Source organism: Squalius cephalus (genome assembly GCF_949319135.1).
Source record: "Squalius cephalus genome assembly, chromosome: 7".
NCBI classification, from domain to species: domain Eukaryota; kingdom Metazoa; phylum Chordata; class Actinopteri; order Cypriniformes; family Leuciscidae; genus Squalius; species Squalius cephalus.
Genome location: NC_137128.1, coordinates 41,595,050 through 41,883,407, shown reverse-complemented (window position 1 = coordinate 41,883,407; position 288,358 = coordinate 41,595,050). Strand labels below are relative to the sequence as shown.

At 38.2% G+C, this 288,358-nt stretch overlaps 10 protein-coding genes and 1 long non-coding RNA gene across 28 annotated transcripts in view; 6 read left to right on the top strand and 5 right to left on the bottom strand.

Moving 5' to 3' along the window:
* sema6ba (sema domain, transmembrane domain (TM), and cytoplasmic domain, (semaphorin) 6Ba) overlaps window positions 1–4,289 on the bottom strand; it is a 131,379-nt gene extending 127,090 nt beyond the window's left edge. The window contains exon 1 of the mRNA XM_079877670.1: window positions 3,418–4,289. The gene's annotated coding sequence lies outside the window, so the exon portion shown is untranslated. The remainder of the gene's footprint in view (window positions 1–3,417) is intronic.
* Window positions 4,290–5,890: 1,601 nt separating this feature from the next.
* Window positions 5,891–9,109, bottom strand: LOC307161425. The gene is made up of 4 exons (XR_013821721.1): window positions 9,038–9,109; window positions 6,929–6,984; window positions 6,036–6,070; window positions 5,891–5,955 (listed from the first exon to the last, which is right to left on the bottom strand). It is a non-coding gene; the product is annotated as an uncharacterized lncRNA (long non-coding RNA).
* Window positions 9,110–13,413: 4,304 nt separating this feature from the next.
* Window positions 13,414–24,365, bottom strand: abhd17aa (abhydrolase domain containing 17A, depalmitoylase a). Its single transcript, XM_079877546.1, has 5 exons — window positions 24,181–24,365; window positions 22,664–23,102; window positions 21,245–21,439; window positions 20,952–21,131; window positions 13,414–17,980 (listed from the first exon to the last, which is right to left on the bottom strand). The coding sequence occupies exons 2-5, from the start codon at window positions 23,077–23,079 to the stop codon at window positions 17,761–17,763; spliced, it is 1,011 nt and encodes a 336-aa protein (XP_079733672.1). The 5' UTR covers window positions 23,080–23,102; window positions 24,181–24,365; the 3' UTR covers window positions 13,414–17,760.
* A 4,317-nt stretch (window positions 24,366–28,682) lies between these two features.
* On the top strand, window positions 28,683–42,309 carry cdc34b (cell division cycle 34 homolog b). Its single transcript, XM_079877691.1, has 5 exons — window positions 28,683–29,422; window positions 34,582–34,668; window positions 37,535–37,632; window positions 39,980–40,114; window positions 40,793–42,309. Exons 1-5 carry the CDS (start codon window positions 29,237–29,239, stop codon window positions 41,010–41,012), a joined length of 726 nt encoding a protein of 241 aa, XP_079733817.1. The 5' UTR covers window positions 28,683–29,236; the 3' UTR covers window positions 41,013–42,309.
* A 17,602-nt stretch (window positions 42,310–59,911) lies between these two features.
* kcnj9 (potassium inwardly rectifying channel subfamily J member 9) lies at window positions 59,912–80,363 on the top strand. 5 transcript variants are annotated; one of them, XR_013821921.1, is made up of 9 exons: window positions 59,912–60,257; window positions 64,314–64,720; window positions 65,032–65,245; window positions 66,967–67,168; window positions 69,636–69,828; window positions 69,961–70,158; window positions 70,241–70,371; window positions 73,261–74,845; window positions 76,237–78,522. XR_013821921.1 is itself a non-coding variant. In XM_079877680.1 (9 exons), exons 2-8 carry the CDS (start codon window positions 64,426–64,428, stop codon window positions 73,534–73,536), a joined length of 1,509 nt encoding a protein of 502 aa, XP_079733806.1. In that variant the 5' UTR covers window positions 59,912–60,257; window positions 64,314–64,425; the 3' UTR covers window positions 73,537–73,557; window positions 79,947–80,363. The 5 variants fall into 5 exon arrangements, 4 of the variants coding, with proteins under 4 accessions (XP_079733806.1, XP_079733807.1, XP_079733804.1 ...); XM_079877680.1 differs by lacking the exon at window positions 76,237–78,522 and adding an exon at window positions 79,947–80,363 and having other exon boundaries at window positions 73,261–73,557; XM_079877681.1 differs by lacking the exon at window positions 76,237–78,522 and having other exon boundaries at window positions 59,912–60,182; window positions 73,261–76,112.
* A 922-nt stretch (window positions 80,364–81,285) lies between these two features.
* Window positions 81,286–104,790, top strand: jcadb (junctional cadherin 5 associated b). Its single transcript, XM_079876785.1, has 4 exons — window positions 81,286–81,551; window positions 86,750–87,238; window positions 97,558–103,040; window positions 103,551–104,790. Exons 2-4 carry the CDS (start codon window positions 86,889–86,891, stop codon window positions 103,583–103,585), a joined length of 5,868 nt encoding a protein of 1,955 aa, XP_079732911.1. The 5' UTR covers window positions 81,286–81,551; window positions 86,750–86,888; the 3' UTR covers window positions 103,586–104,790.
* An 8,119-nt stretch (window positions 104,791–112,909) lies between these two features.
* svilb (supervillin b) lies at window positions 112,910–177,548 on the top strand. 14 transcript variants are annotated; one of them, XM_079877755.1, is made up of 42 exons: window positions 130,031–130,219; window positions 133,123–133,186; window positions 135,536–135,615; window positions 135,696–135,753; window positions 136,143–136,306; window positions 136,714–137,434; window positions 138,817–138,900; window positions 140,884–143,097; window positions 143,804–143,974; window positions 144,260–144,294; window positions 144,434–144,498; window positions 144,692–144,828; window positions 145,193–145,288; window positions 146,350–146,614; window positions 146,820–146,906; window positions 148,971–149,562; window positions 151,181–151,769; window positions 153,529–153,664; window positions 156,940–156,984; window positions 158,611–158,691; window positions 159,601–159,745; window positions 160,348–160,443; window positions 160,563–160,643; window positions 160,869–161,049; window positions 161,280–161,452; window positions 162,212–162,367; window positions 163,432–163,568; window positions 163,732–163,879; window positions 163,975–164,120; window positions 164,962–165,137; window positions 165,278–165,425; window positions 165,674–165,971; window positions 167,119–167,273; window positions 167,360–167,468; window positions 169,535–169,742; window positions 170,571–170,704; window positions 171,196–171,351; window positions 171,455–171,598; window positions 171,764–171,885; window positions 173,421–173,576; window positions 174,404–174,429; window positions 176,703–177,548. In XM_079877755.1, exons 1-41 carry the CDS (start codon window positions 130,162–130,164, stop codon window positions 174,413–174,415), a joined length of 8,823 nt encoding a protein of 2,940 aa, XP_079733881.1. In that variant the 5' UTR covers window positions 130,031–130,161; the 3' UTR covers window positions 174,416–174,429; window positions 176,703–177,548. The 14 variants fall into 14 exon arrangements, with proteins under 14 accessions (XP_079733875.1, XP_079733874.1, XP_079733881.1 ...); XM_079877754.1 differs by having other exon boundaries at window positions 171,761–171,885; XM_079877748.1 differs by lacking the exons at window positions 130,031–130,219; window positions 174,404–174,429 and adding an exon at window positions 112,926–113,424 and having other exon boundaries at window positions 171,761–171,885; window positions 176,703–177,531.
* Window positions 177,549–179,079: 1,531 nt separating this feature from the next.
* LOC307162395 (uncharacterized protein) lies at window positions 179,080–194,578 on the top strand. The gene is made up of 27 exons (XM_079877645.1): window positions 179,080–179,422; window positions 179,579–179,719; window positions 179,866–179,892; window positions 180,360–182,052; window positions 182,266–182,349; window positions 184,511–184,678; window positions 185,097–185,180; window positions 185,317–185,484; window positions 185,570–185,731; window positions 185,823–185,903; window positions 185,987–186,061; window positions 186,215–186,367; window positions 186,616–186,774; window positions 186,989–187,057; window positions 187,347–187,535; window positions 187,661–187,819; window positions 188,004–188,075; window positions 188,894–188,953; window positions 189,236–189,310; window positions 189,428–189,508; window positions 190,137–190,286; window positions 190,873–191,031; window positions 191,416–191,499; window positions 191,587–191,736; window positions 191,860–192,018; window positions 192,129–192,227; window positions 192,314–194,578. The coding sequence occupies exons 1-27, from the start codon at window positions 179,404–179,406 to the stop codon at window positions 192,450–192,452; spliced, it is 4,659 nt and encodes a 1,552-aa protein (XP_079733771.1). The 5' UTR covers window positions 179,080–179,403; the 3' UTR covers window positions 192,453–194,578.
* LOC307162396 (NACHT, LRR and PYD domains-containing protein 1 homolog) lies at window positions 194,483–203,966 on the top strand. Its single transcript, XM_079877646.1, has 11 exons — window positions 194,483–194,578; window positions 194,831–194,859; window positions 195,376–195,519; window positions 195,812–195,862; window positions 197,807–199,514; window positions 200,024–200,113; window positions 200,205–200,273; window positions 202,014–202,253; window positions 202,631–202,717; window positions 202,903–202,998; window positions 203,244–203,966. The coding sequence occupies exons 2-11, from the start codon at window positions 194,844–194,846 to the stop codon at window positions 203,260–203,262; spliced, it is 2,520 nt and encodes an 839-aa protein (XP_079733772.1). The 5' UTR covers window positions 194,483–194,578; window positions 194,831–194,843; the 3' UTR covers window positions 203,263–203,966.
* Window positions 203,967–214,151: 10,185 nt separating this feature from the next.
* LOC307162061 (CD48 antigen-like) lies at window positions 214,152–219,041 on the bottom strand. The gene is made up of 7 exons (XM_079877133.1): window positions 218,951–219,041; window positions 218,118–218,426; window positions 217,404–217,664; window positions 217,125–217,256; window positions 216,232–216,269; window positions 215,968–216,114; window positions 214,152–215,826 (listed from the first exon to the last, which is right to left on the bottom strand). Exons 1-7 carry the CDS (start codon window positions 218,997–218,999, stop codon window positions 215,674–215,676), a joined length of 1,089 nt encoding a protein of 362 aa, XP_079733259.1. The 5' UTR covers window positions 219,000–219,041; the 3' UTR covers window positions 214,152–215,673.
* A 6,297-nt stretch (window positions 219,042–225,338) lies between these two features.
* On the bottom strand, window positions 225,339–232,210 carry LOC307162398 (CD48 antigen-like). The gene is made up of 7 exons (XM_079877648.1): window positions 232,093–232,210; window positions 229,341–229,649; window positions 228,825–229,088; window positions 228,559–228,681; window positions 227,817–227,857; window positions 226,194–226,253; window positions 225,339–226,009 (listed from the first exon to the last, which is right to left on the bottom strand). The coding sequence occupies exons 1-7, from the start codon at window positions 232,145–232,147 to the stop codon at window positions 225,836–225,838; spliced, it is 1,026 nt and encodes a 341-aa protein (XP_079733774.1). The 5' UTR covers window positions 232,148–232,210; the 3' UTR covers window positions 225,339–225,835.
* Between the last annotated feature and the right edge of the window lie 56,148 nt (window positions 232,211–288,358).

Genomic DNA, 288,358 nt, shown 5'->3' with positions numbered 1-288,358 from the left:
TGTCTGTCTCTCCATCTGTCCGTCCGCCCGTCCTATCTGTCTATCTCTCTACCTCTATCTAAGTGTCAGTCTACCTATTCTATCTATCTATCTATCTATCTATCTATCTATCTATCTATCTATCTATCTATCTATCTATCTATCTATCTATCTATCTATCTGTCTATCTGTCTGTCTGTCTCTCTACCTCTATCTTAGTGTCATTCTATCTATCTATCTATCTATCTATCTATCTGTCTATCTGTCTATCTGTCTATCTGTCTATCTGTCTGTCTGTCTGTCTGTCTTTCCCAAATAATGTCAATATGTATTCTGAACCCTTGTCTGCATAGTTGGCACACAACTGAAACATTACAATAAATCATAATTAATCTATTGTGTATTATGGACCAACAATACATACATTTTTACAGCCCTTTTACATTAATGCTAATTTAGAAAAATACATTGACTAAAATGTTCATTTATACAACTTGAAATGTTATTAAATTTTAATAAGTGTAAATGAAATGTAGAAATTAACATGAACCTAGATCAGTGGTTCTCAAACTTTTGTGGGCCAGCTATCCTTTTGTGGCTATCAATTATCCAGGTCATTAACAATTACAATAACTATTTTAAACATTGTCTTTACTAACTTTCAGGGCCGGCAAGTTTCAATTACATAGAAGCCTATGGAGGAGTGAGACAGCTCTCAGATTTAATCAAAAATATCTTAATTTGTTTTCCGAAGATGAATGAAAATCTTACATTAGAGTGAGTAATTATTCAGAATTTTAATTTTTGGGTGAACTAACCCTTTTAAAAGTCAATACTTTTTTAATGGCTTATCTACTTTCCATTCCTTTCCAAAAATAATGCAAAAGAAACGATACATAGCTTACATGCCGCATTAAACTGGCAGATTTTAGAATGTTGTAGGCAATTATTTTGCAAGTAATTACGTTTAATCTTGTCTTGCCTGGATCTTTGGTGTAAACTCGTGAACGCCCCCCATGAACACCTGAACGCCCCCCTTTCAAAAATCCTGCTTCCACCGCCCCCCGTTGTTCTCTGAACGCCTCCGTTGAGAACCACTAATCTAGATGAATAAAAGCCATACAGTATTGTCTATTATTAGTTCAAGATACCTTATGCATTAAATATAATGTTCACGTATTGACAGTTATTGTTAGCTCCATAAAACACACTGCAATAAACTTGACACCATTTGACATCATTAAAAAAATCTATTAAAAGTAAACATTCTGAAAGCTTCTTTGGTGAAGGTAGTCCTATGGTTCCAATGTAAAGCATGTAATTCTGACAGCCTCACTGTACCATGGTACGACCACCACAATAGCTTTTCAAAGGTTGCTCCCAGTTAAGTTTAAGTTATAAATGGTTGGTTTTCCTTGGAAACAAAGGAACCAATTCCTCTTAACTAAGCTTATAAATAATGCAAACCTACAAGAGCAACAAACCCAGACAAACATCACATAGAACGTAATGGACAAAGGCTGAATTCAGGTGGCGATTTCAGTCATGCATGTATATCCCAAAGCAAATGGTGAGATACCATAGATCCCCTATCCTCCAAGCCAAAATATGAAAGCTTTATCTTCAGAAACTCTGTTGACATGCGAAACGTGCTTTACATAAGCCCGGCAGTGAAGAGGTTTGTTTATTACCAGCAAGAGCCGCAGAATTATGAAGCATCAGCGGGCCTGGAGTGTGCATGCATTCACAACAATAGAACGATGAACCAGTGAAACCACACCGCATCAGATCACTCACCCCGCACGTGAGCGAATTACAAACTAAACACTTTTGCAAGATATGGATCTTGCATGCATGAACTATGAGGCAGGCTACTGAAATCCAACAAAACATAAACGAGAAGAAAAAGAACCCTATCAGCCAGATACACCTGGTTAAAATCCCTAAAGGAATCTGAACAGTTCCACCATTATTTCAAAGCAATCCTGTATAAATAATTGGAATGAAAATGAAACATCACCCCCAAAAAAACTGGATCTTTCGGACCATCAATAGAATCTAAGATATTTTCCATGTGATTTTCTTTAAATGTCCAGCAGCAAAACATTGTTTGAGTATAAGACATACAAAGATTTCACAATAGCCAATAATAAGACTCCAAGAATCAAAAAATCCTGGGAATCCTACAGTATCCTGTACAATATTCAAATAGAAAGTTTTATTACTCCAGGATTTATGACTTGTATGTAAATATTACTTGATTAACTAACTTAAAGGGATAGTTCACCCAAAAATGAAAATTCTGTCATTAATTACTCACCCTCAAGTCGTTTCAAACCTCTAAGACTCGTTCATCTTCGGAGCATAAATGAAGAATTTTTAATGAAATCTGAGAGCTTTCTGTCCCTCCATTGACAGCTACGCAACTACCACTTTCAAGTTTATTTACAAAATATTAATCTCCAACGTGCATTAACTCAGCACTGTCTGCTTTCACATCAACACCCATGAGTCCTGGTGCTCTCATGAACGTGCAGTGGAGATCAATATTTTGTAAAGAAAATGGTAAATTGTGGGTTTTTTTGGGCACTCGCATCACTTCATAATATTGAGGTTAAACCACTGTGGTCATGTGGATTACTTTAATGATGTCTTCACTGTCTTTCTGGAGCTTGAAAGTGGTAGTTGCTTAGCTGTCAATGGAGGGACAGAAAGCTCTTCATTTGTTTTCCGAATTTTTTGCGTGATCTAAACCCTTTAAGGACTTATTATTTCAGAACACACAATTCCCAAAAGTACTATTGCAGAACAAATGCCCTTCATCAAAAATAATGTAAGGAAAATGTTCCACAAACTCTTTGCTTCCATGTGATTTCCTTTAACTGCCCAGTAGCATCACATAATTCCAGTACAAGACAAACAGACATTTAAAATAAAAATAAAAAAATCCTGAAAGAATGACGGTTTATCCAGTTAGGATTCTTATGAATCCCATTAAGTTTGGTCCCAAATGTTAGTGCTATTTCAAAAAAAATTCCTCCAGGGTTTTTTTTTGTTTTTTTTTTGACTAGGATGGTTATATTGGCTTGATGAACCTACAAGATCTAATGTGCATCATTGTCAGAAATTAACAAGAGCTCGGGGCAAGAAATGCCCGATAAAGTGACATAAAAAAGCTCCAAATATTTACAGTCTGGAGGCAAAAAAATATGTAATTCAATCTCTGTTTATGTATTTTTCATAATTCCTAATATTTTAGGCCAGTGATTATGGGTTTAGTGCCTCATCAGACACTGTGAAGCGAAGTGTTTGTGATGGGAAAAGATTCAATCAGCAATTAAAACCCTAACAAAATGCCGCTGCTGTTCATTTTCTAAATAAAAAAAGTTAATTTCTGACTCTGCATTAAATCTATGCCACAGTGACTGGCCGGCTCACCTGGTAAGTTGGATATCAGTGTGTTTAAATCCTCAAGGTGATGCGTTTCTTCTTGGCGCAGGATGCGGGACAAAGCTGGTGATTTCACCTGCCTCTCCTCCAAAGAGATCACGAGCACCGGGCTGACATATCGGTAAAACACGGGCGTCTCTGAGCAGGTCCGGTGCGCACCAGGCGTTTATAGATAGCGCAGTGGATCCGCGTTCTTCCACCCGCTCACTCAGACACAATGTCCCTTTCGCGACGGAATCAGTCGGGATCCTGTGTGGGGACGCTGCTGCTGCAATTCGGTGAGGATATAACGGGTAGGTGTGGTTGGGTGAACGGACGGAGACAGACAACCGTGGCACGGGTCCAAAAGAGCAGCCCTGCGTTAAGACGCACGGCGCAGTGTGTGCCCGCCCGCTGAAAGCCTTTCAAAAGCAGAAGATTCACGTGCATATGAAGATATCAATGTCTGAGGAGGAATTGGTTTAGGTGATGGTTATTAACGCAATACATCCAGTCTGGAACGGAACGTCTCTCCAGCGGTTCCTTTGGTGATGTTCATGAATCAGTCTGTGCGACGTATACACTGATATTTACATCCACCGGTCAGACGCCGAGCGCTGCGTAAACACGAGCATCATCCGTGGGCTTCAGAATGAGGAACCTAACCTTCCGAGAGGGGGATGGATCTCTCTCTGCCTTTCCCTCACACACACGCGCTCGCGCGCGCACACACAAACACACACACACAGAACCAACAATCAGTTAGGCAACGTGTACACCCTCGGATAATTAGATCTAATTAATATCTCATTTGCTTCTTCTATAGATTAAATGAGGAGAAAATGGAGACCATCATGCTTCTCAATTTGTCCCTTGAGAAAAATACCCTGTTAAACTCACACGTCCTCAGAGATTTAGCAAAGATCTCAACAATGTCTCAAACGGTATAAGACCATATTCAATATTGAGCAGTGGAAGCCACAATATGAACTGGAAATAATTCAAAGTCAGTTTAAAACTGTTTTCACTCAGAAATTGATCATTTCATTACACGGAAATGACCAGAGTTAAAATAGCCTATACATTTAAATGTGTTCCAATACTCTGCTTTATTTGCAACTTTGAGAAGTAATTTTTTTACAGCAATTCCATGGTCAATTGCATTAGGAGAAACATCTGAGATAAAGCCGATACTTGAATGAAGTATATTTGACATCTCCATTATGTCTTCTTCATTATGAAAGAGCAACATCTGAGCAATAAGATTTTTAATACTGGAGAGCACCTCCCTCAAACTTGTATTGCTATTAAATAAAGCTAATTATAATTACAGTCTTAATAAAGATTAGTTGGATGAAAAATGACCCTTTCTCTAATATGAGAATTTAGTAAGGTGCTTTTAAGAACCTTAGAAACCATGACAGGGATCTGAAGAACCTGAAATAATACATCAAGAACTTTATAAACCTCCCTAAAAAAACCACACAAATACAAAAGGTTAAGAATCGTATTGAGCAACAACAAAAAGTAGATTCCTTGCCAAAGTCCCTCTTTGTACCAGGCAACCTAAGGTGCAGATAACATACATTTTTAAGGACGTAGCCCACCCTAACCATGGGGACATTTAAACAAAATTGATCCGGTTCTTCACTGTAAGTTGCAAAAATTATGTACGCATACACACACATCAGAGGTTGAAATTATTAGCACATAAAAATACACACACAGAGACAGACAGAGAGAGAGAGAGAGAGAGAGAGAGAGAGAGAGAGAGAGAATAGAAAATAGAGAATAAATTGAGAATTACGATTCTGAAAAGACAACTAACAAAATAACATGTAATTTACTAAAGTTCCTGACAAAGCGTTAACTAAAATTGAATTAACTTGAATTAATTACTCGGTTTGAATGAATGATTCAATGCCTCAATCACTCAAAGACTTCACTTGCTTAATAACTAGATGAATCAGCGATTTTGAACAAATCTCTTGAATAAATGATTCAATGACAAATACATTTTTTGACAGTCACTTGTCGCCACCTACTGGTGTAACAATGTAATTAATACAATCCGTTATTTGAAGTGGCAGGTTACTTTCAAAAGGTGATGTACTCTATTTTGTTCACAACCGTAGACAACAGTATTTATATCTGAAATTTAAACTTATCCCACTATGTGATAATTTGAATTATTGTAATACAGAAATAATGATACTGTGTTGCTGAAAAGACTGTTTGTGAGTGAAGCTGTTTCATATCTGTACATGACAACTGCTCTTTCTGTATCAGAACCCAGATCTGAATGTTCGCTGTGATCGTACTTGTCAAATAGACATAGCCGAATTGTTGTCATTAAGGAATAAGTCAAAACACATTATTGTCTGTGAATTGTGATATGTGATTGTATGCACTATAATCCAGAATGTATTAAAAAAACATATTATTCAATTTCTGTTTATTTAAAGCAAAAATCCTCACCACAGCATGGATAACAAAGCCTCTTCTCATATAACTGGCCCATCTGTGTTTGGTTTTTGGCTGCCACATCTGCCGAAGCAACAATAGACATCAACAGACTGAACCATTTAATGAAGAACATTGTGATCTCATCTCACTGACCCGTTTACCTGCAAATATGTCATTTAACCTGGATTCCACCGACCTGTTGGAGAAAGATTATTAATGTTGCAGACACTTTGTTTCTAATTGGAATAAATATCAAATGTACATTACTGTTCAAAAGTTTGGGATTGGTTAGACTTTTTAATGTTTTGAAAGAAGTCTCTTATACTCACAAGGCTGCATTTATTTAATCAAAAATACTGTAAATTGTAAAAAAAAAATAATAATTTGAGCTGAGCATATGTATATATTTATTTATACATAATTTATATTATATATAAATATTTTATATATAAATAACACATTTTTCTTAAATATATACACATGCATGTGTATATATATATATATATATATACAGCACACACACACATATATAACGTAAACACACACTTTTATTTTGGATGCAATTAATCGTTGCCCAGCACTAAAAAAATTACATTTAAGTAATTGAAATGTCATTTATTTCTGTGATGCAAAACTGAATTTTCAGTGTTTTACAGTCTTGTGTCACATGATCCTTCAGAAATCAATCTAATACACTGATGCTAAAGAAACATTTCTTACTACCAGAGTTGAAAACTTATTATTAATTTTTTTTTTTTTTTTTTCAGGATTCCTTAATGAATAGAAAGTTCAAAAGAACAGCATTTATTTGAAAAATAAACTTTTGTAACATTATAAAAGTATTTACTGTCATTTTTAATAGTATAGATGTAGTATAGATTCCCTTTAAAAAACTTTTGAACGGTAGTGTGTCCAATGGATTACTCTGTTAATATGTTTCATATTAAAACAAAATGGCAACTAGAGATAAAATAAAATGACTGCAAATAAGAATTTGTTTTGTAAGGCAGACACATTTTTAAATATAAATAGTAAAACAAAATATGTTGTGTACCTCAATTTGTTGTTGATTTCATTTCATTGCAATTCTTTGTGTATTCATGGTTGAACCTGCAGTCAAGGAAAGTTTTTGTTAAAAAGCATAACAGTCCACAAAATGAAGTGCATGTATAAATAATCCTGGGAATCTAAAAAATCTATTTTGCATGTAAAAACATTAAAAAAAAAGTATGTGTGTGTCATTTCAACACTTTAGGTGACTCAGCAGCGTAGACGGTAGTGCTTCATCTCCCACCGTCACGCACGCAACAGATTTTCCAGATGGATTCTCGGCTGATTCACCGAGTTGTGTGGGATATCTGCTTCCGATTCTGTTATGTGACTCATTAAAGTTTAAAGCGCACTCAAAAGACTACAAACATGCTGAAGAACAGGATCAAAAGCACATGCATGCGTTTCTCAAGGGTTGTTCACATCAAATAGCAACGCTTAAATCAGACAAATTAGCAAATTAGTACTAGTACTCGGTAGTACTTGTACTCCTTAAATAAATAATAACCAAAAAAAAAAAAGAGTTTTGTAGAAAAACAAGCCCTTTGCAAGCATGCAAGTGCAAATATTTTTTCAGGACTGAAAACAAGACTCTGAAAGCCCAGTTTCCCTGATAACCTTCAAAGAAACTGCGATCAAAGAGAGAAAAAGAGAGGGCAACACTTTTTAGTGATATTCCGGCTGTCAGGCAGGTTTTCATCACCCTTGCTTCTGTTGCTGAGGAGATGAGCATCAGGAAACCATTACGGGTGATATTTTTAGGCAAGCATTGGAACAGATGCTGCTTTGATATGAAACGGGTGAAAAAGTATCCGATTCTGACATCTACAAATTGGACACAGGTCAGTAGCAAATCACTCCAGAAAGTGTTTTTAGCACAACCCTTGCAAAATGGAAAGCCTATGTGCACAAAAACTTTCAAAATGTGGCAAACCACCACAAAAAGCCAGCAGGCCAGACTAACACATTGTAGCAATTGAACGTCAATAAAACAGTTTCAGCTAAAAATGAAAAATCTGTCCACAGCTCTCAAATCTAATTTGTGCATATAGGCTACGTTCACACTGCAGCCTTAGTGCTTATTTCCCATTTATTGCTCAGATCCGTTTTTTTTGCATTGCTGTTCACATTGTTGTTGTACGTGTGGCCAATATCTGATTCACTGTAAAAAATAAATACAATTATATGATCAATAAGTTACGACAAACTTCAACTCACCAAAAGTAACTTTTTTTTATGTTACAAGATTCAACTTATTTTTAAAGTCAGTTTAATGTAATTTAAGTTGAAATGACTTAAACATCAAAGTTGATTAGCCTACAGTATACTTAATTTAAGGCAGCAACTTAAACACAGAGAACCTTAAAGTAAGCGATTACACGTTTATTTATAGTGTGATCTGCTGAAGAAGACAGGAGATTTCTGCGAAGGAAATATAATTTAAAAAAACAAGGATTCAAATTTTAACACTTTATGAGCCCACGTTTTGCTTTGCTTGTTCGAAAAATATCGGATTTGGGCCACATTTACCTGCAGTCTGACAATAACCTAGACTATATCGGTAACCGGTAATCTGTATTGTAAAAAGCTCTATATAAATAAAGGTGACTTGACTTGACCAAACATTTGATGGGCCCTACTGACTACTAGTGAAGTTAGGTTAATGGGGTCCATCAACTGTTTGGTATATTCATCAAAATATCTTCTTTTGTGTTCAGAAGACAGAAACTCATAGGCTACAGGTTTGGAACAACTTGAGGGTGAGTAAATATTGAGAATTTTCATTTTTGGGTGAACTATCCCTTTAAGAGCTGAATCAGAGGGGAAAGATTTAAATTGATTAAAATGTGCACAAACAAACAAAGCATTGATTTAATAAATCATAAAACCACGTTTCACACTTTTTTGGGGAAAAATCTACTTGCTTACCGTTGACTCTGAACATCAAGCTGAGGTAGGAGATAGGAGTATTTTAAGAGAAAAATAGCATAATAGAGCTTTAATCATTTTATTTGAAGGCAGCCATTTAACGTAGCCTAATTACTTTTTAACAGCTTCAAAACTTTGTAATCGATATTCCTACGGAGCATGTAAAAATAGACACACATATTACCGTATCCCTGGAGATGGACCTGAAAAACACAAACAGGTTTATTGAATGTGGGATGTGATTGTTGAGAAGCGGTGTAGTGACTGACAGCAAAGTGGTGCATCGTGTTTGAAGACAAGACAGAGGGATTCTGCCATCTAGTGGAGGACGTCAGTAGTGACACAGATTCTGACGTGACTGACTGCTGGATAAACTTCAGAAACAAACGCTACTGTTGTTGACTCCTAGAGTCTTTGCACTGGGGATCTTATTCTGAGAACAAGGAACAAGCAATCATGTACAAGCTACTAGCATGATTGTGGAAATCACTTGTTTTGCTTTTGAGGGCTTTTGCGTATGTTCGATTGACCTGTCTGTCAATGCACTCACATATCAACATCAGTGTGTTTATAGGTCTGGAGGAGTTACTTTAAAACTGTAGATTGTCTACAAGCTACAAGCGTGAGTTACTTACATGCTAGCAAAGTCGAGAACCTTATGCTGATGATATCATATAAAAAAATTGGCAGTCACTTTACTTGGCACAAAAACATTGAAGGTGGAGTAAGCGATTTCTGAGAAACAGTTGATATTTGAAATCACCAAAACAAACACGCCCCTACCCAAAAGGATCAAACCCCTCTCTCGATAGCCCCGCCCCCAAATTCACAAACGCTATGCAAAACAGGCACCTCCCCCCTAATGTATGTATACGCCCCATACTGCTGATTGGCTAAGTGTGTTTTGGTGCTGTCTTAGCCTGACTACGTCAGACTTCGTACTTCCGCTCAATTTCATTTCGCTTCTGTACTCAGTCTGAGATAGCGACCTTTCTTCCCGTTTTCCTCCGGCCTCAAAACAGCCAGCCAATCAACGAACAGAGGGCGGCCTGAGAGCCGTGACGTAGACGCTGATTGTACCGTGGATGCGTAGATTTACTTCACATAATCTCCAAAAGTCGTTCACAGCCATGTTCACTCCGGTATTTCGCTCGATGGTTTTGTTTTCGCATCATACATGTGTTTACAGTGGAAGTTAGATCCGGCTGAGCCTGTGCATAACACGTCATAACCAAACGTTATGTGATTGGCTTACGGGTAACCAATGATTTTAAACTTCAGACAAGCCCCCCAACCCGCGAGAAAGAAAACGCTTTTCAATTATGCCCTTCCCGACTGTGTCTACAAAGCAAAGCGAAGTAGCAGAGTTTGGTATTACCAGGCTAGTGCTGTCTGATCCTATCAGAAAAATAAAAAAAATACACAATTTTAAAAAATTGTTTTTTTTTAAATGACAAAAACAACAAAATTACTAAAACTTTCATATTAAAATGTAAAAATAAAACCTGATTCAAAATATTAGTAAAAGCTATAATAATATCTCAGTGATACTAAAATTTGAAATATTGTCAGTTACTGGAAATGCTGTAGTATTTTCAAACCAACTGAACTACTGTCATGCTACTGAAAATTAGGGCTACACCTGTTAGCTATTTGCTGATATTGTCATTTTTAAAGGGAGACAGTAGTTCACCCAAAAATGAAGAGCCCTCCCTCTACTAAAATAAAAGTGGTACTTTCCTATGCTTGTCTATAAGCAAGGACTAAAATAAAGCAATTTAATATGAATTAATATTGATTCTGGGATAAAATAGATTTCAAAAACGTAAATAAAAAGGGGGGGGGGGGGGAGGAATCACAATAGTTAAAGGGGGGGTACAATGGTGTTTCATGTATTCAGAGTTGTTTACACTGTTAAAGAGATGGATTCTCATGCTAAACATGGGCAAAGTTTAAAAAAAATATTTTGGACGAATAACGGAGAATTTCTGTGCCGAAAATCTTACTTCCGGGTTGGTGCAAGTTTCGGCTGGTTTTTTTTCAATCGTGGATCTAATGACGTAGATCAGAGTGGAACTCCTTATATGAGCATTTCTCTCGGAAAAGCTCGCCCGCGCACACGTCGACTAGAGGAGAGTGAGACCGCGCACATCAACGCGCTTCAACAGGAAATCATCGGCGCCAGCGCTGCATAGGATTTGTTCAAGAATGTCTCCAAAAAAGTGTGTATTTGGATGTGAGGGAAAGCTTACCGTGTTCAGCTTTCCAAAGAACCCAGTGTTACAGGAACAGTGGATGCAGTTTGTTTTTCCGGGGCAGCAACGGAGTGTAGGAAGTGCGGTTATGTGTTCTGGTCATTTGAGTGACGAATGTTTTATTAGCAAGGCCTCGACGCTGGATTTGCAAATCGTTTGCTATTAAAACGTGGAGCGGTCCCAGTGATAAAAGACCCCAGTCATGTAAGTACAACTGGATCAGATTTCTGTCTTTTGCTGGAAATCAGCGCTACCGCTTGACTCTATAGCTCCGCCTCCAGGACCTCGGCTTTTCCCGGAGAGAATCGGAAAGCTGTTTTTTCTTTTAAAATTATAATAAAACTAAACACTTTTTGGAGATATTAAGGATGCACTACTACTCTATGGCCCGGTTTCACAGACAGGGCTTAGACTAAGCCAGGATTAGACCATAGATCAATTAGGACATTTAAGTAATTTTTATAAACATGCTTAGAAAAAAACATTACCGATGTGCATCTTAAAACTAAAAAGGCACTGATATATTTTTAAGATCAGTCAGTGCAAGTTTATTTCAGTGGAAACAGCTCAGACTTACATTTTAGTCTAGGACTAGTCTTAAGCCCTGTCTGTGAAACCAGGGGTATAGGTACTCAAGATTAACATGAGATTAGGTGAAACTGTGCATGTTATGTACCCTTTAAAGGTATAATGGAGGATTTTTTACTTCCGGGTGGATCACCTATACTATTGGTCCTCCTAATTGTCAATCATTCTGGTGAATCAATCAAACTTATTCAAAAAGTGGAGAGGGCGGTAGGGGTGGGCGATATAGCCTCAAAATTATATCACGATATTTCAAGAATATTTGCGATAATTATATTTATGACGATATAAAAAAAAAATTTGACAATTTTTTTTATTACATTTATCTCACCTAAATGTTTGCTCACTCATTGTGTTTTTACAATTGGGTAATTTTGTATTTCAGAGTTTACACAACACAAGGAAGCTTGATTTCAATCTTTGAATTAAATTGAAAAAAGTAGCAAAACATATACAAAATAATAAAGATACAAATAAAGAGAAACGTTTTTGGGTAGGTCTAACACTATTCAGAAATACTACAGAAACTGAATAAGGTAATCAAATGTAAAATAACACTAGTCCTGACTAAATTAAATTAAAGGCTATTAGGCTAATTCTGATTCCTTACAATGAAAGCTATCTTTTGTTGTTTTGACGACAACATTAATGACAGACACATGGCTGCTGTCACTTTTAGAGCTAGTGCCCGGATCCATTACTGTTATACTGTCTGTCACACTGTCACGCACGTTTTATGGTTATTTCAGACATAACCGACTGTTTACGAATATACTAACCATGACCGGAATTTTTACACAATTTTGCGTGTTTTTTCCCCCGTTAAAGCAATATAATCCGCGAAATGGAACTTTTGTTACTCGCGAGCTGTTTGTGAGGCGGCTTTACTGTATGCACGCAGAGTAAACATCTCTCAGAGAGCGCGCGAGAGTACTGAATAGTTTAAAATCGCAAATGTTTAAACTGATAAGACTTAAAAAGAAGTGAAAATGATAAACTTTAGTTACGATGCAAGTGACAAAAGACAATTCCGTCATGTCCTGACTGCTAAACACAAGAGTGTGGTATCGACGCTTGACTTGTGCAACCCATTTTGAAAGCGAGAGAGAGAGAAGACGCGGCACCGCTGAAAACTCACGCGGTTGGTAAAATCAATATTTGCGGGGGAATTTCCCGCATTATAAGTGGTAGACCTGCGGGAATTATTAAAATACTATTGAAGTAGCTCCTTTTTAGGTACTAAATCGTCATTGGAGGCTGACTTGCTGCTCTCGCGCTCAGACAGGTGTTGTTATTGTGCGTGCTAAGGAACGTAATGCGCCATACGTCATTGCATCGCTATATCAGTGATATCGCGATGTGACACTTTTTTATCATGTAAAAATTTATACCGGTATTATCGTGGACGGTATGATATGGCACACCCCTAGAGGGCGGGTCTTATCTAAAATTCGGAAAGATCCTCCACTATACCTTTAAGTGAATAAATGTTTTCCCAAATATAGTTAAGAAAGTAGCATCACTACTTTTGTTTAGATACTCCTCAGTTAAAGGACAATATTGTCTTGGTCAATAAATCAGCCGATATTTAAGATCATCATCCGCGATTAACAGAAGTGTTGCAACTAAACAAGCCTCTTGCTCTCTAGTCAAGAAAAAACCCATATCATTCAACCACTAATCTACCAACCTATGAACATAAATGTAAAAATACCACTGTAACTTTACAGCTTTCCTTTATTACTCAACCACAGTACATCACATCTTCCAGCTAAAAAAAAAAGTTAAAGAAAACATTACCCAACACACACAATGCATCTTACATCATAGGGGGACATACCATAACCTCATTATACAGACGTGTACCTGGAAACATACAGTAATTTTCTTGCAGATCTCGATACAGATATGTGACTCAGCGTAACTAGAAATACAGCAAATTAGCTTACAAAATTGTGAGTCGGCATACAGTATTTTAGAGTTATCAGATAAGGTTGTGCTGCGTCACTTCAAATGATCATTATGTGGAGTTTCGTGTGGGTCTGGATGAGTAAACTGTCCAGCTCTCACAGTCAAAGGTTTGACGTTATTGCTCGGTTGTTCAGAGATGTGAATACTAACCCTTTTTCCTTAGAGCTCTAAAAAACAACTGAAAAAAACATCCTACCATTCTTTTCATATATTATGCTAATGTGGACTATTTAATCTCGGAAAGTCATAATATACACTGAAATTTGCACACTATAATTAGTCCATTTTCATTTCGATTTATATCTTATCTATTACATGCATACTGAAAGTGGCACACCACCTGCTTTAAAACAAAGTTTGCTATGCTCATTATGACAGATGTCAACAAGCAACATTATTTTTCTTGCAGTCTGTGGTTTTTAAGACCAATATAAATTCGATTTTGTTTTACTGGCAGCATCTTGGTGACAAATATGAGATACAGACATCATGTTAAAAAACAAGCACTGCCCTTAGGTGATGCATAGCAAACAAGATGTTAAAGAGCACGCAATGCCCCTATATTTCACTCAAAGGAATATTTCACTCAAAAAAATGAAAACTCATCATTTACTCTCCCGTCAGACTTCTAACGTTGAAGAATTTCTTTGAAAAAGTGAAATCACATAGCAACCAGATGCTTTCAAGAGCCTAAAAGGACAAAAAACACTATTAAAGTATTATAAACATAAGCTGTACATTTGCTTTGTATGAGAAACACATACATTTTTTTAGGGATAGTCCATATAAACATGAAAATTGTGTCATTATTTACTCACCCTCATTTCATTTCAAACTTGTCTGACTTACTTTCCTCTGTGGAACGTAAAAAGATATTTTGAAGTATGTTGGAGACCAAACAGGTTTATTTTTCCATTGACTTCCATTGTTTGGACAAGAAATACAATGGACGCTAATGGGAACCAAAACTGATTGGTTACCAACTCTCTTAAAAAAGAAGTACAGGTTTGGAACGAAAAGAGGATGAGTTAATGATGACACAACTTTAATTTTTTGGTGGCTATACGGTTTATTCACTAATTCATCATCTTTTCTGAGCTTGGCAGCCCTTGGTCACTATATGCTTCATTGTATGGGGCTTCTAATATTCAAAAATTATCCTTTTCATGGTACATGGTGATTTATCATTTGAGTGAACTATCACTTTAAGTGAAAAAACTACATGTCCAGGCTAAAAAGACACACCTATCCCTTTTAAAAACGTCTCTTAAACAGTGAAAGGTTTGTTTATATTATAGCAAAGACATATCAACCTTATAAAAATAGATCTGGAAGTTCATGTTAAATATCCACTGAACACATAAGAGCATGTCTATAACAGCGAGGCTGTTTTACGAGAAGTGAACGCTTAAATAGCTCAATATACAAACCATTATGCGATAAGAAATAGCAAAAAACGTGATTCAATGACCTAGCATGCGGTAATATTAAAAAAACCTGTCACAGTTCTTCCTCTCGCAGACAAACATAGACAAGAGGTCAGCGGTGGATGGAGGTCACGACCCCATTCTGAAACGGCTCAGAAAACTGTCAGTCACACATCAGACTGGGGTTGACTTGGGCGTTTAAGTCAGAGTTCATTTATGCACCATTACATCAACGTGCACAAGCTAAGAGGAGAAATCAATGTGAGGACAGGTGTAGCGTGATCTTTTGGGGATAGAGTGAGGTTTCCTGTCGTTCTCAGGTGCTCATTACATCTATTGACCTTCCACAATTCAGTGTGTGGGGACAAAGTGGAAAAAAAGGATCACAAACTGAAATATTTACAAATTCAGTCCCTATTTTTGGGGCTGGAAAAGCCAACTGATTCACGGCGATAGTTATGCCGTGATTCAATACATCGCGATGCATCACAAAATCATACCATTTGGAGCAGGAAAGAGTTTCAATCTTCCTCGACATGTTCACTTTACTTTTGTCTGATAGAAGCAGCACCTTAAAAACAGTGTTGGTACTCCTTTTTATAATGATAGGGAAGCAAGTGGACCATACCTGTCAACACTCCCGTTTTTTAGCCCCATCTCCCGGACCCCTCCCGGTTTGTTATTTCTCCCGGGAAACTCCCGTAATTTGCATGACCCAAACTCCTTTATGAATAATCGGACCAATATGTTTGTCTAATGTTGACCAGTTGCCAGATCTTGTATTAAAGCGCCGAACGGTCAGCGCACAAATCTCCCGGATTTTGAAAACCAAATGTTGACAGGTATGAAGTGGACAGATGTCAAAAGAAACAAAAAAGAATTGGAGAAAATAAAACCTGTAGAGAACTACACTACTAGTTAAAGGACTGGACAGATCCACTTATTTACATTATGACTATTTTGCATTTTAGAATAATAGTAAAGTCATCAAAACTATGTAACTATGAACTATGCTTCTTTGTCTAGATTCCGACTCTGGACATTCATTAACCATCTTCACGAGGAGCATCCTGGGACGGTTTTGTAAACAGTATTGAAGGAGTCCACGTGTATGCTGGACATATCTGGTCACATGCATTAAAAATGAACATTAATTCAGATTTTAGTTTTGTAAAGAAATTCATATGTACTGTAGGGCACAGTTTATATTTTGTCAACAAAACTAATTTCAAGTATTGAAGCAGGAGCCTTTAGAGAATCATGAGAAACAAACTCAGTGTGTCCAAACTTTTGACTGGTAGTGTATCTCTAGATGCCTAATGAAGATGAGTTCACCCTGTTTACACCTGGTATTAAGAAGAGTTTTGGACGATCGGACCGCATTCCTGTTTACACCTGGGGTTTTAATCCGCATCTTTTGTCCACTTTCAACCACTTCTGTCCTGATTTCTTCGAGGGGAGGGTCTATGTATGTTTTTTTTAGATCTCTGACAGCCACGAGATCACGAGTGTGTGTTAGAAATCAGGAATGGTGAGAGAACATTGAGCTTGGTACCTTTTTCGTATTCAAACAAAACTGACGCATCAAGTCAGTAAGCTGAGAGAAGGCGGTCTCTTGTGGCTGTTCGAATGCATTCGATCACATGGGCGTCTGCACTAAGAGCAATCCGGTCAAATGTGTTTTCAACTACCTCCGGAAGTTGTCGAAAATGGACAAGCTGAAAACATTTTAGTCTCCGTTTACACCTGTATTTAACGTCATCCACTTGTGATCCGATCGACCAATATTAATCTTAATGGCCCGAGGATTCAATAAAAACACATTCACACACACAGCAGATGGTCTTCAAAAGGTTGAACAAAGAACAAACACGCATATTGTGGTACATCTATCTTTGTGAGGTCATTCGTTGACACAATGCAGCTCCTTACCCTTCCCAACACAACATCACAAGTGCCTAACCCGAACCCTTAACCTAATTATAACCTTATCCCTAAAACAAAGTCTTGACCTTAAAACAGGACTTTAAAGGAGTCTCAGAAAGTGAGGACCGGCCCAAATGTTCTCACTTTACTCTCTTTGTCCTCACTCTGATGGTCTAAAATCTCAAATTAGTCCTCACAAAGATAGTTGTACAAGTATATATACACACACACACACACACACACACAGAATCTGTCCAGCAGAGAGTTTCTTGTCTGAAAAGGTGGTAATGCTATTTTTAAAACAGACTGGTCATCTGCTTACCCACGAGACCTAATAAAAGGGAAAGTACATAAACACCCACAAGATAAGAGCTTCATAAAGAGATATTAGATATTAGCTCTGTTCAAATGACATATAATTTGTCATGGTCACAAAAAAAAAAAAAAAAAAAAATTCACAAGCCAAATCAACTGTGAGCGAGTGCCTCAGATGTCCTGAGGTCCTTCCTGAGACCGACGCTCACACATTCTGATCTTTTCAGTGTGAAGTCGAGATGTCTTCTCAGTAGAAAACTCAGCTCCAGGCTGATAGAATGAAAGAGACTGCAGTTTATAGAAAAACAAACCCTCCAGAACTGAATTCTGTCTGTTTGCTTTCCACATGTCGACCATTTATGGATGTGAGCACGATTAAGTGTCCAGGCCTGAAAGATCTGCATGTCTTGATGTTTTGAAGGGTGCGTTTACTGTGCAGCCACTTCCTGGCTGATGAACCGGCGCAGGCGTTCCAGGTACTGGCTGTAGAGCTCGATGTCGTTGTGACCGGCTCCTTCCACCCACAGCGGCTCCACGGCCTTAGGACAGCGCTCAAACAAGGCCAGACCATGAGAGAAATCAATCACTTCATCCTCCGTCCCATGGATGATCAGCACTGGAGATGTGATTTTAGACACCTTCTCGATGCTGAGAGAACAGAATCAGACACAACAAAGAGACATTAAAAGAACGGTCCACCCAGAGAGGAAAATTCTGCCACCATTTACTCTCCCTAATGTCGTTCCAAATCAGTATGGCTTATATTTCCTATGGAACTTAAAAGGACATTTGGAAGAACATACTGGTCTTTTTTACAATGCAATTATACTTTAAAGGGATTGGAGCTTTCATCCTTCAAGGACACAAAATAACTATAAAACTTCTACGTATATTCTGAAATCATATGACAGCTTTGTGTTAGGAACAGACCAGATTTGTCAGAATTTGCTCTTTTGTACTCTACCGTTAAAAAGTTTGGGGTCTGTAATATTACTATTATTATTTTGTTGGCTGCATTCATTTCATCAAAAAATACAGCAAAATCACTAATATTGTGAAATATTATTACAATTTAAAATAACTGTTTTGTATTTTAAAATATATTAAAATGTAATTTATTCCTGTGATGCAAAGCTGAATTTTCAGCATCATTACTCCAGTCTTCAGTGTCACATGATCCTTCAGAAATCATTCTAATATGCTGATTCGCTGCTCAAGAAACATTGAAACTGATTATTATCAATGTTAAAAACAGTTGTGCTGCTTCATACATATATATATATATATATATATATATATATATATATATATATATATATATATATATATATATATATATATATACAGTGCCCTCCACAATTATTGAACCCCCTGGTAAATATGATCAAAATTGGCTGTAAAAAATAAATCTGCATCGATTATCCTTGTGATCTTTCATTCAAAAAATGTGCAAAATTCTAACCTTTCATTGAAGTAAAAGAATTGAAAGTGGGGGGAAATCACATTATGAAATAAATGTTTTTCTCCAAAACACGTTGGCCACAATTATTGAAACCCCAAGAATTTTTTACGAGTAAAATATCTCTGAAGTATATTCCCATTAATATTTACCTTTTTTAGTACACCAGGGTGACTAGGAACATGAAACTGTCCAGCTATGACTTCGTGTTTCACAGGAGTTTAAATATGAGGAAACACAAAGGCCAAATCCCCTTAATCATCCATCACAATGAGTAAAACCACAGAATACAGTTCTGATGCGTAGCAAAAGATTGTTGAGCATCACAAACTAGAAAGTGGCTGTAAGACAATAGCTAAAGAATTGAAAATCCCCATTTTGACCATCAGGGCAATAATTAAGAAGTTATAACCAACTAAAGATGTTATGAATCTGCCAGGAAAAGGACGTGTGTCTATACTGTCTTAATGCACGGCGAGTATGAAAGTTTGAGTGGCCAAAGACTCTCCAAGGATCACAGATGGAGAATTGCAGAGATTAGTTGAGTCTTAGGGTCAGAAAGCCTAAAAAAAAAAAAATCAAACAACCCCTACATCCCCACATGTTGTTTGGGAGGGTTTAAAAAAAAACCTCCTCGCTCATCCAAAAACAAATTCCAGCAAATTTAATTGTCAGACACGACTGGATCTTCAAACAACACAGGGTTCTGTGGTCAGATGAGACTAAAACAGAGCTTTTTGGCAGCAAACACACTAGATGGGTTTGGTGAACACAAGGATAAAAAGTACCCCATGTGTACAATTTAATATACCATTGGATCTTTAATGTTGTGGGCATATTTTTCTGCTGGAGGTCCTGGACTTCTTGTTCAGATACATGGCATTGTGGATTCTATCAAATATCAACAGATAAAAAATCAAAACCTGACGCCTTCTGCTAGAAATCTTATAATATGCCGTGGTTGGATCTTCCATCAGGACAACGATCCAAAACAAACATCAAAATCAAAACAAAAATTTGTTGTGGAGCACAAAATGAAGCTTCTGCCATGACCGTCCCAGTCCCCTGACCTGATGAGTGGGCTGAACTGAAGAGGAGAAGCACCAACATGGATCTGGGAATCTGAAGGATCTGGAGAGATTCTGTGTGGAGGAATGGTCTCTGATCTCTTGTCAGGTGTTCTCCAAACTCATCAGGCATTATAGGAGAAGACTCAGAGCTGTTATCTTGGCAAAAGGAGATTGCAAAAAGTATTTAATAAAAGGGTTTCAATAATTGTGGCCAACGTGTTTTGGAGAAAAACATTTATTTCATAATGTGATTTTCCCCCCACTTTCAATTCTTTTACTTCAATGAAAGGTTAGAATTTTGCACATTTTTTGAATGAAAGATCACAAGGATAATCGATGCAGATTTATTTTTTACAGCCAATTTTGATCATATTTACCAGGGGGTTCAATAATTGTGGAGGGCACTGTATATATATATATTTAGAACCATCATCTTTGGTTGAACTATCCCTTTAGTTAGTAAAGAGGTTATAAAATGCTGTTATTTATCAGACCAGAATAAAAAAGCTAGTATATGCGATCACTGCACTATTTTGCATTCAGAAAAGCTAATTTCTTCATTGACGGTCATTGAAAATTTTGACTAAATGTGTTTGACTAAATATGCGATTTTTCCCTCTCTATAAGCGGTGACGTCAAAGATGCACCTTTCATACTAGCAGCAGGACAATCACAGGTACATTCCTTGCATAAATGGAGACTTACAGTTCTTATTGGGTCATGAGACATGTTTGAAGACTTCTTTTTGCAGAAATAAATTATATAAACCACACCTGTAACATCAATGCATCACACCTGCACATCAATTAAGTTCCATATTAATGCATAACCTTGAGGGCCTATTGCTTTAAAGGGGACCTATTATGTGCTTTTTCAAAGTCTTGATTTTGTTTTTGAGGTCAAAACCGTAATTTTATTTTTGAATATGAAAAAAATGTACCAAGGTCCGGACCTCGATGACCTCATAGCTGGCATACACACTAATGAAACTTAAACATAAAAAAGCATAATTAGGACCCCTTTAAAAATATTGTGAACGATAGAGCACATCTTTGTCATGCTTAGAAAAAGGTTTTCAGTGTTCACTGACTTTGGGAAGGCGTCAAAGCAGTACGTCTTCTTGGTGTCAGGGAAGGCCACCCTCATCCCTGAGGTGAGGGGTGAGTGAAGCACCACGGCAGCACACTCATAACGGGACGCCAGGTCCACGGTGGGCACGGTGCCAATGCTCTGCCCGTAAAGGATTATATTCTCAGGACTGATGCCATACCTGAGACAGCACAGAAGAGATTTCACAAATACAAAATGCAATTAAAACAGACCTGAATTTCCATATTGTACCAGTACAGTAGCATGCTTTCTAGTCTCAGGATTCTGACATACCTTGAGCGCAAAGCATGCCACGCAGCGTCTATGTCTGCATACAGATTCTTCTCAGAGGGTTTCCCTGTGCTGACGCCATAACCAGAGTAGTCATAAGAGAAGATGTTGCAGTTTATACGAGTGCCCAGACCGATGTAGAAGCTGCTCATCTGACCGAGATCCACAGCGTTACCATGAGAAAAGAGCACAGTGTACCTATAGTGCGCAAAACAGAGAGATTGGCGTGATTATTCTGCTTCCTTCTGCTCTGTTCTCCTCAACAGGACAATGCTCCATGCCACACAGCCAGGCCAATCAAGGTTTGGATGGAGGACCACCAGATCCCTGTTCATGGCCAGAAAAACTCTGAAAAACTCTGGAATGTGATCAAGAGGATGGACACGAGGTCGCAAGCCATCAAATAAAGCCAAGCACCTTGAATTTGTGCGCCAGCAGTGGCACAAAGTCACCCAACAGCAATGTGAAAGACTGGTAGAGAACATGCCAAGACACATGAAAGCTGTGATTTGGAAATCAGGGCTATTCCACCAAATACTGATTTCTGAAGTCTTCCTAAGTTAAAACATTAGAACCGTGTTGTTTAAAAATGTATACAAACACGTTTTATTTGCATCACTCGAGGTCTGAAAACATGGCATTTTTTGACCAATTGTAATTGTCTGCAAATAAATGCTCTAAAAGACAATATTTCTATTTAAAATTTGGAAGAAATGTTGTCATTAGTTTATATAATAAAACAAAAATGTTAATTTTACTCAAACACATACATCTAAATAGTAAATCCAAAGAAACTACAAATTTTACAGTGGTCTATACATTTTGTCCCGAGCTGTATTATAATTCATCTGTGCATATTTCATTGTTTAAATAAACATGACCTCGTCATGTTTAATCAATATGTATTAACTCAACTCAATACACTCAACAACCAATGCATAGACAACCAATGCATAGAACCAGTTTTTGTTCATACAGTCTGGATATACAAGAGGACTGCCAAGACAGCAACTAAAGAATGCTTTCTATATTAAAAAAAAAAAAAAAAAAAAAAAGTCACCATGAAATCAAATAGAAAATAAAAAATATTTAAACAATAGAATATTGCTGCATTTATTATAAATGATTTATCTGTGCACATCATCATTTTTGTTTTTTTCTTCAAATTCATATATCCTCAATCTTTAATCAAAATAACTTCCCATCCCTCTTGCAGTAACATCTCTTCTGACACGTTTACTGGCGCGAGGGCGGGACAACCTGTCACTCACATGAGATCACAGCAATAGCAAACCACAACCATCCAATCAATTTCTGCATGGATAAAAATCAAGCTGTTTCACTCAGATATAAGTCGCAATTGCGAAGAAAACACTATTGCAACCTCCGTTTCATGGCGACTTTAACCTGCACCTTCCTCACCTTGCGGATGGGGCACAGCGGATGTACATGCATCCCACTCTGTTCCCACGGCTGGAGTGTGTAAGGAAGACCTCGGTTCCGTCCAGCTCCCTCTGGGAATACTGGAACTCTGCTCGCTCAGAGAGGCGCAGCTTCCATCGGCCTTCACCACTCCGGTCACCAGAACTTCCTCCTGCTACTGCTCCTGCTACTGCTCCTGCTACTGCTCCTCCTCCTCCTGCTCCTCCACCTCCGCCCACGCGAGAGCGCAAACCTGAGGCTCCAAGGTTAGAGGTCACAGGTGAGGTGGACTCCAGGTCTGGCACAAGAGTGTATGTGGGCTCCGGGGGCAGGAAGGCCAGCTTCGCTGCAATACGGCTCGGACAGGGCGGACAACAGAAGAGTCCGCACAACTCGCTGATGGATAACCCGTTCATTTTCTTCTGCTCAAATTAGAGACCTGTGAAAGATTGCACGGTTTAATTATGATATTTCAAAATATCATTCATATAAGCCAATGCCAACAAAGAATTCCAGCCAAGTGAGAATGTCAATTAATGTTAAGGAGGGTTGACATTTGGATTAAAGAGAAATGTAGATTTGGTCATTATGTGATTAACCTTTAGAGACATTTTAATGGGGCACCGAAATTAAAGCTGTATTCGGGTTCATCACTACAGCAAGGCTGATGTCAGGAGAGCCCATATTATCACAAAACTAAATCACAGATCAGAGCTCACCGCCTTAATTCAGAAAAACAATCTATGCGTGCAGTGGCTGAATGAATATTCAAAAGAGGAAAGTGATTTTTATGTAAAAGCTTACTGACAGCTAAGTCAAATAAATAAAGTATTGTGTGTGTGTGTGTGTGTATATGTGTGTGTGTGTGTATATATATATATATATATATATATATATATATATATATATATATACACACACACATTTAACAAGTTTATAATATATCAGCTACTAAGAAATTGTGAAATGTGTGTTTCTTTGACTTTCCACTTAATATTAATATAATATTAATGAAATAATATTAAAATATAATTTGTAAAAACATTAGATTAAAATGATACGCAAAAAAAAATCGACTGGTGATCACTATATACAAGCGAAAATTATGTACATTAAAATAATAATTAAAATAGCATTAAAATATAATTTAGATAGATAGATAGATAGATAGATAGATAGATAGATAGATAGATAGATAGCATGGGAAATTGTATTGCATTAGCAGCACTGTATGATATACAATATAAAATACACTAAATATAAAACAAGATAAGATAAGATACAAAATATACACAACACACCATTTGCACAATACACAAAAAGGAATCCATTGCACAAATGCATTTTTCAAACTGCACACCACATGTATCTAAATGATTTAGAAAAGTGCATTACTTTACTCTTGATATGACCATAAATAACCCACTTTTGAAAAATAATCCAGCCAATATGAATTGATATCTAGGCAGTTAGCACTAGCTGGATTTCTGGCCAAATAAATCAAAGACATCACTTACCAAAAAGGTATTGCAATACAAAATGGGCTTTGGCTACCTAGAGATACAGTAAACGCTAACAGTTTGATCCGTATTGATTGGAAATAGGCAGTAGGATGACAAACATCTTGCTGATTATGGCAGGAATCAGCCCGGCATTAGCACTAACACTGGTGTTGTCATCTGTCGGGCAAAAAAACGAAGGCAGCGCCGGATATGCCGCATTTCACAATAAAAGCCCTTTAACCGGAAAAGTTTACTATGTAAAATAGAGTTTACTTCCAAGACAAACCCATTAAAAATATTACAATTATGAGAATAATTCAACTCCTTATAATTATTAATATAAATAATACAATTAATTACTTAATTATTAAATATTTATTTTAAAAACATTTACTTTACTGGTAAAAAAAGAAGAAGAAAAGGTAATATTGCCCAATATTAATATTAATATAAATGTGATCTTTTAATCACAAATAAACTTGTTTATTCAAAATCTGTATTAGATTTTGGGCTCGTTCAATGCTAATTGACAATGTTTGGAAGTGGATAAGCCTTTTTTCTCCAGAGTAATCTCCCATTATGATCATTCACAATGTAAAAATTATATGATCAATAAGTTATGACAAAATATGTTTTTACATTGCTTTAACTCATCAAACTTAGTTAAGCAATTTTCAAGTTTATACACGATTCAACTCATTTTTTAAGTCAGTTTAATCTTTAATGTCATTTAAGTTGAAATGACTTAAACATCCAAGTTGATTGTACATAAAGATTTAAGGCAGCAACTCTTTTTCACAGTGCAGAAACTCCCCAAAGTAGAATACAAATTATATTCATTATTATTTTATGATGTGAGAAAAGAAAACGAAACAACCATTGCCTTATTCACTAAAGTTAGATATTTTTATGACTAAAACTAAAACAAACAAAGAAAGTTAAGATGGACCTCTGTTATAGGCCTTTCTTATCTCATATTACTCCCTTAATTACTGCATCAATTCATGACCAGATATGATATAGAATCACAGTGGCTTTACTCACTGTTTCTCAAGCACAACATTTTTTTAGATTTAAACAATATGAAAATTGTCTAAAATTATACTTAAAGTTGAATAAAATTCAATGCAACATCAGATGTGCTAAAAAAAAATATATACATATAAAAAAATTATATATATAGGCTAGGCTAATAAATTGACAAATGTGTATTTAGATGCATCTCTATAATGAGTGGTCTATTGTTTTGTTTTTATGTGAAAAAGTTGTTGGTTGAGGTTCAGAACCCGCAGAGTCCTTGACATTATTCTATCAGCATTGTGCCCTTGAGTAAACACTGCAGCAACAAGTAAAAGAAAAGTAACATTGTGTCAGGGTCCTGTCATCTTGATTGGTTTTATTTTTAGTTTGGTGACGGAATCCTAACACTCATATGTTTGTCTTGACCTTGTGTGGGCGTGCACAGCTTTGGGGTTGTTCTCTGGGCCGTGCACTCTTACTGTATGTCTGTGTTTTCAGTGTTTGGGGCATGGTGTCTAGATCCCGAAAGTTTCGGTGTGGGGTTCCTGACACTCGTGCTTCATGCACTTCTGTATGATCTTGTTTTCTGTTTGTCCATGTAGCAGATGAGGGTGTTTGTCTGATATGTGCTCTTCTGTCATCTCTAGTTTTGGTCCCACCCTGTACATGATTATTGGTTTATTTGCCCAACCTGCTCTCCCTTATTACCATCCTGATTTCCTTTCCTATTTATTCTCCCTTTGTTCTCTGTCTTGTGTCAGTTCATGTGGATGCTATCCTAGGCCTGTTTTGCCCGGCTGTTTTTCCCTCACGGGGTCGTGTTTGGTTTTTGTTACTAATAAAAGCCATTTATTTTCTCTGCATCCTTAAATCGTCGCCTCTTCCCTGAACCTCACCTGACACATTGTCTCTTCTGGTTAGTGTAAAAATGTATGCTCCAATATAAATTTTTTAATAAGGGAAATTAATAAAAAAAAATAGCAATATCAGTGCAAGTTGCTTTCGTTTAAGACAGATTAAACATGCATTTTAGTCTGGGACTGCTTAAGCCTTTTCTATGAAACTGGGCAAATATTTGTTATTGCTCGATTTCGACAATAAAAAAATAGTTCAGAACAAAGCCACACCAGAACAGTCTCTGAGCAACACAGTGGTGTTTCATTACTGAATGAATTCACGTTTTTGAATGAATCGAGTGAGTCAATGATTCAATGACCCATTCATAAAGACCTTGGCTAAACCCGAAATAGCCCCCTAAACCATCGATCACTAATCCTTATGTTAGTTCACGTGAAGGAGTGAATGAAAAGGAGTGCAATTCGAACAACCGTTGAGTGTAGACCTCGGCTGTACACTCGTTATTGCGGTGAATGTGGGATTGAATCGGATTGAATGAGTGCACTTGATAATGTCCACTATGATTTCGAACTCCACTACAAATAGCTGTCCCCTAAAATAATGCCCTATTTGAGGGTATAGGGGGCAATTTCGGATTCAGCACTCTTGCTTCGTTCATTAGTGAATCAATTGTTCGAATTAATCGGTTGAATGATTCAATGATTATTCATTAACACAGTGACTTGCTGCCAACTACTGGCGATTTCAGGGGTTTTTTTTATATTTAAAAAAAAACATTTATTTATATTTTAAAATATAACTGGCCAAATATATAGGATTATATGAGTAAATATAGGTAAATAGAATGTATCGAAAATATATTTATGTTAATATAACAATATATGTTTGGTAATTTTTTAAAATATATTTAAAAATACTTATGAAATGACATGTTTTTTTTCCATATGAGAAAGCATCCTACAATACAGTCCACAGATAATGTTACTGACAAATGTACTGATTTGTAATACAGGTTGGCTATAGAATTCCTAAATGTCAAAGCGTAACTGTAAACATGAATGTCAGGGACTAACAGATGGTCCTTTGCAAACATCCAGTGAGTTCCTGATGCCATGGTGTCCTGTGTTTGTATCAGATAACCGACAGCATATCAGGAGAGAGAAGGTTGCTTCAGGGTCTTCCACACGAAGAGAAACATGATTGTAATGACGATTGATCCAATGTGCCTTATGGACTTCAGATGAGATTCAGACATCACTGGATAGATCAATGTTGTTATTTCGCTAAATGTCATAAATGAACTGTATCATGCCTGTATGTGGCTACAGACATCATAGTTGATCTTGGGTGACCTTTATTGTTACTCCCTTAGCCTTACCTCTGGACAAAAAAACAATCATTAAACTCATTGATTGATCACATAAAAGAGATTAGACAGATAATCAGAATAAGAGAGACAGTCTGTAAACTGGATTATATATTTCTGAACATTCACTGTTCACTGAAGCCAAAATAACAGTATAAGTATGGAGCCAGATCAGCCTCAAAAATAAAATTTGTATTTTGTAAATGTGAATTGTGCTGTGCATTTACACTCTAAAAACTGCTTGGTTGTTTTAACCCAACTTTGGGTCAAATATGGACAAACCCAGCAGTTGGGTTATATTTTTACATTACATTTTTAACCCAACATTTGGGTTTGTCCATATTTGACCCAAAGTTGGGTTAAAACAACCCAGCATAAGACTGAGAGTATGAATTTTGTTTTGTATATGTATTATTTTTTAGGCTGATCTGGCTCCATATATAAGTAGCCTATAACAAATATATTTTCTTTTTTTAAAAATATTTTTTTTAAAAACCTAAAGAGAGTTAAAAGTTTCTTGAGAACCTATACAAGATGTTCTATGATTAAAAAGAAAAAGAAAAAAAAAAGACTTTTTATTTTATCCAATCAATTTATTTTAATTTCTGTTTTCTCTAAATTATTAAAGAAATTCTGTTAGTGATTATTCAATTATTCTTAAGGTTTAGGATGTTTTTGACTACTGAATATTTTATCCATAATACTCATGTGATTTAATCAGAGAGATTTTGTCCACAGACACATAGGCCTACAGATTTAAAATATAATGTAAACTTAAGTTTCACATATGTATCTACAGACAGTATAATTAGAAGTGCTAACACAGCATCAGATTTCTAATATGTTGATATGATTCAGATCTATTATTGATTTAATGGCTGATTTAACCATGTCAAGCACTGTTTTGATATCAGATGTTGATTTGACAAGATTTGCGATGCCTTTGTTTAGAATAAATGGATGATATGGAGGAGTATTTGTTTGGTTTATTTGAGCACGTTGTGTACTTGCTCAATACATTTAGCTGGGCAATAAAAGAAGGATAAAGAAGCCTTTGTAGCCCATACTAAGGTGTGACAACTAGCCCCACTCCCCCTACAGTAAAATAACTATGAATAACACATAGGCTAACCAATTAAAATGTTAGCTATTTATGCAGTTATCTAATTATTAGAGTTAGAATTAGTCAAATTACTGGAATGTTGTCTGTGAACGTAGGTTTGTTGACAGTGTAATGTGAGCCGACAGAACTACAGCACCCACAATGCACCGCGAGCCCATTGGAATTGAGGAAAGACGCATCCAGGACATCGACTCATAACTCGCCACTCTCCTACACATTTACTAGTTCACGGCGATTTTTGCTTCTCGACGGACCAGCTTGCGACAGAATTCAAGCGCAGACTTTCTTTTTGTACACTCAGACATCTGAATTTACTTATATTAAACGAAAACATACCATTCGAGAAGATTAGTGTTGAGTCGAAGTGGATTTTCACTGCTAGCCTTCAGCTAACAGTTACGAAAAAAAAAAAAAAACAACAAACCCGGAGCGCGATTTGTTATTTTTTGACAGACAAAACTCCGCATATAAACAACCAAACAACCTTTTTTACTTTCATGGACGACGAAAAAACACACTTATAATGCTTTATAGCTTACAACACATTTTATTTGATCGAAAATACTCTCTTTTTTGAGGACATTGTCTTTTCCCCGCTAAGCTAGCAACTCCAGACAAAGAAAGAAAAGCAGCTTTCATCGCCTCATCACATCTTGTCAACTTTTCGCCCTTTTTGATTCCAGTTGTGTAGAAATAAAGCAGAAATGGCCCGTCAGAGCAGTGCTCAGGTCGCCAGCTCACAGAAAGCTTTAATGCTGGAGATGAAGTCTCTACAGGAGGAACCAGTGGAGGGTTTCAAGATCACTTTAGTGGATGAAGCGGATCTCTACAACTGGGAAGTGGCGATTTTCGGACCCCCAAACACTCATTATGAAGGGGGCTATTTCAAGGTAAGGGCCGAGTTTGGGTTTTAGGGGGTAAATAAGCGTTATTTTTAGGAACAGATGGCTATGGTCTATATTTAGATCTGGAACCAGCTCTGGATAACTGCATCTCTTTATGTGTCCCCGTGTCTGTTTTCTTTAGACGTATTACGATATAATTGAGGTTTTTGATTGATTTAAAGCCTGGTTATGATCTCATGTCTTGTGATTTCCATCAGATGTCGGTTTGATGGGATTCTGGGGTCTTTGTTCAGGATAATAGGGCTCAATTGTTTGGTTTCTTTGTTCCTCATTGACTCATTGTCATTCTGATAGATGCAGGGTGAGATGATTTACATGACTTTGAACAAACAATATTACAATTAAATGTTCTTTATCATTCTTGTATACTTTAAGTTAGCTGTAAGCTCATTACTGATTCAAATGATTTATTTACCAGCGATTGTTAAAATAATTTATTATGACAAAGTGTTTGTGATAATTTCCAATTCTGTTGAATGCAAGCGTCTATCAAAACTGATTGATTAAACTTTAAAAATGTCACATTCATGACCTTCCAAACACTTATTAGGGCCCCACGTATTTAGTATTAGTTGTTGACATCACGTTTGACCTGTATTTTGTGTTGTTCTTTGTGGCACCACAAGTTATTCTTATTATGATAATTATAAAAATAGAGTAATGACAGCAAAGGATCATTATGTCCCACCTCATTCCATCAGAGCAGACAAACCTGTTCATTCACACCAGTCTGAATGCTATATAATTAATGACCTAATAATGTCAGAAGCTTTATTGAATTATTCAGCTTCATGTTAGTTCCTCTCTGGATTGTAAAGGAAGGGGCTGGACTGTTGTGTTCGATTTGAAGTAGGTCAATGACTTTTCGTGTCTTTGTTTACAGCGAAAGCAAAGCACTCACACACACGTACAGTGGGTTTGGCAGATACAGCGGCGTCACTGTTCACTGGAGTGTCAGGATATGAGCTTGTGTTGAAACTGAACTCTCGAGTCTGGCAATGCCCGAAGGCATGGTATTCAAACCAGTAAATGCTCCCTGCTTTGAGGATAAAACAGGCTGGATTTGCATGAATAGAGACTTGCTTCTCTTTGTTTGAAAGGGGAATTTTTTGCACCGTTTGTCAACAGTGTTAAAGCTCTCTTGAGTATTATGTTGGCACATTGTCAAGATCTTGTAGTCAGCCAAGAACCTGAAACCACTTGTGCCTAACTTGTCTGGAATATTTAGTTACATTAGGCTACATGCTTTCTTTGAAAGGTCAGTTCACCCAGAAATGAATATTATGTAATTTGTTCACCCTCATGTTGTTCCAATCAGTACAGCTGACGTTCGTCTTTGGAAGGAAAATGGGGAAGTGCTGATGAATGCTGTTGAACTACCAAAAAGCACCATAGAAGTCATCCATTTGACTTAGACAAGTTTAGGATCAATGAGATATAAAATTACTTTTGTGATGTATTAAGTTAATCAAAAGTGACAGAAAAGACATACATTGTTACAATTTCTATTTAAAATACATGTTTGAACTTTCTGCTTATCAAATAATATTAAGCAGCACTGTTTTCAACATTGGTAATTATAAGAAATGCTTCTTGAGCAGTAATCAGCATATTAGAATGATTTCTTAAGGATCATGTGACACTGAAGACTGGAGTAATGATGCTGAAAATTCAGCTTTGCATCATAGGAATACATTACTATTTCACAATATTACTGTTTTTACTTTATTTTTGGTCAAATAAAGGCAGCCCTGTTGAGAAACATTTATAAAATAATCTTACTAACCCCCAATTTTTTTATCTTTAGTGTATGTGCTGTATTTAAGATATTTAAAAACCATATTGGCTAGTTGCTTTGTGAGAGGAATGGAAAGAAATTGAAGTAATTTTTCACTGAAAATCTGTCCCTCTCATTTTTGGTAATGCATATAATAATGCCATTTTTTTAATCATCGGTGTGTTAAACCTGACATGATGTGTCTTCACTTACCGTTTTTTAATAAGCAGCAAATGGATTTTGAGTGCTATGGTGGAGAGGAGATAAGCAATTTAGCTTTTGTGTGAGGAATTGGTGACTATAAAGCCATATGGACTAAAAACAGTTTTTTATGGTGGTGTTATTGTCTATTTGTGGGGCTCAACAGCATCCGTCCCCATTTACTTTTTATTGTATGAGTAAGAACTGAGAGTATATTCAGGTTTAGACTTCTCCTTTTGTGTTCAATGGAAGAAAGTCATACAAGTTTGGAATTACGTAGATGTGAGTAAAGGACCATATCCTAGTTGAACTGTTCCTTTAATATAGTGATTTCATATAATATAGTTGAATGCAAATGTCATTATGTCCACTTCCAGTAGTAATCAGCCTAAAATGTTTCAAGGGCAGTTTTGCCACGAGACTTGAAAATAATTAGGTCTGTATTGAATTGAGGTAGAGGGCATATCTCTTGCGTAACGGATGTTTAACCTAGTTGTTTTCGTGCCAAAAAATGATTTGCCCCACTTCCTGGTTATCCAGCTCTCTGTCCATTTGTGTGTTTTCTCTCAGATTTTCCCTCCTGTCCATCTGCACTGTTCCCCTGCAATGTGATGCATCTCCAATCCTATTAAGAGCAGCTGTCCTGGGCTCACCCTGAGACCGAATCCTCCAAAGCTGCTGTATAAGAAATCTCTCTGCGGTGTACCAGCTGACGGCACTGTGATGTTGATCGTTTTGAACTTAGTGTTTGGCTGCATTGTCCAGCAGGACCGAAATGAGTTTTTTCAGAGCGGTGGAAATCTGCAGAATGTTTTTTTTAAATGGTAACTGTGTTAAATATAGCTAAGGGTACTACAGTGTTTAGAAGCTTTCACTTTAGAGCTTTTGGTGTGGACCCATTTAATGTCAGAGTTCGGTGGCTGTGAAAGCTGTCTTCCAGTACAGGTTGCAGTTGGAAAATGGGGATGCTAGGGAGTGCAAAGGGTTTTGTTGAAAAGGTTAGAGAAAAATAGTATGCACATAATAATAATTTTAAATAATATATATTTAACATTATTGTTTCATTATTCTGCTTTTTAAAGAGTGGTGAGAAATCATGAGAACAATCAGTCATTTTATTCTGTTGACAGCCAGTTTTTTTCATTTTTTTTTTTCAGGTTTATAACCAGGGGTGCACATAACTGGTGCTCACGTGTGGTAAAAATAAACGACGCGCAGCAGAAAACATGGAAGGAAGCGCTTTTGAGTACCAACATTTTGGCCCAAAATGTTGGTACTCAAAAGCGCTTCCTTCCATGTTTTCTGCTGCGCGTCGTTTATTTTTACCACACGTGAGCACCAGTTATGTGCACCCCTGTTTATAACTATAAAACATTACAATACTTGGAGGTTGAAAGCAACTTAATAGAAACTTACATTTTTCAAATAATATTTGACATATTTGTATCTTCTTTTTTTTTTTCTTTTTTTTTTTACAGTATGATCTTTATGTATAAACGCATAGCTGCTGATTCATATTTTAGGAAGAGGGCCCCTCACAAGGGGATAGTCATATTTGGGGTCTCAAAAAATGTAGTGTAGTCATGCCTGGTTGCTTGTCTCTGAATAAATTGCATTTGGAAAGCAGCTCGCATTTTTCACATCTCTTGTGTGACACATCAGTTGCAGACAAAATGTGAATACAATGTGAGAGACCAGTGGGTGAGTGGGGTAGGAATTAAACTTTGGTTCCGATTCCGAGTGGAGACCAAACAACTGAAAAAAGTGTTAACACAGCGACGGTACACAAAACTGAGTGTTCAGTGCCTGCACGGTTCGGTACGGTTCGCTTCGGTACAGCCAACGCATTCTCATCCTAGGGCGTCATATACTGACGCTTTTGACATTTCGTCTACATCCAACGCACATGGCACCCTTTAGCGTCAATATGAGACGCACAGAGCTTTGTTCGGTTATGGGTAGGTTTAGGTCTGGGGTAGGGGATAGGGTTAGACCGCTAGGAGGCGCCTTCTGCCCCATATCTATCTGCGTCTCATATTGACGCTAAAGGGTGCCATGTGCGTTGGATGTAGACGAAATGTCAAAAGCGTCAGTATATGACGCCTTGGGATGAGATCGGGCTCGTACAGCAGGTAGGGGGAGAAAACTAAACATAAAATTGCTTTATGTGTCTCTGTCTTTAAATGAATTCAGTAATTAAAAGTTTTAAGGATAAAAAAATTATCTCTGCTAATGCTGTATCAATACCTGCACGGTTCGGTTTGGTATTTTTAGATATAATAATCAACACCTAAATAACATTGTATGCAAACGTAAACTCCATATAAGGCAGGTTTTGCATTAACTTCTAAATTTAATTCTAAACTCCAATTCATTGTTGAAATATAATCATTTACACACTGGCTGTCATTTTCATGACAGATATTTTAAATATGTTTTTTTTTATCATTTTATTTAAAACAATTTTTATACAAACACAAAACAGATCAAAGTCTCACAAAATATATACAAAAAGTATGTTATACATAAAATAAACAAAGGAGACCCACCCCCAAACCCACACCAGATAAGAGTGAGAAATTTACACCTTAAAGACATACTTAATCAAACTTAAAGAAAACATTAACAATGGAGTGAAGGGAGAAAAGAGTGAAGTTATCCATATTACATATGTGCCCAAACATATTTCAACGTTTAAAAAGATACCTAAGGAAGGGGCCCCAGATTTTATCACATTTTTTAGAAGCATCAGCTTTAGAAAAACATGACAGATATTTTAACCATACATTAAATAATCAAGACATCACTAACAGGTTAAGTAAAATATAATGAATATATAGGCTAATATAGTGCATATATTTAGCAAAAGAGTTGATTTCTCTAGCTGACTAACAAGCTGTGGACACTGGATGACTTGCCTGAGGTAAATGTAATGCCACATGGGATATTGTTTACAAGCTGTTTTACTGATGTCTTTCTGGCGTTCAAACACTGACTGAGCGATTACACAAGATGTGTTTCAGTTGGGCCGGGCGCATTCGGTACGCCATGAGAGTTTCTGTTTGGTTTAGTATCGTCACACCTCTAATCAATTTAGCCATACTTAATAAACGAATATGCATTGGACAAAGTTTGTGCTGACGTTTGTTTTTGTCCTGTTTTGCAGGCTCGCATTAAGTTCCCGATCGATTACCCCTACTCCCCACCCACGTTCAGATTCCTCACCAAGATGTGGCACCCCAACATCTATGAGGTAAGAGGATTGTTTCAGCCCTCACACTGTGTACTGTGGCACGTGGCTTGTCTGTTGTGCTTCCTCATTTCCTTCAGTTAAGCCCTGGATTAATGCACCAGGCTAACATGAACCTTTGTATCTTGGCTATTGCCACTGCACAGTTAGGAACAGATATTATAAGTAACACATTATTTGAACTCTTGATACAATTGAATATAAATGGCTGCAATGTGTTAAATGGGAAAATAAGGTAAGCAGATTATTTGACATCTTAAAAATGAGGAAGAACTGTAACTCTCATCGGCAAGCACCGACAGGTGTGGTTCACTGAGCTGCAGTTCAGACCTGTGTGTGACCTGGAAAACATCAAGTCATGTTGTGTAGGTTGGAAATTATAAGCATAACAATAGCAAAAACCACTTCACAGATCTGTCAATAGTTCCTTACCCTTCTACGTCAATTTTGCATCATATTTTAATTAATGCTGTTATATTTGGTACATGTTTCTCATACCAAAAGATACCTGGTTGATTTGTAGTTTGTGTGAAAATGTAAAAGATGTTACAGTTGGCCCTCCCCTAAAAAATGTCAGTAATTTTTGAAAATGTATATCGCAGGTAATGTGTGTGTGTGGTGTGCTGGAGATATGATATTGTGACAAGCACTTGTAGTGAAGTGTAGGCAGCTTGGTTGATTAAAATGGGCATTATTATATTTTTATGCACTGCCAGCATGTGTTCTGCTGTAAATGTGCTGTAACTATGTTGTTTAATGTTGCCAGGCAATGTAACAACTTGCCACAATAATATTGAATTCAACTGCTGTGTGTATATTTTACAATGTCTTTAAATGGGGCTTTATGTAGAATTCAGAAACCCTTGTTATTAGCGACTAGGGCTGGGTATTGACACAAATTTCACAATTCGATTCGATTTCGATTCACAAGCTTGCAATTCGATTCGATTTCGATTACGATTCGATTCGATTCAATATCGATTATTTTAGCTATCAGGTACAATACATTGCAAATTTTCTCAAGGAAAACAAATCTCTTAACTAATGCTGTAAGCCATGGTAGTCAGTTGTAGCCTATAGGCTTCATTAGCCTACTGTAATATTTAAGGTAAAAATTAACTGATTTGTATACAAACACTTAAAATACACTTATTTATTTTTATAATAATAAAGTTATATGAAATTATATACAATTTTAAATGATGGCTGTCATAAAAAACTTTCCAGATTTATTCAAACATGCATTACATATTGAAGAACATTAAAAATTATAATGAATATATAATATGGTGCATATATTTAACAAAATGCTCCTCTCTAGAGTTAACTTTTCTAGCTGACTAACGAGTTTATAATTTATGGTCACTGGATATGTTTTTTCTGAGGTAAACGTGACGTTACATGACATTGTTTACTAACGTCTTTGCACGGTTGAAACACTGATTTAACGATTCCATGTCACATGATACGGACTTCGATAAGTTGTACTCTATCTTTTAACACACTTTCAGATGCTCATTCATGTTTATTTCGCGCTGTAACTGATATTAAGGCGGAAGAGTTGCTTCCGTTGCTTCTCTAGAGCTGAGCTGCGCCAGAGCGATCTCACGCCACAGCGCCAAAACGGTAATTATGTTTTTGAATTTCGTAAGAAAATTGACATAATTTGAAATCTGAGACTTTGTTTCATATCAATAATAAAGCACAAAGATTATTGCGATTTATTGGATGGGATACGCGCAACAATGATCCATTCATTCATCAACTGAAAACAGGATGACTAATCGATTCTTGGGATTTAAGAATCGATATTGTTTCGTAAAAATAAGAATCGATTAAAATCGAGAAATCGATATTTTTTACCCAGCCCTATTAGCGACACCGGTGGCCGTTAATTAAACTGCTGCTAGCAACTTACTACTCATTCTCGCATTCATGCACACGTACATGCAAGAGACTGAATGTGGTTCCTATATACTCATGACACAAAGTTCTTTTGTTCTTCACTTTGAACTAAAAAGTAGTTGGAAAAGCCTTTGCAGGAACATCCCGACGCCATACACGCTGCTGAGAGCAACATTTAGATGAATTTGTAAATATGTGCTACGTGCTTTTCTCTCAATAACAAAATAAACACACAACAAAAATGACTGCGGTGAAGCAGTTAAAGGTCAATTTCTATTTAGTTCATTTTAACAAACAAAAAATGCCTCGGCAACTAACTTAAACTGTTTTTAATCTAATTAATTTTATTTAATGCCAGCTTTATTTCAGTTAACACTTAACAAATTAGTTTTAGTAGTATTAGTTTTAATTAATACAGATAATCTATTACTGTTTTTAGTTAATTTTGAACTGAAGTGTTACATAATGTGAAGCAGCTCTTTTTGGAGCCAGATGTATCTTTGATTTGTTAACAATAATGTGATTTTTATTTTAATTGACTGGATTGTTGGATGATTATTTAAAAACTGCATTAATACATAGTAATCTATTTATATAAAACATTTTTGGTGGAATTTACAGGAAGTATAACTAGCCTATATTGTGACACACAGCATTACTGTGAGTGATATAAAATGACTCTGATTTAAGATGGTGGTCATACCGCCTACCCCAGGCACCAGTATATTTGTGTTGGATATATATGCAGTGCATGCACAAGGCTTTTCAGAGTTCTGCAGAGATCGTCCTTCAGTTTTGACTGTCTTTTTCTCCTTATCTCCCTTTCACATGCCTCGCTGTGACTCTGAGTACTCACAGAAACAGCAGTGGTGTGGAGGCGAGGGCTTCACTGAGATGCTGCTTTTGCTTCGTGAAAGCATGATGATTGTGTGATTGATTTGAATCTCTGCGTGTGCTTTCACAGAACGGGGACGTGTGTATCTCCATTCTGCATCCTCCAGTAGATGATCCACAGAGCGGAGAGCTTCCCTCAGAGAGGTGGAACCCCACACAGAATGTCAGGTATGGAGTAATCTCTAAAGGTGATGATACACAGGGCAACTTTTTGATTTGGCTGGGCAATCTTGCCGAGCGATTGTTGCAAATGAGCAATACATTTCTATCTGGATAATTTAGATCAGTTGTGGGCCCTGTGTCTCATCTGGTTGCCCGTTGACTGCAACATTGCCCAAAAAGTTGCCCTGTGTATCATCACCTTAACATCCAGATTGATTATTGGCATGAAGTCTTGTCCACATTGCAGCGTATTCTGGTCTTTTTCCACAAATAAATTTTTTTTTTTTTTTACATTGTGTGCTGTGCAAATTAATTTCCCTACATGGATCTACAGGCTAGATCCTCAACAGTAGCTGTCTCAAAGAGTGATCATGTATTTTCCCCACTGACAGAATTATAGGAAGAGTGGCCAGGATGGTTTTGTGTTCATGAGTTTCATGTTGCTTGCCTTAAGGAAAGCATCTCAGTGGAGATCTGTGTATTTGTGCGTTTCCTCCCCCGAGTCTGATCTCTATTCTAGTTAGTCTGGTGTTTTGTTTCACTGGGCTTTGTGCTTCAGTGGAAAAGCTAGTGTCTTCCTGGAAGCTCATGTTAATCATTTGTGTTGTTGTAGAACACCTGTCACTGTACACAGAGAGACGGGCATATTTTGACCCCACACTGAATGTTGCATGGTTTACATTATCAAAACCTTGTGTTCACCCCGCTCGGATGTAGCTTGTTGTTTTTAGTGACTTATTTTGTTTGAGTATAAAACAAATGTAAAAAGAAATCTGATACTGTATGTCAGAATATATCTATTAGGGCTGTCACTTTTTATTCGATATTCGAATATGCATTCGAACATGACGTGAAATATTCGAAATCGAACTATAAATAAACTATCCGGTTTTTAAAGTGGCATGTTTTGCTCATTTTTTACAGTCTATGATTAGACCGTTTGCTTTTTATTTTATTGTTTGCCATCTCATCCAGTAGCGGCCGCTCTAAACGTATTGTAGCGTATAGGCCCATGACCAAATCAAGCGAATAATAGCCAATAGCCAGCTTGTTTTGTAAATGGAAAATAACGACAAGACTAAAGAGACCGCGCTGTAATTCCTGCCTATTACGCACACACACACACACACACACACACACACACGACCCACAGAAAAGACGCGTGTCAGTATCAAGTTCTCTTTCGGGCTTGAACAAACCACAACACACACATTATGCCAAATGTCCGTTTTGTCGAGTGTCCTCACAAGAGCAGTCTTAAATTATTTAAATAAAGTCTTAAATGAACGTAGAGATTTGTGAGAAAATGCGACGCGTGTCAGATCGCGTCTCTCTGTCCGCACCGGCTGGTCTTAAAGTGTCATTAATGTTAATCAAAGAACAAAGGTAAGAGAGTAAATTACTCACTCAGACCCGGCGCCAGGAGGATTATTATATACCGATAGCCTAATAATCATGAATGCACTCCGCTATCTTTTAACACATCTCCGGCGAACGGCTTCTTCACGCAAAAGAAAAACTCTTCATGAAGCGCAGTGAAATTCAGCGACCATGTGGCGTTTCCTGATGGATCGAGGTTGTTCGTTAACTTCATTTTACATTTTACTCGTAGATATTCGAATATATTCGAATACAATGCTTGATATTCGATATCCGTTCGAATTTGATTTTTCTCAAAAGTGACAGCCCTAATATCTATGCATTAAGTCTTGAAGTCTTTAACTAATACTCCTGCCACTTATTCTATTTAATGTATAGAAAATGTTTAATGTCACATTGAATGTCGTCAAAATTTGGGAAAATATCAAGATATACATTTTTGTATTGCCCAGTCCTACTTATAACTAATGTGTAGAACTACACTTAATTTATTTATTTTTGACATATTAATTACACCACATTAATATATTAATTATTATTTAATAACCCTAATAATAGTAATACTATTTATTGCTATTATAATTATTAATTCTATTATATATATTTATTTACAATCTAAATTGTTGAAGAATTATTTTGGCCTTCATCTAATTGCTAACTTTAAAAAACTTGGCTCATTTGACAATGAATGGCTATAAGAGTGATTATGAAAACAGTATTTTAAAATAAGTTACTTTCCCAGTGAATAATGTTGATTCATTACCAACTTGGAAACTGAAGTTACTCTGTATCCCTATTGCAAATGTGAGGTCAACCGGAGTAACTTTAAGTAATGAATAAAGACGGATCCTCTTGGCTAAAATCTCTTCACATCTTTAAGAGAATGCAGCACAAAGAAGCTCTAGGACAGATGAGCTTAAAGGTTAATGTCATTATAACATTGTGTGTGTGTGTGTGTGTGTGTGTGTTTCAGAACTATACTGTTGAGTGTCATCTCTCTACTGAACGAGCCCAACACGTTTTCTCCGGCCAACGTGGACGCCTCTGTCATGTACCGCAAATGGAGAGACAGTAAAGGAAAAGACCGTGAATATGCAGAAATCATTAGGTAACAAATTATTGTACAAAAATAGAGAATATGGTCCCTTTAAGAGATCAGCTGTGTTTAATGTTTATTTGTTTAATGCGTGTTACATTTTGATGGCTCTGTCAGAAGATATGGTGATAAACAACACTTTAGCCAATGGAAAACCCTTGGAAACAGATTTTGATTTATTTTCTGGATCAGCGGTGCCCTCCTGTGGTTGAATAAGTCACTGAAACTTGATCTCCTCTTGGCAATCTCTCTATTGCATGTTCCAATTCATGTTTTCAGCCATCTGAGTTGGAACATTTGACTTGCATCAGATTTCATCCTTCAGGACATAAGTTGTTTATTTCTCTGCCTTGGCATCTTAAAACCTCAGGGCAACAACTCAAATGGAGATCTTAAATTACATAAAATGTCAACATGTCCCACTGCCTTAGACAGATGAGTCTGACTCTGAACGTCAAAGAAAGAGAAGCTACATGGTTAATGTTTCAGCTATATAAAAATGAAACTAAAAGGAACATTTTGAGCATTTGCAAAGCAATGTCCGTACATAACATCAAATGTAAAAACGAATGGAATACATGTTTATGGTAATGTGCCCACAATTGAAGTCTAGCCTGAAGGTTTAAAAGCACAAATGTGAAGCCGAATATTCCTTCAGATCCATTAATGAAGTGTTTGTGTCTGTTACAGAAAACAAGTTCTGGCCACGAAAGCGGAGGCAGAACGGGACGGAGTGAAAGTTCCCACCACCCTGGCAGAATACTGTGTGCGCACGCGCGCCCCCGCGCTGGACGAGGGGTCCGACCTGTTATACGATGATTACTATGATGACGAGGACTTGGAGGATGAGGATGACGATGACGAGGACTGTTGCTATGACGAGGACGACTCAGGAAACGAGGAATCATGACGACATTCCCATTCCCACCTTCATCCTCGTCTTCATCAGCATCAGCCCAAAAGTTGAAGCATCAAGGCATGCGCTCTGCATTTACACTCACTCAGATGGCCATTTTTGTTTTACTAAAGTCTTTGACTAAAATTTGAATTTTTTTTTTAATTTAATTTTTTTTTTTAAATAAGCATTATGTTGTTTTCCCTCCGTGTCATAATTGTGCTGGCCTTCAGGCTTTTCTCCAAGCTACTCTTTTATTATTTATTTGCTTTGCGCTTTCAGACAGCTCAGTGAAAGTTTCTTCAAAAAAGGAAAGAAAAAAAAAAAGTGCTTGACTGAATAGAGGTTTGAGTGAGTGAGTGAATATTTGAATGAGGCTTTGTGCTGAATAATACTTACTACGTCACAGTTGTTTTGAATTTCTTAGAGCTGATCACTTTGATCACCCACGCTTACTTTTTTGGCCTTCAAGCACATCCAAGCAATAAAATGCTTGGGGTCAAGGTTTGAGTTTCTGTTTTTATCCCCCCTCCGTTTGAGTAGAAATTACATTAAAAAGCCCTAAGCAAAATTAAAGGATGATGCATATTAAAACTGTTTTGCAATGGAAAAAAATCAAAACATTGCAAAATAAATGATGCCCTAAATTCTACAATGTGTTTAAACTCCACACATTATTTAACTTATAGTGTCACTTTAAATTATTGCAATTATGTATTTCTTCATTCCAAGATATAGAAGCTTATCAGGAAATCAATGTATTCGGGTAGGTTGGCAAGTCGATGTTGTCTTTTCTGTTGAGCTGAGTTTTAAATGTTTTTTAAGCAATGCTGATACTCCTGTGTTGTCCTCTTACGTGAATCTTATTTAATCTGTTTTTTTTGGCGTGGTTTTATTTGGGATGTAGGGTGACTTTTGGACTAATGGATTTTTTTTTCGTACCTTTTCTTTTGCATTATTGCTCTGTGAAACAACGCCACGTCCTCTGTTGTGATATCGAGATTGAAACTTTCCTTTACGCTGCCTGGAGGCTGGTGAGTGCTGGCGTCCATCTCACATTTAAATTTGAGCTCATACCGACTGACTCTCAGGATCAACCAATCTGGAAAAAGGAAAATCCTACCAACAACAAAGTGTTTTTTCACACCTGCAAGTCATCCGTTTTTTTCAATATTGTTTTGAGGACAATTTACAACCATATCCCAAGAGGCTGAGATGCGCACGAGGAGCTGATTTGTCATTTTATTGACCTTTATGTATTTTTACGATTTGTTGGCCTATTTAAAACTGAATAAAGATCTTTATTAGAATATTTGCCTGTTTACTGTTAACTACTGTTACGTTGTGTGACATGTATTTTATTTGATATATGCGTGTGCGCTTGTTTGTTTTCTTAATTTTCTCTCAGTTGTCTGTGCAGATCCCGGACGAGCCCCCAAAATGTTACGCTCTGAAGGGTACACGACAACAATATATTAAAAACGGGAAAAAATGTATTTTGCATTTTTCGTGTACTGACAACAACATTGTCAAAATGATCCCGGTTCACACAGATCCGCGAAAATGATTAAAAACGCTGTAGTTATGTATTATTAAAACGCTGCATTAAACCTAACCTAACCTGGCCAATAGCTGGTGACGTAAAGGAACAATACATGCCTATAGACTAAACATAAAATGTGCACGCGCATGACGTCACCGTTTTCAGATTCACGTTTTTGTTGTTTACAGGCTGACTATAACAGTATTGGTTTCCACAACTTGCACTTTGAATCCCGTTTTCAAAACTTTGCATTTTCAGGTCCCCAAAACACAGTTGTCATGTAAATTAATGGCCAAAACGCATAAAATGTTTTCCGTTTTTAGTTGAAAACCGTGTCATGTAAACGGCCCCTCATTTACATTCTAGGGGGAATGGTAGGAACAAACAATAACAGTTAGGGGAGACTTTGATGTTCCCATCTCCAGATTCACGATACACAACACATTTTTATTCTCAATAATGACACCCTTAAAGCGGTCTTTTATTTTGCACTACACTGAGAAAAAAAAAATGGTGTAGGATTTACTTAGACTGAAATGGAACTTGTAAAATGTACTCCAGTAATCTTTGTTTTATTTACAACTCTGAAAAATATTTCAAACTACAGCAAGCAAATGTAGTCAATATTTATAGACTAAACATTTTTTTGCAGAACTGTTCTCAGGGGTTTCACTTAATAGAAAAATATATTAATTTAATTAGAAATGTGACTTTTTTTTCATCACAGACTTTGGTGTCTAGGCAAATCTGAGTACTGTGTGATCCACAGATCTGCAACTTTCTGGAAGAGACATTTAAGATTACAGGTTATTTTTCTCAAAGAAAAGTCTCCCTTTGCTTGCTAATTATCTCTGCTGTCAGGGAAAGTGGACCTGACAGAGTTAGATTTCATTGCTCAGCTGAATATGGCATTATTTACCAGATAAGACATTAGACACAGCTGGAGAGGGTCTCCAGGCATTCCAAAGTGCAGTTGCCCCGACTCTGTTGCCATGGCAACCCTCCGACTGGCTTTCAAGGTTTGCCTGGAAACACTGTGCTTGAGGCTTGTTCAGACAACCTGAACACTCACAGGCTACACAATGAGCACACAGAGATGAGGGGGCCCGAGAGATGCAGTTCCAGCGCTGACACGACTAGAAGGACTTTACATGCCTGAAACACTAAGAATAAGAAGGAGGTAATGTTAAATCATGCAGAAGAATCACATAAAGGGATAGTTCACCCTAAAATGAAAATTCTGTCACCCTCAAGTTGTTTCAAACCTGTATTTATTTCTTCTGTTTAACACAAAGGAAGATATTTTGAAGATTATAGGTAACCAAACAAATAGAATCGTAATTGTTATCAGAAGCGTGAGCATGTGACATAAGACCTCCCACTTTTACATAGTCTTTTCAGGATTCTTCAAGTTGTTTCACATGCATGCAGAGAGTTTAACCATGGAGATCATTTTGTATTTATAGTGCAGTAGAAAAAACACTAAAGACCAGAGAGAAGGTGCAAAATGTGACTAAAAGCACTGAAGGTGTATTGCACCTTAAACATTGAATCACTCAATTACATTCCCACACACTGTTATATGGTGGTGGAACGAACTCCGGACCTTCATGTGAACAGCAGTTCAATCTTCAAAAACATCTGAAAACACACATTTGAATAACTTTTTTTGTATGAAGTAAATAGGTACAAATTTGCAGTTGCACTTCTGCACTAAAGCTGCAGTACTCTGGTGCTTGCAGGGATTTTGGAGTGATAATGTAGTTGTATTGTGTTAATTCCTTTGTTTCTTGCTCCGGGACATTCAGGATGAAAGGACACAGAAGCAGTCAGACCCTTATTTTAAAATTCTGAAGCATCTCTTTGTGTATTTGTGCACTATGCTAACAGACTTTCATGAAGATGCCACAGTACAGAGGGAAGAACCCTCCTTCATTTAGACAGCAAATCATTAAACAATTATCACATATGCAGACCTATGCACATATAGGTCTCTATTTTAAAGGGCTACCCTTGAAAAAAATAAGTAGTGTAGGCTACCTTTAAAAGGAGTACTATTTATTATGGAAATAATATAAAAGAATATGCTTAACCGTGAACTGAATGTAATGCTTACAGAAACTTAATTGCAGTTACGCTAAAAATATATAGTAAATATATGGAATGCAATTGAGTGGTTTTTTTTCCCCCCACTTAGGCTATCTTTATATGTAATTTCATAAATATTGTTTTTTAAAATATTAAAGTCTACTGAAAATCAAAGATAAAATATACTTTAATATAATAACGTATTTGTGATATTTAAATATATTTTTGTTGCAGTTTTTTGCAGTTTTAAATATATTTCTGCAGTGAAGTTACAATTTAGTACATTTAAAATATATTTTCTGTAAATGTAATATCGGATAAGAAACACACTAGAGGTAAAATTATAATCAAGTCCGTTACATGTGTTTTAAAATGTTATATAACACACCAAAACAAGTCTACTTCTTCATAGAAAGTAGAAGTAGTGTTTTTAAGAAGTAGACTTTAATATATGTGTGTGTGTGTGTGTGTGTGTATATATATAAAAATCTAGTAAAATATTTAACAATATCCTAGTTTTTCCTGTTTTATTTTCTTTATGAAATAAATGCAGTCTTGGTGAGCATAACATACTTCTTTCAAAAACATTTAAAACATCTTACCAAACGTTTGAATGGTAGTGAGGGATATTTTACAAGTTACTGAAATCATTTAACAACAACATCAACAAAAAAAGATCTCCGTTGTGCTTGAAATGGCTTCATCCTCTTAATACCATTCAGCTAAATGCACTTCTACAATCAATAAATCACATGGCAAACAAAAACTTTAAGCTGCTTATAGAGGTAGAACAAAACAGAGTCTGCCAGCTCAGTGCCCTGCTGAAAAAACAAAACAAAAAAACAGCTAAAACCAATCCAAGATGGTTAGCTGGTCTCCCAGCCTGGCCAAGACTAGCTAAGACCAGCCTGACTATAAAAAGAAGTGCCAAACCCCTTCCAGAACCAGCTTGCTAAACCAGCTATGACCAGAAGGCCAGCCCACCAGCTTGCCTGTCTAAAAGTCTCTCCATTCATTTCATTTCTTGGGTGACAGCAGTGAAGAGCCCACCCACACACGCTGGCCGTGCGCTAACAGATTTGTCCTCCATTAAGACATACAGAGCGTCTCTCTGTGCTTGATAGGGATTCTCTCAGGGAGCACAGAGATAGCTTGTGCCTGCATATGTGTGCGCACCAGTGTGTCAGCGGATCCCTGGCTAGCTGCCCGAACGTCCCACAGGCCAGCAGGAGGCTGGGGTTAGCAGCGTGTTTCAGCGTAGTAAAGACTCCGTTTTTAAGGCTCTGCTGGATAGAAAGTAATGATTTTGGTTAAGGGATTGTTCAGAATGGACAGCCTGCTCCATACTACTCCTATTTTAGAAGTGTTTGCTATAAGGAAAACCACTACACTTTGAATTCCCAGAACTAATATTTAGCTTTTAGTTCAATATTTCAATAATTCAATATTTACTGCACAATATGCAGTATGTAAGTGGCATATTATATCATTAACAATAATTAAAACCAGAGAGCAATTTATAGGCTCATTGCATTATTTGCAATCCCACGGAGAGCATTTGATGACACTTAAGTAGTTTTTAATGTGATATCTGTGATGGTTGAGGAGCACCACGGTTTATGACAATGATAGACTGCTACCTATAAATCAGTCATCTGCGTCGAGAGCTTCTCTTCAAGTGGTCGTAACTGTTAATGCCTGAGACACAGTCTCATATATTCCTTTATGATTTAGTGACAGAGCATTACAGAGGCGTATTACTTTACAGCAAATCAATAAGGCAACCGGCAGAGATGTGAAAGTACAGTCCAATGGAGTAGATTACAAATGAAACAATCTGAAGATAAAATGCCAAGCCAATTCCATTATATGATATTTATTTATAGGTATGATGGCATAAAATACAGCTGGCTTCTTGTGTAAGTGTTTTTGCGCATGTACCTCATAAACGGCTAGATCGATGGCAGTACGATACGAAATAATGCCCAGGATGTTTGAGCCAGTATAGGATTTTATGCCTTGCCCAGTGGTCCTTGTTGATCCTCTGGCTGGTTTTAGAGTGTTTTTGGGCACTTTTCAGCTGGTTTAACTATACTTTGTATCTATGCAATCTTTTTTGTAATGATCATTTTTATTCTGCCCTGTTGTCATTGTGATGTAACAGATGTCTGCTTTAAAGCAGAGGGTGAGTAATTCTTCACTCGTTTATTTGATTCATTTTATTTATTTATTGGTTTATTTGATAGGGACCATGCATATTCATGAACATTGTTGTGTGAAAATACATGTAAATATGCCAGAATTAGTAAAGATAACTACTTTTCATCTGCATTCCCTAGGCCGGTAACATAAAAACTAACATAAAGACAGGCAACAATCATAAATAATAAAAAAGCCTATTTTAGCATAATAAAAAAGCATAATAAAAGCCTATTTTAAAATACAGTGTTTATAGTGCATTTTCAACATGCTTATTGCTATGTTTAGTGTGGCAAAACAGACTAGTTTGGCTAGTTTAGTTCAATTATTTCAATTTTAAATGGAGTTTAAAATATGTAGGTATACCATAGAGAAGCTAAATGTGATTAAAATGGTGACTGGCTCGGTCTCCCCATAGCTCAGTTGTCAAGCTACACCCATGAATAAATGTAGTTCAACTTTAATGGTAGGCCTTCAAGAGGGACGTTTCCAAGACAGCAAATGCATTTTCAAATGCATAGTGCATAATAACCAATTGCCTATGGTTATCCTTTGCTGGAAATCCTTTTATATCAGACTGAGACTGAGCAATTTATGTTCAAACATTTATTCAGAATCTCATCTGTTCATAGCCCTACATTTCGTATAATAATGTATTATAACTGTGGTTACAATTATTAATGAGATCATACAATGCATTATCAGGTGCATTACAAATATTAATTAATGCATTAGAAGGCATTATATATAAAAGCTTTAAGTAAAGTGTTTTTCAGCCCAAATTGCTCATGTCCTGGATACTGGTCCTGCAGTTTCTCCGGCACCAGCTGCTTCCACCAGATCCCCGAGGTCTTCTCCTCCTCCTCGGTGTCCCTGTTGGGAATGGTAAGCCTGTCGCCAATATCCAGCACCTGCCATAAATGCAAAATATGACCATGTTCATATCTGAAATGCTATTTACAAAGAGATCAGAGCCTGTTAACAATGCAGTGCATAACTAAAATGAGACCAAAAGCATTCTAGCTGCATTGTTCCTAGTTCAGCATGCCATTGATTATCATAGAAAATAATGTGGACTTGTATGCAGTTTATAAAAACAAACTTATGTTTTGACAGACATGTACTTACAAAGGAAGTCTATGGGGCAATTTTTGCAAGTTTGCCCAATAAGCATCTGTTATTCATGCAGATAACTTGTATTTAATCTGAAAAATGTCTTAAAATTCAGATGCACAATATTGACTGCTTGAACTATTTTTATATCTGTACATTTTTTAGGGAGAGTATATTTTTAGGTATACATCAAGACAAACACAATACATGGAAATATAAAGAACAAGACAAAACATGCTTAAAACACATATACAAAAACATTTGAACTTTGTGAAACATTTCAAGACATTGTGTATTTATGGACAGAATAGTGTTTTCATTGTCTGAGGATCTCTTCCAGGTCAGTGTCAGTTAAACTGTCCCCCCAGTCCATTGTCATCAATGCTTGAAGAAGACCTCAGGAAACCAGAGGGGTAGGCTAATTTAACACAAACACATTCTTTGCATATTGCAGAACAAAAGTGTATACAGAGAGAAATATATATATGACTGTTAGAGACTGTTAGTTCATTTCCAGCTCAGTCAGTGACTGTTTCATCTCAGACGCATCCAGATGGCCAAACAGCAGCAGAACATAAAAGCAACTCATTAGCTTTCAGCAATAGGGCTTAATCAAACCAGGGCAAAACTCAATCAACGTAAATGATCCTCTTCCCGAAAAAGGAACACACAACTCATTTAATCAAGGTGTTTCAAAACTGCCAATTAGAAACTCAAGTACTCAAACACTCCAAACACAAAATACACATCACTTTGCAAATCAGATAACACTGTGCTCGTGTAACGGACCCAACGTGTTCCAATCCCACTTGTAGTGGCTGCGAGTAGGACCAGTTACATATCAACATTCAAAGAAAAGTAAGGGAAGCCTAACACATTGACTGATTTAAAACCCTCTGAGGGTCTGTACAGAATGTCATATTACCATTATTAAAGCATACTAATATTTTTGTAGTATGCAGTATGTATACTGTCAAGTCAAGTCACGTTTATTTATATGGCGCTTTTTACAATACAGAGGGTTTCAAAGCAGCTTTACAGAGATAACAGGAAAATAAGAAGAAAATAGCATCACAGTCCAGCTTAAGTAAGTTCAGAAATGTTTCATTTTTGTTGTAAAAAAGTTATTAATTAGTTCATTTATATATAGGCCTACAGCTGCTCTGGAGAAAACCATGATGTCATTGTCCAGCTCAGTTCAGTTCTCATATAATGGTGTCAATGCAGGCAGATCAATATTACTGTTGAATATTAAATTAAATGTTAAATTTAATGTCCCCAACTAAGCGAGCCAAAAGCTTGTGCACAGTATGTAGTTTTTCTGAATGCATGCAGGACCTATGCAGATTAAATTAGCCAAAAATGTCAAGTACTGTATGTACTGTACTTCCATGTAAGCGGCCATTTGCAGAATGAGGAACCAGTAGTTATATATCTATTTTTGTAATGTTTCTTGAATCTTTGTTTGATCATCCTGCAAAATGTTGACATATTAACACAAAATGAAAATATCTAAATAAAAAAAATAAAAAATAAAAACATATTTAATGCAATTCACTGAATTAGTCACAAGATTGTGGAACAATTAAAACATTTAGTGTGGCATACTGTGTACTGGTTTACATTACATAATATTATAAAAGTAGGCATAATGCAGTATATACTGCAAAATATGCAGCAGTATTCCATTCCCGATATATACCCGAACAACTTTTTTACTGCCAGTAGACAGTCTGTTTTAAATTGCCTATAGAACTACTTCATTTTTGCTGTGCAAACCATACCAGTCCAACTAATGGTTTGAGTAAGTCAATGTGTGGTTTTGGCACATTGCTTTTGCAGGAGCATCTGTTTCTTTTTCTTGCCATTCTGCCTAGATTAGTATAACTGTCATTGTTCTTGTCCCGGCAGTGAGCTATAGTTTCTCATGTTTTTTTAGGTATCTGTTCAAGGCAAGCCTGCTGTCTTCAGTGGTATGTGGGATGATCGTTTTTTATAACACAGTTCTTAGTTATAACTAATGACTTCCTTACAAGGAAGATTTATTTTTAGCTGACAAAATGTATAGATGCTTACAGCACTGCAAGTTAATTTGAGTTTCTTTTCTTGTGCATGATTTTGTCATCAGCAGCACACATGTTGTTTGTAGAAATTCTAACAGGGTGTTTGTAAGGACATTTTCTTTGTAGTCTCTGTTCCAAACTGACATGGACGAAGAGTTACTGAACAAGATTCCCAACAGCGAGATAAAAAAGAGGTATTTTCACTTGTACATTCAGCACTGTCTGGAAACAGCAAGATGCACAGAGGAGACATTCTCATCTGACCTTCTCAGGCTCACAAATGTACACTCGTTTTAAATTCACCTGTTATATGGGTATCATTAAAACAGAGATAGCTTAAACAAATTTACATTTACAAGATGTGTTCCAACTAATGACAGCGTACAGAAGAGTAATTGCAAAGTTGAAACTACCCAAGAATCTTGTATTTTTAGAAGCTCTTGAATTCTTAGTAGAACCTGCAGTGATGAAGCATCATGTTTTCTTAAACATCGGGCGTATACCATTATATGATGATGTATTAACTTCACTTGCAAAAAAGTTCAATGGAATTACCATGTTTTTGTCATTTACCTGTGACTTTCCTTATTAGTATATGTATTGTCACTTACATGTTTGAATCAGTTTACTTCAGTATACTATCACAATATATAAACTACATACTCTCAAATGATATATTCTATATTATTTTATGGCCTTTTTTAATGTTACAGTTGACAGTTGTCTTTTCTGAAAAGATTATGCATCCTGCCAGCAGAGGGCAGGATATATTTTCCCATGTGTGTGTGTGTGTGTGTGTGTGTGTGTGTGTGTGTGTGTGTGAGTGAGTGAGTGAGTGTGTGTTATATTTATATATTTTATTTATTTATACAAATATAAAAAGAGGATATATATATATATATATATATACACTGAACAAAATTATAAACGCAACACTTTTGTTTTTGCCCCCATTTTTCATGAGCTGAACTAAAAGATCTTTTTCTATGTACACAAAAGGCCTATTTCTCTCAAATATTGTTCACAAATCTGTCTAAATCTGTGTTAGTGAGCACTTCTCCTTTGCCGAGATAATCCATCCACCTCACAGGTGTGGCATGTCAAGATGTTGATTAGACAGCATGATTATTGCACAGGTGTGCCTTAGGCTTAGGTGTGCCACTCTAAAATGTGCAGTTTTACTGTACTGGGGGGGTCAGGGGGGGTCCTAAAACCAGTCAGTATCTAGTGTGACCACCATTTGCCTCACGCAGTGCAACACATCTCCTTTGCATAGAGTTGATCAGGTTGTTGATTGTGGCCTGTGGAATGTTGGGCCACTCCTCTTCAATGGCTGTGCGAAGTTGCTGGATATTGGCAGGACCTGAAACACGCTGTTGTATACGCTGATCCAGAGCATCCCAAACATGCTCAATGGGTGACATGTCCAGTGAGTATGCTGGCCATGCAAGAACTGGGATGTTTTCAGCTTCCAGGAATTGTGTAAAGATCCTTGCAACATGGGGTTGTACATTATCATGCTGCAACATGAGGTGATGGTTGTGGATGAATGGCACAACAATGGGCCTCAGGATCTCGTCACGGTATCTCTGTGCATTCAAAATGCCATCAATAAAATGCACCTGTGTTTGTTGTCCATAACATACGCCTGCCCATACCATAACCCCACCGCCACCATGGGCCACTCGATCCACAACGTTGACATCAGCAAACCGCTCACCCACATGACGCCATACACGATGTCTGCCATATGCCCTGTACAATGAAAACCGGCATTCATCCGTGAAGAGAACACCTCTCCAAAGTGCCAGATGCCATCGAATGAGAGCATTTGCCCATTCAAGTCGGTTACGACGATGAACTGCAGTCAGGTCGAGACCCTGATGAGGACGACGAGCATGCAGATGAGCTTTCCTGAGATGGTTTCTGACAGTTTGTGCAGAAATTCTTTGGTTATGCAAACCGATTGTTGCAGCAGCTGTCCGGGTGGCTGGTCTCAGACGATCTTGGAGGTGAAGATGCTGGATGTGGAGGTCTTGGGCTGGTGTGGTTACACGTGGTCTGCGGTTGTGAGGCCGGTTGGATGTACTGCCAAATTCTCTGAAACGCCTTTGGAGACGGCTTATGGTAGAGAAATGAGCATTCAATTCATGGGCAACAGCTCTGGTGGACATTCCAGCAGTCAGCATGCCAATTGCACGCTCCCTCAAAACTTGCGACATCTGTGGCATTGTGCTGTGTGATAAAACTGCACATTTTAGAGTGGCCTTTTATTGTGGCCAGCCTAAGACACACCTGTGCAATAATCACACTGTCTAATCAGCATCTTGATATGCAACACCTGTGAGGTGGATGGATTATCTCGGCAAAGGAGAAGTGCTCACTAACACAGATTTAGACAGATTTGTGAACAATATATATTTGTGAACAATATATAACTTGTTTTATATAACAAGCCCTGTTATTTAATATTCAACAATGTAAAGCTTAACACTTTAAAATGATAAATACATTATCAAATTACTTCATAAGGTGGGTTACATTTTTCTCTTGTATCTAGTATCTTGTATCTAGTTCTCTTACGAGAGGTTCTCTCGTATTGCGTAAGGAACTTACGCTACGGGAAAAGTCATCTTTTCTCGAGATACTGAAGCCAAAAAATTATCCTTAATTTTTCATAATTTGTCAACGCAGTGCAGCAGGCAGCACAGCAGAGCTAGAGCGGGCAATACTGCGTGCTCATTGGCTGCCGCGCGGCAACTGCTTAAGCCTACCAGTGAGCCCCGCGTGACGTCACGCCCAATCAGGGTGCGCGCGCCCTCGCGCGTCACAGCCCGCCAGAAGGGGCGACGTCAGAGCGTATAAAAACAGGGCTCGGAGGCTTAATTCTCTGATTTCTGTCTCTTCAGCGAAGCTCTTCGCATCGCTGCTCTCTGAGAGAAGCCGTCGCCGTCGAAACCAGCAACGAGCCAGCCTAGGACAGCCTGAGGAAGCCGGACGAATCTTCGCCGCCTTCAGCCTGCCGTGCCAGCTCAGCTATCCGGCGATATATCCTTTCTCATTATGTGTTTTACTGATGTATCTTTACACGAGGCGTTGTTTCAAATGCCTCGCACCACTCCCCGCTCTCTCTCTCCCTCTGTCGAGCCGCGCAACTGCGCCTCTCACAAGGTGTGTTAGAGATGCGGATGATTACGGGGCTCGCTCTCTCCCTCTGTTCGAGCCGCGCAAAACGTGCCGCTCACAAGGGATCGCAGACGCGTACGGTCACGGGGCTAGCTTTCTTTACGTTACAAAAAAGCTACCCCCCCTCCCCCCCGCCCGCCCGCCGTCTCCCGGCGAAAGGAGAAAAGAGTGTTCTAGACCCGCCAAGGCCGGTCTAACCTCCATCTCTAACATATTTCTCAGTCCCCTCCTAGTTCAGGCTACTGGGAATATCTATACTGCAGTAAACGAGCCTGTCACAGCACACGCACGCCTGCAAACAGGATAACGCTCTCTGGCTACTCGCCCTCCCCGCACTCTCTCCCTCTGTTCGAGCCGCGCAGACTGCGCCGCTCACAAGGGATTGCAGAAGCTGACAGTCGCGGGGTTAGTTTTCTTTACGTTACAAGAAAGCTACTGTCCCCGCGTCCGTCACTCGCCGGTGATAGGAGAAAAGAGAGTGTTCGAGTCTCACCGAGGCTTGGCTACCGCCTTTCTCACATATTTCTCAGTCCCCTCTAAGTTCAGGCGGCTGGAAATATTAATATTGCAGTAAACGAGCCTGTTACAGTACACGCACGCCTGCAAACATGATAACGCTCTCTGGCTACTCGCTCTCCCCGCACTCTCTCCCTCTGTTCGAGCCGCGCAGACTGCGCCGCTCACAAGGGATTGCAGAAGCTGACAGTCGCGGGGTTAGTTTTCTTTACGTTACAAGAAAGCTACTGTCCCCGCGTCCGTCACTCGCCGGTGATAGGAGGAAAGAGAGCGTTCGAGTCCCACCGAGGCTTGGCTTCCGGCTTTCTCTCATATTTCTCAGTCCCCTCTAAGTTCAGGCGGCTGGAAATATTAATATTGCAGTAAACGAGCCTGTTACCTTACACGCTCGCCTGCAAAACATGACGACGCTCCGGCTACTCGCCCCGCTTCCCGCGCAAACTGCGCCGTTCTCAGGGATGTCAGAGCGGACGGTCACGAGTAATGCTCAGCACCCCGCGTGCCTCACTCACCGGCGGAATGAGGAGGGAGATGTTTGTAGCCCCGCTGAGGCCGGGCCATTCTCCAATTCCCATACGTTTCTCAGCCCCCTCTGAGTTTAGGCGGCTGAAAATGTTAATGTTGCAGCAACGAGCCTGTTATAATACACGCACGTCTGCACGCTATCGCCGACGAAAAACATGACCCGCACTCTCTTATGCTCGAGCGAACCGATAGCCTATGCACTCTTCCCCTGTGGCTCAGTGGCAGAATAACAGGCTTTCACACCAGAGACCCGTGTTCGATCCCGGCTCTGGCAGCAAAAATTTTTATGCTGTTCGCTGATCCAAGCTCGCGGCCAGCTTCTCACACGCAGAAAGTGTGTGTATTGCAGCCAATGAGTCAGTTATACAACTCGCTCGCCTGCACACAAACGCTGTTCGTACAGCGGCCCAGAAAATCTGGCAAAGAGTGTTAATTCTGGTTATTCGGCTCACGCCGACGGTGTTTGAGTGTAGTAAATATGCCCACGACCCAGTGTTCATTTCTACACACAAGCACAATTCCCCCTGTGTACCCCACAGAGCACACTCACATAAAGCGCGCACTTGCCGCTCGAGTGTTAAGTGTAGGAAAGGTGCCCGCTCACGAGTGCTCACAACCACACGCTGTTCGCTCTGTCTCACACGTTCAGGGTTCAGATATCGCCACTGCCACCGGCCGTGTTTTAATAAAGAGTCCTGTGCCCGCTCCCCTGCGTTCACACTCTGCTATAAACACTCACGCGCGCTCTCTCAGCGCAATCCGGCCGGTCACTGCTATCAGCGAGTCCCCGTCTCGCAGCACTGTCTCAGCGCGCACCGCGCGCCCGCCACTGCAGGTCCCTCGTCCCGCGCTATGCAGCGGGCAGGACTCAGAGGCCATTCGACCCCTAGCTATGAGTGCGAATGCATGGAAAGCTATTCCGGGTGTGTCGACATGGGTGCTGGACACGGTAATACAGGGCTATTCGCTACAGTTCAGTCGTCGGCCTCCGCGCTTTCAAGCCCGGACCGAAATGAAAGTGAACGCAGAAGCAGCCCATCTGCTTCATGCAGAAATAGCGAAGCTGCTACAAAAAAAAAAAAAAAAAAAAAGGCGATAGAGAGAGTTCCTCCTTCTCTGACCGAGGCGGGCTTTTACAGCCGTTATTTCCTCGTGCCCAAGAAGGACGGTGGGCTCAGACCCATATTAGATCTGAGACATTTGAACAGGGCTCTCATGAGACGGCCGTTCAAAATGCTTACGACCAGGCAGATCCTCGCGCTAATTCGCCCGAGGGATTGGTTCATATCTCTCGATCTGAAAGACTAGCGCAGTCAAAAGAGGAACTCATCTCTCACAAGATAGCGCTTCTCAGTCATCTGGAAAGCCTGGGTCTTTCGGTGAACTGGGCCAAGAGCTCACTTATCCCCAGTCAGTCAATTTCCTTCCTAGGAATAGAACTGGACTCGGTGGCGATGACGGCCAGGCTGTCAGAACAGCGCGCGCGCTGTGTTCGACACCTCGCCGCATCCTTCCAAAAGGGCAGATACCTCCCTCTGAAACGCTTCCAGAAGCTGTTAGGCCATATGGCATCAGCCGCAGCGGTCCTACAGCTGGGTTTACTTCGAATGCGCCCGCTTCAATGCTGGCTGAAATCGAAAATACCCCGCGGAGCGTGGGTTTCGGGCAGCGCTCAAGTCAGCGTGACTCAGGTCTGTGTCTCAGCCCTGCAGCCCTGGCTAGCGCCCGAATGGTACCGACAGGGAGTGACAATGGGAGTCATCTCACACCGCAAAGTGGTCTCGACAGACGCGTCCAACATGGGTTGGGGAGCGCTTTACGGGGGCAGACCAATCTGCGGCCCCTGGTCGGGCCCAGAGCGGAACCTCCATATAAACTGTCTGGAGATGTTAGCGGTCGAGAAGGCTTTGAAGCATTTTCTCCCATACTTGCGGGGACACCACGTGCTAGTTCGCTCAGACAACATGTCAGTGGTGTCCTACGTGAACCGCCAGGGCGGACTCAGATCCAGAGCCCTGCGCGCTCTAACAGAACGCCTTTTGGTCTGGGCTCAGGGCTCGCTGCGCTCGCTGAGAGCCGCGCACGTGCCCGGGCACCTGAACGACGACCCGGACAAACTGTCCACGGACAATGTTACCCCAGGGGAATGGGCGTTACACAGCCAGACGGTACAGACGTTGTGGCGCCGCTTCGGCGAAGCGAAATTGGACCTTTTTGCCACAAGCGAGAACGCTCAGTGCAAAAGGTTCTTTTCGAAGAGCAAGGATGCGCTGGCCCAAGTTTGGCCCAGTGTCCCGTTGTACGCTTTCCCCCCGATCTCAATGCTGCCTCAGGTATTAGCAAAGATCAGGGAAACGCGCTGCGCAGTGCTCCTCATAGCCCCGCACTGGGAGAACCAACCCTGGTTCCCGGAGCTGGTGAGCCTGTCAGACACAGCCCCGTGGCCGATTCCGGCGAGGAGAGACCGTCTCTCTCAAGCCCGAGGGTCAATTCTGCATCCCCATCCAGAGCGCTGGTCTCTGCATGCGTGGGTAATCAACGAATATTCGCTGATCTGCCAGAAGGGGTAGTTAACACGACCTCGCAGTCCAGAGCCCCCTCGACGAGGCGGCTCTATGCGTCTAAATGGTCAGTGTTTAACAAATGGTGTGCAGGGAAGAGTTTGAACTCTCAGTCCTGTGGGGTTCCACAGGTTCTGAACTTCCTCCAAGAGCTCTTGGACGCGGGCAGGTCCCCCTCCACGCTCAAGGTGTATGTTGCGGCGATTGCTGCGTTCGCCGACTCGGCGCGCGGCCGCGCACTAGGAAGAAACAAACTCATTACCCGTTTCCTGCGAGGCGCCAGGAGGCTGAACCCTCCGCGGCCACCTTCGGTTCCGATATGGGATCTGTCTTTGGTCCTGGAGGCCCTTAAAGCTTTTCCCTTCGAGCCGTTAGACTCTGTGGGTCTCTAATACCTCACTTTCAAAACCGTTTTTCTGCTGGCCCTCGCCTCAGTAAAACGTGTGGGTGACTTGCATGCGCTATCAGTTAGCGCGTCGTGTCTCGAGTTTGGACCTAACGACTCGTTAGTCATTCTCAAACCTAGACATGGCTATGTCCCTAAAGTGTTGGGTACTCCTTTCAGAGCACAGGTTATCTCCCTCTCAGCCCTGCCGCCGGCAGCCAGCGAGGTCGATAATAACCTCCTTTGCCCTGTCAGGGCGTTAAGGCTTTATATTACGCGCTCTGCAGCCTTCAGGCTCTCAGAGCAGCTCTTTGTTTCGTTTGGTGGGCACACCAAGGGTCTCGCCGCCTCGAAACAGACGCTATCCAGATGGATAGTGGACGCTATTGCGACAGCATATGCGTCCAAAGACCTGCAGTGCCCTCTGGGCATACGGGCTCATTCCACCAGAGGCGTTGCCTCATCGTGAGCATGGTCCAGTGGGATTTCCATTTATGACATTTGTACGGCAGCAGGCTGGGCCTCCCCGTCTACATTTGTTAGGTTTTATAACCTGGAAGTTCCCGCCCTGCAGGCTAAACTTCTTGCAGTCTAAAATCATGTTCATGCCCTGCTCTTCGCAGGCTGGATATTAGATTTGACTCTTCTGGTCGAGCCGCACTTTCAGGGAAAGCTTATATATACAGGCTGCGCCGCTCTGTTTCTCCCTACGGGTGCTTATGTACATGTGTTGGCCCGCATTGCTGGCCACCTCTCTCCCCACTCTTCACTCCCCGGGTCCCCTCCCCCTGGAGTTGTGTGTGGATGCATGGCGCGCACGGCGTTGACAAAGGGTTCCCGTAGCGTAAGTTCCTTACGCAATACGAGAGAACCTCTCGTAAGAGAACGATACTCGGTTACTCACGTAACCTCGGTTCTCTCTAGAGAGGGAACGAGTATTGCGTTCCCTGCCGTGCTTGCGCCTCGAGCTCATGTCGCTTCATTCGACAGAAACCAGAGAATTAAGCCTCCGAGCCCTGTTTTTATACGCTCTGACGTCGCCCCTTCTGGCGGGCTGTGACGCGCGAGGGCGCGCGCACCCTGATTGGGCGTGACGTCACGCGGGGCTCACTGGTAGGCTTAAGCAGTTGCCGCGCGGCAGCCAATGAGCACGCAGTATTGCCCGCTCTAGCTCTGCTGTGCTGCCTGCTGCACTGCGTTGACAAATTATGAAAAATTAAGGATAATTTTTTGGCTTCAGTATCTCGAGAAAAGATGACTTTTCCCGTAGCGTAAGTTCCTTACGCAATACTCGTTCCCTCTCTAGAGAGAACCGAGGTTACGTGAGTAACCGAGTATCGTTTTCCTCATGACATTATATTGTATAATATTATATTTTATTATATTGTATTAATTATATTGTGTTATAGCCTAATATAATATAATATATTGTAATATATAATTCGATCATTTAATAAAATATGTAGGTTAATTAAAGCTGCAGTCCGCAGTTTTTCCTCTTTGTCGCCATCTCTGTTCGAAATCTGCAATTGCAGTTATTCGCGGAATTATCAACTTTACATGCGTTATGCCTCGGCATGGCACAGCGCGGATGAATCCAATGTTTTGAGGAGAGTGTGCTGCTGTCAATCACCGCGTGTGGATATTGTCATTCGGAATCACAGATTCTACTTTTTGGAAGTATGACCAACATAAGAATTTTCACCGGAAAATGTCGTCTGAACAAGTATCCACTTTTGTTCTGACCAACTAATGTTGAGGGAAAAAAAGCATTGCAGTAAATTGCGCTGATTAAATCTAACGCTCGCTTATCATATCATGTCACACCGTGCAAATTATACTTTGTTCCCAAATTGGTAATGTTAACAACATCAGCATTGCGTGACTACACTTAATGCCCTCCCGATATTTATCCTTGTTTTCACATGGGCCTGGTTGCAGTCTCTTTTTTTCTCTGAAGTCTTTCGTTTTTTACAACAGGTGAATCTCCAGTTGTCACTGGTGATTGTCGTTTGAACCTTTCTGGATCCGCCATCAAATTCACAAGTTTAATTATATGAAGTGCTGCGAGAAAAGGCTTTAAATCTCCACCCCCAACATCCTCACACACAACATAGCCTACTAGCCGAGACTCCTTCTTTATGTGTACAGATGTGATGTAATGACGCAAAGACATGCTCGAATTTCCCGCGGAAATCCACCAGTACCACTGGAATTAAATACATACAAGCTTATACCATTTTGAATCGAGCTGAGGCAAGCAGATAGTTTTGAACACTGGCTGGTTATGTACTTGCTCAAAAAAAAAAATTGGGATAATTTTTAACCCAAAAAATCTACGGACTGCAGCTTTAAATGGTTAATAATTAATAAATTAAAAGAAAAAAATATAAATAAATATAGGCCTATCAAATGTATGAAATATTGTATATGGTATATTTAAAGTAGCCTAATAAAACATTATAGTGGCTCATGTGTTTTACAATTTCTGAGAGAGAGATTTTTGTGAGACTGACCTCATCTCCACCACCTCCCCCCTTCTTCATCCCACCTCTAATTGCCCATTTCTCCACGCTCTCTGCCTCTCTCTCTCTCTCTCTCTCTCTCTCTCGCTCTCTCTCTCGCTCTCGCTCTCTCTCTCTCTCTCTCTCTCTCTCTCTCTCTCACACACACACACACACACACATAAACACACACACACGAACACCTGCGCAGAGCCGGTGAATCACGCCGACGCCGCTTCGCTCTCCAATCTCTCATCCATCCTGACAGTCAGATGGCCTCCATTTTAATCAAAAGACTCTTCGCAGTGGAAAGAGGATTCATTGCCATCATCTGCAGCACGAGATTGCGTTTCGATTAATATTTCACAAGTTCCTTCTCGCTCTGTGTGGATTGGCTGGCTCTCTTTTGTTTCCTGGAGGTGAAATGATGCTCGAGTGATGCTGCGTCTCTGTTCCCACCCGCTGTTGAACAACATCACCAACATCGTCATCACCATCGCCGGTATGAGTCTGATCGAGGAGCCCAACATCAGACATTAGGACTAACAAACCCGCAGATCTCAAGTATTTAAAACGCGTAAGTTGTGCTGGAGAAAGCCTCCGTGGCAGGTAGGGTTAGTTGTACGGTACTACGTATGTTGGTTAATGTTCGTTTGTTGATCAAGACATGCTATTAGTTCAACGCCAGTAAATGTGCATGCATTATATGGTTATTTTTCGTTTACGTGACTGCATGAATGCTTGTAAGTATATTGACTGGAAGCCAACAATTAAATGTACGCAACAAGAAAAACAATAAAAGCCACATAAAAAGAAAACATTTATTAAGTAATGAGTTTGAAAGGAATTTAAATGTTATAAATGCATCAATGAAATTGTTGTTGTTATAAAAAATAATTTAAATATAAGGAAATGCTATACGTGCTAAATTAAGAGCACGGGATTTAAAACGACTTACAATAAAAAACGTGTAATAATACCACATTTGTACTATACAAATGTGTAATAATAGTGATCTACAAGATTTAGAATATATATATATATTAAAAAAAAATTAATATACAGTCGGACTTATTGTTATGCACATAGGCTACACAAATAGCATTGTCTTGTGGTCTTTAAAATTCAGTTTCAAAAAGCTTTGTGTGTTTGCACTGATTTATATCCCAGTGATGCTGTAATAGTCATATAAACAGCAGGCTAGTGAGCCTGAGGTCTCCTAGACAAACATAGGCCACTGGTTGTGTGTGTGTTTTTTCGTGTGCATGTAATTGCAGCTTTGTGTCACATCAGACACTCTTTTCTCCCAAAAGACCAAAATTAGAAAACATGACAATCCCACTTACCATCAGGACTGTGAATAAACCACCCACACAAACAGACAGAAAAAGAGAGACAAACACAAATACACAGATATACCATTTTACTAACACATTTTTTGTTTAATTATACACTAAGGTCTAGCAAGGTATATATCTTACGATAAGTTACTATTTTGCTGTTGTGCACATATACACACACACAGCCAGTTTGTTCCCAATATGGTCATTTGTCATCTGTGCTACCTGCTCCATTCAGACTAATTCAAGTATTATTGATTTCTTTGTATGTGTGTGTGTGTGTGTGTGTGTGTGTGTGTGTGTGTGTGTGTGTGTGTGTGTGTGTGCCCTAGCTGATCCCTGCAAATCCTGAAATATGGCAGTCTAAGATATCCTCTTTTGACAATAATCCGTCTCTTTAACATTACTAGAGTTTTGTGTTTTGAACACATGAGCACATCTCAACGCAGATCCATCAATCCGTGAAAGATTCATGAGTCTAAATGTGGCCCAGACCAGAAAGGCAGATCATGATCCATCCTCGAGTAGGTGTGATTACTACTGCCAGACTATCAGAGCTAAATATAGCGCCTCGCTGGACTTCGCACCCTAACACCCTGTGTAAACACATCAAACAGGATCAGACTCAGTCAGACAGATGTTAGCGCTACTGTGGAGATGATGCAGCAGTGAAATATGTCATTGTAGATGAATCGATAGTGCAGGATGTTGAATATATGTGCAATGAAAGCAAAAAGGTGGTTTTCAGTGCAGGTCACGTCACTCTTAAATAGATTGCTGCAGAGATGACGTATTTTTGTAGGCGAAACACGGAAACAAGTTAGCATTTTAGCACTTCTGGTTCCGTCGTCCTGAACTCAGTATGTTTTTGAATGGGTTTTTGGTTAAATGCCTGAAATAAGGTTAACACAAGCTTAATATGCTTTTACGTTTTATTCCATGACATAAAATACATCAGTAATGGTACTAGGCTGTCAGGGATAGGCCTATGTCATCACACCGAACTGGTGAACTCATCTACTCACTAATCCACTTTTACACCTTTTTTGTGTTTATAATCATGCACTTGCAAACTATTCTAACTCAAAATTTCAGGGATTTATTTAATTTTTTTTTAAATTAAAGGTAGAAGGAGTTGTTGGAAGCTTAAAGGTAGGGTAGGGTATTTTCGGAAAGGCTAGCAATAGCGAGCTAGCTTTAAAGATCCCGCCCTCCTTTCAAAACACATGAACGCGTACAGCAGGGAGCAAACTAAAGCGTCACGAGAGACAGCGCTAAACTACCTCATGTCTTAAAGCACATTACATTACAATAATAATGAACATTAACAACTTAAAGAGCTCTGACCTGTACCACCTGACTGCTGCAGATTCATTTCGGCGTTGATAGTGTTGCCATTGAAACATAAATTCGAGTCACGAACCGCTCCGAGTATAACGTCACTGGTTTCCATCTCTTCCAAAATACAGTATTTATGGCGTGAACGGAGCATAAGCTGGTTGCTTTGGTCCAGGAGGAACTGTTAAAGGTGCTGCTTTTTCTGTTGTGGTGCTCAGTGACTGACGTCTGTCTAACTCTGCAGAGCATGAAACACTGATGACGTGTGATGTCTGCTTGAGCAGGTGCGTGGAGATATAGAATACATATATTGACAGGCAGGTAGCATCGTACCATTGCTTTCGGACCGACTTCAATGATTGGACAAACATTTTACGCTCCTACTCCTTCAACAGACGATATATATATATATATACATATAAATAAATTTAGACCACTTAAATTAGTGATTGCTATCAGGATGTGAAGAGACTTTCAAATGAACAAAACATTTGAAGATGAACAACATTGTTAAGAATCTTCTGCTATAATCCAAACGCCAATGGAAAAATCCTATTTGGTTTTTAGGAGTGAACCAGGGTGATGCTAACTTCCTATTTGTAGCACTCTATAAGTTAAGACTGATTGTGTGATTTCTGAGCCAGTAGCTTTGCAAAAATAATAACTGTTTTCAAACAGGTTTCCTGAACACTCGCCCCATCTACCATGGGACAAGCAGACATAGGTTGAGACTGTTAAGATGGTCAGGGTTTTCTAAAACAGAGTTACTAATGCTTTGATAGCGACCACAAAAACAAAAGCAAAAATCTTTGTTTAAGGTAATGCTACTATAATGGAAATCTATGGGACAGTACATCAGGAAAAATGTTAAAATGCACAGTTTTGAACTTATTCAAAATGTTAACAAGATTAGTATGATAAAATCACTTTCTAGCATTGTCTTTTCAATGTAACATCTCTTTTTCTCCTGTCTTGACCATTTCAAGGCAGTGAATTCTTCATTATACGCACAAAAATACTAGAAGTGGACTGTTACCTACCAGAATCCGCCTCGATTAGTAATCCCACTGCTAAAAGGACAATTTAGACAGCTTTATAGATCGTACAGCACACATTTTTATGGAAAAAAAATTATATTTATTTTCACACAAAAATCACAGACTGAAAATTTATCGACTATCTTGCCCCATAGAATTACATTGTAAATGCATTACTGTAAACAAATCAAATTGTTTGGTGTGGTAATGAACAGCATCTTTGGCAAAGATAGATCTAAGTTTGGCAAAGATAAGCCTAAGTAGACCATAGAGACAATGCGGGAAAAGCAGACCTGTATGTTTAGATTTACATGGACAGTCGCCCATTTCTGGGTGGATTTGTATTTGTGTGGGCATTAGAGCTTATGTTTTATTGTGGATTAAATGCAACACAAAGCTAGCCTAAATCTTCTTGCTTTCTTTATGATCACTTGCTTGTAAAAAAAATTGCTTAGCTGTTTTATAGCTGTTGAATTTGGAGGTTAATTTAAGTCAAGTTAGATTCATATTTAAGTCTGCTTCTTGGGTTTGTGTGTTTTGGTAGAGCCCTTCTGATAACAGATCAGATGTTTGCCTGTGCATTAAAATGGCCTCCAACAGCATGTTTGATGTGGAAAATGTTTTTTAAAAGGTTGAATTGCATGAAGTCATCAATGTAATCTACTTAAGTTAATTTCAGCCAGTTAATTGGATGCTTAATGCATAATGGGGGAAGTGAATGAAAGGCCTAGTTCAAATTAACGTTAAGCAATAATCAGCAGTATAATAAAGCTGTTATTCTCTTGGTGGGAGCAAATTACATCGAAATCTAGAGAATGTCTTGAGAGAATGTTATAAAACTTTCAGCCCATTGGTAAAAATTGTTAATTAGGTCTATTTTGGTTTTATCAGTGTCTGTCTCTCTGTCTTTTTTTGCAGAAATACGACAAAGGCACAAATGAAACTCTTCAACTGATTATAAGGTATTGAGGAACATTGTTACCACACACACACGCACACATTGACTTATTATTTAACACACGCACACACAATGGCTCTGGACAACACCGCCTTCTCCTCGTGCCCCGAATCCCTGTCCCTCCCAGTTCCAGAGAAAGGGGAGGAGCCTGTGGAGGAGGCCCCAAAGGATGCTCCGCCCACTGATGTACAGAACGCATCTGAGGAGCTGGGAAATGTGGTAACCACGGAGACGGCCCCTCCCACACAGCCATCATCCAATAACAAAATGACCTTTCAGGCCAAGATGGCTGCAAGGGAGGCGCAGGCCAATCAGCCGCAGAAGAAGGTTCAGGGGTCGGGGCAAGAGTGGAGCAAGTTTGGATGGGGTAAGACTCAATCATTAGATGCTGTAGGATTGCATTTGGTGGTTGTCAAAGATTTTGTTCTCCATACATGCATGATGAAACAGACAGAGCTACTCTAACACCTCTACAGGAACAGCATGTCAGTGTTCTTCCACTTGTTCATTTAGAAAACTTTTTTTTTTTTCCTTTTTGGATGTGTCACTCAATTTTACATTGGATCTATTTTTAAAAATGGATTGCGGTAAGCTGCTCAGTGACAGTGTTTGAGGTTTGCCTACTTTTTTGTGTCCTTTTTTCCTCACTGTCACTTGCTCTAATTTTGCTCTCTCCAGCACGCAACAAGCGTAAGAGGCAGCGCTATGTGGAGAAAAACGGCCGTTGTAATGTGCAGCACGGTAACATGCGCGAGACGTACCGTTACCTGACGGATATCTTCACCACCCTGGTGGATCTGAACTGGCGCTGCTCTCTGTTTGTCTTCGTCATGGCGTATGCAGTGACCTGGCTCTTCTTTGGAGCAATATGGTACCTCATCGCATACTGCAGGTATGAATAACACACACAAACACACATTTTTATACCTTTTAAACTTTTAAATCTTAAGGGGCCATTCACACAGAACGCGTTTTTTCCATTCCACTGCGCTTCTTTTCCATTGTTTTTCAATGTAAACACGTGCTAGACGGATGTCTTTAACCGTTGCGCTTGTGTCTTGCATCTCACAAATGACACGGCAGTCTAAAAACACGACGCTCAAGTTAAAAGTTCAACTTTTAAAAAACACATCTCTACCCTATAGTGAAAAATAAATATACCAAAATTTCTTTGAAATGCATTTTATTGTAGGTATACTAAAAATATGTTTACAAATTTATGTACTTAATCTAAATACCCTGCAATTGTACTTATTGTATACTAAATTGATATACTTAAAGTCAACAACTAATTTTGTCCACTTTAGTTATCCAGAAGTAGTGCTGAGGTTTAACTAAAGATATACTTATGTATCTTTATATATGTTTGATTGTGCTAATGTAGAACTATTATACTAGTATACTTTAGATACACTTTAAATATCTTGCATTTAAAGACTGATATTATACAGAGATCATACTATCCTTACTAATAGTGATTTTAAAACATATTTATGGCTTAATATTAAGAAATGTGCATTGTGCAATAAGGAAGTACTCCAATTAAAGTTTAATTATAATATTTATATCAGTAAGTCTCAAGCGATGTCAGTAAAAATGTTAATGGATTTGTAATGTATTTTAAATACATTTTGGTATGGATTTTTTTTCTCTAGGGTTCTTACCACTGACCTACGTCTCCCGTTTTTAACAGCAAAAACACGTTCTGTGTTAAACGGCCCTAAGACTCTTTTATTTTTGCAAAATATGAAGCATTTGTATTTAATATGAGATGCAGAAAATTTTGGTGACAATTAGTATTGGCCAATATTAGTGGTTTTAAAAGAAAAAATATTATCAGCATTTGAAATGGCCGATATTAATAATAATAGTAATAATAATAATAATAATAATAGTACTCATTCAGTATTGTCTTTTTCTTTACCAGTTTCAGAAAATAATAAATAGTAATGAAACTGTGTACATTATAATATATATATAACGTGTACATTATAAGGTTTTGAAGCATGTAAAATTATAGGTTGCAACTTGGTTTGAAAACAACAGACAGATTTATTATACTGACCATCATATCAGGTCAGCGTTGTTACCGTTAACTAAAAATAAAACTATTAAAAAACATTTCCATTAATTGAAAAAAAAAGCTGAAATAAAATTAAATATACAAAATAATAACAAAACCACATAACAAAATGACTAACACTAAAATTGAAATTAAACCCAAATAAATAAATAAAAACGCGAATTCAAAATATAAACAAATACTATAATAGTATATAAATAAAATAATCGTTTTTTGATATCGGCAAAAATAAACGAATTCTTCCCTTACAAATGCTTCTCAATCAAGTGTTTGTATATCAACATTCAATGTACTGCTCACAGATCCTGTGCATTTGTGTTGTCCACGCACTGTCACGTTCATCCACACTAGATATGAACACAAGTAATGTGTGTGGGTGGACACTTGAGAACAAGCGCTTCTCCTTGTGCTGTAAGATGCAAGAGCTAATTTACTAAAAGAGACTGTGTGATTTAAAAAAAAGCCAAGGACAAATTTTCATAAACAAAACATCTCCTTCGCTCGCACTCCCTTCCTCTTTCTTATGGCAGGGGTGATCTGGATCATTTGGAGGATGATGCATGGACTCCATGTGTCAACAATGTTAATGGATTCATCTCTGCGTTCCTTTTCTCCATTGAAACGGAGACGACCATTGGCTACGGATACCGTGTCATCACTGACCAGTGTCCAGTGGGCACCATGTTACTCCTGCTACAGGCCATCCTGGGATCTATGGTCAATGCATTCATGGTAAGAACACAAAACATGTTTTGTGAAATCAATATCTTGTACATTTTTATACAAATTGTAATGCTGATTCAGATTTTTATAAATACATATAAAGATTAGTGTTTTGTTCTTCCCTCATATTATAAAATATAAAATATTTTCCTCATATTTTGATGGTTTAATTGAACATTGAAAACAAATATATGCCTACAAATAAATATATATACTGTGAGTGTGTATATACTCTTTGTAGAAAGTGCAGCATGATTCCCATGCTTGATGTGGTTTGGGAAAGGAGTGTTTTCTCAGCGCACATGGCTTTCGTTTGTTGATCTGAGTTATATCATCCATAACCGAGAGCAAATGAGTCATGCGTTTTGGACGACAGATGTGTGTACCCTATCCCTCTGTTTCTGTGTATGTCTTTTCTCCTTTTCTAATTCTTTCTCCTTTTCCAATTTCAACCCCCTTCTCAACCTCTTTTCTGGCCTAATTTCATGTGTTTTTTTACGGTTGTGATGAGTTCATTTATATCTCTAATGTCCTGGTTTAAATGTTGCCCCCGGGGGCTGTTTCACACACACACTCACACATACACACACACCAGACTCTGTCTAAATTCCACGTCCTAGTATCTGCATTTCTGAACTCAGATTAAACCTTTGTTCTCATGTCTCACTTTCTTTTTAATTAGTGGGGTATTTTGCGAAGACTAGCGTTACTACAACGATTGCTCATATTTGGGATTAGAGATTTGTTCCTTAGCATTGAATTTAAGCATATAATTCATCCCCCTCCCTTATAGTGCTACAGATATAAATTATACCTCAAACTGTGAGTGACCAGGTTTTTACTTGTAGTTTACCTAGTAACCACCCACAACATCTTAGCTGTTTGATTTTTTGCATAATGAATATGAACATTATATAGTTAGTTATATATACTCACTTCATTATATTGTTAAAAAAAACATGTTCCTCTTAGCATTGTGGCTGGATTCTTTTGGACAGACTAAAACTAAAATTATAAAAAAATAAAAATAATGTAAATATAAATATTAGGTTAAAAACTTAAACTAAAAAACAACTTAAATGAAAATTAGAAACTTTGCCTTGGTAGTTAACTGAAATATTAAGTTGAATCTGAAGTAGAAAAAAATATAAGTTTTTAGAAAAAAAGCAAAAACTAACAAAAATACCAAAAGCACATAACAAAATCACTAAAACTTTAAAAAAAAGAAATTATAATGAAATTATAAAAATTAAAGCTCAATTGAAATATTAATAAATACTATAAGTAAGGGATAATCCACGGTTAGCTGTACATTTAACAATTTTGCACGACATCGATAAAAAAAAACGGCCGACGCGGCTCGGAGTCCATTCAAATGGTTTAATGCACAGCTAGCCGTGGATTAACCTTCTTATATCATGGTCTTTTGCCAGCATTGACAAGTTAAACTTGTTATTGATGTTTTCTGCACTTAATTTGATTGGAGGGGATAAAATGATGGTTATTTCATCAATTACAGCTCATTTGATCTAGCATTCTGTCTGCTTTAAATCAGACACAGAGATAAAGTAGTGCAGCAAGGTTACATGATTGAAGTATAACATTTATTTGAATAAATTAGCCTATTAAGAGAGAGATGTGTGTGTGTGTGTGTATTACCTGCATCTGTGCAGCGTCTCTCTATTTGCAATTAAGCTGTGAGTTTAACTACTTCAAAAACAGCTACGTTACAACCTCCTTGCTGAATAATATAATGTAGCAATTCAGTATCAAAGTTAATTTAATAATAAAAGTGGTGGGGCAGTGTTGACAACAAGTTTTTGTGCTCCTGTTTCTGTGTGTCTGCGCGATCTCCGATCTCTGTGTGCTAGTGACACAGGGTGCGTCTCAATCAGCTCCCTAGTTCAGTAGTCAGGACACTGATCAGGGAATCGGGCATTTTAAGGGCTGTCTCAATCGCAAAACTCCCACAACGCTCCCTAAAAACTCCCACAAAGCACCTTAAAAAACCAGGGAGCATCGATGCTCACTATGTTCCCTAAATGGAAGTTCTTAAACGAAGTATGTATCATAATGTAGCCTACTTTAAATAACATTAAAACATAATGTCAGCTCTGCTGTTGTTCATAAATACCAGTAGTGATGTTGTACACTGAGGACGTTGTCATGTCACCGGAAATAATGTCATCAGTGTCCCAATGTTTAGTGAGCCGGTGCCCTGTCACTGTACTGTCCTTACCAGTGCCCGAATTCGTGAACACGATGTACTGATTCACCACACATAATGTGTGTGTGCTTCAATGAAAGCAGCACATTAATATAGAACGCACACCTTCCAGCCAATTAGAATAGAGTATTATTCAGACAGACCATGGTATAATAGTATATTACTCTGAGAATAACACTGAGCACCGTTTACATTTTCTAAAATATAAAAACCACATTGTTTTCTTCCTTTTTCTCGCTCTCTCTCTAGGTTGGTTGTATGTTTGTGAAGATCTCCCAGCCGAATAAGCGTGCCGAGACATTGGTGTTCTCTCGTAATGCTGTCATCTCACTGCGGGATGACAAGCTCTGTTTGATGTTCCGCGTCGGGGACTTGAGATCCTCCCACATTGTGGGCGCTAACATGAGAGCTAAACTTATCAAATCCAAACAGACACAAGAGGGTAAGACAGCATTCAACACCCTCATCTGCGCCCTCACATAGACCTAGTTAGTGATGAAGTGGCGCCACCTGGTGGTGATATTGTACAATGAGTGTATTATAATTTTAACTGGTTACTTCTCTTTCTCTTTAGGTGAGTTCATTCCACTGGATCAGACGGATATCAGTGTGGGTTTTGAGACGGGAGACGATCGTCTCTTCCTGGTGTCTCCACTGGTGATCTCTCACGAGATCGATGTTCGCTCTCCTTTCTGGGACATGTCACATGCTCAGCTGGAGAAAGAGGACTTTGAGGTTGTTGTCATCTTGGAGGGGATGGTGGAAGCTACAGGTGCATACACACTAAATATATCATGTAAAATGAGTTGTGTTGATTTGTGTTTAGTAATCGATGGATACATTCTGATCTACAGGTATGACCTGTCAGGCACGGAGCTCCTACTTGGCTGAAGAGCTCTTATGGGGTCACAGGTTTAGTCCCATGATGACGCTAGCTGAGGGATTCTTCGATGTGGATTATGGGGCCTTTCACCACACGTTTGAGGTATGTGGTGTACAATGGGAATTTCTGATTGGTTAATTGCAGTTCTGTGGTCAAATATTTGTATATACTCTTTTAAAAATAAAGCTTCATTATTGGCATCTATCTATGGTTCCACGAAGAACCTTTCTGATTCACAAAAGGGTCTTTATAGTGGAAAAAGGTTCAGACTACGTTGAACTAAGTTGCTACTTACAGACTGCAGGCAAAAGTTGCCCAAACCGGATTTTTTTTCTTTTTTCTCATGCTACTCAGATCTGCTTTTTTCATAACATTGTGAACAGCACAAACCACATGGAATCTGATCTTTGCAATTCTGACTGTCCTAAATTAGATACAGGGTGTTTTGCAATGCGACCTCTGTATGAACAGTAATATCACAATTCATGGCATGCGACTTTTACATCACTTTAGTCTAGATCAACGTTCGTCACAGTTATGCACTGATGGGAGTCACTCCGAAGATTTTAAATACCGGCTTTGGTCACTCTGTGAATATGAAAGGACAGCGTTGAAGCTAGTCAGTGAGGCATAATGAGCTGTTATACTCAAGTATTACAGTGACAGTTCTGTACAAGCAAATCTTGAGGAAAAACTGTACGAGAAAAACTTTGTTCTCTCTCTCCTCAAGATGTTTTTTGCAGTGATTTGCTTCATTCTTAGGCTAACTCAAATCAATATTTCATTTGCATTAATTTATTCAATTATATGTATTCATAAAAAGACAATCACCATATGTAAGTCTCATTTTGCATAATCTCTTATAGTTTTCTCTATCTCTTCAATCTCTCATACCTAAATCCCTTACAAAGTTTCCAACTTAATGTTATGTCAATGGGCTCATAGTAATAATAATCATCTTTCTGTGCGAGGCTGACCTGCACTTTATTATAGAGCAGAATCAGAGATTTCTAAATACAATTCGGATTGAAAATTGATTTAGGTGTTGCTGTAGTTCTGGATGAGTCATGAATGTACATCACTGGGTAAAAAATCGAACTACTTATGCAATCACATTCTTATTTTCTGTCCTTCAGCCAAACAGCACTTTTGTATAAATGCTATAAAAAGTTTAAAAATAATAATAATAATAATATTCTGATAATTAATTGATATTTATATTTTGAAATGTTTTTAGATATTTAGTTAATATTTAATTGTATTTAATTAATATTTAGATTTAGATCATTTATGTGGAATAAAATGTGTTTGTGTAAAATACAAAATACTTAAAATTAGGGCTGCACAATATATCGAAATTATCGAAATATCGCAAATGTATATTTCGCATATCGCAACGGCTTGCAAAATACAAAGAGAAAATCACTCACTGCTCTTGGCTGAATAACTTTTGTAGCTTTAATAAGAATCAGTATAAATATTTCATTCATACAGTGAAAACTAAGCAGTGTTTTATTTTTACATTTGATTATTCAGTTTCTGTTGTTAAATAATCCTAATGTAGGATAACCTGAAACCCTAAACCCTGTGGTTTACACTGATGTTAAAACAACACTTCTTATGCTACAGTAAAACACTGCTCTTCACTTTCAGAATTTGTAGGGATGTTTTCTTGTCACAAAAAGAATGTGAAACACGTATGTAGGTTATATAATTTTAAATATATTTTAAAGATAATTTAAGTTTATTTAACACACTTTAAGCATTATCGTATCGCATATCGAATATCGTTAATTTAATTTATTTAATATCATTATTTAATGAGTTATCGCATATCGCATTTTTCTTCAATATCGTGCAGCCCTAATTAAAATGTAAAATGTATGCAAACAGAGAGATGCAATCAAATTTAGCAGGATTTATCTGTTTTAGCTGTCGTTCACAGGATGAGGATCTTGATAAATGAACGTGTACCTCTAGTATAAATGGTGCTCTAAGCGATGTCACGCGTTTTTTAGGCCAAAACATTTTTTGTCACATACAGCAAACATCTCCTCACTATCCGCTAGCTGCTTGTCCCCTGAACACACTGTAAAAAAACACCCCAGGCTCCACAAATGGCAAGAAAAACAAACTGGGCTCACCCGCACCACGAAACACAACAAACTGTTCCAGCCAATAACCAACAAGAAGGATTTGGGGGTGGGGTTTGGGGAGTTAGTGCGCGGATGAGGAGGAGGGAGGGTCTAGCTAGCCTCCGTTTTGGTTGACAATACTTTAGACGTCAACAAGAAGTGACGTCACCCAACATCACTTAGAGCACCTTTAAGTATACCAAAGCCGGGTGTACACTGTACGATTTATAATAGTCCTTTATGATTGTTGCTTGTCAGACTGTACGAACATGATCATCACTGTAAGCCGTGTCACACTGTAGGATCTCAGTTGACATTGATGTCAGACTGTACGACAGTCAAGACACGTTAAAAACAGAGACTCGTCCAGAGTTTCACATTATCAATCCGTGACAAGTTCAGTGATGTGAGCTGCATTTACATGCGGGATAGAAATATTGGCTATCAAACATAAACAATCTCTAGCATTACTTTTGATCTTGGCTTCTCTTGAAAAGAAAACTGGAAAAAAACGAAGACGGTGTGTGTGGAGCAAGTGGTGGTTTGTTGTTGCCTCACTAATTGCGTCATCAGGTTCTGCGCTCCTATTGGTTTTTGATTTGACTGTTGTCATAGGCGAAGCCACACTACAGGACTGTGCCTCAAATCTTCTCACACTGCCAGAATTTCGTCAGAGGTAAAATTTGATAGCAACGGTCATTAATCGGCTGTCGGCGAACATGTCAAGCTAACAAACAAAGACTTCAGATTTTGGCCTTGGATCCGAGAAATCTTTTAGGATTCACAAAATTTGGCCAAAATCGCACAGTGTGAACCCGGCTTCACTAAAGTTGTTCGTATTCATTGTCTTTCAAAGGTGGACACGCCCTCCTGTTCGGCGAGAGAGCTGGCATTGGCTGCCGCCCGTTTGGATGCTCATCTCTATTGGTCGATCTCCAGTCGGCTTGATGAAGAGAAATGGGAGGATCCTAATGTGACTGAACCGACGGGGAAGTCCACGGATTCAGAATCTATCAGGGAGGGAGACAGGCCAACATTTACTGTTGGCGGAGTTACACACACCCAGGACCAATCCGTTGTAGGGGAGCAGAACGGCAGTGTCGCCACTGACCAATCAGAGTCTGAGGCTTAAAAGGATGCAAGAATGTGAAAGGTACGGAAAATGTTTCGAAGAAGTCCACAGTTTGTGTAAATTTAACTTTAGACTGGATTGTTCGGCGATCCAAGCCTTCTACTTCGAGTTAAATTTTGAAATGTATAGTCGCTAATGCCTAGCATAGAATACTTTCCCCAAGGGGGAAATCCTAGCATCTCCTTGCTGTGTTTGCAGTCAGATTTAATCTTACCTTCTGATGTTTTACGACAACACTGCCTTTGAATTCACACCGTAGCTCTGTTTCCAACTCTAGTGAGCTGCCTCGCTGTCTCCTATCTATATAGGCAGCTAACGTTACTTTCTAAGGCATCATCCAAACTGAAGCATGCAGTGTTGTCATAAAATGTGGCCAAAACAAGGCATCCTTATTGATGTCTTGGTAGGCAACTCACTAGGTTTTGGAACTGGGCTAACATGTCTGATTTGTATTAGTATCAATCATTTAACGGTCTTAAACATTTCCACTGCTTTTCTTTCATAAATGTTCAGGCAGTGTGGTTCTGAGGTACGAACCGCTACTATTTTTAAAACCATAATTTAGAGCAAGTCTGTGCAAGTTGTTTACAGTCACGTTGGTTAGATTCACATGTACCTGAAAAAGAAGTGAACATGTTACTATGGAGACAAAAGTCTGCATTCCAATTTGCAACATCACAGCAGAGTTTAGCATTAGCTTTTTTAAGAGTCAGCCGGTGGTAAATTTAGCACACTCTCACGACTGCCAACCAGAGTTTAGCCATTCGGTTTTTACCCATGTTTCATGCGAGTGGATCTAGACGGATCTAGGATCATTTAATCTAGATAAATAGATTAAATGGAGATATCGGATGCTATTAGGCCACTGCATCATTTCAACATCCTAATTAAATCGATGTAGAAATTAGCATCATCCTGTGATTGATCAGCTGTTGCCACCAAATGTGACTGAATACAAATGCATTGCTGTTCTTTGTATTTGTTATTTATTTTATTCAAACGTGTCCATAGCAACAAATAACTCTTTGCTCAGTTACTGCAGCAGTTGAGATGAGTGAGAGAAAGTGAGAATTTTTAAAGTGGGCATTAAATGGAAGAAATTAGTTAGTGAATATTTCACACATAAACAGGCCATTTTAACATATTAACTATATTAGATATAATGCAATGAGGGACGTCTTCAATCAGCTGGTTCAAATGTCTTCTCATGCTGGTTTAGACTGGTTTATAGGTGGTCTTTTTTGGTGAAGCTGGTTGACCAAGGAAGTCTTGCTGGTTAAGTTAGTCAAAAGTTAAGCTATTTGAATTAGTAATTCTCCACATTTTCCATATGTATATGAAGAGTTAGTTCACTCTAAAATGAAGTCATAATTTACACACCCTGGAGTTGTTCTAATGCTGTATGTATCTTTATTTTATGGACCACAAAAAAATTCCTGCTCGTGTTCATCCATATAATGGCAGACCAGCATCAAGCTTTTTAAAAAAGTATCACAGAATGATCCAAGTGTCCTGGGGGTATACAATAGGGTTTGGTGACCAAAATTTATTTTCTCACATTTTGATTAAAAAAAAATTATTAGTGCCGCAGTTCACTCCGTCTCGCCCAGAAAAAGCACATAAGTTGTAAGAAATTAAGATAATAAAAAAAAAACGGCACTTGTCACATGGGATCATTCTGTGATACTTTTGAGTCTTTGTTAAAAAAAAGCTTGATGCTATTAATTGGTATTATATGAACAAACTGAATTCTCCTTTTGTGGTCCATAAAATAAAGAAGGGCATACAGCATTAGAACAACACCAGGGTGAGTAAATCATGACTTGATTTTCATTTTAGAATGAACTATCCCTTTAAAAATAAAGGTTCCAAAAAGTTTTTTTTTTCTTTGCAGAGATGCCATAGAAGAACCATCTTTGGTTACCCAAAAATTGATCAGTTGACATAAATAAGGAAACCCGTTAAATAAACTTAATGTGTAATTGAAAAAAATAGGTTATGTGGAATTGTCAAGTTAACTTAATTTTTTCAAGTACGCAAGTTTATTTATTTCATAATTTTAAAGCAATGGGTCTCCTCACTTTTCTTAAAGGTATAGTGGAGGATTTTCCCGAATTTTAGAAAAGAACCGCCCTCTCCACTTTTTGAAAAAATGCACATGCGCAACACTCTACCTGCTAACGCCTATTAAACGTGTGCATGAGAGAGCATGCACAAGCCTAGTTCTCCTCGTGCACGCTCTGTTTACAAGTTGCAAGATCGCTAATCATAGCTTACATTAACTTTTACTAGCAGTGATTTTAAATGGATTTTTCCAAATAGCATGCCAAACTTTACCTGTCGAGTAGAAACTTCGCGACTGAGGCATCAGTGGGAAGCCACTGTGCTTTTAGCGCACGCCAGCGTGTGAAATATTCTCCCAAAAACACTCTGGTCTTGTTTCTTTCTTCAGAGGCCTTTCTCTTCTTGTCATACAATTTGTAGACACTTTTTCTCTTGCGACCCTCAGACATTTTGAAAAAACCCAGTGAGAACGGCGAGCTTCTATGAATGGCTGAAACCTTAGCTCACCACACATATACACCTGAAAGTGCGCATGCGCAGAAAGGACGAGCACATACGACGGCCTTACATAAACATATCACCAGAATGATTGACAACTAGGAGGACCAATAGTCTTGATGATCCACCCGGAAAAAGAAAATCCTCCACTGTACCTTTAAGTTAAGTCAAATAATCACTACCTTTCAGTGAACACTTATTAAAAGAACCATTTTTTTCTTAATGTGAAGAACATTTTATAATCTAAAGAACCATTTTCCAGTATAAAGAACCTTTTGTGCTAAAGGTTCCATGGATGTTAAAGGTTCTTTGTGAGACCATTGACACAAATAAAGAACCTTTGTTTTTACGAGTATACAACAAATCAGTACAATCAAAATTTACATAACAAAGAAAAGAAAAAAAAGAAAGAGTACCTCTTTCTGTTATCCTTAAGGAATAGAATAGAAATGAATAGAAATAATTATAATAATATAGGTTTTATTTACCTATATCAGGTTTTTTTTACATTCACAGAAACTTTTATCTCAGTAGTTGTATTGGCCATTTTTAAAAGTTTTAACAAGAAATAGATTTTAAAATATAGTTCTAAAAATGAGTTTTACGTCACAGGCTGCTGTTTAATTTTTTTCCTGATGGTCTCTTTAATACCAAAAGAGTTTAACACAAAAGTGATTTAATTCATAAAAATGATGACATGTTTTCATTTAGACTCTATGATTAAGTATTTCTAGTTCTCTTAGTTTCCTCTGGGACAATCGTGTTTAATGCTTTGGGTTTGGAACTTATCCCCAAACCGACTTTAATATTAATCATCATATGTTGAAGAAATCATGTTTCATGTTCTATTTACATACACAGACACTAATTATGCCCCCCCCCCCCCCCCCCCCCAAATTGGCATGTGATGTAGAGCGCACTGTCATGAGCAATGCACTGATGTGTGTTTATGTAGCGTAATGTGTGTGTGGTGTATGTTGACATAGAACAGTCAGGCTGGACCTTTATATGACATACTGTATTATTAATGAAAGCTTTCAATGCATCATTATAAAGACTTCCATTTTAATATACTCTATTCAGAATGTAAAATGTTCAGAAGTATTTGAATGAATTGAAGGTTGACTCAGTAATATTTTTGTCCTGGTTCTGTTTTTGTTGCAACTCATGTAGATACAGAAGTTCTCAGTTCTCAGTGCCAGCGTAGAAACGTTTGCCATCATCTATGACTAAATTATTCTGACGTTTGTTCAAACGTTTGGGGATCTTTTCATGTTTGTGAAAAAAAGTCTCTTCTGCTCACCATTTATTTGGTCAAAAATACAGTAAAAACAGTAATGTTGTGAAATATTTTTACAGTTTAAAATAGCTGTTTTCTAATTGAATATAGTTTAAAATGTAATTTATTCTTGTGATTCAAAGCTGAATTTTCAGCATCATTACTCCAGTCACATGATCCTTCAGAAATCATTCTAATATGCTGATTTGCTGCTCAAGAAACATTTCTGATTATTATCAATGTTGAAAACAGTGCTGCTTAATATTTTTGTGTAAATCGTGATTCATTTTTTGATAAATAGAAAGTTCAAAAGTACATCATTTATTTGAAAGATTTTTTTTGTAACAATGTAAAAGTCTTTACTGTAGTTTTTGGTCAATTAATGTGTGATTGGTGAATAAAAGTATAATAATTTCTTTAAAAAAAAATCTTACTGACCTCAAACGTATCTCAAAACAGAGATAAAGTGAGTAGCATTCAGCTGTTATCATTGTTTTACAGTTTACATTTTTTTTAGTGAGGGAAAATTACTGAGTGCACCTTTAAATTTGAGTTCGAAACATTGAGATCATGAATATTAAAGAGATAGTTCACCTAAAAGTAGATATTTTCGAAGAATGTCAGCCAGTTGACGGTAGCCATTGACTTCCATAATATGTTTTGTTTTTTTCATACTATGGAAGTCAATGGGGTCCAGCAACTGTTTGATTACCCATTTTCTTCAAAACATCTTCTTTTGTGTTCTGCAGAAGACAACTTGAGGGTGAATAAATGATGACAGAAAAGGGTGAACTATCCCTTTAAGTCACTGAGAGAAACTGTTTTTCCCTGAGGTGTTCTAGTAGCCTATGTGCTTTCCTGTATGTGATTTGTAGCTCACTTGAATGTCTTTAGCACATACGATAAGCACAGACACTGCTCTCATGCAGGTTTTCTCCTCTTGCTTTTCTGCTGTTTTTTTTAAATGTATGTTTTTAAGCTTTACTATGCGGCATAATAAAACTATATTCAACCTAATGTCTGGTGATTCTGGACATGATTGTGTACAGTTTTGTTTCTTTTTTGAAGACTAAGGTGAAGTGTGTAATTTTGGCGCCACTAGTGGCACCAAACGGAATTGCGAGACAGAATTGCTGATTGTCCCACCCCAAACTCACTTATACTGACACTATTCTATATAAACTGTTGAGCCAATGAGATAGATTACTGCATGTTTTGGTATTGTAAAAGTGATTAATTAATAATAATCAAACTGTTCAGTTCTAATTGTGGATAATTGAATTTAAATATTCACCATCACTTCCTGTGTGGGAATCATGGGTAGCTACTTCACATGCACCAATGTGTCCACTTCACAACCCAGTGGGATTATGGGTAAATGTTAAGGTATTGACTGTTCTCTAACCTTCTGACTCTTTCGTCCTCTGCCATCTCCCTTTGTGTTTTGCTGATTTTCTCAGTGTTTCACCATATCCGTTTCCTTTCCCTGTATTTATATCGCATTGATCGTTTAAAAATAGAAGTTTGCACTGTTCCTTTAAGATGCAAGGTTATTGAACGAAGTCTCCATGAGCACGTGTGTGTATGCTATATGACCAGCTCTGCAGTTTAGTTGCCTTGCATGGCCTGGAAGTGCCACTAGAGGGCAGTGATTCGAGTGAGGCTGAGTGCACAGATTCATCATTTCACTATTCTACATAGTAACAGACCTACAGATCTGTATTAAGCCCCAAAGCTCAGTAGGGTTGTCTTTGAAAGGCTTATAACCAGGCCCACACAGAATCTGCACCCGCAGCACTCCGCAGAAAGCTCAGCACAACCCAAACACCCATCGTTTACAAAGTTATACTCAATCCTTGACCCTTGCATGCTCGTTTATGAAATATTTTGGGTGATTTTATTGTGCTTTCTGCTATCAGTAAGAAAGTATGTATCATTGTAAAATGTTTAAATGACAGATTTACTTCCAAAACCAGCATAGATCATTTATACAAGATACAACAGCTAGTGCTTTATTTTTCCATTACATTCCCCTTGCTCTCTTTCTTTTCCGTCTAATACGCCCCTCCTTGCCTTTCCTCTTCATTATAATACTGACATAGTTTTTCATACATGAGCCTTTCAGAGGCCTCGTGCAACACACTCTTGTTGTCTATTTATATTGTTTGTGTAAACTGAGTTCATTCTGACAACAAACTACAGTCATGTATAAAAAAAATGAATTGCATAATGCAAATTATGGTAGCAATTTATTTTACAGTCCTGTTCCCCATGTACATACTACTTATTATAATAACTGGGTAATGAACCTTGCCCTTAACCTATGTAGTTATACCTTATATTGCCCAGTAGCCTACTTTCTTAGGTAAGTGCACTGTAAGTGCACGTACTGTAAAATAAAGTGCAACCTAAATTATTATTGTATAACTTTTTAAAGTACACTTTCAGTATGCACAATATTTGATTAAGTTGATTTGCTGTTTTCATGACACCACCTCTCATATAGGGCATGCTGGGAGGTTTGCATGTGAACAACATCCAGGCTCTCTCTCTCTCCCTTCACCTCTAGCATCTCTACGGCGTGTCATTGTGGATCGCGCTCACACCGTGCTGATCTGATCAAGAGCACCGGGAATTCTGGGTCAGTGTTCCATGGTGATGAGGTGTGTGTATGTGTGTGTGTTTGTGAGGGTGGGCTGGTCCCTGAGAGAATGTGCACGGTGTAAAATGCACGAGAGAGACGAAGCTCAGATGGGCAGTTTCAAAAAGCACAGAACTTTGGACCTTTTTCTCTGTCCGTCCATGTGGAATATTATATAATCTCGTCTGCTTTCTGTGAGCAAGTCATTTACATGCATGCAAAGATGGTCATTTAGACCTAATGCACAATTTTGTCTTTCTTGAATGCGCTTTAAGTTGTTTTCGACAATAGCATCTGCCAAATGCATAAATGTGGATAAATGTAAATAAAGAAATATTTCCTGTCTTCAGTTTGATGATTTACTTCTTTGGAGCTAATTAAAGTTCTTGGCAATACATTACAGCTTCTTCAGATCTGTGTATTAGCGTTCTTTAGAGCATCAGTACACAGAGGTTCTTAATTTGCACAAGAACACACACACCACAAACTTGTTTTTATATCTTTACATAGACTTTCTTGATGTAATCATTTTTATATTGCACAAACTGTATATTCTATCTCCCTACACTAAAAATACCCATGAAAGAAAACTTTCTGCATTTTTACATTGCCAAAAAACATCACTTAGAATGATTTATAAGCTGTTTTCATGGGGACCAAAAATGTCCCCACAAGGATTTCGGATATTGCCATCTTTGTGGGGACATTTTGTCCCTATAATGTAGGGTTTACCAGGCCACACAAACACACATTATTTTCTTACCAATATCCATGTTTCACTCTTGTGTAGGACAAAATTTTGCTTATATAAATATATAATACAAATATAATGAAAAATAAAATATTTGTATAAAAATGTCTCTGTTCTCATCAAAATCTTTTTTATAGGCTAAAAGTTCTTGATGTTACATTACAGGTTCTTCATTCGATGCATTGTTTCTTTTTCATTGGTTTTCTAACTCTCTCAAGTTTTTTTTTTTTTTCTTTCTTATAGGTTCAGTAAATATCTTTTTTTTTTTAAATTAAGAACCATATTTGGCTGTGTAGGGTTCTTTGAAGATAAGTTCTTGATGTAATATTACACGTTTTTTAGATCCTCATATTGGGTTTAGATGTTTTTCCAACGAGCTAGAGGATAAAAAAAGTTCTCAGTGGAACTTAAAGGCTCTCCTTAAAAGCTGGAACCTTTATTTCTGAGAGTGTGTGCACACCTAGCATGAACTGAACCCTGCTCACATCAGAACACACTCGCCACCAGCATGGAAGGCTCCGCATTAGTGCTGGCGCACCGAGCTCCACTAAATGTCAAATCAAGCAGCAATTTCACGCACGTCTGACGTCAACAAGGGCGAAGGAAGGAAAATAAACTTCGCGCACACTTCGGGAGAAACCATTGTCGCCAACGCCGTTTTTTTCCTCCTTCCGCGTAGAGAGGAGGAGAGCCCGCTGATATAGACATGCTCAGCTGAAGCGTCCTGCAGCCTCTGACGCTGGGCGCAGGCGAACTGCGACGGCCGCGCAAACGAGCACCAGGTAAGACATATACATTTGAAATGACATCCGAGCGCGTCGCGCCTTTTAACGACCAAATACATACATCTGCAGCCGGCGCGTGCATGCATGTATTTTTTTCCATTAAGGAGCAGTATAACGCGAGCGCGCGCGTGCCTGTGTATTTTCCACCTAATGCAAAAGATAAACACACACTCAAGCAAAAGACGCATCTGCAAATGGTGCGGAGAGCCGAAAAACGCATCCAACACCTTGCGTTTGCGTTTACCGGTGCGAGTCTAGGCCATTTATGTGTTTATGTTGATATGGGAGGATATGTAAAATTTGAAATGGGATTATGACAGCGTATTTTCCCCACTCAGTCTGTGCAATGTGTTTTCTGTACCTGCGGCGCTGCGCTGCGCTACGTATGCGTGCGTGTTTTTTTTTTTTTTTTTTCGGGGCGTTTTGACTTTTAAAAGCATTCTTGAGCGGCCTGTTTGATGTATACCGTGGCACACACTGCAGTATGGCTTTGCCAGCATAGCACGTTTGCGCTGCTGATGCTGCTGGTGCTGATGCTGTAGGTCATATTACGCGCTTGTGCGCCGCGTTGATGCTCATCAGGAGCTGCGTGTGTTTGTGGCGCAGTGGAGATGTTCAGCGAAATGAAATAAGTGAGAGGTGGAAATTGCATTAGAGTTCGGCTTCTTGCTCTAATATTAACATCCCCTCTCATAGGGTAGGGAATGGCTGGTGCGTTTGGGTGTTGCTCTGCTTTGCCCATTCTACCCCACCTCTCTCCCTCTGTGCTAAGTTCTTAATTAATTATGGCACGCTTAACTTAATAACTCAATCTCTGTTCGCCCCTTATTAAAAAGTGTATTCTGTAAAAAGTGATGGAGGGGTGATTTTATCACCTGCTCATGTGCTGACGGAAGCTACCTGTGTGCCCGACACTAGAGCATCGAGCGGGGCCTGCTCCTTAGAGACAGTACATTCGACCAATGCGTGTGTGTGAGTGTGTGTGCCCACAGGGAGATTGTGTTGCTTAGACGTTGCTCATTTACAGCTTTGATATCTTCACATGTTCAGGTGTTTATGTAATCCTTTCACTGAGATAAAGGTAAACATATTAGGCTTGTTGTCCATGGTGAAGTGCTCAGGCTCTAAATAGACCCGCTGGACTTCTTAATTAATGAACGCTATGATAGAAGTGAGCAGAAATAGAAGTGGAGGTGATGTGATGTTGGAAGAATTGTCACAGCATGCAGTGAGGAGACAAGTTGTTTGTTTGACATGATTAAATTAACTTTCATTTAAAAGTCCATTATGGTTTATGTTTCAACTTTGCTGCAGATGTTTTTTTTTTTTTCCTGAAAGTAGTTGGTTGAAATATAAATGAGAGGATTGTTGGGTATGTGAGTATAGAATTAGAAATGAACGTAAATGACATGGTTCAAATAATTTGGAAATATTAAAAGATATTAAAATAAGTTCATATACGAGGCGTTTCATTGGTGGTGAATCTGAGCACAGTTTGTGAGACTGTTGAGAAACTACATGTGAGATAACATGCATCTTTTTCATCAAATCCTGTTTTGAATATTCTGTCATCATTTACTCGCTTTCTTCCGTGGAGCAAGACAGCCTCAGACACCATTCACTTTCATTGCATCGTTTCGCCATATAATGAAAGCGAATGGTGACTGAGGTTGTCATTCTGCCCAACTTCTCCCTCTGCGTTTAATGTAAGAAAGAAAGTCATACAGGATAGACACAGCATCAGGATGAATAAATTGTGACATCATTCAATTTTTTTGACGTGAACTGTCTGTCTGAGTGACTTAATTTGCTCCCCATCTAATTGCTGACAAAGAGAAACACTTGAAATATTAAAAACATTTCTTTGTGATTTGTCTTTCCTGTAGGTGTGTGTTTATGAAGTTTGTGTTTGTTATCTTACACGTCTAAGCTTCCGTTGTCATGATGATAGGCATGTAAAATACAGCCCATCTTTATGTCTTAGCATTTATGTAATGAAGATCTGCAGAAAAAAATACATAAAATCATTAAAAAAACAATTGTAGTGATTTTTTTCTCATATTATCTTTCAACTTTCAAAGTTTTTCAATGATCAATGTTAAATAAAGGCTAAATTATAAGACAAAAGATAATTTATTTACATGTGAACATGTTTTTTTTTTTTTGCATAATGCACATACATGATACCTGTTATAGGGTGCAAATTGTTAGTATGACAGAAGAGTTGAAAATGACGAGATTAGATAAATGATGTCAGATCAGTGTTTTGTGAAGTCCCCCTCTGGGATACAGTCAATGGTTGTAATTATGAACCTCCATTCCAGTGGTGATGCTGTGACACTCTCATATTCAATCAACATGAGGCAGCAACACCCCTTTTTCTACCCAGCAACACCGATGTGCTATCATTGACAGCAGCTGTCATGGTCAAATCACACTTTGACTATTGCCGTCTCTCTTCCCTGATCCTTACGACTGAATAGGGAACACTACTTTGTGGTGAGATACGATCACGCTGCGATGGTCCCTTCATTCGTATTCGTATTGTTCAGAATGCAGTACTGGAGGGAGGTGGCTAGTTTAACTGTGTCACAGGCAGTATAAGAGCAAGAGCTGTGTATCAAACAGCATTGTTTAGTTTTTCACTCTTTATTTATTTTTACTCAGAATTGCTTACAGCTGATTCAGACTCAGTGGAACATGATTGGCTGCTCACAGTGATGATGTCACTCCCATACCACACCAATCACAGTTGCAGCTGGCAGGGGAAATGCACTATCAACCTCACTCTAATTTCAACCCCATATTTGACTAATTTACATCGGGTATTAAAGCGTCCGTGGTTTTAATGATTCTGCAATGTGATAACCTGCCCACAACAAGGTTTTCAGATGACCAACAGAAACAAAGTGAAAAAAGTATGCATGTTTTATGCATTGCATGCAGTTTTGCAGTATCATTAGACAGGATAAAGTATACACAGGTTGCTGGCTATATCATTCATCTAATACACTGTAAGTGCAGAATGCATGCACATATTTTCCACAGAGGTCATCCAGAGGTCAGGTGTGTGTGTGTGTGTGTGTGTGTGTGTGTGTGTGTGTGTGTGTGTGTGTGTGTGTGTGTGTGTGTGTGTGTGTGTGTGTGTGTTGACAACGAAAAAAAAAAAGTGCAGAGACGGTAAGCAGGCTCCTGCCTAGTTAGAGAAGGATCTAGCCAAAGCCTCAAGCGTAGCTGGCAGTATTGCATGGCTCACTGTGAATTCAACCTGACCGAATGCCACTCATCAAATCGGTGTGAGCGTTACTCAAGAAAACAAGATAGTGTTTCGGCACACACACACACACACACACACACACACAAACATGCACACAGAGCTCCTACGAGCATGAGTCAAGGTCATTGTCTCTCTTTTTCTCAAAGCATAGTTCAAGGTCAAGTTAAGGTCACTGTGGGGACCAAAGGTTACTGCTAGGATACATTCAGCACCGAGGTGTGGTTCAGTAATTTAAAAATCACCATGGAAACACAGTGTTTCTCTCTCAACTATGCAGATAGAGTGTTTTTATATGATTATTTATTGAACAACTATTAAGATATAAATTCAGCAATCAGTATTTGCTGATTTGTGAGTAGGTAGGCTAAGTCTCTTGTGTGTGTTATTTTTACTGTATTAAATATGCATGTTAGTAATAGTAGATAAACATTATTCATTGAAACTTAGGCACTTATGTTTTTTCTTATGAGAGAACTGTTGCTCCTGGTTAAAAGTCAACATGAAATCAAAATGACTTATTATTATTTTAAATGCATGCTCTTGGTTTTGGTTTACCTAATAAAAACAAGTTCCACACTACATTATTTCTTTTTGAAAAAATTATTTTGCAGTTGCATTTGTGGTGCAGAAATGCTTTAAAGGGGCAGTTCACCCAAAAATGAAAATTCTGTCATTAATTACTCACCCTCAAGTCGTTCCAAACCTGTAAGATTTTCGTTTATCTTCGGAAGACAAATTAAGATCTTTTTAACGAAATCTGAAAGCTTTCTGTCCCTCCATTGACGGCCTATGCAACTACCACTTTCAAGGCCCAGAAAGGTAAAGACATTAAAGTAATCCATGTGACTCCAGTGGCTTAACCTTAATTTTATGAAGCAACGTGAGTGCTTTGTTTGCACAAAATATTAATCTCCAACATGCGTTCACGCAACAATGTCCGCTCTCGTGTCAACACAACATGCGTTGGAGATTAATATTTTTGTAAAAAAAGCACCTGCGTCACTTCTTAAAATTAAAGATTAAACCACTGGAGTCACATGGATTACTTTTATGATGTCTTTACTACCTTTCTGGTTGTTGCATAGGCTGTCAATGGAGGAATAAAGCTCTCAGATTTCACTCAAAATATTTTCATTTGTTCAGAAGACGAACGAAAGTCTTATGGGTTTGGAACAACATGAGTAATTAATGACGGAATTTTCATTTTAGGGTGAATTATACTTTTAAGCTTCACTAGCAAAAATGGCATTAGAGTTAGATTTCTGTGTATCCGTTTTAACTGTCTGTTTCAATGTATTGATTGATTCAAAACTAATTTGTTTGCAATGCATTTACAAAAAAAAAAAAAAAAAAGAAAACACACTGAAGTGCCATTTTTTCCATTTTAAAAATGCTTTATTAAAAATATATGTATGTACTGTAAACATTGATATTTATGACTATGTATTCTTATAAAAGTGTATATACAGTAAATAAAAATGATTAAATATATTCTTCCGTTTTTTTACAGAGTGAAAAAGACACCTTGGTCTTTTTGAACCGGATCATTACTGTATTTTATTTCTTGCATTAAACATTTGAAATCTGCTTGGCAACAATGACTCTATGATCAAAGTTCGGGTTCCTCTGATACGTTGAGTATCATGTTGAAGAATATCACCCATGCAGCCCTAGATTATGTCAGTAAGATGGGAGCAGAGCATCACAGTGACTTTAGGCCGCACCTCTTAAGCATTTTGTGCATTGGTCATATAATAACCTGACGGGGTGTGGCCGCATCAGATCATACGAATAAATACTGCATGTAGCTTTAAAGTTTCATGTGCTCAACCAAGAAGATGGTAAGGTCTCTGCAGAGCAGATGGTTATTGTTTTAGAGTGTAATGTTCTCTCTCTCTCTGTCTCTCTTATTCTCCAGTGATGGCCTCTGCTGAGCAGCTGTGTCCCCGCCTGCTGCACCAGCACTGCCCATAGGCCACACACACACACACACACACACTTACACACACCTTTGGGCTCCCTTTCCAGCTCTGTTCATACACACACACACGCACACCATGTACAGTGTGGAGGACCTGCTGATCTCTCATGGATACAAACTGCCCAGGAGCGGCCCTGCCTCCTCCTCTTCCTCTGCGCCTTATGACAATCGAAACAACGAATGTCGCCGTGACAACGTAGAGAACCGGCCGCCTGGTGGTGGTGGAACTCTGAATGGATTTGGGACAACAGAGGGGGGAGCGGAAGCGGGTACGGTGGTGTACAGACCGGCACCGGTGAAGGCTTATCCAGAGAACAACAACAACATCAATGAGGGCCATGAGAGGATTCAACGGAGATTGGAGGTTCCTGTTGCTTTCCTTGGTGACCTGCAACCTTTGGGTGACTCTCTTGCTACAGACAGTGGGTAAGTGTGCACTGTCATAAGGGTCCACATTAAAGTGTCATGTTGAGAAACTAAATGTTTCAAATATTGGTGGCATCTGTTTTAGGGGCGTTCTCGCCAAAAACCATAACCTTTTAATAATCGTTCTAATTCTTTGAGAACAGGGAAGTCCTATGAACGAAAATGTCACAGACATCATTGGAATCACTTTTTTCTATTTTTTTTTCAGCTGATGAATGATAAAAACATTAAATTATTGTTATAATTATCATTCTTGGTGTGAATGGCTCTTTAGATTGAGGGTACGTTTACACGACAACAATGTACTAAAAATGGTAAAGTTTTTCCTTTCCATTTTTCACGTACAAATGACAACAATGTCAAAATGATCACAGTTCGCACGGATCTGTGAAAACGATTAAAACGCTGTAATATTCATGCCAGGCCAGTAGCTGGCAATGTCCCTTTGTAAAGAAACACTATGCGCCTATACTGAGTCACAAACTTTTCATTCACAACATTTAACGTTTACCTGAGACATCTATCATTATCTGGTTGACTGCGTCTACACGAGAGATGCGGTAAAATCATGTCGAAGTCTGGATGCTTACAGTTACTTTCTTAGCGGAAAGGTTGGATGCATTTGTTTGTACAATGTGGACGACATTTGCCTTGTGTTTGGTGAAGCTGAAACAAGTTGATGCCCAGGGAGGTTAATATTTTATGACGCCACCGTTTTCACAAATTCACATTTTTGTCGTTGCTTGTGCTTTTGTTGTTGGAAAGAACAGGAATCAACAGGAATCAAATATAAGCTGATTTCCCTGTGTATAAAACATATAATATGCTTCAAATGGTTATTCATGTAAATATGCAGTACTTCAATGAAAAACCAAGGCGAAGTAGCTGTTGTGGAAAAAACAATTAAAGAAACCACTCACAGCAGCAAACGTTCTCCCCTCTGTCATGTTTAAATTTTATGGTGCGCCCAACTCGGAAACTCGGAAGACAAATTTCCGTTTTAAAGACAAGGCTTAACATAGTCCCAGACTAAGATGCATGTTTGAGCTGTTTTAACTGAAAGCAACTTCCACTGATATATCCATTTTTTTGTCTCAAGTTTATAAAAGCTAGTTAAATGTCCTAATTTAATTAAGGTCTAATCCTGGTTTCATCTAAGCCCTGTCTGTGAAACTAGGCCTGAGTTTCCCAGCAGTAAATACGACTTGAGAGGGCATTCATGTCCAATTTTTTACTAGAAAATTTGTATTTACAGTTCAAATCCTCACATAACCTACTTTTTAGATGGTCATCTAACATAACCCATTAATATGTCACCAAAAGTTAAAAGGAAAGAAATTGCAGCAATTGAAATAAAAAAATAAGGCTACAGTCTATTTCCAGTGTTTTCTGTCATCTTTTTAGAATCAGAACTAGCAAATCAATGCATATTTCGTGAGTGAATCACTCTTTTAAATCGTAAAGTAGCAAAAACTCTGGCTGCATCCGAAAACATCTCAGGTTACGACTGTAACCTATGTTCCCTGAGAACAGGCGAACATAGGTTCCCCATAGCGTTCTGACACTGTGTCAGAATGCTATGGGGAATGCCTCCACGTGAACCGGTGTCTGAAATGCTTATCTAATCACGGCAATCCTATTTGCCGGCGACAGCCTATGACATCATCACTAGTGCGACCCGGAAGTATATAATGGGAGCCTGGAGAACATGTCAACAACTTATCGTCTGAGGGGACTGTTCAGTAGGCATCCCCGAGGCATGGCGGAAAGACGCATTGTCTCGTTCCCTGTTCTCAGGGAACATAGGTTACAGTCATAACCTGAGATGGTCCCTTTCAAAAGGGAACTCGCGCTGCGTCAGAACGCTAAGGGGAACGATCTACCCATGCTGCAATGCTGAGGGGAGTGCATGCCAAATTATGGCTGTGACAAAAACGTTGAAAAAACAGAAGTTTCACTGGAATGCCAAAAACACTCCCCCTTCGGGTCACATACAGGCTGTTAGTGACAGTATTCCCTACGGCCACTGCCCAAGCTATAAGCCTCAAAGAGGCCTCTAATACAATGAAGGCCTAGCAAGACTGCTCAAAGGCTTTGGAACCAACAACTTCCGTGGAAGGGGTTCCTTTAAGGGAATATGGCCAGGGGATCCAAAGGAGTCCTGTCCAGTCACTTTCTGAGGGGGACATGAAGTCAACCCAACATGCCACCAGGGAGGCTGACCTGGTCTAATTTAATGACCTAGTCTTGCCAACAACCTGTCTGTTGTTGAGTCAGAGTCTCTAACATATTTTGCACAACAGAGTCTCTAACGTATTTTGCCTCACTTGTGGAGACATCCGATAGGGAGGACTGCAGATAGTGGCAGTGATCGCTCATAGACCGGATCATAGAGACGGGCATCCTGGAGACTAGAACTAGAACTTTCTAACCCTTGCAAACGAGGGGAATAACTCTACCCAATCCTGGACCTACACAGTGCTTCAAAGCCATGTGGAGGCTGGGCACTCTGAAAGGGATCCTAATAGGGGAGCGCCTCCAGCTCTAGGGCTGATCTAACAGGGAGGCCTTGTGAGAGTCCTTCGACCTTCCGACCAGACTTAGGGAGCTAAGTATTCATACAGAACGATCCTCAGATAGATTCTGGAACACTATATTCAAAACCTGATAAGAATTGACCAGGCTCTGGGCTAGGTTTTGCCTTTGCAATGCTAAGCATCCAACTCGTTGGGGATCTGCCTTTAAGGGGGCCTGTCAAGGCCTAACTACTTGATAGCGGGACTGTTAGCAGAGCTAGCCACAGAAGTCAGGTGCTCTCACAGACATCTCTGTGGGCCTGGTTATACTTATTTCACATTGCCAACAGGCAGTGTACTCAGAAAAGTGCTATTGACCCTTTAAAGCAAGGGGAGTACAATCTTATGCTACCGGATTATCAAGGAGTCCTACAGTAAGGCCTACAGCTTCGGCTTTCACAGACTTCAGCCCGGGCAGTGCTTTTTAAAACATGGAGTCTCTAGTATTACTTGCCTTACTTGTGGAAGCATCCGATAGTGAGGACTGCAGGTGGTGGTAGTAATCACTCACAGACCGGATCATAGAGACGGTCATCCTGGAGAGAAGAACTCAGCATAGCGCTTTCTAACCCTTGCAAACAAGGGGAGTGACTCTATTCAATCCTGGATCTACACAGTGCTTCAAAGCCCTGTGGAGGCTGGGCACTCTGAAAGGGACCCTAATAAGGTTTACATTGCCAACAGGCAGTGTACTCAGCAGAAGTGCTATCGACCCTTTAAAGCAAGGGGAGTACAATCTTACGCTACCGGACTATCGAGGAGGCCTATTGTAAGGCCTACAGCTTCGAATGTCATGGGCGTCAGCCCAGGCAGTGCTTCGGCTCTAAGGGTAATCCACCAGGCTCAACCATTCTGAGTGGGAGGGAGTAACTAATCTGTCTCTACCTGAGCCTGGGTGGTGAAGGGTGATATCATACGAGCTATGGGTAGCAAAATACTCTAAATAAAGACCCTAACAAGGGGAGTACTATCAGCATGATCCTGAGGAATGTATCAGGGTCGAGGCCTATTATCTTGTAGTTTTACAAGACAGATTTTACATTCTCTAATAAACCCATGGAAATGGAAGCCACAATAAGCGGCCAACGACATTCAACCTTATGACTTGAATTATAATATTCAAGGGGCTCAGCAGATTTTTTTTTTTCAATTTTAAGGCCTAGCTGGATAAACTAGCTACAATACTCAGCTCTAAAGGGTGGAGGCCTGAGCATACTGCTTCTTACTTTCTAGAGAGAAAAGACCTGACAATGCCCATGAGATATATGCATGAGAGGCTTTTTGAAGATAGCCTGCTACCTATGCTGGCGGGCCTTGTCTAGACAACTCTTGTAGTAAGAGGAGGCCAGTACTAGGAACAACTAGATTTACAGGATTAAATTATGATGATGGGCTCTAGCTCTAAGGAGCCTACACTCAGATATTGAGAGGCTCGAGGCGAGAATGCTTCGCAAACCGCCACCAATTTCCTAGTTACTAAGCCTAAGACAAAAATCGAGGCGGCCCCATGAGGGCCGACACACGAATATAAAGTGACGGAAGTTCAGAGCTATAATATCAAAGACTCTCTAAAGTGAGAGGAGAACTGCTGCTCTAGTATAAGGTGGCTATCAAGGTGGCCCGAAGAGGGCCAATGCTTGACTTTGTAGTTCTATCTGGAGCTTGACAGAGTGGTGGCCTCAGTAGAATAACTCCCAATAGGGAGGAAGCCATCTCACACACAAAAATGTCTATTAGGTGCTCGGATGAATGGTGGCCTCACTAGAGAACAGCCAACCTCTTCACTACTACAGATTGGCACTACCCGTTATATAAGCCTAACGACTCTAACATAAGAGGAGGCCTATGGGAAGGGTATGCATGCATAGCCTACCTATATATGGGAACTTAAGGGCCCTAATTTCACCATCCTATGAAAACCATATTTAACACCCCCTTAATACTTCCTAACAGAGAACCGGGGCCTATCATTCAACCTTACTAAAAACTCACTTAAAGGGAGAAGACCTATAGAGCTCAACCTGCTGCCCATAGAGCGATGGCCTAAACGACATTCACAAAATGGAGGCCTATCACCATAAGAGCACGAAAGAGCGCACTTACTACCAAACCTGACGCCAGACCTACAGGAGGGTTCCAAATTAAAGGAATAACTCATAATAGGTCCAGCCTCAGCCTGATGCAAGAAGCACTTGGGGTGAGATTTAAATGCTTCAAATCTGTCATCAGATCAGCCTGGTATACTTGCAAAACCGTCATTGTGTGCAAGTCATTGCCAGACCCGCCACCGCGTATGCCCTAATATTTAAGCGTGCTGTCATATTTTAGTGGCTTAAGAGGCAGGGCCGGAGCTTGTGATTGTGAAAAGACAACGCCTTCCCCCCAGACTGCCACTCAGGGCTGACCAGTTTGGTTTAGGGAAGCCGCAGGAATGCACTGGCCGGCGCATGTTTTTGATGAGACTGTTCCACCCCTTCCGCTGTTTTTAATTTAACGTCTCTTCTTCTCCACACACCACCCCTGTGGTATTCTTGTTTTTGCAAAAATCATCTCTCCATCACCATTCTATCCCCTCCCCCAGCCCTACTACCCCCAGAATTCCCATCCCCCTACAGTGGAGCCAAGAAAAAGTGGGTTGTAAACCAACGGATACCCCCCATCACGCCCAAATTGTCCCTCCTGTGAGGGGTAGGTTTAGGTATGTAAACCAATTAAGCCCCAGTCCCCTATAAGGGGTAGGTTTTAGTGCTTGTGCTGGTACAGGGATAACCCAATTACAATGTCAATGCCCCTCCAGCCGTGAGACAGTTCGTGAACATCTCGTCAATTGGGGCATCGACACACACCCGTGTTCACGCATCCCCTCAACATCAGCGTAGTTTACTGATGACGATGAATGGGTGCTGAATACGGGTTCTTCCTTGCCTTCCCGATTTCATTGTGTAGATCCGGCAGGAATGGAAGGCTCACAAGAGCTGGAGCTTTATTGCTGGAAAGAAACCATTCGTGAAGTCTGTCACGAGCTGTCTCTTCCCTCACGCGCTCCAAAGACAGCAGAAGCATCGTTGAAGCGCGTTCCATAACACTCAACAGCATAACATACGCGGTGCAGGGTGGCCGTGAGGGTTTGGGTTGGATATCCTCTTCACCCTCATCAGCCATCTCACTCTCTCTTGGGCTGGTTGTTTTTATACAGAGCAGAGCACTCACTGCTGGATCAGAGTATATTAGTGACAACACATCCTCATCCTGCAGCTCACTCTTGCGAGTCTCTGAAGGGCGTGAGAGATTAACAACTCTCTCAACCTCCTCAGCGAGCTCCCTCTGAAAAACCCCACGATTCCAGTCTCTGCTCTGCCTCAGCGCGAGCGGGACCTGAATCGCCTGGTACAGATGTTTGTCCCCCTTTTCCTTTGAGAAGAGAGCAGACGAGAGTGGAGTTTTCTCAAGGGAAAAAACTCAGCGGCACATCAGATCCCTCGGGAACTGATTGTGCATGCTCTGAGCCCAAACAATAAACACACAAGTTGTATGTCATCAAGTATCAGTATCTTAGATATGGATGCACACGCTTCCTGAAGCGTTTTTCACAAGCCATGATTACCTTTTTGAAGTTTCAGGTTGAAGCGTACAAACAAAACAGTCCCTGAAGACAAAATGATGTTGCAATGTTCTCAAGGCTCCCCTTACATACTTCCGGGTCGCACTAGTGATGATGTCATAGGCTGTCGCTGGCCAATTGGATTGCCGTGATTAGATAAGCATTCCCCATAGCGTTCTGAAGCAGTGCGAGTTCCCTTTCGAAAGGGAACCTTTGCAGCTGACTTGTTGCCTCGCTGCCCTATCAGGAAATGGTTTTCTATGCACATTTGCAGATGAATGTACCTCATGAAACGGTTTTGATTTCGATTTCAGATAGACATCTGAGGAAGTGTAACGCTTTAATGATCTACTGCAAAATAGGGAGAGCTTTGTTGACAACAAAGCGAATATTTATTTACTACAATAATAATTTCTCGCTAGAATTACTTCAAAAAACGTTGGTCAAAAACGTACATTTACGCACAAACTGACCACCAACCATGACTTTCAGGCATCTTTCTTTTTCATCTTAATGGTCGCGGAATGAAACTTTGATGTCTTCCTACCTTGCGATGCAAAATGTCCTTTGCTTAGACTTTCTTCTCTGTGAAAGGTGCAAGCTTTAACAACTTTAACAGAGCTACCAGGTATTTTGGATGCATTCTCGGTGTGAATCATTTGGAGCGGTTTCTTTCTCAGTAAACAGACAGTAATATGTCAAAACTGTGAGACCAAAAAGAGTGCTGAATTAAGTTGACATTTACCTGAAAATGCAAATCCTGATATAAAACCTGAAAATACATTCTACCGTTTGCCAGCAATGAAGAAGTTCTTTATTAACATCGACAACTGCACTAGCAGGTTTAAAAACACTTTACAATTTTACAAAGCACATACTCAAACAAATGCTCGACAACTGAATTAAATATAAATGTGTAAGTATAGCTATTTAAAAATATGATTGATCTAGTGAACACCGATCTTGGCAAAAGTGGTGGCGATAACCTGTTGGTGACACATTAAAGCATTTAACATTCCTTTTACATTGATACTAATAAAGGACATATATTTTGTTTGAAATATTGCATGTTATTAGCAGATTTATTTTGGGCTATCAGTGTTTTGTATGCAATGTTCCATCCATGTTTATGTCCCAAATATTCTTTTGTAACATAAACAGTGGCTGGGTGCTGTAAAAGTATCTGGGCTCTTTGGTCACAATTAAAAATGTATGAACACCATTGCATTAAAGAAAATATCAAATCAAGTGGTATTTGCAAACAAAAGCTTTTCTCAGACCGACAAGCCAAGAATTTAGCATCTTGTGGTGATGTATTGTTGATGTTCAGTCAGTTCCCATCAAGTTCACATAGGGGTAGTTCATCACATTAACAACTGACATGTGCCCAAATATGTTTTGAGACCACTGAAATATTGGTGGATGTCATGCCATGTGTGTGCTGCTGTTCAAGACTGTCCTAATAAAAAAATAATAAAAAAAAAAGATTTTATCCATATTTCATGTTGTTGGCTAATCCATTCCACTGTGATTTATCACAAAAATCCAGACTGGCAACAACACTGATGTAATCTGAAAGGAAGCGGCCATGTGAATGCAATCACACGTATAGCTCACCCAGAGGTGCATTTTGTGTATGCAAAAAGTGACAGTGAATGAAACCTGAGTTATGCAAAACACAAACCTTTTTCGTCAACAAAAGTGTTTTATTTGTCATTATGCTAAACAGACTAAGGGCCCTATCTTACACCTGGCGTAATGCAGCGCCAAGCGCAACGCAAGTGTTCTTTGCTAGTTTGAGCCCAACGCAGTTATCATTTTCATGTCCAGCGGCACGTTGTTTAAAAAGCAAATGCATTTGCGCCCATTTGTGCGCCCATGGGCGTGCTGGTCTGAAAACGAAGTGTGTTCTGGCGCATTGTTGGCGCGTTGCTATTTTGAGGCAACAGAAATAGACTGCGCCATTGACCAACTGAAACCTGGTCTAAAGTCAGTGTTATTTAATGAGTTAGTAATGTGCGCCTATAGGCGGGTCCATAACGCGCGTTACGCGTACACTCTGCTTATTAAACACACAGGGACGCACAGCAGCACACAAACATGCCAAATATTTAAAATAAAAGGATTACAATGTAAAAGATTATTATTGTGCACATAAAGATATGGTGGAATCCGGCTTGTCCCATAGATAGATGGTCTGCTTGCGCACTTTTACCTTGCGCACAAGCAGTTAATAATAAGACCCCATAAAATTGTAGGAATCCCCCAGGGAACCATCTTAGGTCCTATTCTTTTCAGTCTTTATATTATTAATGACTTCCAGAAATATGCCCCAAATGAATTTGGTAAAGATTGTGTTGATGTTGAATTTTTTTTTTTTTTTTAAAGTGCTTGGCTTGATGCTTCTTGCTTGACCTTAAATAAATACTACTACTAAAAGAAAAAAAGTCTTTATGTTTTTCAATTTAAAAAACTAGAATAGAATTAACTTGAATTAACGGTGAGGTTATTGAACAATTATTAGAGAAGAAATATTTAGGAATGATTTTAGATTTTTAGAAAAAAGATATGTAAAATGATTAAGGCCAATCTTATTTTTTAAGATAAGATAAGAAATTGCTTAAAATATGATTGTTGGTGACTGATTGTTGTTTTCAAATTCAGTGATATTCTCACTGTATGTCATATGTATTGACCATTTGGTCTCAGACTAACCAGTCTATAACTAAACGAATGTCTTTATAACTGGGCCTTGAACATTTTTCAATAGGAAGCCAAAAATGGATCATCACTGTCATTTCTTAAGTAAATATAAAAGTTTAAGCTTTGTTAATTTTCACTGACAAGCTTGTGTTCAAATTATTAAATGGCCTTCCTCTATGTAATTATTCTGCGAAACTGCAGTGGTGCAGCAGATCCACCAGAGCAGCTTCTAGTGGGCAAAATTTTGAAACTTGCTACCTAATTATTTGAAACCGGCTGCAAGCTTTAACATTTTTAAGAGAGCTACAAGTCTTGGTTAATTCAGTACTCTTGTTTAGGTTTAGGGTTTCTCTTGATTCTTTTTTTATTTTTTATTTTGTTTTAAATGTTTGTAATTTTAGAGTGTTGAAAATTACCTTTCACTACAAACAATATGATACTTACATTGGATTTTCTTTTCAGTTTTATCTATGCATAATTTATCTGTCCCAAGTTCTTGGTGCATTTAGAAGTGTATGTGAATGAAAGTTTTGATGACTTGCAGTTCAGTAATTCAGTAACCAGTGCAAATCTTGCAATTCAGTGCAAGATTTGTTAGAGTAAGGATTTGTCAAACCAATAATGTTGGAGTTTGTGAGTCTGTTTTTGAGATTCATTACAAGAATCTGCTCATAAAAGTCATTCATTCATGAATAGTCAAGATTGTGGTCACACACTGTTTATTTTTGGGTAGAATTGGCAACATAGTTTAAGACTAGTTTCAAAATTGTTTTAGCTGGAATATAGCAAATCACAGTGCAGAACATGTCAACTTTTCAAACATATTTTATGTCTGTTATTATTTTGACAGTGTTACTAGCATGCTTTCAATGTTGTTGACAGCCACACTGCTATTTTTTGATGCAGCAACTATAAATTAGCATATTGTTTAATTTTTTTATTACATATTGATTTTCTTTAATGACTGACTGCTTGTAAGCATATAAAAGTTTCTCTCTTTCAATGTTGTTAATCAGCATTAATCGTTGGCAGATTTCAGATCATTTTGTTATTGGCTGTTATTGCAAATATACAAATATCTACTATGTTCTACTCCCTGTTTTGCCTGTTCTAAGCCCATTGTCAACTATGACATATCTGACATAAAGTAACCCATGGTGTTACAGCCATACTGGTTTCCTTGACTATACTATATAATTTTTATTCAGTTCTGCAACCTAATCTGTTTGTAACATTAAAGATACAATTTCTGATTGCTTGAATACCACCATTTTAATTTATGTAAGCTTTATATTTCAATATGGAAAAAGGCCACAAAAGTGAGGCTTTTTCATTTTTAAAAAGCAGCTGTTGTAACAAAAGTTATTCATTGCAAAGTTTTTGAATTCATTGTCAAAGTTTTTGAAAATTTAATTAACTGTTTTTGTCTCTGTTGCTAGGTTTTATGATGCTCCCAGCCTGACGTTCTCTGAACATGCAGATGAGCGAGATATTTCATTCTGGAGAAGGAGGGGACAGGATTTCAGTGCTCTATTGGACTATGCTGATCCCAGGGAGCTCAGAGTGTCTGGAGGATTATGGCGAGGTCCAGTGCTAGCTGTTGAGGAGTTAAGAGCTGAGAGACCACTGGCACGCTGGGAGGAAGGCCCATGGATACGGGAACCAATAGACTCAGGCCCAGAGACTTTACGTGTGACTGCAGAGAGAAAATGCCAGAGCCTGGGCACAGAGGAGTGGCGCCCTGCAGTGGGCTTGGGCCGGCAGCTGTCAGATGGGGAGGCTGAACATTGGTCTCAGGAGCAGCAACACCGCCTGCGACCAGCAGAGGGCAGTGTGTCCGCCACAGTGCGAGCTAAGTCCCAGTCTCTTCCTCGAGTCCTTTCCCCCGAGGATCCTCATTATGGAGATCTGCCTCAAACTGGTGCTGCAAATCAGCCCCCTACACAAAGAAGCAACAGCTCCGCTCCATATGGTCGATACCACAGTGAATGGCAAGCAGGGGAGAGGTGGAGTGGTCAGACACAAAGTCATGCTCCCTCTGCAGTTGTACCAAAGCCACGGTTCAGCCGCCCCGTCAAGCCCCCGTCTTATGAGACTCACCAGCAAAACAGGGGGAGCTGGGAAACGTTGTCCTCTGAACCTGTGTCCAAATCCAGAGACCGCTCAGTGTGCTTCTCTCAGAGTTTAGAACCATTCAGAGACCGGTCTGGTTGTTATTCTCAAAGTGCAGAGCCTCTAAGAGATCGGTCCATTTGCTTTTCACAGAGCGCAGAGCCAATTCGAGACCGCTTGGTCAGCCACTCTCAAAGTGCTGAACCACTAAGAGACAGATTTGTCAGTCATTCTCAGAGTGCGGAACTACTGCGTGATCGTTTTTTCAGCCACTCGCATAGTGCTGACCTGTTAAGGGACCGATCTCTTTGTTACTCTCAGAGCTCAGAACTGCTACGAGACCGGTCCATTTGTTACTCCCAAAGTGCTGAGCTCTTAAGACCAGAAGCATATAGGGCAGATCTGTTTTACCATGAACTGACTGGCATGGAGCCCCCTGGTTACATCCCACCCCCCTCCTACAGGAGATTCCTGCCACCCAGGAGTGGACAGAACTACAGAGCAGATTCTGCTCTTGTCCGATGGAAACGCGAGCCTGTGAGTGCAGAGATGGGCCAGTGGTTTTCCAGGACTTCAGGATTGTCGTGGTCAGAACGGCGCGAAGACAGGAGCATGGCAGTAGTTCCAAGAAGGCCTGTGCATCCAGGGCCTGTCATACCTAGCCGCCCAGGACTCGTGCAGTATGTCCCATTTGATGACCCGCGTATCAGGCATGTCTCAGGGGGGCCCTGTGGAAACTCGCTCACAGACGCGGACAAGATCCGACACGTCAACAAAGAGCTTCCCTGCGCTGCAACTTTAGGACAATCCACACATGATAGTGCCTTTCTCCCTTCACAGGGACCGAGTCTTAGCATGGACACTAACAAACCGGCTCTCACTGAACAGGAGAATACTAACCGCTGGCACAAGGGGATGAACAAGGGCAGTGAAACTGTAGCATCTGACCAGAGCTGTGCCAAGTACCCCATAGCGTTTCAGCCCAGACCCCTGCAACCAATCATTAAAACAGACAGAAGTATAGACCAGCAGATTAGAGCTGACAGAGTCATCGACCAAGTCAAGGTTGAGAGAGTTACAGAGCCGGTCAAAGTGGAGAGAGGTGCTGAACAGACAAGAACAGATCAAGTCAAAGTATCAGAGCAAGTGAAACTAGATCGAGTTACAGACCTAATAAAATTGGATAAGCCTACAGATCAAGTAAAACCAGACAGGTTTACAGACAAACAAATAAAGGTGGAAAGATTAATTGACCAGATACAGGTAGACAGGACCCCAGATCAAGTCAAGGCCGACAGATATACAGACAAACAAATTAAGCCCGAAGTCAAGGCAGAGAAAATCCCTGAAAAGCCCCTTAAAGCAGATAGAATTTCAGACAAGCAAAGTAAAGCTGAAAGACTCTTAGAGAAGCACTTGAAGATCGATAGAATTTTAGAAAAACAACTTAAAGCAGATAAAATATTAGAAAAACAGTGTAAATCTGAGAAATTCACTGACAAGTTGATTAAGGCTGACAAGCAGGCAAAAGGAGATAGTAGTACAGACCAGACAAAAGCTGAAAAAATCACTGACAAGTCTGGTAAGGCTGATAAATCCATGGATAAAGGTTCCTCAGAAAGTGTGTCAACTGTAAAGATGGAACCAGTCCAGGAACCTGAAAAAAAGAGTGTGAAAAAGAAACTCAGTGAGACTATCTTCTGTCTCGTGTCTGTACCCCTTTCACAGTCCAGTGCAAAATCTCGAGATCAGAACAACAATGAAGAGAAAGAACCAGTCTCTCCTCCAATTCCTCCTCCTCCTCCACCAAGCTCCTCCAGCGAAAACAGCAACACCCTTGGCTCCTTGCCAAACCAAAGCCTCAAAAGCACATCCACCACCTCCACTGATTTGGAACTACAAGCACTCACACTTGGCAGTGGGTCCAGTAGCATAGCCACAAGGAGAGCTCATCGCAGAAGGAACTCACGCTCTAGGATCATTAAGCCAAATCCACATGATGAGCTTCGAAGGTATTCTGGGGCTTGGCCAGGGGACCAGTACCGTGACCAGGAGACCCAAACAAGCCCTGAGCCCACAAAGAGCAATGCAAATCCAGGTTCCGCAAATACAGAAGCACAAGATGCTCCTGCTGCCCCAGAGGTAACAGCTACTGCTGAGACTACATCAGTGGCTCCAGGGGCTGCCCCAGGGGCTGCCCCAGGGGCTCTTGGGGCTTTGACGGCTCCATCAGTTCAATCAGTGCCATCCGTTCCACCGACTCCAGCAGCTCCACCGACCTCAGGAGGTCCTGACCCCAGCACCCCTTACGGGTATCCCATGAAGGGCCAGAAAAGCCTAAAACCATCCAGCAACAGTGCTTTTTCACGGACAGGTACCTTCACCAAGAGCACAGGTTCTCACAGACCTCCATTACATCCCCCGCCACACCCCCCACCCCCACCTCCAACCCAACCTCCATCTCAACCTCCACCCCCCCCACCAACACAGCCTCCTGCTCAGTCCCCACCATCAGATCTGACTGAAGAGGCAAAGTCAGCCTCAGGGCCAAACCCAGAGTCATTTGGCCAGTTCCTGCTGAAGCCAGTGTGCCGGCGACCATGGGATGCCATTGAGGAGCTTGAAACCATCAATAAAGAGGCCCAAGACCAAGCAAGTAAACGCCCCAGTGTAGACCAGTGCATTGAGGATCTTAATGAGGCCTACAAAGATATCCTGGAGCTCAGCACTGCCAGCAATAACCTTCCCAACCGTTCCTCCATGCAAATCCCTGACCGCATTAAATCAAGGCTATCTTCAGATCCGATTGGAATTCCTGCAACCACTCTACGGCCAAGCTTGGTACCCGGAAGTGACCCAGAATACCGGGAGGTGAAAAGTGCCTTTTCCCGACCATCAACTGGGAAGAGTGTAAGCTTCAGCAAACAGCTAAGAGAGGAGATTTGTCCTGCTCCTCCCCCACCAGAACCAGGTTTCAGAGATTACAAAACAGTCATGTCCCAGATAACCCAACGCAAAGCCTGCAGATCAGTAAAGCTGGAAATTCCAGCCCCCAAAGAGACCCAAAGAGATGACGATTTGACTGCACAAACCTCCTCCACCTCTTCCATGGCAGCCGAGGTCCCATGGGCTGACAGACAGCCCATGCAAGATGCCTCCACTCTAACCAGCCCCCCAGACTACGAGCACATCTGTCAAACTCTCCAAATGGCCAGAGAATCTGGGGCCGTTAGCCGAGCTTCTGTCAAATCCAAACCAGGAAGTGCCATGAGCATCGAAACCCCACAGCATGTGCCCATACCTAGTAGACCTCCCATAGATTCTGAGCAGCCATGTTGTTCTTCAGCATTAGAAGTTAGACAGGAGCCTGTCTCATTATTCAGAGAGGAAAGAAGCTCAGGCTTTAGGAGGGTAACAAGCCACACTAACAGGTTCCTTAATAACAGGGGTGTGCTCTGTAGCCTTGCAACCGGAAAGCCGGTTGGTGACAAAGCAGGTTTAGAGGCTAACCCTGAAGTTCCTGCTGACTGGCAGATGCAGCTTTCATTAGCTGAAAAGCATATTGCTACTCTGATTACAGGAGAGGGTTCAGCAGTAGACCTTGATGAGTCAAACAAGCTTAAAGGTGATAAAGACATTCCTGGCAGTGAGTCAGTTGAGAATGAAGCGAACAACATTTTAGCCACTGAAATAAAAGACGATCCTACCAATACTGTGCAGAAACATATAGAAATAAAAGAGACCGAAATAGAGCAAACAGAGACACCTGAAAGCCAACAACCTGAAGTGACAGAAAAAGTGACAGAAGAGGACACTTCTAGGGAAAAGACAGAAACAGAGCAAGAGAAATGCGAGCTGAAAGACTTTGTTACTGAAGGAACAGAGCAAAAGAGTGATACTGCCTCAGAGGCAAAGAAAGAACCAAATGTGATCCTGAGGCCAAATAAGGCTGCAATGTGGACTCATTCAGGTTTGGATTCAGAGCTACGTCCTGAATTTCCACCAGATCACCTTCCCCTATCTGTGCTACCTTACACTAATCGTAGATTGTCTCTAGGGTTAGATTGGGAGAGAGCTGGGTGGGAAGGGGAAAGTTTGGGCCAAGGTGGATTCTGGTCCAGAGAGAGACGATCTCTTGATGCTGAAAGATGGGGTGTTGGTGAGGAGGGGTGGGGTTTAGACAATGACAGACAGGAAGGAGGTGGTGAAAAACGAGGTCTGGGGGGTTGGCGTGGGTGTGGGATTGATGGACAAGGCACAGATGATTCAGACTGGGAGTTAGATAAAAATACCCAAGACACTAACGACAAAGAGGTAGATTCGGACACGAAACAAGAAACACTTAAGCATGAACAGGGTCTCGATGACGATCATAGCAGTCTTGCCTCTAGTGCTGATAAAGTGGAGCATACACAAGTTGCTGCTGGCGAATGCATTGATAAGGGCCGGAGTCAAGGTCCAGATGAAGGTCAGGTTTCAAGTGTAGATAGACGGAGCCGTGGACTTTCCCAAAGAATAGAGGCTCTTTTTATAGCCCCGCCCGGGCATGGCTCAGAGGAGAGACTTGCCCGCATGAGAGAGGTGGACACTGTCTCACGAATGAGACGCCTAAGCCTCCGTAGCTCAGACTCTTGGGATGGACTGCAGGGGGTGGGAAGGTGGGGAGACTGTGGAAGGGAGGAAGAATTCCCCCTTCCTGGCCCACAGGATTCTTCAAACATCACTCAATTAGTGGATAAAGAAGGCAGCACCCTCCCTGCAGTCACCACTGAACCTAAAGAAACGAAAGACGATCAGGCAACCCTAAAAGGTGAGAAACTTTTACAGCAGCATTTGTCCTACCCTTGACCTTAGCTTCAAAATGAAATGTACTTTTTAATATGCAATTTATTCTAAGATTGACTAATATTACTAAGAATATCGACTAAGACTAACATAATTCGAAAAATTGGTTGAGAAAGTACAATTATGAGGGTGACCTTTGTAAATGTTTTTTTTTAAATAAAATAATCTTACTTTTACAAGTCCTGGTGGTTATGCTGAATGGCCACTAGAGGGAGGCCTCCTCCTGAAGTTCAGTTGCCTACCAAACTTAACTCAGAATTCAAGCCTATCAGCCATCAATCATTGATTATTATTATTATTTTTCACAAAGACAAATTTGCAATGAATTGAATCTTAAAACTTAATTGAATTAAAACTTGTTTTAATTGGAGGACACATTTTCAGCTTATTTACATCAAGTACATGCACACAGTAATGCTATTTTCACACTTTCAGATATTTACATTATGTATTTCTGGTCTGTTGGCATTTTCAGAGTCACAGGAGCCCAGCCACGTGGAGAGGTCGTAGCCTAGAGGTCAGAGGTCATCCAACTAAGGGCCAGCCTCCAGCACTGTGACCTGGCTGTCTGCTAAATGCCTTCATCCTCATATGCTATTGAAACATACTCAGACATTAACACACACACACACACACACACACACACACACACACACACACAAACAACATTAGACACTGAGCGATGCGTCTCTCTCTAATACATGTCTGTGCATAAACATACACACACAAACTGACACAGAAACACTCAAAGTCATCGTCATGTATACAGACACTCACGTGCATTCAGAACACATTTAAACACCTCACCACACTGAGACATCTGAAATGGCCTTCTACTCCGACAAGAGCATTGTGTATCAACTCCACTCCACGCCCACTCAGTTCCAGCTTTGCTGGCTTTCTAAGTGTTGCTGTTCCACTGCCAGAAGGAGGTTCCCAACTATGCCCCACCCCTTTCATATGTTACGGTTCTCATCATGGCCCATTTTCACCATCCTCATCATTCTTCTTTCCCTGCAATTTCCTTAAAAGATTGGTTTATTGGATGTTGTCTGGTGTGTTACTCAGCAACAATGAAAATGTTGTTGTGTGACCAAAAAAACACACACACAAAAAAAAAACAAGTCACCTTCTTTTGTAAAGAAGAAAGTATTGACTGTTCAAAAATTACAGAACAATCAGTGAATTTTAAAACCAGCTACAATCTCTTATACCCCTTACAAACAACCTATCATCTTCACAACTTTGTCTTTCTTCAAAACATTTCCTTCCTCACATCTTAGCCTGCTCCATCAAAGTTTTTTTCAAAGACTCAGTCTTCACACTAACCCTTTACTACACTAACCTTGTGTACATCTCATTAATTTCTTCATCGTCTAGACAGTGTTATCGCTGCGCACCAATGTTTGCTAATAACTTGCAATATAGCTATTTGTTTAAGTCTTCATCACACTTACTAAATCATCCCACCAGTATTAACAACTTCTTGTCTCTGTATTCAAGGTCTTCTACTACACTTCTTAATTACTATGACCACAACTGATTTTCATTTTCTTTTACACCTTAACCACTCTTTATTTATTAAGTTAACAACATCCCCCAACTCTCACTGGTATCATCCCAAGCTAGCATATGTGTGTATCCCAACACTCTTGCTGAACCGCGCTGCTTTAATTCCTGACTTTAAGCAAGCCATATCATAATATCATGTCCTAACCAGGTGCGTTTACAATGTAATGTATTTTTTGGTAAGACTTTAATTTAAGGTGATATATTTACATGTTTCTACATGTACTTACTATAGAAATAACAGTAAATTATGTATAATTACAAGTAACTAACCCTAAATATACATATATATATATCCGGTTCTACTTGACCCGCTCCACCTGGGATTTGAATAGGGGTCTCCGACGTGGGAGGCGGGTGCGCAGCCAGGGGAGTGATGTTTACACAGCTCTTATTGGCCCATTACACTCACCCCCCTAAACTTCACTCCCATCAGGATCACGGCACCAAATGTAACCAGTCCTACTCTACCTGCTCCTAGCGGGATTCGAACCGGGGTCTCTGGTGTGGGAGGTGGACGCAGTAATAATGCCGCATAAGACCGCGGCCGCTAGTGCCACTCGCTAGCGCACCTCTTGAGGCCAGGGGAGTGAGGTTTACACGCACTGCTCTCACTGGCCTACGTCCGTTACATATATATATATAAATATATATATATATAAATAAAATATCTAATGGTCCGGAAAAAATAGTTTTTTCTTTAGGCATTTATTTTTTAATTTCGGATGAAATATGAATCTTTTTATTTCTTCTTTATTACATCCCATCTGGTTGGAACATGGTTTAATAACTCTTCCCATGTTCAGCACCGTGCATGATGTTCCTCGTCCCATTTAAAACCTCACAAATTCATCAGTCCATCATGAAACCAGTCCATGGGGGGCAGCCTCTTCCCATCCTCCCCAGTGAGTCTTCGTCCCGCCAGCCTTTCCTCTGTTGACATCCTGGACCTCTCTTGTTGTTTGTTGGAACATGTGGTCCGTTTGTGGAGTGCTTTCAAGGGGTGTGGTCACCCCTCTGTCCAATGTGGTTCTGTTTGAGCAGACATGAATGTTTTGTAAACGCTTTTTAAATTTTGGTATAAATTTTTTTTTTTTTACTTTACCAAAACCAGTATGGCAGTTTTACGAGGACTGTTCTATTTATTCGTTCATTTTTTTATTGTTCATGTTTATGTGTCACCTGAGCTGTTCTGCTCCAAATCAGGAGTTCCACACAAGGTGGTAGACGACGCTCAATGGCTCTGAACTGTTTTCATTTTCCGACGAATCGATCAAAGAAACCGTATCGCTCTTGGTTCGAACCCATAGTGCCCTATTACCAGAACTTTTCAGCACACTGTAACGTATGTCCCTGAGTGTGGAGAGCTTTGTACAGTAACAATTAAAACCAGTAATGTATTGCAGGTCAAACAGAGACCTGGGTTGGATGAGCGTTTCAGTATTTGATGTATCAACTTTAAAAGCACCTTGTTAACATATTTTTATCGTGATTGGATTCAAAGAGAATTTTTAGCTATCGAGTGGCCTTTTTGAAACACACACCAGTAACGATAAGCCTAAGGAGTTACTTTGAAACACCACCAAAATGTTTGATATCTCAAGTGTCGAAATGTGCATCATGTTTTGAATGTTTGTCTGATATATCAAATACCTTGAATGATGTTGTGTGACCCAGGTTTCACGCAGGTGCGACTTTAAATTAGGGAACTATATTCAGGCGATGTAGACTTTAAAAAACAGGGTCAAAAAGCAAACACAAAGACACGTTAGCAACTGTAATGTTGCGTGTCTATATACCCTAAACCCCCAGGTAACTTCGGGAAGCAATAAATGCTCACGAGTGTTTCGATGAACAAGCTAAATGTGTACAGATAATTTTAATTGTTAAACGTAGATGGTTGCAAAGTAGAGGACAGCTCTATAGATATGTAATGATTTGGATTAGTTTAGGTGAAAGATACTCTATGGTAATGTGTGATATGTATGGAACAATATAGGAAAAATGAAACTTCTAAGATACAATATGCTATGGAATGGAGAGATGTGATACTTTCTGACATCATAATGCATGAAAGCTTGAGCAATATTGTCCAACACAAAAGCTCATTGGCTGTAGAAAATCTGGGAAGCGGGATGTACTTGTGTTAAAGTGTCATCTATCCAAATGTCACTCACAGAAAAGCGTTTAAAGTTGTGTGAAAGAGAGTGCGAGCGTGCATGTGTGTGTGTGTGTTCGCTTGCTTTTCCCTGTCATAGTGCCATCCATGTGATTTAAAAAAAAAAATGCATTTCACTGAAAACTTATTTTTGTTATCATTGAAATTGTTAACCAGTCTGCATAATGTATAAAATAAAAGTATATTTTAAATATTTTAAAAGATATTTTGTATTTAACCATAATAATTAATTTCTTCGCTCTTGGATCAAGTTGGCAGTATTATGTTGCTGTATAGAATGATAAGAAAATTATATAATTTTCTAGTGCTTAAAGAAAAAACAATCGATGGGCAAATTTAAGAGAGAGAATGAGAACTGCAGCATGTCCCATTTTGGCTTCTCGAATTTTAGGGGCTCTCGTTGTGAACATTGGACATGAATTACAGGATTTTGCTTTTTGAGCTTGTAGTAAAGGCTGCAGTACAGTGAAAAAGGCCCACAGCTGATATTTGACGCTTTGTATAGTTGTAATGTTCATTCAGTTTATATAAACATCAATAAATTTAGTGCATCCATTCACAGCTGCCTAGAAACTTGTTACAGCAAAGTGCATACAGCGAGGAAATTGCAACATTAAAAGTGACTTTGTTTGATCTTGATTCCGTTCAAAGCTAAATGTGGCCTTATTTTATTTGAGCATTTGTACGTCTTCCATTCAGAATCATGTACTGTTATCATCATGAGCTCGTACCAACGTTTTTCTATAAAGAAATGAGAAATTAATCAATAAGTAAACAGTCTTTAGATCACAGCCAAATATTTCTTTCTTTCTTTGCAAGTACGATAAGCTAACGTTTGGATTGAAAGTAAGATGTGTAGCACACTGACAGGATCTGTTCCCTACTTCACTGAAAAAGGCCATAACTGTTATATGATTTCAAACTGTTTTCATGAACTATGTAGCATTTTGCCATTGTAGCATTCAGAGTGAGTTCAATGTGAAAAAGCCACTGAATCGTACTGTTTTTAATTTCATTTGTAACGGGAGTCGTAATGATAACACTGTCTGTTTTGAAAACACAAGCTGTTGCATTTTCATGCCAAGAGTGTCATGGGTTACATTTTTTTTTAAATCATTGGACATTTCTGGATATCATGGTTTGCATACATAATTGTTTGGTTCCATGTTTGTAAATGTTTTAGGCATTTGAAATGTAAATATGTGACATAAGGATAAAAAAAAAAATTCAAATTTAATAAACATTTTCTACAATTTAATTGCTGTGATTATATATCTGAATATGATCTGCATTACTATGTTTGGAGTTAACCCTCTTTATTAAAGTTCATATTTTGAAGTTAATAATTTGCATATGTTGAACAAGGCCAAACGCATGTATTCAATTTGAATTTATAACTGTTTTAAATAATGTAATTTAATTTCTAATAATGCTATTCTTAAGTATACCACATTTTTGTTTGTTATTTGGGATAATTTCATGGGTTGAATTCTTATTTAAATATGACATTTTACATTAAAAAAATATACTGAATATGTTTTTTTCTTCTCTACCCTTTAATGTGCACATTTTGAGAAGAGGAATGGTGTACTGATATGTTTAAAAACCCTTAGACAAAGTAACTGACCAATAAGTGTTGAATGAGAAACATTTAAAAAACAAAAAACTAATGGCTTTATTGTTTTATAGAATTTTTTTTAAGCAATGCAAATAGAATAGTTCTTCACAAATAGAAGTATGGGTTTTAAATCATGAGACAATACAGTGTAGAACATGATTAAAAGTTTGAGGTTAAAGTATGTTAATGATTTTAAACGTGCAATAAATATAGCTTATTTTTATGTTTTTGTCCATGTGTACTGAGAAGAGAAGAAAAAAAAAAAATAGATGGAGATCCTCCAAGTCTAGACTGTGCAAGCTGAGAGAATTTTGTTTCATTCGTAAAGTGCTCTACTGGCCTGATACATTCATGAATTGTTGAGCCAACTTTGTGATCCATTGATAATACATTTTGCCAACATTTGGGTCCAACTGGCAGCTCAGTGTGGGAGTCTGGCTAGAGAAAAGTGCTAAAATCACCAACAGATACAATACACAGACACACACAAACTCTTGACTTTCTCAGACTCTGTTCTCTGTCACTAAATACACTGTAGTTGTGATTATATTAATAAAAACACTTAGCCATTATGTCATGTCAGTTTACACATCAGTTAGACACAATTGGCAAGGGTGATTAGGACCTTTTAGAGAAAGTAATGCATTCATTTGCATGAATGAACGAAGAAACAAAAGTTTTCTAAAAAAAAAAATATATATATAAAAAAGGGGGAAACTTATTACACTTTTTACATCACTGAATATTTCTCACGGTTGGTTTATGGCGCTGATTATTATGACATCCCATAATATATCTGTATTTAAATTTATATTAGACTATTTATTAGATTTCCAGGCTAAAAACAGTAAAAATTATAAAAACACAAAACAATAAAAATGGAAAAGGAAACGAAAATAGCCTAGCCTACCAAACCATTCTTTTGGCAAAGAGAACCTGCAATGTATAAAATAACATCATAGAGCCTAAAACATGTGACAACTTTATGTTAAAATTACAACATGATTCAACATGTGGCCTACCTTGGAAAAAGACGCAATTACTCATTTGACTAGCTATACTATCCCCGTGTGACAACTAGGCCCAGTAGCCCCGGCTTCTAATTGCAATGTTGTTCTGTCATTGGTTGATTTCACAGGAAATCTCGAGCTCGTGTTTATCGGCATTAATGCCACCAAACGCTTGATCCCGCGGGACTGAAGTAGCCTACGTTCGTTTAGAGTAGACGGTGTGAATATAACAAACGGAAAAAAGAATCGCCAAAAACACGTGGTAAAGTGTAGGCTAAAGCAGAGGTAAGAATTTTAAAGCTAAGAATACGCATTTAATATCGCTTTTGCAACGTTATTTGGTACTAGAGTGTAAATTGAAAGTTTATGTAATATTTATGAGGTGTTTATTATTGTTTAAAAAACGTTAAAAAATCTCTTTATGTGAGATATAAACTCCAGGACATATGATTTATAGTGTTGATATTAACTTTAGACAACAAATGTTTCATTGTTGAATTAGTTTGTGGACTTCTCTAGGCTTTGTGAGTGTATGTTGGTGACTGTGTTGTTAAAAAAGTTACATTGACAGTTTCTGGACTTGCAAACGATAACTTCCAGCCAGAGATGACTTTTAGCACTTCAGACGAGGAAATTACTGATGCTGATATGAGTTTTCACGATTTCATATGTCTATATAGCAGGGTATATATAATATAGGCCTAACTCTATTTAATTATAGACAAAGGTGTTGAAATTAAATTTTCACAAAAATATTTTAGAAATGTTTATGCTTTGATGATGTAGTTGGACCGTTGGAACAAAAACCATTTGTACCATAGTACATAACTCTTTATTTGCTTGTATAAAGTTCATTAAGGTTATAGATTTACAGTAATTATATTTAAGTAGCCTATGTGCTGTTGTTTAAATTCAAACAAAAACGTCCTTATACTTCTGCTTATAAATGCCTTATTTTATAATCTTATAAGCGCATTAGGAAAAACAGCCATATTGCTTGTGGACATACAGTACAGAATGTGTGTGTATGTGTGTTTGGGTGCACGTGACCAGGCCGAACAAATGCAACTTAATACTGCACATGCATTTTGGTGCTTTCTGTTCAAGCAGCTGAAGTTAAACCGCTTGAATGAGTGCAGTGTGGTCTGTCTCTAGTGTGTTTACATTACCATTGAAGTCCATAGAGGCAATAATCAGCTTTCCTTTGCCTGGTCCCATGCTGCATGTGTGGACATGGATCAAGCTCATGAAGACTAACACCTTGACCCTGTGATTGAAGCCGGCCATTGACAAGTGGATAAGTGTCTCAGTTTACACTCCGTGACCCTGATGCTCTTGGTATGGGCTGCACTGCTCAAAAGCATTGTGAGCTAAGTTGATCGTAGAGACCGTTGATGGCAATGGTTCTACGTTGATTAGGCTTTTGTGAAACGCAGCATGGGTGCTACAGTTTGATGCATTACTGTTTTAAACATAAGGAGCAGCTTCTCTGCCAATTATCACCAAAGACAATGATTTTGGGTTGCAAATCAAAATTTGGCTTTTGCATAGGAATGCCTAGAAGTTTAATAAATAGGCTACCCTATATCTATGCGATTAATTTAATCCATAACTGGAAAAATAGGGTTATTTAATGAGGAAAACTTACTGATTGCACAATTAACAATAATTTTATTTCTTTCATTTTTTTACCTTTTCAAGTCTTCACCTCAAGAAATGAATTAAAGTAATTATCATTGCATTTAATTATTGTCATAGCATGATTTGTCCAGCAGATGACTCTCTTCCTTAGTGTACAGTGTGTTTGGAAGGGACTTGTTCCATCATTTCATTTTTTTTTTTTCATAGGACTTTCTAGAAAGAGTCACTTGTTACCCCATCTATCTGTTGCCATTTAACTTTTTAAGTGGTTGAAGTTTTTATATGCTCACTAATTATATTCTCAGTAATTATTTTCGTTACTCTTTAAAATGCTATAATACTTTTATTTAAATCATCTTTGGTCTCAAAAATGACAGGTTTTGTGAAATTCACAAGAATAAGGTGTGTTAAGTTACGTTATAAAGTAAAAGTGTGCTTGTGTTTTCCTTTGGGATAGACATACTTCTGAGTTTATAATTATGAGCATAACTATGAGTTCCCTGGAAAAAAAGTTCACCTTGGCATGAGTCTTAATTTGGATAAAGTTGTGCAATGATAAAATTCACAAACAGATGCCATCCTTTGCTGTTTTTAGTGAGAAAAACATTCAAGGGTGTTTTGTAAGTTTGTCATCATGAGTTTGAACAGGTCGAGTGTGTATGAAAGTGACACTGCGGCAGCGTGACCATGTGCTGGTCAGAAATCCACATTGGTCATAAAAGTTGTTTAGAGCTGAGGTTCAGATCACCCAGCGGGGCTTTGTGCCCACCTGCAGCCTGATCTGCTCTGGCAATGAGTCGGCATTCACTGCCACACTCAAGGCCAAAGAGACAACATTAATATAACTGGGTTAATACAGCTATGGTCCTTTGTCCACTTTTTTTCCATTTGATGCAGTATCATTATTCAGTTTTTTTTGTGTGATTTTTCTGATGATAAAAAAAGGTTTTTATAAACATTATAATTGAAACCCATTATTTTAGTCTCAATGCATCATTTCTAAATTGCAAATTAGCATACATATTTATAGTTTCTCAACATTTTTAATAGAAATAAACTTGCAAGAAATATTGCACAATTGCATTTTAATAAATGCTACACTTGAAAGGTAAGCCGCACTTAATTTCAATGCAAAATAATCTATTATCTTTGCTATTAGCTAGTTTTTTTTAACCACTTTTCTTTGAAATAAGCTTACAACAAATCTTGCATAATACCATTTAAATAAATACCAGTTTGCTCGTTGCAACTTATGATGCACATTGATTTTAATGCTGAATTCATTAACAAACTGCTTTTTACCACTTTTAATTGGAATGATCACAAGAACAATTGCACAATTCTATTTTAATAAATGCTACACCATTTTCTCTTTGAAACATGATGCACATTGATTTTAATTTTGAAAAATTGATTAACTATTTTTTAATTATTTAACCACTTTTTATCATAATAAACTTACAACAAATTCCATTTTAATGAATTCTACATTCACTGTTAGCTCCTTGCAACTGATGATGCACATTGATTTTATTGCTAAATAATTTAATACAGTTTAAATTTGATGTTCAAAGGATCAATGTTTTATATGATCATATCAGAAGTATTGATATTTCAATTCACCCATCCCTACTCTTATTCATTTCGTCTGGTCCATGTGTGTGTCTATCTCTGGTAGTCTGGTGAGGTTGTTGATCTAACAGCTGATTCAGTCCCTGGGTCTCTCAACCCCCCACAGTCTATTTATGGCAGATTCCCCTGTAGGACTCAGTTCTCAGGCCATACATGGAGTCCACTGGTTGAGGTTACCTCTGATCGAGTGTGTGAGCATGTGCACTAGCATGACTCTCAATAGACTGTCACTCTGGAGTTGTTAACTGAACAGGATATTCAGAGAATTGCCACCTGCGGATTTTCAGTGACCACTTCTGCTGGAATATTCTTTGGATTAGGACGCCATTGGAATTTTATCATTTCTTTTTTCTTTTCTTTTTCTTTTTCTGTGTTGTGTTGTTTTCATTAATTGGCTGCCGTATCCTATTTTTTCCTTTTCTTCCCCCCTTCCAAATATCCTTTTCCCCCTTCCCTCCCCCTTTTCCCTTCTTCCTGTCTATCGTCAACACCGCTATTCTTTTACATCCTTCATTCAAATGGATCAGCATCCCTTCGTTTTTAGGGTGGAGTATGATGGGCGTCTGCTATCTCTTCACCTCTCATCATTCACAAACTGACGGTCACTTTATACAAAACACTCTTTAGAGACTGTTGCATTTGCTATAGTTGCGTTTGGACTCTACAAATGAACTTGGGAAGCTTTTCCAGGCAGTAACAAGTAAGTACCATTTCCATCTTCCTCCTTTTTGTTTCTCCGTCTACATCTCTGTGTGGCGGCAGCCGTAAGCCCTCAGGCTGAGCCGGCTTTATTAAGCCCCATGATAGCGTAATCCCCCTGTGACTCCAACCCACTCTGATCCGCTCCCTGCTGGACAATGGACAGGTTGGGAAGCATGTGTCAGTGATTCTCGTCTGCGTCCGTCCTCTAACAGCTCAACAGGTATATTTTGACAGAATCTTCTACAACCGTTGAATGTTCTGTTTCTGATGGTGCTGCATAGTTTCTTTACCAAATAACGTTCTGATTTGGTGTTTGTTTTAAGAACAAATGTGGTCTGACCTTGCTTTGGAACTGGTGGCAGTGGAATTGGGATTCTTACTAAAGCATCCAGGAACTTTTATTGGCTATGTGTAAAACCAGAGTATACGAGATAGAGATGCATCTATCCACATCTGAATCTTGTCTAGTAAGGTATGCCTTCATCTGGTTGGCTTTGGAAGGCAGAATTGATGTAACCCTCGTTGATATCCCACAATCCTGAGCGTGTGCTTTAGTAGTTAGTGGAATAAAGAGACCGTTTGATGGAGCAGTTGAAATAATGAATTCAAAAATGTTCGTCCTTTCTTCCATGTTCCATCTGTCTTTCCGTTCGTCCATCTGTTTATTTACTTACTTGTGTATTTAATTGCTTGATTATTTATTCATTTGTTTTTAAATGTGGTTTTATTATTTCTGTTTTTATTTATTTCCCTTATAAGCCATAAAACGCACTCAATTGTTCCTGTTTCTTCAGGTTTTAGAGAGAACCAATCTATATCTAGGAACTAGAGATTCGGGGGTGGCTTTTTACTAAGTACCCACCTAGCAACCACCTAGTAATGTCTTAGCAACCTCCCGGAACACCCTAGCAACCACCAACAACACTTGAGCATTGTGACAGCAAGTTTTACATGGACAGGTAACATTCAGATTTTCTTAAGAACATTTCCTTCAGAACAATCGTAGTTAACAGGTTTGTTATTTGATTTGCATTGATGTTCATTTGTAAAACTGATGGGTTGGGACGTTGAATAGATATTTTTCTTGACATGACACATTGAGATCTTTGCACTGTTGTTTTGCTCACAAACGTGAAGGTTAGGACTCGCTGTGCCCTTAAGTCGTCTGAAGCTCATCTAGAATCAGCTGTTAACTGCGGGGTTGTAACCGGAGTGTGTCTGAGGACTGTGCCAACATATGCCGGTATATCTAAGCCTGGCATTCCATGTGTGTTTATGTTTGCGATGTCTGGAGGAGCGTGCAACCGCATCAAGAAAATCACCTGCTCCTGTGGGTGCTTATGTTCACTAACAAGCACTTGCATTTTAAAAGTATTTTCATTATGTTGTCATTGAGGTCAGGCGTTAATGACTGATTATTTCTGCTTGTATGTGAATTTGGAGTTATATAAAATGCACTGCATAGATTCCCTCTTTCTCAGATTATTTAGATTGAAGGTTCTGCAATATTTTGGGCTCAGATACATGCATCATGATCTGTGATTCATATCACATAAAGATTGATCCAGCAGACCTTATGAAATGAGAACTCCATAACCTCAGTGACTGAAACAGTACCCTGCCCTGAAGATGAACTCCTACCTTAAAAAAAGAGCATGCTCAGGTCTAGAGCCATACAGTGTTGGGCAATGCGGTTTAATGAAATGTAAAAAAAAAATTGGATTCGTTTTTTTTTTTTTTTTTAGGTCTCAATGTTCACCAAAGCTGAATTTATTTGATAAAAATAAAGTAAGAACAGTAGTAACTGTTTTCTATTTTAAATATTATAAATGTAATTTATTTCTCTGATGGCAAAGCTGAATTTTCAGCATCATTACTCCAGTCTTCAGTGTCACATGATCCTTCAGAAATCATTCTAATATGATGATTTAGTGCTCAAGCATTTCTTCTATCAATGTTAACAGTTGTGCTACTTAATTAAATCTGTGAAAACCCTGATACAGTTATTTCAGGTTTCCTTGATGAACAGAATGTTCAAAAGAACAGCATGTATTTGAAATAGAAAAATAATTTGCACATTATTAATATTTTGACTGTAACTGTGCCTATAAACTAAACATGTAATACGCATGTGCATCACCGTTTTCACAGATTCACATTTTTGAAGTTTACACGGAGATGATAACGGTATCGCTTTCAAAACTTGTTTTCAAAAACTTGCACTTTGAAACCTACTTCAAAGTTTGCGTTCTCAGGCCACCAAAACACCATTATCATGTAAATGAACAGCCAGAACGCGTTAAACGTTTTCTGTTTTCAGTTGAAAGCACGACGGTGTTGTGTAAGCACCCTAAGCGCCCTAACTACTGATTTTTACAACGTAAATGAATCAATCAAAAACCTACTTAAGCTGGAGAATGACTTTCTTCTAGAGCTGCTGTACAACCAAAACAATCTTTGTTGCATTAATTTCCTATTATCACTGTAAAGCTGCTTTGAAAGAATCTGTATTGTAAAAAGCGCTATATAAATGAAGGTGACTTGACTTTTGATCTTAATGCCTCATTACTAAATAAAAGTATTTAAAAAAAAACTCATACTGACCCCAAACTTTTAAACCTTAATGTACAGTATTTAAAATGTTTTTAGCATTTAAGTGATTGTTCCATCTATAAATCTTTGTTATATTAGCATTCAAACTTGGATCTTGCTTCCTATATTAAAGGTGCAGTAAGAGATTTCTGAGAACAAGACACTTGTAGCCAATCAGCAGTAGAGGGCGTGTCCATTCATGATATGGCAGGAGAGAGATTTAAAGAGCAAGAGGAAGATTTAAAGAAAGACTGTAGAAGGAGAGATGGCTGAGAGACATTACAAAATAGAAAAGCTCAGAGGAATATCACTAGAAAAAGAAGGGTTATGATCCGGCAAGAGCTTTCGGACCCGCGTTAATATTAGAAAAGCTTTCCAGTGCTGGAGAGACCGAAGCGTGAAGGCCTGAAAACGGTTGCGTTATTTCTGCTCCATATGCAAGTAACTTTGGTTTTGCTGTTTCACAGAACCAAGATATGCTGTTGTTGTAATGTTTGCATAGTAATGGGACAGTTTTGAGTGCCATTGTTTATCTGTGTTTCTCAAAAATTGCTTACTGCAGCTTTAAGGGGAGGAGGAAATCTGTGTAAATTTTTAAACGGATATAGTAAAACATTAATTGGAGCTAAGAAATGGGGAGAGTGGGGTAAAATGTCTTAGCATTTAAGTGATTGTTCCATCTATAAATCTTTGTTATATTAGCATTCAAACTTGGATCTTGCTTCCTATATTAAAGGTGCAGTAAGAGATTTCTGAGAACAAGACACTTGTAGCCAATCAGCAGTAGAGGGCGTGTCCATTCATGATATGGCAGGAGAGAGATTTAAAGAGCAAGAGGAAGATTTAAAGAAAGACTGTAGAAGGAGAGATGGCTGAGAGACATTACAAAATAGAAAAGCTCAGAGGAATATCACTAGAAAAAGAAGGGTTATGATCCGGCAAGAGCTTTCGGACCCGCGTTAATATTAGAAAAGCTTGTGGGGTAAAATGTCTTAGTACCTTAATCTATCAAAATGTGCATATTTTTGGTGCCATGTTTTGGCCTTTCAAAGTAGTTCTGCATGGTAAAAATATAGGTTTTCTGTCAGGTAACATTTATTTTATACTCAAGCAAATTTATCCAGTTCTCAAAATACTTGGTGTAATGCCAATGCATTAACCATATAAATGATTTGTCCAAAGGTTACTCATGAATTATTCAACTAAGAGTGAAGAGAGAGAAGTAATTTTTATGGATCTAACTTTTGGAGATTATTGTTACAGTTAATGCACAGGTGTGGGAGTTTATTTGGGAACATTAGGATCACTGGGCTTCATTTATGAAACATGAGCAGATTTCTGTGTAAATTGCTCGTAAAAACAATCTTATGTGCATTTACACATTTATTCATTTAGCAGATGCTTTTGTCCAAAACAACTGCAAAACTGTCACAACAATTTATGTAAGAGCGGTTTTACAAATGATTTGCACAAATTTGTTCTGCTTTTGCTTTGTCAAGGAGAGCCATTATGTGGTCTTGGTCAAGCAGTTTCTGAATATGGTTTGCAATTCTGGGAAACTAGCAAACTAGTTGAGCTCTGAAGAGACACTGTCAGAAAATTATCTCAGGCTATCTTTGGTTGTAAGAACGTGACAGGGCCGTCTTTGAACCTCTCTCACTGGGCCCACCGTTTAGGCGCCACGACCACAGAAATCGCCACAATTGGTCATCTTTTGTCTGGGATAGCTCAAAATCGTACAATGTGTACCGGGCATAAATGAGTACCAGTTGGGTAATTGTATGCAATTGGTGGTCTGCACAGTCACTGTGGTTATGAGGCTGAAAGGGCACTAAGCAGTCCATATACATGGCTGTGCGTGCGTGCGTGCGTGCGTGCGTGTGTGTGAGAGTCTATGAGGCCTGGAGCCAGACTGTGGTATTGCAGCTGGTGAATTAGTTGCACCTGCCCTTTCTGTCAAAACAAACAGTCAGATATCAACACTTAGTGTCAACACTTAACCCCTCTGTTTTCTTTTTCTTTGTCTCAGAGTTCTTGTTATTGTCTATCTATATCTTTTTTAAAGCAGAGATTAAAAAAATATATTTTTGAGGATGGATGATGGATGATGTTTAGGATAATATATATTTAACTGCTAGATGAATTCATTATTTAATTAAAGGGTTGCACAATATACACTACTTTTTAAAAGTTTGGGGTTGGTTAGATTTTTTAAAAATGTTTAAGAAAGTCTCGTATGCTCATCAGGCTGCATTTATTTAATCAAAAACATAGTAAAATCAGTAATATTGTGAAATATTATTACAATTAAAAATAACTTTTCTGTGATGTTAAAGCTGAATTTTCAGCTGAATCATTCTAATATGCTGATTTGCTGCTCAAGAAATATTTCTTATTATTATTGACATTGAAAATAGCTTGTGGTGACCTTTATATTTCTTGTAACCCTGTACAATTCTTTACTGCCACCTTGCTAGGGATGGGTATCGTTAAGGTTTTAACGGTATTACTACTCTTACCGATACTCCTTATCGATCCGGTACTTTAACGGTATTCTTATCGGTTCTTTTTGTTATATTAAAAAAAAGGAAAAAAATAATTTAGAACATAATTAATATTACTTTAAATTTTGAAATGTAAAATAAATATCTATAGCAAAAGAAAAAGCAATGCTTTAACAAAACAAATAAAACATGCATGTTATGCAGAAGGGTGCAGGCTTTTGTGCTTTATATACAGAAGACATAGGACACCAAAAACAAACTACAAACACATGGTCAAACAAAAAAAAAGTATACAATAAAACAAATATACAAATTATATACCCAGTGCTTTAATTTCAGTAATGTCTACTGACATTACTGTTCAGGAGTAATATGGGCTAAAAAGACATCTAATAAAGTCAGATGTAAAATAACACTGCATAGTTTATCATAGATAGATTAAAGCTTATAAAAGCCAAAATTATTCATTCAAGAGCTGCGACTGATTTTCTCTTTGCCTTTTGTTGTTTGATTCACATGAATGGAGCAATCGTCAGCAGGTTTATTAGACTGCTGCCTCTTTAAGACCAAATGCAGATCTAATCATTAAGCCAATATTTTCTCCCAACTATTTACGCTCATGTAAGACATAAACTGTATTTAAGTGAATAAACTGTTTAAGTGAATCTCCAAGACGGCCATTTTGACATATTTTTGTGTATATTTGATCGTTTAGATGCGCACACGAAGCCCAAAATATACGTTGCTTGTCTCGTTGCGGTGTGTTTCGGAGCGCGCGCCGCATTTGGAACAGCGTCTATTGCTCAATTTTGGTACTTTTAATAGCCTTTTATTATCAAACGCGTCCCGCAGTTTAGCAACAGTATAGACTACATTTTACAACAATCACCGATCATGCAGATTCTGAAGTTACGTTTGGGTTTTAGGGAGAAATGACAGCGCACCGCTGTGAAGGGAAGGAAGCTGCGCTGGAGAGAATGCGGCTTTAGTTTGTAATGGTTATACATCAAATATCTTTTTTATAATCATTGGAAGCCAAAATCTAAATCTAAAATAAAATTAGTTTAATATCAAAGATCTAAAGTGTAGCCTAACCGTTTGAATGTTTAGTTCTGTCCTCATCATCACTCATTAAGCAGGGCTGTTGTGTTGTGCGCGCCGTCGCTCCACGTGAAAGATCGCTCTCTCTCTCTCTCTCTCTCTCTCTCTCTCTCTCTCTCTCTCTCTCTCTCTCTCTTTAGCAAAAATGCATCACAGTCAAATAGTTCAATATTATTATATATAGAAGTGGCTGGCGAGATTAAATTTGCAAGATAATAATTTCTTAATAGCAATAGCACTTTCTTAATTTCTCCAGTACCGACAGCAGAACCGATAACGTCCGAGCTTATCGATCCAGCGGTATTTCAAAATTCAGCACCGGGGCCCGTTTAATACCGGGTTTCGGTACCCATCCCTACACCTTGCTGAATAAAAGTATTCATTTCTTTAAAAAAAAATCATACTGACCTCAAACTTTTTAACCATAGTGTATTTAGAATTTTTATAGAATTGTTATATTTTATTTATATATAAATTACTACAGAATTTACTTAAGACCATGTTGTTATCATCAGGTTTTGTGATATGCATTGCGATAGGATTTTTATCTATTAATCCAAATAGTTTACGAAGATCTGCGGATGGAGATCTGATGCCATAAATGTTTTGTGTCCTTTCTGGATTTTATATGTCAAGATAAGGCTCAATCAGAAGTGAAATGTAAAACCTGTAAGGCTGGATATTTTTTGCAGATATTCCACTTCAGAAAAGATTTGCTGTTCATTTAAGATGTTTTCTTTAGAACAGTGATTGCTGTCCTTCTGATGCATGCAAATCTGATGCTGGAGAATGAACAAGACTTTAACCAGACCTGACTGTATCACCATGAATTTAGATTTTTATTTTTTTTATGGAATACTGCAGTGTTATATATGATTTATCCGTGCACATCATTATTTTAAATTCATGCCATAGTAATCTTTTATCAAAATAACATCCCCTCCCTCTTACAGCAACAAATCGTCTCTTCTCTGATGACACGTTTACTGGCGTGAGGGCACGACAACCTGTCACTCACATGAGATCGACCAATAGGAAACCACAACCATCCAATCAATTCCCTATGGACAAAATCAAGTCTCGCCCTACATTTTTTTTCTCATTTGAGAAGCTGCTTCAATAGCAACTTCCGTTTCATGACAACTTTAACAATAATGTTATAGTGACAGTGTGCAAAAGTTGTGACAAAAAAAAATCTAATTCCTGTTATGTGGTCATAAAGATTTCTAAATTCTGTTCTGCACTCTGTAACTATTTGTTTTGGTTTGCAAAGCCATGCTTTGCTCCTCTGTGTGTGTGTGTGTGCGCGCGTTCATGTGCCTTCCTTATCACATTAGCTCTGCAATGTGTCACCATTTGATTTAACTGCTACAGAGTCTGAATAGAATTCATCCATAAATCTCCCACTCCCACTGGTATTGTTTGCAGCTCACCACAGTCTGTCTTTGTCCTTTGAGGTTCAGATTTGGCTCTTTCACTGCTACGGGTTGAGAAACATCTTTCCGAAACATCTGACATCTCTCCAAATAGAAGTTGAATTTGTTGCTAGTATGGCGGATGAGGTTAGAGATGTTATAGGGCAGTAGGATAATAATATCTTGACAGTAAATGTTAAAATTAAACTCTCACTTTTGAATGGCAGTCAATGGAGAAAGATGGTGTAGTTATGGCATCTGCCAGCAGGGGAAAACGGGCCATGCTAACCAGCCAAATCTCTTGGTTCAGATTGAAACTTTGGCCAACTTCATTGATCATTACAGACTTCAGATGGCACTTTCCTGCTATTCGTCAGCTGTGTTTGACAATGCTTTGAATGTTTATGAGTTCTTGTCTGTAGTTGTTTTTGGATTACAAGAGAGATTGAAGAATGGAGGAGTTTATAACGCAGAAGAGGAATGAAGGAGCATAGGTTTTGAGTAACAGCACAAATGAACTGATGTTTTAATTCCTTGTGTAGATCTTTACCGTTACTTCTTGTTTAGAGCGGCTGTTGATGCAAGATCAGCTATTTCCCAAAACTGAGCCAAGAGCAACTCTTGAATACATTTCATGGGGTGATGAGGCCTGAGACTGATTCAGACTCTTCACAACCTTATAAGAGCAGAGAATGTGAGTCCTCGACATTTGTAAACCTCAGAGAGAATGATGTGTGCTGTGTTTGAAATGGAATACTAGTGTACTGCATACTACTGTACACAGTATACGGTGTACTGCTTAGTTTAGAGTTTTCCCTTCAAAGTTATATACATGCATAGTATACATTTATACATACACATGTAATCTTTTAATCTTTGAAATATGACTATTTGCATTTTTAATTCTGAGATTTATTTGTTTTACCCTTCTACAGTTAATATTCTATAATTAATTCAGTGAATGGCATCCCGTTATAATCTTTTGTTCAAATTTATTTTATTAGGATAAACCCCTTGAGATGCATCATCTCGTTTTCAAGGGGGTCCTAATAAATAAGACTCCTTTGTAATTAGCCTTTTTTATTTTGAAATTCATTTATTTCTTACACTTAATATATTGTATTAATTCAGTGTCCATTTGTAATCTTTTAAATAAGACTATTGTGCTTTTATTTAATTTTTAGATTTATACCTGATTAAAAAAACTATTTTAATTACACTATACTACAGTTAATGTTATTGTATGATTTATTCAGTGAATGGCATCCACTTATAATCTTTTAAATAAGATTTTTTTCTCACCCTTTTCTACAATTAATGTATTGTATGATTAAAGGTAGGGTAGGCAATTTCAGAGAGGCTAGCAATAGAAAGCTAGCTTTGAAAGGATTAGATCCCACCCTCCCTTCAGATAGTCTCCAAAGCCACACCTCCTCCAAAACACATGAGCACGTACAGCCAGAGCAGAGTCTGCAATGCGTCACGAGACAAGAGACAGTGTTATATTACCTCATGTCTCAAAGCACATAATAATAATAAATGTAAACAACTTACAGAGCTCTTTCTTGTACCACCTGACTGCTGCAGATTCATTTCGGCATTGATAGTGTTGACTTAGAAACGCATAAATCCGAGTCTGAGGATGTGAACAGCTCTGGGTAGAACGTCACGGGTTGGCATCTCGTAATTACAGTTAGAACATGGCGTTAAACAAGCATACGCTTGTTGTTTTGGTTCAGGAGGAGCTCAAAAATGCGGCTGCTGTTTGTTTACGGTGCTCGGTGACTGACGTCTGTCTACAACTCTGCATAGCCTCATAAAAACACACTGATGACGTGTGATGTCTGCGTGAGCAGGTGCACGGAGGTATGGAAATGCAATGATTGGACAAAGAGTTTTTGGTCCAGAGACTTTTAATAGACCACTTTAATTATTGTTTGCTATCAGGATGTGAAGAGAGTTTCAACCAGTTTAACAAATGAAAATCATTGCCTACCCTACCTATAAGTCAGTGAATGGTGTCCATGTATAATCTTTAAATAAGATTATTTTGCTTTTATTTAATTTTGAGATTTATATATATATATATATATATATATATATATATATATATATATATATATATATATATATATATATATATATATATATATATATATATATATATATATATATATATATTAGGGCTGCATGATATTGGAAAAAAAATTACATTGCAATATTTTTTCCCAACGATATATATTGCGAGCCATCAATCCAGGCTAAAGTCAATAATTACCATTCCATGATATTAATAATTTCACTAATAAGCAAGCTTCATTACAAGTGACAAAAAGGTCACTTAATATTTTATTCCAAAATTAGAACATATTAACAGATATTTGTTTGTTCATTAGGCTATAATTCGCATTCATGTAAACGGCACCTAAAAGCTGTCACAAAGATCCAGCAAAAGTAATGATTATGAATATGTAAAATATTGCAATGAGACATTTTAATTGTTTATTAATAAACAAGTGTTTTCTGTGTCGGCTGCAAAGATGAAGTTGACGATACTGACTTGCGATCTTCGCAGTAGTGAACGCGCCGGAGAGAAATGCACATTTCATACGGATTACATCGTTTTATTTTGTTTTGAATGGTTCTGTTTAAAAGTAGAGATTTCTGTAGATAATATATATATTTCTATTTTTTTTTTTAGGTGTGTGAGGTGAGTTGGCTACCTTATACGCTGAGTTTCAGTTCATGGATGATAGCTTAAGCTCCAGTTCAGGCGCTGGCGCCTCTCTGTCGTGATTATCTATTGTCTGCTATATTTACTTTTTATTTATTAAATCCAGGAAATTGGATAATGAAACACTGATTAAAATTAAGATACAATTAATACAAAACGAAATTCGTTTTAAAGAAAGGCTTTGTGCTTTCTGTTTGAGGTCTCTGTGAAAGTTTTAAAGCAGTCTTTTAGTGCCGCTTTCAGAGCACTCATGTCCGTAACGGAGAACTGTCACGTAACATTGTTTTTTCCTCATAAATGCGAACACGAGAAATAAAAGGCAAAAGACTTTTTAAAAAAGACAACCATCCACAACTTTATAACACTCCAGGCAAAGCACCTCTTTTTGGTCAACACCCTCCTTTTTGTAGCCGAAATAGTCCCAAATAGCTGATTTTGACTTTCTTTTTGGTACGAAATCATAATTTTTTTGCGGCGGATCCTCTTCGTCGCCCATTTTTAGCTATAGGATTGCCAGTGAATGTTGGCTGTGAGCGGTGAGCAGCGGCACAGCGGAACGTGCATGTCACCCCAGCAACAAGCCATACAACAAACTCGTGTTTACTGTGTGCTACCGTTCTCTTAATACACCATGGGTGCTACTACCCTTCACATCGCATGTTCCGGCGATATGACCATCGCTCATACGCACATCGCGATGTCGATGTTAAAACAGAATATCGTTCAGCCCTAATATATATATATAAAATTGTCAATTACACTATACTACAGTTAATATGTTGTGTGATTAATTCAGTGAATGGCATGCAGTTGTAATATTTTTAGATAAGACTTATTTTAAGATTAATATTTTGATTAATATGTTTATTTTATTTTTTTGTATTGTATGATTAATTCAGCAAGTGGCGTATGCTTTGAAATATGATTATTTTCCTTTTCATTCTAGTTTTGTGTTAAAATGTCTTTTGGCACTCCAGCAAAATGAGTTTTTTTATTTTTTATTTGATGTTTTTCAAGTGATTTATTTGCAACACTGAAAGTTCAAATCAAGCACATTGCATTGTTCGCTGGTTCTATATATCACATTTTGGCATAGTAGGTCCTCCAGATATTCTGTGCATATATATTCTGTATACTAAATACATACTGTGAGAATTCTATTACAAAAACAGTGCAAGGACTGTTCAAAGTAGGAGGATGAGAATAAGGGAAGGAAAAGACAAGTCCTTTTGAGGATAGATGTTTAGATACGAGACAGAACAATGAGACATACTGAGACGGTCCAGATTCAGGATCCCAACAGAGAATCACTTTCAATCCAGAGCTTTATCTTTGTCTGGAAATCCAGCCTCTAGTGTTTGAGGCAGTTAGAGATCCACACCTGACTCCTGTCTGTAAAGTATGTTCGAATGGTTGTTCTCACAGTGCAGTCTGTAGTTCAGCAGTAATTTAAACAAACCTCATCTTGCCAGAAAAGCTCTCTGTGTCCTAATAAAGGCAGAAGATGGAGACCAGAACGACTACAGAATGTAGTCTGAGTGAACTCCTCCTCCGAGCTGTGCTGGGACTGCAGGTTAAATGTAAGTAAGGGAGTTTTTATAAGATTCCAGAAGTGATTTGACTGTTTCTACTGATGTCTCTCATATTCCCATACAGGGATACTTTTTCTATTGCTTTATGATAATATTAGTCACGTGTGTCTGTATACTTAAATTTGTACTTGTTATATTGCATACCTGCACAGCACACAGCTTTACAGCGATTACAAGGGCTCATGTCAATAAATGTCAAGTGAATAACAGCAGTGGGCATCTATGTTTGAGCATGAAGCGTTTAGTAATCTCTAGCTTAGGTCAGAGCATTTAGACTGAACTTTGTTGTTTTTGTGTGATGTCTGTTCTTCCCACAATGCTTTGATGCGGCCCATCGTTCAACTTTGTCTCATGTAAACACAAGATTGTTGCTTGGCAATGGCACTAGCAGTTCCTTGAGTGATGAATGTGTGAAATCAATCTCAGTTTTGAATCCTGCTTTTATTTTGATGCCTTAGACTACACAACAGGATCCAACACTCACAGTTCAGATTTTCAGCTGTCTTTAATTTTTCCTAGAAATTTCACCTATATACATTCAGCAAAGTGAAAATCAGATGTATTGTAAATAACACAATAATGTATAAAATGCAGTTCAATATGATTCTGTTGATATAATTATTGTTTGATTATACTGAATCTCTTGATTCATTGATTGAAATACAGAAAAGCAGTAATGGTGTGAAATATTACTGTTTAAAATCACTGTTTTCTGTAATATATTTTAAATGCAATTTCTGTGATGCAACGCTGAATTTTAGCATCATTATTCCAGTCTTCGGTCACATGATCCTTCATAAATCATTCTAATATGCTGATTTGCTGCTCAGGACACATTTCTTATCATCAATGTTGAAAACAGTTGTGCTGCGTAATATTCATATGGAAACTTATTATTTTTTTTTAGGATTCAAAATCTGGTTATCTATGCAGAAAATGAATAACTTTTATCCTACTATAACACTCTATACAATTATCACAATATCAGATTTGCATATTACATTATTATATTACTTTTATTGTTTCATCATCTCACATTATAAGTTTATACTGAGATATACTGTGTTATTGACCTATTGCACAACCCACACTCATAGTCCTGCGTAACCAGCTACTAACCTCTAAATGACCAGAATAGACTCAGTCATAACTCCTTGGCTCACTGGAAGCATCGAGTCTAGTTATTTGTGTTTGTGTTTTTAGGTCTCAAATGTACTCTCTAATTCTGCAGTCAGGGCAGGTAAATTAGATATCTCCTTCTTAACATCAACTACTTGATCATCATAACTTCATAAAAATCTTGTATACATTGTATTTATTGTACAGTTTTGTTTATTTGTATCCTAGAATTGGCCAAGGGAGAAGGAAAAGTAGAGGTATGACTTCCAGGAGTGAAAGGAATATGATAGATGAGTGTGGTGAAGAGCACATGCACAGCAGAGCCGGATAAACATAAGTTAGCCACTCCTCCTTGAGGTCTCTCAGCCAATCACGTCACACATTGCCTTATTAAGGGCAGCAGTGCTTGAGTGGTACAGTAAGATGACTTGGAGATGACAAGAGATGGACATGTTTGCATGTGCATGTGCCAGTATTATGACGCTCTGGCTAGACTGGGTTTTCTTCAAAATGTAGCAGTCAAACATTTTTTTGGCTATGATATTTTAGAGTTCAAGCTGTCTGAAACACAGCTGCCTGAAAAACATTGATATTTTAGAGCTCAAAATTTGATTATACATTTTTATACTTGGGTTAATCATGAAAAACCCATATTTTTTTATTTATTTGTATTAAGTTGTACCTGTTTGTAGTGTAATCGGATAGCATTCTGAATTGCATGATAACCATCAATCTCATGTATGAAATCACTCTAAATAAGGACTGAAACATTGTCAAGTTTGCATGAATACACATTGTGTGCTGTCTTGTTTTACACAATGCCCATTGTACTGTGGCGTACAATAGAAATACTTTTAAATGTGCCAGTAAAAGCAGTTGTGTTTCGGGCAGCTAGTTATAAACATAACAATTATTATGCCCCTTCTCATGTCATGACTGAGTTTTACACACTGTTTAGTGCAGTGTTTCTCAAATCCAGTCCTCGGGACCCACTTCTCAGAATGTTTTAGATGTCTCACCATCCAACATCCTAAGAAGCTGATTAGTGAGAAATATAAAACATTCTGGTTGGTGCATGGATCCCCAGGACTGGAGTTGAGAAACACTGGTTTACTGAACCTCACAGGACCTTTGGCTCTTGGTGCTCCCTCTAGTGCACACTATGACAATGTCACACTAAAGTTGAAGTGTTTTATTAGGTTGTGTTGGCATATACCTGTGTGGGCCTATTGCACTTTCATTCTGTCTGGTTTGTCTCATGCTAACAATGATTTGCAGCAACAAAGGAATCGACAGTACTTTTCAGAGAGAGTTTTGAGGCAGTTTGATTGACAGACACTTTGGCGATGTGACAGAGTTAACTTTACGCATGGAAGTGCAGACAAAGAAGTTCACATAATTATGATGCAGTTATTGTGTTTTAAATGTATGTTTTTCTTCTAATATTTATATTAAATTTTTCTTCTCATATTGATATTTTATTTCAGCTGCTAAAACATATATTTTTTTAACTAGTTTTAGTTTGTTAAAAATAACAACACTGGCAGTAATGTTGTCAAACACCTGTTTAAGCGACTTGGCAACTAGGCAACAATTTCCAAGAATAATCCTAATAGTTTGTCAATAAAATCAAAGCTGCAGTCCATAACTTTTGGAGCTCTTGCGGTTAATAAACAGAACTGCATGCGTTTTGCGGAAGAACATTATAGCCGGAGCTACTTCTCTCTGTTTATGTATGTGACGAGTCACACAGGTACTGGGTTACTCCACAATGGTATGATCCGACCGGTCTAAAATTGTCTGGATATAAACACTTTTTATAGGTGTACCGTAGTGATTCAGGATAAGACAAAAAACGGTTTGGAAAATTGATTCATGATGTACTCGCTCATTACATATTTTTTTTGTAAATTTTTAACTCAAAAAAGTTATGGACTGCAGCTTTAACAATCAATTTTATTGATTGATTGTTAATGTTAATACAGCAAAAGGTATGTGAGTAATATGTGTACTATACTGGATGGTGTAGTTACAGCATCTACCAGTAAAAGGGCTAACTTTTTAATGCTAACCAGCTAAAACTTAAAGGCCGCCTGTGGTGAAGTTTTGAATGTTGTTTATATGTCTATGTGGAGTTTTTAAAGACAAACCATGTGCAAATTCATAAGTCAACACCAATGTAGAGTATTTTCTCCTTAAAACTGCAGTAAAAAAGACAGTCTCAAAAACGCGGTTTAAAATAGCTGGTGTTTCTGATGCCACAAATATGTTGTAACCAATCATGTCAACATGTGGGCGAGCTTTAGCATATCATGATTACTATCCTGCAAAGCAGGGGAGTCTCAAGAGAAGCCAGGTTATCACGGTATGTTTTTCTGTTGATATGAAAAATCAGGTACATTTGGCAATATAGTGGGTTAATTGTATATAATGTATATTACGATGTGAACTATATGCCTTTCTCCACTGACGTTCTAAGTTGTTCAAAGCGTTTCTAAGGATGCTGATTTTTAGAAGGCAGCTGTCTGACTCTGAGATGGCGAACGGGAACATGGTTTGAGTAACGTTAGCAACACATTATTAGCTGTTTGATAATATAGTAAAGCCAGGCTAATCATATTAATTACCGTTATGTGTCATATTAACTACAGTAAAGTTGACCGAGTGGATCAGGTATTCTGAGCTGGTGTGAGTGAGTGGAGGCGGGGCTAATTTGCATATTCATAGATCCGCGTATACTAAATGAACCAAGGGTGCGAGTAACATTCAAGCTATTTTAAGGCATGAATAATTTTTTTCACAGGAATTTTTTTTTTTAAATATGTCATTTTGGTGATCAAAGGATGAGTTTTAAGGGATAAAATTGACATCCAAAATGTCCTGTCGCATTCGTAGCAATAAGCATAAAAGCATCAAAATTACATGGAAGATAGCTTTTATCTTGTTTAGCAGTCTTTAGTGTGTGCATTATAAGAATATAGAATTTTCTTAATAATACAGCTTGATTTTAATAAAGCTTCACATTCATTTGCCTTGTTTTTCTGACTAAAATATGTTAAAAACAGGTCTGACTAATTAAAGACTTTCGTCTTTGCATCACCGAGTATTTGTGACTCCTGGATTGCTGACGCATGTGTGAGTGTGTGTAAATGTAGCAGCGATCATGTCATAAGTCCAAGAATCTACCGTGCTCCCACAATCCACTTTTATCATCCAGGCTAATTTCTGCCTGTAATCAGATTACTGCCTGTGAGCTGCCTAGCACCTCTCTCTCTCTCTCTCTCTCTCTCTCTCTCTCTCTCTCTCTCTCTCTCTCTCTCTCTCTCTCTCTCTCTCTCCCTCTCCCTCTCCCTCTCCCTCTCCCTCTCCCTCTCCCTCTCCCTCTCCCTCTCCCTCTCCCTCTCCCTCTCCCTCTCCCTCTCCCTCTCCCTCTCCCTCTCCCTCTCCCTCTCCCTCTCCCTCTCCCTCTCCCTCTCCCTCTCCCTCTCCCTCTCCCACCCTCCCATGTGTTTGCTTTAGCCCTGCAGTTTTGCCTGTGTGCATTTCCATCACGTTGAGTCCATCCGTGGCGGTCCCTCTCTCTCTCTTGCTCTTTCTTCGTCTGCCTGAGTCTGTGATTAGGTCTGTCTGTCCTTTTCCTCTCTTTCCTCTGTTTTCTTCTTTCCTTTTCATTCCAACATGTTTCAAAACCAGTGGATTACGAACTATCTCAACCATGTCACACAGTGTAGTCAAGGTAAGTGTGGAACTGTCTGTATTGTAAGTGTGGTAACACACGGTAAGTGTGGAACAGGCTGATTTATGGGGATTTGAGTGAAAATCGTTACCGGGTCATTGATTGAATAGTTATAGAAAGGATCACACAGTTGTCTGATTTAAGAATGGATGGCTTTGTTTTAATTAATTTGGCATTGTGTGATCCTGGAAAACATAATTCATTTTAATAGTTGTACAAAACAGAAGTATATGACTCTTGCTTTACTCTTGTTCTGTTGAGTATGAAGATTGATTAATTGATCAGATGGAGTCTGAATACTTGTAGTGTGCTAAAGGTTGCTGTGAACTGACCATTTGGAGATCGTCTGCATCAGCTGATGACTGTTGCCAAATGAATCAAAATGGTCATTCTGCCTGGAGTCAGTGTAGAAATACAGATAGCCCTGTCAATGGAGATTTTCAAATAGAAAGTATGCCTTTATTCTATACTATTAATTTGCCATCATTATTTTGTATAATAAATTTTGTATTATTGTAATAATGTAAATATTACATTGGCCATTAGTCAATCTGCTCTCCAGAGAACAGGAATCAATATTAAACACTTGTCTGTGCAATTGATAGAGTTTGCTTTTTTAATACTTGGTCATCAAAGGGAACAAGATCATTGGCAAGCTCACTTAAGTCATATATCATTTTATCCATGTGCAGGTAAAACAACCAACCTCTAAAGTAAATGATTCTGGATAGACTGATGTATATTCGCTTGGCTGATTTTTGCTTTTTGAGGTTATTGACCTCAGCTGATAAAAAGAAGTCTTCTGTGAGCACATTTTCTATATTTTTTATTTACCAGATCTAATTGTAGAATTTTTAAAAACGTATTTTAATCTATTTCTCACCATGAATATGGGGTAGCTGGCACGGCGTTAAACTATAAACAAACATTTCCTTTTTTTTTTCTCAGTGAATTTCAAATGTCGTGTAAAATTTAATTATATTAACCAATGTTGCATTATTAATTTATATATCAAATAAATTCTGTTCTTTTGAACTTTCTTTTCATCACTGAATCCTGCAAAATGTTTCACAGTTTCCACAAAAATATTAAGCAGCTCAACTGTTTTCAGCACTGACAATAATAATAATAAATGTTTCTTGAGCAGCAAATCAGCATATTAGAATGATTTCTGAAGGATCAAGTGACGCTGAAGACTGGAGTAATGGCTATAATGGCAAATAAATGACTTTAAAATAGATTATTTAAAAATAGATTAAAATAGATTTTTCATATTTTACAATATTATTGTTTTTATCTATTCTACTGTATTTTTGATCAAATAAATGCAGCTTTGTTGAGCAAACGAACTATTGACACCTTGCTCATCAGCTCACCATTGGAAAAAACCTGTCAGTCATCCACTAAACTAAAATCAGGTCTCGTTAAAATGGAGCAGTTAAGAGCCTGCTTGTCTCAGTCTGTCTAAGATGTTTTGTTAAGCCAAATCTGTGTTTCAACTGCCAAAGTTTCAGAGTCGCATCTCTGTAGTGCCTGCAACTGTCACACTGTGAATAAACCTGAACGTAATGTGTTGATCATGAAAAAAAAATGACCCCAGACTGTGTGTCAACACTGTGTTAAAATGTGCTAATGGCAGGACGTGATAATTACTGTTGTGCTGTCCACACGTTAGATCATAAAATCCTTCACACAAACCTTGTGTAAAAGTGGTTTACTAGACGTCCGTCTTTCTGTGCAGTGAACTACATGTGTTTTAAGAAGGAGGGCCTGTTTTTTTTTTCACCCTGATCTCCCCATCTAGTATTTTTAGACAATGCCTTGTTCTTCTCATCACACTCGGCTAATTTGTGGCTGTCAGCATCCTGAAGTGATTCTCTGGCAACCCTGGGACGGAAACTCGTCCACTAGACTTCATTTAAGCTAATTAGGATGTCTTCACACCCACGTTTTACTTTGTTCTTCTCAGCTTGTTCTTGGAGCGAACCCTCCCACCCCAGCCCAGGTGCTCCATTTGGAGGGGGTAAATTTATCAGTCGACACTGGAGAATGTTAAACACAGTAACTCAAGCTGTTGACTGTACAGCGGGGTAAAAAATAATAATACGATGGGTTTAAAGGGATAGTTCACCCTAAAATAAAAAGTGTCATCATTTACTCACCCTTATGTTGTTCCAATCCAAAGAGCTTCTTTCTTCTGTTGAACAGAAGATATTTTGAAGAATGTTGGTAACCTGACAGTTGACGTTAGCCATTGACTTCCATAGTATTTTTTTCCACACTATGGAAGTCAATGGCGACTGTCAACTGGTTGATTACCAACATTCTTTCAAATATATATTTTTTGTGTTCAACAGAAGAAAGAAACTCTTACAGGTTTGAACAACTTGAGAGTAAGTGATGACACAATTTTCATTTTTGGGTGAACTATCTCTTTAAATGGCCAAAACATGAAGTTAAGATGGAATGTTATTTAAATTGGTGTGGCATCCTAAGATAAATTTGTCTCTTTCCCGATTCTAATGAAAACTTGAGTTGCTTAACTTCACTGTAAGCAACATTAAAGTACATGTAAGTACACAAAACTATTCAAGTTCAGCTGGTAAATTGAGTTTGCGTGTGCACACATTTCATTTTATTTACGTCAGTATAATACGAGTTGTTTCTTGGATAGATGTGAATTGTCTTGTAAAAGTCAGCTAACACTTACAGAATCTCAGACATAGCCAGGCCTCCTCTTCTCCTATAGGCTATGATAGCCTATATTATAAACATTGTTTACATATCACTGTAAAGCTGCTTTGAAACAATTTGTATTGTATAAAGCGCTATATAAATAAAGGTGACTTGACTTGATATATTTCTAAACATGCTTTTAAGAGATTGTCTTGTTTCTTTTGCAGGCTTTGTCGGTGAAGCTTCTGCTAAGCTCTACAGCCCGGCACTACTAAAGAAAAGAGCAATAAGGTTAGAATACATGAATCTTGCCTTTATAAAGACCATTTATCTTAGTTTTAAACTGTTCTCATAAGTGTATAGCTGAATTAAATCCTGAATGAATCCTTTTATGTTCTTTAATACTTAACTCTAAATGGGTTGATGAGAGATTAGAGATTTTCTGCCCAAACTGTCTCCTTACAGTAGCTCAGACCATAGTGAGCTGCCTGCCTACACAGCATTTATAAGGCAATCCCAGCATGCACTGCAACAACTTAAATCTATGATGGTGGACAAACCCGCTAAATTCGTAAATGAAAATGGACAAAGTCAAAATATAAGCAAACATACATGTGTGTACTTATGAGTCAAAATACACTTAAACATTTGTCTTTAGAAATGATTAGAAACCTAATTTCTTCATTAGCTTAGCAACATGTGCTAGTGCCAGATAAATGGGAACAAACTGGGTTTTGGAGCAGAGCTGCAGTATAGAGTTCTGCAGGATTTCTTGTGTGCTGCTGTTAAACTATATACATATCCCATTCTTACATCTTTATTCTGGAGTTCAAATAAATCAAATCTTTGCTGCTGCTGTTTCTGAATGGCATATCTATACTTCTGTTATAAAAGTGATTGTTTGAAATGAAGCTGTTGCACTCTGGACCTCAGGACACAGATTGTGTGTTGTGTTAAATATCTTGAGATCAATGGAAAGGGTAGATGTTTTGGTTACTGTGGTCACAAATTGCGATTGGTCACAATACTGCACATTATATTGATTCTTCAATAAAAAAGACTTTTGCCTAGGAGAAGAAGAGGCATAGTCTGCTGTTATCATCACAGACCCAGAGTGTGTATGTGTGGGTGTATGTGCATGTTATCTTTTGTTGTTTCTATTGGTTAAGCTGTTAAAAGAGAAGAATATGCTCTTGACATGACTTTTAATGTGTCCAAATAAATCAAAACATCAGTTCTAAAGGAGTTCTCGCGATAACACAATATAGAACATAAACAGGTTGTAGTCACAACTCAGAATGTCTAAATTAAGCTTTATATATGGATGTCATTGTCAATGATCGTGGTGTATGTTCTGCCATATATCTTAGTTATGTTTCATAGAATGGGAGTGGCCAATTTCATGGTATGAAAAATATAGTCCTGTAATAATGTCTAATTATTATCAGAAATACATTAAATGTAAAGGAACATAATGGTTTCAATAAGAAACTTACGCACATTCAAATAATATTTAACAGAAATCAGAAGCCAGAAATCGAGCCAGATTTTTGCATGTTTATTTATATGTTAATTTAAAATGAAACTAAGCACTGTCACAATGCTTGATTCTGATTGGTTGGTATGTTACAAGGGTCTTGATTTAATTTCCTATTATTGAACAGGAGTGGAGAAGTTTCAGGTTTGTTAACCACATTACAGTAGCATATCATTTCACCACATTCTTTTTACATCACTTTTAAACTAGTTAACTACTGTACAGCTTGTTTCTAAGCAAGATACTTAGTGGTGTGGGGAAGTATATACTATGGTATAAGTGGAAAAATTGACCTGGCCTGTTTACTATTATTATAAGTTATTGAAAATGTAATGCACATCAAGGGTGTAATGGCCATTACACCTTTTTATGCGTTATTTTTTAATAATTCAATGCTGAGTCAGTTATTTATCCATGTATAGTTTCCATATCAGGTGTGTCTGAAAAGTTTCCACGAATTCAATTTAAACCTGTTCAAGCTCTAATTGGTGTTCTGCGGTCCTGTTTATGAGATTGTTGTGCATGGCGAATGGTGTGCTGTAAACGGGAGTAATTGGAGTGTGCTGTTTAGGATGGCGGGACTGGTACCATGGTGAAGGGGAACTCTAGATGTATAAATACCTCAGCAGCTAATCTATTCCTGTGGTCAGATTCAAGTAAACGTTCAAGATCCTCTATGCTAATTCAGCTTAAAATGTCACACGGGAACACATTGGTAGATTTGGCCACATGATCATGACCTGCCTATGTAGAATTTTGGAGACACTATGTTCCAAGGTGTGCAGAGAATAGATGTTGGAAAAAATCAACAAAGATCTAATGTATCATTTGGGTCGTCATGGCCAAGCAGGTAGTGTGCCTACTGTTACATCCTTGTGGATTCTAGAACAACATTCCTATCAGCCAATTGGATTTTAGGGTTGTGGTTACACTTACTGTAGGTCCCTTTTAAAAAAAAAAGTGGTAGTGGCAGAAAGACCAAAAATGTATTTAAACATATCAACTGTATTTGTATCAATATGACACGAACGTGACATTTACTAAAGCAATATTGATTGAGATTGGATTGTTTTGAATTATGCACTCTCTGTTTTGCCTTACAGCTTTGGTGTGGATGACAAGACATCACTGGTTAGGAGTACTACAGATATTGATGCAAACATTCTTGCTGTGCTGCCCAAAGGTGAGAAATACTAAGATAAGGTAAAGGATGGAAATAGTGAAAGTTCTTAAAGTTGGATATTTACTAAAAATCCTTTTTAGTTTCAGAGCTAAGGAAGCAATTTGAAACCACGATCAGAAGTCATCCAGAAATGAACAGGTACATTTGGTCTCCCAAAAGTTTTCTATGCATGTTAAAATTAAAATGGCATATCTATAGCTCAAACATTTGAGTATGGTGTTAGCAATGCAAAGGTCATGGGTTCGATTCCCATTGAATGCATGAACTGATAAAATAAATGTATACCTTGAATCCAATGTAAATTGCTTTACATAAAAGCATCTGCCCAAATGCATAGATGTACAATGACTGAAGGCTTTTGAAAACTCATATAGTCTGTTTTAAGGAATGTTACCATTACAAAAAAAAAAAAAAAAATGTAAGTAACTTACAATGTTGCATCATTACTTTATGGAAAGCACTGTCAGTCTTAGCCTCTCAGTTTTCCAGAATGTTGTGTTAACCCAAACACTACATAAATCATGCAGGAAAGAGAGGATAGCAAGAAGGTTGGAGGGGATTGAATCTGATGTTCCATCTGCTCTTGCTACAAGCATGCAACACACAGCCGGCCTTGTGACTAATCGGCTACTGGAGGAGGACACACCACGCTACACACGTGCTTCAGATCCCAGTGATCCAGGCATTGTGGGTAAGACACCACAATTTATTTATTTCTGTAAGCAGACGATATACAGTGGAGAACTATAGCAAGAGACACTGTTACTTTAACCCCTTTAAACCTTGGTACATAGAAGAAGAGGTGTGCTTTAACTTTTATTAGCAACCTGAAACCTGGCAGGCACAATGTAACAGCTGAAAAAATGCATTGAAAAAAAAGCCCAGGTCATATCTAGTGACCACAGTATCATAGAATTTTGGACCAGTAAGCAATCACCCATTACAACCTAGATACCACACAACAACACACAAAAAACACTCAGAATGTTATATCAATGCCCTGGCATTGATCACACATTCTTCAGAAGTAAAATGAATTGTGTGCTGTGGATACAATGAATGTTGATGTCCTCTCACTCTCTGTTTGCCTCTCTATAGTGCGGCGCTTCAGTCGTGATGAGATGGAAGCTCCAGAGCGGCAATCCAGAGGTCGGACACGTCCAGATCCACAGCCGCCCGCCAATCCTGACCCGATAGGCCTTACCCCAGCAGGGTCTGACGCAGCCAGCCTCAGCTCTAAAGCGGAGCGGATCGCACTCTACAAAGCTGAACGCCGACGACAATTATCAGAACGTTACGGAATCCTCCTCGACCAGGAGGTGGATCTGGATTACACGCCACGCTACACACGTGCACGGAGAGAGTCTGACTTGTCGGACAGAGGTGCTCCTCCTGACAGGGGACGTGGTGAAAGCAGAACAGGGGGTGGGGCTTTGCAAGAGCAGGATAAGGGGCGGGATCGAAGCAGCAGCAGGTCTAAATACAGCAGTTCAGGGATAGGGCGGGTCTTTATGCCTTCTGACCCCGCCCCCGATCCTGCTCCTCCGTCAGGCTTTGATGCCGAGCGAGAGAGAGAGAGGGCAATGAACTTGGAAAATTATAGACGAGCACCTGATCGAAGTCCGAAACCACGGCCACCGGAAGCTCCGGTTCCCATGGAAACAACTGCTACCCAACCAACAAAGGGTGTTGCTGTTGTCACTGTGGCAAGTTCTCCTAGAACAGCACGCAGAGCTTCGTTGCCCACAACACGATATGGCATCTCTCCTGGAGATCTGTTCATTGAGCAACAAGCTCAAAATATCCTCAACAGACAGGGGTAAGTATGTTTGCAGAGTTCTGGATCTTAGAAAGTGTTTGAGGACCCTGCTTTTGATTGATGTGGTATTATCTTCCTGTGTTGGCTTTCTTCCTATTGAAACAACAAGTTGGTGTGGGACATATAAGAGGACTTGCTCTTTTTTGTATTTAGCTTGAATGAATGCTACCATATCGATGGCCTCAAAGTTAAAAAAACATGGACTAATGGCACAAAACTGCCAATTCGATTTTTAAGATGGGGTCTTTAAGTCCCATAAAATAAGATTTTGACTAGTTTGGAATGAGGTTTTATTAGAATACAAATGTGTTAAATAATGGGTACATGAGTAATGGATAAATTAAGGGACTGCATATTTACAAAGACGGATTTACAACATATACTATAAAGAAAAGCTGCATAAAACAAGAGATTTGAGATCCCAGCTTGCTTAATTTTTAGAAATCATCCTACTGTTTAAAGCAAGTAAATGCAACAGGGTTAACAATTGCCATCATCTATCTATACCGATAAACTGGTGGACTTCGACAAGGACTAATGCTTTGTTTTTTTTTTGCCTCACTCCTATAATGCTAAAGCTCTTACATTCTCCTTGTAAAAATGCTGAATGGACCAGCTTTTGTGTTTAGTCAAGTTCGCAGTCATGCCAGAGAGCTGGGGTGAAATACCTGTATGTAGAACTGTTCACTGGACATCAGCAAGAAATTCACTCTGAAGCTCTGCTGAAAGATACTGCATTGTTTCACCTATTTTTAATGCTTAGTCTCTCCATAGTCATGGACAAGAAATGCACATTACTTAGTATGACAGTAATTGATTGATTTCAGACATTTAGAACATTTATCTCAGCATCAGAGGAGAAAAGCAATTCATTTTATTTAAAATAAACAACCTATTGTCAGCATGAAAATACAAGTCAGCTAGTGTAACCCTCATTATTTCATAGTGATTGTTTCCATAGGAGACCCCTACAATAATTTATAAAGAGATATCTTTATAACTATCTTTTATATCTAAGTACGGGTACATGTGTTTTGATCGAGTGTTACATAACTCTGAAACTCTAAACAACCCTTGAGGAGAAAGATGTCCAGACTGATGAGATCATCATACTTAAATGAAGGCCCCTAAGGCAGTAATAATGTCAGATACTAATTGAAGAACCTTAAACTAAAGTCAGGCAAGATAACTATACAACCAGAAAGAGAGGAAACAATCAGGGATTGTGAACATACAGTAGATGTTTTATTTGTGACATTACAATAGTCCCCTTCTAGAATCTCATTTAGGATTGGTGAAGTCATGAGTGTGTTTTGTTATAGTGGTAAATGTCATGGTGCTGTTACTGTGATAACTGGGATCTGGGCCTCTGTGTTCTTTAGCTTGGCAGCTCTTTCTCAGAGTGAGTGGTCCCTCAGGAGAGACATGGACAGTGAAACATACTCACAAATCAACTGGCCATCCAGGTATCAGAGTGGGAGTGTAACCCTTTAAATTCCCTCAGTTGACCCGCTAACTCCATTTTCCAACAATTTTCCTTATCTTACAAAGTTCATAGATTGACAGTCACCATAGATGATGGCAAACCGTTCCCTTTTTAATCTCCCCCTGCATCCACTGCGTTTTTTTACCACTGACCTTTGTTCCTCACCAAAATATGACCAGCTCCTAACAATGAACCTTGGCTTCAGTCCTTTTCAATTAGTCCCTGTCATAAAATGATAACAGGTGAAGCTTATTTGTGTGTCAGTAAGTCACTGCTGGTTGAGAGGTTATCAATAAATGGTTACAAGTAACTAATAAATGGTTACCAGGACATGATAGCTTGTTAATGATTTCATATTAGTCTATCAAATGGGTAATAAATAACTGGGCTGGATTTTAAATATGTTGGCTTGCATTTATTATTATTTTCCCTGTGTGGTTAACATTGATTTCAGGAAAAAGCTTGCTGCAGAATTAATTGAAACAAACTATTTTAAGCTTGTTTTGATGACACTTGATTCCTTGATTTTGATGAAACTTTCTCTCAAAATTAGGGATGCACGATATTATCTGCAAATAAAGGCTTAAAATGTAAATATTGGCCTGATTTAAAATGATGCCGATATGCCTTGCCGATAATAAGATATGTTGATTGTGCATCTGCAGTAACTCACATGTGCTAGCAATATGATCAATACGATCAATATGAGCAATATGATCTGCTCTGTGGTCATTTTTTAAGCGAACTTTTGCCTGAATGGTGATTTAGATTCAATGTTTTGGATCGCTGCACTGAATTTGAGAATGCAAGTACAGAATGATGCGTCCGGTGTGCAATACAGTCATTAGTGTGTGCAGCAACCTCCCCCGGGTCCTAATGTCCGCCCGGTGAGGAGTTTTATTTATTTAGAAGGTGCTGTAGGCCTACTTGTTAGACTAATAAAATGAAAAGTTAAATTCACAAATAACATTAAGATACTTGTGTTTCTGAATAAATAAAGCAGCAGTTGTTGTCATAAAATCACAAATCTAGTTTGATTTAAAGTTCAGAAGCTATAGTTTACATGATGAATAAAAATGAACGCAAACATGACACTTGTAAATTAAATAATTTTATATGTACAGTTTAATTCAATAATGTGTAATTCTTTCAAACGGATTATAAAAATAACTTCAGTAAATCCAAGAAGCTCTATGGCCCTGTTTACACCTGGTATTAAGATGCATTTTGGTCGATCGGATCACAAGTGGACGAGGGTGAGACATACCCGTTTACACTTGGTGTTTCAATTTGTCTCTTTTGTCCACTTTCAACCACTTCTGTCCTGATTTCTTTGAGTGAAGGGTTATGGCGGGTAAATGTATGTTTTTTTTTTTTCGTCTTCAAACCAAACTTTGTTAAAACAAAAATTGAAATTCCACATGAGCGTTTACACTAGGAAAGCAATCCGGTCAAATACATTTTCGACTACCTTTGGAAGTGGTTGAAAGTGGACAAGCTCAAAACATTTTACACCCTATTTAAACCTTTATTTAGCGTCGTCCACCTGCGATGTGATCAACCAAAACGCATCTTAATACCAGGTGTAAACGGGGCCTAAAATATTTTTTTGCTTTTGCTGTAGACCATCTACAAATGTTAAATCCACAAATAAAATGTTAAGGTTACAACTGCATCTAAAAACAGCAGTGATTTATTTTATTATTGTTTGTTTCAAAGCTTTCAATGTTTTCTCATTATAAAAGGAACTTTAATAATGTTTTAGTTCTAAGGAAAGTGCACAGGAAAGACTTTTTTGTTGTTTCCAAATAAAAGGACAAAATATCGGCATCAGCTATCCGCCAAAATGAGTTGAAAAATATCGGCATATCGACAAAATATTGTGCATCCCTACTCAAAATGATAGTAGGTCATGCTTTGAACTGGGTGAATGTTAATTCCTCTCTTTCCTCCCTTCATGAAGAATACGAGTAAGAGAGAGACAGACAAGGGAGGATATCTCAGGAAGGGTTTCTGATTCAGGGCCAGATGCATCCTCTGTCAGACGTCATCCAACAGTTGCCCCTCAATATTTGGCTCCACGACCTCAATCTGCTAACCAGCCGCGAACACGGAGCACTGAACCCCCAATCCAACAACCGAGTCAGCTAGCAGAGGCCCGTCAACAAAGGGCACATAGTGCAGAGCGGCCACTATTCCAGCGCAATCACAGTATGGATTCACCTGCCTTTCAACACATACCTTCAAGTGAAATGGGAATTCATCAGCGTGCCCAAAGTGCAGAGCCCCCAAACTATGAACAGATTCCTGGTGTACACCCTAGCACCATGGGTCATCAGCCTGGATTCGGGAAAATCAGGCAATCCCTACCAAGGCGAGATAGTCAAGATCCTCAACAACCGACACAAATGACACAACAACCACGCCCAGCACACAAAGATCTCCAGCAGCCATTACCTGGTCGCAGAGATGCCCCACCACCTGTACAAAAGTATCGGGCTATCCTTCAACCAGTGCCATTAGATCGGGACTCTCGCCAACCAGCTCAAGCACATGCAACTTCTCAGAAGCCTCTACATGAATATGAACACACCTCGCATTTACGTCCATCACATAGGCATTATGGTCACAGCCAACCTTTGCAGTACGGTACAGTCCAGGCATTACCTCCAGCCTATGGACAAATTGTCCACTCTGGTCCTTCCCATGCATCTAGCCATCTATCCCCACCTTCAAATGCTCATGTGGCTCAGCCTGTGCCTGGACCTCCACTTGGCATGTCTGAGATGCTGGATCACAAAGGATGTTTGGCCTCACCTGGTTCGACATCTACTGGAAAAGAGGGTGAAGAGACAAGATGGCGTCCCAGTGCTGATCTTATTCAGCCCGTTCACAGAGAGGGTCGATCAGCATCCAGGGTGCATCCACCTTCAGAAGGGCTACTTAGGAGCAGAAAGGCTGTGTTACCCTCAGAGATCCGCCGCAGACAAAAAAGTGTGGATGATCCCATGCGTGGACAAACTGATGAAGTTTTGGAAAGTCAAAGAATCAGAAGGATTAGCCAGTCAGAGGAGACAGAGGGCAGAGGTGGAAGAAAGTTGCACCAGTTGGAAGGAAGGGAAGGGCCTGATGGAAGAGGAATGGCTCAATTGGAAGATGGCACAATAACAGGTGAAATTGGTCTAGTAAATGACAGAGAAGGGCTTGTTGACCGAAGGAACAGGCAATCCGAGGAAAGGGAGGTAGATAATGGCACAAAGAACAGTTGGACAGGTGAAGATGTGGGACGTAGTGTAAGGAAGATTGGTCAAAGAGAAGAAAACAAGCAAATGAGTGGTATTAAAAAGGAGGACGGTCAAGGTAATTGGAGCATTAACCAGTTAGAGGGGATGGAGCAAGGAGGTGTCAGGAAGGTTGACAAATTCAAAGAAAGAGAATGGGAAGTTGATCAAAGAAAAGGCCAAGCTGATCAGTCTGTTGAACCACTGGTACAGTGTGATAATAGAATCAGTCAGGAGGTAGAGGAGCAAGAAGGCCAAAGGTTCCTGCAAAAAGAAGTGGTAGAAGGACATGGTAGAAGACAACGGATCAATCTGTCAGAGAACGAGGAAGGGCAAGTCAGACGAAGAAGGATAAACCAATCCGAAGATGATTGGGAGGGACGTAGGGTACGTACAATTGGCCAGTTGGATGAATGGGAAGCGCAAGGAGTGCATCGAATGGGCCAACCAAATGATCAGTTTGAAGGACGTGAGAAAGGAAAACAGAGGTATAACCCACAACCATCTGAAGGTATGGACACCACTCCCACACAGGTACAGCTAACCAATGAACAGCATTTTCCACACAATAAGGTGGGGGAAGTTGGAGGGTACTTGCAGAAAGGTTCCTCCCTCCCACAAGCTCAACATCGCTTGAGTCAGGCTGCATGTGACCTCAGGCCAAAGGCACGAATCCGCTCCATGTCAGATATTGGAGTAACCCAGCGGTCTGCTGCATTGAGAAGTCTTGAGCGTGCTGCCAGTCGAGAGTCTACTGTAGTGATGGGTCCTGGGCTTCATACTAAGGAGCCGGGTGCTGTGGCCAATGGTGAAATGGGCACCTTGGACACAAGAGTTTCTGTGGCAAAGCTGAGACATTCCTACCTGGAGAATGCTTCTGGACACAGACCTGAGCTGTACGTGGACTGGCCTGTCAGCATGCTAAGTCAAGATTTTGTCAAAGATGATGATTAAACCCACTAACCTTCAAGTAATAACCCTTTCTTTTGGATGTAAAGTTCTGCTTTGTTAATGCAATGCCTCTACCGTATGCTGCTGTTCATTCAGAAGTTTAATTTGTAATTGCTGAAACTTTATCATACATCCAATCAACTAAGTCTGAATGGAGGAATGTTGGCTTCAACTAATGACTTTGCATTTAAAATCACTTAATCTAAACTGAATTTAAAGCTATTTTGGCAACTTCTCTAACAATATTGGCTGCAGGATGAGATTTTGTAGGGTTACAAACTGTTGGATCTTAACCTTGCCTTGATCTTGTGCGAATAAATATGGTTCTGTCTTCATCAAATGCATGATTATCATTACTAAATAAAATTGATAGTGTGATTTGTTGATTTGATTGACTTGTTGATGTATTGCTCAGTTTAAGTAGTCTGAAATATGAGGGACTTGGATTAGGTTTTTTGATTTGTGACTATCGACTAACTTTGTTATGGAGCCCCTAAAGTGCCCTGAGACTTTTGTGTGTGCATGACAATTTTCTTGAATGCACACAAAAATGTCTTGGGGTTTTTTATCCTGCTAATTTTGCTTTAGAGACTCTTTACCTAACTAATTCTGAAAGTTATCTTTTATTAAGACAATCTTTCCTGTCTAAAGGGAGTCTAAAGTTGACCAGGTTCCCGTGGAGACTGATCCAGTTGTCAGCAGTGACCGGGAGAGAGGAGCACGTCGGCCCAGACGTTATTTTTCCCCTGGTGATGACAGGAAGTCATCTGAGAGGTTTAGAACCCAGCCAATTACATCAGCCGAAAGGCTGGAGTCTGATAGGTACAGTGAAACAGGAAGTCCTTTGTTGCACTGAAACCATCAATTTATTATTAGTTGTGGTAAATTGTCTCTGTTTTATTCTCAAGTCTTTCACAGTATTTTAAAAAAAATCTGTTACTTATCAGAATTTATGAAAGCTTTTTTGAAAGGTTTAATCAGTACCTGTAATGTGCATTTGTTCTGGCTACAGTATGTGGTTAATTTTTCTTTTCTTTAGTCATCATATTACACCAGTTGAATCATCAGAGTCAGTTATTTTTGTTCTGTTTGTACTTTTTTCTTCAGGTCCCATCTTAGTCCAGAGCGTCAACATGGAGAATGTGAGTAAAAATTGAAGCAATATCAAACAAACTGTTGTACCTAATATCAGCAGCTGTGATTTGGCCAAAGTCATGATTTTACACACCATTTCTATAAAAACAGTTAATATTGAGTAACTTAACCCTCTCTTTTGTGTAGTGGATGAGGAAAAAATGGATGAACGAGCTAAAATGAGCGTGGCAGCCAAGAGGTCTCTTTTCAGGGTATCAGCTCTCTGTAGCATACACAACTTGTTGAATATAAAATTTCACATGAAACTAACGGCTACAAAAACAATATTGAATATATTTGTTTATATATTTAGTTAGTTAATGCAGTTAATATTACCTTTGTATGTATAGCCATACATTTTTTTTCTTTGTAACCTTTCCTGGTCCATCTGTTCTCGTCTGGCAGGAGCTGGAGAAGACTTCAGATGGAGGTGTACCCAAACCTCGGTCACGCAATGCTGCGGTTGAGCGGAGACTCAGACGAGTGCAGGATCGTTCACGGACACAGCCCGTCACATCAGAGGAAGTTGTCATTGCTGCTACGTAAGTAAATTCCTACTTTTTGTGATGTAAATGATCTGGTTTTCTGTTTTTTCTGTGGAACTCAAAGAGAATTTTAAAGCAGCAAGTTATATCAACAAATAATGTCTAACTCTTAAAAAAGTAAAAAAGTACTTTTTTCATTTTTGGAGCTTGTGGTCATTACGGTGAATGTTTTGTTTTTGCAAGAAAACAAATTACAGCATACAACAACATGAGGATGAGTAAATAGTGACAGAATTTTTCATTGTGGGTAAACTGTTCCATTAAAATACTGTATATACCCATCACTGACCACTTCATCACCCCTTCTTTTGCAATAATTCTTGTTCACTTCATTCCTTTTTTGTCTTGTCCTCCTCTAAAGTTCCCCTGCTCCCCCTTCCCAAGTCATCACTGTTCAAACCACTGCTCCCAGAATCCCCAGTCCTGCCGTAGTCAGCACTTCCATGACTAGCTTCAGGTATCATTTGAATGCTTTTTTATTTTGTATACTTTTCTGTGTATACGTGATAATTTAGGAATTGTTGTCTTGAGCTACATGCTGCTTCCTAGTTTGTTCATTGCTTAACTTGGGCTTTTTGACAGCATGATTTCATATTAATAGAGAATTCATACCATACTTGAAAGAAAGAGTCTAATTAAATGGTTCATTTATTCTGGTGTGTTGGATTATTCAATTCATTCTCAAAAATGTCTCTGTGGGAATATTTGTGACAGTGCGCCATCTGCTGGTGGATTTTACGTTCACGCGCTGTTGTAAATGTTGTTGGGAGTGTGAAAACAGAATGGCTGGAATGCAATTACGGGTTATGCAGTTCCTCAATTTTGCAATGTGAGCATGTGCCTGTGTCTATGAAAAAGTTAGAGTATATTAATGTGTGTAAGCATGTGCAGATGTTTTGGGTGTCTACATCAGCGCGTGGTCACCCAGATTAGCTGTAAATAGTCACATGGTTAGCAGCAAAAACACATTCTGCATTCTTCATGCACACCCAAATGTCAGAGGTGTCACCCATCTGTCAAGAAGACTTTTATGAAAGTGACAGAGGAGGAGATTACCTTAAACTAGGACAAAGGACAAAAAAATAAAGTTTCACTCAAATGAAGTACAAGAACACACACCAATGCATTTGAGTCCTATGTCTTTTTTTAAACCTTGTATAGATTGAAACAATGGCTTGGCAGTGAATTGAACTCTGTTTGTGTGTGTTTAATTAGGTGAAACTTACAAGATTATTTGCACCTGTTTACTTGTTTACTAATTACATGTTTACTAAGTTCTTGCCACAGTCTGTACAGTTACACCTATACAGATCCCATTCATCTTTTTTGCTCTGCTTGATGACTGAGTCTTAAAGACACAGGTTTGGATAAACAAATGCACAAACTAGGATAGTTACTGTGATGTGATACTGCGATAGTTTCTATAATTCTTTATGAATCGTTCTGTGTGCAATTTTGTTAGCAGCCAGACTGTGTGTGTAGTGTTTTATTAACGCATAAACAACCTGTAATTCTCAGTTTGCAGGCATCATCAGCACATGGATCGGCCCACCATGAACAGGAGAAAGATGATGTTTCAAAGGAGGCGGTTGCGGGAGAAGGGGACTTGGGGTCTAATGAACCGGACCTATCAGCACTAAGCCTGGCTGAGAAGATGGCATTATTCAATCGTTTGTCACAACCCTCTGGCCAATCAGCAAACGGACCCCGCTCGGACACACGTCAGCGTAGGGCCAATGCCCGCTTTCAGACCCAACCTATTACCCAGGGCGAGGTTGATCAGGTGAGGTCTCCTTTTTACCTCTTTTTATGGAAACCACTTAAGGAAACGGATATTTTTGCTTTGAGTAGGCTACTTTAAAGGTGAATTAAAGAGAGATTTAAAAAAGAAAAACATTCAATTTGTCTTTCATTCTGAATCTTTTAGAGTTTTAATTTACTTCAGTCAATACTCTCTTGAAAGTGAAGAGACATTGTGCCATTCACAGGAATTTACAAAAGACGTAGACCCGTCCAGTCTCACAGATCAACGCACTGTGACTAATGATTCTGTTGGTCCCCTTCAGAGCGAGCAAGTAAGAGACCCTGGACTGAGACTTTTGATTGGCTGAGCAGTGAGAGCTTTGCCTTGGCAGCAGCTGCTGATTGGTTAATTGCTGAGGCCCCGACAACATTGCATTTTCCAATTGGATATTTGCTACTGCTGAGTTGCATTATACCTGCTTTGACCAGTTTCATTTTTTAATGAAGTAACTGCATTTCATTGCATTCTGTCATTTACTCAAACCTCCACCCTTAATGGAATGAGATGTTTGGCAGGATGTTCATGTTGATTTTTTTTCTTCATATAGCAAAAGCATATGGAGAACAGGGGCTGTCAGTATCCAAAATGTGGTCTTTTCCTCACACAGCGCTATATCATATAGCATCAAATGATTTGAATTATACCGTGGTATGTCTGAATACTCGACTCTAATTGGCTGGAAGGTGTGCAATAAAACCGTTTAATGCACAGGTAGTTTCAAATCAGTTTAATCACTGTTTTATATTAATGCACAGTTTTCCTTGAAGCGCACACACACATCATTTGCACACAGATAGTGCTGCGCATACACAGCTTACACATTTAGGAGCATGGTTATTTATTAACGCTGCCCCACGATTTTTAATTATTAAAATATCTACGCTACAGAATTGCTACATTATATGTCTCAGCAAGAAGGGGGTAACATCGCTGGTTTTGAAGTAATTAAACTCATAGCTTCGTTGTTAATAGAGAAAGATGCTGCACAGATGCAGGTAATTCACACGCATCTCTCTCTCTTTCTCAGTAATTAATTTAAATGAATGCTATATTTTATTCATTCAAATAGATGTAATCTTACTCACTACTTTATCTCTGTGTCTGATTTAAAGTGCACAGAATTCTAGATCTAGCGAGTCGTAACTGACAAAATAACCATAATTTTTATCCTTCCAGTCAATAAGAGCTTTAATTGTCAATGCAGGCCAGTTATTATGGTATAACTGGGATAATCCACGACACTTAATTCTATTTAATGTGCACTTTTATTTTTAAAAACTCTACTTGGAGATAATATAATATTAATGAAGTAAGAGGCCACTTAAGTGTACTTAAAGAAAGTTCACTTTCATGACTGTTTCACGCATAACTTAAAAAAATGCACTTTCTAATAATGTTATAAAATATTTTACTTTAAAGTACATTTTTAAATCATTATGTATTAGTAATTTTTTGTCATGCATTAAAGAAATAGACATTTTGATGTGTTGACTAACATACTAAAGCACATATAAAGAACTATATAATTGGAACTGTAATGTGTTTTTCTATATTGCAGTAATACATCTTAAATGTACTAAATTGCAACTATCATTACAAATGTGTACAAATATCGCATAATTACATGATATACAACTTTTAAATAGAAATTTTGAAATAGATAAAATTACGAAATAATAGAAATAGCATATGTACATGAAATTATACATAAAGATTTAGGTGGGTCAAAAAAGCATTCTTAAGTTCAACTAATTGAGTTTAGTATCAACTATGATACATTTTCTTTAATTGCAAATAACATGCAGTTAAGTGCCCGAAAACGTTACATTTAGTTCACACTTAAGTATTTTATTTTAAAGCATATTATTTCCATAATAAGTACTCTTTTTAGAAGTATGCTAGAGTGCACTTCATTTTTCACAATGGACAAGATACTTAGGCAACTTTTATGGTGCTTTTATTGAAGTTTTTTTTTTTTAGAAGATTGAATCCGTGCTTGCTATGAGAGAAATTCAGCTACCGGACAGTTTTTGTCAAGAAAGTGAAATCAAAATTGCGTTTTAAACACCCAGACCTTGATGATGATGATGATGATGATGATGATGATGATGATGATGATGATGATGATGATTATGATGGTGACGTAAACACAAATTCTGGTTTGTTGCATGTCTGAGAAGTTAACTGATTAGGTTGTTTGGGATGCAAAGCACATCCAATCTCTGCAAGCTGCCTGTGTGTCCTGCATATGACCTCTGACCTCTCTGGCATCTGTAAATGTGAACGCCATCTAAAAAGACATCTGAAAATACAACTATTCTTTCTTTCTTTCCAGCTGCAAAATGGAAGCGTGAAGTTGGAGCCTCTCTCTGCATCACTGGTCCGCTCTGTTACTGCGGTCACCGCCCAGGCTTCTGTTGCCATGGTGACAAGCGCTTCCCCATCAATGACCGCAGATGTTCGCATGGGGATGTCCGCTGCTCCGCCCTCTACTCAGGCCTCGCCCAATCAGACTCAGCTACCGGCCTATGAGAGAGGAGTTCGATACTTCAGTCTTACAGAGAGTGGGGAAAATCCCACACCTGATGTTCAGTCTCCGCCCCCCGCAGTGCAGCCCAGCCAATCGGGATACAGCAAGGGTGGGGCCGAGCTGATTTCAGCCAATGGGCAGAGGCAGGATGAAAGTGGGTGGAGGGGAAGACTTGGTTACTTAGGGAGAGAGGAGAGAGAGACAGAGCTCCCCAGTGCGACTTCCCCTCCGCACACACATGCTCCCAGACACACACCCCCTCACGGCAGGGGAGATGCAGAGCTGAGCGGCCCGCGAGAGAGGGAAAAAGAAAGCTCACCCGTCTCGCAGGGAGGCTACCTTTCACCAGACAATCATCAGACGGCAAGAGGAAGCGGTTCCAGAGCTGTCATCTCAGGTAAGGTTAGATAGAACAAAAAAGAAAAGTATATTAAAAGGGGTGCAAACCTCTCAGCTGTGTCTATTGTTTCTGTGCATGCAGTCACACACATGCACACATGCATGATGCACGTCTACGCGATGCAGCCGGCCTCTGTTTGGGTTAACCGGGTTAACCGGGCTCCCAGCCTACACGCTACTCGAGTCGAATGTGATTAGCATAATTTATCATACATCAAGCGTGCAGCTTTCTTTGTCTGAGCCGTGCAAAACTAATGATGCTGAAATGAATCGGGCAGAAGGCAAAGTGGAGTGATGCTCCCCTCTGTGGCTTTTGTTTGCGTTCCCAGCCAAAGCTGTTACTATCCATTCGTCTGGAAGCAAGAGGCGTGTATGTGTGAATTTTGTAGTAAAGAGGGAGATGAATGAAAGGCTGGAGCGGTAAGGCGGATGGAAGTGTGCCCACATTGATACAGACATGTTGTCATCCCACAGAAAAAACACAGGAGGTTATCAGGTTCATGTCTGCCACATGTTATAGGACAGCCATGACAGCAGAATGCGACAGTGGCTTTCACAGGATAAAGGATGTTTTTAACATGTTTTTTGTGTGTGTGTGGCAGTGGTGCTTTAGACTGCTGTCTGTTCATGTGTGTCAGGTATTGATTGAGCCCATGATAAACATGAGAGAGTGTGTGTAAGCTGATGTGCAATGCAGTTTCTAGGTTTTATGTATGAAGTTTTTTTTCTGTATCTGGTGCATTGAATAGCTATGGCTAGACACATATTTGTGCATTCTTAACTGGATGGATATAAATATTTGAATGGTATATAGTGTTGGCTGCCTGATTGGCTGTTATACATGTGTATTTCGATTGATTTATACCGATATAATGCTTCTGGTTATAGGGTCAATCTCATGAATCCTGAAAAGTGGATGATGTCCAGTTAATAATTTCATCTCCCTTACCATAAAAAAAACAAAACAACAAAAAACAAAGATTTTTTTTTTTCAAATTCTCAAATTTTTTCAGTAATAATTCTCATTTAATTCTACAAATTCTACAAAATGTTGAAGTCCAAACTGCATGATAGTATGGTTTGATTAAGTCACACTGATATAATGCCTCTGGTTACAGGGTCAGTATCGTAAATCCCCATATTGTATTATTATTATTTTTTGTCCCCCTTTTAAAATTCCCATTATCAGAATTCTCTTATATCTTTTTATAAAATATATTAGAATTTGAATTCAGAATTGATTAATTCATTTTTGAATTCATTTTTTTATTAAAATAAATCAGCAAAACAATCAGCATAATGTAATACTATGCAATAATAACTTTTAAAGGTAGTACAACAAATACTGCCATGATGTATAAATACATTACAAATTTAAAGTTTTTTTTTTTTTTTGCATTACAGTGATGGTGTGCATGGTTTTATGGTGTGCTTAATTGTCATTAAAATTAATGTTACAATATTCATAAAATGACCTAAATGTCCATTCTTTATGCAAAATGTATGTTTCTTTTTGGGAGAAATAGACATGTTTTTGACATGTTTTGAGAGATTTACCCTTTAAGGCTCTTTGTATGTGTATTTGCTCTCATGCTAGACTCAATGTGTTTCTCCAGATGTCCCTGATCCCAGCATTCCCGGGAGGGCGGTGAGCACTGCTGCGGTCTCCTCCAGAATTTCATCACACACCTCACACTCACTCACTTACCTCCAGCAAACCCAGTCGTACACTCCTCCGCAACCTCAACCAAAACCAGTGCAGCACCCTCAAGTCTACACACCGACACTCACCCGACCCCAAACACAACCCTACAGCCCGCCGACACCGCCACAGACACAGGCCAAACTACAAACACACCTCATTTCTGACTTTCAACCTCACTCCCACGTTGACTCTCAGGCTCCTCCATGGCAAGCTCAGGTGTCCTCTGAAACCCAACAGCAGACACAACCCAGAGTACCCCCACAGACACAACCGAAACCACAATCCTTCCTTCCTCCTCAGTCACATGCCTACATTCCCTCTCAACCCAAGATACCTCCTCAAACCCAGCCAAAACCCCAGTGCTTCATACCACCTCAAACAAAACCTCAAGAAGAGATCCAGGGAAAATACGGCCCTTCTGCACCCATCGTCTCCAAAGACCAGCAGCCAGAGATCCACGAAGATCCAGAGGCCATGACATCTATGTCAATCAAAGAGAGGTGTGTTGGCTACTTCACTTGTACATCAGCTGTGAGCATACCAGACATCCCATCCTGCATAAACATTCCCTGGAGATGGCACAATCCCCCCCACCACCACCACCACCACCATAATACAAAAAAATATATTATATTTATATTTAAAATAAATATATATTCATTCACGTAAGTCACCTAACACAGGTTTGTTCAGTCAATAGTATTCATGCGCCAAAAGTGATGTAGTTAAGTGTGACGAAAAAAGAGGCTAGGGTCTCCACAAAATCTGAACACAAGTGGTCACAGGAGATGTATTTGAAACTTGTTATAATACCAGGTGTAAAGGTTATGCATCTTGTGATTGGTTCACTGAAAATGCATCTTAATACCAGGTTGAAACAGGCTTTATTTCTCTCTAGCTTGCTTAATTTCTGGGATATTGTATATCATTTGCGTCCGTCAGGGAGCCGCTATCAGTATGTGGGAGACTCTTGCACATTCCGGGAGAGGTGGGATGTCTGGCAGGGTTGCCAAGTTTGTGAAACAAAACCAGCCCAAGTGCTATTCAAAACCCGGCGTTCCAGGGGGGTCGCTTCAACCCGTGGACTAATAAAAACAACCCCGGGCAACAGTATAAAAGTATCCCAATTCGTTGGGAACACCGCGGACTTGGCAACTCTGATGTCTGGAATACAGATAATCCTATTTATAGTGATTCACACAAAATATGGCAGATTAGCATAAAATAGTCAGTTCCCATAAAGAAACTTTAAAATGACCTTCCAGGTCTCGACAATAGCCTGTGGTACATATTTTTATTTACCCTACCAAACTTATTACTGGCCATAAATACAATAACATTCATTATTACTGTTTGGGGTTAGTAAGATTTTTTTTCTCTTATGCTCACAAAGGCTGCATGTATTATTTTACAAGAACTGTTTTCTATTTTTATATATTTTAAAATATAATTTTTTTGTGTGATGACAAAGCTGAATTTTCACCATCATCACGCCAGTCTTTAGTGTCCTGAATTTTAATAAGAAAAAAATCGTATTATTATCAATGTTGAGCTGAACAGTTGTGCTGTCTCATATTTTGGTGGAAACCGTGATGCTTTTTTCATGATTCTTTAATGAATAGAAAGGAATTATTTTAAATAGAAATCGTTTGTACTGTTATAAGTGTATTTACTGTCAAATTTAATGTCTCCTTGTCGAATAGAAATAATTTCTATCAAAAAAATTATAATCTTACTGTTCCATTGTGTATATATAACTTGTTATGCTAGAAAGCAAGTGTGTGTCAGGATTAGTTTATGAAAGGTAGTATAATAATAGCATGTTAAAAGCACACTCATCATGGCATATTGCGGTGTAAGAAACAGTGGCACATGGCTGGAGATTTTTCAGGGTGACTGGAGCTGTTCTCCTTCTGTCTTGTCTTATAAATGAAATTGGGTCATCTCTGCTCTCCGCGAGCTCTGATAATGCGGACAGCACTATTTTAGCACTCCAGCTTTCCCCACAGGGCAGGATGAAATGAGTATAGACAGAGAGAGAGAGAACGAACCATGACAAAGTAGTATGGGAATGCTGAATTGTGAAGAATTTTGTATGCTTTAGTATTTGGTGTGATTTCTGAATGAGTTTTAAGGACCAACATCCCTTTAATTTCTTTTTCAATTGTCATTTCTTGCATTTTATACAGTAGATCTGCATGATTTTTGCCTCTACAATGTTCAAGATGGAGTGAAGCGTTTGACACTTTTCTTTCTCAGGTTAGCCATGTTGAAGAAGAGTGGAGAGGATGATTGGAAAAACAGGATCAACAAGAAACAGGAAGCTATACAGGAAGTGGTGTCTGTAAGCGAGAAGAGCAGTCAAATAGTGGAGGAGCAAGGCTTTAAGAAAAAGGTAAGAATATGTTGCCTTTCAAAATCAAATATGGAAATTCATCACAGGTTTATATATATATAGTCATGGCAGTATTACAATTGCCTTAGCTGTCTCCACCACTTACCCACTTTTCAAATGGTTCCTACATCTCTGTGTACAAGTAATAACTAGTAAAACATTAGTATAGGTTTGTAATGTTCTTAAAGTAAATTCACTTTTTATGTTGATATGAAATAATACTCAGAAACTGCAGAATTTCTTCCTTGCTAAAAATCCTGTTTTAATATGATATTCTGGCCGCTGTTTTCCTTAATGACATTCAGGGATTTTTTTTAAAAAGTGCTAAGAAATTGTACTTAAATTCAAGTACTATGTCAGAAATTCCACTTATTTAAATACTCACGTAAAAGTAACTAGCGGAAAAAAACTAAGTATTTACATGTTATTGTACTTTATTTAAAAGTAAATGCTTTTCTTAGCTTTTTTAATTGACAATTGACAAGGAACAGTAGAGATTTTAGCATTTTATTTTGATGGAAAATCTTTGTAAAGAAACCTGTCAAATCACTTTTTTCTCATTGTTAGGGTTTCTCATTGACAGTTTTTTTGTGTGTGAACTTAATTATATCGTATCAGTATTTATACTCAAATTTATTTGGCTGTTCAAATAAAAGGATAGTTAAACTTCTATGAGCATTATTGATTGGCTTGTTAATCACATCAGGATTAAGATTGTAAGACCTCATGATGTATGATGTGCATTAAATTGTCTACATGAAATTGTATTTTTCCCTCTTGTAAATGTACAGGTATTACATTTTTACAGAACTGTAAGATACAGATTGTCCAAAATAATACTTAAAGTCCCCTGCAGTCAATAATTGTATCCCCTAAAACTCCTCTTTTATAATCAAAATGACCTAGAGTATTTAAATGTTTTTTTCCTGTGAAAATAATTTCTTCAGCTTGAATGTAACTCTACACCCTTGCTTAATTTGGTATATTTGGAGACATGAATATGCAAATTAGTCTCCGCCTCCTCTCAATCACACCAGTTTGGACTACATGATCCACTCAGTCAACTGTATTAAATGGCACACAATGGCAAGTGGAAATATTGGTTTAAATTAGCCATATATAGCCATAACCAGAAACTGACTGAAGAGTGAATTATACAGGCTTGTCTACAAGTCGATGTATCAGAATGGTAATGTGTAACATAACGGTAATTGATATGAGGCCTTTGGCCTGACAACATTATCAAACAGCTAATAATGTGTTGCTAATGTTACACAAACTATGACAGACAGACAGCTGCCTTCTAACAGCATCCTTTTTGGAAACGCTTTGAACATTATAGAAAGTTAGTGGAAAAAGGCATAATACTGTAGTTCATCATGACATCGTAATATACAACTTATACATATACACCCTAGGATGGTCCTTATCAAGTCCAATTTAGTGTCTTAACCTTTTAAACTGTTCCTTTTAACATCAAAATTAGAAATATGCAAAAATGTTGACAAAAAAATTATATTTAGAGGTAGCTCAATCATGTGGAAGATTGCCTATGTTAAGCTGTGCGGCGTTATTGTGATATAAGTAATATTAAAAGTTGCTGCAAATGAACTACATTTTATTGAAATCAGAGCAACACTGACATGACAACAATGACAACAATCTCAAAAAAGCACAAAGTTTTCAACAATCCCTCATTTCTGATGCTCAGCAGCCAGTGTTGACTTTTTGCAGTCTGGATAGATCCGTTGGTGATCTTCCACCACATGAAGGAGAAACTGCAGTTGTTCTTCAGAGTGTGTGAGATAGCCATTCTTGAATCAGAGCCACTCCTCTCTCGGCGTGATCACTGACTACTTTCATTGCATGTATGGTTGCCTGTGCCTCCTGATAATCTGCTTGATTCGACCAAAGTTCCGGGTCAATTTCAAGGAACGTAATGTAATTTTTTAAACCAAAAAATGTGTTCTAAACCCAAACAATAACCAAGGTGATCATCAATAGAAATATTTATTGATTCCACCAGGAAAGGTAAATCTGCTAAACCGGGTCATGGATGGATTAATTTGGATTTAGTTTCTACAATAAGTAAACTGAGATATGTATCTAAAATACATATTTAGGAATATATGCTGCATTAGATGCTTTTATGGAGATTTTTTTGGAATTTTACTAGCCAGATACAATACCAATTCAAATGATCTGTTTTTACGAAAATCATCAAAATCTCAGAAAGTTTAAAGCTATTGAGCTACCAGTAATTATTATGTTACTGCCATAAAAATTGGCATGCTGTATTTTATTATATAAAGGAACAATTTGAAGGGTTAAGAGCATGACAATTGGATACTTTAAAAATAAGGACCACCCTAATACACCCGCTATATATGTGCCCGTTTTCCCTGTCCCTTCTTAAAGGTGTTCTTGTGCTCACAGTGGAAAAGCATGCTGACAAGTTCGGTTACTTATTTTTGATGGTAGGGAACACAGACGGTTTCAAACCACGTTTATGAGACTGTCTTTGGTACACTGCAGTTTTATGGAGAAAATACTCAGCAATGGTGTTGAATTAGCACATGGTTTGTCTTAAAGTATATTCAAAACACCCCACATAGACATTTTAGGTATAGTAGTGAAGTACTAGTACTCAAATACTTCACACATATGATGACATTGAATTGGGACTGGTGCTGTCAAGCTGTGAAATTACAAAAAAAGCACCTTAAAAGTGTCAGAAATTATTCGTTCAACTCTAAAATTACATGAGAATCACATTTTTTTTTTACAAGACTTAAGAACAAATGACATATGCCATATGGACATGGGATACTTTTATGGTGCTTTTTTTTATCAAATGGCTAGGATATTCTTTAAAAATTCACCCTTTGTGTTCCACAGAACAAAAGAAAGATGACTGTGAGTAAATGATGGTAATTTTCATTTTTGGTGAACTATTCCTAATCTCAACTGTGAATCAGATGTGTTATTCTAATTTGTGAATAGTAACACAATCATTTACTGAAGCGGGCAAAGCTGTGAATTGACTGCCCAGTCTGATGAGTCATTTCACAGCGTGGTGTTCACTGAGTTTTATAAAGTAACTTGTGCGTTCCTGAGTTATTTTGATTCTCTCAATTCAGCAAGTGCAGAGGTTAAAGCAAACCGGTTTCAGTTTATCCAAAGATAAAGGCCAAGTCTTTCACACCAAACAGCTTTTTTCTAGTCTTACCTTTTTGTCCCTCACACACACACAAATGCATCTCCTGTGTGTTTAGGACAAGACTGTTATCAGTGAATTCACATCATCTGAGCAGCTCTGGGTAAGCACCAGCATCAATGGCTGTGCTATAGGAAATTTTGGCTTTAGCTGCAAGATGATTGGCTGACCTGCTAGTGCAAACTGCAATTTGATTGGCTGTTTCTTGAGGACTGACACGCTGCTTGCTTTATCTTCTAAATTAATCTTATTTTGCCATTTCAGTTGGTAACACTTACAATAAAGTCTCATTTGTTCACATGAGTTAACTCCATTAGTTAACATGAACTAACAGCAAACAATAACATTTATTAATCTTTGTTAAATTTCAGTATTTACTAATACATTTTGTATTAGTGCAGTTGCATCTGTTAACTTAAGTTAATGCATGGTTAACATGAACAATGAGCAATTGTATTTTTATTAAATAAATGTTGTAAAAAAAAAATACATTGTACTGTACTAATGAGACCTTATTGTAAAGTGTTACCTTTTAGTTTGTTTTCTGGTGGCTAAAATAAATGAATAGTTGCTTCTCTCTGAAATGTTACTGCTGTTGAAATGTTAGGAATATGCTGTAATAATTTCACTTAACATTATAAATGACTCCTCATTATACTGCCATTATAGACCTTTTGCTTCTCTTGTTAGTTTTGATGTGTCCAAATCAAATTCTAGCATGTTTTAGGATGAAACACCTTGCACCTTTATTATATATAGAAACCAAAATGGTCTGTGTATGTTATCATGTTACTTTTGTACACTCTCAGAAAAAAAGGTACAAAAGTAGTCACTGGGTTGTCACCCAAAAAGTAAACATTTTGGAGTGCACATTAATCAACATTCATGAATTTAAATGTACCAAAATTAGCCCGAAGGCTTGTTTTCATTGGTTGTCCCTTTGCCAGATGTAATTAGGCCTAAAACTAGAGAAAAGAAACAAGAGAGAAAAACAATAACAACAATACTTACTTTCAATGGACTTTTCTTCCCTATTGTGACGTATATCCAAGTGAAACAGCTTCTTAAACGAAAAATGTAGGGCAGAACTTGATTTTGTTTATGGGGAATTGATTGGGTGGTTGGGTGGTGGTGGTTTGCTATTGGTTGATCTCATGTGAGTGACAGGTTGTCCCGCCCTCGCGCCAGTAAACACGCCTTTAGAGAAGAGAAGAGATGTCACTAAAAGTTATTTTGATTAAAGATCATGAGGCCACATGAATTTAAATACAAGTATGCACATGAATAAATCATTCATAATAAATACTGAATTGTTCCATAAAAAAATTATAATTGTTTATTTTTATTTCATAGTGACTTTACCTTTAAATGGTGCATATTAGTATCTTAAAGGTACATATTAGTACCTTTTGAAAGGAAACTTCCCCAGTGACAGCTTTTGTCCCTTTATTTCTGAGAAGTGCCAAAACATATTGTACAATGTTAGCTGCCACTCGATGTCGATTGCAAAATCTGTGTCCTGATGCTAAACCAGTTGAGAACCACTGGTCCACACTTAGAGATGATGCATTTTTTCCTTTAGCTTTTTTCCCCCTCATTCATTCTCTGCCATATCTGAGTTATTTTCTACTTCCTTCACTTTCAACGCCCTGTAATCATCGTCTCTTGCTCTTTCATCCACTCTTGTTTTCTATCTACTTCCTGTTTCGTCCTTATCCACTGTCTGTAGGAGCCTGTCTTTTCCTCCACCTACTCTCCTCCTCCTCTCCCATCTACCCCAAAATGCCAATATGTAGAACATCAAGGCCAGGTAAGAGAGAGCTTGTGCATTTTGGAACCATTTCATTTCTAACATAACTCTACAAAAGGTCTGAAATTTTAACTTTGCCTATCCATTTTCTTTCCTTCCTTCCTTCCTTCCTTCCTTCCTTCCTTCCTTCCTTCCTTCCTTCCTTCCTTCCTTCCTTCCTTCCTTCCTTCCTTCCTTCCTCCCTTCCTTCCTTCCTTCCTTCCTTCCTTCCTTCCTTCCTTCCTTCCTTCCTTCCTTCCTTCCTTCCTTCCTTCCTGACTTCCTTCCTGACTTCCTTCCTGACTTCCTTCCTGACTTCCTGACTTCCTTCCTTCCTGACTTCCTTCCTTCCTGACTTCCTTCCTTCCTGACTTCCTTCCTTCCTGACTTACTTCCTGACTGAATGAATAACAACAAAGTCACAAAAATACTTAACACATATCTCTGCTTTAATACATCAGCGGTAAAAATTGGCTGGTTTCATTTACTGTAGTTTATGAAGGACTCTTATTATTAGTTTGCATAATTTATCCTTTAATTCACTGTGTATGATAGTAGAAAACACTTATATTTCTCTGATGGAAACAGGCAGCTCTGTACATACTCTCAGGGCAAATGCATTCATTAAATGAGTGTTTGCAGCATAAATGCATAAATCTAATTTAGATGCACAAATGCGTGCGTTTGGAGTAAGGATTACTGTATTTTTGGCTTTTGCTGTTGACTGATAAATTTCAATACCTTACATACAGCAAAGAGAATAGTCATATTCAAACGGTTTGTAAGTGCTTTGGATAGTTTGCTGGTGAATGCTCATGTGATGTATCCTTATGTGGTCTGTCCTGTATGTTCAAGTCGTTGGTCTTTCCTTGCTGTGAATTTATCAAGATGATCTATAGCCATCATATCTGTTTTGTCTCATCTAATCAGAAACTTGAAGAGGGGGAGGGGAAGATGTCCATTGAAGAGAGGAAACAGATGATCTCGACCCGAGAGGAGGCGTGGCAGAGCACAGGGAAGGGTGTGGCCAATGACTCGACCCAGTACACAGTGGCTGCCAGGATGGTGAAAAAAGGTTAGAATGTGCAAACACAAAGATTGGATATAAAATACTATATTGTTGTATTATAAAATGCTAAAAATATTTTTAAATGCTGAAAATACAAAAAAAAAAAAATCTCATACATTTTCATACATTTCCTAAAACCAACTAAACACATTTAATAATCAAATAATGAATTACTGGAAAACCTTGAAAGTATTGCTACATTTTAAATGTTTTAAAACCACATTGATTCAAAAATATAAGTTTACTTTATTAAGTGAGAAGACACCCTAGCCATCAGAGACATTATACAAAATATTTGGTCCCATAATGCTGCTTTTGGTGAATTGGAAATATGTCAGTGGGTATATTTTGTTGTTGAGATATTTCAATTACTTTTGTTTGATTTGTTCATTGCAAACACCTGAAAGTCTGTACATTTTGACAATAAACCTGATTTGCAATGGGGGTTGAATCATTTCGATTACAATTGTACATACATGCTTACAAATATGGAATATTTCAAATGAAACTAAATTGAAAAAAAAAATTTTTTTTTTTTTTTTTATGTTTCATAAAATGTATTATAAAAATGCTGTTATTAAATGCCTGATTACGTGTGTGTGTGTCAGGTCTGGCCGCTTCTTCTGCAGTGGTCAGCCCGATTCTGTCTCCAGTCTCTGCTAAACTGAAGAGCAGTGTGTCGGCTATCTCTAAACCACAGGAAGGTAAATTAGACAAACACTCGCTGCATTAAAAGAAAGAAGATATTCCTCTTTAGAGTCACAAAGTTTGGAAATGTTGTTCCGCAATAATAACTGGGGCATAAAAACCTGATGTGTTGCAGATATTGAGGTCAGAGCAGAAATGGAGTCTGATAAGAAGTTGGAAAAGCTGGAGACGTTTCTGGGGCGTTTGAACAGTAAAGGTAAGTTGATTGACGCAAGATCTGCTCATTTTCTTGTCCTTTTTGCAGGAGGATGTTATAGAAGTCAGACTAGAAATGATTATTGAATCATTTGATGTCTTTAAAAAAAGAAGCTTCATGACATATTATTTCAATTGCTGTCACAGTGTCCTAATAATGTACCTTTTATTGAAGCCATTGTGCTGTCTCTCTCTCTCATTTTCTACCTTCCTTCCTCCTCCTCAGTATCAGGTTTGCAGGAGACGACACTGACGGTAACAGAAAAGGCAGTGAAGGAAGTGATGCGATTGGATGATGAGGTCTTTTCAAAGTTTTACCGCCACATGACAGATATTCCCCGCAGCATGAGTAGCAGAATGCATCTGGAGGAGGACTTTGATGCCATCTTTGGAAAACAAGCACCAATGTAATTTGTGTGCTTCTTTAATAGGCTATACAGATATACAAGCATGTACATTTATTTTATATTGAAAAAATATAATTTATTTTATATCTATTTTTTTTATTTTTTTTTTACAAAGAATATTGCATCTTTTCTTTTACATTAAGCTTTTTTTAAAGACGCTTGTAGGCATTGAAATATTTGACATTTGAAAGACTTGGCTGTCTGACTTTTGGCCTCTCTTTGGCTTCCAGGTTGACATCGGCGATGGTGCAGCACAAGCGGGCTGTTCGTCCCTCTCGTAATGTCCAGGCATCCAGGAACCCCTTAAAGATTCTCGCTGCAAGAGAAGACATACGTCAGGAGTACACAGAGCAGAGACTGAATGTCGGGCAGCTGGAGAGCAAGAGAATTAAACAGGAGAAAAGTGAGTCGATAAGTAGTGGATGGAAAGGTGCCTCAGTTCAGTGTTGTTACCATATGCACAGTTACTTCCTGGTTTTCCATAAGCCAGCTTGGGCATTTCCAGTGAACTATTAGCTGTAATTCTGCATTCGCTGTACATCGACACAAAACCATCAATACTTGACTTTTTAATGTTGTATTTATATTTTAATGCAGTTACCACACTTACCTAATTTGCCAATAAACCAGTTTTATTCGTTGCAATGAAGACTTGAAGCTAATGGCAACACTGGAATAAGAAACACTCTGTCTGTAATTGGAGATGCACACGCAACATTTTTCCAACACTTCAAATGTTATTTTTATGTGATGACCAAAAACATTATTTGTTCATCCTTATGAGATTGTCCCCATTTGTAAAAGTGAACTTTTCAAGATCTAGGAAATCCAACATTTGATAGAAAACAAATTTATTCAACAAAAAAAAAAAAGAAAAAGGATTTTTATTAACGCTATAACCGGTAGAAGGCGGAAGAGGAACATTTATTGGCTCATATTAGCCATTTCCTGTAATATTTTTTCACACGTTTCGCTTTTGAATAAATATTAATGTTTATGAGAATCAATTATGAGAGCATATTAATTTAAAAAAAATTATGATGTGCCCGGATAATTCATTAATAATAAAATGATTTCATGGTGACTTTAATATAAGAAGATTAATAAAAGATATTTTGTTTGTTCCTGCTGTAATAATATGTTTTTTTCGTGTGTTTTCCAGTGAGCAAGAGCTCCAGTTTGTCAGATGCAGCCCTGGCTGGTCTGGCCAGTAAAGAAAGCTACAGCAGCGTGAGTCTGCGTAGTGTCAGCATCTCAGAGCAGATGACCAATAACAGCGCTGCTCCCTACAAAAAACTCATGCTCATGCAGGTCAAAGGTCAGTGTGTAGTACCCTAACACTGTGTCTAACCAAGCACGATGTGATGCATGGAATGGATATACCAGGGGTGTTTCTCAAACGAAAGGCTGCATCTCTCGGCTGCCACGTCATCAAACGTAGCTGAAGGCCAACTCAATTTGAAGGACCCTTAGAAGGCAGCCTTGGTTTCTCGGCCTGTTTTGAAGGATGCATTGGATGTATTCTTTGCGGCCTTAAATCACCCACAATCCTTTGCACACATTCCAATTCACTAAAAACAGAAAACGAGTTGTTACTGAGCTTGAGTTTATTATGAAATGTAAGACAAAAATAATATTTTCGGACATGACATCTTTTGTTTTGCTGTAAATTTATCACTTACTCTAAACTGACAATAATGTAAGCCAATGGGAGACCCTAGACAGCTGTCATTCACTGTATTGCATTAATAAAAAGCCAGTTAATATAAAGATTTGTAATATAAAGTGGTTTTCCAAAATAAAGTTTTAATAGTATTAAAACTATCCTGTGGGGGCAGGAACATATGTGACGTAGCTATGCACACTTACTAGATCATCTCATTCTAGCGTTTAAAGGCACACTATGCAAGATTTGTTCCTTAATATAACAGCTTTGAAATCATTTCGATGGTAAACAAACTCGTAGTAGGGCGAATCATCCCGATAGCAAAGCAGAAACTGCATAGTGTGCCTTTAATGCTGAGGAGGACACTAGCCTACAAGCCTCAGAAGGACTGAACTAGAAACTAGGAAGGACACAAGCTCAGTAGGATGCAGCTTTCCATTTGAGAAACACCCCAAGTGATGCATGGAATAAGCTGCATAGCCCCGCCCACAGAAAATTCCTTTTGGTCCAAACATCAAATGTTCTGATTGGCTTCGGAAATCCTTTCAGTTTTAGTAAATGACTTAAATAGCATTACTCTTCATTAGAATGCTGCAAAACACCAACAAGAGGCATGGAATATGATATAAATAGTAATATAGTAATGTATTACTGCAGGATTTTGAGTTTTTGATTGTTTGTGTGAGTTAAACTGTACGTGCATGCATGTTCCCCAGGTCGACGACATGTCCAGACCAGACTAGTGGAGCCTAGAGTGTCCTCTCTGAACAGCGGTGACTGTTTTCTACTGGTTACGCCTGAACATTGTTTCGTTTGGATTGGAGAGTTTGCAAATGTCATTGAAAGAGCCAAGGTACAACCTGACTGATATTCTGACATCTTACTCATGTTATTCTTCATATGATCAGATAGCTTTATACCAGGGTTTCTCAAACTCGGTCCTGGAGGGCCACTGTCCTGCACAGTTAACTCCCTGCTTTATACGTAACTGTTGTATTGTACCGCTTGACATCTAGGCATCAGAACTGGCCACTTTCATCCAGCTGAACCATGACCTTGGTTGTCGAGCAGCACTGGTGGAGACGATTGAAGAAGGAGTGAAATCACAAAGCCCCGCAGCTGCAGAGTTCTGGAAGATCCTGGGAGGAACAGCCAGCTACCAATGTACATACCCTAAAAAAAAAAAAAATACAATTTATGTGCCATTATCTTAATTGAAATTAATAATATTTTTCCCTCTATGTGTGCAATGATCACAGCGGCCGGGTCTCCAGACGAGGATGAGATGTTCGAGAGTGCCATTGTGGAGACAAACTGTATCTTCCGTCTAGTGGATGATAAACTGCTTCCTGATGATGATTCCTGGGGGAAAGTGCCTCGTAGCACACTGTTGGGATCTAAAGAGGTCAGAAAGCAAATATGTTGTGTATTTTTTAAAATATTGAATAAACATAAACATATTCATACATTATTTTATTTTTGCATAAATATAAAATAGATTAATATTCTTTGCATTTTGTGGTAACTTTATATTTACCAATATTTATTTTATGTAATGGACCCATTTCAAATTTCCACGGTTCTCAGAAGTGACATTCCAACTTTCCAAAAGAGGGAAAAAGTGTAGTGAGTGATTACAGCAGTCAGAAGAGAGAATGATGTCAAAGTAGCTGTCACTCCCTATGCAGTTGTATTAGAAACACTGACGCTACAGCGTTAATTCGTTGTTTTGTGTTTTGCTGCCAAAGTATACTGTTATAAATGTGGAAAACGTGTCATCACAGTCATCCATTGTGTGAATTGAACATTCTCAAAAGTTTATACTCTTATTTTATTTAGTAATAATAAAAAAGCTTTTTCCCCATTTTGGAGAACCATATATTCATCTGAATATATGTATGCATTTTTACTGGCTTTAAAACAATTTTTTGTTTGTTTTGTTTTTTACTCCCATCTTACACATTTTGTATTAACATCTTTGTACTGTGTATTATTTTATGTCTGCATTGACATTGTGGTTAAATATGAAATATATTAACATTATTTGAATTTTGTGGGAACTATGTTTAGCATTATGATTTATTTTATATCAATGGATGAATTAAACATTTAGCACATTCTTTTCTATTTTGCATGTTTTGTTATATTTAATAATAAGACTTTTCCCCATTCAGGGCAATAAATGTGAATAATATATAGTATATATCATCTATATTTGTTTTTCTTGGCTCACTTTTTCTCGTTAGGTGATAGTGTTTGATTTCGGCAGTGAAGTGTACGTATGGCATGGTAAAGAGGTCACACTGGCACAGAGGAAGGTGGCGTTTCAGCTGGCCAAGCACCTTTGGAACGGGACCTTTGATTATACCAACTGTGACATCAACCCTCTGGACCCTGGAGGACACAACACACTCATACCAAGGTGGGTACATTAAACACATTTAAAGTAATTTACTTTTAATTATCCACTTAAATTCATCTTACAATTTGTGTTTGTGGAACTTTATAGTCAGTGTAAATTTGTGTGTGTTGTTTTTATTTTATTTTATTTTATTTTTTTAGGAAAGGTCAAGGTCGCCCAGACTGGGCCATATTTGGCAGACTGACTGAACATAATGAAACAAGTCTTTTTAAAGAGAAGTTCCTGGACTGGAGAGATGTTTCTAGACTCTCACCTAAAAATGTCATCGAACACCCATTCCAACAGAAGGTGAGTGGCTGTGTGTTAGTATCTGCTTTTTCCACACAAAAAATCTGCTGGACAGAAAGGACTAAATCCTTTGACATTCATTATAGTGATGGAATTGTGAGGAATGTAATGAAATAATAAGAATAATTTAGTGTTATAGTGAATTAAATAGTGATTCCCAACTGTTCCTTTGATCTGAACACAACTTTTTGTTTTTGTTTTTGCTTTTCTCTTTCTCTTCTTCCAATCCCTCTTGTTGCACATCTCAGGAGTCTCCAGGCACAGATTCTCGTTCGGAATGCCAGGCGTACAGCGCCTCTCTGATGCTGCCAGTCCTGCAGTCGCCCATCAGCACGATTCTGGACGGTCAGAACGTGGGTCGTGGACACGGTCCGGTGGAGAACGGCTCGGACGACTGTCTGCGGTCCCTGGAGATCAGCACGGTTGCCGTTGACGTCTGGCACATCCTGGAGTTCGACTACAGCCGACTGCCCAAGCAGAGCATCGGCCAGTTTCACGAGGGAGACGCGTATGTGGTGAAGTGGAAGTACATGGTGAGCGCTGCAGGTCAGTAACTGCACCGGGACAAATGAGCTGTGATCTGTGTCTCTTCTTGCGTTTATTCAAATGCTGTAGGTGTTTGTCAATGTACATTGTGCAGTAAAATATAGCTGTTTTGCTTATTGGAATAGGAAGTTGTTGATTGTTTGCTTTATTGGTATCCTGGAGAACTGCGGTGAAAGTGTAACATTTAATTAGTTAAAATCTTGTTTTCCATAATATAAGCTTTCTGTTTAGGCTTTTACATAATCTCATTCCTTTATCTATAAATATATGTACACGTGTGTATACATACACTGCCCTGCCCAAATTTAAATAGGCAAATGCCTAGGGTCTGTGATTGGATCATTATTGCAGTGATTATTATGCTTCTAGCATGTTATATGTTGGAGTGTGTAGCTTTTCATTTCCTAAATGTGCTGGAGTAGACTTTACAGACTTTACATCACAACATTTATTTCCATCAAGAGGTGCATCAATTTGCTTGTTTTGTCAATGCAAGAGTCCAGCACTCTGTAAAGTCTCCTCCAGCACATCCCAAAGACTTTCAATGAATTTAAGGTCTGGACTCAGAGGTGCCAATTCATGTGTGTAAATGATTCTTCGTGCTTCCTCCCAACCATTCTTTCACATTCTTTAACCCTGATGAATCTTGACATTGTCATCCTGGAATATTGCCATGACGTGAGTTCCTACATGGTTGTTTAAGAAATGAAAAGCTACACACTCCTTCTATTATGGTTAGAACAACTGCTGCCAAACATTTAACATGCTAGAAACATAATAATCACTGCGATAATGATCCAATCATAGACTCTTAAGCATTTGCCTCAGCATTTAAATACAAACAGTGACTTTTTTGGCCATGCTGTAAACCTGTAGATAAAATATTGATGTGTATATTTTAAATCGGAATAAAAAGTTAATCACAAAAAAATTATTTGACATACTGTATATGATTATTATCATATAAGATATCGGATTATCTTTTATTATGCTGTTGTGCACCATTTTTACTTTTAGAATGAAAAATAAAAGTGAATTTAGAAGTATAAAATGCACCTCCTTTAAACTCATGTACTGGTATAAAAATGTCAGTGCTCTTCTCTAATTGTGTGTCATCTGATGTGTGTCTGTGTTTGTGTGTGTGCAGTGGGCAGCAGGCAGAAGCCGGATCAGGTGCGCAGTGCCGGTCCCGGCAGGGAGAAGTGCTGCTATTTCTTCTGGCAGGGCAGAAACTCCACGGTCAGTGAGAAAGGAACATCTGCACTCATGACTGTTGAACTGGACGAAGAGAGAGGAGCACAGGTAGGACGAGATGCTGGACTAAACGCGGTTGACTGCTTTCTGCTCCTCTGTTTCTCTCGCTCACTGCTGCTGTGACTCATATTCAGATGCAGGTCCAGCAGGGGAAGGAGCCGCCCTGTTTCCTGCAGTGTTTCAATGGGGGGATGACCGTGCATTCTGGGAAGAGAGAAGAAGAAGAAGAGGAGAACATTCAGAGTAAGAGTTTTAGGGTATTTTCGGATTGGCAGACTGCCTAATACTTTTTGTAGAAGTACTATATATATACATTATGCATACTAATCATATGTGCATTTATTGTATACTAGGGCTGTAGTCAACCAAAGAAATGCTTAGTCGACCAAAGTCATGTCCTGCGAAACGATTAGTCGACTAAAAAAAAAAAAAAAAAAAAAGACGCTATGTTTTGACATTTATTAAACATTAATTAAAAAAAAACATTTATTAAACAATTGTCATAGAGCATTTATAAAACAACAAAAATCAATAATACATAAAACTATAATAATAATACAATTCTTTGAAAATTAAGTGATTTTTTTTAACTGCAAAGTGAGGAGCTCTGTCCTAGGTCTATAGTGACAGTCACAATCACGCACCTGACCACACCACACGCTACAAACAATATAACTGCTAAAATTGCCAAATAATGAAAAAAACCTAACAAAAGCTCTCGTTTATACAGGCTGTAACTTATATTCTTCTTTACTTTCAAAGCTATGGGTTAACTTTTGTCCAGCTGATCTAGGCGTTTTAAAACAAACACACAAAAACCCCAAATAGCCTAAAAAACAATCCTAATAATAGGCTGTATAGAAGGAAGGCCTATAGGTTTATTTTCGTTTTGTTTTGTAATAAAGAAGCAAATACGGTATAACAGACAATATAATCGGGCTCCCGCGCGGTCACATTGCACGTTAACTGGAGCGCATCTCATCCTAACTTAACGAAACTAAGTGTATGCCTCACACAGACATGAGAAATACATCAAATACACAAAGCTTGAAATGTCTTTAAACGAAATAATTCAAAAAGAAAAAAGAAATAGGCTACTCTCTGATTATGATCCATTATGTGTATTTCTCTCTGTAGGCTCGTTCACTACGGAGATGGCGATCGTCAACTTCATATTTGCAGCCGACACTGTCAGAAAACACTAGTTTAATCAATGCACTCGTCACCGGATTTTTGAACGTCTTGCTTGTTGCACGCACACATATTATGTCGAAATAACGAGATATTATGTTGAAATAACATTATTAATAATAGCCTACATCTTTTAAAATATTTGATTGAATGCTGAATGTTGCGCTTGTTCAATTTAGTAATAATTTAAACAATTTAATAACTCCGCTTCGCGTCGTGACCGCATTACCACCTCGGGTGTGCATTATTTTTCTAATAATTCAACGGCCTGTCGTCAATTATTCCTTACTTGTTCCGTTACCTCCAACCCCCGTTTTAAATCGCCGGATCCACCCTTCCTTTGCGCTCCGGGACCTCCCACTTTACAAATTAAGCACTGGTTCTAACTGAATGAATACAGCAAAACTACCTATATTCCTTACTGAGCGCGAAGCAGCAGTGCAGCCAGCCACAGGTGCGGTTCCCGAGTGTTCTACGTGATGCGCTAAACTGTGGCGCTGTTACAAAATAGCCTAAATTAAAGCATTTAAAGTTGGGGATAAAACATAGGCTAATTATATTTAGAATACAGTAATATATAACTGCTTATAAAGGAATAAATATCAAGGAGTAAATCAATGAAAATTTCTTTATTGGTGAAAAAAAAAAATTATGCAACTGGTCGACCAATGAGAATGTCAGTCGACCAAGACGGCATCGACCGATTAGTCGACTAAACGACTAAAGTTGACAGCCCTATTGTATACATGGATTTCCCAAAATGTACAAATATAACCACAGCACATAGTGAAGCACACAGTATCCCACAATGTAGTGCACTTGACTTGACCTCCCGTTTCCCCATGTCATGTGCGACACAGAAGCAATTATTATCTCTTTTTTGATTCCTCATTTATTCAAACTGTTAATGTTTTTACACAATATTGGATTAAAAATGCAAAAACAAACATTTTTTCCCATAAATCACCTTGCTTGCATGCAAGTAATGAGCTCATGTGAGAACAATATAGTCATCTTTATCCATGCAAACCGTTTCAAGTACTATTATTATTAAACATGGTATACTGTGCAAGCAGTACACCAGCATATTAATATTTGACTGTTTGACCATGTTTCAGATGATTGGCGTCTGTACTGTGTGCGTGGCGAGATACCCGTTGAGGGCCACCTGTTGGAAGTGGCGTGTCACTGCAGCAGTTTGCGATCTCGCACCTCATTGGTCCTTCTGAACATCAACAAAGCCTTCATTTACCTGTGGCATGGCTGCAAAACACAAACACACACACGGCATGTAGCTCGAACCGCCACAGACAAGATCAAAGAACAGTAAGTCTTTCACACACAAAATCATTAGATATATGAATAAATGAAGGTTTATTCGGTTACAAAATAACCGAAAAGGTGTAGGCTGAAGCCATGGCTTGTTACGCCTACCCTATTTACAAAACAACATCTACCCATCAGAAATTAAGCATAAACAATATACATGTATAAACATATATATACATACACACATACATATATATACATACTGTATATATACTCATATACATACATACATACATACATACATATATACATACACACATATGCACTTTTATATACACAACACATGAACAAGGATGCATTAAATTGTTCAAAAGTCACAGTATAGACATTTATAGTTTTACAAAACTATATCTATTCACCAAAGAATCCTGGGAAAGAATGCATCACGGTTTCCACAAAAATATTAAGCAGTGCAACTGTGTTTAACAATGATAATAATATTTAATATTTCTTGAGCAGCAAATCAGCATATTAGAATGATTTCTGAAGGATCATGTGACAAGGACTAGAGTAATGATGCTGAAAATTCAGCTTTGCATCACAAGAATAAATTACATTTTAAAATGTTTTCAAATAGAAAATAGTTATTTTAATGTGTACTAATAGTTCACAATATTACTGTTTTTACTTTATTTTTCATCAAATAAATGCAGCTTCTGTGAGCATAAGAGACTCAAACTATTAAAATATCTTACTAACCCCTAACTTTTGAACAGTGGTGCATATTAAATCTAGTAACCAATGATGTAATGTCTTCTTGATGTCATATTTTGCATTTCAGAAAGTTTATATGATTGAAATCTGACTCATATTTGTGTTTCCAAGACGACCGCTGGAGGCTGGACTTCACAGCAGCTGTAATGTGACCATTCATGAATGTGAGGAAGGTGGCGAGCCAGTGGAATTCTGGGAAGCATTAGGCAGGAAGGACCGTAAGGCCTACGACTGCATGCTGCAAGGTAAGACACACCGGTGATGAGCGAGGAGGAGAGTTGTATGATTTTGCAAGGTTTTAATGAGTTTACAGTATAGTTCCCTTGCTCCAAAATCATGCCAAAAATAGCCCATCTCCAGCATAACATGCTCATATGGAAGCGCATTTCCACCGCATAAGAAGAAAAATGCGTTAATAAATCATAATTATTACCTAATAAGTCATAATTTTCTGATATAAAGTCACAATTATGAAATGAAATTGAAATCTTGAAATTGACAAAAAAATTTTTACATCTCCTAATCTCATAATTTTACAAAGCATTATTTTTTTCTTATTTGGTGGAAATGGCCTTACATATGTTCACAAATCATAATGCAAATGCATATCATAAGAATTCATGGACTACTATCAGTCAGACTCAAACAAAAGATTTGACCAGAAAGACCTTTTTTCTCTGCTTCAAAAAAAGAGCTTTTTCTGTGTTTTTATTTTTATCTTTCTCTCTTTTTGTAGACCCTGGCAAGTTTAACTTCACGCCGCGTCTGTTCCAGCTCAGTAGTTCTTCGGGTGAGTTTGTGGCGCAGGAGTTTTTCAACCCGTCCAGAGCTGCAGACATTGTTTGTTCCCTGCCGTTCCTACAGGAGGATCTGTACTCTGCCCCACAACCAGGTAAAAAAAAAGATATGATACACTTGAACTATTTTATCTCAGACAGGAAACAATGAGTCATGAATAATGATGCATGTGTTTTTCTCTCTCTGTCTGTTTCTAGCTCTGTTCCTAGTGGATAACTATCATGAAGTATACTTGTGGCAGGGCTGGTGGCCTCAGGATGCCGAGAGTACCGGCTCTGCCCGCATCCGCTGGGACTCAGACAGGAAGTGTGCTATGGAAACAGTGTTGCAGTACTGCAGAGGTGATTGACAGCCTTATTAGACCTTTTTTTTTTTCAATCTTCCAGCAAATCAGAGGCGTGCATCTGAACCAGCACCTTGTAATGATGTATAAGCTGCTTCAGATGCAGTTTCTGTTCCATTTATGCTATGTACACAGATATCTGACGCCTCTTATTGTCTAGCAGAGAAGAACGAGAAGAAGCCTCCGAAGTCGTACCTGATCCATGCTGGACTGGAGCCTCTGACCTTCACAAACATGTTCCCCAGCTGGGAGCACAGGGAGGACATTGCTGAAATCACAGAGAGGGTGAGACACTCCAATGTGTGTTGTGTCTCTCTATTTCTTTAGGTCTGTTCCAAACCATGGTAAGCTTTCTAACTAGACAGTTTAAGGCTTCATAGACAGTGTTGGGGAAAGTTACTTTTAAAAGTAACTAATTGTTACTTTTTATGGAAAGTAATGCGTTCCAATACTTTTTGTGATGAATTATCATCACTTACTTTTTATCACCTGGGCTGGTCTTGCTTGTTTGTTTTTTTTATAAAAAAAAAAAAAATGTAATCAAAAGTTTTGTTTTTGCCAAATGTAAAGGCCCTTTCACACCAAAAGTGCAAATGCAAAAGGAAATGCACATCCATGCCTGAACAGTAAAGAGCACAGCTCAACTAAACATTTCAGCTGTACTGCCATTCTCGATTTTAGAAGAAATAAAGCCACGGGAGAAGAAAGTTCAACGGTCCAGCAATAAACAAAAAACAAGCAGCAAAGACATTGGTTAATAAAGTCAGATTAAATACATAAAGTATATTTGTATTATTTAACATATTTAGTTATTGCAGATTTGCATTTCACACTCATTTTGTTCACCTTATTCATTTTGAGAAGTACTGAATCTGTTTTTGTGAAAGTGAGGTGAGTAAATTAACGCTCACATTTAGTCTAGAACTACAATAACGTTATTGTTCCAACAAGCAGGAAAATTACATAATTCATAAAAGCCCCCCCCCCCCAGTTGTTCATTAGTTACAAGGATTTAAAAGTAGTTTGTACAAACATTTACATTTTATGTTTTTTTTTTCATTTAAATAACGTTTATTTTCTTATCAGTTATTGACATTTGGGTTTTATGTTATATCTCATTTTGCACACTGCACCCTCTATATATTAGTATTTAGCTCAGCTTGTGTAAAAGCCACGTGTTATGAACTTTGATTCATCACATGGCTTTCTCTTTACAACATGTGTTTTTAAGGTGCTTGTCAGTATATTATAAAGGTAATCTATTTGATATATTAACATATTTTCTGTTAACGAAATTTATTTTTGTATACTGTACATTTATTTGAATCTGTAAAATTGAATAGGTTACTACCATATTTTTATGGTAAAGTTCTGGCAACCACAGCTGCTGGTTTTACAGTAAAGTTTACGGATTGGCTTCCTCACAAATGCAGGTCTTTCAAGACAGTTGTGGAAAGGGTGAATAAAAAAAAGAAGAAATATCTTGATTTGAATTTTTTGGGATTATTTAATGCTTGTTTTGTCTTATTTCAAACCATTTTAAGTCATCGTTTGGCCCTCTAGTAGTAGTGGGCCCTGGTTTTCTGGTTGAGAACCACTGCCTTATGCTGTGCTTAAGAAGCTGAGCTGCTTTAGTTTGGCTAAAGACATGTTGCAGATAATGATGAGTTCATTGAAGAGTGGCCAGAAGAGTTGAAGGACATGATCGTTTTAAAGAGTTTGGAACAAAGCCTTTGTTTTCATATAAAAAATCTGAAATTGTGTGACAATAATGACATTTATACTGAATATATTGTGTGTGTTTGTGTGTGTGTGTGCAGGAGGCAGAGGTGTGTAACCAGATCATTTTAGTGGAGGATGTTTTGGCTCGACTCTGTCAGAGCACTTATCCTCTGGAAACGCTGCTAACCCGTCCCCTTCCCCACGGCGTCGACCCTCTGAGACTCGAGATGTATCTGACCGATGAGGACTTTGAGGTAAGGCCGGACACTATGAGAGAGATTGCCTGTACAGCCTGGGATTTGTGTAAAAAATATAAAATGGATACAAAAAAGTTTACGTTCCAGAATAATCTTTTCATATATATATATAGATCTTTTCATAAACATTTTTTTATATTGTTTATATGTCAATACAGAATAACACATCTGCAGCGTTGAGCACCAGATGCTCTATAGAGCCAGTTATTTATATATTTTGCTGTAGTGTGGCAATTAATGGTAATTAACAATTAATGGCAAAATGAATGTTTGAAAATAAAAACTGATATTACCTACTGACACACTACAGCAAAAGATATAAATTACTGACTTCATTTTTTGTGTGTGAAAATACTAACGACTTTTGCACAGTAATGTGTGTGTGTATATTTATATGTGTGTTTATATATATATATATGTATATGTAGTTGTTGTTGTTGTTTTTTGCAACACTTGTCCCTGGTTAGGCTTTTATTGCAGACATTAAATATAACCAACAAGCAATTTAAAATTTCAAACACCGTAATAAAGCAACAAAAAACAATCCAGAATTCAAATCACAGTAATTCAATATGGGGGATGGGGGGGGGGGGGGGGGTTAAAATTACCAATTAACCAATTATGTAAACCCTAAAATAATGTATGCTCAAAAGATTGATTCTGCATAAGCCAGTTTTTAATAGGTATATTGATTTTTCAGTTCTGTTTATCCTTTAAATTCTATTGGTAAATACAATTGGTTGAGTAGGTTGCTCACCCTATGATTGGCTTGATTAAAGTATGACATGACTAGATACTAAGAATGGAATGTTTTGCCGTTTTAGGCGGGGAAGTAGGGAATTCCGAATAGGTAAGTATCTCTGAAATTGACTGAAGTCACAGGAATCAAGTGTTTCTATGCTAACTACTCAAGTACCATTTCCTACTGCCTCACTTTTATGCTTCGTCTTCCTCCCTGTGTCTTACTCACTTTGGAAATCTCTGAATCCAGGAGAGCTCTTTGACACCCACATTAAATCACACAAGCACACATGCATGGACACAAACACAATGTGAACGTTTCCTCACAAGCTTTTTTTTCCCCAGCAATAGTTGACACGTTTCTGGGAATGTTTTTCTGAAAGCACAGTGTCCTAAATAGGTGTGACATGATAAAAAAGCAATAAATCATCTCTTCCACGTCAGTGACGCACAGTTAGCAGTTTGCCAGGATAAAGCAACCAGAAGTAATTCATTTTCAGTGAGATTCAGCTAGACCTTTGGACCAATGCAGCAATTATTATATTTTTATTAAATATTATTAGTTGCACATAAAACCATCAACTCTGATCAAATGTGTGTTTTATTAAATACTTTTTCAGTTTTATTAAAAACTGTGTTTTCATTAAATCTTTCTGTGGTCTTAATTTAATATAGATGATCACAGTTAATATGCATGTGAAGTCTGCCATTGGCCGGACTCACTATGTTGCTCAGTCCATAATTGGCTTGCTTAAAGTTGTCTCTGCACATTGTGCTATGAGAAGAGAAAGTATTTTTAGACAACATATCATTTTTAATCTATATTTCTGCACAAGCAGCAAGAAGATAGCCCTGCCCCACCCACAGGGAATTTTAATTGGTCTAAAGTCCCACTCTATTCATCTGTGTATGAATGTCAAATCTTTTCCATTTCACTGTGATTTATGTTGCATTTTGCCTTGTGTGGATAGAAAAAATGACTTTGGAAACACAATGTGCTGCTGGAAACACAATCAATGTGCCTAGTTAGGACACTGTGCTACTGTAACCCTTTTCTCCTGATTTTTCTGCAAATTTAAGATTCTTTGTGCACATGTACAATACCGTTCAAAATACTGGAGTCAGTAAGAGATTTTTTTTTTTTATAAATAAATGTATACTTTTATTTAATAAGGACACATTACATTGCTCAAAAATGACAGCAAAGACTTTTATGATGTTACAGAATATTTCTATTTTTAAAAAATGATGTTCTTTTAAACATTCTAATAATCAAAACATTCTTAATAAAAATGAATCATGATTTTCAGAAAAATATTAAGCAGCACAACTGTTTTCAACATTGATAATAATAAGAAATGTTCTTGAGCACTAAATCAGCATATTAGAATGATTTCTGAAGGATCATGTGACACTGAAGTCTGGAGTAATGGTGTTACCATGAAAACGGGAACTCAGCGGGCTCAATTTTTATTATATCAGCTTCAAATTTGAAACACAAAGACAGATGGCCTTGATTTCTATGCAATTTTAGAGTGCAGATTATTTTGTAAAATATATATTTAAATAAAAATATTTAGTTCAGTACACTTGCTTCATTGTAAACATAAACTTCTATAACCTTTTTTACACTTTCTGTAATAATCTGCTGAGTGTCGTCTTTTAAAAGAGACCAACCATAGGTCTGTATTCCATAGCATTCATAAATTGCAGCCATTGATAGTTATCTCAAAAATTTCTGTCATTAATTACTGACCCTCATGTCATTCCAAACACGCAAGACTTTTATTAATCTTCGAAACACAAATTAAGATTGTTTTTGATGAAACCTGAGAGCTTTCTGTCCCTCCATTGACAGCTACACAACTACCACTGATGCTTCAAAAAGTTCATAAAGAGATCGTAAAAAAGCATGTACGGTTGAGCTTTTTTTGTGCTTGTTAATCAATGTTTATGTGAATCAAAGCCTTAATTCAATCTGTTCATCATATAAAGCGATCAAGTTTCGATTTTGCATAAATTTGGACTAAACTGCTTAATTCATAAGGATTAGTTTTACGATCTCTTTATGAACTTTTTGAAGCATCAGTGGTAGTTGCGTAGCCATCAATGGAGGGACAGAAAGCTCTCAGGTTTCATCAAAAAGATCTTACATTTTTTTTCGAAGATCAATGAAAGTCTTTCGTGTTTGAAATGACATGAGGGTGAGTAATTAATGACTCTGGCACAGGACTCTATGAATTTGGGACAGTTATTTTAAATTGTAGTAATATTTCATAATATATCTTACCACCCCCAAATTTTGAATGGTAAGTGTATTTATATATATGTGCTAGTTTGATTCTCTCCCTTCCCTCATTGTAATATTGTCTGTGTTCTCAGAGAGTGTTAGACATGAAGAGAGAAGAGTTTGACCTTCTGCCTGGATGGAAGCAAGTGAACCTCAAAAAAGCCAAAGGACTCTTTTAAAAGCCTGACAGAATTATCACTGTCCATTTCCACCATGACCACTGGCTCTGCGGTCACTTTCGGTTCATGGAGGTGTTTGTTCACTGAGAGCAGGGTAAACGGTCAGGTCAAAGGTCACTTTAGGATCTACAGATGCACCTGCTGTGGCGTCCTCTTTTGATGTATCTATTAAGTCCGTGGAAGTGATGTCTGTGTGTGTCAGTGTGTGTCCTCACCTCGATCGTGTACAACGATTTGCAGTCTGTGAGTGTTTATCTCATGAAGTACATGGAATCGAATACTTCGCTCACCTTCCCATCCGGTCTGATCTGCAATGTGTTTTCGTTGTGACATGTACGTTTGATAAATCTGCTGAAAAATTGGAAATTGTATAAACTTTGTTTGTAGCAAACAAAGAAAATCCTGTGTGATCGCTCTTAATGTCGTCATATGTCTTAGGATATTTCTTTTTGATTCAAGAGGAGTTTACATGGCGCGTCTGTATTTTGTGTGTGTTCTTCTCGTGTGAATGGCTGTTGCTTGTGGTGGTGATGGTCTCTTCTTCCTGAGGTGTGAGGGACGTCATGTTTGTTTGTATTCGGACAGCATGGAGTAATGGACGAGAGAAAGAAAAGATATTAATTTAAATGTACAGTATAGTGCCTTGCTTTTGTGTACAGTTTCTATACCAAACACACTCTATAGTCTGCATTTCAGAGACTTTCTTTGTGATAAAAGAAATAGTGAATAAAGAAAGCATATTAAAATCATTTTTTTTCCTCTGTCTTGTATAACTTTTCACCAATTTTAGGGACACAGTGAGACAAAACAGGCTACAGAAGTGGGAAAAAATATGTATTTTGTATTGATCTGTTCAACATGTTCAGAGGTATTCAATTACACAAATGTTTTATCAATGTCGGTCAAGGGCGTCAGAGACTAAAGCAATTTAAATAAATGTAAATATTTTGAAAGTAGCATTCCACTACAGTGGATATAAACCTGTATTAAAACAAGATGTAAAAAAATTAAACGAAGATACATTATATCTCCACCTTTAATGTAAAAATTACAACCTATGCAATGCCACTGAAAACCAAAGTGACACATTTCTGAGAAAAAAGATGATTAAATTAATCAATAAAAACCTTAAATAACCTAACTGCATTCTATTAAGAAAGAGAAAGTACAGGATGTTTTCAAAGCGAGTCAGTCACTGTGTTAAACAATTGATGTTGCGCACTTAAGTGTGGTCTCATTGTCAAATGAAAAGTGAAAGTATTTTCCTCTCAGGCATCACTATCTGCTCAAGCTCGCAGGATACACAGCGATGTACAAGCGCCAGGTAAATATAGCGTATCTCATATTCTTGACTTGACTAATAGGTCTAATGATTTTAAAAAGTAGGCTACTAGTAATGTTCTACACTTTATGGCCTAATATTCAACAATATTATTGATCTGACATCATTGTATGAGAACTGACGTGAGCTGAGCGATGACATCACTGTTTTCTCCAGAGTTGCCAAGATGAACTAAATTAACAACTAATGATTTTTACAACGGAAATGAATCAACACCGAACTTACTTGAGCTGGACAATAATGATAGGCTACTATTTTCTTCTAGAGTTAGCCTACATCCAAAACAAACTTTGTTGCCTTATTATCCTGTTATCACTGTAAAGCAGCTTTTAAACAATCTGTAGGCTTATTGTAAAAAAAAAAAATATATATATATCGTCAGTCTAAGCCAACTTGAGATTCTTTTCTTTTTTTAAACCAAAAATCTGTTATTTAAAATAACATTTATTCTAATAATATAAATTTGCTCAACATACTGTATATAAAAAGCGAAACTAAACTTAAAGTTTCGAATTGAGTGATGAATGGATTAAAGCAGAAGGATGCACGCAGTGTCCTTCCGGCAGAGGGCGCTACAAGAATCCAAAACTCTTTTGCCTACTTTTGTTTCTTTTCAATTCATTAGATTTAAGAAATGTTTGTTGTTGTCAGAAATATGACTCAACATATTATAAAGAACACATGTCCTCTTTAATATATGCATAGGCTACTCCAACCAGTTCTTGTTGTCAAAGAAAGATGTAGCCAAGTCCTTAATTTAACCATGGGGAATGTGTTCAAATGTAAACAATAATGTATTATCATAATAATATTTTAACATAGTATCGTATTTAAGACGCTTTCAGCCACTTTCAGCCATTGTCTATAACAGTGCTTGCTACTGTCAGGTTAGCACAGTTTTAATGCCATAACAATAACTATAGGAATTTTATCTAATTATAAATTTGTGAAGGAGGTAAGTATAATGAATATGATTGTGATGACAATGATTGTGATTGGTTAAGTATCTGACACACTTAAACACTAAATAGTAGTAAACTCATTTAGAGATAAATCATTGCAATTTCGCAGGGCCTACCTATACTGCTAATTTCCTCATTATTGTCAATTATTAGGTAGAATTCAGGTTAAATGGGACATTTTTCCCAGTTATCTCAGGGGCAAAGGGTGTCACAATTAACCAGACTTCATTCCTACATAATATTTTCCTTTTTTTCCTCCGGTCGAGCTGGTCATTTCAGATTAGAGGAGTGCACATACTGAAAACAGCAGATGGACATGTCAAATTACGGTAATGTACAACCCCATGAAACACACCTGTTAGATCAGGGCTTATTTGAAAAAAAAAAGTTAAATAATAATATTTTTGTTATAGGCCCTTCATAAATATTTGCATGCAAACTATGGTTAAAATAGAATTTAATTATGTGTCTTTCTTTTCTATCAGATGACAAAGGGGAAAACGTGGAGCCTCATGGAGTCTCTAAAATCAATATCTCTGCCAAAAATGGAAGCAATGTTTCAGCACCTGTCATATTAAACTCAAAAGTCACAGGGAATATTAATATTTCTAATAATTACTTTCCAGGTGAGTGGAAGAGTTTCTCTATTGGTAGAAATGCCACAGCTGAACATACATGTTGTCAATAATAATACAAAGCACAGATATGTCCAAATAATTAAATGATATACTTTTTGTAATTTTTGTAATAATCTAAAATTGTATTATTCCAGCTGTAGGACCTGCAGCTGAAATCACAGGTAATATACACCATTGGGTAAAATTACACCTGTACTGCAATTTTTTACCATGTTGTTTACACATGTAAGACAGTGACCTTATAAACAGTTAAAGGGACAGCGCACCCAAAAATGAAAATTCTGTGAAAAAAATTAAAATGTATTCACCCTCATGCCATTCCAAGCCTCTGTGACTTTCTTTGTCTGCAGAACACAAAAGAAGATATTTTGAAGAATGTTGGTGGTAACCAAACAGGTTGCCATTTCTCAAAATATCTTCTTTTTTTTTTTCTTTTTTTTAAGGTTTGGAACAATAAGAGTATGACAGAATTTTTCATTTTTGGGTGAACTACTTCTTTAAGTTGGTAAAAAAAAAAAAAATTATTTACCATATGGTGAGAATTATCAGCACTTGTACAATGAGTAATGATTATACATTTGGTATAACAAAATCTAATATCTAAAATAAACCTTCTGTTTTTTTGTAGATATAAGCTCATTGATCACAGAATACAAGGAGTCCATACTGTCCGAATATGCCTACATTACAGAATACACTTCCCGTGCCGGTGAACAGGTGCTGCTTAATGACCGCTACATTGATCCACTGATAGTTCAGAAACACAGAGAAAAGAAAGAGCGAGAGAATGAGATGTGCTCTAGAGGGGAACGATTCTTCAACACAAGAGAAAGTAACCAGAGAAACCAAAACATCAGCCTTGATAAGCTCTTCGGTCCAGAGAATGGCCCCAAAAAAGTGACTCCAAGAGCTGTGATTCTCCAAGGTGATTCTGGAAGTGGGAAATCAATCACTGCGCAAAAGATCGTTCTGGACTGGGCCTCTGGAGAGCTCTACGCTAGACTCTTCGATATTGTGTTTCATCTAAGATGTAAAGATCTCAGCGGTCTCTCAGGAGAGATGAGCTTGGTGGATCTCCTTAACTGCAGTTTAACTCCTAATGAGATTGGTCAGATCTTAAAAGACATACCACAGAGGATCCTGTTCATCATTGATGGTTTTGATGAACTCATGCTTTCAGCATCCAAAGAGGCATTGCCACCAAAGCCAGTCATCAAATCCCACCCATTGGCCATTGTTTGCTCTCTTCTGAAAGGACGTATGATGAGAGAGTCCTTCCTGCTGGTTACTACAAGATCGAACGCTGTTGACAAACTGGAGAACATTTTGAAAAAGCCTCAATGCTTCATGGAGATCATGGGATTTTCGGAGAAAGGAGTGAGTGAATACTTCCAAAGGTTCTTTGAGGACGAAGAGTTTTCAAGTCAAGTGTATGAGCAGGTGAAGAGACAAGAGCTGCTCTACACCGCTTGCTTCATCCCGGTCATCTGCTGGATTGTCTGCACAATTTTCAAAAGAAAAGGAAAAGATGGTGTTGTAACTAGCGAGTTGACGACCACCACGTCCATATTTGTTGATTTTGTGTTCACTCTCTTGAAGCATCACAGTGGTTCGAGTCATCATGAAGACCTCGACCTCCTCAAGAATCTGGGTCAGCTAGCCGAGAGTGGAATGCCACAACGCCAAGTCCTGTTTCCCAGAAGCGATCTTCCAAAAGCAATCTCTGAATTACCAAACATTCCCTTCCTATGCACATTCCGCCATCAAGAGAGAACTAATCTGAAGGAGATATTTGGTTTCATGCACCTCAGCTTTCAGGAGTTCTTCACCGCTCTGTTCTACGTGTTAACAGACGAGGCGGATGCGGAAATAAAAATCAAGGAGCTATTGGAATCAGCAGGCAATGGGAGGCGCAATGAGCATCTCTTCCCTGTAATCCGGTTCCTTTTTGGTCTCTCAAACAAGAAAGTGAGCCGTTTAATCCTGGGGGGAAATTCACGGTCAACATCTACCGCTATTCGCTCCCAGTTGGAAAAATGGATCAGAAGACTTATAGAGAAGAACTCCATGGGCACATTGTACATGAGTGATTTCATTCTTCATTGCTTGTATGAGCTTCATGATAGGGACATACTGAAGAACGTCATGACGCTGTGGGAACGCGTAGGTATTACCATACACTGGTCTTTGAAGGGGATCGACTGTCAGGTTGTGATGTACTGCCTCAAGTATTCTTCACGCATTATCAGTATGAATATCAAGTGCAATGCAAAAGATCTGAAGATGCTTCATCCTGCACTCTGCAGGTGTACATCTTTATGGTAATTTATGTTCTTAAATTATATGCTCTTACAAAAAGTATTTGTATTCCATTGTTTTCAAAGAATCACAGTAGTGTACAAAAATGTTATTACAATCTCATCATGTTCTAAAAACCTTAATGATGTATACAATGTATTATAGTTATTATTATTATATGAAGGGTTTGGTTTATGTCATGAAGAATTATAGGTTTCTGGTTTTTGTTTTTGAAGGCTGGATTTTGATTCCTTATCTGACACTGATGTTAACCTCCTGACATCAGCCCTGGGGAGGAGAAAGGACGTGGGCTATTTGAAGTATGTGCTACTCTTTTTATACATTCAACTATTATACATATAGTTGTGGTGAACGTGATTTCACCAAGTATCAAATTCCTGGATCAACATCTTTGTTCATCCTGGAACAACATTCCAATTATCCAATCACATTTACAATTTATGTCAAGTTAGGCTTATGTGGTAGATTTTTCCCTAAACCTAACTATCTTGGTCTCATCTACAAATCGACGTCCCCGAACGTCTACTGTCGACGTTTAGTCTATCTGGGTCTCGTCTACAAATTGACGTCCCCATTCAATAATAGTCACCTAACTAACTTGTTCCCCTAAACTAGCTTCCTTCCTAAACTAGCTTCCTAAACTAGCTTCCTGCGCAGGAATAAATCGACAAACAGACTCAAGCAAATGTCCTTTAAATGCTTTAATCACGGCCAGGAGATCTTCCCGAGCAGTTCTCAGGTAATCTCTCCCAAGAAGCAAGGCCGGAGGATCTCAGAAAAATTCCATTGAGAATCCCACCATAAAATACGGATTCAACAGTTTTTATAGAATCGAGAAAACAAAAATAAGACTAACATGTCGCCTTCAATATGATTGGTTCAAATGGTTCAAAAGCCCCAACCTTTTCCCTCTGTCACTGGCACAAGCAAACTCTATTTTTGTGATTACTTATCACAAGGTTTGAGAATTAGTAATCTGTCTAGTTTCACTTCCCCTTTCTGTTATTTATAAACACACACATACACATACACATACACATACACATACACATACACATACAACACACAACAAAGTCACAAGTTTTCCCCAAAGAGTTTGGAAACATTTAAAAGCATATGAATGTCGTTCCTGCAAGAAAAACAAATGTTAGTTGATTGATTAAACTTGATTAATTAAAAAATCCATCACACTTACAACCAGGGTTAGGTGCTTCTACATCAGTGTAATTCACCTATAATTTCCCTATGATTTTAGGAATAAGTTATGGGTAGGGATAGGGTTAGTACAAATTTTTCGGACATGAATGTTGTTCCAGTATCAACAAAATGTCTTACTTGGCAAAATCCCAGTGACCTGCAAGTTATGGTAAACTTCCTTTGTTGTTCCAGGAACAACATTCCTGTCCAAAAAACATTCTACCCCTAAACCTAACCCTACCCTTAACTTATCCCTAAAATTAGAGGGAAATGATAGGTAAATAAGAATGGTCTAGAAGCCCCTAACCCCTAGACTGGGTAAACCAGTCTAAATTTCATTTGATTTCGCCCTGCAACTCAGGCTGGAAACCTGTACATTTATTTCTCCTGCTTCGGTTACAAATTTGCGGGAACCAATCACAAACTGGCTTATCCACCTGGCGCGCTATTGGCGGGTTTAACCCAATGACAGAAGAGAAGCACACACTCTATCTGATTTACCCGTCTCTCGCACGACGTCAAACCAATTTCGTTTAACCTCTCGACGATGCTCAATGGCTTATTTAGTTTAGCAAACAAATCACTCAAGTGGGTGTAAATACCACTCACTTTCATATTACTATTTTTTGCACAACCTGCAAAAATCGCTCGATGTCATTGCTGCTTCCGCAAACCGCTGATCAATGCTACAAACCAACACGTTTGTTGACAAGTTTCCTGATTGGTTGAAGGACTATCCAATTGCATACAGAGTCATTTGAACTATGCCCGTTGATAACGCCTCTTGTGCAGTAGAATTACAGAGCAGATCCCCCAGACCAATGTTCAATCTTAAAAGATTGAGCTTGCTCTGGTGATAGCCAGACTACCTAACCCCTGTTGTAAGCCTAAACTTGACATTTACTGTAAACCTATCCCTCAGCTCTGATTGGTTTATTGGATGTTGATCCAGAAACATGTTCTACTTCGTTCCACCATGGTGAACATGATTTCACCATGATCTGATTAACTAATTTATCCATCTGTCCACATCTATACATGTTCAGAAATCTGTACATTCTCATTCTCTTCTGCAACATTGTGAAAGATACTTCTGATGCTCCTGTTTAGGCAATATTTTATATTTATGCATCCACCACAAATCTATGTTTTGCAATTTTAAATGATAGGAAAGAAAGCAATACAGACAACCTTACTTAATTTTTATGCTACATCATAATTAAAATGAACATTTTGTAAACAAGTGTGTTAAATGCATTGCAGCATGGAGGATGGAGCCCTGTCAGATGAAAGTGTGCAGACGATCCTGAAAACCCTCAGTGGGCAAAAATCAGTGGGTAACATTCGACTGGTGTTGAAGAGCATCAGCGATGCAAATGTTGATTTGACCATGAACTTCCTTGTACAAGAGATGATGGATAGAAGGTTCAGGTAAACCAAACACAATGATGAACATGGTAACAAACAGGTAGCTGACAAATATCATGGACATGAACGTCAAGGTTTCTGGTTTAAATGTACGTAATTATAGGGAAGTTTGAGCATAAATATAGGGAACATATGCATACATTTGCATACATTTCCATAATGTACATAAATATAGTGATATGTAGGCTACATAACATTTTCAGCTTTTTGCAGAAAAGGGCCCATTTTTACAGTGCAAATGTTACATCTTGCCTCTCAATTAATGTGATTAAAACAATATGCATAATAATTATAAAAGAGTAGAAGAATGCTTTAAAAGTTTTAAGATGAAGTGTAGAGAGGAACAAGCAGACATGCAATCTTTTTACATTTGAAACCAGGTATTTTGTAGATTAATGCTCATTTCATTTGATTTCCACAGCATATGCATTGCCAGTCAAGCAGAAACCATACATAAGAGTCTTTGCTCAGAGTTCACCATGGCAAGCAAAAATAATTCTGTCTGGTAATTAAATTCATATACATTTTCCAACCAACATCATTCTCAGTTAAAATTTCTTACATTTATTCAGATAAGAATATAACTTGATATTTTAATAACAACAAATGCATAATTGAATAATTCTTTTTCTTAATTTCAGGTTTACTGTTGGGCATTCAGAAGGGCATCAGGGTGAAATCTCAGAAAAGCGTGGTCTTTGTTATTATCAGGGGTTTTCAAAAATATCCTTCGCGCTCTGTCCTTTCTCTGTAATACCCATGACTGAATTCTTCAAGTCATCCCATAACCTCAGATGCTTCTCAGAGCTGTAGGTATTCTCATTTTACTTTAATATACCCATCCTTTTTGTGGTTTTACATGCATAACATTGGTATTTTTGTGTTTGTTCCAAGGAACAACATTGAGTTTGGTGTGAATGTGGATGCACTGCTGTCTTTCATAAGTTGTGTTCCTGGTTTAACTGAGTTGGACTTACGTGCAGAGTACCTGACAGATGTTTGGACCTCCAGAATTCTGTGCTACCTTCAAGTCAATCCTAAGATTTCTCACATAAAGTAGGAGCAAATAATGTTTACATATTTAAGATGTAATCTCTCAATAAATGTACAGCTGATTTATATTTCGATCACATTTATGATCTATTAGGTTTCATGTGAGCAACCTCATGATTAGTGATGACGAAAGGGTCTGTTCAACCTTTTCGGTCTTTAGAAAGCCATTTGAACCGTAAGTCATCCTTTCTTTTCATTTTGCTTGGTCCATCAAGCCTATGGTTGTGCTAAATAACTGTTAGTAAAATATTTTTTTAGGTACAAGATGCATGAAAGTGAATGGAAAAATCCATCATTGACTCTTGCAATGGACAGATGGGCTCATGATATGGCGTAAGAATTCAAGCATGAAATATCCTGCATTCTTTTAACTTTCACACTTTAAGAATTTTATGAAGTTTCCTTTAAATTTAGGGCAAAGCTCATAACCATTTTAAGTCCTACTGCGTGCACATTTACTATATGAAAATGAATGTTTCTTCCCAGATATGGTAGCAGTGGAGAGCCGGCACATTCACATTGTCTGGACAAACCGGCACTGGTGAAGCTCACGCTCAGTTTCCCTCCTCTTGAAGGGTCTAGTGTCATTTGGGAGGTTCTTTTCAAAAGGCTTTACAATGTCATTCAATTGACAGAACAGTGAGTTTGTAAAAAATTAATTGTTGGGAGAACTTAAAAATGTAGCGCACCATGATGCATTCTGATTTTTAGGTTCTCTCAACTATCGTCTTAAAATATTTTCTATATTTTGTCCATTTTAATTTGTTCATTCAATTTGTTCATTCACAACTTTCTGAACAAGACATCTATGGTTGTCTTGATGTATTCATTGGCTGAAATTCACCCAATACATTCAACAAGCTAATACATCATCTTCCTTTTTTAAGATGCCCAGAGTTGGATGAGCATACAGATTCTCTGCTGCAGTTTCTTCACTCTGTTCCTGCTCTGAAGGAGGTTAAAGTTTGGCTAAACAACCTGACTGAGAGCTGGGCGGCTGGTCTGTTCACACTCTTCCTGTCTTGTTCCAGCTTACTTCACTTGCAGTAAGAATAACCTGTTGCGTTTTTCCACGTGAAAACATACAAAGAAGTGCCATGGTGTGAAAAACATTGTATAGGCATTAAATACTATGGTTTGTATCAAAGTATCATGGTGTTATCATCTGATACCATGGTACTTACACAATACATCTGTAAGGAAATGGTTGTGTCTTCTTTCTGTACTTGCATCTAAATACAATAAATTCTCTTTTGGCAGATTGAATACCAGTATGTCTGTTGTTAGTGATGTGGAGAGTCTGGGTGTGATGAGAGAAGATGGAGTGAGGTAACACATCTGTTTTAAACTTTAACCCCAGCTATAACATTAGCTTAGATTTATAATTGACATCTATATTTTCCCTGAGCTTCTTGCAGTGCTCTCTAGAATTGCTTTATAATGTTGTGATACTGCCTTAGATATTGGGGGGAAAAAGCATCTGATATTCTGAAACGGTTAATAAAAATATCTCCAACATTCCAACAGGTCTGGATATTCTGAGAGAATATAATTGCTTAAATACATTTTTAAGCTTTTAAGTAGCATTATGCTATGTTTGTCCTCTGTTATTTTTCAGGCTCTCAGTCGGCTGTAACCATCTGAATTACATAGATGACTGTTGTGATATGATCGACCTCTTTAAACCTCCAGAGCACAAAGTGGTTCCCTGCATCACCATCGCAGTGACAGATGACTCTGAGAATGCAAATGCTGACTGGAGGAGATTCTTTCAGGCCTACAACCAGCTGAAAGACTTGACTGAGTGGTAACTATTTCAACCCCAGAGAGAGAGAGTGAGAGTGTTTGTATGTGTGAAATAAGGGAGAATGACAGACAGATAAGTAGTGTTTTATTTCACAATGATTCAATCTGTATTTCTGTTTTTAACAGTTCTTCAGAGTATGATGAGAGTGTGTGTGATCTGCTCTCTGCCCTGCACTCGGCCTCTGGTCTGAAGAAGGTCGATCTTTTCTTCAGATTCATGACTGTGGATGGAGTGTCCAGAGTCCTGGATCTCATTCAGATGAACCCCAGTCTGAGAGAATTAACGTGAGAATTCAGTTCACTTCTTTTCATACGAGTACACACTGATGGTTGCTTGCAGACTCTTAGAGAAGGCAGTTACTAAGTGATGGTGACATATGCATGTTGAACACTGCATTTCATGATGAGAAAAGCTCATTGAATTACTAATAATAATGTAATTGCTTTAATAATGTACTTTTTGGCTCAGTTTTATGGCAGTCAAGCGGCCTGAGACTAGTAAAGCGAACTTCAAGAAGCACTACAGGAATGAATTCTCCAGGTGAGGCATTAGTGATTCCTGTATTATAAAGAACAAGCATCCATGAAGACATGTGCCAACAACTGATGCTTTATTAAAGAGCACATAGTTACTTAACTATGAGAATAGAGAGAAATTGAAAACTGAAAGACTAACTCACAGTAACATCCAGCGCCCTCTAGTGATGCTATAAAGCAATAACATTATTAGTGCAAAACACAATACCAGTGTTATTGTAGTTACATTTTATATACTATAATAGCATTTATATATATATATTTTTAAATTAGCTGTTGTCTTTATTTTTTCAAGTTTTCATTTTTAGTTTAAGTTTTAGAAAAAAAATGTGTGCTTTTATCATTAAATATATATATATTTAGCTTATTTTAGTACTTGAACCTAATTTAATTTAAACAAGTTATTTAAGGCAACTTTTTTGTGTGTTTTTTTTTTGTCAAAAAAACAAATTTTAAGTTTCATCTAATATTTAATTTAATTAATCTAATATCTTGTTTCAGCTTTATTTCAAATAACGTAATTTGTTAATAACAATGCACAATACACTGCAACAATATAATAACTTTCTATGATTGGTCATTAACAAACACGCTTAACAGGTCTGTAATTTGTAAACATTTGATTATGAGATATATGAGAATAAATATATGAATCAAGGTTTCATGACATTTCTAGCCATTTCCACTTATATAATAAAAAATAATGAAGAATAATAACATGTAAACAAAACATGAATTTGACAGCTGGTCACTGATCCTGTTTTCTTTCTGTTTGAGATTTCACTCTGCTTTTATTATGTTATTTCTGTGGTTATTTTTCAGTGTCCATAGGACGAGTGAGAGTGAAGAGGACAGTGATTCAGACAGATCGAATGACTTTTGGTGGGATGACCGTTTTTATACAAGAGTTTTATTGGAAATCATTATATTTCTGTAATCTGATGTACAGCTTTTCAGAGTGAAACGAGATATTCAATGACATATAATATATAGCACAAGTCTTGATCTAATCAATCTGAATCTAATTGAAAAGTGTCAGGTTTTGATTTCAGTTCGACTTTTTGTATTATTTTGTGGTGAGGATATGCAATATATTTTTGGATTATTCAGCACAGTTGTATTTGAGGAAAGTATTCATCTATCTAATAGTGAAAATATTCACAGGTGTCAGTCTGCAAGACAGATGTCAGGTGACAGCATGTCCTCCTCGCCTCTCAGTGACTGCAGCCATGAAATCAAGTGAGAAAATATTGTATATATAATACTGATACAATCACTACTTCTGCTCAAAACATCAGACTGTAATAAGTTAAATCTGCAAAGAAATCTAACCCAGGCTGTGTCTTTTACCTGAAGCGATTCTGATCAGCTGGACAATGTGGAGCGTATTCTTTGCTCAGATATCAGGATGTGGAAAACTTTGTCTGGAAAATGCAGGTAGAGAGCACTCTATTACTTAAACATACTGTAGACCACAAACCAGAATTATGAATATCCATGTGAGCTAGTTGATAAGTGTTCATTGGTTTGGTTTGTTTTGTTTTGATATGACTATACTTGGAAGGTCTTTTTTTTTTTTTTTTTTTTTTTTTTTAATTACTGTATATTTTATGGTGCTACTGTATTTAGAGCAACTAAGAATGACAAGTAGGAGTTAAGCCCTGTTTTATGCATTCCTGTAGCTCAACCAGTAGAGCATAGTGCTAGCAACGTCATGGTCATGGGTTTGATACCCAGGGAATGCATGTATTGATAGAATGTACACCTTGAATGCAATAAAACCATCTACTAAACCCAATATCTCAACCATTTTAAAACAAGTGGATTCACATAAATCTTAAACAAACATAAATTTGATAAGATATTAGAATGCCCTTCTAACATACTTTGTTTCTAGAAGAGCAAACATTAAAAATTCTTCCAAATAAATGTTTTAATACACCTCATGGTGACATACTGTACAGTATGTGTGCATCTGACTATAAAAAAATAAGTGTGATATGTGTTAAGGCTAATTTGACTGTTTTATGTATTTATTTATTTAGTATTTCTATTTCCCTTTTAGCTTGATTTTAAAGTGCAATGACTCCAGTCCCAGCACACAGTCACTGCTCTCACGGATAGAGCTCACCCTGTCGGAAACCTCAGGAGAAACTAGCAGTGACTGGAGAACCTTCATACAAGCATATAACCGATGCAAAGGGCTCTCTATAAGGTAAAAATAAAATTGTCATTGCTCACTATGAAACAGAACCTTCAATTTAATATGAAATTGATGTTAATTTATTAAAGAGGCCATATTATACCCTATTACAAAGTCTTGATTTTTTCTAGAATAGATTTTCATGTTTGAATGTTCAAAACACACATTATTTTTCATTGCAGCACCCCCTTTCCCAGTCTGTCAGTAACACTCTGTTTAGTTCCTGTCTCTATGAAGCCCCTCCTTCCCAAAAAGTGCAATGTGCTCAATGTGCACAGTGTGTTATGATTGGTCAACCGCTTCCAGTGTGTGTTTTGGAAATGTCCCGCCTCTTACCATAACCACGAGTTTCAATACACTACTAACTAACTATCCTGTTTTTTGTGTATGCCTTGGGCAGAAATTATTTAAATGAGTGATATTGTCAGACGTATACGTTTCCGGAAGAAAACTCAAGACTACAATGGAGTTCAGAAACAGTGCGCACTGATTTAGAGAATAACTCCCTTTGGACTGACTGTAACTTTGCATTACACACAAAGATAAAGCAAAATAGGTTCTCTTTAACTAAATATGAATCACTTCCATGCAACAACAGAAGTCCTGCGTTTGACGAGAGTGTGGACGCTCTGCTGTTGTCCCTGCACTCGGTGTCTGGTCTGAATAAAGTGCAGTTGACGACGGACAGCCTGACTGAGAACTGGGCACCAAAGATCCTCTCCCTGTGTCACACATGTCCCAGCCTCCATAACGTCTGGTATGATGATCTACCAATACTTCTGCTGGGAAGAATGAAAACTAAATATTCTGTTAGATAACTATATTTGTTCCACATTAAATAAAATTATAAGTTATGAAGTTATGATAGTCTTTTCTTCTCTGTTGTGACGTATATATGTGTGAAACGGGTTCTGGAATAAGAAAAAATGTTGGGCGGGACTTGTTTTTGGGGAATTGTTTAGATGGTTGTGGTTTGCTATTGGTCGATTTCATTTATTATTATTATCATGCAATTGTATTGTGTTGTTGTTTTATTGTCTTATACTGAAAGATTAACTTAAAGCAGGCAGATCGGATATTATGGTACATTAAAATATATTTTTTTAAAATATAGCCCTGTTTTTTTTCCCTCGCCTGTCAGTTTGCAGGTGGAGTATGATAAGAGACACAGTGTACTAAATGTGTGTTCTTCTTTCATCATCACCAAAAACATCACAGACTCTACGTAAGTCCATCTCAACTATCCAGGCTGTAAAGAAATGACACAGATTCCTAATACGAGCATAAACATATGCACATGTCTCTTTTCTAGCTGCACAGTGGACATTCGGTTGCCCCGTGATAGCAAGATTGAAATATCCCCATCATTCATTTCATTCACATTACCATGTTCAGAGATTCCTAAACTCGATGGACAGGAACTCTTTGAAACCCTTGACCACCTTAAAGGTTTAGAAGAAAGGTAAGGATTCTGCCATTTCATTATAACGTGAAAATTAATAGGTTATAGCAAATATGCACCAAATATATTTATCATTTGCCAACAGTGAGCTTAACATTTCTAATTATTTTGCTCATAATCCAGCTGTTCAGAGCATGAAGAGGTTGTGGGTAATTTGATGTCCAGCATACTCTCAGTTTCTGGTCTGCGGAGAGTCGGACTCGAGATCAGCAGTCTAACAGAGAACTGGGTGAGGAGGATTCTGTTCTTAGCCGAAGTCTGTCCCAGTCTTCAGGAGATCAGGTAAGAAACTGCAGTTTGTCCTTGAATAAAGTCTTTTTGTTATTTAGACTTGAAATTTCTCTTAAACATTAAAATGGAAATATTTCTATTGAAATGTGTTATTGTTTCAGATATGACTGCATTGAAAGTGGTGGCTTGTTGTTGGATGATGTTGTGAGGATCCTCCAGAGCTCTCAGATGGATTCAGATTGCAGGATTATCATCACAGGGTTTGTCCTATAATCTTATTTATCCATTTATTAAAGAATTGCACCATTAATTATGGTTTAATGACTGTTGTTCAATCTCTTTGAAGGATGAAGTGCAGTAAAACGACGGATGGGCGCACTGAAATCATGATAGACACATCCAGACCATCATCAGGCTGCGATGAGAAAGTGAAGGTCACCTTCTGCAGGGACTCTCTCACAAGACTACACAATAGAGAACATTGAGACAGAAGACAACAATGACGATGACCCTGAGGACCCTGATGAGGAAGACTTTGTAGACTTTGAAGACTTTATTGTTCTTTAGAGATCATGGCAAAAAAAAATTAATCCTAATATAAGAGTGTTAAACAATTACATAGTTTATTATATTTTTATCTTAATATTAAGAGTGACAGATTTAAAGATTGAGTGAAAATTTATAAAATTGGGTTAACTGTGGCTTAACTCTATATAAGATCAAATGAATCAGAACAAAACTATGACCGCAGGTGCAGTCACAGTCATAGCATGTGGTGAGCACATCTGAACATACAGTTTCCTTGTACTGATAATTGTTTACTTGGTTCTTCAATGGGTCATTTGACAACATGTTGATTAAGCTGAAAGTTATGCACTAAATAATATTAATAAACTAATTTTTAAGGGTAAGATGCCCCCCGGGGCAAGATATCCCCCACACCCACATTTTTTCTCTTTACTACAGATGGCACAAACTCGCATTTCAACATCATCTGTTGAAACAGTTTTGAGGTTAATTGATCTAATTTAGTTCATCTGGAAAATAATGATCTGTGACAGTATTATGTCTAATATAAAAGTTTTTGTCTATTTTTTTTAATAAGGAATTTGTGGACGTCAAAGAAGTACATGACAGCGATTCGAGAGAAGTTGAGCGGCTGCACCCAAATGTTGTTATCTTCAGATCGGAGTAATGAGCACTCCGAAAGGTCTTTAGGGTGTGGAGTACGGTTAGGGGTTAGTTTCTGTTGTAGCATTAGTCAAGTCAGAAATGAAGATAAAGATGTGTTCTGGACTGGCATGTTTATTGAACCAATCAGATAAGAGTAAAACGAGAGCCAGCGAGAAGCTCATTTGATTGGCTACATGATGATGGTGGATCCGCCTTCCTCTTCTCATTTACAAAACTCAGTGAGTGAGAGAATCGTGCCAAAACTGTAAGCGCAGATCAAAGAAAGGCGCAACTATACAAATCGGGTTATTCCGGGAACTTTCATTTTGACTTTCAAGTCATTTAGACATTTGCAACAAATGACTAAAAGCAGTAAATTACTTTTTTACACAAAGGTTGATTTTATGCAATCAATCTGTTTTGCAGTTCCTGACCTTTTTTTTTTTTTTTCGCCTGCAAATTGCTATTCACGGGCTTGCAGTGCTTTTGGCTGTATTTGTGCGAAAAAAACGTGCCAAAAGTGCAAGCGTGGAAAAATGGAAGTCAGAAGAATACAGATCACATTTATTATGCATAAGCATGAGGCTGCAGTTTCTCAATACATGCATTACACTTACAAATAACAGTTAAATGCTGCAAATATTTTTTTATTACAATTGAAAGGCAATTTACACCTTTACAAATATTCTCTTGCGCATGCAAATTTTATTTATGCTTGCAATCTTATGTACACTTTCACAAATCTTACCCTGCGCATGCAATTCTTTATGGCATCATATTACCTTCATAGTAGGACACCCTATCATTGCATTCGGACAGGTTCTGGCCGGTTCTTCCACGGAAGACATACAGTATGTACATGTTTTAAAATTCAGAACCACTTCTATTATTGATTGCTATCAGGATGTGAAGAGAGTTTCAACCTGTATAACAAAAACGTGTTTATAAAACAAATTGCCTGTATATACCTTTAAAGCACATAAACTGTCCTTTAGAGGGTGAGTAATTAGTAATTAATTTCAAACTGAGAATTGTTCAACTTTGTTTAAAGCCCGCCAAGTCAATGAAACTCTACTGATGAAATCATCATGTTACACTAAAAACCGAAGTAAAAGTTCTATAAAAAAATCTTTTTGACATGCTAAAATGCTAAACATGCTAAAATCACGGTCAATTTTTTATACCTTTTAAGAGTCAGTAAAATCAAAACAGCCAAATTCAAACTGGTCAGTCACTTGTCAAACAAAACTAGCAAGACCTGAAGGTCAGCATTCTGCAACTGTGCCACTCCTTCCAAAAGCTTTTGTTACTGTAATAAACTCCTCCTCAGACACAAATCTCTCAGATCGATCAGTTAAACCCAACTGCAGCCGAAGTCAAACACACCTGTGAGCTTCTGTGTCGAGCGTAACGTATAAACTCTGATTTCAAGCATTAGGTAGGCCTAATATTTCTATGAAGTTACATTATATTACATGACGTGTTTACTGCGATCTGAACCGTATAAAAGAAAATTGGTTAACTGTAATTTCTATGTTATATGTTCTATGTAAAATGGAAACTGTGGCACTGGCAGTGTTGTTGACTTTCAGGTCTTGCTAGTTTTTGTTTGACAAGTGACTGAGAAGTTATTATTGGAAATATTATTTTGGATGTTCTAACTTTATTTACCATTGTTTTTCTCTCACAGAGAATGAACTGAAATGGACCGCAATGACAGTATGTTAAACTTAAGAACTTTTATTACTGTTTTTGGTGTAACATGATGATTTCATCAGTAGAGTTTAATTGACTTGGTAGTCTTTAAACAAAGTTGAACAGTTCTCAGTTTTGAACACTTCTCAGTTTTCTTGTTCTATTTATTCTTGCTCACACTTAACTTGTAAACAAGCGAGCAAGCAAAATTACACTGTACAAAAAACATTTTTATATCCTACATCTATTGTACAAACATAGGCCTAGGTTACATATGATATGATTCAGTTTACTGTACATTTATGCATTCCTGCATTTGCTTCTGTATATGAATGTAAATGAATGGAGCATAAAGTCTATGTGAAGCATTAAGTCTATTGTGATCAGATCTTTATCTAAAATCCTTTTTTCTCTCATCTGTGTAAAGCTTGGATTAATCATTTTATTGATGGTGCAATTGAACATAACAGTAGTATCAATATAATTTAATTTATATACACTTAGTGCTTGTTTAGTGCTTAACATCCTTGTTATCTTTAGACCTTTGTCATTGGAAGGACAATTCCAGATCTCATGATGGCCTGAATGTGAACATTGCAGCTCAGCGTGAAAGCCATATTACAGCACCTGTGCTCACTAACAATAACATCACAGGCAATGTTCAGATCATACATAATGCCACTGGTAAAAAAAAAAAAAAAAAATTATTTACAGTTATTTATTTTTCTGATAACAAATATTTATTTTATATATATATATATATATACATATACATATATATATACATATATATATATATATACATATATATATATATATATATATATATACATACATACATATATATATATATATATATATATATTTATATATATATATATATATATATATTTTTTTTTTTTTTTTATATTTATACAATGCATAACACAACACATTTAAAAAAAAAATATCATAGGCAATGTGTAATCTTCTACAGGTATCACTGGGCATCACTTAAACACCCGAAATGAGAGAACACAGACCTCAGGTAAATGATGAATGATGGTTTTACTTACCATTTCAATTAGGATATTTTACCTAGAACACTATGACTAGAGATGTTTGTGGAACACAACACCAATATGACCATATAAGGGATTTCCTGGAATGTCATACATTTTATGACTTGCTGTATTTAGGTCTTTCTTGTGGATTTTCTGCGAGAGCGCCCCCTCTGGCTTTGTGTATAAATGAAACATACATTACATGAGTGTTTAGTGCTCCATAGTGCTCACTTGCCCCATTGTTTTGTAATAATAGGAAAAAAAACTTCTCCCTAAAGAAATTTTAATTAATCAAATGACAAACAATATTTTTTTTCTCCAAATGAGCACAGGAGGTGTTTTTTTTTTTTTTTTTTTTCCTGAGTGGATGCATAAGAGGCTCATATTTCATATTAAAGGTGACATATTATTCAGCTTTTCACAAGATGTAATATAAATCTATGGTGTCATTAGAACGTGTCTCTGAAATTTCAGCTCAAAATACACCCCAGATCATTTATTATAGATTGTCAAATTTGACCCTTTTGGGGTGTGAGCAAAAACGCACCTTTTTGTGTGTGTGTGTCCCTTTAAATGCAAATGAGCTGCTGCTCCCTGCCTCCATTCAGAAGAGGGCTGATTTACACAAGCTTCAGACACACAATAAATAACAAAATGCTCGAATTTCAGAAATAAGTAGCAGAGTGCAGCCTTACGGAGAGACTTTAAGATGCACCTGGATGTTTCTGAATGATTAGAGGATACATTTATGTTGTTGTTGTGGAGTTACATTGATTTATCTCATCGACCATCATGTTTAACTTTTACACAAGTTGACAAGGTTCCCTGAGGTCTTTATAAGACAGCTGTGTCATTTTCTGGTCAAATATTGTTCTGTGCTCATCTGTGCAGCAACGACAGAACAGTTTGCATGCTTTGCAAACTTTTGCCATTGCGTTAGAACTGGTTACACTCACTGTTGTCGAGGGTGTCCAGCGGTGCCATGGGTGGAAGCGTGCAGATTAAGGGGCAGTAATATTATAATAAGATCCCCTTCGTTCCCTATATGTCAGAAGGGGAGCGAAATCTGAAATTTTTTTGACATGCTTGCAGAGAAAGGCTAATGGTTACTAGTAGTCATTTTCATGTTTTCTGGGTTGGTAGATGCACCAGGGACACGATTATAGCACTTAAAGGAACACGCCGATTTCACCGTATCCCCCAGAGTTGGATAAGTCCATACATACCCTTTTCATCTCCGTGTGTGCCGTAACTCTGTCTGACTCACCCACCACTAGCCTAGCTTAGCACAAAGACTCTCAGGTGCTGCGAGCAAATCACTCCGCCCAAGTAGCAGTGCTTTGCCCTCTGAGAATATAGTTCCCAGTATGTATACGGTTAGAAGATGGCTGTGTCTCATGTGACCTTGTTATTTGTACACGCTGTGACTATACAAATCACAACATGTAAATAGGAAAATGTTGGCGTTATTTGGTCACTTATTGGGAGCAGTGTGCTAGCTGGAGCTGTTTACCTCCAGTCTGTGTGCTAAGCTAGGCTAGCGGTGGGTGCGTCAGACAGAGTTACGGCACGCACGGAGATGAAAAGGGTATGTATGGACTTATCTTACTCTAGGGGATACGGTGAATAAGCTAAAGTCCCAAAAAGTCGGTGTGTTCCTTTAAAAACATAAAAAGTCAGATTTTCATGATATGTCCCCTTTAAAGGCATGGACTTTTGATTTTGCATACCTCCTGACAATACCTCCTCAGATTAAGAAATTATATCATTATACTTATCACTATAAGATATTTATAGTTTGTATTCAAAGCCCAATGCCCTAGGCAGTTTTTTAATTTGCCTATAGCTAGCGCCGGCCCTGAGAAACAGTATTTAAATGTCATTACATTTTTAAATGTTCTAATCTTTTGGTCATTTTATTTCTGCAGTAAGGAGATCTGTGCTTCTCAAATATAAGGAGCAGATACGCAATGAGTACCAGTATGTGACAGAGTACAACTCTCTGCCTGGTGAGCATGTGCTGCTGTCTGATCGCTACATACAACCTCTGATTATTCAAAAAACTAGAGATCAGAAAGAGCGAGAAGAAGAGATTACCTCCAGAGGAGAGACTTTCCAGCAGGTGCTTGGTTCCAGAAGTGCTCAAGAATCCATCGATCTGAACACTCTGTTCAACCCAGATAGCCATGGAATCAGTCCTGGTGCTGTCATATTGCAGGGAAACTCAGGCAATGGAAAATCCTTCACTGTGCAGAAAATGATGACGGACTGGGCATCTGATCTGTACAGAACCAAATTTGATATTGTTTTCCACCTGAAGTGTAAAGAAATAAGCTACAGTTCAAGCAGAACCAGTTTGGTGGAGCTCCTGAGCTACAATTGCTGTTTAACATCAGATCAGATATGCATGATACTGCAGCAGTCACCAGAGCGAGTGCTCTTCCTCGTCGATGGATTCGATGAACTTAAAAACACAGAAGACATTTATCGCATGTCGCCACCCACAGATCCGAACCAGAAAGCCCCACCTGAGGTCACTCTTTGTGCCCTGTTAAGGGGACGCATCCTGCGAGAGTCATGCCTTCTGGTCACCACCAGATCTACAGCTATTGACACCCTGAAGAACGTGCTCAAGGAACCTCACAGTTTCAATGAGATTGTTGGCTTCTCTGAGAAGGCGGTGGAAGAATACTTCAAAAAGTTCTTCCAGAACGACAGACTCTTCAGGAAAGGATATGAGTATGTGAGAGCAAATGAAACTCTCCTCACGGCCTGCTCCATTCCAGTTATCTGCTGGATCATCTGCACGGTTATCCGAGAGAGGCTTGGCGATGGTGCAGAAGTAACGAGTGGACTGGAGACGACCACGTCCATTTATGTAGACTTCCTGTGCACTCTACTAGATCATCACTGCCAGGATTTGGGTCAGTCCGTTCCCACCCTAGTGAAGAGTCTGGGTAAGCTGGCAGAGAAAGGGATACTCACACAGCAAGTCCTGTTTGATGAGAAGACAGTGAATGCAATGGTTTCTGACCCTGCTGGCAGTCCGTTCTTGTGCAAGTTCCTCTTTAAGAAAAGAATCCACCAGGAGACAATGTTCAGTTTCATGCATCTCAGCTTTCAGGAGTTCTTCACTGCTCTGTACTATCTCATTCTTGATGAACACGAGTCAAAAAAGAAACTCACGCAAATATTTTCCATTCATAAGAACCCAAACATTGTCGAGTATTCAGCACCACGTTTTGCAGCCGTTGTGCACTTCATTTTTGGTCTGTTGAATGGGAACACAAGACACACACTTTTGGAGAGATTTGGTCTTTTAGTTCATTCAAACATGCGGGACCATCTGAAAAAATGGATCTTTGAAGAGATGACTAATTCTTATTCTGAGAGGACTCTGTTTTTTTTTCACTGTCTGTACGAGCTGCATGAAGCAGACTTTGTGAAAGAAGTTACAGAAGCCTGGCCAAGTGTTTATATATACTGTACAGTCCTAAGAAGGACAGACTGTTGGGTCCTGCTGTACTGCGCTCAGTGCTGCCAGTGTATTAAAGAACTGTTTCTTGCTTTCTGCAAATTAACATCAGAAAAGCTGGCTATTATTGAGCCTGTACTTCACAAATTTCGCTCAGTAAGGTGAGTACTTTGTCCAGCAGTGAACTGAGTTGTTGCAGTAGTGCAGCTAAAATCAAATCCATCTTTTTATCATTGATCATTGACCTGTCAATATCTATCTATCTATCTATCTATCTATCTATCTATCTATCTATCTATCTATCTCTCTCTCTCTCTCTCTCTCTCTCTCTCTCTCTCTCTCTCTCTCTCTATCTATCTATCTCTCTATCTCTTTCTATCTATCGCTCTATCTCTTTCTATCTATCTCTCTCTCTCTTTCTCTCTCTTTCTCTCTCATTGCCTACAAACATGTCTCCAACAACCAAATTGTGTTGGATAAGTAATGCTAATCAATGCAGACTAAAGGAAATGAAAAAGACCCTGTCCTAATTTCTGGATATAGCTAAACAGGTCAACAAGTATTTTTTGAGATCATGCTTTTCAGAAAATGCAGTTTTTACTTAGAACATAACTATTTGGGATTATCAGTATAAAGTTTGTACATTCATGTTTTGGAGTTTATATTGAAGGATTCCAAGTTCTGATGAAGATTTATCAGATTTTGATTTTGGGGTCATGATGCAAAATTTGACAAGAAGACAGACCCTAAGATCACAGAGGTAATACTTTTTAAAATACTATTGACTCAAAATAGGAAGTTCGAGCATGCTTGCACAATAACCATTCATTTTTTTATGCTTTTGTTTGCAGTGTGGAAATCCATAATTATGGAAATCTCGTCAATACTTTATGTCTGACAATCGACGAAGAACTGTCCAGGTGAAGGAAAATAAAGCAAACGTATAACATCTTGAACACATTTTCTCATCTTTTAAATCTTGTTGATAACCAGTTGTATTTCATTTACCATATTCTTTTTAAGCTGGTTAAATCTCGGGCTGGCAAAATCTGCACATCTATGTATTGCCACAATCTGCAACACTAAATCAAAGATTGAACCTACCAAAACATTTAGCTTTCAGTGAGTTTTGAAGTAAAATCACAATCGTGGCCAAATAACCTTAACCACGTTTTGTTTTTTAAGTGCAGAGGCTTGCTTGACACCTGAGGCTGTATTTTAAAACTGAATACCAGCCTAGTATACACTACGAGTGGTGTCCACTTATTTGGGAAGAAGATCTGTTATTTTGCTTATTTAATCTAGTTTTGTGTAAAGATTTCCCGGCTTCACAGACAAGCTGTTTTGAGCTGCAACTTGCACTGATATATCTTAAAATATCTCAGTGCCATTATTTTGTCTCAAGATGCAGACCAGTAATGTATAAAATACTTTATAAAAGCTACTTAAATGCCCTAATTTAACTAAGGTCTAATCCTGGCTTAGTCTAGCCCTGTCTGTACGTTCTGGGACATTTAGATGTTAAGCAGACAATCAGTTCTCATAATCAACGTGTTGGATGCAGGAGAAAAAGGCAGGATCTGAGTAAAGATCTGAGTAAATGGCCAAATTGTTATTGAAAGGCGACTGAGTAAGAGTATCTCTGAAATGGCAAGGTTTGTGGGTTGCTCCCGGTCAGCAGTGGTGAGAATTTACCAACAGTGGCCCGAGTAGGAAAAAAACACAAACCGGTGACCAGTGTTGGGAACTCCAGGCTCATCGATTAGGACAACGAAGGCTATTGTGTCTGATGTTCTGCCTGGAAACCCTGGGTCCGGCCATACATGTGGACTTAAATTTGACATGTGCCACCTACTTAAAGATTGTTGCAGACCAGATACACCCCTTCATGACAATAGTGTTCCTTGGTGGAAGTGGCTTCTTTCAGCAGGATAATGCACACTGACACACTCCACACATTGTTCTGCTCAGGATTTATTTATTTTTTTAAAGGAACACAATGAAGAGTTCAAGTTGTTGCCCTGGCCTCTGAATGTTCCAGATTTCAATCCATTTGAGTATTTATGTGATGTGCGTTAAGGGTTTTCCTGTTAGAATGGTGTAGTGTTAGCGGCCCCTAAGTTAATAACTAATGATCTTCGCAACGGAAGTGAATCAATCAATCAAAACTAACTTTAGCTGGACAATAACTTTATCCTAGAGTTGTTGTAAAGCCTTAACGGTAATTTCCTATTATCACTGTAAAGCTGTATAAATGCTTTATAAATTAAGGTGACTTGACTTGACTTGACTTGACATGTGCTGGACCAACAAGTTCGATCCACACCGGATCTGCCTCGCAACCTACAGGACTTGAAGGATCTGCTGCTAATGTCTTGGTATCAGAGACCACAGGACACCTTCAGGGGTCTTGTAGTGTCCAAGCCTCAGCAGGGTCAGCGCTGTTTTGGCAGCATACGGAGGACTAACAGCACATTGGGCTAAAGAGATTGTATTTTAAACCAGTTGTGAGTTTGCAGTGAGAGTTCAAAATCAGGCTGTATAAAACTCACAAAACCTAAAGGAGATCAAATCTGGATAGTTTAAAAAATGTAAATCAATATTAACAGAAAAAAATAAAAACAAAATTAAATAAATGTTGTGTATCTTTTCATTTTTAGTGTTCTCATAAACAGAAGTTCTGAAGATCTGCCTTGGTTCATCAGCCTCTCGTTCCCAAGCTCAGAGCTTAAAAGCATTGACTGGACAAAATTCTTTCGAGCGGGTAGAGGTACACTACTATTTTTACTGAGTTCTTTGTCTGCACAGAAGTTGGAACTGCATTTAGAAAGTCTGACAAAGGCGTGGGCTGATTCGATCCTGTCCTTCAGCAGAGACTGTCCCACACTAACAGAAATCAGGTAAGAGATGATGTTTTGTTACTTAATGTCAAACTATGCAAAAGTTGTTATTGTGAATGTTGTCACTATAAGTGCATTTTGTGTACTACCAAACACTCCCTTCTCTCAGGAAGTGAAAAAGAGAAAGTAAAACTTTCTAAAATGTAGAAACTTTTCTAAATTAGTCCATTTTATACTAACCAAAATCACCTGAATGCACGTAAATGTTGTAATTACGATTTCCAAACCATCCGGGTCTGTTGAGCACCCGAGGCTGAGACTATCTTTGCCTTTACAAAGCACTTTCAGCTTTAGATTTGCCCTCATTCACAAACATTGTGGTGATTGAAGTATACCGTACTATATGCTGATTGTAATATGTTGTGTTTATTCTGTAGCTTAGAAGCCAGAAGGTTACTAGAGGAGGCAGTCAGTGTCTTGCAGAACTCCCAGCCAAGGCCTGGCTGCACACTCACTTTTCAAGGGTCTGTAGTTGTTACATGCAATTCCCATATTTCATCATGTTATACATACTTAGAAGCAATTGACTAAATGCTATAATAATAAATATTACCAAAATATATCATGTTGTAACAGTCTACTATGTTGAACTATGTGAAATGTCCCAGCTGTGGAAAAACTCAGTAGTTATTTTGTATGGTTTGTTAAGATTCATATGCAAGAAATCATCTGACCAGAAGTACACAGACCAGCAGGTGAAGATTCATCTAAACAAACGGGGCTTTTCTATGGAGACTTTGCGAAAGTACGTTTTACATAACATTTGACAAAAAATTAATCTAATAGGTCCTTTTGTTATATATTTAAAAAGAAAATATTACATTTTTACTTTAAGTGTACAAGTTTCTGAATTGTATGCTAATATTTCATTACCACGTATTTTGTTATATTATATCCTATTCCTGTTAGAAATATGAATATGGTCTGTTTAAATCACAAGACAGATGGTCTTTCTCTGTTTGTTAACAATTTCCACTATTTCTTTTTAAGCCCTTTGTTTAGGGACTGATCCTGAGCAGGACTGATGACAAGGAGTGTGTTGGAGAGAGAAGGAAGGTCTCATCTTTAACATTTTATTGTTCTTTGAATAGCATACGTATTTGCCAAGAAAATGGGTGAAGGCATGGATTTACATTAACAAGCGGTTCTATGATGCTTTCTCTTTGAATTATTTAGGAGTTGAATACATGTATTGCTCTTAATCATTTTCCATATTAGGATTTTATAAATGTATTGACTGGCTTCCAGAGAATAGATATGCTATTGTCTTTCATTTGTTGATTTTTGTATAAAGTTTAAACATTTTCAGAGAGAGAGAGAGAGAGAGACAGAGAGACAGAGAGGTAGATATTGTATTTTTGCTTTATATTTCATAGTCACGTTTACATATGCCTAAATATGCCACATTGGCCTATATTTGTTCTGTCTAATACTAATAGTGATTTAATAGTGGTTATGTCTAAAGCATTGTTGACTTTATTATAATGATCTAAATAAGCAACAAGTTGCCAAACTATTCTTATGAATGTAAAAAGTGAGATGTGGATATATTCTTTGAGTTAACATGTAAACTGATATTATTAAAATATGCTTAACAGCATTCAAGCATACAATTAACTGCATTTTAATGCAGTTAATGGTTTTACATGATTAGATTGTTTCAGGGTGTTTATTCAGCACGTTTACAATATTAAAACATACCATAGACTTTTCAAGATTCAACAATATTTTTTTCTGTACTTCAGTACGTACTGCTTATTTATTTTATTTTTTAGCAACATTTCAGTATGTCCTAAATATATATATATACACTGCTCAAAAAAATAAAGGGAACACTTTTTAATCAGAGAATAGCATCAAGTCAGTTAAACTCCTGGGATATTGATCTGGGGTGCGTTTCCCGAAAGCATCGTTAGCCAACTATGGTCGTAAGTTCATCGCAATGTCCATTGAACTCTATTGGTAACGACGGAACTTGCGACCATAGTTGGCCAACGATGCTTTCGGGAAACGCACCCCTGGTCAGTTAAGTAACAGAGGGGGTTGGTAATCAGTTTCAGCTGCTTTAGTGTTAATGATAAAGGTGGTAAAACACGATTTCACTTTTCTAACTTTAGTTAGTGTGTAATGTTGCTGTTTGAGCATAAACAACATCTGCAAAGTTACAACGTTCAAAGTTTAAAGCAAAGGGAGATATTTGCATTTAAAGAAATCAATTTCTAAGAACTACAGAAACGGCTGATAGGGACTACACGACATTCCTGTGGGCTTGCTGACATCACTAAGCCCAATATTTACATAAACCCCTCCTCTGGGAACACAATACATAAAGGGGGCGAGGCCATTTTATGTTGCTTTGGAGAGTTGTTGTTGTGGTAGTGGGGTGTTTTGCCGCTATGCCGTCGAAACGCTGTTATTTTCACCCAGATTGCAGGTCCACTTTGTTCAGTCTTCCTAAGGACGGTTACAATTTATTTTTAACTCGGTCCCTCATAATTATAATCCAAATGTCGCTCTCTATGCTGCACATTTTCCGGAGGAAAGCTTCCTCAATCTACACGAGTTCAATGCAGGATTCGCACAATGGCTTGTCCTGAAAGATCGAGCAGTTCAAACTTTAAAAAGAGAAGCTGTTGTTTACAAGCCACAACCTGTAAGTATGATTTTTTCGTTGATGTGTTTTCCTGTAATAGTTCGTATTGTTAATTGTACGTTGTAGCGAGGAAGTAAACGAAGGAGAACGCTGTTCGTCTCCACAAACCAGTTTGTTAAAATGCTAATTCATACTTATCCGACAAACACATACAAACTTGTGTTTAATATCACCCGTGCAGCGAACTTGGAATGTTCGTGGTGGTTGTCGTTTATGCGATCACTGTAAATTATTCTTTGATTATAGCTTTTGTGTAGCCTATTGTTTATCTGCAGGCATGCTAAACATGGTTTGTGTTTGATTTTGCTACTGTTGTAAAGCCAATGTTTAGTGTTCGTATTGGGTTAATAGTTCTGGCGACAGATATTTAGCTACAATCGTTCTAAATATACAAAAGTAACAGTGTCATATATAACGATCACAATAGATCTGCAGTCTTAAAAAAAACATACCTTTCTGTAACGTCCTTTAACAGCCGTTCTTGAACATGTTCTGCTCGATCCTCTCCGCTAACATTCTCTGGGTCTGATTCGGGCTCAAACTGGTATGGCAATATTAACGGCGTTGTTTACTGAAGCACAAACTACCGGTAAGTGTAAGGGGCGTTTCTGGACAACGTGAACTTGGCGTTAGCGAATCACAACACACTGGGCCAGCTAACCAATCTGAGCCCATTACGTATTTTTGAGGGCGGGGCTTCATAGAACCCCTAATCCATCCGACTGTTTTTACAAGGAGGGACAGAGCAGTGTAGAATAATGGTTAAATATGTGAAAAATAATGCGAATTTTTAAAAACGAAGCATGAACACATGTTACAGTGAACCCCACAAACACATTCAAGCCTTCGAAAAAAGGTGTTTTACCACCCCTTTAACAGCAGGTGCACTAGATGGGCAACAGTGAGACAACCTCCAAAACAGGAATGGTTTTACAGGTGGAGGCCACTGACATTTTTTCCCTACTCATCTTTTCGGACTGTTTTTCACCAGTTTTGCATTTGGCTAGGGTCAGTGTCACTATTGGTAGCATGAGGCGATACCTGGACCCTACAGAGGTTGCGCAGGCAGTCCAGCTCCTTCAGGATGGCTCATCAATACGTGCCATTGCCAGAAGGTTTGCTGTGTCTCCCAGCACAGTCTCAAGAGCATGGAGGAGATTCCAGGAAGACAGACAGCTACTCTAGGAGAGCTGGACAGGGCCGTAGAAGGTCCTTAACCCATCAGCAGGACCAGTATCTGCTCCTTTGTGCGAGGAGGAACATGATGAGCACTGCCAGAGCCCTACAAAATGACCTCCAGCAGGCCACTGGTGTGAATGTCTCTGACCAAACAATCAGAAACAGACTTCATGAGGGTGGTCTGAGGGCCCGACGTTCTCTAGTGGGCCCTGTGCTCACTGCCCAGCACCAGGGAGCTCGATTGGCATTTCCCATTGAACACCAGAATTGGCAGGTCCGCCACTGGTGCCCTGTGGTTTTCACAAATGAGAGCAGGTTCACCCTGAGCACGTGACAGACAGGAAAGGGTCTGGAGAAGCCGTGGAGAATGTTATGCTGCCTGTAACATCGTTCAGCATGACCGGTTTGGTGGTGGGTCAGTGATGGTCTGGGGAGGCATATCCATGGAGGGACGCACAGACCTCTGCAGGCTAGACAATGGCACCCTGACTGCCATTAGGTATCGGGATGAAATCCTTGGATCCATTGTCAGACCCTATGCTGGTGCAGTGGGTCCTGGGTTCCTCCTGGTGCACAACAATGCCCGGCCTCATGTGGCGAGAGCATGCAGGCAGTTCCTGGAGGATGAAGGAATGATACCATTGAAGGGCCACCACGCTCACCTGACCTACATCCAATAGAACACCGGGACATTGTGTTTCGGTCCATCTGACATCACCTGGTTGCACCTCAGACTGTCCAGGAGCTCAGTGATGCACTGGTCCAGATCTGGGAGGAAATACCCCAGGACACCATCCGTCGTCTCATTAGGAGCATGCCCCGACGTTGTCAGGCATGCATACAAGCACGTGGGGGCCATACAAACTACTGAGTACCATTTTGAGTTGCTGCAATGAAATTTCAGCAAAATTGACAAGCCTGCTGCATCATTTTTTCACTTAGATTTCCGGGGTGTCTTTGAATTCAATCCTCTGTAGGTTGATCATTTTCATTTCCATCAAACGATGTGGCATCCTTTCGTTCATAACACATACCCAGTCCATATTAGTATAGATATCCAGCATGATATTTTTCCCCATTGAGATCTGATGCGTTTTCAAAGTGTTCCTTTAATTTTTTTGAGCAGTGTATAAAGTTTTGCTTAAAAGAATATTTGGAATGGTATCTGGAAAATATACAGCTATTCATAAACATTATAGTCAACCCATAACTGATCCTCTCAATATATACAAATTATTACTGCAGTTGGGACAAAACCAGAGTTTTAAAAGTGTTGAAAAAGTTTTCAAACAGGCTACCAAAACACTGTTCCCCACTGAACCTACAAACTTGTGCTCCACATTATGTTACTGTGCATTTACAATACATACACCACCATCTAATGCATGAAAAAAAGAAAGCATAATCGTCTCAAATGGAACATTATACTACACATATGTATTCCAGTTTATATACCATCTTACCCTCTAACTTAGGTAGGAAGGATAGATACGATAGATATGATCGATAAAAAAATCAGGTCCATTTTGAGGACTGTAACAGGCAAAGCATAAATATGAAATAATGAAATATGAAAATTTTCTAGCTTAAACAGCAAAATCAAACAACAAAATTATTGTAATATTTTGCTTACTAAATTAACATTGTTTTAGTTTATTTATTAAGTAAAAAAAAAATATATAGTAAAATATATAGGCTTTATAGCTCTTTCTAAAGCAGGGTTTCTCAAAGTGGGGTCCGCGGCCCATAGCCAGAGGACCCTATGATTTCCACAATGCACAAAAAGCAGGCAGAATCGTCCATTCATAAACATGTAATTTACAGCATAACACAGAATTTGACTAAATTTGGGTGAATAAAACAAAAGTAGGACTGTGAATATTTAGCTTAAAAAAATGCTATTTAAATATGAAGATGGTCTGCACATGAATGTGAATGAGCGCTGCAGGCGAGCGGTTTTCACAACAACCCTTCAAAATAAAAGTTCATTTTAACTTGAAGAAATTATAACAGAAATATATTAGGCTACTATTGTACAGAAGAATGTACTGCACTTCTCACAGTAATAAGACTAATAATACAATTATTAAAACTTTATTTTTTAAGGAATAACCACACAATTTTTTTCATTTTAATAGTAAACCTCTGTTGTGCAGTGCTTTCCTAAAAAATAAAAGTTTGAAATGAAAAATTTTCATTTCATTACATTTTAAAATATTACGTTTTTAAAAGATTAGCCTTTCATTTCATTACCGCTTGAAGCTACTACTTGATTATTAAAATTGAATTCAAACATTAAAATGGGCAAAAAATTTGAAAAAAAATAGAACTGATTTCATATGGCCCTAAAAATCTAGTTTTTGTTAAACTTTTAATAAATCATTGATAAATTTTATATGTTGTATAATTTCAATTAATTAGACATGATTTTTGATTACAAAAGTATAAATTGTAGCAAGCATATGCTTAATCACTGTTATAATTATGAGGGGGGTCCTTGGCCCCAAAAAGTCTGAGAACCCCTGTGCTAAAGCATGTCAATTTGGTTTGATTAAAGGGCATTACAGTTCAATCTGATATTTCTTTCTTTTAAATTCATCAAGGGTCTTTCTTTGCGGTGTTCCACTGTCACCGTTCTCACTTCTTTACACTCAACATTGTTTTCACAATTTTTAATAATAAGTTCCCCCACTGGTTAAAGACCCATATGCACACAATGTTTTCTCAACTTTAAAATCATAACTTATTCACCATAGTTATTGAATATGCTTTTAAAACGAGACACTGGTACATAACAGTGAGCAGCTTTAACGTTCATTCACAAACTAACACATCAGGCCTAAATATTTTCACATTACTTTATTACTTATAAGCAACGAAATTTGTAAAGCTATAAATATAAATAACAGATCTATCATTATTTTAAATATGAACTTTATAGTGTTTATGTTGTCGTTCATCCCTTGGTCTGGGGATTGATAAAGAGGTCTCCATCAGCTGTTCTGAGATGCCAGGCACGTCCTGTACAATACAGTTGAATGCTATTTTTAATATTGGATTGGTCTACTATCTAAATTTTATCGTGACTTAAGGGATTTTTTCAAGTCAGGAAGTCGGGTTTATCCTTCTGCAAGCAGCCATGTTTTAGATTCAAACACATGGCTGCTTACAGAAGGGTAAACCCGACTTCCTGACTTGAAAAAATCCCTTAAGTCACGATTTTTCAACAACAAAAAAAGAAGAAAGAAAATGAAAAAAGTCCACATTCCAAATAAATCTGAGAAGTTATTAATGTAACTTGCGTGTTCTGTTTTGGTTTTGTTTTCACAGTGTTTCCTGTGCTCATTTGCATGTTTTACGTGTCCTTGTTAGTTTCCTCAGTTGTTAATTAACCCCTCGCCTGTTCTGTTAATAATCTCTCCCTGTGTATTTAGTCCCTGGGTTCTGTCTGTTCAGTGTTCCGTGTTGTTTTTTTATTGACACATTTGTGTTGCTTCCTGTGATCTGATCTCCAGTTTATTATTAGATTAAAGACTATTCTTTGAGTTCTTCATCATGTGCTTTATTAATAGAACCACCACTGACAATTAATTGAACTGATCACTTTTGTTTTAAAAAAACACAGCAGATGAAACCCACATGTAACCCAGAACTTTTGAATTCATGAAAAAAAGACAAAAGCATGCACACACATTAAAAATGAATGAAAATACTGTTTCTTCAAAACATTAAAAAGCTACCATGTTGAATATACGTATATATTTTAAATGTACAGTAGTAAAAAGACATGTTACAATTTTACAATAAGGTTTCATTTGTTAACATTATAACTACATTAGTAACATGAAATATGAACAATACTTCTAAAGCATTGTTCTTAGTTAATTTTAATCCCAATATTTACTAATAAATATAAGATCAAAAGTTGTATCTCTTAACATTAGTGATTTTTTAGATATGTAGCCTATGTGTTTTCCTGGTCATAAAGTGTTTATTTAAATTTCACTTAGTCTGTAAACACATGTGAATCATATACCTGTAGGCTTTAACAATATTCATCTTAAAATCTGAAACCTCCTCATCTCCCCCGTATAACATGTGAGGGGGTTGAGATGAGTGTTAAAGTCAAAACTCTAAATATGTGTGAATAATGCATGAGGTTTACTTTTGTGCAATAGAAAATATTTATCAAAAGAGCACAAAAATGATAAAACAATGTGTGTACAGAACTTCTTCCATTGGTATGATTTAGTGTAATATAGACTGGCTAGTCAGGGACGCGGGAAGTGGGGGTGCTGGGGGTGCTGCAGCACCCCCTGTTTTCACAGAATTGTAAATGCAACGCATATGTTAGTTCATTAAAATTTATTAATTTTTTGCATTTAGTCATTTATTTGTAATAAACACTTTAAGTGGGCTATTTAAAAATTGTTATATATGTTAAATTATGTTTTTAAAACATAAGCGCAGAGTGTAGGCTATTGTGTGTGTGTCGAAAGAATTTGTCTGCAGCTGCAAAAAAAAAAAAAAAAAAAAAAAAACAGTAAAAAACCCCACTGTTAGTGTTTTGTAAGGAACAGGCAAATATGTAAAATATAGCAGGATACATTTTAATTGTTTACTAATAAAACAGTTATTTTTTTTTATGGCAGTGTCGGCTATAGCCACGAAGTTGACGAATCGCGATCTTCGCAGCGCCAGAGAGAAATGCACATTTCATACGAATTAGGCCTACATAAGCAGCGCAGTCTGTTTCCTTTCGTTTTGAATTGTTCTGCTTAAAAGTAGACATTTCAAGCTATCTATATGTCTCAGGTCTGTGAGGCAATAGGCTACCTTATAGCCCTACGCTGAGTTTCGGTTCATTTATGAGACGAGCTCCAGGTTCGCCAGCGCCTCCGTGTCCTGATTATCTATTTTCTAATAGCTTTCTTATTTATTAAACCCAGACAATTTTTTGATGACACATCGATTAAAATTAAGATACAATTAATACAAAACGAAATTAAATTTAAAGAGAGGCTTTGTGCTTTCAGTTTGAGGTGTCTGTGAAAGTTTTAAAACATTCGTTTAGTGCCGCTTTAGAGCACTCACGTCCGTAGCAGAGAACTGTCTGTAAATTTATTTTTATTTTTTTATTTTTTTTGTGAAATAAATTTCTAAAAAAATGCGACTTAGTCCAGTGCGACTTAAGTTATAGGCCTATATGTTTTTTCTTCCTCGTGACGCATTTTTTGACTGATATGCGACTCTGGAGCGACTTATAAAATAGGCTACGGTAAGTTATTTATTATTTTTGTGCAAATGTCCCATAAAGACCCATCCTTTAAGGATTAATTTATGTCCCGTTGACCGGTCCATTGCGTTACGAATAAAAGCAGAATCAAAGTCAAAAATGTGATGTGCAGTCAGGTTTGAGTGTGCGCTATTTGAACCAGTGTTCTCACTGATACGCTTGTTGTGATTCGCGGAGATTTGACGAGTTTTATAGTCTTGATATTGTTTCTTATTCAAAAGTGGTGACGCCCCCAAAAATCAGCACCCCCAACCTAAAATGTCTTCCCGCGCCCCTGGCTAGCCTAGGGCATAAATGAATGCTAAGTTGCATCTTGCTGCACAAATGTTTTTTTTTTTTTTTCAGTAAAAGCTGCAAGAAGAGTTAAACACAAGCTTGATTTAAGTAACTACATGAAGAAACAGAACAAAGATACATTTATTTTATTTATATTTTATTACATTTTTGTTTAAATTCTCCTTAAAATTACTTTCAATACACTAAACGGGGATGGGAGCAGATGAGCAAGTGAAAGCCCCCAGCGTCCCTTTCCAGGAAGTGGTTTTGTGAGTGTTGCCTGCAAAGGCAGAGTCAAATCTCTAACAGAAATCTACAGAAACCACGTGAGATTTTGCATTCCTCTCTGAGTCACAAGTACAGCAGTTATGAAATTTTACATAAAAAAATTAATTTACCACTGCTTTTATTTATTTTAAAAAAGACTGAACTTACACATTCAAATATTTCAAACACACCATAAATTAGCTATCACATTGCACATATATGCTGCTTATTTACAACTGAGAAAAAAATGACATCCTAAACACATGATGTACTGTATCACAATTATTGTAGTAGTTCAGCTTTATTTAAAACTCGATTTCATTATATATTATTCAAACTCGGCTGGCAGTTTACTGACCACTGCATAAATGGTTTCAGTTTCAGGTTTGGGAAGTTTTGGTTGCTTCTGAATGAATGGTACACTAGATAGTGGCTGGTGCATTTAGGTTGTTCAGTATCATACATTTATCATATTCAACTAAAGTTGTTCAGTTAAGCTTTTCTTAATCTGTATTTCAAATTAACACATTTAATCCAAATTAATAAATTTTTTAAATGAAATGCAATTCAGTGAGAGTACAGTAATTGTTTAATCTTCACCTGATTCACAGAGTCAGGATTGGGTGAAGTGTGTTTGGTTTCACACCGTCACAACCATAGATATCATATAAAGGCTAGATGTCTTAAGGCGGAGTCACTTCCGGCATCACCGGCGGCCATCTTAGGACAGGACTCTGTGAATTAAGGTGAGTGAGCAGCACGCACACAAATCCTCTTATCTCGCTGAAATCTGGACAGATTTACAAACGGTTTGGTTTCTTACAAACGTTATTAACGTGGCTATAATTCTGAATGCTTAAACATTTTGAACATAATTATTCATATGTATGCAGTATAATAGCTACATCTCTGACGTTTATAACAAACCAAACCGTTTGAAAATCGGTAGAAAATTGAGCAAGTTATGGTTATTTAAAAGTACATGCACCATGTTATGAGTGAGCGAGCATCCTGTCGTAAGATGGCCGCCGTGTGCGGATGTCGAGCTCCATTGGCCAGCAGCGCGGACGAGACATCTAGCCTTTATATGATATCTATGGTCACAACTCTGTCGTCATTATATTAAGCCCGCCCACCGACTCTATACACGATTTGATTGGCCTGACTAGAGTTTGGTTTTTCCAGCTCGAAAGTCAACGGAGAGTTGCTAGACTACACTGGCTGCAAAATAAATGTTGCTGCCGCTAGGGTGCGTCTAGATTTCTAGGCTAGCTTACTTGCACTTCAGAAAAGAGTCCAAGGAAGTTATTTCTGTACAAAAAAAAAGTTAAAAAACCTTGATGTGAATAAAGGCTTTTAAACCTTTTTTTGAACCAGAAGAAGTGCCTTGGTCTCTTTTCTAAACTACACAACTTAACATTGACATTAACAAGAGAAACATGAACTGTGAAAAACTGAGGGCTTAAATATGATCACTCATGAATTAGGGAACTGGTTTAGAAACCCCAACAGAACATCACATGTTGTCATCACGAAATTACGGTAATTATGACAAAGTGACAAAGATAAGCATGACTATAGAAACTAAACAAGAAAATGAAACTAAACATGATCGTGATTCGTGACAGAAACTCACGTCCAACTTCTGCATGGACTGTTTGCTCATTCTGCTGGGCAACTATGATGTTTAACATACAATATCAATTTTCAAAACCACAATTTTTGGTGTTTCAAGAATAAGAACTTTGTAGCGTATATCTCATGTACAACTAAAACTGATGACAATGTTTCTTATTTCAATCTGGAACTTTCCAAAGGAATATTCAGTGTTATGTTTAACCTTACAGTGATCAGGATCTGTGGCAAGACTGAGAAATGATTACAGTAAATACACAGTCAGAAGATTTAAAAGCAGAAGTGTTAAGCTAGTTCACAGGAAGTGGTAATTCCTGTTGTGACATGCTAGACTCTATAAGCTATACTTTACACAGCATTGTGCTGTCCTTGTATTTGTGATAAAGCTTGTGTGATATTGATTTTATAGAACAGTTTAGCGTAACAAGTGTGTAAATAAGTAGGTAAAAGACAGGGATTGTCCGCAATACCCTCTTTAAAGTAACTACTTTTCTGCCATGGATTCAGGATCTGCTGTTGCCAGTGTAGGTTAATTTCACATTGAGGCTTATGTGTGGCCTAAATAAATACATACATACATACATACATACATACATTTGAATGCCTTTATTGTCATTGCACTTAGCTGTACAACAAAACTCCTGATAAAATTAACACACAAGCACAATACAAAACACTGAGTAAATGTAACATACAACTCAACATAGCAGCAAGAAATAAATGAGCAGTAGAAAGTATATTGGACAATCCCATGTGTATTTACTGTCCCAGTACTGTTGTAAAATCATGCTTTTTTCATCTTCGCAAAGTCTCTAAAGTGCAACCCTTTTTATCCCAGAGTAACTTCCAAACAGTGATTCATGCTTTCGTAACAACTCGTCTAGACTATTGTAATTCACTTTATTTTGGTGTCTCTCAGTCTTCCCTCTCCCAGTCCCATCTACAGCTAGTGCAAAACGCAGCTGCTAGAACCTGCAAGTATGAGTCGGTCACCCCTATATCCACACTACACTACCTGTCAAATTTAGAATTGATTTTAAAATGTTATTATTTGTTTATAAAGCTCTCAACAAATTGGCCCCTCAGAACCTAACCGATCTGCTCTGTCCATACACTCCTTCTAGAACTCTGAGATCCAGCGATCACTCATTGTGCCTAGATCTATACTTAAAAAAACGAGGCGATCGAGCTTTTGCGACTGCAGGCCCAAAACTTTGGAACACTCTACCTCTTTACATCAGATTAGCTCCCTCTGTTTCCACCTTCAAATCTTCTTTAAAAACCTATTTATTCTCTTTGGCTTTTAATACTCCTTGATTTAGGTATGATTATTGTTAATCTATTGTTGTGTGTTCCTTTATTGGTTGTATAATTTTTATTTGATTCTGTTCTGTACAGCACTTTGGTCAGCCTTGGTTGTTTTTAAATGTGCTTTATAAATAAATATTGTATTGTATAAACAGTCAATGTATTGCACATTCCAATAAGCGTACATACATACTCATTTAGGCCATGAAAATATTTTTTTATTTACAGTCAATACTGCTTTAGGTTTACATTTATCAAAATATCTGTACAGGACTTCAATTTCTTGTAACATACACTCGCAATTGAGCATTATTGTTATGTCTTAGCATACTGTAGCTGCACAAATGAACAAAATAACTTAAATATTGTCTGGTAAAAGGTGGAAGAACAGTTAAACACAAATACATGGACAGACTACAAAAAAGAGACAAAAACAAAGAAACTGAACAAGAACAGATTAAGTGATGAAGAAATGTAAGACAAGTGGGGAAAAATAGTTAAAGCAATACAGGACTTACGGTTAACCAGGAGGTGGTTTTCAGGTGTTGAATGCAAAGGCGGTAAGAAATCTCTAACAGAAAATATGTGAGATTTTGCATTCCTGTCTGAGCCACATGTGCAACAAATTTACATAAAAAATACTTTTGCTTTTATTTAAATTTAACTTACATTAATTCACATATTCACCATGGATAATTTCAAACTGCAATGTACTTGCTGCTTATTTACACCGAGAACAACAGCCTCACTGTTATTTGAATTCCTGTAAGGGTTCAGCTTTATTAAAAGTTCACCTTTATTATATTTTATTCTGGTTTTGGATGTACAGATTTATTCTCAGCTGGCTGTTTATTGACCGTAGCATAAATGGTGTGATCATCAGATTTTTGTTGCTTCTGAATGGTACAGTAGATAGTGGCTGGTGCATTTGGCTCACTGTTCTCTGTTAGTGTTGCACTCTGAAATAAAGAACAAAATCATTTGCGTTCATTAAAACATTTTTCCAACACATATAAACATCTACAGGTTCTCAAGTGCCTGAACGTGCCTTTAATCCAAAGGTATTTTCTGTAAAATTAGAGTAAGAGCTTCATCTTCACCTCATTCACAGAGTCATGACTGGTCGAGATCTGGTTGGTTCCCATCGTAACATCAGGAGGTCCATGTTCTCTTACAGTATCGTACAGTGTGCAGGTATTCGTTGTTTTCTCCAACATCTCCAGTGGACTTTGTTGTGGCTTAATATTCTTAATATTCAGACAAATTCAATCAAAATAACACTCAGTGATGCAAAACTTGTTTCAAAAAGAAATAAACCACATTTATCATCAGTGGGTAATGAAGGATAGTAATATGAAACTTACGTAATCTGCATTCTGCTTGTCAGGGGTGTAGGAATGATCTGAAAACATTGTAAATCTCATCAGACATAAAGATTTAAAGATGGTTATTTAAAAAAAAACACGTTATTATTAAAAGCACAACAACTGAACTATTAAGAAACATCATTCTAGAATTTTAATTCTGGCATTTAGAACTTTAATAAGACATCAATGTACAAATAAAAATGCTAATATTAAATGCAAGAATTGTTATACAATTGTTATAAATTAGTAGCTTTATTAAAAATGATGCCACTATGAAGTTTAGAACAAGAAGTACAACTTTACACTGTACTAGGTTAAATGGTCAGTTTCATATTTAATTCAGCCAAATATTTAATTTTTACACACATTTAGTCAATGGTTAAATCTGCATGTTGTCTATATGCTACTAGAATATATATATATATATATATATATATATATATATATATATATATATATATATATATATATATATATATATATATATATATATATATATTTCAGTTCCAAAGACTGGCAAAACTACTTTTGGGTAAAAAATAAATAAATAAATAAAGTCATATACTCTTTCAAAAATCCCTTTGGAAAAAAAGTAGGTTTGCATTAGATTTTTGATGTCAAACTTTAGCTGTTTAAGTGTTTTTCTAACTGCTGAAAAGCTTAATAATGGATGAGGCACAAGATCATATTCTTTTATGTAAATACTGTAAATATGATTATATTTGTTTCTTAACATTAATAAAAGACATTTGACACACACATACAGTCTTTATTTTCAGAGAAACATACTCTAAGTATGTTTAACACTCAATATGAAATAGTGCCTAGAGCATTGATTAAATTCTCTTTAATGTGTCTTTAAAATTAATGTAAGATTTGATGCTTTGTACCTGTTTTTCTCTTGTAGAGACACCAGCCGATCACTGATGCCAACATCAGTATCAACATACATGTTGTCAATAGGCAAATTAGGGGGATAAACCATGTGGGGTACGGTGAATGTTCTATAGCTTGTGGTCTTTCTACATGAAAGATAAGAACAAAAACAATCAGTTTTCCCAGACTGAATTTTAAACAAACAGGCATTTCAGACCAGTGTTTAATTACATTCTCGCATTAATTTTCTGTTTCTTCATATGTGAGTGTGTGGATACAGTACAGGTATGTACCTTGATCAACAGTGCAGAGTTCATTAACCTTCTTTCTGGCAGTCTTCCAGCTCACTGGGTTGCTATAGTTACACATGATGTAGCCATCACTGCAGTTCAGATTTAGAGTGTAGTTATCTGATGATGTCTCTTCTTCTGGAGAACAGCTGCTACTATTATAGATGGAGCTGATGATAATGTTACTTCCTTTACATGTAAAGCTACAGGAGTCAGGGCTGGACCAGTTTGAGTTTACAGTCAGGATTGGAACTTCCACTTCATCTGAAACACATACACACAACACAAGGATGTGAAGATTATGAAGACGGACGACAGGGTTATAAAACATAAACAAGGTTTTATTAAACTTAACAGACACACAAACAATAACCGACAACTAAAGGCTGAACACAGAGGAACTAGAGGTATAATAAACTAAATTATGTGCAGCTGTGGTAGAAGATTAGTGTCCATGGGAAAAGATGAGTGGCGGGAAACAAAGACAAAGAAACGTGACTGATGACAGCCACTGAAAGTCCATGAAAGTGAAAATAAAGATGAGTGAATCTCACACACACACACACACACACACACACACACACACACACTAAAATGTTTAAGATCACAAACAGAGAACTTGCCAGTTCAAAACCTAAAGAAAACAAACTGAATATAATTAACATTATTTTACATATGCAGTTACATCATAGATTAAACCGTACATATCACACTCACCTATAACAGATACTCTGTATGTAACAATATTTTTCTCTGATTCTCCATTTGTCTTTGCTGTATAGAGTCCAGTGTCTGTCTTCTGCATGTTCTTCAGTGTGAGAGAGAAGGTTTCATCATTGAAATACACTCTGTCCTTGTAGGAAGAGTGAGGTTTTACTTTTTTAGATTCATTTATGTATTTAACTATAATCTCTGATTTATCATTTGTCCAGGATAAAAGATCAAACTCTGGTAGTTCTTGTGTCTGTGTATCCAGATGAACAGAATCTCCCGTTTTCACAAACACAGAGATCTCAGCACTGAACCCTGCAGGAAGGAGAAAATAAGACTTTGATTAAAGGACAAAGTTTAGTAAGCACAGTAGTTTGTATTTAGTTTTAGTAGTTTGTAGTATACAGGCCTACTTATAGGGAAAAAAAACTTTCTCTATAAGGAAGAGTTAAAGTCCAAAAAGTCCAATCCAAATTCCGAACCAACAGTAACACTTACCACCATAATTAATAATGTTGATAAAATTATATGTTGTAGAATCCCATTATATGTGACGTGAACTGGTTATTTCACCTTAAATCACCCTTATTTCTGAACTCTGATTTTTGCTGTATAACAAATCAGTTAAATCTCGTAAAATCCTGGCAACATTTTAGTGAAACGTCTTTTAAGTGGAGCCAAAATAATTTTTTATAAAGCTCAATTAATCTGTCAAAAAAAGACAGCCAACTAAACAAAAACAAAGCTAAACTAAGAATTAAAAGTTAATTTCAGAAAGAATCTTAAAACCTACTTTCACTTAATTAAAGGTATCATAGTAAAAAGATTGGATCTTTTACCTGTGTTGAAAGTAAGAAGAGAAATTAACAGGAGCAGCATAAACGCCATCGTAGCAAACAAAAATGTCCGTTTCAGTATGGGTTTTTCAATGGAGGAAGTTTGAGAAGTAATGTGACTTCAACCTCAGGACCACAGATAGGAAGAAACTCTGCATCATTTCCGCTTTGCTCTGTGCTCGTTCAAATCATGACCGTAAGGGGACTACAACAAAGTGCAAATATGATTTTATATATAGAAATATAAAGAAAACGCCTTGCGTCCTTTGAGTTCATGTGAGAAGAAATTCATTCCTAAAGAGTCAGAAAGTCAAAGATGGCCCTACACAGCAAACTCAAACAACACAAAACTACTGTTAGTATTTTAGATAAATGAACATTGTTTTTCTTCTACAGGGCCTATATCTTTAAAGCCTGTAAATTTGGTTCGATCTGACTTTCTTTTTAAATTCATGAGGGGTCTTTCTTCAGTGTTCCACTTCACTGTCCCCCACGTCTCACCTTTACACCTACACACATCCTGTTTGCACGTTTGGTTGAGGACCATAAATACACACAATATGTACACCAGTCATAACAGGCACAGTTTATGATTACTCACTTAAAAATGTTGGGTTAAAAATAACCCAACGAATAACCCAACTGTGGATTGGTATAGCACCTTCCCAACTGTGGGTTATTTTAACCCAATGCATTGGGTTAAACTCCAGTTGGGTTAAAATAACCCAACAGTTGAGTTAAATATTTATTTTTATTTATGACCTTATTTTAATAAATAAAATACAAATTGTTTTCAAATACAGATTGTTTATTTGTATAAACAATACATATGTTTCAACAAATATATTTTTCAATTACAAACTATATATTGGGGAGTCTAGCATTTAATGTAAATATACATAATTGTGTACATAAATTCAAAATGCACAAGTGTATACAACACACATAATAAATTCAAAACCTATGCAAATATGTACAAACAGTACACATTCAAAACCTACACAAAAATGCACATAGCATACATACAATTGTACAGCATACAGCACACAAAAATTCAAAATGAACATATAAAAACTGCTACATAAATGTGAGAAGCTTGGATGTTCATTCACAACCTATCAGACCTAAATATTTTCACATTATGAGCAACTGATTTTATAGCTATAAATATACATAATTATCGTGCCAAACATGTCTTTGCTTTCGTTTTATCTTATCTTAGACTCTTAATTTGCCTTTGTCTTCCTGCTTTCCAGCATCACTTCATGTGTTTACTTCCTGTCTAGTTAGTTCCCTTTAATTACTCAGTTATATCACAATTCTTTTTTAGCTCCTCATTTACCTTTGTGTGTGTAACTTTTTGGTTTTCCTTCTTCTTGGTTGTTTCTTGCTTTAATTTATTAAACTGTTAAGTTGGTGCTCATTTGGATTTTGTCTTTATGTTGTGGATTATCCTTTGGACTGTGTTCTGATTTTGAATCATCTAAAACATGGCTGCTTACAGAAGAGTAAACACAACTTCTTGACTTAAGTTTGAAAAAAATCCCTCTGACTCAAGACTGGTTCCACAATTATTTTTTTGGAATACAGTGTCATGATTTTCAATAAAAAAATTTTTTTTTAAATAAAAACACACACATTTCAAATGAATCTGAGAAGATATTGAATTAATTGAACTTTTTTTTTTCTTTTTAATAAAGACAAGTTTCAAGTTTAGTTTATTTCTAGAGCGCATTTACTAAAACAGTAGTTGACCAAAGGGCACTGTACATAGTATTGTACAAGACAGAAGCTGAAACCCACATTTAACACACTGAAAATGAATAATGTGATAACACAAATGAATAATGTGTACTCAAAACATTGTTACCATGTTGCAAATTTCAGTCTATCTACATATTAAATTTATAGTGGCTAATACAGAAATTACATTATTTCAACAATTATATCAAAAATAGATTTTAATACCTGCACATTAGCATAAACAAATTACATTTTATAAGGGCATTAAGCCTTAAATTATAAATCAGATTAGTCTAGATTAGAAAATACTTTATTTGTATTCACTTGTGCTTTGTTCAAGCATGTATAGGCTAAAAAAATAAAATAAAAAATAAACGATTTGTAACAATTACTTATATAAACCTTTAAAGACAGAGCTGTTATGAGCTAGGTTGTTAATCTATGGTAGGCCTATAGCTTTTTGTTGAAGCCATGTTCACATTATTTTAACTTAGGCTGGCCAGAGGAGAACTTGCCTCCAGACTGAGCCTGGTTTCTCCCAATGTTTTTTCTCCATTCTGTCACCTGATGAGTTATGGTTCCTTGCCAATTTCGCCTTTTCAAATCTAGGCCCTATCCCGGCCCTGGCATGAGACGCTCAGGCCCTAGCCCGACCCGTGTCCGACAGCTCATCAATTCTCAGCCAGAGTCCGACTGGAGCCGGTCAGTTTTGTTTTCAATGGTAAAGTAGGTATGTTTCTTTTCATTTCTTTATTAAGTTAATTTAGACAATTGTTCGGAGCAATTTTTTTTTTTTATTACGACCAAGCAGCCGACATGTTTGATCAATTTAGCCTCTCAAATCAACACTTTACTTGGCTATAAAATCCATAGATATAACAAACTTAAAGCATATCACACAGACAGTTAGTTTAAACGTTTATTGTCACAACCACAGTAAAACAACATTTCTGAAAAGCTGAGGCAGGCTGCTCGAAGTCGCAACAGCGCTCACAAATGAAATGAGCTATACAATCTAAACAAATAAAATAAAATAAACAAACATACAGGTTATCTTACCTCAAAAATAAAATCTTCACTACAGAACATTGCCATTATTATTTCCAATAGTTTCCAACAGTTTGACTAATGAAAATAAAGTCCAATCAAATGAAAAACAAGACAGCCTCCTAACATGCAGTGCATGACTCGCATATGACTTGCTTAGTTGAGGACATTTAATATTCAACAATATTATTGATCTGCCTGCTTTGACACCATTGAACTGAACTGGGCTGGACTATGACATCACAGTTTTCTCCAGAGCGGCTGTATTTATAAATAAATGAACTAAATTAATAACTTTTTTACAACAGAAATTAATCAACACTGAACTTACTTAAGCTGGACTATGACACTATAACTATTTTCTTCTTAGAAACAGCAGAAACAAACTCTGTAGCATTATTTTCTTGTTATCACTGTAAAGCTAGCCTGGCAAGACAGACCTAACATTACATCAAGATGTTAGGTCTGGCAACTCACCATTGGCACGGCTCAATCCGAGGGGCGGGATAAACAGTTTCCCTCTGCACGCAATAGGACAGCGCTACAACCAACCAGAGCGTTTTCCCAACAGCGGAGCTAATTGATAGATTAAACTTTTGCCGTATCTGGTCGGTAAAACTACGAACACATCTTCCTTTTTTAAGAATGACTTAAGTGCCATTCTTTGTTCTTTTCTCAAAGAAAAACTTAACTCTCGAAAGACCGCTGTTTGCCAGCAGCAGCCGCCATTCTTTGTTTTCAAGTAGCAGGGAATTCACCAAGGGGGTAATCTTTCAGAAAACACTGAAGCTTCCCCGGGGCCGCCATTGATTAGCAGACCATCACCTGCTGTTAGCATTCCATTGACTTCCATTCATTTTGGTGTCACTTTGACAGCGATTAACTTTACATCTGAGGTGTTTAAAGACTCCTTTTGTCCATTATTTATTTCTAAAGAAACATGAAAATGTATAAAAGGCTCCATTACCTTGTATCTTACGTTATGGCACCGTAGAAGCAGTTTTTGTAAAAATAGGCTAACGATTGCATCATAACCACGCGACTCTCTGTCGCACAGTAGAGGAGGAGAAGCTCGCGGGCAATCGGGGGGACGTGGAGGCAAAATTACAAAATAATTAATCAGAATACTTAGCAAAAGTTGCTCCTGCTCCTAGCTCATGGACACCTCCTACTCACACTCTCCGTCTCTGCAAGTTTCGGAAGGGAATGATTCAGATTTCTGAATCGGCCAAAGCCGTTTCAAACAACTGATGTTCATCCATAGCTGTCTTGCAATGTTTACTAATGACTTCGACGTCACAGCGCTGTCGTCATCTGTTTAGCTCGCCTCTGGCCCGCCTTTATCAGATAACCCGATGTGATTGGTGCAGCTCAGATCGAGGGGCATATTTAATGAGCATCATTACTCGACACCAGAGTAACTCACTGAGCAAATTCAACTTGTGCTCTCACGAGAACTCTGGATTATCAGGGTAAGACTACCTTGGCTGCAAAATAAATTTTGCTGCTGCTAGGGTGCGTCTAGATTTCTAGGCTACTGTAAAGCTGCTTTGAAACAATCTGTAGCCTATTGTAAAAAGTGCTATATAAATAAAGGTGACGACTTGACTATTTTTCAAATGATCATATTTAACAGCAGAATTTGTGAAGAAAAACTTTTGGAAAGAAAATTGTCCGATTTTCAAATACTTTTGTTTTTTGCTTCAAATAAAAGTTTGTAATGTTGTTATTCACCTCGTAGCGAGTAACTCTTCAACAAATACTTAAAAAAAAAAATCCCTTTCGGAATAATGAGTGCATCAGTGCTGCTCTATTACATAGGCCCTACTTCAAAACATTCAAATAAAGCCATATTCATGCAAATAGGCCTACGTATCTTCTTCAACAAATACTTTAAAAAAAATCCCTTTGGGAATAATGAGTGCATACTGCAGAAACCAGTGCTGCTCTATTACACAGGCCCTACTTCAAAACATTCAAATAAAGCCATATTCATGCAAATAGGCCTATCTTCATTGAAAATTGTGCAAATAAATAAAATATAATTATTTCATAATAAAATTCCATTTATTAAAACTAACCATCGTAAAACTTCTATTCGGCTATTAAAGTGACTGATTAACCATAGGCTACTCTACCAATAGGCTACTCTACTTCACTACCAGTATTATAATTTCACTCGGTTTGTTGGCTGTCATTGAAACCACATTTATCCCTATAGTAGCCCAGGTGAAAATCAGTAGGCTATTTGACAAAAGAAGTATGCCTATGAATGAATTCACAGTAGGAAGAGTAGACAAAAAGTAGTACGGTGGCCGAGAGGTGAAAAACAAATCACAAGTCTAAAAACAAAATAAGTTAGAAAACACAATGAAAATTTTGAAAACAAAATAACAATTCAGAAAACAAAAAAATTCAAAAAACAAAAGAACAATTCAGAAAACAAAATAACAATTCAGAAAACACAACGACAATTCAGAAAACACAATGACAATTCATACAAAACGGAAAAGGTAGCCTAGGTATATTTTGAGAATGGAATACTTATCGGTGATTGGCCATTGTGTTTATAATTTGTTGCTTTGTTTTTGGATTTGTTATTTTGTTTTTATAATTGTGATTTGTTTTGCACCTCTCGGCCCCGTGCTAACGACCTACTCTACTTCCGGCGAGATTCTGAAGTTAGAGGATTTGTGAATGACAGTGAAGCAAAGCAACTCACGCTGATGACAAATGTAGAACATCCAAATTATATTCATACAAAACACACATTCATACTATAGAATGTATTCAAAATAAGTACCTATGAGAGTATGTGATTTGAACAAAAAGTTGTTCAGAGCAGTTAATTAATTAAAATCATAGAAAAGATCCAGACACAAGCCACTCTGATCAGAATTTCTTTTTTTGTTGTTGTTGTGGCATATTTTCTCAACATATCCAGTTTTGAGAGCTAGGATTTGAGAGGTTAATAAAGATAAAATCAAATTCAAGAATCAACAAACATCTAATTTAAATAAGATATAAGTTTAACAGGGGTGTCAGACTCAGTCCCTGGAGGGCCACAGTCCAACAGATTTTAGTCCCAACCCTGCTTTAACATACAAGCCTAAAGGACTAGATTAGCTGGATCAGGTGTATTTAATTAAGGTAGAAGCTAAACTGTGCAGCTCCAGGAATACGATGTCTCCATCTAGTGGATATCTGTCAAAATGCACTATGAAGACTTGTGATTTTGCTACTAGGCATAAGTGAACACACCCATGCTAAAGTTGACTAAAAAGATTAATAAAAAAAATCATCTTTTAGAAATTGATCTTAATGCCTTAATTAAAAAAATGAGGAAAACTCCAACCTTTGAGGACACCAATAGAGGCAGGCAGATTTTTATTTTTAAAGGCCAGTTACTTCATGGATCCAGGATACTATGCATCCTGATAAAGTTCCCTTGGCCTTTGGAATTAAAATAGCCCCACATCATCACATAGCCTTCACCATACCTAGAGTTTGGCATGGGGTACTTTCCAAATCAAACCAGCTATTAGGCTAACTGAAATAAAACCATGCCAATATGGTGAAGGGTTTGTGATGATGTGGGGCTATTTAACATAGGGGTGTCCTGACTTATGCACCCTGTATTTTAAGAAAGAACATTTATTTATTTAAGATACATTATTCATTCACAAAGAAAATTGGTGTCCTTAAAGGTTGGAGTTTTCCTCCTTTTTTTTAATTAAGCAATAAAATCAATTTCCTATTTTTTTTATTCCTCTTTTTAGTCAACTTTAGCATGGGTGTGTTCACTTATGCTAATCACTGTAGGTAAGTAATATTGGATTTGCATTTGTACTGTCTTTATACCCGTTTAAATGATTAATTATTAAATATAACATGCAAGTGAGGCCAATATTATATCTATCTGCAGTTTTATACTGATTTTGTATGATTTTGATTCTGATTCTAATTTCAGAATAGCATACTAGAATACTGTTCTTATTATTTCTACCATATGCCGATATGACAGAGATAGTAAGAGTAGGATACCATTTTGAGATCAGCCCTTGTGAAACTTCCCCATGTGACAAACACAGTTCCATGTTATGCGTCTTCAGATGAAATGGTGGGTGGTTTCTTGTTTGGCAGTTTGCACACCGTTGAATAAACTGTATGGTCTGTTTCGACGGGGACTGCAGGTTTTTGGTGTTGTCCTACTGTGCAGTAGGTTGTGTTGGGTCGATTATCTCCCGTTTGCTCCTGTGTCTGATCTTGAACCTTATGAATTACATATAAAAAGTGGTATTTTTAAAATGTCCCCTGAATAAACATGCCTAGCTGGACAATTACTAAAATAAAGACAATATAATCAAACATTCACTAACCTACAGTTTACAAAATAAGTATTTAATAGAAGCATATTCCATAATCTTAGCCTGTTAACTTTTTAGATTATTCTCACCCGTTCTGGAACATCATATACATGACCATTGTCATTGTTGGTTTTCTGCATTTCTTGACTCTGAAATTTTCAAACAAAAACTTTATTTAAAATGTTCTATCAAAAACTAATAGTACGTGTATATGGAGTTCATGGACACTGGCTTAGGCTTGCCACGCTGTGATAGGCAGCTTGAAAAGAGAGTCTCTGGTTGGACTCCACTGAATAAGGCATGTAGCTGAAACAACATGGAGACACAACAAGACTATACAGAGATTTTAGCAAAAACTAAAAAAGTGAAAAGCTCAAAAAAAAACCAGAGGACATTTGAGGAAAGGAAGCACAATATATAGGGTGAAAAGCACATGAGGAACAGGCGAGCACAATTAGTCAAACGAGGACTAGACAGATTCTGAATTCGGAACTGTATACAAGCTACTCTTACTATTCTTACCATATTTCTCTATGGCAGCAATAAGTGTAGTATGCTGTTCTGAATTCAGAAAAGGACTAAACGAGTGGACGTGGCAAAAGGAAACAAGGAGGCAGGAAAAGAGAAGCGAATGGTCATTCTTCTCAATATATAGGGGGCGAAAAACAGTATGTGACAAGTAATATGTCCGAACTCATAAAAGAGTAGATAAAAAAGTATGATGACTTAATACTTCCGGCGAGAGTCTGAAGTGCGCACACAATGTTGACTGTACTATCCCATGAGGCCACGGGAGAGGATGTGAATGGCAATGAAGCGACGCAACTGTTGCTGGTGGGTCACATGATAATGATAAAATGATGAATGGAAAGTACAATAAAGCGCATCATTCCAGGAAATCCCTATTGCTGTAGCTGAATAAACAGAAGATTGAAACGCTTTGATTAAACATGACTTATAACTACACGACTACATTATTCTGTGTAAGAAGGCACATCATCTCACAGAAGGAGGAGCTCAACTGTCGTTATGAAGTGAGTTTGGGGTAAATGCATGTTATTAAATGTTGTCTGTTGTTGGACAAGAGGTTCATAAATGCTTCTCATGTTTTGGAAGGATGTTTGACCCGTGTTGTTTTTTCAAATGCACGTTATAAGTGACTCAAACTCACAGTGCTTTCAGATGGAGCAGCGTTTACAGAGCCGTACATCAATGGCAAGCTGTGCATAAAAAATAATCACAGCCTTTGCGATTTTAAAATCACGATAAGCCATCTCGATTTAAGTGCGATTACATGTAAAGTGCGATTAATCGTTCAGCCCTAATTCATATTATTGATTTTAGTTGCAGAAGGATTAATTCAGGATTTGGGCATATCAATGTTTTCTTGAGAAGGTTTAATTATAAAGTAAGCAGCAATAATAGTTATTATTTATAACAAAAATGTGTCTAAACACTTTCTGCTTTGCAAAGTCAAACATTGCCTTCAGGTAAATAATGTTTTAATGGGTTAAATAATGTGGTTATGCATCTTGTTTAGATACTGCATAGTAATACGTTTGCTAGACAAATTTGAAAATAACAAGGAAATATGAAACCAATTATTCATGTTAATAACATGAATAGAAAACATAACTTGAATAAAAATAACAGTATGACAACATATCCATAAAGTCTGCAAACAAAATGATGAATAGTAATGTGAATCTTACCTGAACTTGAGCATAGACTGTATTATCAGCCTCTTGGGCACCTATGAGGTTTAGAATGTATAACAATATATCAACATCAAAATAAAAGGGAATGTATTAATTTCTCAAACTGTCAAACTGTCTAATCAGTGTGTCTTCTAATTTGTAGACCTTCTGCATCTGACTGGATAGAAAAGGTTGTTTTGTTTTTTACAGGAAAGGTTTCTTACACCGAGTACACTGTGTAAACAACAGGTGTAATGTAAATCATTTCAGTTATAAATAAAGATAATTATCGCATTAGTCTTTATAGTAACCCTTTGTATTGCATTTAATATTTTGCTAAATATTTTGAATATTCTTGAATTTGTTGTTTTCCTTTCCTTCTTTTTTGGCACCAGCAAAGAACAAATACATTTCTGTATGTGCAAAACATTGTCATATTTAAAACTGAAAAGGTTGCATTGTTTTGAGGTGAATATTAATTTAACGGTGAAAAAGCAGAATAGTTTAAGATGAACAGATTTTTTTTTAGTTGGTCACTAACTTATATTTAAAACGATGATACGAGAGTCTTTACTGAATTAAAGATAGGAGAAAACAGTATTCTGCATTATTAAAATTGACCAAAAGAGAAAAAAAATGGTGTAAACCTATTTTTAACTCAATTTTCAATTACTTATTTTAGTACGAAAGTACTTGATCAAATTGATGAACAGAGATGTTTTCCATTAAAAATATGTATGAGGATATATGGGCATACCTTTTTTACGTTTCCGGTAGAGAAGGACTATAATTGCAATTGCCAAAAGACACACTGCCCCCACTGCCACTGCCACCAAAATATATAGCCAAGACTGGAGCGGTGGCTTAGTCTCGTCCTTCTCTGGAAAAAGAGAAACATATAATTAAGAACTGTAGTTGTCAGTTAAGCAGTTATGATAAATATGTTTAATAAATGCTGTGTGTGTGTGTGTGTGTGTGTGTGTGTGTGTGTGTGTGTGTGTGTGTGTGTGTGTGTGTGTGTACCTTTATTATTGATACAGAGCTGTTTGATGTTTATTCTGTCTTTTTTCCAGCTAACTGGGTTGCTATGGTTACAGATGATGGATTCCTCACTGCAGTTCAGGATGAGAGTGTTGATTTGTGATGTCACTTCCTCTGGAGAGCATCTGTTGTTCTGATAGCTAGAGTTTATCATGAGGTCATGAGCTCTGCATGTGAAGTTCACAGTACAGGAGTCACTGCTGGACCAGTTTGAGTTTACAGTCAGAACAGGAGCATCAACAGCGTCTGAAACACACATTTATTTTTTAACAATATCATAGATCACTTTATTGTAAGCTGTAAAATTCCTATAGCTGTTTACAGAATATACTGACTGAAATGATGGCAGATAAATTATGAATAAAAACAAATTTTTATGTTTAATATTTATTTTTTACATTTAATATCACTACTTGTATTGTACAACAGTCAAAAGAATAAAAGACTGAACATAAATGAGTCTTATGATCTGAAAACTCCAAGCAAAATCACACTCACCTATAACAGATACTCTGTATGTAACAATATCTTTCTCTGATACTCCACTTGCTATTGCTGTATAGAGTCCAGTGTCTGTCTTCTGCATGTTCTTCAGTGTGAGAGAGAAGGTTTCATCATTGAAATCCACTCTGTCCTTGTAGGAAGAGTGAAGTTTTACTTTTTTTGTTCCACCTATATACACAACTATATTCTCTGATTTAGCATTTCTCCAGGATAAAGTATAAAACTCTGGTATTTCTTGTGTCTGTATATCCAGTTGAACAGAATCTCCCGTCTTCACAAACACAGAGATCTCAGCACTGAACCCTGAGGAGAGAGAGAGAGAGAGAGAGAGAGAGAAAGAGTTTCTGAGTACAGCTGGTGAATTCACTATAGACCCATTGTACACATTTTTCTGAAATAAGCATGCTCAAATAAATCAAATGTTTTACATTTAAAAATACTGCTTTCAAAACTTTTCTTTTTAAATAGAGAATAGCATTTTAAAAAATGTAATACAGGTATTATGCACATATCTGGAGCTATTTGTCACTGCTGAGTCACATAATCAAAATAGGGAGGAGGTGACATAATTATGAAAATTAAATAATATATGTGTATTACAACACTCAAAGCGTTATTTTTTATGCTGTTCACTTTATTTAAATAAATAGTGTTGATTTAACAGCATTGTAACAGATTTCTCATTCAAACATGATTGCATAATGTTAAACTGACCTGAAACTGTTGCTCTTTGTCTTACTGTAACTCAGTGTTTTCATTTTGAAATATCTTGATCAAAAAGGGCTCTCAAAAAGAAATGTATTCAATTTACATTAATTAATCAAACCTGCAAATGAATTGTTCGTTCAGTTTACTTAATCCATTTGAGTTGAGACGACATAAATTATTTTATTTGTGTTAAAGCAGTGGTATGTCCAAGACATATGTCAACACATTCTCATGTGTATTGTGCTTGATTATATTTTTATATATTGTGCTATTTTGGTTTGTTTTCGGCACATTCTCTTTTCCACCATAATGCAGGTACTCAGATTGTTATCAGCTGCGGTTGATGAGCTTGTGCCTGAGATGACTGATGGTGAAGGGAAGGAGCACAGATAAGCAGCATTGGATCTGTGATGTTGGAGAGCGACTCCTTTTACTAGGATGGGTTCATTCTCCTGTCTTCCAGAATGTGAAATATATGTGAAAGTTTTATAATTTTAATTGGCACACACATAAAAATGAATGTATATATTTTTATTATTATTATTTATTCATTTTTGGTACATTTCTTAAGAAGCACAATTCATTTTTAGACTTATTTGTTGACCAGTTGTAGTCTGTGCAATAAATATCAAAAGTTCTAAATCATCTATTGTGTTTTATTGTTCCACTATAGTAATGATAATATTTACAAATAATAATATATTTAAGTTAATAGGTGTCTCTAACATTGTCCCACAGCAACATTAAAATAGTGTAGATTAGTGTACAATATAATAATAATAATTTATTCTATTTAGTGTTCATTCATATAACATATTTAATATTGGGAGCATCCACTTTATTTGACATATTTGAACATTTTATTATAGTTACACAATAGTTACTTGTAACTCAGTTATTAACTCAGTATTTGTAAGAAGTAACTATAACTGATTACTTTTTAAGTAGCATGCCCAACACTGTTCATAAATAAGTGTTTGCTGGGATTCTCTGGCATAGTTCGATTAATACAGCCACAATTTGTGATACACAAAATGTACTTTTCAATAACATAAACAAATAATGTCAGAATGATATTTGCACTGCTATTGTGCATAAATACCAGTAGCTAGAGAGTAGCTTGTACAATGAGGTTGTTGTCATGTCACCAGAAATAGTCATCAGTGTCTGTGTGTTGTGAGGGTCCTCAGCAGTGCCTGAATTCCAATATACTGATTCACGACCTAGAGAGCTGGGTAGCTGAATGAGATGCATAGCCTTTCAAAAGATACTCCATTACATGTGTACATGTACATAGGCAGTCAACGCATCCAAGAGTTATAACTCAAATACACACATTTATAATCTTTTAGGCTACAGTTGTATAAATCTGTGTACTTTCTAAGGGAGCATATTTACCAGGGTAAGTATATGTTCCCATATTTACTATATATGGCACACAACAAACACATGAAAAGGGTCCTACTGTAAGTTACCAGGGTCCTGTTCCCCAGTCCAGTGGACTGTTATAACACATTAAGTAAACATTTTAAAAGGTCAGAACTCATTTTCCAAGCACCATTACAACTTTATGAATGTCTACCCTTACCCCTGACCTAAGGAAGCTATGACCTTTTTTTTTCAGGTTCCCACTCTCTTTGTGTAATGTAGACAAGCTAGTAAGAGCTGTGAGTGTGAACCTTACTGATCAGAACTGCAAAACATTTAGCGACTAACAATCGCTCCCCTACACAACACTCTTCACGCCTATGATTTATGATTAAAAAAATACAAGATGATGCTTGTAATACAGGTCTAAAATAAGAACTAAAGTGTGGTAAGTTTCTTTCAGAATATTTTTTATAAATGAATAATAAAAAACACAGATTAAACAAAATAAGTGTAAATTTTATAATTTGATTAAAAAAATATATATAAAGAAGTAGCCTAGAGGATATGCTAATAAATATGATCTGAGCCTTGCCCTGTGCAATCATCACTGTCACAATAATCATTATTAATCAACAGTTATATAACAAACATGTCTCTTTTTTTTTACCTGTTCTGAAGGTCAGAAGAAAAATAAATAATACAAATAGATGATTTACTCCCATTGTAACAAACTAAAAAGATAAAATAAAACTCGAAAAGAATGCTGTGGCTTCCTATGTGTAAAAGCGGAAACATGAAGCGTGTAGAACATAGAAGTTCCTCTTCCTCCTCAGAGTCAGGCGTGGTAAGGGTGTAATGTGTGCAGGGCATTGGGGCTGAGTTCTACTGGGCCCAGAAAACCTAGTGATGCCCTAGAACTTTCCTCATTTTTACTTTCCTCAGTTTTAGTAAAAATGAGGAAAACCGCTGATAAGTCATTCTAAATTATGTTTTTTTGAAAATGTAAAAATGCAGATGGTTTCTGTGTAGGATATAAGGTTATGGGATAGAATTAACAGTTTGTACATAATAAAAATCATTAAGTCCCCATATAAAATGAAAACACAAAGTGTGTTTTGTTCAAAGGGTTTTTAATAGTTTTTAACAAAAAAACGTACATATAACAAGTTACACCACTTCCTTCCTTTCTCATGCTATACAGCTTTGCAATAAACCACTTATGAATTCAGCCAAATATACTTTCTGATAAATTCTTTCACGTTTAGCAGCACATCCTGCTACTTGCATCAAGATGCATGGAAATAGTGACACTCAAATGTATTAGTTCACCCTGCACACTCTGACTAAGATCAGAACTGGCGAGTTTGTGTCCGTGAGAAGACGACCAGCCGACATGAGGGTCCCCAACGAACGAATAATTGAAAGTATGGGATACCCAGAATAATCAAATATCTAAATTAATACATAAACAATATTTGTGATTAGTTCCTAATTGGAAAAAGTCTAAATTTAATAATCATTTGAAGTTGAGGTCAGATTAAGCATAGAGCAGAAGTAAAACTGAAACTAAATTCTACTAAATTAAGTACTACACGTATTATACCTTCGCCCAAGCCGTTGGATTCCATTGTTGGGCCGATGGGTGGTCCTTACAAACAGTAGTGGCCAAAAGTGATGTCCCTCTTAGGAAAAGTGGCTTCTTCGCACTTTAAGCTTTTGATTTAAATATTTATTGAATAGTTTTTATGCATGATGTGTGTGTTAAAACTAATGTACGCGTTCCATGTTTCAATTGTTTAATTTGTCATGACGCAATGAAACATACCTACAAACGTTATTTTTGGCCATATTGGTCATACCAAGCTTGCACTCTTTATCCCCAGCCTATAATTCAATAAATCACTGTGTGACGGGTATTAGCGATATTATTAGATGTTATTTTGAGAGTTTTAGTAAAAATGACCAGGTGGAAGAAGCTGTCATCTGCAACCAATGATGATTTTAATGGATGACAAGGCTAAATCTGGTCAATCGGTTTTGGATATTGCTCATGTGCTGGATGTGAATGGACACAATGTCCACAGAATGATTTCAACACACAGTGAAACCACTACCACGTAGAATGTAAAGGGATCACCTTCTAGTTTTGGAAATTCAGGGCTGAGATTCCCAACAGTATCTTAAACTTAAGTTGAACGTATACAGTAGACAATGGTGGCAATTGTTCTACGATCAACTTAGGCTTACGATGCTTTTGGGAAATGCAGCCCTGGTCTGGATGTTTGAAACCAATACTACAAAACCAATGCTAGAGAAAACACATTTTAATTGGACAAAAAGCCTTGGCTAAATTTCAGAATAGCCTACTAGCATACTGTTTTTATCTTTTCTACCATACAGAGATAGTAAGAGTTGAATGCCATTTTGAGATCAGCCCTTGTGAAACTTCCCCATGTGACAAACACAGTCATGTTATGCGTCTTTAGATGAAATGGTGGGTGGTTTCTTGGTTGGTGGTTTGCACACTGTTGAATAAATTGTAAGGTTTGTTTCGACAGGGCCTGCTGGATTTTGGTGTTGTCCTACTGTGCATTAGGTTGTGTTGGGTCAATTATCTCCCGTTTCCTGTTGTTTGGTCTTGAATCTTATGAAATACATATAAAAAGTTGTATTTTTAAAATGTCCCCTGAATAATCATGCTTAGCTTAACAATTACTAAAGAAAGACAGTTTAATAAAACATTCACACCTACAATACAGTATATAACAAGCATTTCATAAAATCCTTTTTCATAATCTTAGCCTGGTAACTTTTTAGATTATTCTGATCTGGAACATATGTATGACCATCACTGTTGTTTTTCAGCATTTCTTGAGCCTGAATTTTTTTTTTTTATTGAAAAACGTTATTGATAACGTTCTATTAAAAGTAGCAGTGTTACCATACAATTTCAAAACAATCATGATCAAAATGTATTATTAAACATCTGCTTTATTAATCAAAAGTGAGTTTTACTGACTATTTTGTTCAGGGTGTGTTTTTAATGTTAAAATTTTAAAACTATATTCACTGTGAACCTGCATGCAAGACGTTTATTATATGACTCTTGTCGCATTAGCAACAGAAAAAAGGCATAGTCTTTGCTGTTATCAGAAAGTAATTTATCAATTCAGATTGATTTTAGTTGCAGAAGGATTGGATATATCAATGTTAAATATTGTGTTTAGTTAAGTTAAATAATGGGGTTATGCCTCTAGTTTAGGTAATGTTGATGCATTTGCTAGACAATTTTTGACACCAAACAAGGACATAGGTTCTGAAAAGTTGAGAACCACTTATTATTTGTAGATGGAAGCAAAACTTGCATCAATACAAATGTACAACATATATTTCTGCATATATAACGTATATTTTTGCAAGTATTACAGAAAGGGGTGAACATGATATGTCCTCCCAAAATATTTCAAACATAAATAAAAATAACTAGGCAGCATGTGTCAGACTCACTTAGCTGGATTTGATTGTTGGCGATTTGGCATGATCTTGGATTGTTTGATTCTTCAATGCTGTGTTAACAGGATTAGATCCCGGCTTCATAAGCGGAGCTGATACGGGAGGTCCAGCGCAGCGCGATAGTGCACTTTCTGAGATATATTTTTTTTCTCGTGACTCGTGAAATTGTCGTTTACATTATTAATTTGTTGGAAACGCACATTTATTTTCGACTTGTCGGAGTCGGGCTTTAACTACAGCACAAACTGTTTGCATTGCCCTAAGATTATTTGCGAGTGGCTCTTTCCTTTACACTATTGGAGATGTGGAGAACTTGATGGAAAGTGCTGTCTGTCGTGTCATTCGAGTTTACCTGGCACTTTTAGGTTTAAAAAACAGTTTTAGGTTTTTGTTGTAAAGCAGTTTTTTTTTTTTAGGCTATCATAATTTTTTATGAAGATCATGCAATCATGATTACAGTATGTCACTCAGGCTTCACTAATGTGATTGGTACCATAGACTATAGGCTAGACCATAGACTGCCATTATGTGAACAGAAAGGGGGTTCACAATGTAAATGTGCAGCCCAGTTACTATTGTGATTCTTAATATTCGCCTCATTCGTGCGTCCACTTCGCTTCAAACTTTTGCCTTTTACACGCGTCATATTGTTAACGAACTTTAGCGATTTTTTTGCAAACGTTTATTTGAAGAACATGACCGTAAATATGAACACGAGATTGAATGTGACATAAAGAAAATGATTATTGGCAGTCATGTTGCCTCTGTAGCCGGTGTATGCAGGTACATTTCTCATACCCCTTCATTTGAAGTGTGGTCACGAAAAATCTTCGTTTCAAGGGCTATCTGGCCCTTCCCCCTACCCCTACCCCTCCAACCAAAAGAGAATCGAGACAACCCTACCCCTTCACGGGAACGCGCAAAACGGAGGGGTAGGGCCAAGGGGTAGGGGCAAGGGGTGAATTGGGATTGAGCCTTAGTCTACATGCTAAATAAACAAAATGGACATTCGTCATTTTTTTAATAAACCCACTAGTAAAAGTGTGGAGTTTTCTAACTCTGACACTTCAACCATAAATTTCACTGCTGCTACTGACACAGCAATCGAGGCCGCATCTGAGAACAACAAAGCCGGCCTGGGATCCAGCAGCACCGCCACCGTGTCAGCGGAGTTACCCGCTCAACCTGCCGCATCTGGATCTGGATTCGCTGACCTCGGGGAGAAAGCTATTGGGCCGAAACAGCCCATACTTTCTTCTTTCCCTGAGCGCCTAATTGGAAATGTTAATCGTGCCTTCTCTACATTTTACTATCACACGTTCCCATGGATGGAGTACTCAATTTCACTGGATTCGTTTTTTTGTTTTTGCTGTCGCCACTTTCTTCAAATATTGCAAGATCAGACGCAGACGAACTATTTACAAAAGTGGGAGCTCGGAACTGGAAAAAACTGTCAGAGAAGCTGACAAAACACGCTTCGTCACAGGTATATTTAAATAGCATGAAGATGTGGGAGAGTTATAAACAGGCTGGTGCATCGGGATCTGTGGCAGCACAGCTGTCACACAGCCATCAAAGCACAGTAGAAAAAAAACATACAGTACCTGTACAAATCCATTAACATTATAAAATTTCTTGCTAAATTAGGCCTCCCTTTCCGCGGACATCGTGAAGATACTGATGCAGAAGCAAGGGGGAATTATTTAAGCATATGTAATTTGTTTTCAAAATACAACCCTGATTTCGAATCCATGCAGTCCAAATATTTTAACTGCACAAGCCGAGACTTTCAGAATGAAATAATTGCATTGTGTGCAGAAATCGTTCGTGAAGAAATTTCTAAGAAAGTACACGAGACTGGTTTTCTTGCAAAGTCCTCAAAGTGTCACAGTGTCTGGTTTGAGTTCCCTGGGTCACCACTAGATGTCCTCCTTCCCCCACAGTGTCTGTCACATTAGGAACTGCATTCCCCACAATCCTTGTCTGCTCTCATCACTGTTCATTGCACCCAGCTGTTCCCCATCATGATCGTTAGTTTCTGTGTTTAAATACCCTGCCTGTTTAGTGTCTGTCACGGAGTCCTTGTTATATGTCACCACACTTGATGTCTGTGTTTACACAGTTCTTGTTTGTGTCTTGTACCTCGGATTGCCTTGTTGGATTTTTGACCTTTGCCTGGACTGTTGTGAGTACGGATTAACCTAATAAATAACTGCACTTGGATCTGTCTTCCCCTGTGTGTGTATCGTGACAGAAGGACTCCGTCAGACTATGAAGAGGGAGAAGAAACAGCAGAGGCGAGAACCATCATCGGGGGAGTCAGAGCCTCGGATGACACTGTTCGAGTGCTTCGCGCTGTGGGCTCGGAGGACTGAGGAGACTGCGGTCGCCTCCACTGAGCCCTTTTCCGCTGGCACCGCAGGCGCCTGGTCAGCCAACACCTCTTCCCATGGAGGTTCTTTTGAGGGAACCCGTCTGGCCAGGTTTCGTGGAACCCGTGGAGGCCGCAGGGGAGGAGGTGGTCGAGATGGACCCCGACACCATTCCCCAATTCGGCTTCTCTTCGACTCTGGACCAGTGGTGTCCAGCCCAGAGCCTGCATCTTGGCATCGAAAACGGCGGAGGAGGAGGAAGACTTCCTGCCTCCCCAATGGCCCGGAAGCCGTCCCCTCCAAGCAGCCCGCTGTCGTCCCGGAGGCCGTCCCCTCCCAGCAGCCCGCTGTCGTCCCGGAGGCCGACCCCTCCAAGCAGCCCACTGTCATCCCTGAGATCGTCTCGGAGCCGCCCACCATCAGTCCTGCCACGGCCAAGAGAGCGGTCTTCCTCTTTTATGCAGTGGCGGTACTGCATGCGTGGAGGAAGCACAGCACGTCTGCCAAGCCTGTGTCTTCAGACAAGATGGCCGTCACAGAGATTGTTCACGTCACATCTGCCGAGTCTGTGTCTTCGGACAAGATGGCCGCCGTCGAGCCTGTTCACGTCACGCCTGCCAAGCCTGGGTCTTTGGACAAGATGGCCGCCGCCGAGAGTGTTCACGTCACGTCTGCCGAGCCTGTATCTTCCGACAAGATGGCTGCCGCCAAGCCTGTTCACGTCACGTCTGCCGAGCCTGTGTCTTTGGAGAAGATGACCGACGCCGAACCTGTGTCTTCAGACAAGATGGCCGCCTCCGAGCCGGTGGTGTCTGTTCCTGAGCCGGTGGTGTCTGTTCCTGAGCCGGTGGTGTCTGTTCCAGGTTCCTGAGCCGGTGGTGTCTGTTCCAGTTCCTGAGCCGGTGGTGTCTGTTCCAGTTCCTGAGCCGGTGGTGTCTGTTCCTGAGTCGGTAGTGTCTGTTCCTGAGCCGGTGGTGTCTGTTCCAGTTCCAGAGCTGGTGGTTCCTGTCCCTGAACCGGTGTCTGTTCCTGTGCCATGGCCACCCGAAGGGTCGTTTCCTCCCTGGCCGCCCGAAGGATCGTCTCCGCCCTGGCCGCCCGAGGGGTCGTCTCCGCCCTGGCCGCCCGAGGGAGAGTCTCCGCCCTGGCCATCCGATGGACTGTCGTTTCAGCCCTGGTCGCCTGCACGACCTGCTCCGCCCTGGCCACTCGAGGGAGAGTCTGATTCGCCCTGGCCGCCAGATGAACTGTCACTCCCTGTCCCCGTTTCCCTCCATGGACCTGCCCCCCCATCCCTCACCCTGATCCTCCACCAGTCCACCTCCCGCCTGGACTCTTGTTTTGTCTGTCATGTCTTGGAGTGTCTGGTAGCCGCTCCGTAGAGGGGGGGTTATGTCACAGTGTCTGGTTTGAGTTCCCTGGGTCACCACTAGATGTCCTCCTTCCCCCACGGTGTCTGTCACATTAGGAACTGCATTCCCCACAATCCTTGTCTGCTCTCATCACTGTTCATTGGACCCAGCTGTTCCCCATCATGATCATTAGTTTCTGTGTTTAAATACCTTGCCTGTTTAGTGTCTGTCACGGAGTCCTTGTTATATGTCACCACACTTGATGTCTGTGTTTACCCAGTTCTTGTTTGTGTCTTGTACCTCGGATTGCCTTGTTGGATTTTTGAACTTTGCCTGGACTGTTGTGAGTACGGATTAACCTAATAAATAACTGCACTTGGATCTGTCTTCCCCTGTGTGTGTATCGTGACACAAAGACTGAGCAACTTTCTGTTTGCATTAGATACACGGAGGGACTTCAGATCAAGGAGCGATTTATTTGCTTTGTTGACTGTTCAAATTCTCGCGATGCTGCAGGAATTGTTTCTGGCATTAAAGAAGGATTGCAGTCATGTGGGCTGAAGGACATTCCCATAATTGCTCAGGCATATGATGGAGCCTCTGTAATGTCAGGGCATTTGAGTGGAGTTCAGCAACGGATCAGAGAGGAATTCCCCTTTGCTGTGTATGTGCATTGTATGGCACATAAACTAAATCTCGTACTCGTTGAATCGTGTACAGTGAACAGAGACATTAAAACGTGTCTAAATGTCATTGACAAATTATACTCCTTGTTTGCAGAGCCAAGCAACCATTGCAGATTTCTCATGATGCAGAAAACACTAGCTCTTAAACCAAAAGAGCTAGTTCAGCCAAGTGAAACACGATGGGCTTACAAATTACCTATGATCACGCGCGTGAACTCGACAATCGACTACTTTGGACTAAAAAAGTTCTCCTTTAACTTTCTTACTTTGTATTTTTTTTTCTCCTGAATTGCTCTAAAAAAGCTTAACACAGGGGTGCAATCTTATGCTGGGTACACACCAAAAGATAATCGGGCTGATTTTGGGCCGATTTCCCCCCTTCCGACAATCCTAGCTATGTCCCGATTATCTTGATGGTTCAACAGATTATTTTATCAGATTTTCCCTTGGTGTGAGGTGTGTTAAGAGTGTCCGAACCTGCTCGGAAGAACGTCGGAGCCGCCCCGATCGCGAATCGTAAATATTCAACATGTTTAATATTTACGATCAGAAATTCTGATGTGTGGGGGGAACCCCGAGGACAAACGCGCGCACGTTCTGGAGATTATCACGTGAAACGAAACAATATCCAATCAGAAAGTGAGATGATGGAAGACGGTCATTCTCACACACACACATGTAGGAAGCTGAGTGTTATAAGGGTTCAGTGAGGGATTAAATAGGCTAACTTTTTCTAAAGAGACAATAAATACAATAAAGAATAAATAAAGACAATAAAGAATGATATATATTTCTGTATAAAAGGTTATATATAATGGTGGGTACAATGTTTTTTTTATTTTTTTTTTTATGTGAATTTTCTGTGAAAATCATTCCAAACACTATCATCATAATTTCTTCCTGCATATCATCCAACATGCTTATTCTGAAGTCTCGCGAGATTTTGCGAGATTTCCTGTGTTCACAGTCGAGAATCTGGTTGAAAATCTGTTTGTGTGTGGTGTGCTGTCTTTGTCGCATCATGGCACACCACACACTATAGGAGCAAAATGCTTAAATCTAGGATTTTTTGTCCTCATGTTTGTGGTCTATCACATTTTGAAAATCTTATAAGATGTGAAAAATCTTTTGGTGTGTACCCAGCATTAAGTGCATTGTTAACACTGCAAAATATGACACATCCAGACATGCATACAAAATACTTAAGAAATCATATTTCTATACACTCAAATTTGGTTAAAACCACATAGCTTTCATGACAGCACTACAAAAACACATAAAAGTGAAACCCAATTCCCTTATCAACTGCTTTTCTTATTGTTGTGTGCTTTATAGGGTGAGTGATATTCTTATAATACACAAGTGAGATAGACTAGTGCAAATATTACAAATAGGTCGTTAAACTAATATTAGCACAAGTTTTGCCTCAAACTACCTGACAAATGAAGCCACGCAATGATGACGAAGGAGTTAAGTTTAAGTTTATAAGAAAATTTAACTCTGGTTAAAGTTTCACAGGCATAGTAATTAATTGTCGAGTTCACGCGCATAGGTTTAGTTACCTATGATCACGCGCGTGAACTCGACAATCGATTACTATGGACTTCGACCGAAAAAAGGATGTAAATATAGGTATGAGCGCTGGCTGAAATGACATCATTTTTATTCATATCTTTCACATCTACTGCAGTCAGAATCACCCGTGTTCACTCTGAAGGAATCACTCACATTGGCTGTGCACTTGTAATGACACATCAAGGATGTTAAGAGGCTAAAAGCAGGTTTAAAACGTGCCCCATTGAAGTCAACAGGGTGCAAATTTTAAAAAGAGGATAACATGGTGTAGGCAACACCGATTTTTGTCGTTGTTCTCTGTATTGACAGCACTCCAAATTTACAAAAAAATGAGCTCAATGTTAAAATTGACCGGAGTTCTCCTTTAAGGATAGTGTGATGGTGTGTCCAGTCAGTGTCATGAATATGCATAAATGCTTGCACTTTGAGACATCATTTTTGATACTGTTAAGGAAACTGACGCTAGTAGAGTGAAAGAGCGCTCAGTATGTAATGAGTGAGTTCGAGTGTACACGCTACAGAGAGTGTTCCCGCACTAACCTGTCTTTTTCATATTTTCATACAGAAAATAAATGTGTTGCACCAAGGAAGAGCACCACCTAATTTTTGAGTGTAACACGAGCACCCTGTGGTAAGATGGCCGCTGCGCGCACGAGACATCTAGCCTTTATTATATGATATCTATGGGTTTGACGGCTTGGGTTGGGAAACGTTTAACCACTCCCCTCAAACCGTTAGTCTGCTTTGAGCAGAGATGGAGAGGAGGAGCGCTAGAGTAAAACCCTGCCCTCTGTTCAATATTCCGTTTCACTTGGAAATACGTCACAACACTGGAGAAAAGTCGTTTGCAACTTCCGGTTCACGGGGACTTTAAATTTGAATTTGCTGTCCACCACCGAATTCTAGTCTCGGCCGCCTTTAAAAATAAATAAAAAATGCTGTCGTCACCGGCGTGCAATGACTTATGGGGTAGAATAGGGTAGGATAGACCGCTAAGTGTCCATTTATGTATCCTTCCTTTCACGCATAGATATATACACTAGATGTGTCGCCTTGGGGTTCTAAGCATGCGTCAAAACTGCGGCCATCTTGGAACAGGGGTCTTGTCATAGGAAGTAGCTAGGTAACGCTGCTATCTCCGCCTGTACTTCGCATTCATGGATGTTACCGGACTTTTGTGCTGTGTATGGATGTTCACATGAACGAAATCTAAACCAGACAGCAAGGGATGAAGCTGTTTTTTTTATAAGAATGAAAAAGAAAATGAACTGTGAATGTGCTGTAGGCTACTCTTAAGATATTATTTTAAATAACCCTTGTGTTTAAAATGTACAATATGCAGGAGTTGATCCTAAATACCCATTTTTGGCTGTGTTGTTCCTAACTTTAGATTTTTTACCGATTGTACTCAAACCTTTTAATAGAAAAAAAAAAAAAACAGTGTGGCGCTTGTAACCTGTAAGTATACAGTCCTAGTAGCCAATGCTTGTCCTCTCCCTGTCAATCTTCAAACAGTACATCCATGATTATTATACATAGAATTTCACAAATCTTATGTATGTGTGCGTTTTGCACAAGGATACAGCGTTTTTTTTTTTTTTTTTTTGAACAAGATGGCGCCTGTGCGAGTGGCATGCCGTCTATCACTCCCTACTTTGTTTTATATTTGGCTGTTTTTATGTGCTTTTATACCCTTATATCATACGGAGCCTGTTGTTGTTTATGATCGTCAGTCACTCCTGGACATTCGCAGTTGTTGCATGGATGGTTTTGATGCGGAATTGGGGAATTTCGCAGATAATACCTACAGGAGCATTCTCGGGGGCATTCCAGATTTTCTTCGCCGTTGGCCATTGGATGTTATCCCGAGGAAACGTCGGAGAAGACGTGGGAAACGCAGCGGAAAACTGGTCAGTCTAAAGATCTATCTGCGAGGTGGTCTCCGTAAGATCTCTACGTCTCGGCCATGGACCGAGGATCTGATCAGCTTCCCGGTTCAATATACGCCGGTCCCGACATCTCGTTGGCTCACATATATTCAGACTAACTCTCTTGCTTCTCCCAACCTCCCGGTTCGACTACTACAGGATTCCGACACTCGGATTATTATTCGACTTCGTCCGACGGGAGTAAATTCTTCAAATCTTCGCCCTCTGAGGAAAGCTTCAGCTCCGTACAGCATTTTGCATTCTCCTAAAATGGCACTGATCAATGCTCACTCCTTGGTCAATAAGACATTTATTTTACATGATTTTATAACATCTAACAACCTTGATTTTATGTTTATCACCGAAACCTGGATGAAGGTAGGAGATTTGAGCCCGTACTCTGAACTTGTTCCAAATGACTATTGTTTTTATAACTCTCCCCGTCCGGTTGGTAGGGGTGGAGGGTTAGCTGTTATTGCTAAAGAAAGTTTTGGAGCATGCTGCCAAATGCTACCCTCCATTAACCCTACAAGCTTTGAAGTTCAACTATTAATACTTGACTGGACTCAACCTTTTGTCTTAGTCTTAATATATCGGCCTCCGCATCTGACGAAGGACTTTATGGAAGAATTCACTGAGCTTGTTGGGGATTTAATTATTACTTACGATCGGATTTTATTGTTAGGTGATTTTAATGTACATGTATGTTGTGCTTCGGATCACTTAGCATCGGAGTTTTTGAATGTCATTGATTCTTTTAATCTGGTGCAGTGGGTTAAAGAACCCACACACAACCGTGGTCATATGTTGGACTTAATATTGTCTTTTGGACTCTCAATAACTGATACTGAAGTGATTGAATTACCCATCTCTGATCATTTTCCTATTATATTTAAAATGGCTCTTCCAGCTATGCCTTACATAACTGTCTCTGATTTAAAACCAGGGGTGCAAACACATGTATGGTCAAAAAAGAGAGAGGTAATCGAAGCCCTCGTCCCGCGTCAAATATCCAGGTGCTACATTGCCACCATCCCCAACCCACCCTAGGCACATAGTCAAATAAAATTTAGAAAAACTATCTTGCACTTCTTCTTGCCTTACTGCTACTTCCTGAAAACAATTTCACCTGATGATTTGAATAGCTCTTTTTGTAAAGAATTAATAATTCTAGGATGATTGGGGTAATTGTGTAGGGTAGGCCTAGTGCATCTGCATAGAAACTAATAAACAAAATACAAATATAAATACAATAAAACACAAATACACGAGAAATAAAGCAGTGCTTTATGTTTTTCAGGTAAATTAACTGTATTAAGTATTAATACAGTTTATCTTTTGACAAAACGTGATTTTTCTCTTTCTCTTTTGTTGTTTGATTAACTTTGGTGACACAAACAGCTGCAGGTATATTGGGTGCTGTCCCTTTAAGACGAATGCCGTTTTATTTTGACTGCGTTACGGGGAAACTCGTTGAGACGGACACTGGCTTATTTTTTCGTGCACATGTCTGTTCAAACACAAATAGATAAGAAAGAAAAGGGAATTCGGTGTTCACGAACTTCACGTGCTGTCTACGACTGCGTGGCTCTGTGCGCCGACAGACCATCTACATTTGGATGTTAAACATAATATAGCCTGATACAGCAAAGACAACGTCGGCAATATTTGAAAATCGATAATTAGGCCTATTTTGTAAATTACAATTATATATGCATTTGTCAAAACCGAGAGACTTTCAAGCATCAAAATGTAATTTATTAATATTTGCGCCTTCTATTTTGTCTGAAAACTTCCAACACTCTTGCGTGTCGCGTGAAAAATAGGCGTCGGTTGCGGTTCTATTTCTAGCACGCGGTTTCGGCGCGGCTCGAGAAGTGTGTGTATCACGCAGGCATTGTGCTCTAACACAAGCTCTAGCTGCTAACCAGTTAACATGAGAGCCGACATAAAAACGGACACTCCACGCCACGCAGAGAGAAATGTGATGCAGTGGCAGATCCAGAGTGAGACAGAAACACTAGTGGTTCACGCTTGCGCACATACTGCTGGTTTGGCGCGCAGTGTTCTGATTCGCTTATTTCCTATTTACTTGTTGGTGGACGCAATCCAGAATTACTGTTGGTTAAATTATAATCAGACCCTCTCAAACCCCCCCCTTAAAAAAAACTCTTCGGATCTGCACGATTCACACAAGTCACCCAAACTGACGTGAAAAAAGCGGGAGGCGCCGAAAAGCGCGCTGTTTGCACCCCTGTAAAACAGGTTCGAGTGTATTCACCGCGATTTTGCGAGGCTTTCACTGAACGTTATAATAAAATCACTTCCTCAGTGTCCTATGAATCTTTATTAGGCTATTAGATCTAGATGTTGAGCAACATCTTGAATCCTTAAACATTGTATGGTTGGAGATTTTAAATGCTGTTGCACCCTATAGGTTGCTAAAGCCCAAACGTAAAGCTGAGCCTTGGTTGGATCAAGATATTCGCTCCCTGAGACAATTATGTAGGAAAGCAGAAAGAAAATGGAAGAAAGACAAACTTCAAATATCCTTGACCATACTTAAAGAATGTCTATGGACATATCAGAGTGCAGTTAAGAAGGCCAAGTCTCTTTATTTTTCTAATCTGATCGAGGAGCATCATCAAATTCCTAGAGTTCTTTTTTCGATTATCAATTCAGTATTACATCCCCCTGTACAGACTTTCCGTAATCCTACTAAAGCATTATGTGAACATTTTCTAAATTACTTCGAGACTAAAATTATAAATCTAAGAGTTCAAATACAAGATACCAGTGATGATAATTTGACCTCTATGAGTCCATTGGCTTCTTGGACTACTTTTAATTCTATTTCCTTAGACTCATTAAAAGAAATAGTTTTAAAACTAAAAACCTCTTCTAGTCCCCTTGACACTATGCACCCCCGCTATCTGAAGTTATTAATTGATATTGTAGGACCTGGCCTTGTAACTTTACTTAATAAATGCTTGCAGTCAGGGATTATCCCTGATAGCTTAAAAAGGGCCACAGTGACTCCAGTGCTAAAAAAATCCACACTTGATACATCTATCTTAGCAAATTTTCGCCCCGAGTCTGTCCTTCCGTTTATTTCTAAGGTGATGGAAAAAATTGTCTCTCTGCAACTTCAGTCTTTCTTATCCACAAATCGTATATATGAGATCTTTCAATCAGGTTTCAAATCATTACATAGTACTGAAACGGCCCTTGTTAGAGTCTTAAATGACATCTTAATGATTACTGATTCGGGAGCTTCTGTCATTTTAATCATGCTGGACTTGTCTTCAGCGTTTGATACTGTCGATCACGGAATTCTCATCTCCCGACTGGAGTCCTATGTGGGTTTAGGCGGGGTTGTGTTAAACTGGTTTAAATCTTTCCTAACAAACAGAACTTTTTCTGTCAAAATTGGAAATTTTACTTCATCACTACGCAAGTTATCCTGTGGCGTACCACAGGGATCTGTTCTTGCACCCACTCTGTTTTCTTTATATTTACTTCCCTTGGGATCCATTTTCAGGAAACATAATATAGCCTTCCATTGTTACGCTGATGACATGCAAGTTTATCTGCCTTTGACCAGCGGTAATGAGAATGCTGTTAGTAATTTATCAGCATGTTTGAATGATGTAAAGGCATGGCTCTCAAAAAACTTTCTTTTTCTGAACTCAGATAAATCGGAAGCTATTGTTTTTTGTCCCTCCGAACAAAGAAGACAATATTTACCTAACCTTGATCTTTTAAATTTCACTGTTTTACCAAAGGTTCGTAATTTAGGTGTTGTAATTGATAACAACTTACAATTTGATAGGCAAATTGCCTCGGTAGTGGGCTCTAGTTTTTTTTCATCTGCGCTCTTTTTCCAAAATTAAATCTTTCCTATCTAATGCTTCTCTAGAAGTTGCTATTCACGCCTTTATAACATCCAGGCTAGATTATTGCAACTCTCTTTATTATGGGATTTCTAAGAATCAAATCTCTAGATTACAAGTTGTTCAGAATGCAGCAGCACGTTTTTTGAAAGGAGGCAAAAAGTTTGATCATGTGACACCGCTTTTGAGATCCCTTCACTGGTTACCGGTTCAATATAGAATCGACTATAAAATTTTACTGCTAGTCTACAAATCCTTAAATAATCTTGCACCATCTTATTTATCGGATTTACTCCATATACTTCAAATCGAGAACTGAGATCAGGAAACAAATCCCTCCTTCGTATTCCTAGAACGCGCTTGAAAAAGAGGGGAAATAGAGCTTTCGAAGTGGTGGGCCCCACTCTATGGAACAATCTTCCTATCCAACTTAAAATGGCTTCCACTTTGTCCGAGTTTAAAACAGCGCTAAAAACATATTTGTTTGGATTAGCTTTTAATGTGTAATTTACTTGAACTTATCTTTTAATGCACCATAATTGACTGTTGATAGTGATGTTGTTGGTTCATTATGTATTTTGTCGTGATTATTGTACAGCACTTTGGTCGGCCAAAAACCGGAAGTAAATGTGCTCTAGAAATAAACAAACTTGAACTTGAACTTGAGTGGGCTCAAGGGCTTGTTTCTTCCTTGAAAACTGGGGATGGAGGTGTGGAAGGACACTGGAATTTGTGAAAATGTCAACTGTTTAAAGCCTTTCTTTAAAGTGAATTTCGTTTTGTATAAATTGTATCTTAATTTTAATCAATTTTTCATCAACCAATTGCCTGGATTTAATAAATAAGAAGCTAATATAACAGACAATATAATCATGGAGGCGCCCGTGTGGTCACTTGCATTGCACGTTAACTGGAGCGCATCTCATCCTAACTTAACGAAACTCAGTGTATGCCTGACACAGACATGAGAAATACATCAAATACACAAAGCTTTAAATGTCTTTAAACGAAATTATTCAAAACGAAAAGAAAAAGTCTACTCTCTGATTATGTAATCCATTATGTGCATTTCTCTCTATAGGCGCGTTCATTACGAATATGGCGATCGTCAACTTCATCTTTGCAGCCGAGTCGACACTGCCAGAAAACACTAGTTTATTGATAAAAATCAATGCACGCGTCACCAGATTTACAAATGCACATCTTGCTTGTTTCACGCATGTCGAAATAACGAGATATTATGTTGAAATAACATTATTATTATGACCGCCGCTAGCATAGCTAGCGAAAGCGGTCATATAGGGATTGTCAAAGTTTTTTTTTTTTTTTTTTTTCGTCAATCTACTGAATTTTCCGTCAACGATACCAGGGACACCGAAACACCGGGGAACATGAAATTTGGTGAGCATGTAGCCCCACTAGACTTTTACGGAAAAATTTCGTTTGGTCCCCGGGGGCAGGATACCCAAAAACTCGAAATAAAGCCTTACTAGAGAGTGAGGACACTAATACACCGTCTCCCACATTCAGAGTCTCAATACACTCGCGTGTAACAGCCGCGAGCGCCATTGTTTACACAAGCTTTCTCCCGCGATTATAAACGCGGCTCTCTCACTCGGCTTTACACATCAAACATTCAATAACAAACTCATCACAGTTATAATACATCTCTTACACTTTAGGAGGAAACAGTCCTTATTGTCTTTTTTTTTACAGAGTACGAACCTGGAAAACAGAATCAGTTGATTAGTGAGAGAAAGAGCGAACCGCCATCTTCAGATCCAAATCTCATTAAAGCTGCAAGCAGCGATGAAAGGGCCCTCGCACCCGTGCCATCAACACTCGGTGGCTTTAGGAAGGCAGAGCATGGTTGGGAAATGTACATTTAAGGAGGTATATATAGTAAGAGTATGTCAAAGTCAGTTACAAAATGTTTTGTATAATGGTGATAATAGCATGCTTCATGACTCAGCTAAGTGTTGCTAGCATGTTCAGTCTGTTTCTAGCATGCTTAGTACACAATAATTATGTGGTTAGTACTGCATTACTGTGTTAACCATGTCAGTTTCTGTTGCCAGTAGGTGGCGTTATGACTATAACTGAATATGAGCATGGATGTGTGTTCAGGACAGAACTCTTATCAAACATGTGAAGTTTGGTGCAAATTGGACATTGCCTTCTTGAGTAACAACAAAGTCATGTTTCATTGAATTAGCATTCTTTAGAACTTAGCTAAGCATTGTTAGCATGTTTTAACATGTTGCTAGAACGGCATCAACGTGTTAAACATGTCACTTCCTGTTGCCAGTTGGTGGCGCTATTACTATAACTGAACATTCTCATGTAGATGTGTTCAGGCCATGACTCTTATCAAAAGTGTGAAGTTTGGGGCAGATTGGACATTCCATGCCTGAGTTACAGCAAATTCCTATTTAATTGCAATAATAGCATGCTTTAGCACTTGGCTAAGAGTTTGCTAGCATGTTTTAGCATGTTTCTAGTATGTTGTTAGCATGTTTAACACTTGCTGGCACTTTTTTATATGTTATTAGGAGTCCACAACAGTGTTAAACATGTCACTTCCTGTTGCCAGCAGGTGGCGCTATGACTGTAACTGAATATAAGCATGGTCATGTGTTCAGGACAGAACGCTTATCAAAAGTGTGAAGTTTGGGGCAGATTGGACATTCCATGCCTGAGTTACAGCAAATTCATATTTAATTGCAGTAATATCATTCTTTAGCACTTAGCTAAGTGTTTGCTATTATGTTTTAGCATGTCTCTAGTATGTTGGTAGGATGTTTAGCACCTACTGGCATTTTTTTATATGTTATTAGGAGTCAAGAACAGTGTTAAACGTCACTTCCTGTTGCCAGCAGGTGGCGCTATGACTATAACTAAATATGAGCATGGACATGTGTTCAAGAGATAACTCTTATCAAACGTGTGACGTTTGGGGTAGATTGTACATTGCCTTCTTGAGTAACAACAAAGTCCTGTTTCATTGAATTAGCATGCTTTAGCACTTAGCTAAGTATTGCTAGCATGTTTTAATATGTTTCTAGCATGTTTAGAACTCAATGGCATTTTTAACATGTTGCTAGAACGGCATCAACGTGTTAAACATGTCACTTCCTGTTGCCAGTAGGTGGCGCTATTACTATAACTGAATTTGAGCATAGGCATGCGTTCAGGCCATGATTCTTATCAAACATGTGAAGTTTGGGGCAGATTGGACGTTCCATGCCTGAGTTACAGCAAATTCCTATTTAATTGCAGTAATAGCATGCTTTATCACTTAGCTAAGTGTTTGCTAGCATGTTTCTAGTATGTTGCTAACCTGTTTAGCACTTGCTGGCTCTTTTATATATGTTATTAGGAGACCACAACAGTGTTAAACATGTCACTTCCTGTTGACAGCAGGTGGCGCTATTACTATAACTGAATATTCTCATGTAGATGTGTTCAGGCCATGACTCTTATCAAACGTGTGAAGTTTGGGGCAGATTGGACATTCCATGCCTGTGTTACAGCAAATTCCTATTTAATTGCAGCAATAGCATGCTTTAGCACTTAGCTAAGTGTTTGCTAGCATGTTTTAGCATGTTTCTAGTATGTTGTTAGCATGTTTAGCACTTGCTGGCACTTTTTTTATATGTTTTTATATGTCCACAACAGTGTTTAACATGTCACTTCCTGTTGCCAGCAGGTGGCACTATGACTGTAACTGAATATGAGCATGGTCATGTGTTCAGGACAGAACGTTTATTAAAAGTGTGAAGTTTGGCGCATATTGGACATTGCCTTCTTGAGTAACAACAACATCCTGTTTCATTGAATTAGCATGCTTTAGCACTTAGCTAAGTATTGCTAGCATGTTTTAACATGTTTCTAGCATGTTTAGACCTCAATGGCATTTTTAACATGTTGCTAGAATGGCATCAACGTGTTAAACATGACACTTCCTGTTGCCAGTAGGTGGCGCTATTACTATAACTGAATATTATCATGTAGATGTGTTCAGGACAGAACGCTTATCAAAAGTGTGAAGTTTGGGGCAGATTGGACATTCCATGCCTGAGTTACAGCAAATTCCTATTTAATTGCAATAATAGCATGCTTTAGCACTTAGCTAAGAGTTTGCTAGCATGTTTTAGCATGCTTCTAGTATGTTGTTAGCATGTTTCGCACTTGCTGGCACTTTTTTATATGTTATTAGGAGTCCATAACAGTGTTAAACATGTCACTTCCTGTTGCCAGCAGGTGGCGCTATGACTATAACTGAATATGAGCATGGCCATGTGTTCAGGACAGAACTCTTATCAAACGTGTGAAGTTTGGGGGAGATTGGACATTCCATGCCTGAGTTACAGCAACTTCCTGTTTCATGGCGAAACATCGAAATTTGTAAGGCCGCCGAGGACCCGCCCTTCGACGAAAACTCAAGATCTTCGCAATTTAACGTCGCAAAGGCCTTAAGATTACACTCACCAAATTTGAAGATGATCAGATTAAAACTGTAGGAGGAGTTCGTTAAAGTACGAGGCCTGAAAATGGCAAAAACTGCACAAAAATCTGAGAGGAAGTTCAAAATGGCTGACTTCCTGTTGTGTTTAGGGCTATGCTCCAAGAGACTTTTTTGTAGGTATTAGGTCATTACACGTATGTACCGAATTTCGTGCACGTACGTGGAACGTTGCGGGAGGCGCACTCCGTTGAACTTTTATAGGTGGCGCTATCGAGCCATTTTGCCCCGTCCAATTCTGAAACCTATATCAGATGTAAATTTTCGCCAGTTCTGACGCGTGTGCAAAGTTTCGTGAGTTTTCGCGCATGTTTAGGCCCTCAAAAATGCAATTCAATGCGGAGAAGAATAATAATAATAATAATTAAAGCTGCAAGCAGCGATGAAAGGGCCCTCGCACCCGTGCCATCAACACTCGGTGGCTTTAGGAAGGCAGAGCATGGTTGGGAAATGTACATTTAAGGAGGTATATATAGTAAGAGTATGTCAAAGTCAGTTACAAAATGTTTTGTATAATGGTGATAATAGCATGCTTCATGACTCAGCTAAGTGTTGCTAGCATGTTCAGTCTGTTTCTAGCATGCTTAGTACACAATAATTATGTGGTTAGTACTGCATTACTGTGTTAACCATGTCAGTTTCTGTTGCCAGTAGGTGGCGTTATGACTATAACTGAATATGAGCATGGATGTGTGTTCAGGACAGAACTCTTATCAAACATGTGAAGTTTGGTGCAAATTGGACATTGCCTTCTTGAGTAACAACAAAGTCATGTTTCATTGAATTAGCATTCTTTAGAACTTAGCTAAGCATTGTTAGCATGTTTTAACATGTTGCTAGAACGGCATCAACGTGTTAAACATGTCACTTCCTGTTGCCAGTTGGTGGCGCTATTACTATAACTGAACATTCTCATGTAGATGTGTTCAGGCCATGACTCTTATCAAAAGTGTGAAGTTTGGGGCAGATTGGACATTCCATGCCTGAGTTACAGCAAATTCCTATTTAATTGCAATAATAGCATGCTTTAGCACTTGGCTAAGAGTTTGCTAGCATGTTTTAGCATGTTTCTAGTATGTTGTTAGCATGTTTAACACTTGCTGGCACTTTTTTATATGTTATTAGGAGTCCACAACAGTGTTAAACATGTCACTTCCTGTTGCCAGCAGGTGGCGCTATGACTGTAACTGAATATAAGCATGGTCATGTGTTCAGGACAGAACGCTTATCAAAAGTGTGAAGTTTGGGGCAGATTGGACATTCCATGCCTGAGTTACAGCAAATTCATATTTAATTGCAGTAATATCATTCTTTAGCACTTAGCTAAGTGTTTGCTATTATGTTTTAGCATGTCTCTAGTATGTTGGTAGGATGTTTAGCACCTACTGGCATTTTTTTATATGTTATTAGGAGTCAAGAACAGTGTTAAACGTCACTTCCTGTTGCCAGCAGGTGGCGCTATGACTATAACTAAATATGAGCATGGACATGTGTTCAAGAGATAACTCTTATCAAACGTGTGACGTTTGGGGTAGATTGTACATTGCCTTCTTGAGTAACAACAAAGTCCTGTTTCATTGAATTAGCATGCTTTAGCACTTAGCTAAGTATTGCTAGCATGTTTTAATATGTTTCTAGCATGTTTAGAACTCAATGGCATTTTTAACATGTTGCTAGAACGGCATCAACGTGTTAAACATGTCACTTCCTGTTGCCAGTAGGTGGCGCTATTACTATAACTGAATTTGAGCATAGGCATGCGTTCAGGCCATGATTCTTATCAAACATGTGAAGTTTGGGGCAGATTGGACGTTCCATGCCTGAGTTACAGCAAATTCCTATTTAATTGCAGTAATAGCATGCTTTATCACTTAGCTAAGTGTTTGCTAGCATGTTTCTAGTATGTTGCTAACCTGTTTAGCACTTGCTGGCTCTTTTATATATGTTATTAGGAGACCACAACAGTGTTAAACATGTCACTTCCTGTTGACAGCAGGTGGCGCTATTACTATAACTGAATATTCTCATGTAGATGTGTTCAGGCCATGACTCTTATCAAACGTGTGAAGTTTGGGGCAGATTGGACATTCCATGCCTGTGTTACAGCAAATTCCTATTTAATTGCAGCAATAGCATGCTTTAGCACTTAGCTAAGTGTTTGCTAGCATGTTTTAGCATGTTTCTAGTATGTTGTTAGCATGTTTAGCACTTGCTGGCACTTTTTTTATATGTTTTTATATGTCCACAACAGTGTTTAACATGTCACTTCCTGTTGCCAGCAGGTGGCACTATGACTGTAACTGAATATGAGCATGGTCATGTGTTCAGGACAGAACGTTTATTAAAAGTGTGAAGTTTGGCGCATATTGGACATTGCCTTCTTGAGTAACAACAACATCCTGTTTCATTGAATTAGCATGCTTTACCACTTAGCTAAGTATTGCTAGCATGTTTTAACATGTTTCTAGCATGTTTAGACCTCAATGGCATTTTTAACATGTTGCTAGAATGGCATCAACGTGTTAAACATGACACTTCCTGTTGCCAGTAGGTGGCGCTATTACTATAACTGAATATTATCATGTAGATGTGTTCAGGACAGAACGCTTATCAAAAGTGTGAAGTTTGGGGCAGATTGGACATTCCATGCCTGAGTTACAGCAAATTCCTATTTAATTGCAATAATAGCATGCTTTAGCACTTAGCTAAGAGTTTGCTAGCATGTTTTAGCATGCTTCTAGTATGTTGTTAGCATGTTTCGCACTTGCTGGCACTTTTTTATATGTTATTAGGAGTCCATAACAGTGTTAAACATGTCACTTCCTGTTGCCAGCAGGTGGCGCTATGACTATAACTGAATATGAGCATGGCCATGTGTTCAGGACAGAACTCTTATCAAACGTGTGAAGTTTGGGGGAGATTGGACATTCCATGCCTGAGTTACAGCAACTTCCTGTTTCATGGCGAAACATCGAAATTTGTAAGGCCGCCGAGGACCCGCCCTTCGACGAAAACTCAAGATCTTCGCAATTTAACGTCGCAAAGGCCTTAAGATTACACTCACCAAATTTGAAGATGATCAGATTAAAACTGTAGGAGGAGTTCGTTAAAGTACGAGGCCTGAAAATGGCAAAAACTGCACAAAAATCTGAGAGGAAGTTCAAAATGGCTGACTTCCTGTTGTGTTTAGGGCTATGCTCCAAGAGACTTTTTTGTAGGTATTAGGTCATTACACGTATGTACCGAATTTCGTGCACGTACGTGGAACGTTGCAGGAGGCGCACTCCGTTGAACTTTTATAGGTGGCGCTATCGAGCCATTTTGCCCCGTCCAATTCTGAAACCTATATCAGATGTAAATTTTCGCCAGTTCTGACGCGTGTGCAAAGTTTCGTGAGTTTTCGCGCATGTTTAGGCCCTCAAAAATGCAATTCAATGCGGAGAAGAATAATAATAATAATTAAAGCTGCAAGCAGCGATGAAAAGGGCCCTCGCACCCCTGCCACCGCCACCCGGCACCTTTAGGAAAGGCCTTAAGATTACACTCACCAAATTTGAAGAGGATCAGATCAAAACTGTAGGAGTTTGTTAAAGTACAACATCAGGAAATGGCAAAAACTGCCCAAAATCTGACAGGAAGTTCAAAATAACTGACTTCCTGTTGTGTTTAGGGCTATGCTCCAAGAGACTTTTTTGTAGGTATTGGGTCTTTACATGTGTGTACCAAATTTCATACCTGTACGTGAAACGTCGAGCCGGGGCAAAATGTAGGGGCAATAAGTAAGCCATTTTGCCCCACCCAATTTTTAAAACCACATCACACGTAAATTGTCACCACTTCTGAAGCGTGTGCAAAGTTTCATGATTTTTCGAGCACGTTTTGTATTTGCCACACTTCCTGCTACCAGCAGGTGGTGCTATTGCTATAATCATAATGAGCATTGGCATGTGTTCAGGACAGGACTCTTATCAAACATGTGAAGTTTGTGGCAGATTGAAAATTGTATGCCTGAGTTACTGCAGGCTGTCTGTGGTTGCCTAGCAACATCAGAACTGCAAGCAACATTAATATTGAACTTATCTGATCATGCATATATCACCAAAAGGCCGAAATTGGGTGAACTAGTGCAAAAAATGCCCGTGCAAAATCAGTTTTTGTGTGTGTTTTTAGTAATTGTTGGTTTGGTGTGTGCTTATTGTTACAATTACACAGCAAAAGTTCAGTGACATTTTTATTTGTGCATGGTAAAAAGCACACAGTGAACTCCGAGAAAACGCTATGCTTGAGCAAACAGTTTGTGAATAGGCAACTACAAATGATGCCCGTGAAAGAGACTGTGAACGCATTGAATAGGATATGTTTAGTTGGTGAATAGCATAGGCTACTATTACACAGTAGCGACAACGTTAAGCGCACCAGAATGAAATATAATATTCAGAAGTAAACACTAACAGCATAGCTGACTTACAGATTCAGTTTACATCCACAAATGAATAAGCACCTCGATTCAGGGAGCAGTGCAAAGTGCCCGTGCAAAATCAGTTTTTGTGAGCTGATCGCCGTCAAAAAAGTTCAGGAGATATTTCTTGCGATGGCAATATGATCAAAAATAACTTTATATTGATTCAATGGATTAATAGCATTTAAAAAAAAAAAAAAAAGTCATGAATTTATTGCATTTTTGGGAAAAAATAATCCGTTTTTATAATAAATCTTAAAAAATTCAAATCCAGATTTTGATTTTCAATGTTGTTATAACCTAAAGATGCTATGTGAAAGTTTGAAACAGAAAATAGTGGTTTTCACACATTTAGTGGTTATCTCACATTCGAGAGATATGCGAATAACACACAGACAGACAGACGGACGTTTCTGTAATTTATAGATAGATGGATTTATCACGTTCGGGAACCAAACTATAATATTCAGAAGTAAACAGTGTAGCTGACTGAGTGTTTATGTCAGAATGTTTATTTTTAAACCACAGCCTTCTTGGGGCTTCTTTGACCGATACAACTCTCTAATGTCAGAATGTTTATTTTTAAACCACAACCTTCTAAAAATGATATATTTAACGATATCTTTTGCATTTCTCATCCAAACAATGTCAAACTTGGCACTGCACTTACTCGTGCCCGTGGCAAGACACCTGTCGAGTTTGAAATCAATCGGACTAACGGTTCGAGAGATATGCGAGGAACAGACACACACACACACAGACAGACAGACAGACAGACGTTCCTGTAATTTATAGATAGATGTTTGTCAGGCCGCCGAGGGCACACCCTTCGACGAAAACTCTAGATCTTCGCAATTTAACGTCACAAAGGCCTTAAGATTACACTCACCAAATTTGAAGAGTATCAGATCAAATCTGTAGGAGGAGTTCGTTAAAGTACAACATCAGGAAATTACGAAAAATGCCCAAAATCCAGGAGGAAGTTCAAAATAGCTCACTTCCTGTTGTGTTTAGGGCTATGCTCCAAGAGACTTTTCTGTAGGTATTGGGTCATTACATGTATGTACCAAATTTCATACCTGTACGTGAAACCAGGAGCCGGGGCAAAATGTGGGGGCAATAATTTACCGAATTTGCCCCCCACAATTCTGAAAACCATATCACACGTAAATTTTCACCACTTCTGAAGCGTGTGCAAAGTTTCATGAGTTTTCGAGCATGTTTAGGCCCTCTAAAAAGCGATTCACTTTGGAGAAGAAGAATAATAATAAACGGAGCAAAAACAATAGGGTCCTCTCACCATCGGTGCTCGGGCCCTAATTAAAGCTGCAAGCAGCGATGAAAAGGGCCCTCGCACCCCTGCCACCGCCACCCGGCACCTTTAGGAAAGGCCTTAAGATTACACTCACCAAATTTGAAGAGGATCAGATCAAAACTGTAGGAGGAGTTTGTTAAAGTACAACATCAGGAAATGGCAAAAACTGCCCAAAATCTGACAGGAAGTTCAAAATAACTGACTTCCTGTTGTGTTTAGGGCTATGCTCCAAGAGACTTTTTTGTAGGTATTGGGTCTTTACATGTGTGTACCAAATTTCATACCTGTACGTGAAACGTCGAGCCGGGGCAAAATGTAGGGGCAATAAGTAAGCCATTTTGCCCCACCCAATTTTTAAAACCACATCACACGTAAATTGTCACCACTTCTGAAGCGTGTGCAAAGTTTCATGATTTTTCGAGCACGTTTTGTATTTGCCACACTTCCTGCTACCAGCAGGTGGTGCTATTGCTATAATCATAATGAGCATTGGCATGTGTTCAGGACAGGAGTCTTATCAAACATGTGAAGTTTGTGGCAGATTGAAAATTGTATGCCTGAGTTACTGCAGGCTGTCTGTGGTTGCCTAGCAACATCAGAACTGCAAGCAACATTAATATTGAACTTATCTGATCATGCATATATCACCAAAAGGCCGAAATTGGGTGAACTAGTGCAAAAAATGCCCGTGCAAAATCAGTTTTTGTGTGTGTTTTTAGTAATTGTTGGTTTGGTGTGTGCTCATTGTTACAATTACACAGCAAAAGTTCAGTGACATTTTTATTTGTGCATGGTAAAAAGCACACAGTGAACTCCGAGAAAACGCTATGCTTGAGCAAACAGTTTGTGAATAGGCAACTACAAATGATGCCCGTGAAAGAGACTGTGAACGCATTGAATAGGATATGTTTAGTTGGTGAATAGCATAGGCTATTATTACACAGTAGCGACAACGTTAAGCGCACCAGAATGAAATATAATATTCAGAAGTAAACACTAACAGCATAGCTGACATACAGATTCAGTTTACATCCACAAATGAATAAGCACCTCGATTCAGGGAGCAGTGCAAAGTGCCCGTGCAAAATCAGTTTTTGTGAGCTGATCGCCGTCAAAAAAGTTCAGGAGATATTTCTTGCGATGGCAATATGATCAAAAATAACTTTATATTGATTCAATGGATTAATAGCATTTTGAAAAAAAAAAAAAAAGTCATGAATTTATTGCATTTTTGGGAAAAAATAATCCGTTTTTATAATAAATCTTAAAAAATTCAAATCCAGATTTTGATTTTCAATGTTGTTATAACCTAAAGATGCTATGTGAAAGTTTGAAACAGAAAATAGTGGTTTTCACACATTTAGTGGTTATCTCACATTCGAGAGATATGCGAATAACACACAGACAGACAGACGGACGTTTCTGTAATTTATAGATAGATGGATTTATCACGTTCGGGAACCAAACTATAATATTCAGAAGTAAACAGTGTAGCTGACTGAGTGTTTATGTCAGAATGTTTATTTTTAAACCACAGCCTTCTTGGGGCTTCTTTGACCGATACAACTCTCTAATGTCAGAATGTTTATTTTTAAACCACAACCTTCTAAAAATGATATATTTAACGATATCTTTTGCATTTCTCATCCAAACAATGTCAAACTTGGCACTGCACTTACTCGTGCCCGTGGCAAGACACCTGTCGAGTTTGAAATCAATCGGACTAACGGTTCGAGAGATATGCGAGGAACAGACACACACACACACAGACAGACAGACAGACAGACGTTCCTGTAATTTATAGATAGATGTTTGTCAGGCCGCCGAGGGCACACCCTTCGACGAAAACTCTAGATCTTCGCAATTTAACGTCACAAAGGCCTTAAGATTACACTCACCAAATTTGAAGAGTATCAGATCAAATCTGTAGGAGGAGTTCGTTAAAGTACAACATCAGGAAATTACGAAAAATGCCCAAAATCCAGGAGGAAGTTCAAAATAGCTCACTTCCTGTTGTGTTTAGGGCTATGCTCCAAGAGACTTTTCTGTAGGTATTGGGTCATTACATGTATGTACCAAATTTCATACCTGTACGTGAAACCAGGAGCCGGGGCAAAATGTGGGGGCAATAATTTACCGAATTTGCCCCCCACAATTCTGAAAACCATATCACACGTAAATTTTCACCACTTCTGAAGCGTGTGCAAAGTTTCATGAGTTTTCGAGCATGTTTAGGCCCTCTAAAAAGCGATTCACTTTGGAGAAGAAGAATAATAATAAACGGAGCAAAAACAATAGGGTCCTCTCACCATCGGTGCTCGGGCCCTAATAAACAGAGCAATTCCAAGAGGGTCCTCACACCATCGGTGCTCGGGCCCTAATTAAAGCTGCAAGCAGCGATGAAAGGGCCCTCGCACCCGTGCCATCAACACTCGGTGGCTTTAGGAAGGCAGAGCATGGTTGGGAAATGTACATTTAAGGAGGTATATATAGTAAGAGTATGTCAAAGTCAGTTACAAAATGTTTTGTATAATGGTGATAATAGCATGCTTCATGACTCAGCTAAGTGTTGCTAGCATGTTCAGTCTGTTTCTAGCATGCTTAGTACACAATAATTATGTGGTTAGTACTGCATTACTGTGTTAACCATGTCAGTTTCTGTTGCCAGTAGGTGGCGTTATGACTATAACTGAATATGAGCATGGATGTGTGTTCAGGACAGAACTCTTATCAAACATGTGAAGTTTGGTGCAAATTGGACATTGCCTTCTTGAGTAACAACAAAGTCATGTTTCATTGAATTAGCATTCTTTAGAACTTAGCTAAGCATTGTTAGCATGTTTTAACATGTTGCTAGAACGGCATCAACGTGTTAAACATGTCACTTCCTGTTGCCAGTTGGTGGCGCTATTACTATAACTGAACATTCTCATGTAGATGTGTTCAGGCCATGACTCTTATCAAAAGTGTGAAGTTTGGGGCAGATTGGACATTCCATGCCTGAGTTACAGCAAATTCCTATTTAATTGCAATAATAGCATGCTTTAGCACTTGGCTAAGAGTTTGCTAGCATGTTTTAGCATGTTTCTAGTATGTTGTTAGCATGTTTAACACTTGCTGGCACTTTTTTATATGTTATTAGGAGTCCACAACAGTGTTAAACATGTCACTTCCTGTTGCCAGCAGGTGGCGCTATGACTGTAACTGAATATAAGCATGGTCATGTGTTCAGGACAGAACGCTTATCAAAAGTGTGAAGTTTGGGGCAGATTGGACATTCCATGCCTGAGTTACAGCAAATTCATATTTAATTGCAGTAATATCATTCTTTAGCACTTAGCTAAGTGTTTGCTATTATGTTTTAGCATGTCTCTAGTATGTTGGTAGGATGTTTAGCACCTACTGGCATTTTTTTATATGTTATTAGGAGTCAAGAACAGTGTTAAACGTCACTTCCTGTTGCCAGCAGGTGGCGCTATGACTATAACTAAATATGAGCATGGACATGTGTTCAAGAGATAACTCTTATCAAACGTGTGACGTTTGGGGTAGATTGTACATTGCCTTCTTGAGTAACAACAAAGTCCTGTTTCATTGAATTAGCATGCTTTAGCACTTAGCTAAGTATTGCTAGCATGTTTTAATATGTTTCTAGCATGTTTAGAACTCAATGGCATTTTTAACATGTTGCTAGAACGGCATCAACGTGTTAAACATGTCACTTCCTGTTGCCAGTAGGTGGCGCTATTACTATAACTGAATTTGAGCATAGGCATGCGTTCAGGCCATGATTCTTATCAAACATGTGAAGTTTGGGGCAGATTGGACGTTCCATGCCTGAGTTACAGCAAATTCCTATTTAATTGCAGTAATAGCATGCTTTATCACTTAGCTAAGTGTTTGCTAGCATGTTTCTAGTATGTTGCTAACCTGTTTAGCACTTGCTGGCTCTTTTATATATGTTATTAGGAGACCACAACAGTGTTAAACATGTCACTTCCTGTTGACAGCAGGTGGCGCTATTACTATAACTGAATATTCTCATGTAGATGTGTTCAGGCCATGACTCTTATCAAACGTGTGAAGTTTGGGGCAGATTGGACATTCCATGCCTGTGTTACAGCAAATTCCTATTTAATTGCAGCAATAGCATGCTTTAGCACTTAGCTAAGTGTTTGCTAGCATGTTTTAGCATGTTTCTAGTATGTTGTTAGCATGTTTAGCACTTGCTGGCACTTTTTTTATATGTTTTTATATGTCCACAACAGTGTTTAACATGTCACTTCCTGTTGCCAGCAGGTGGCACTATGACTGTAACTGAATATGAGCATGGTCATGTGTTCAGGACAGAACGTTTATTAAAAGTGTGAAGTTTGGCGCATATTGGACATTGCCTTCTTGAGTAACAACAACATCCTGTTTCATTGAATTAGCATGCTTTAGCACTTAGCTAAGTATTGCTAGCATGTTTTAACATGTTTCTAGCATGTTTAGACCTCAATGGCATTTTTAACATGTTGCTAGAATGGCATCAACGTGTTAAACATGACACTTCCTGTTGCCAGTAGGTGGCGCTATTACTATAACTGAATATTATCATGTAGATGTGTTCAGGACAGAACGCTTATCAAAAGTGTGAAGTTTGGGGCAGATTGGACATTCCATGCCTGAGTTACAGCAAATTCCTATTTAATTGCAATAATAGCATGCTTTAGCACTTAGCTAAGAGTTTGCTAGCATGTTTTAGCATGCTTCTAGTATGTTGTTAGCATGTTTCGCACTTGCTGGCACTTTTTTATATGTTATTAGGAGTCCATAACAGTGTTAAACATGTCACTTCCTGTTGCCAGCAGGTGGCGCTATGACTATAACTGAATATGAGCATGGCCATGTGTTCAGGACAGAACTCTTATCAAACGTGTGAAGTTTGGGGGAGATTGGACATTCCATGCCTGAGTTACAGCAACTTCCTGTTTCATGGCGAAACATCGAAATTTGTAAGGCCGCCGAGGACCCGCCCTTCGACGAAAACTCAAGATCTTCGCAATTTAACGTCGCAAAGGCCTTAAGATTACACTCACCAAATTTGAAGATGATCAGATTAAAACTGTAGGAGGAGTTCGTTAAAGTACGAGGCCTGAAAATGGCAAAAACTGCACAAAAATCTGAGAGGAAGTTCAAAATGGCTGACTTCCTGTTGTGTTTAGGGCTATGCTCCAAGAGACTTTTTTGTAGGTATTAGGTCATTACACGTATGTACCGAATTTCGTGCACGTACGTGGAACGTTGCAGGAGGCGCACTCCGTTGAACTTTTATAGGTGGCGCTATCGAGCCATTTTGCCCCGTCCAATTCTGAAACCTATATCAGATGTAAATTTTCGCCAGTTCTGACGCGTGTGCAAAGTTTCGTGAGTTTTCGCGCATGTTTAGGCCCTCAAAAATGCAATTCAATGCGGAGAAGAATAATAATAATAATAATTAAAGCTGCAAGCAGCGATGAAAGGGCCCTCGCACCCCTGCCACCGCCACCCGGCGCCTTTAGGAAATGCCTTAAGATTACACTCACCAAATTTGAAGAGGATCAGATCAAAACTGTAGGAGGAGTTTGTTAAAGTACAACATCAGGAAATGGCAAAAACTGCCCAAAATCTGAGAGGAAGTTCAAAATAGCTGACTTCCTGTTGTGTTTAGGGCTACGCGCCAAGAGACTTTTTTGTAGGTATTGGGTCTTTACATGTATGTACCAAATTTCATACCTGTACGTGAAACCAGGAGACGGGGCAAAATATAGGGGCAATAAGTAAGCCATTTTGCCCCACCCAATTTTGAAAACCACATCACACGTAAATTTTCACCACATCTGAAGCATGTGCAAAGTTTCATGATTTTTCGAGCACGTTTTGTATTTGCCACACTTCCTGCTACCAGCAGGTGGCGCTATTGCTATAACCATAATGAGCATGGTCATGTGTTCAGGACAGGACTCTTATCAAACATGTGAAGTTTGGGGCAGATTGAAACATGTATGGCTGAGTTACTGCAGGCTGTCTGTGGTTGCCTAGCAACATCGGAACTGCAAGCAATATTATTATTGAACTTATCTGATCATGCATATATCACCAAAAGGCCGAAATTGGGTGAACGTTTGTCAGGCCGCCGAGGGCACACTCTTCGACGAAAACTCAAGATCTTCGCAATTTAACGTCGCAAAGGCCTTCAGATTACACTCACCAAATTTGAAGAGGATCAGATCAAAACTGTAGGAGGAGTTCGTTAAAGTACAACATCAGGAAATTACGAAAAATGCCCAAAATCTAGGAGGAAGTTCAAAATAGCTCACTTCCTGTTGTGTTTAGGGCTATGCTCCAAGAGACTTTTTTGTAGGTATTGGGTCATTACATGTATGTACCAAATTTCATACCTGTAAGTGAAACCAGGAGCCGGGGCAAAATGTGGGGGCAATAATTTTCCGAATTTGCCCCACCCAATTTTGAAAACCATATCACACGTAAATTTTCACCACTTCTGAAGCGTGTGCAAAGTTTCATGAGTTTTCGAGCATGTTTAGGCCCTCTAAAAAGCGATTCACTTTGGAGAAGAATAATAATAATAATTAAAGCTGCAAGCAGCGATGAAAAGGGCCCTCGCACCCCTGCCACCGCCACCCGGCACCTTTAGGAAAGGCCTTAAGATTACACTCACCAAATTTGAAGAGGATCAGATCAAAACTGTAGGAGTTTGTTAAAGTACAACATCAGGAAATGGCAAAAACTGCCCAAAATCTGACAGGAAGTTCAAAATAACTGACTTCCTGTTGTGTTTAGGGCTATGCTCCAAGAGACTTTTTTGTAGGTATTGGGTCTTTACATGTGTGTACCAAATTTCATACCTGTACGTGAAACGTCGAGCCGGGGCAAAATGTAGGGGCAATAAGTAAGCCATTTTGCCCCACCCAATTTTTAAAACCACATCACACGTAAATTGTCACCACTTCTGAAGCGTGTGCAAAGTTTCATGATTTTTCGAGCACGTTTTGTATTTGCCACACTTCCTGCTACCAGCAGGTGGTGCTATTGCTATAATCATAATGAGCATTGGCATGTGTTCAGGACAGGACTCTTATCAAACATGTGAAGTTTGTGGCAGATTGAAAATTGTATGCCTGAGTTACTGCAGGCTGTCTGTGGTTGCCTAGCAACATCAGAACTGCAAGCAACATTAATATTGAACTTATCTGATCATGCATATATCACCAAAAGGCCGAAATTGGGTGAACTAGTGCAAAAAATGCCCGTGCAAAATCAGTTTTTGTGTGTGTTTTTAGTAATTGTTGGTTTGGTGTGTGCTCATTGTTACAATTACACAGCAAAAGTTCAGTGACATTTTTATTTGTGCATGGTAAAAAGCACACAGTGAACTCCGAGAAAACGCTATGCTTGAGCAAACAGTTTGTGAATAGGCAACTACAAATGATGCCCGTGAAAGAGACTGTGAACGCATTGAATAGGATATGTTTAGTTGGTGAATAGCATAGGCTACTATTACACAGTAGCGACAACGTTAAGCGCACCAGAATGAAATATAATATTCAGAAGTAAACACTAACAGCATAGCTGACTTACAGATTCAGTTTACATCCACAAATGAATAAGCACCTCGATTCAGGGAGCAGTGCAAAGTGCCCGTGCAAAATCAGTTTTTGTGAGCTGATCGCCGTCAAAAAAGTTCAGGAGATATTTCTTGCGATGGCAATATGATCAAAAATAACTTTATATTGATTCAATGGATTAATAGCATTTAAAAAAAAAAAAAAAAAGTCATGAATTTATTGCATTTTTGGGAAAAAATAATCCGTTTTTATAATAAATCTTAAAAAATTCAAATCCAGATTTTGATTTTCAATGTTGTTATAACCTAAAGATGCTATGTGAAAGTTTGAAACAGAAAATAGTGGTTTTCACACATTTAGTGGTTATCTCACATTCGAGAGATATGCGAATAACACACAGACAGACAGACGGACGTTTCTGTAATTTATAGATAGATGGATTTATCACGTTCGGGAACCAAACTATAATATTCAGAAGTAAACAGTGTAGCTGACTGAGTGTTTATGTCAGAATGTTTATTTTTAAACCACAGCCTTCTTGGGGCTTCTTTGACCGATACAACTCTCTAATGTCAGAATGTTTATTTTTAAACCACAACCTTCTAAAAATGATATATTTAACGATATCTTTTGCATTTCTCATCCAAACAATGTCAAACTTGGCACTGCACTTACTCGTGCCCGTGGCAAGACACCTGTCGAGTTTGAAATCAATCGGACTAACGGTTCGAGAGATATGCGAGGAACAGACACACACACACACAGACAGACAGACAGACAGACGTTCCTGTAATTTATAGATAGATGTTTGTCAGGCCGCCGAGGGCACACCCTTCGACGAAAACTCTAGATCTTCGCAATTTAACGTCACAAAGGCCTTAAGATTACACTCACCAAATTTGAAGAGTATCAGATCAAATCTGTAGGAGGAGTTCGTTAAAGTACAACATCAGGAAATTACGAAAAATGCCCAAAATCCAGGAGGAAGTTCAAAATAGCTCACTTCCTGTTGTGTTTAGGGCTATGCTCCAAGAGACTTTTCTGTAGGTATTGGGTCATTACATGTATGTACCAAATTTCATACCTGTACGTGAAACCAGGAGCCGGGGCAAAATGTGGGGGCAATAATTTACCGAATTTGCCCCCCCCAATTCTGAAAACCATATCACACGTAAATTTTCACCACTTCTGAAGCGTGTGCAAAGTTTCATGAGTTTTCGAGCATGTTTAGGCCCTCTAAAAAGCGATTCACTTTGGAGAAGAAGAATAATAATAAACGGAGCAAAAACAATAGGGTCCTCTCACCATCGGTGCTCGGGCCCTAATTAAAGCTGCAAGCAGCGATGAAAAGGGCCCTCGCACCCCTGCCACCGCCACCCGGCACCTTTAGGAAAGGCCTTAAGATTACACTCACCAAATTTGAAGAGGATCAGATCAAAACTGTAGGAGTTTGTTAAAGTACAACATCAGGAAATGGCAAAAACTGCCCAAAATCTGACAGGAAGTTCAAAATAACTGACTTCCTGTTGTGTTTAGGGCTATGCTCCAAGAGACTTTTTTGTAGGTATTGGGTCTTTACATGTGTGTACCAAATTTCATACCTGTACGTGAAACGTCGAGCCGGGGCAAAATGTAGGGGCAATAAGTAAGCCATTTTGCCCCACCCAATTTTTAAAACCACATCACACGTAAATTGTCACCACTTCTGAAGCGTGTGCAAAGTTTCATGATTTTTCGAGCACGTTTTGTATTTGCCACACTTCCTGCTACCAGCAGGTGGTGCTATTGCTATAATCATAATGAGCATTGGCATGTGTTCAGGACAGGACTCTTATCAAACATGTGAAGTTTGTGGCAGATTGAAAATTGTATGCCTGAGTTACTGCAGGCTGTCTGTGGTTGCCTAGCAACATCAGAACTGCAAGCAACATTAATATTGAACTTATCTGATCATGCATATATCACCAAAAGGCCGAAATTGGGTGAACTAGTGCAAAAAATGCCCGTGCAAAATCAGTTTTTGTGTGTGTTTTTAGTAATTGTTGGTTTGGTGTGTGCTCATTGTTACAATTACACAGCAAAAGTTCAGTGACATTTTTATTTGTGCATGGTAAAAAGCACACAGTGAACTCCGAGAAAACGCTATGCTTGAGCAAACAGTTTGTGAATAGGCAACTACAAATGATGCCCGTGAAAGAGACTGTGAACGCATTGAATAGGATATGTTTAGTTGGTGAATAGCATAGGCTACTATTACACAGTAGCGACAACGTTAAGCGCACCAGAATGAAATATAATATTCAGAAGTAAACACTAACAGCATAGCTGACTTACAGATTCAGTTTACATCCACAAATGAATAAGCACCTCGATTCAGGGAGCAGTGCAAAGTGCCCGTGCAAAATCAGTTTTTGTGAGCTGATCGCCGTCAAAAAAGTTCAGGAGATATTTCTTGCGATGGCAATATGATCAAAAATAACTTTATATTGATTCAATGGATTAATAGCATTTAAAAAAAAAAAAAAAAAGTCATGAATTTATTGCATTTTTGTGAAAAAATAATCCGTTTTTATAATAAATCTTAAAAAATTCAAATCCAGATTTTGATTTTCAATGTTGTTATAACCTAAAGATGCTATGTGAAAGTTTGAAACAGAAAATAGTGGTTTTCACACATTTAGTGGTTATCTCACATTCGAGAGATATGCGAATAACACACAGACAGACAGACGGACGTTTCTGTAATTTATAGATAGATGGATTTATCACGTTCGGGAACCAAACTATAATATTCAGAAGTAAACAGTGTAGCTGACTGAGTGTTTATGTCAGAATGTTTATTTTTAAACCACAGCCTTCTTGGGGCTTCTTTGACCGATACAACTCTCTAATGTCAGAATGTTTATTTTTAAACCACAACCTTCTAAAAATGATATATTTAACGATATCTTTTGCATTTCTCATCCAAACAATGTCAAACTTGGCACTGCACTTACTCGTGCCCGTGGCAAGACACCTGTCGAGTTTGAAATCAATCGGACTAACGGTTCGAGAGATATGCGAGGAACAGACACACACACACACAGACAGACAGACAGACAGACGTTCCTGTAATTTATAGATAGATGTTTGTCAGGCCGCCGAGGGCACACCCTTCGACGAAAACTCTAGATCTTCGCAATTTAACGTCACAAAGGCCTTAAGATTACACTCACCAAATTTGAAGAGTATCAGATCAAATCTGTAGGAGGAGTTCGTTAAAGTACAACATCAGGAAATTACGAAAAATGCCCAAAATCCAGGAGGAAGTTCAAAATAGCTCACTTCCTGTTGTGTTTAGGGCTATGCTCCAAGAGACTTTTCTGTAGGTATTGGGTCATTACATGTATGTACCAAATTTCATACCTGTACGTGAAACCAGGAGCCGGGGCAAAATGTGGGGGCAATAATTTACCGAATTTGCCCCCCCCAATTCTGAAAACCATATCACACGTAAATTTTCACCACTTCTGAAGCGTGTGCAAAGTTTCATGAGTTTTCGAGCATGTTTAGGCCCTCTAAAAAGCGATTCACTTTGGAGAAGAAGAATAATAATAAACGGAGCAAAAACAATAGGGTCCTCTCACCATCGGTGCTCGGGCCCTAATTAAAGCTGCAAGCAGCGATGAAAGGGCCCTCGCACCCCTGCCACCGCCACCCGGCGCCTTTAGGAAATGCCTTAAGATTACACTCACCAAATTTGAAGAGGATCAGATCAAAACTGTAGGAGGAGTTTGTTAAAGTACAACATCAGGAAATGGCAAAAACTGCCCAAAATCTGAGAGGAAGTTCAAAATAGCTGACTTCCTGTTGTGTTTAGGGCTACGCGCCAAGAGACTTTTTTGTAGGTATTGGGTCTTTACATGTATGTACCAAATTTCATACCTGTACGTGAAACCAGGAGACGGGGCAAAATATAGGGGCAATAAGTAAGCCATTTTGCCCCACCCAATTTTGAAAACCACATCACACGTAAATTTTCACCACATCTGAAGCATGTGCAAAGTTTCATGATTTTTCGAGCACGTTTTGTATTTGCCACACTTCCTGCTACCAGCAGGTGGCGCTATTGCTATAACCATAATGAGCATGGTCATGTGTTCAGGACAGGACTCTTATCAAACATGTGAAGTTTGGGGCAGATTGAAAAATGTATGGCTGAGTTACTGCAGGCTGTCTGTGGTTGCCTAGCAACATCGGAACTGCAAGCAACATTATTATTGAACTTATCTGATCATGCATATATCACCAAAAGGACGAAATTGGGTGAACGTTTGTCAGGCCGCCGAGGGCACACTCTTCGACGAAAACTCAAGATCTTCGCAATTTAACGTCGCAAAGGCCTTCAGATTACACTCACCAAATTTGAAGAGGATCAGATCAAAACTGTAGGAGGAGTTCGTTAAAGTACAACATCAGGAAATTACGAAAAATGCCCAAAATCTAGGAGGAAGTTCAAAATAGCTCACTTCCTGTTGTGTTTAGGGCTATGCTCCAAGAGACTTTTTTGTAGGTATTGGGTCATTACATGTATGTACCAAATTTCATACCTGTAAGTGAAACCAGGAGCCGGGGCAAAATGTGGGGGCAATAATTTACCGAATTTGCCCCACCCAATTTTGAAAACCATATCACACGTAAATTTTCACCACTTCTGAAGCGTGTGCAAAGTTTCATGAGTTTTCGAGCATGTTTAGGCCCTCTAAAAAGCGATTCACTTTGGAGAAGAATAATAATAATAATTAAAGCTGCAAGCAGCGATGAAAAGGGCCCTCGCACCCCTGCCACCGCCACCCGGCACCTTTAGGAAAGGCCTTAAGATTACACTCACCAAATTTGAAGAGGATCAGATCAAAACTGTAGGAGGAGTTTGTTAAAGTACAACATCAGGAAATGGCAAAAACTGCCCAAAATCTGACAGGAAGTTCAAAATAACTGACTTCCTGTTGTGTTTAGGGCTATGCTCCAAGAGACTTTTTTGTAGGTATTGGGTCTTTACATGTGTGTACCAAATTTCATACCTGTACGTGAAACGTCGAGCCGGGGCAAAATGTAGGGGCAATAAGTAAGCCATTTTGCCCCACCCAATTTTTAAAACCACATCACACGTAAATTGTCACCACTTCTGAAGCGTGTGCAAAGTTTCATGATTTTTCGAGCACGTTTTGTATTTGCCACACTTCCTGCTACCAGCAGGTGGTGCTATTGCTATAATCATAATGAGCATTGGCATGTGTTCAGGACAGGAGTCTTATCAAACATGTGAAGTTTGTGGCAGATTGAAAATTGTATGCCTGAGTTACTGCAGGCTGTCTGTGGTTGCCTAGCAACATCAGAACTGCAAGCAACATTAATATTGAACTTATCTGATCATGCATATATCACCAAAAGGCCGAAATTGGGTGAACTAGTGCAAAAAATGCCCGTGCAAAATCAGTTTTTGTGTGTGTTTTTAGTAATTGTTGGTTTGGTGTGTGCTCATTGTTACAATTACACAGCAAAAGTTCAGTGACATTTTTATTTGTGCATGGTAAAAAGCACACAGTGAACTCCGAGAAAACGCTATGCTTGAGCAAACAGTTTGTGAATAGGCAACTACAAATGATGCCCGTGAAAGAGACTGTGAACGCATTGAATAGGATATGTTTAGTTGGTGAATAGCATAGGCTATTATTACACAGTAGCGACAACGTTAAGCGCACCAGAATGAAATATAATATTCAGAAGTAAACACTAACAGCATAGCTGACATACAGATTCAGTTTACATCCACAAATGAATAAGCACCTCGATTCAGGGAGCAGTGCAAAGTGCCCGTGCAAAATCAGTTTTTGTGAGCTGATCGCCGTCAAAAAAGTTCAGGAGATATTTCTTGCGATGGCAATATGATCAAAAATAACTTTATATTGATTCAATGGATTAATAGCATTTTGAAAAAAAAAAAAAAAGTCATGAATTTATTGCATTTTTGGGAAAAAATAATCCGTTTTTATAATAAATCTTAAAAAATTCAAATCCAGATTTTGATTTTCAATGTTGTTATAACCTAAAGATTCTATGTGAAAGTTTGAAACAGAAAATAGTGGTTTTCACACATTTAGTGGTTATCTCACATTCGAGAGATATGCGAATAACACACAGACAGACAGACGGACGTTTCTGTAATTTATAGATAGATGGATTTATCACGTTCGGGAACCAAACTATAATATTCAGAAGTAAACAGTGTAGCTGACTGAGTGTTTATGTCAGAATGTTTATTTTTAAACCACAGCCTTCTTGGGGCTTCTTTGACCGATACAACTCTCTAATGTCAGAATGTTTATTTTTAAACCACAACCTTCTAAAAATGATATATTTAACGATATCTTTTGCATTTCTCATCCAAACAATGTCAAACTTGGCACTGCACTTACTCGTGCCCGTGGCGAGACACCTGTCGAGTTTGAAATCAATCGGACTAACGGTTCGAGAGATATGCGAGGAACAGACACACACACACACAGACAGACAGACAGACAGACGTTCCTGTAATTTATAGATAGATGTTTGTCAGGCCGCCGAGGGCACACCCTTCGACGAAAACTCTAGATCTTCGCAATTTAACGTCACAAAGGCCTTAAGATTACACTCACCAAATTTGAAGAGTATCGGATCAAATCTGTAGGAGGAGTTCGTTAAAGTACAACATCAGGAAATTACGAAAAATGCCCAAAATCCAGGAGGAAGTTCAAAATAGCTCACTTCCTGTTGTGTTTAGGGCTATGCTCCAAGAGACTTTTCTGTAGGTATTGGGTCATTACATGTATGTACCAAATTTCATACCTGTACGTGAAACCAGGAGCCGGGGCAAAATGTGGGGGCAATAATTTACCGAATTTGCCCCCCCCAATTCTGAAAACCATATCACACGTAAATTTTCACCACTTCTGAAGCGTGTGCAAAGTTTCATGAGTTTTCGAGCATGTTTAGGCCCTCTAAAAAGCGATTCACTTTGGAGAAGAAGAATAATAATAAACGGAGCAAAAACAATAGGGTCCTCTCACCATCGGTGCTCGGGCCCTAATTAAAGCTGCAAGCAGCGATGAAAAGGGCCCTCGCACCCCTGCCACCGCCACCCGGCACCTTTAGGAAAGGCCTTAAGATTACACTCACCAAATTTGAAGAGGATCAGATCAAAACTGTAGGAGGAGTTTGTTAAAGTACAACATCAGGAAATGGCAAAAACTGCCCAAAATCTGACAGGAAGTTCAAAATAACTGACTTCCTGTTGTGTTTAGGGCTATGCTCCAAGAGACTTTTTTGTAGGTATTGGGTCTTTACATGTGTGTACCAAATTTCATACCTGTACGTGAAACGTCGAGCCGGGGCAAAATGTAGGGGCAATAAGTAAGCCATTTTGCCCCACCCAATTTTTAAAACCACATCACACGTAAATTGTCACCACTTCTGAAGCGTGTGCAAAGTTTCATGATTTTTCGAGCACGTTTTGTATTTGCCACACTTCCTGCTACCAGCAGGTGGTGCTATTGCTATAATCATAATGAGCATTGGCATGTGTTCAGGACAGGAGTCTTATCAAACATGTGAAGTTTGTGGCAGATTGAAAATTGTATGCCTGAGTTACTGCAGGCTGTCTGTGGTTGCCTAGCAACATCAGAACTGCAAGCAACATTAATATTGAACTTATCTGATCATGCATATATCACCAAAAGGCCGAAATTGGGTGAACTAGTGCAAAAAATGCCCGTGCAAAATCAGTTTTTGTGTGTGTTTTTAGTAATTGTTGGTTTGGTGTGTGCTCATTGTTACAATTACACAGCAAAAGTTCAGTGACATTTTTATTTGTGCATGGTAAAAAGCACACAGTGAACTCCGAGAAAACGCTATGCTTGAGCAAACAGTTTGTGAATAGGCAACTACAAATGATGCCCGTGAAAGAGACTGTGAACGCATTGAATAGGATATGTTTAGTTGGTGAATAGCATAGGCTATTATTACACAGTAGCGACAACGTTAAGCGCACCAGAATGAAATATAATATTCAGAAGTAAACACTAACAGCATAGCTGACATACAGATTCAGTTTACATCCACAAATGAATAAGCACCTCGATTCAGGGAGCAGTGCAAAGTGCCCGTGCAAAATCAGTTTTTGTGAGCTGATCGCCGTCAAAAAAGTTCAGGAGATATTTCTTGCGATGGCAATATGATCAAAAATAACTTTATATTGATTCAATGGATTAATAGCATTTTGAAAAAAAAAAAAAAAGTCATGAATTTATTGCATTTTTGGGAAAAAATAATCCGTTTTTATAATAAATCTTAAAAAATTCAAATCCAGATTTTGATTTTCAATGTTGTTATAACCTAAAGATTCTATGTGAAAGTTTGAAACAGAAAATAGTGGTTTTCACACATTTAGTGGTTATCTCACATTCGAGAGATATGCGAATAACACACAGACAGACAGACGGACGTTTCTGTAATTTATAGATAGATGGATTTATCACGTTCGGGAACCAAACTATAATATTCAGAAGTAAACAGTGTAGCTGACTGAGTGTTTATGTCAGAATGTTTATTTTTAAACCACAGCCTTCTTGGGGCTTCTTTGACCGATACAACTCTCTAATGTCAGAATGTTTATTTTTAAACCACAACCTTCTAAAAATGATATATTTAACGATATCTTTTGCATTTCTCATCCAAACAATGTCAAACTTGGCACTGCACTTACTCGTGCCCGTGGCGAGACACCTGTCGAGTTTGAAATCAATCGGACTAACGGTTCGAGAGATATGCGAGGAACAGACACACACACACACAGACAGACAGACAGACAGACGTTCCTGTAATTTATAGATAGATGTTTGTCAGGCCGCCGAGGGCACACCCTTCGACGAAAACTCTAGATCTTCGCAATTTAACGTCACAAAGGCCTTAAGATTACACTCACCAAATTTGAAGAGTATCAGATCAAATCTGTAGGAGGAGTTCGTTAAAGTACAACATCAGGAAATTACGAAAAATGCCCAAAATCCAGGAGGAAGTTCAAAATAGCTCACTTCCTGTTGTGTTTAGGGCTATGCTCCAAGAGACTTTTCTGTAGGTATTGGGTCATTACATGTATGTACCAAATTTCATACCTGTACGTGAAACCAGGAGCCGGGGCAAAATGTGGGGGCAATAATTTACCGAATTTGCCCCCCACAATTCTGAAAACCATATCACACGTAAATTTTCACCACTTCTGAAGCGTGTGCAAAGTTTCATGAGTTTTCGAGCATGTTTAGGCCCTCTAAAAAGCGATTCACTTTGGAGAAGAAGAATAATAATAAACGGAGCAAAAACAATAGGGTCCTCTCACCATCGGTGCTCGGGCCCTAATTAAAGCTGCAAGCAGCGATGAAAAGGGCCCTCGCACCCCTGCCACCGCCACCCGGCACCTTTAGGAAAGGCCTTAAGATTACACTCACCAAATTTGAAGAGGATCAGATCAAAACTGTAGGAGTTTGTTAAAGTACAACATCAGGAAATGGCAAAAACTGCCCAAAATCTGACAGGAAGTTCAAAATAACTGACTTCCTGTTGTGTTTAGGGCTATGCTCCAAGAGACTTTTTTGTAGGTATTGGGTCTTTACATGTGTGTACCAAATTTCATACCTGTACGTGAAACGTCGAGCCGGGGCAAAATGTAGGGGCAATAAGTAAGCCATTTTGCCCCACCCAATTTTTAAAACCACATCACACGTAAATTGTCACCACTTCTGAAGCGTGTGCAAAGTTTCATGATTTTTCGAGCACGTTTTGTATTTGCCACACTTCCTGCTACCAGCAGGTGGTGCTATTGCTATAATCATAATGAGCATTGGCATGTGTTCAGGACAGGACTCTTATCAAACATGTGAAGTTTGTGGCAGATTGAAAATTGTATGCCTGAGTTACTGCAGGCTGTCTGTGGTTGCCTAGCAACATCAGAACTGCAAGCAACATTAATATTGAACTTATCTGATCATGCATATATCACCAAAAGGCCGAAATTGGGTGAACTAGTGCAAAAAATGCCCGTGCAAAATCAGTTTTTGTGTGTGTTTTTAGTAATTGTTGGTTTGGTGTGTGCTTATTGTTACAATTACACAGCAAAAGTTCAGTGACATTTTTATTTGTGCATGGTAAAAAGCACACAGTGAACTCCGAGAAAACGCTATGCTTGAGCAAACAGTTTGTGAATAGGCAACTACAAATGATGCCCGTGAAAGAGACTGTGAACGCATTGAATAGGATATGTTTAGTTGGTGAATAGCATAGGCTACTATTACACAGTAGCGACAACGTTAAGCGCACCAGAATGAAATATAATATTCAGAAGTAAACACTAACAGCATAGCTGACTTACAGATTCAGTTTACATCCACAAATGAATAAGCACCTCGATTCAGGGAGCAGTGCAAAGTGCCCGTGCAAAATCAGTTTTTGTGAGCTGATCGCCGTCAAAAAAGTTCAGGAGATATTTCTTGCGATGGCAATATGATCAAAAATAACTTTATATTGATTCAATGGATTAATAGCATTTAAAAAAAAAAAAAAAAGTCATGAATTTATTGCATTTTTGGGAAAAAATAATCCGTTTTTATAATAAATCTTAAAAAATTCAAATCCAGATTTTGATTTTCAATGTTGTTATAACCTAAAGATGCTATGTGAAAGTTTGAAACAGAAAATAGTGGTTTTCACACATTTAGTGGTTATCTCACATTCGAGAGATATGCGAATAACACACAGACAGACAGACGGACGTTTCTGTAATTTATAGATAGATGGATTTATCACGTTCGGGAACCAAACTATAATATTCAGAAGTAAACAGTGTAGCTGACTGAGTGTTTATGTCAGAATGTTTATTTTTAAACCACAGCCTTCTTGGGGCTTCTTTGACCGATACAACTCTCTAATGTCAGAATGTTTATTTTTAAACCACAACCTTCTAAAAATGATATATTTAACGATATCTTTTGCATTTCTCATCCAAACAATGTCAAACTTGGCACTGCACTTACTCGTGCCCGTGGCAAGACACCTGTCGAGTTTGAAATCAATCGGACTAACGGTTCGAGAGATATGCGAGGAACAGACACACACACACACAGACAGACAGACAGACAGACGTTCCTGTAATTTATAGATAGATGTTTGTCAGGCCGCCGAGGGCACACCCTTCGACGAAAACTCTAGATCTTCGCAATTTAACGTCACAAAGGCCTTAAGATTACACTCACCAAATTTGAAGAGTATCAGATCAAATCTGTAGGAGGAGTTCGTTAAAGTACAACATCAGGAAATTACGAAAAATGCCCAAAATCCAGGAGGAAGTTCAAAATAGCTCACTTCCTGTTGTGTTTAGGGCTATGCTCCAAGAGACTTTTCTGTAGGTATTGGGTCATTACATGTATGTACCAAATTTCATACCTGTACGTGAAACCAGGAGCCGGGGCAAAATGTGGGGGCAATAATTTACCGAATTTGCCCCCCACAATTCTGAAAACCATATCACACGTAAATTTTCACCACTTCTGAAGCGTGTGCAAAGTTTCATGAGTTTTCGAGCATGTTTAGGCCCTCTAAAAAGCGATTCACTTTGGAGAAGAAGAATAATAATAAACGGAGCAAAAACAATAGGGTCCTCTCACCATCGGTGCTCGGGCCCTAATAATAAACGGAGCAAAAACAATAGGGTCCTCTCACCATCGGTGCTCGGGCCCTAATAAACGGAGCAAAAACAATAGGGTCCTCTCACCATCGGTGCTCGGGCCCTAATTATTATTATTATTATTATCGCACCCCTGCCACCGCCACCCGGCACCTTTAGGAAAGGCCTTAAGATTACACTCACCAAATTTGAAGAGGATCAGATCAAAACTGTAGGAGGAGTTTGTTAAAGTACAACATCAGGAAATGGCAAAAACTGCCCAAAATCTGACAGGAAGTTCAAAATAACTGACTTCCTGTTGTGTTTAGGGCTATGCTCCAAGAGACTTTTTTGTAGGTATTGGGTCTTTACATGTGTGTACCAAATTTCATACCTGTACGTGAAACGTCGAGCCGGGGCAAAATGTAGGGGCAATAAGTAAGCCATTTTGCCCCACCCAATTTTTAAAACCACATCACACGTAAATTGTCACCACTTCTGAAGCGTGTGCAAAGTTTCATGATTTTTCGAGCACGTTTTGTATTTGCCACACTTCCTGCTACCAGCAGGTGGTGCTATTGCTATAATCATAATGAGCATTGGCATGTGTTCAGGACAGGAGTCTTATCAAACATGTGAAGTTTGTGGCAGATTGAAAATTGTATGCCTGAGTTACTGCAGGCTGTCTGTGGTTGCCTAGCAACATCAGAACTGCAAGCAACATTAATATTGAACTTATCTGATCATGCATATATCACCAAAAGGCCGAAATTGGGTGAACTAGTGCAAAAAATGCCCGTGCAAAATCAGTTTTTGTGTGTGTTTTTAGTAATTGTTGGTTTGGTGTGTGCTCATTGTTACAATTACACAGCAAAAGTTCAGTGACATTTTTATTTGTGCATGGTAAAAAGCACACAGTGAACTCCGAGAAAACGCTATGCTTGAGCAAACAGTTTGTGAATAGGCAACTACAAATGATGCCCGTGAAAGAGACTGTGAACGCATTGAATAGGATATGTTTAGTTGGTGAATAGCATAGGCTATTATTACACAGTAGCGACAACGTTAAGCGCACCAGAATGAAATATAATATTCAGAAGTAAACACTAACAGCATAGCTGACATACAGATTCAGTTTACATCCACAAATGAATAAGCACCTCGATTCAGGGAGCAGTGCAAAGTGCCCGTGCAAAATCAGTTTTTGTGAGCTGATCGCCGTCAAAAAAGTTCAGGAGATATTTCTTGCGATGGCAATATGATCAAAAATAACTTTATATTGATTCAATGGATTAATAGCATTTTGAAAAAAAAAAAAAAAGTCATGAATTTATTGCATTTTTGGGAAAAAATAATCCGTTTTTATAATAAATCTTAAAAAATTCAAATCCAGATTTTGATTTTCAATGTTGTTATAACCTAAAGATTCTATGTGAAAGTTTGAAACAGAAAATAGTGGTTTTCACACATTTAGTGGTTATCTCACATTCGAGAGATATGCGAATAACACACAGACAGACAGACGGACGTTTCTGTAATTTATAGATAGATGGATTTATCACGTTCGGGAACCAAACTATAATATTCAGAAGTAAACAGTGTAGCTGACTGAGTGTTTATGTCAGAATGTTTATTTTTAAACCACAGCCTTCTTGGGGCTTCTTTGACCGATACAACTCTCTAATGTCAGAATGTTTATTTTTAAACCACAACCTTCTAAAAATGATATATTTAACGATATCTTTTGCATTTCTCATCCAAACAATGTCAAACTTGGCACTGCACTTACTCGTGCCCGTGGCGAGACACCTGTCGAGTTTGAAATCAATCGGACTAACGGTTCGAGAGATATGCGAGGAACAGACACACACACACACAGACAGACAGACAGACAGACGTTCCTGTAATTTATAGATAGATGTTTGTCAGGCCGCCGAGGGCACACCCTTCGACGAAAACTCTAGATCTTCGCAATTTAACGTCACAAAGGCCTTAAGATTACACTCACCAAATTTGAAGAGTATCGGATCAAATCTGTAGGAGGAGTTCGTTAAAGTACAACATCAGGAAATTACGAAAAATGCCCAAAATCCAGGAGGAAGTTCAAAATAGCTCACTTCCTGTTGTGTTTAGGGCTATGCTCCAAGAGACTTTTCTGTAGGTATTGGGTCATTACATGTATGTACCAAATTTCATACCTGTACGTGAAACCAGGAGCCGGGGCAAAATGTGGGGGCAATAATTTACCGAATTTGCCCCCCCCAATTCTGAAAACCATATCACACGTAAATTTTCACCACTTCTGAAGCGTGTGCAAAGTTTCATGAGTTTTCGAGCATGTTTAGGCCCTCTAAAAAGCGATTCACTTTGGAGAAGAAGAATAATAATAAACGGAGCAAAAACAATAGGGTCCTCTCACCATCGGTGCTCGGGCCCTAATAATAAACGGAGCAAAAACAATAGGGTCCTCTCACCATCGGTGCTCGGGCCCTAATAAACAGAGCAATTCCAAGAGGGTCCTCACACCATCGGTGCTCGGGCCCTAATAAATATAGCTGCGAGCAGCGATTACGGGCCCAAGCCGGTGGCACCGCAACCCCGGTGCCTTTAGTTACCTACAATGTAATGACGTTACGACAGTAACGTAAAACAAAAAAAAAATGTTTTACATGAACTGCGTTAGATTAAACTGAGAAGGGTCATGGCACTTGCATATTGTCGTCCTACTGTTAGTTTAGCTGCTTCTATTGTTCTCATTTGTAAGTCGCTTTGGATAAAAGTGTCTGCTAAATGAATAAAATGTAAATGTAAACACAGGAACTCACACAGGGTATGTTTTTGTATCGAAATTTACGAGTTTAAATTTTAAATCGATCTCTATGGACAATCAGTGTCTATATTTGTGACCCCTGGATCACAAAACCAGTCATAAATCGCACGGGTAAATTTCTGGCAATAGCCAACAATACATTGTATGGGTCAAAATTATCGATTTTTCTTTTATATCAAAAATCATTAGGATATTAATTAAAGATCATGTTCCATGAAGATATTTTGTAAATTTCCTACCGTAAATATATAAAACATTTATTTCTGTGAGTGAATGCAGCACAATCGTGAACATAAATGAACAACTTTAAAGGTGATTTTCTCAATGTTTAGATTTTTTTGCACCCTCAGATTCCGGATTTTCATATAGTTGTATCTCGGCCAAATATTGTCCTATCCTAACAAACCATACATCAATGGAAAGCTTATTTATTCAACTTTCAAGTGATGTATAAATCACATGACCATGTGACTGGTTTTGTGGTCCAGGGTCACATTTGTTCTTCATGCTAGTAAGTGCTAAATCCCCAATTTTACAAAGGTAGGCTACATGGTCGAGAACGGCAGTAGGTTATAGCGCGATTAGCCAAGGCAGAATTGTTGAGTGAATGCAGTCTGTTTTGACTACAAAAGATGAGGTAATTTGATCGGATGTCATGTATTTACAGCATTTTACCTGCTAGAAATACATGCTCAATTTTAATGTTATTTTAAGGTGGGGTAGAATTAAATGATACCCCCAAGGAATAGGGCAGAGCGGTGCACAACCTAACGCTGGGCTAGTTGTAACACCCTTGTTTTAAATACTTCCACACATGCTAGCATGACGAAACTTATCAACATATCAACACTCTTTAGAGAAAAAATGCGCCAAAATTCAAATCTTTGGAAGATACCAAGGTATCCGGCACGGACACCACCGTCTCCGACACAGACACCAACGTCTCCGGCACGGATAAGTAAAGTCTCCGGAAAGGACACCACCGTCTCTGGCACGGACACCAATGTCTCTGGCATGTCTCCACCGTCTCCGGCACGAACACCAACGACTCCGGCACGGACACCACCATCGACGGCACGGACACCACCGTCTACGGACACCAACGTCTCTGGCACGAAGACCGGCACGGACACCACCGTCTCCGGCACAAACACCACAGTCTCCGGAACGTACACCAAAGTTTCCGGCACGGACACCATCGTCTCCGGCACAGACACCAACGTCTCCGGCACGGACATCACCGTCTCCGGCATGGACACCACCGTCTCCGGCACGTCTTCGCCGTCTCCGGCACGGACACCAACGTCTCTGGCACGTCTCCGGCACGGACACCACCGTCTCCGGCACGGACACCACCATCTCCGCAACAGACACCACTCACCGTCTCCGGCACGGACACCAACGTCTCTGGTATGGACACCAATGTCTCCACCGTCGTCTCACCATCGCCTCTGGCACGGACACCAATGTCTCCACGGACTCCACCGTCTCCGGAAAGGACACCACCATCTCCGGCACGGACACCAATGTCTCCGGCACAGACACCACCGTCTCGAATTATGAAAATCAAATTATTGATATAAAAAATTGACATTGTTACTAGTAGCAATTCAATTGTTGATATCAAGATTAGACACTTCAACTAGTGACAATTGAATTCTTGATATCAAAAATAAAGGATTTACTAGTAAGAATTGTATTTCTGATATGTGAATTCATTCAGAATTTCAACTAGTAAGTAATCAATTGTTGATATCAACAATTGAATTTGAATGACAGTCTATGGTGACAGACACACACTCACACACACACACACACACACACACACACACACACACACACATACATTTACACACATATACAGACATTTTAAAACGTACCTAGTGTAGAATCTTATATCATCGTCAGAAGCAGCAAATCGCCCCAAACAAAAAAAATCTTTGACTGACTGACAACTCCTCCACCTGTCTCATTAGTCGGTCCACCTTTTTATGGAGATCTTCGGTCTGATACAGTGCATTATCAACTGCTGCGGGTTCTGGAACTGAACAATAATCATGTGCCAGATAATGGGCATCCATTGGCACAGGAACCTTATTCACTTGAGTGTAAACCTCCCTTTTTTGCCATACCCCAGTGCACCTTGGTTCAGCAACGGAGTAGCCGTTCCACTGGAATAAGGTTTGTACAGCTCCCTTTCGCAGGAAGCGACGCCCAATAGGGGTCAATGGCTCAATCAGATCATCACTTTTAAAGTTACGACTGCAGACCCTTGAATGAGATGTGATGTTAAATCTCTCACGTCGAATGTTGTGAATCCACTCTCTGCGTGTTTCTTCGTCAACAGGAAAAGTGTGAAAACTCAGTATAGAGTTAAAGGGATACTTCACCGTTTTTTCATATTAAACTATGTTATTCCCTTAACTAAGACGAGTGGTTGCTAGGCTGCTTTACCGAATTTGCCCCCCCCAATTCTGAAAACCATATCACACGTAAATTTTCACCACTTCTGAAGCGTGTGCAAAGTTTCATGAGTTTTCGAGCATGTTTAGGCCCTCTAAAAAGCGATTCACTTTGGAGAAGAAGAATAATAATAAACGGAGCAAAAACAATAGGGTCCTCTCACCATCGGTGCTCGGGCCCTAATAATAAACGGAGCAAAAACAATAGGGTCCTCTCACCATCGGTGCTCGGGCCCTAATAAACAGAGCAATTCCAAGAGGGTCCTCACACCATCGGTGCTCGGGCCCTAATAAATATAGCTGCGAGCAGCGATTACGGGCCCAAGCCGGTGGCACCGCAACCCCGGTGCCTTTAGTTACCTAAAGGCACCGGGGTGGCGGTACCGCCGGCTTGGGCCCTCCATCGCTGCTCGCAGCTATATTTATATATATATATATATATATATATATATATATATATATATATATATATATATATATATACATACATACATACATACATACACACACATACATATATATGTATATATATATATATATATATTATTGTTCAAAAGTTTGGGGTCAGTAAGATTTTTAATGTTTTTAGGAGAAGTCTCTTCTGCTCACCAAGGCTGCATTTATTGATTAAAAATACAAACAAAAACAGTAATATTGTGAAATATTATTCCAATTTAAAACAGCTGTTTTCAATTTTTAAATATTTTACATAGTAATTCATTTCTGTGATCAAAGTTGAGTTTTCAGCATCATTACTCCAGTCTTCAGTGTCACATGATCCTTCAGAAATCATACTAATATGATGATTGATGCTCAATAAATATTCATTATTATTTTCAATGTTGAAAACAGTTGTGTACAGATTTTTTTTTCCAAAATGCTTTGATGAATGTAAAGTTCAAAAGAACAGCATATATTTCAAATATATATATTTTTAACATTATAAATGTCTTTACTGTAACTGTTGATTAGTTTAACTCATCCTTCATAAATAAAAGTACTGATTTATTTTATTTATTTCCCCAAAAAATAAAATTTTAATTATTACTAACCCAAAACTTTTGAGCGGTAGTGTTTAACGTTACAAAAGCTTTAGATTTCAGATAAATGCTGTTCTTTTGAACTTTCTATTCATCAAAGACTGTACACAACTGTTTTCGACATTTAAAATAATAATGAATGTTTCTTGAGTATCAATCATCATATTAGAATAATTTCTGAAGGATCATGTGACAGTGATGACTGGAGTAATGATGCTGAAAACTCAGCTTTGATCACAGGAATAAATAACAGTTTAAAATATATTAAAATAGAAAGCAGCTGTTTTAAATTGGAATAATATTTTACAATATTACTGTTTTTGTTTGTATTTTTAATCAAATAAATGCAGCCTTGGTGAGCAGAAGAAACTTCTCTGTTATGTGCGCGCCACAGACTGCACGCACGTCCGCTTAGAGTTCCGCCTTTTGCCTTCCGTCAATATTACGTTATTAGAAAAATATTTTTTTAGAGAATCGATTTTTTGACATTTGTGAATCGATTCAGAATCGTCCACGTCCGCATCGCGATGCATCTAAGAATACATTTTTTCTCCCACCCCTAGATTTCATACAACAGGTTAATAAACAGTTACAATTAAGTCACTTACATTTTAGATGCAATGTTGACTGTTTTTGTTCTGTTTCAGCAGCGAAAATAGTTAAACAAAGATCACGGCAGAACCATCACGCATCACGTGTTTTCTCATAACTGAACGATTCAGCATTTTTAACGAATCGGTTGACTCAAAGATTGAATGATCAATCCATAAACATCTGTCTTAATCATGATCGACTCATTCGAACGAATCGTTTGAACGAATGAATCAATGACTCGCTTATTAAGATGGATGCCTGGCGACACCTAATGGCGGTTTAGTGTTGTTTAAAAGCATCATTCTTTCCCACATGTGTGTGATTTGTGTGTGCAACATTATCATTATTTTTCTTTCACTATTATATTAGCGATTTAAAAGCACCCACTCGTGTCACACGTCGATTAACCGGTGGGAAAATATCCTCAGACACATACCTAATAAATGTATATTTAAATACAATATTGGCCTACCTGGTAAAAAGTTTTATATACTATTTTGATGTCCTTTTGGACACAAGAGGGCAGTATAGCCCTATGTTTGCTTTTTTGTTGAACCAAATAGCACTAAATAGCCTGTTTTAACTTTTTCATTCTTCTTGAATTGCAAAAACAGAATAAAATGGGTTTAGTTGTGATATTTGTATTCTTTTATATAGAAATAAATGGTATATAATTACATTTTTAGAAGATTTTTAGTGTTTCCTTTTTGGACATTACTTTAATCCCTCGCCATAGCAAAACCGTTTGAGATATTTATTATCCATTCACAATTTAGCATATTTAATGTAGTTTCATCATGTTGAAAAAGTTTGGTACAAATAAAATAAATAGTTTAAGAGGAGTGGCTAAAAATTCAGAGGCTGATTTTGCAAAAAAATTCACATTCAGACCAAAATATCTGACTTCCTGATGGCCAGAGCTATTGAATGTAAATTAGAAAGTTGTCCGGCTTGATGAGAACAATATACAAACTGTTTTTTCTTTACTGTAGTTAAAACTAACCCCCCCACTTTTGTCAAAAGCATGTTGAAAGTGACACACTTCCTGCTGCCAGTTGGTGGCGCTATAACTTTGACTCACAATAGCTACATCCATCTGATCGGCCTCTTACCACGAACACACTGCTGAAGTTTCATCAAGATCAGTTAATGTATGCAGAAGTTATTCCACTTCCGTGTTTCTCTTTTCTCGCCATAAATTCGATTCCTCGCCACAGCCAAACCGTTCGAGATATCAAAAATCCGTCCGCAATTTAGCATCCTCAAAGTCTTGACTACATGCACACCGAGTTTGAAGGGGACACGGTGAATTTTCTAGGAGGAGTATTTCACATTCCACAGCAAGCGTTTTCCAAACAACCCATAATAGCCGACTTCCTGTTGGGCTGGCGTAAAACTTGACCGGGGTAAAGTTGTTCGGCCCGATGAGATCTATATGTGTACCGAGTTTCATATTAATTCATGCGAGCGTGTTTGATATATGGATCAAGTTTTAGAACCCCGTTCAAGGGGGCGCTGTTGAGCCCCCCAGCCACGCCCGGGTACCAGCTTCAGCCCGGCCCTGATGGCCGTGGGTTCTGACCTGTGTGCAAAGTTTCAAGAGTTTTTGAGCACGTTAAGGACCCCAAAAGCCCCTGAAACCTTGATTAACAATATAAAAGCAATAGTCAAATCCCCCCCTCCCCTCACACACACACAGACACAGAGAGAGGGAGAGAAAATTCTTCAGAAAATCCACATTCAAACCAAAATATCTCTCTTCCTGTTGGTCGGAGATGGTTCATGTAAATTAAAAAGTTGTCCGTCTTGATGAGAACAATACACATACCAAGTTTTGTGATTCTAGGAAAAACTAAGCCCCCATTTTTGACTAAAGGTGGCGCTACTGAGCCATTCCACCACGCCCGTTTCTGAAACTTTGCACATGTCTACGGGCTAATAAATGTGATGTGTCTGTTGAGTTTCATGCAATTTCAAGTATGTTAAGAGTCTCAAAAGCATCAAAAAATAATATTAAAGTTTGATGCGTTGCCACGGCAACAGTATCTAAGATATCAATAATCCTTTCACAGGTTTACATCTGCCGTGTGTCTACATTGTACACATAAAGTTTGAAGCAAATCGGGTAAAAATAAGACACTGATTTCAAAGCATTTTGAAAGTGATGTACTTCCTGCTGCCTGTTGGTGGCGCTATAACTTTGACTCACAATAGTCACATCCATGTGATCGGCCTCTTACAACGAACACACTGTTGAAGTTTCATCAAGATCAGTTAATGTATGCAGAAGTTATAACACACTTCCTGTTTCATTTTTTCGCCATAAATTTGTTTCCTCGCCACGGCCAAACCGTTCGAGATATCAAAAATCCGTCCGCAATTTAGCATCCTCAATGTCTTGACTTCATGCACACCGAGTTTGGAGGCGAATCGATGAATTCCCTAGGAGGAGTACATTAAATTCCACAGCATGCGTTTCCAAACAACGCTAAATAGCCAACTTCCTGTTTGGCTGGCGTAAAACTTAGAGCACGAAAGTTGTTCGGCCCGATGAGATCTATATGTGTACCGAGTTTCATATTATTACATGCAAGCGTGTTTGATTTATGGACATGTGTTTGGATCCCGTTCCAGGGGGCGCTGTCGAGCCCCCCTGCCACGCCCGGGTACCAGCTTCAGTCCGGCCCTGATGGCCGCGGGTTCTGACGTGTGTGCAAAATTTCAAGAGTTTTCGAGCATGTTAAGGGCCCCAAAAGTGCCCGAAAGGTTGACAAAATAATAATAATAATAATAATAATAATAATAATAATAATCCTACCGGAAACAATAGGGCCTTCGCCCTTTCAGGGCTTGGGCCCTAATAATTAAAGCTGCAAGCAGCGATGAAAGGGCCCTCGCACCCGTGCCATCAACACTCGGTGGCTTTAGGAAGACAAAGCATGGTTGGGAAATGTACATTTAAGGAGGTATATATAGTAAGAGTATGTCAAAGTCAGTTACAAAATGTTTTGTATAATGGTGATAATAGCATGCTTCATGACTCAGCTAAGTGTTGCTAGCATGTTTAGTCTGTTTCTAGCATGCTTAGTACACAATAATTATGTGGTTAGTACTGCATTACTGTGTTAACCATGTCAGTTTCTGTTGCCAGTAGGTGGCGTTATGACTATAACTGAATATGAGCATGGATGTGTGTTCAGGACAGAACTCTTATCAAACTTGTGAAGTTTGGTGCAAATTGGACATTGCCTTCTTGAGTAACAACAAAGTCATGTTTCATTGAATTAGCATTCTTTAGCACTTAGCTAAGCATTACTAGCATGTTTTAATATGTTTCTAGCATGTTTAGAACTCAATGGCATTTTTAACATGTTGCTAGAACGGCATCAACGTGTTAAACATGTCACTTCCTGTTGCCAGTAGGTGGCGCTATTACTATAACTGAACATTCTCATGTAGATGTGTTCAGGCCATGACTCTTATCAAAAGTGTGAAGTTTGGGGCAGATTGGACATTCCATGCCTGAGTTACAGCAAATTCCTATTTAATTGCAATAATAGCATGCTTTAGCACTTAGCTAAGAGTTTGCTAGCATGTTTTAGCATGTTTCTAGTATGTTGTTAGCATGTTTAACACTTGCTGGCACTTTTTTATATGTTATTAGGAGTCCATAACAGTGTTAAACATGTCACTTCCTGTTGCCAGCAGGTGGCGCTATTACTGTAACTGAATATAAGCATGGTCATGTGTTCAGGACAGAACGCTTATCAAAAGTGTGAAGTTTGGGGCAGATTGGACATTCCATGCCTGAGTTACAGCAAATTCATATTTAATTGCAGTAATATCATTCTTTAGCACTTAGCTAAGTGTTTGCTAGTATGTTTTATTATGTCTCTAGTATGTTGGTAGGATGTTTAGCATCTACTGGCATTTTTTTATATGTTATTAGGAGTCAAGAACAGTGTTAAACGTCACTTCCTGTTGCCAGCAGGTGGCGCTATGACTATAACTAAATATGAGCATGGACATGTGTTCAAGAGATAACTCTTATCAAACATGTGAAGTTTGGGGTAGATTGTACATTGCCTTCTTGAGTAACAACAAAGTCCTGTTTCATTGAATTAGCATGCTTTAGCACTTAGCTAAGTATTGCTAGCATGTTTTAATATGTTTCTAGCATGTTTAGAACTCAATGGCATTTTTAACATGTTGCTAGAACGGCATCAACGTGTTAAACATGTCACTTCCTGTTGCCAGTAGGTGGCGCTATTACTATAACTGAATTTGAGCATAGACATGTGTTCAGGCCATGATTCTTATCAAACGTGTGAAGTTTAGGGCAGATTGGACATTCCATGCCTGAGTTACAGCAAATTCCTATTTAATTGCAGTAATAGCATGCTTTAGCACTTAACTAAGTGTTTGCTAGCATGTTTCTAGTATGTTGCTAACCTGTTTAGCACTTGCTGGCTCTTTTTTATATGTTATTAGGAGACCACAACAGTGTTAAACATGTCACTTCCTGTTGACAGCAGGTGGCGCTATTACTATAACTGAATATTCTCATGTAGATGTGTTCAGGCCATGACTCTTATCAAACGTGTGAAATTTGGGGCAGATTGGACATTCCATGCCTGTGTTACAGCAAATTCCTATTTAATTGCAGCATTTGCATGCTTTAGCACTTAGCTAAGTGTTTGCTAGCATGTTTTAGCATGTTTCTAGTATGTTGTTAGCATGTTTAGCACTTGCTGGCACTTTTTTATATGTTTTTATATGTCCACAACAGTGTTTAACATGTCACTTCCTGTTGCCAGCAGGTGGCACTATGACTGTAACTGAATATGAGCATGGTCATGTGTTCAGGATAGAACGTTTATTAAAAGTGTGAAGTTTGGCGCAGATTGGACATTGCCTTCTTGAGTAACAACAACATCCTGTTTCATTGAATTAGCATGCTTTAGCACTTAGCTAAGTATTGCTAGCATGTTTTAACATGTTTCTAGCATGTTTAGAAGTCAATGGCATTTTTAACATGTTGCTAGAATGGC

Bases quoted from the DNA above. Each gene is read 5' to 3' on its own strand.
- LOC307162061 (XM_079877133.1), bottom strand. From the start codon at position 218,999: ATGGCGTTTATGCTGCTCCTGTTAATTTCTCTTCTTACTTTCAACACA. The intron at 218,427-218,950 runs GTAAAAGATCCA...TCCTTCCTGCAG, and splicing joins TCTTCTTACTTTCAACACAG to GGTTCAGTGCTGAGATCTCT. The intron at 215,827-215,967 runs GTGAAGATGAAG...TCTTTATTTCAG, and splicing joins GTCATGACTCTGTGAATGAG to AGTGCAACACTAACAGAGAA.
- kcnj9 (XM_079877680.1), top strand. From the start codon at position 64,426: ATGGCTCTGGACAACACCGCCTTCTCCTCGTGCCCCGAATCCCTGTCC. The intron at 65,246-66,966 runs GTATGAATAACA...TTCTTATGGCAG, and splicing joins TACCTCATCGCATACTGCAG to GGGTGATCTGGATCATTTGG. The intron at 70,372-73,260 runs GTATGTGGTGTA...TGTCTTTCAAAG, and splicing joins CCTTTCACCACACGTTTGAG to GTGGACACGCCCTCCTGTTC.
- svilb (XM_079877747.1), top strand. From the start codon at position 130,162: ATGTTTCAAAACCAGTGGATTACGAACTATCTCAACCATGTCACACAG. The intron at 162,368-163,431 runs GTCAGTGTGTAG...CATGTTCCCCAG, and splicing joins CATGCTCATGCAGGTCAAAG to GTCGACGACATGTCCAGACC. The intron at 165,138-165,277 runs GTGGGTACATTA...TTATTTTTTTAG, and splicing joins CACAACACACTCATACCAAG to GAAAGGTCAAGGTCGCCCAG.
- LOC307162398 (XM_079877648.1), bottom strand. From the start codon at position 232,147: ATGGGAGTAAATCATCTATTTGTATTATTTATTTTTCTTCTGACCTTC. The intron at 227,858-228,558 runs GTATGCCCATAT...TAAACCTCATAG, and splicing joins CTACCGGAAACGTAAAAAAG to GTGCCCAAGAGGCTGATAAT. The intron at 226,254-227,816 runs GTAAGATTCACA...TGAAAATTTCAG, and splicing joins CAGTCTATGCTCAAGTTCAG to AGTCAAGAAATGCAGAAAAC.
- LOC307162395 (XM_079877645.1), top strand. The intron at 179,720-179,865 runs GTGAGTGGAAGA...GTATTATTCCAG, and splicing joins TTCTAATAATTACTTTCCAG to CTGTAGGACCTGCAGCTGAA. The intron at 185,181-185,316 runs GTAATTAAATTC...TCTTAATTTCAG, and splicing joins AGCAAAAATAATTCTGTCTG to GTTTACTGTTGGGCATTCAG.
- abhd17aa (XM_079877546.1), bottom strand. From the start codon at position 23,079: ATGAACGGGTTATCCATCAGCGAGTTGTGCGGACTCTTCTGTTGTCCG. The intron at 21,132-21,244 runs GTATGTCAGAAT...GTGCTGTCTCAG, and splicing joins TGGCATGCTTTGCGCTCAAG to GTATGGCATCAGTCCTGAGA. The intron at 17,981-20,951 runs GTCAGTGAACAC...CTGTTCTCTCAG, and splicing joins TGCTTTGACGCCTTCCCAAA to CATCGAGAAGGTGTCTAAAA.
- cdc34b (XM_079877691.1), top strand. From the start codon at position 29,237: ATGGCCCGTCAGAGCAGTGCTCAGGTCGCCAGCTCACAGAAAGCTTTA. The intron at 37,633-39,979 runs GTATGGAGTAAT...TGTGTGTTTCAG, and splicing joins AACCCCACACAGAATGTCAG to AACTATACTGTTGAGTGTCA. The intron at 40,115-40,792 runs GTAACAAATTAT...TGTCTGTTACAG, and splicing joins GAATATGCAGAAATCATTAG to AAAACAAGTTCTGGCCACGA.
- jcadb (XM_079876785.1), top strand. From the start codon at position 86,889: ATGTACAGTGTGGAGGACCTGCTGATCTCTCATGGATACAAACTGCCC. The intron at 87,239-97,557 runs GTAAGTGTGCAC...CTCTGTTGCTAG, and splicing joins TCTCTTGCTACAGACAGTGG to GTTTTATGATGCTCCCAGCC. The intron at 103,041-103,550 runs GTGAGAAACTTT...TGGCATTTTCAG, and splicing joins CGATCAGGCAACCCTAAAAG to AGTCACAGGAGCCCAGCCAC.
- LOC307162396 (XM_079877646.1), top strand. The intron at 195,863-197,806 runs GTAAATGATGAA...TTATTTCTGCAG, and splicing joins TGAGAGAACACAGACCTCAG to TAAGGAGATCTGTGCTTCTC. The intron at 200,274-202,013 runs GTGAAGGAAAAT...TTTCATTTTTAG, and splicing joins ATCGACGAAGAACTGTCCAG to TGTTCTCATAAACAGAAGTT.